Here is a 288,358-nt window from a genome sequence, read left to right as displayed (position 1 = left end):
TAGTGGACGATGAAAATACCACTCTAACGAACCGGACAATTTTTCTTATTCGTTGCAGTTGTATTGTTCTTTGCAAGTCTTCTTACCCCCGTAGATAAAGGCTTGTATGATAAAGAAAAACGTGAGAATATAAATTTTACCTGATTGAAAAGCTAAGCTCCAAATTGCTTCATCAATCTTCTGTTTCAGTCTTGGTGATGAAATGCTGGAATTTGAGCTATATTTATAGGTTGATTTAGGAGTGTTTGAGTACAACACGAAGTTGGGAAATTGAGTTTGATTTCAACTGGGTGTATCTGTGTTGTATGAAATTAGGTTTCTTCTATGCTATTTAAATTAATTAGTTTTAATTCTAATTGACTGAAAATAAAAAATAATAATTGGCTAAAAATGAATATGATATTACTAATTGATTGAAAATATAAAAGAAAATGAATATTAATAGTTAGCTGCAAATAAAAAAAATGGTCCATAATTGACTAATATGAAAAAATAAATGCTTATATCATTGCATTTTAATAAAAAATGAAACAGAAACTAAAATTGGACGGAAATATTTCAATAATAATATTCTACATCATAAATAGTAAATGATATTTTAAACAATAATATTATACATCATCAATTAAAAATGGAACAAAAATATTTTAATAATAATATTATATATCATCAATTAAAAATGAAACGGAAATTAAGTAAAAATATCACTACATATGATATTCTAATTGACTAAAAATAAAAAAGAATAATTGGTTGAAAATAAATCTGATATTACTAATTGACTTAAAATATAAAAGGATTGCTAATTGACTAATTAATATTCTACCATTATATATTTTCGCCCGAGTCACCCATCATGATAGACGGGAGGTGTTAGCTCTAAAAGATGATGGACAAGATTGTGTTGATACTACCAATATCGTCTACAGAGAGATTTCAATAATGTCTAAATACAATCATTGATATTATGTATTTTTAAATGATAAAATTGCAATATATCTAGACAAAACAAAAAAATATATATCTTCCATACAAATGAATTAAGATAGCAATTAATTCCTATAATTGATCGAGTTGCTAAAGAACAAGCACATTTGCCTAATTTATAAAAAATACTAAACAATGATAAATAAAATCTCCAAGGTTACAGCACCGCATGCGTATATCTACACATTAGCTATTAATTTGAGCAATTATTTGCTGAAATTCATCAAGCAATGATAACATCAAAACACATAAATAATACCAAACCATATATTCAATTGCACTATATAATATTTGATCTTCTAATTTAAATAATTATATATCGATCCAAGTATTCTTAATATATTACAACAAATCAATTACGTGCATCGCACGGGCGAAAATACTAGTTCTAAATTAAAGAAATGCATATGTATCATTTTTTTTTTTTGGTTGTAGCTACTAATTTATTTAATTTAACAAGAGTAAAATAAATTGAGGACTTAATTATGCCAACTTTGATTGGGATGAGGTTCGAACCTAAGACCTTTCTTATTGAAATCAATGAGTAAGTTAATAATTAAGGATAAATTTGGAAATCTCAAGGAAAAATTAAAATCTGAATAATCTGAACCATTCATTTCATTTAATAATTTGACAGACATTTTTTTCTACTCATTATAGGCCTAATTTTAATGGCTCTTATGTAGACTATATATAGTTACCACACGCGCATTGCGCGAATAGTCTGATTCCCAATGTATATTTTCTAAATTAGTAGTTCATAATTTATCAAAAGTATCATTTGCTATTCCCAAGAATATCAAATTTTTCATAAAAGTAAATATTTCAAAAATGCATAACCATATGACATGTGGCAGAAATGTTGGATTGATAGGTTCAAACAATTTTAGAGGAAAACACCCTCACTGGATAGTATCATAAGCATAGCTTTTACAACATAAAACCCTATTAATTGGCGTGATCAATGCTTCCTCTTGTTGCTACTTCCGCCATAAATGAATTCTTGAGTTGATCTAGTCCACTGGTATGCTTCACTGCAATTTTAGTGTCTTGGCACAATGCACCTTCAATAATAGAGCTAAATCATTCTTCTCCAAAAAGACAATGATAATAGACATAGTTTCTCATTTGTGTTAAATATATATTGTAAATTAGGTGTTGATCTGGCGTATATTGTGCTGACATAACATAAGACATTCCTTATGAAAATCAATAAGTAAGTTCAAAATAATAAATAGTTAACAGAATATTCCGTTACTAAAGTTTACACTTACGGAATACAATGGTATTTAAGAAAAATAAATGATATAACAGAGGATAAAATAAGAAAAAAAATACTAAAATAAAAATAATATGAACCATTCATTTTAACAAACAATTACACCAACATTTTTTAGTTCCTGTTGGGAGACCTAACTTTATCGACTCTTATTAAGTTTGTAGATATATATATATATATATGTGTGTGTGTGTGTGTGTGTGTGTGTGTGTGTGTGCGCGCGCGCGCATGCAAAATAATAATAATAATAATAATAATAATAATAATAATAATAATAATTCTATACATAGGTCCATTTTTAATACATTAAGTTTTTTAATTGAGCAAATACCAATTTTGGTCTCACGAGTATTAGTAAATGACAGTTTTGGTTCACATGTTTAAATCCTACCAATTTTCATCCACAACTATTGTTTTAGTGCCAAAATTCATCACGCCGTCACTCATTCGTTTAAGACATGCTGAAATCTAAAATTTTAAGGGTATTTTCGTCCCTTTCAACTTAAGATCCCGATTTGAGCGTGAATAATGAGACATAAACCCTAAGATTGATCCCAATTCATATTTCTCCTCCTCATCCTACCTTAATTTGAGGAGGAGAAATATGAATTGAGATCGAACTTAGGGCTTAAATGCTTTTATTCATGCTCAAATTGGGATCTTAATTTGAGAAAAAAATGAAAATACCCTTAATAATTTCATATTTCGACATATTTGAAACGAATGGGTGACCGGTGTGATGAATTTAGGCTCTAAAATAATAGTCCTGGATGAAAATTAGTACTAAAACAATAGTCGTGGATGAAAATGGGTAGTAATTAAACATGTGGACCAAAATTATCATTTTGCTAATACTCGTGGGACCAAAATTGATATTTGCTCTTTTTCAATTTATATTAGACTAATTTTAAACCTCCATAACCCTTGCACTTAGGGAACCTGGCCAAAGCTCCAAACTTAGCTTGAGAAGTCCTAACTCTAAGATGTTGTTGGTGTGAGTTGAACCTCATCCTGTCGCTGGAGTGACGATGACTTTAGGTTAAGTAATCTACCATTTGAACTAACTTTGCGAGACTCTTCATTTTAGTTAAATCCTCAATTGCACTATTTGTTCCACTTTATGGCCTAATTTGATCATTTTTTCCTTAACATTGAGTTTTTTTTTTTTTTTTTTTTTTTTTTTTTTTTTTTTTTTACCACTTATAATCTTTTCTTCAAATTTTCAAATTCTTTGTCGAAGTATTGCAGTATTTATAAAAGTTAAAACACAAGCCTTAGTCCAATATTATTCTATTATTTCTATATATATGCAACCAATAAATACAAAATAATATTAATAACACAAAATTGTATATATTGAAGAACACATAATTTGAAATTCTTCAATCATTATACCGCGAATAATGATCTACGTCGCAAAGTGAACCACTGACATACAAGTTCATTTTTAATATGTTATTTAAAAATGAATCTATCGTACATTAAAAATACACATTCAGTACAGGGACGGAGCCAAAAATTCTGTTGGGGGGGGGGGGGGGGGAGGGGGAAATCCAGGAATTTTTTCCAGTGAAAGCGAAACGTTAAAACAAAAAAGATAATTTGAAAAAAAAAAATCTAAGAAATATAGGTATAAATATTGTTGGATATGAGCAAAAAATAAAACTCATCGAGACTTTATAAAAATATTCATAACAAAATATGAAACATAATTAATTTGATAAAATAATTTGAATAAAAAACACATTATATATAAATTACACATCTCATTATCTATACTATATATAAAAACAAAATCCTGCAATTTTAACTTCCCGCCCAATTCCTAAAAAATCTCTCTTCCTAATAAAATATATTGATTTCTACTTTCCTATTCGTACAATAATTCTGGGTTAAAATTCTATTCTAATATTACAAAATACTGTAATATAATTCCTATTGTAATCTATATATCTGTCTATACATCTATACTATATATAAAAACAAAATCCTGCAATTTTAACTTCCCGCCCAATCCTTAAAAATCTCTCTTCCTATTAAAATATATTTATTTCTACTTCCATATTCGTACAAAAATTCTGGGTTAAAATTCTATTCTAATATTATAAAATACTTTAATATAATTCCTATTGTAATCTATCTATCTATCTATACATTTATACTATATATAAAAACGAAATCCAGCAATTTTAACTTCCCGCCAGAAAGTATATGAACAGATACTACAATGTAATAGGGCCAGTAACATTCAAAAAACTTCCCGCCAATTCCTAAAAAATCTCTGTTCCTAATAAAATATATTGATTTCTACTTTCCTATTCGTACAAAAATTCTGGGTTAAAAACAAAAACAACACATATACATTTTGGGTTAATATTTTTCAAACCCCCCTAATAATAAATAATAATTTTTTTTATCGCGCCGCTGGCCGCGGCTAGGAAGTCCGGAATCGGCCTCCTCCGCGGCTACTTCGCTGGCTGAACCAGCGATTAATTTTTTTTTTTAATTTTTTTTATAGGTTGTAAAGTGTCAAAAGTTTGGCAAGGCATAACTTTTGACTCGGTTGACCGTTTTGGACAAATGTGTTTTTGAAATCGCGTATTTTTTTGAGATCTATCCACTTCAAACTGCAGTTGACGGTTTTGGCCCACTAATTTCTTTAAAAAAATGATTTATTAAATACTTTCTAAGAAAAAACTATCAGAACCTTATGTTTTATTAATGAATTTTTAAATTTTTTAATTAAAAAATGTCCTGTGTATTATTTAATAATCTCTCTTTATAATTGGTTAAATTATTTAATCATGGGAAATTAGGAAATAATTAATGATGGTAATAGAAATCCTAGAAGAATATAGAATTGAAGAATATTTAATTATTGTTACATTATTATTGTGACTCACGGAATACAATACAAGAATATTTAATTATTGTTATATTATTATTGTGCCTCACGGCCATTATATACTAACAGAACTTGAAAAGAAACTAATAATAATAATATAAGTGATAATAATCTATACTATATATAAAAACAAAATCCTTAAATTTTAACTTTCCGCCCAATTCCTAAAAAATCTCTCTTCCTAATAAAATATATTGATTTCTACTTTCTCATTCGTACAATAATTCTGCGTTAAAATTCTATTCTAATATTATAAAATAGTGTAATACAATCTATCTATACTATATATATAAAAACAAAATCCTTAAATTTTAACTTCCCGCCCAATTCCTAAAAAATCTCTCTTCCTAATAAAATATATTGATTTCTACCATAATTCTGGGTTAAAATTTTATTGTAATATTATAAAATTGTGTAATACTATTCCTATTCTAATCTATATCTATTTTATATATCAGTGTTGCAAAAATCGTGTCGCTGGCCGCGGCGAGGAAGGCCGGAATCGGCCTCCTCAGCGGCCGCCTCGCCGGCTGAACCGGCCTTTAATTTTTTATTTTTTTTTAAGTTGTAAAGTGTCAAAAGTTCGGCAAGGCATAACTTTTGACTCCATTGTTCGTTTTGGACAAATGTTTTTTTGAAATCGCGTATTTTTTCGAGATCTATCCACCGCAAACTACCGTAGGCGGTTTGGTCCACTAATTTCTAAAAAAAAAAACTTTATTAAAGAGTTTCTAAGAAAAAATACTATTCCTATTCTAATCTATATCTATTTTATATATCAGTGTTGCAAAAATCGTGTCGCTGGCCGCGGCGAGGAAGGCCGGAATCGGCCTCCTCAGCGGCCGCCTCGCCGGCTGAACCGGCCTTTAATTTTTTATTTTTTTTAAGTTGTAAAGTGTCAAAAGTTCGGCAAGGCATAACTTTTGACTCCATTGTTCGTTTTGGACAAATGTTTTTTTGAAATCGCGTATTTTTTCGAGATCTATCCACCGCAAACTGCCGTAGGCGGTTTGGTCCACTAATTTCTAAAAAAAAAAATACTTTATTAAAGAGTTTCTAAGAAAAAACTATGAGAACCTTATGTTTTATTAATGAATTTTTAAAATTTTTAATTAAACAATTGTCCCATGCATTATTTAATAATCTTTCTTTATAATTGATCAAATTATTTAATTATGGTAAATTTGGGAATAATTAATGATGGTAATAGAAATCCTAGAAGAATATAGAATTGAACAATATTTAATTATTGTTATATTATTATTGTGACTCACGGAATACAAGAGTTAATGCCATTTTTTGTCCTAGACTTATTGGGGAATTTACACTTTTCATCCTCCATAATAAAAATTGCCACTTAGTAGCCACTGTTATTGATCGTTGGACAGTTTTGATCTTTCGTTAATGACGCCGTTTGTTGACCGTGAATTAGAAGGGTCTTTCTGTCTTTTTATGTTTTAATCCTTGTATTTCTCCATCCATTGGTCACTGCTACATCCATTTCTTCAAACTGAGGTTATCCGCTTCAGTCCTTTCTAACATTAAGAAACCATCTTCACTCAACTAACAATCACGAATTTTACATTTGATATCAATATCAAGATAATGAAAACAAGTGCAGTTGGAATAGAAAGGGCGTTAGTCCATGCCTGTGGAAATTTTGTCGAGCATACAACATAACTAGCAAAGTCAGGAATATCACCCAACCCCTCCCTTAACCTTTCTGCATCAACTATAATAGGTATGCCCCTACTCTTTTCCTCCTGCACTACAATCAAAGCAGTCTCATGCAGCCTTCCATCTAAGTAGACAATATTTACTCCAAGCACTGAAGACAATTTTGATTTGGGTATGTAGACCCTCAGATATCATGGGTGGATATCCTGGAGTGAAAATGCACGTGCGAGTTTTTTTTTTTTTTTTTGGTTGTCAACAATGACATATGTGAATGGTGAGTTTCCTCCTTTGGACACCACCATAAAAGATGTATCAACACCATCCCTTTCAAGCTCATCAAGTATTCTTTCGGCATGCGAGTCATCAGCAACCTTAGATATGATCCTTGGATTAAGACCAAGACGAATTTTATCATCCAGGTTTTATCAAAGCATTGCCAGTGTTACCACCTCCTTGAACCTCAAAGCTGGTGCTCCGAATTTTATCATCCGGGTTGGGGAATGAAGCTACAGTAGCCAGGAAGTCAACACCGGCCATTCCAACACCTCAGACAATGCGATTTTTGGGAAGTGGCGGATTCCACATTTTCAGCTTGAAACTTTTAATGAATTTCAGGTAGAATAACAGAGTTTTTGAGGTTGTGCACCAAGTAGTTGTGGTCAGAGAGAGAGAGAGATGGGAAGGATATTTGTTGTCAATATGAAAGGGAGGACTTACAGGTGCAAATTCTACATTACGCTATCTACAACTACAACTGCTATTTACCATAGGAGGGTTCGCCGACCTGCTGCCCTCTCTGCTTCGCCGGAACCAAAAACCACCGGTGAAGGCCCCAACCTCGCCGGATCTGTTGTTGCACCGCCAGATCTGCCTTACTGGTCCGTCGCCGGAAGGAGTTACTGCCTCGTATGCTCGCCGCCGTACCCACAACTCGCCGGAGAAGAACCTCGCTGCTACTCACTACCGACGGTTACTACTTAGCCGCCAAGTCTCGCCATCTCGCCTCACAGGAGTCACAGCAGCGCTGGTCTAAACAAGATTAGAAGAATAAGACATAAAAAGACAGAAAAGCCCTTCTAATTCACGTTCAACAAACGGCTTCATTGACGGAGGATCAAAACTGTCCAATGACCAACAACAGCGTCTACTAAGTGGTAATTTTTATTATGGAGGATGAAAAGTGTCAATGCCTCAATAAGTCTAGGACCAAAAATGGCATTAACTCCGGAATACAATACAAGAATATTTAATTATGGTTATATTATTATTGTGCCTCACGACCATTATATACTAACAGTACTTGAAAAGAAACTAATAATAATAATAATATTATAATAATAATAATAATAATAATAATAATAATAATATAAGTGGTAATAATAATATATAAAAGTAATTAAGTGTTAATAATAATAGTAAGAATATTAACGTAAGAGTTGTAACATAGAATGAATTGTAATAATTAATAACTATAGTCTAGGATTAAATTTGGAATTGTCAGGAAAGATAAACGACCTCAGGTGAAATTAACTCTTAAATAATTATATATCGATTTAAATATTCTTAATATATTACAACAATTCAATTCCGTGCATTGCACGGGTGAAAATACTAGTTAATATAAAAGAATGTTATATGTGTGTATTAAATATTAAAAAAAAATTATTAAAAACGTGATTGTGCTGAAGCCAAAAAACTGTGAAAATGTGTTGATACCAAGATTTGAAGTCATGACCTTCATTATTATAACCAAATACATGCTTTGTCAACTAATCTAACTCACTTCTTGTTAACATTATTCAGTTTTTTATACTAATACTAAAATTTGTATTATATATACATATATACATATATACTTACAAAGGTTATATATGACGTGGGGGTGGGGTGAGGGGGGCAGCCGCCCCTTTTGAAAAAAATAAAAATGAATTTATAGTACCAAATGTAGCAAAGTAGGTTAAAGTAAATATTATCACCCTTACAATTTCAAATAAATAAATAAATAAATAAAAATGATTGATTAATATAAAGGTTAAAGTATTTTATTGAATGCTTTAAATTAGTGAATATACGTGTAATGCAGTCAAGATTAACTTTATCCCACCTCCAAACATAAAATAAAATATTTGAAAAAGAGAATAAAAAGGTTTGGTTTAGCATTCAAAAAAAAAAAAAAAGGTTTGGTTTCGTAGTCTCCATTCAAAAAGTGCAAATCAATCAAGTGAATCAACTAATTGAATTAAGGTCAATATGATGCTTGTGTTACACCTAAAAACCATTCAAAAGGAGCTTTGAGTCCTTCGCAGACAAAATGAATTTAGTTTCCCATCATTATCAAACTTTTAAGGGATAAGGGTCAAATAAACTCCCAATTATACTCAAATGAGCAATTTAATTCAAAAGGCTCCAATTAAAATTTTAAACTTACAAAAAAAAAAAAAAGTACAAGCACACTATTTTGCAGGTTACCTTCAGATAACCTATAAATTATTTATTGATTAGATTTTTTATGCTTATTTGGCGGGTTGATATGGCATCCACATATTTAAAAATGATATATTATATTAATTTTTTATTTTAATTAACTAATTAATAATAATAATAAATTTTTTATATAAAAAAAAATCTTCTTTTATAATTGTTGTTTGCAGTTGACCACCATCATATTGTTTCTTCCTGGAGGATGGCATTGTGACGTTCTGAACCATCATCAACCACCGCTTTTTCTGAAAGGTGACAACCTTCTTTCCAAGAATGACGTCACGACCTTCTTCCATATCTGGAAGAAGGCTGACATGACCTTCTTCCGTTGATGCCTTCTTCCTAGAAGAAGGCCACGTTCTTCCTGGAAGAAGGTTGCGACATCTTCTTCCAGGAAGAAGGCAGTGCAGCCTTCTTCCAGATTTGGAAGAAGGTCACGCTGGCTATCTTCCAGTTCTAGAAGATGGCCATGGCTGCCTTCTTCCAAATTTAGAAGAAAGCTTTTGCGGCTACATGTGGTGGCTGGTAAAAAAGTTTATACTCAGTATTATTTGTAATAAAAATTAAAATAATAATATTAAAATATGACATGGCATTAACTTGCAAATAGCTTGCAAAAACAGTTAAGAAGGGGTTAATTGCTTAATTTTTTTTTGAATTTAAGGGTTTAATTGAAGCCTTTTGAAGTTGAATAGCTTAATTGCACATTTGAGTATAGTTGGAGGGCTTATTTGACACTTATCCCAAGTTTTAATTATCTAATTTTTGAAAATTTTACAATGTAGTTACTACTATTATAAATAAAAATTATTGGTGATATTTATTATGAATATACTAGTTACCACACGCGCATTGCGCAAATAGTCTAATGTCAAATGTATATTTTTAAATTAATGTTTCATAATTTATCAAAGTATCATTCAGTATATCATGGCGTATATCAATGCAAGATTATCAAATTTTTCATAAAAGTAAATATTTCAAGAATGTATAACTTTGACCTGTGGCAGAAATGTTGGAATAACTGGTGCAATAACAGTTTTAGATGGAAGCACACTCACTTGATAGTACCCTAAGTATAGTTTTATGCAACACAAAACCCTATTAATTGGGGTGATCCATACTTCCTCTTGTTACCACTTCCACCATAAATGAATTATTGATTTGATCTAGTCCCCTGGTGTGCTTTACTGCAATTTTAGTGTCTTGGCGCAGTGTACCTTCAAAAACATAACCAAATCATCATTCCCCAAAAAGACAATGATAATAGGCATAGTTTCTCATCTATGTTGAATATATACTGTAAATTAGGTGTATCGTTTCATCAATGCCCAATGCGTGATTCTAATTAATTAACCAAAGTTCATGTTAAATTTTATTTTGTATTCTTTTTTAGTACACTGTACTCTAACATATTCATAGTATATGTTTAACAAGTATGTCAATTTATTAAGTTTGTAGATAATGATAGTTTATTAAAATAATATCATTGCACATTTATATTTATAGTTACAGACAACATAATATACTATATTTGTATTATAGAATTGACAATTTAATCTAAAAACATAATGAGTCTCAATCAAAGTTATATTCCTAATTTATGTCCATGTTTTTAGTGCTAATCATTTTGTAAATTTTGTTTTAAGAGTTTACTATATAATTTTTGGGACAAAAATATCCTACCGTTATAACTTCCGTTATATTTACATTATTGTTACCATGCACATGCATCTACCATATATTTTCTTATATTCTTTAGTGATAATAATATTTGTAGACATTATATAATACTATTGCTCATAGGTAATGTGTATCTGTGTTTATTGTGATAAATGTACAAAGGAAAAGAAGCTACATATACAAGCTAAGGAAAGAACACAGCCACTTAATTCAAATTTCAAACCAAGGGTTGAGAGTAATTCTCTCAACCGGAACCTAACTTCTCTAACACTTCCCCTCAAGCTGGAGCATAAATATCATGCCCAGATTGTTACATATATACGACATCTGATTCCCGCTTAGCCCTTTCGTGAATATGTCAGCTAGTTGATCACCACTACGAACGTGCACAAGAGATATCAACCATTGTTGCACTTTCTCTCGTACAAAATGACAATCTACCTCTGATAGGAATATTTTTTGTAAGTTTTGATGAGCCAAATGTACTTTAGATCCCCTTAGATTTTAGGTCCTTTAGTACAAGCATCATAAACCAGAATATCGAGTCAAAGGAAATCTACCATATGAAGAACAAAATTAATTTGGGAAATTAATTTTGGTCCTACGAGTATTCATCCGAGAAAGAAGCATAAAAGAATGGCGTTGCAACAAATGACCGGATGAGCCTAACGGCGAAATGGTAGAAGTCCTTACTTAAAACGATCATACTTGAGATTGATTCCCCCCAAGGACAAGGATCACGATGTGTACAAGCAAGATGTGCCCAAAGGAGCACAATGTTCAGAAGGAGCACAATGTGAACAAGCACGAGGTGTACAAAAGAGCACAATGTGATCAAATCAGAAAAAGCACAATGTTCAAGTCAAAGAAGCAAGATGATCAGAAAATGGATAAATTCGAAGGAACTTATTTTGAATAAAATTGCCTGAAAATATTGATCAGAACGGAAAAAACATTTATGAAGACATGAATATAAAAACTTATCGTAGAAATAAATTCTATCAGAGGAATTTATTTCAAAGATTCGTTGGATATTCAAATTGACAACAAAAATAATATTTTAAGAAACAACTTGAAAATCAAGTTGAGACAAAGTATTATTTTGTCAGGCAAGTTGACAATCAAATCAAAATTGAAGATCTACTGTTGTCAACAATATCAGGCTATGAAGATTCAAATATCAAATTATCCCACTCCAACGGATATATTTGGTTATCTATAAAAGGGTCATGAAGACTTGAAGAAAGCATAGAGGTGAATACAAAAAGAAGATAGACAAGAGATAGAAAACAAAGTGCAAAATTCGAAAAGTGCAAGTGCTCAAATATTCATTGGAGACTTAGTCTGAATAGTCTCAAAACTAGTTGGAGAGAGATACAATTACCTTTGTATTTGTAATTGTTAGAAGAGTATAGCTGTGTGCAAAATACTCTAGTGAGTGTAGCTGTGTGCAAAACACTCGTGGTTGCTAAGTGTAGCTGTGTGCAAAACACTTGGTTGGCGTTGAGTATAGCTGTGTGCGAAATACTCGTAGTTGAGTGTAGCTGTGTGCAACACACTCGAAGTTGGGTGTAGCTGTGTACAAGACATTCGGAAGAAGTGCTTGTGTAGCGCTTATTCACTATTGTAACTGTGTGTGGAAAATAGTGAATTACTCCTAGAAGTGAATGGAGTAAAGTGGACTAGGAAGATTACGCCACTTCCGAACCACTATAAATTGCCTCTCTCATTTACATACCGCACTTACATAATTTGCTCTATCTATCTATCTTATCCGACTAACCCGCTTACTATTCACAGTTAATCTTAACCTTTCGGGTTTATCGTGTTTTCACGTATGCATGTAACTCAAACTTTTCAGGCTTAAATATTGAATTATTCTAAGCAAGTTTGCCATATTGCATGTGACGTTCGTCATACGGTCGACGTGATACGATATCTTATCTATAGTCTTGAATATTATTGTTAAATATTGAGTGAACCATCTCCTTTAAATATTCAAGATATTCATGTCATCCTCACACCTCATCTGAGCTTATCATACGTGTGCATGTGATTCAAATTATTAATTGGTCATAACTCTTTACACTTATTTATTCCGCTGTGTAGTTCAAGCTTACTCTATTTACTTGTTACTTAGAGTTGAAGTTACCAAAGAGTTATTATTTGTGAAAAAGCTTGAAAGTCTATTCACGCTCCCCCCCCCCTAGACTTTCACCACCCTATCGCGACCAACAACCTCAATATGTTTCGTCCGCTCATGGAAAACTAGATTATTAGTAATGTGTATAGCCGCATGATTGTCACACCACAACCTTATAGGTAGTTTCACTTCCACACCTATCTCTTTTAGAATATTATGCACCTATACTATTTTACTGGCCACATGAGCCATAGCTCTATACTTAGACTCCGCACTTGACCGTGCCACAACACTTCGCTTCTTACTCTTCCACGAAACTAAATTGCCTCCAAAAAACACACAATACCTTTTCATTGACCTCTTGTCACTAGGCGAGCCAGCCCAATATGCATCGGAGAATGCCTCAACACATGTGTATCCACAATCAGCATAAATTGTTGGTACCGTTGGTAGAAAACAAATAATAATCAAATAAAAAATTGACTATTATTTTCTGGAAAGAGGGGAAGAAAAATTGAAGAAATTGGCTAGTGTTTGGTGTTGGGTTTTTGCAAGAGTCGAGTGAGCACTCTCTCCTTAAAACCTTATTTGCCACCTCCCAAAGATGCTAGGAGCGTTGTGGCCTAGGCTTCCCAGGATAAAACTTGCTAATGATTCAATGTTTGAGCACTCAAACAAGGAATCCGGCGAGCAAGACAATGGCTATGAACACAGTAGGCCAAGAAAGAGTAGAAGCAGAGAGGTTTTGAAGCTGGAAAAACAAACTTTCGTGTTCTATGTTTGTGTGTGTTAAACTCTACTGCCTCTACCCTCTCTTATATAGGGTTGAAGGAGCCAATAGCCTTTATTATGGCAATTAAAAAATGACATTAAAGCTGTCTTCCAACAGCTATAACAGCAGGCCACTACCTGGGAATTGAATTCAGAATTCAAAATTGGAATTAATAGACAATTAATTCCGTAACAGATGAATTCAATCCCCTCAACAGTCAGAACTTTCGGGTTCCTGACCGTTAGCGTACAGGGTTCGGTCTCAACTTTCGACCTCATCCAGTTTCGGCCCTTGCACCTCTCGTGGACTCTGTTGCCGAGAGTTGTCCTCTCGGTGCACCACTACACGAGAGTAGGTGGCTGTGCTCTCGGTGCACCACAACCTCTCGTGCTCTCGGTTCGGTTCAGGCCGAACCAAGTGGCTATACCAGTTGGAAAATGATACCGAAGTTTGGCATAACTTAGCCCGCAAGGCCAACCAATTTCCGGACGACATTCGTGCCCCCAGGTGCTGGCGCACACGAGCTCGGGCTTGAATCAAGCCTTTTTCAAGCTCTGCTAGTTGGAATTTGATTTGCACCCCCCCCCCCTCGCGCGAGAGAGCCTCTATGCTATACAATTCTACAAGCTTCAAAAGAGCTCTTGTATATAAGGGGGGAAAATCTTCATTCCAAAGCAATGTGGGACAAAAGCACACTTTTTCCCTTCATTTTCCAACTCAAATGGGTCTACTTTGAGAATCAATATCTCATTCACCCATTATCCGTTTTGAGCGTACAATATATCGATCTCTTCGTCTCACTACGAAGAATCCGAATCCACTTTAACCCGACCCAAATCGGAAGTGGACCCCACTGATAATTGTACCACAAAATAGCCACTTAACATGCCATTTTATGCATTTTTAGCTATTTTTTCCAACATAAATGACCCCCTTCCCATGTGCACTTTTCAGATACTTCACAATACGAACAACTACTTCCCAATGAGTTCGTGTAGGTGAGCTCATGAACTGACTCACTACACTCACAGGAAATGCAATATCTAGACGAGTAATTGTGAGGTAGTTTAGCTTTCCTACCAGTCTCCTATACCTTTATGGATCTTCAAACACCTCACCCTCATCTGCTACAAGCTTGACACCTTGTTCCATGGGCATATCACACAACTTTGACCCAAGCAATCCAGTATCACCAAGAAGGTCCATCACATATTTCATCTGTGGAAGAAATATGTCATTCTTTAAGTGAGCAACTTCAATACCTAGAAAGTATCTCAGTATTCCCAAATCTTTAGTATAAAACTCGTCTCCAAAGAAGGACTTACGAAAGTCAATTCCGCATGTATCACTACCTATGATTACAATGTTATCCATATACACTTTCAACCAAACACACCCATGGTTAGTATGTTTATAAAAGACAATATGATCACATGCATTCCTCTGCATTCCAAATTTCATAACTACACTACTAAACCTCCCAAACCACGCACGTGGGGACTATGTCAGACCATACAGAGACTTCTCCAATTTGCACACTTTCCCATACTCCCCTTGAGCAACAAACCCTGGTAGTTACTCCCTATAAACTTCCTTAAGTAAATCACCATGTAAAAAGACATTTTTGACATCTAACTGATACAAAGGCCAGTGATTAGTAGCATCTAAAGATATAAAAATGCGTACCAAAGTCAATTTAGCCACCAAGGAAAAAGTCTCGGTATAATCTATACCATATGTCTGTGCATACCCCTTAGCCACCAAGCGTACTTTGAGTCTGGAAATAGAGTCGTCACTCCATCAGGGTTCTCTTTACCACATAAACCCATTTTCACCCAATAGTTGTCTTACCGGATGAAAGATCCACCAAATCCCACGTTTGGTTCTCTTCAAGAGCATCCATCTCTTCCCCCATCACACGCCTACAGCCATCATGACACATAGCTTGTTTCAAAGATGTGGGAATTGAAACTGACTCTAACTGAGATATAAAAGAACGTGAAGAAGAAGACAAATGGACATACGACACAAGGGATGAAATGGGATGAGCACAACGACATTTACCTTTACGAAGGGCAATCACAAGATCGAAGTCTGTTGACGGCGATTCTAGCAAGGAAGGATTGGCTGGTGGAACTGGCGGGTCTACCGGCGTTTAAACTTCTCTTGGCCGCCAGTGATAAACTTGTGTAACAGGTGATCTAGTCTCATCCCAACCCACAGAAGGAATGGTAATAGTATATGTAAGAAAATGATCTGATACTAAACTATAATCAGACGGGGTGAGAGCTTGTTTAAACACAACATCCTCAAAGAACGACACATCAGCAGACACTAAGTACCTCCTTAAGTGAGGAGAATAACATCGATATCCTTTTTGAGTGCTAGAATACCCAAAAAATATGCACTTTAGAGACTTAGGATCAAGTTTCCCCCTATGAGGACGGACATCCTGAACAAAACAAGTGCATCCAAACACCCTAGGAGAAAGGGAAAACAACGGGGTGGACGGATAAACAAGGTGATACGGAATTTGGCCTTAGAGTACTCTCGAGGGTAACCGATTAATCAAGAAAGAAACTGTAAGGACAACATCCGACCATAACACTTTGGGAACTTTCATTTGAAACAACAAGGCTAGGGCAACCTCAAACATATGGCGATTTGTACGCTCTGCCACACCATTCTGTTAGAGAGTGCCGACATAAGACGACTGGTGTATCATTCCATTTTGACTCATATAATTGGAAAAAGTACAGGAGAAATATTCAGCCACATTGTCACTCTGCAAAACTTGAACCATTTTATTGAATTGTATCTTAACCATAGAACAAAAATTACAAAAGATCTCAAATAATTCATCTCTAGATTTCATGAGATATAACCAAGCGTGTCTCGAGAAATCGTCTACAAAGGTTACAAAGTACTTGAACCCAGACTTAGATGGTACTTGACACGGCCCCCATACATCTGAATGAACCAACTGAAATAAAGACTCTACCCTTTTATGACTCTAGGAGGATATGGTACCCGACAATGCTTAGCAAACTCACAAGATTCACATTGCAAGACAGACAAAGATTTTAAATTCGAACATAACTTCTTAAAAATAGATAAAGGTGGGTGACCATACCGACAATGCAACTAGAAAGGAGACTTACTACCCAATAAACTAACCAGAGCACCTTCAGGATTAGGAGAGAATTGTTCCAGCACATACAACCCACCAGCTTCATTTCCACTACCAATAATCACCTTCGTCAAAAGATCTTGAAACAAGCAATAACTAGGAAAGAACATGACACAACAATTTAGATTTCGAGTAATTTGACTTATCGACAGTAAGTCGAACGGAAACTTCGAATGGTATAACACATGAGAGCGAGACATTGAGGGGGTTACACTGGCACTACCTCTACCTGAAACTGAAGTGGATGAACCATCTGCCAGGGTAACTGTATTACCATATGGAAAGGAAGAATACTTAGAAAAGATATTTAGATTACCTGACATATGGTCACTGGCTCCAAAATCAATAACCCACTGTCGGGATGAGGAGGAGACACAAGCAGTAGGATTACCTATTTGGACAAATGTGGCTGAGGAAGATGGTAACATTTCTTGATTGTCTAGAGGTTGTGAGGCAGGCACTTTCAATTGCTTGAACATAGCTAACTCTTCATCTGTCATCACAACTACATTACCTTCTGGTTTGGAGACAGAGTTAGCAAACCTTTGTGGTCGGGGAGGTTTTGGACATTGGTTGTGTAGATGACCGGGTTCCCCACAATTATAGCAAACCCTCAGACCTCCTCGATCTCCTCTACGCCCTCTACCAAATCCACCACGTCCTGAGAACCGACCCCCTAGATTACCGGAACCTGCACCTCCACTATCTCCTCGCGTCATGAAAACATGTCTCTCCGAGACTCCACTACCTGTACCTGACGCATTCTGAACCATAGTGTGACACCCCGAAATCCAAATTCAATTAAGGGATTAATTGAGTAATTAATCCTATTTCAATTTGTAATTTAATTCCTTAAATTCCTGAAATTTAATAGTTGGGGACTAGTAATTGACTAGTCAACCCCAAAGTCAAAGTTGTACCTTGAGCTTGGTAAGGAGTTCCCTTGTTCCTTACACTTCCTTGTGTTAGTAAGGGTATTCTTGACCTTTCACTTGTTGTTGGTAATGTAACCTAACCTAGTAAGACCACTTTCATTCTATCCTTATACTTTTCTAAAAATCTAGCTCCACCCTCTCTCTAAAAGGTGAGTAGCTTTTCTTCTAATCCAAGTTGGAACCTTGCCAAAACTTCAAGAGTTGCTTCCAAGATTCAACCTTTCTTATATTTGGGCATCTAGGAGGGTAAGATCTAAGTTCATCTTGTGTTTTTGGTTTTATCTAAGGTGTCTTTTTTTAAAGATAGGATCTTTATGATCTTTTGGTGTGTTCTTGAAGTGGGTTTGGAAGGTGAGCCTTGTGAGGAGCTTGTTGAGGTGTAAAATGAAGTCTTTAGTCTACAAGAGGTAACCCATGCTCTACAAAACCTATTTTGCTTACCTATGTGAATATTTCTTGGATTCTACATGTGTTTTGCTATGAAATGTGAGTGTTTATGCATTGTCTTGTGAAAATGCATATCTAGAGCTTGTGTTTAGGGTTCATTGGTGCCATTGCTTGGCATTTCCTTTGATTCAAGTCATTTTGTTGTATTTGGTGAGATTTGGCATGTTTTGGACTTGAATTTGAGTTTGGAGAGAAAAATCCCCGAAGGGATTATTTTGTGCAGGTATACGTACCCGCGGGCGGAACGACGGGTAGAGCTCCAACCCGCCGCCCACCCGCGGGGAATGTAAGCCGGTGTGTAGTGTACCCGCGGGCGGAGCCACGGGTGGGAGCCTATCCGTGGGTCCACCCGCGGGGAACACTGTGGTGTTTGATTGGGATTTGTTCCCCGTGATTCTTTTGACTCAGTATTTGGTCTTTTGACTTCCCGATGTTCTTTTGTGGAACTATTTGAGTGTCTTCTTGATGTTTCGTATGTCTAGAACTATATGGTAGGATTCCATGTAGGTTTTGGTGTCTTGAATCGTGCTAAGTGTTCAACATTGTGTTTCGTTGAACCGTAATGAGTCTTGAGTGTTCTTCGGAACTACGTTTGGTTTACCCGTTTGATAAGCATGCTAGTTCGGTGTTTAAATGCTAGCGTGTGTGTTGTTTGTACCTTCCTTGGTTGATGATAACTCGTGTTATTCATCGTTGTTGTTGTGGACTGTGTTCCATTCCTTGATTGAGTATGGTTTCATATCTTCGTTGTGATCCGTTGATTGATTCCTGTTGTGGTGTGATGTGTGCGTGGCTTTACCTAGATTGCACGATTAGTGGTATGGGACACTAGTCACCAAGGTATTGCAGCGGTCCTCGTGGTGGCCGTGACGTGATTATGGAGTTGTGACCTTTGTGTAAGGTTCAGTGATTCTTAGGTGGCATGTGTTGCCGTGTGTGTGATCGGTACCCTCGTGTACTATGAAATCGGTGGTTCTGTTGGAGATCTGTTGGAGAGGGGACGACGGTCCTCGGAGGGAAAAGGTTGGACTTGGTGTACAGGGGTCCTGGAGGTAAAGGTTGGAACTGGACATAAGGTTGGGGGTAGCCATAAGGTTGGAACCGGGCATAAGGAAGGCATATCAACTCGTGACGAGTGATGTCACGAGGGCTTGTGTAGCCGTGGTTGTGAGTTCTCTTCTTGTGACGTGTGTAGTCATAAGGGCATGTGTTGCCTAGGCATGTGTTGCCATCAATCTTGTCTTTATCCTTGTGTTGTGGTATCCTTTGTGGTTTGGGATGTGTTCCCGTATCCTTGTTGAGAGTGTTGAGTCTTGTGTTGACTATTGCTCTTGGTTTTGTACTTATATACTTATGTATTCCGTTTCGAAAATGGCTTTACAACTTATATCTTATCTATGTATGTTATTTCACATGTATTGGTGGGTTACCAGCATTATTCGCTGATCGGGCCGTCGTCCCATGTTTTATTGTGTTCTTTCAGGTGATGTCTAGGCGAGTGCGCAGTCTAGTGCCTGTTAGCATAGCTTCTCCCGTTGGTTTTATGGCCTGTGTGCCGCTATAGTTGTAGACTTTTGAGACTTTGGATAGTTGTAAACAATGCAGATATTTCCGTAGCGTTCATCCTTGTTGGTGAACGTGGCATAACACCCCATGACTTGGATTTATATTTATCCAGTTATCTCTTAGTCTTCCGCTGTGTTTGTTGTTTAGTTGTGTTATCTGCATGGTTAAGGCTTTTAAATAGCTTGTTTTTAGGGGTTGTTACACATAGTGAAAACTTGGTCTATTGAATCTAACTCTTTATTCCCGAGCAACTGAGACTTCAGGACATCATACTCCTTATCCAACCTTAAAATCCAGCTAAACACATGAAACTAATCACGTTGCTTTTCATTTTATCCACATCATCCATTATTGGCATAGGGGTACACAATGCTTCACTCACACTTTTGAAATCATAGATCGAAATAATCTCGGATGTCCTGTCCATTTTGGGAGGGACGATGAACATCTTGAGACAATTGATACAATTTCCTCAAGTTTTTTGTTTCACTAAACCACTTATTCACCAAGTCCCAAACCTCTTTCACGGTTTTACAGTGTTGCATAGATAGAATTATTTTCCTATCAATATAATTTATTATGTGGGATAATAAAGCTTTATCATCCTTTTTCCACTCTTGAGCCCCAGCTTGCTCGGTTGGACAGGTTCTAGTCAAATGTTCATCTTTACCAATACCCCCTAAATCAATTTCAATCAAAAACTTCTATTCTCCAAAGCTAGACCCATCTAGTGCAAGCACCACATCAACTAATTTGGATGAGGTCGATACAACATTACATGTAATATTCTTTGCTTCCGCCAAAATAAATAACAAAAGATACAGACTTGGGAAAAGCTCACGTAACACGTACGCTGACAATCGAAAAAAACCTGGAGAGCACCCCAGTAAAACCTCAACAAAACTTCTCACTCATCACCTAGGTCGAACCTCTTCTTCATGACAAGACTCCTGGTTTGTTCGTCGTCGCAAGATGTCATCGGAATCTCACTCACGCGCGCCGACGAGCAAACTGTGGCGGCGGTGCGTGGCGGCGTCGAGAAACCTTGACAAAGCGTCGCCGTCCTCCTCCGAGCACCACCCACCTCCTCACCGTCGACGGTGTTCTGATACCATGTTAGACAAATACTATTGCTCGTAGGTAATGTGTGTATCTGTGTTTACTGTGATAAATGTATAGAGGAAAATAAGCTATATATACAAGCTAAGGAAAGAACACAGCCACTTAATTCAAATTTCAAACCCAAGGGTTGAGAGTAATTCTCTCAACCGGAACCTAACTTCTTGGATTAATATAATAAATAAATTTGATTTCATATAGAGTTTAATTAGTAAGGATTTGTTAGTTATTTTTAAAAATATAAATATTGGACATATATTTTTGTGTATCGCACATAGAAAAAACTAGTTACATCTTATAAGTATTAAATAAGAGACTTTTAATACTTAAATAGCAAGCACACTCTAGGAGATAACATTGGCCAAATGGGCCAACGAGTGGTGTTTAGAGCCCAAGAATGTTAAGAGAAAGAGAGAGAAAGAGAGAGAGAGAGAGAGAGAGTATTATTATTATTATTATTATTATATTATTATTATTATATTTTGCACTATAAATATTTTCCTAACCTTATCAATAAGGCCTCCACTGAGGCTCAAACTCACAATTTTCCAAATGAAAGTCCAACCCAGGTACCATTAAACCACATAATCTTGGTATTAAAATTACAATATAAATACTTTCCTATCCGTAATACAATTCTAGCTACTTATTATTTTACAGAATTTCCAAATAATAATATCGATTGAAATTACACTATAAATACTTTCCTAACCTTAATACAATTGTACATGAAACATGCATCATTATTTCTACAAATAATGATATTAAAATTTCACTATAAATACTCTCTTAATCGTTAACAATTCTTCCATCGATTATTTTCTGTTCTTCTCTGGTATTTCTGCTATTTCTCTTTATTGTTGACTAATGGAGTCTGTTTTTGTCTCAGCCTCCGACCTATCCCCCAAGACGATCAAGGAAAAGCTCTATAAGGCTCCGCTTGATGCATTGTTATTTGTCTAGGGAATATCAACTCTCCACGGGAAATGTTGAACAAGTTAGTTCTCATTAAACATGTTTCTTTTTCTTGCAATAATATTTTTTTTTTCTACCTTGCTTTTCTCAATAGTTAGTTTCATCCAGGGCATAACACCACTGGAAGCTATATCTTCGTCAAGTCCAGAAGTCATTTTAGTTTATGAAAGCACTCCCAGCAACAATCTTTAAAGAGACTAAACATGGATTGTTCACCGTCTTCAAAGGGTTTGAATAATCCTAAGATCGAACCCAATACATGAGAACCTTGGCCGATTGATTTTTGATTGACGACAAACAATGTATATTTGTGTTCTGGATAATTAAATTACCTATTTTTGCACCATTAGACTGTGTTTGTTTTTCTTTGTTTGAGTGGACTAAATGCTTAACAGATGGTACGTTTATTTTGTTATGCTTTAAATTGCTTTAAATTTTGGCATTGTCATTAGCTTATATACGCTAGCAAATAGTTTATTTCGTTACTCTTCTTGGTCTTCCCCGCCTATTTCTGTGTTATAAATCTGCAGGTTAAGTGACAATATTGTTGGCAAGCCAACAAAACATTGCACATGCATGTCCAGTAAAGCAATATAGATGCGAAAACTTCAATTTTCATACATGAAGTTAAATATTTAATATAAATAAATGAATATATAAATATAAGCAAACTAACAAACCCATCAGTTTTAAAATTACAATACATTCATACATTGAAATTAAACTATAAATACTTTCCTAACCTTAATATATTTGTACATGAAACATGCATCTTTATTTTTGCAAATAATAATATTTAAATTGCAGTACATATATTTTTCTATCCGTAATACAATTCTACTTATTATTATTTTACAGAATCTCCAAATAATAATATTGATTGAAATTACACTATAAATACTTTCCTAATCTTAATACAATTGTACATTAAACATGCATCCTTATTTCTGCAAATAATAATATTGAAATTGTAGTAAATATACTTTCATATCCGTAATACAATTCTATACTACTTATTATTTTACGAAATCTCCAAATAATAATATTGATTGAAATTACAGAATAAATACTTTTCTAACCTTAATACAATTGTACATGAAACATGCATCCTTATCTATACTTCTATACTATTTATTTCAACAAAATAAAAATAAAATCCTACTTTTGTAATCTCCCGCCCAAACTACTTCCCAAGCTATTACAATATAAAATATAATAATTATTATGGTACATAGTAGCTCAATAAATGTGACAACTTTTATATATATATATATATATAAAGGTATAATAGTATAATTGCACAATATAGTATATTTACCTAATAATTAATATGATAATTAATGAATTAATTACACAGATATTAATATAATTAATTAATAATTATTATGGTAATTAAGCTAATAATTATCATAATATCATAATAATAGTATAATTACAATTAAACATGGATCGTTGGATAATTACAATTAAGCTAATAATTACAATTAATTCATTCAGATATGAAAAAGGAGGAAAAAAGTAAAGACGATATGGTAAAAAGAAATATACTTAAGTATAAAAGTATGTTATGTTTCGGCATATCAACTCGTTGGTTCTCGCGTGATGCTTGCACGGTTATACACCTGAAATTGCGTATGTATATGTATGTTTGTATACGTAAAGAGAGAAAAGGAGAAGAAGAAGAACAACAAATGTTGGGCACCACAATGTGTGTTTGTATCATTTAGCTTTCACCTATTTACATAATGGTTCATACAACCCTTCAACTACATAACATAAATAATGTAATCAATGAAAAGAAAATGAAGAGTCTTTACATTTTAATGGCCATAAGTATAATAATTATAACACTCCCCCTTGGCCATTAAATGACTATACCCATGCCTCATTAAAAACCTCGCTAGAAAACCCATGTGGGAAAAATCTAGTCGAGAAAAAGAGTACGTGTAGTATAAAGTATGTGTTGCATCGGTTGCCTCGTTAAAAACCTTAGCCTAAGAAAATCCAGTGGGAGAAAAACTTAGCTAAGGGAAAAAGAGTACAACCGTAAGCCTTCCGGGCATCATCTTCCGGATTTTAAACTTTAGAGTTTATCGCTCCCCCTGAAGACAACAGTCTTCCTAGCCTTCACATCCCAATTTTATAAACGTACTTCTCAAAGGTGGATGTAGGCAAGGACTTAGTGAACAAATCTGCCAGATTTTGACTAGAGCGAACTTTTTCAATGAGTATCTCACCACTCTTCTGGAGTTCATGTGGGTAAAAGAACTTAGGAGCGATATGTTTAGTAAGGTCTCCTTTAACGTACCCATTACTCATTTGTGCAACACATGCTGCATTGTCCTCATATAGGACAGTCGGGGAATCAACATTACTCATTGTTCCGCATGAGCGATGGATATACTGTATCAGTGATCTCAACCATACGTATTTACGTGCGGTTTCATATAAAGCAATTATCTCCGAGTGATTAGATGAGGTAGCAACTAAGGTCTGTTTAATGGACCTCCAAGATATAGTTATACCTCCACAAAGGAAAACATAACTAGTTTGCGATTTAGCAGTATGAGGGTCAGACATATAACCAGCGTCTGAATACCCCGTCAAAGTAATGTCCTGGTTGTTTTCAAAATAAAGACCAAGGTCTTTTGTCCCTTGGAGATATCTAAAGATATGTTTTATTCCACTCCAATGTCTTCTGGTTGGAGAGGCACTAAATCTAGCAAGTAAATTCACCGAGAATGCAATATCCGGTCTAGTGCAATTAGCTAGATAAAGCAAGGCTCCAATAGTACTTAGGTAAGGAACTTCAGGTCCTAGTGCGTCCTCATTATCTTCCTTAGGTCTAAATGGGTCCTTTTCCGCTTCAAGGGATAGGACTACCATTGGAGTGCTAAGGGGATGAGATTTATCCATATAGAATTTCTCTAATAATTTATTAACATAGTTAGCTTGGTGAATGAAAATTCCATTAGGGAGATGCTTGATCTGCAGGCGAGATAAAACTTGATTTTTCCCAAGTCTTTCATTTCAAATTCCGCCTTTAAGCACGAACATGTTTCTATAAGGTCTTCTTTTGTCCCAATAATGTTCATGTCATTGACATCGATAGATATAATACAGAAACCATTAGATGACTTCTTAATGAATATACAAGGGCAAATATCATTTTTAACATATCCCTTCTTCAGGAGGAATTCACTCAAATGGTTATATCACATTCTCCCAGATTGCTTCAAGTCATATAATGACCTTTGAAGTTTGATGCTATACATGTTTCAATCTTTCTCCCTCATATTGGAATTTTGAATACCCTCGGATATTTTCATGTATATATCAACATCTAGTGACCCATAAAGGTAAGCTGTCACTACATCCATCAACTGCATATCTAATTTCATGTTTACTGCCAGTGATATTAAATAACAGAATGAAATGCCATAAATAACAAGAGAATATGTTTGATCAAAATCAATTCCGGGTCTCTGCGTGAACCCCTGAGCTACCAATCTCGCTTTATATCTAACCACCTCATTGTTTTCATTCCTCTTCCGTACGAATACCCACTTAGATCCTACTGGGATCACATCTTTTGGGGTAAGTATGGTGAGACCAAAAACTTTTCTTTGATTAAGCGAGTTGAGATCTGCCTCAATTGCCTGTTTCCACTTCAACCAGTCAGAGCGCTTCCGGCACTCGGTTATTGACCTTGATTCTAGATCCAGATTATTTTGTGGAATATTACAGGCAACTGCATAGGCAAAAGTGTTGTCGACGACTATTAAATCTCTGTTATATATTTCTCCTATATCAACAAAATTTATGGTCGTTTCTATATTGACATCAACCAGATCATTTTCATTTCTCAAAATATTCTGATCTGGATGTTCCGCATCCCCAGTGTTCATATTATTTAGAGCACATGCAGGTTCACTGGGTTCTCCGTCTTCGGGATGTCCATCTTCAGGACGGTTAACATTTTCTGGAGTGACTGAGATATTTTACCAATTCTCGTCTTCCGCGAATTTAAATCTTTTGCACCAAGTGGTCTCCCGTGCTTCTGGCGATGTAGAGTGTCTGTAACAACCCAAAATTTTATTTTATAAATCCGATATTAATAAATTCCAAAATAATCATTTTCACTCCATTAAAAAAAATTGCGATCAATTGGTGTTTGAATGAATTATTTTTGTCACATTTCAAGTTAATTCGACATCAAAACTTATTTTATTCAAAATTCCTAATTTTCGGGTACTTCGCGTACCAAGTTTTAAATCGAGAAATTTATCTGAGTGAGACCGGGAGAATTCAAAAAGACTTTAAACAAGGGTTCATCTAAATAGCTTTTTGAGAAAATTCATTTTCAACCCCAAAGTATTTAATGTTAGCATTTCTAGCCTTGGTTCATGATACATGGTAAACCACATTCCTCCAAGATGGCATTGCCTGAGAACATCATCTATGCCAAGCTTTTACCATTTTGCCCTCATCCAATCATTTGCTTTCTACCTAGGGTTTTGGACTCTATATAAACTTCACTATTCCATTGTTGGTTTCCTGATCTCTTTCTTTGCCTCTCCAAACATTTGTCTGCCAAGTAGAAAGGGAAAAACAACACAGTAAGTTCATCTTCTTCCCCTTTCAATCCTAGCTTTCATTTTCTCTTCTAGTTTCATCCGTCCTCTAAGGTTCTAGGCTAAGGTTGTATGGTTTGTTTGGGAAGTTTAGGTGGTGAAGGAGGTGCTAGCTAGGTTGGGAGGAAGAAGAGATCCAAGCTAGAAGAAGAAACTACAAGAGGTATAACCCCATGGATTCCTTCTTGAATTTTGGCTCTGTGAAGCCTTGTTATTATTGAGTAAAAATGAGTAGAAATTATGAGATTTTGTTGTGTTTATGCTTAGAAGTGATCTAGTATTTGTCTTTGAGTTGTTGTGAATGTTTTGAACTTGTTTGGTTTGAGTTTGCAGATGAAAATGTCATCTGGTGCACACATAGAGTGCACCAGATCAGACCAGCGGCCCTAGCCGCCGGCTAGAGCTGGGGTTACACGGGTCTAGGGCACGACCCTAGACGAGGGCCGCCGCCTAGACCCGATGGTGTAACGGGGCACATGGGGCGACTCTTGAGGAGTCCCGCCCCAGGTCCATGAGTAGTGATCTGAGAAGAATCTGTGCAGTGGCCGGGCCCTTGTGGCTCAGCTACGTGTCGTTTCGGGCCAAGTGTTATGGGCCCTTGTGGCTCGGCTCTTCGGTATCGTCTTGACGCACGTTTTGGCATTGATTTCGTTGAATTTGGATAAAAAATGAGTATGATATGAAGGATTTATTGAAGAATTGCTACACAGTTCTTATATTTGTTAGTTCACTGTGTATGAGAAAAACTTGACTATGTGATCTGATGATATTTTTGTATTGAGTAGAGAAGCATGATCCTTTGAGAATATGATTTATTATGAAAGCATGACTAGATTGTGATATTTGATCAATGAGAAATGTAACATATTTTGTTGATAGAATGTATAGAATTTGCTATGTTGCAAACCGAGCATGATATTATATTCTTGAGTATTTCATGTTATTTTATACATGGTTTAGAAGCATGTTATAGAGTATTTAACATCTCACATATGTCATATTTCAAAAATACATAAGGGGCCAACGTGAGCCCAAGTAATATTTTCAAAAACCATAAGCATGTGGTATATCACTCTTTGATGCATTGAGAAGTAGTAGAGTTGTTGCATGTATGAGATTGATGCATGAGAGATATATTTATGTATTATCTATATTGGTGAGGTTTTGGAGGATACCGTTTGGACTATGTCTTCTCAGAAGATATTTATGGACATTGCGGTCCCAGTATATGTAACGCGGCGTATTCCCACGTTACGAGGTTGGAAACTGCTCGCCAGGCTTAGAATCCTGGTTAGGGGGTGTGCACACTAATAGTTCGATACCTGATTTCACAGAGAGAGAACCACGAGATTGGTTTCGTCGACGGTAGGAGATATTGGGTCGGATTTATGCCGCTCCCGATGGGGTAATTCATGTTTCGGTGAAACCCTAAGCCGTCTACGAGTAAAAGAAAGAAAGTGAGTCAAGAGAGACTCAAGAGAAAGAAAGCGAGTCAAGAGAGACTCAAAAGAAAGAAAGTGAGTCAAGAGAGACTCAAGAGAAAGAAAGCGAGGCAAGAGAGACTCAAAAGTAAGAAAGAAAGTAAGAAAGAGACCTCCACATAACGTACTTTATTTTTATAAAGAATGTATGAGTGTGTGTGTATATATATATATATATATATATATATATATATATATATATATATATATATAGTATTGCACGAGATTGCATATGAGTATGATTGTAGTATTGCACGAGATTGCATATGAGTATGATTATAGTATTGTACGAGATTGCATATGAGTATGATTATAGTATTGCACGAGATTGCATATGAGTATGACTATAGTATTGCACGAGATTGCATATGAGTATGAGTAAAGTATTGCACGAGACTGCATATGAGTATGAGTATAGTATTGCACAAGATTGCATATCAGTATGATGTATTGTATTGCACGAGATTGCATTTGAGTAGAGTATCGCATGAGATTACATAATGAGAATGTTGATTTAAGATTGTTCATCGAACATGATTGTTTTGTTATATTTGCAGACTTGTATATCAAGTTTATGTGATGAGAATGTGAGAGCATGAGAATTCCTGTTATATGGTTTATTAGCATGATTCTACCTGTGAGCATGAGTTGCTTGTTAAATTAATTGAGAGGTTTATATGTTGAAGTATCTAAGTGTTCAGTCTTATATATAAGCATGCCAGTTGATATTATAGGTTGCAAGCATCTAGAAAGCATGTGATAGATCTAAAGATGATTTGAGATGAGTTTGTGTTTACAAGAGAAATCAAATGTTTTCAAAGTATATGCTATAATGCTTTACAGGGTTGAGTGTGGTTATACTTAGCAGTGAGAAGAGATCGAGTTAGATTAGTCTCGTAGTTGAGATGTCTAAACTCTAGTTATGTTGATGACTTTGTTTCCAGATTCTAGACTTATGTTGATTTGTAGACTTTCGAGGATGTAGAATTTTGGGGTGACTTTTCCCCTTATGTTTTTCAGTATTTAATTTGGATATCAGATATTTATTTTATTTCTAGTTCTACCCCTTAGCCTGTGCAATCACCACGGAGTGGTGGTTGTGGCGGTGACATTCCCACTAGTTATCTTTTTAGTTATAAATTCCGCTGCTTAGTTTATGTTAATGTTGATTTAGTATTGTGATTAAGAGATAGAAAAGTAGGGTGTTACAGTGTCAGTGTGCATACTTGGTCCCTCGGGGACTTCAACTCTCGAAGGAGCATTCACAGCAGGGATATGGGACCTGGTCACTCCTCTGTTATCAGCAAAAATATCTGGCAGATTATTTGCTAAATTTTGCAAATTAATACTTTTCTGAACTTCTAGTTCAGTTTGACTAGTACGTGGGTCTAGGTACTGAATATCATTTTCATCCCATGAAATTTCTCGGCATTTCGTTAAATAAGGTCTTTTATCTCCCCCTAATGCCGGGAAATGATCTTCATAAAAAATGCAGTCAGCGTACCTCGCGGTAAACTGATCTCCTGTCATGGGCTCTAGGTATTTAATGATGGAAGGAGATTCATAACCAACATATATACCTAGTTTTCGCTGCGGGCCCAGGGAGGTACGGTTTGTAGGTGGTATGGGGGTATAGACTGCACACCCAAATACATGCATATGGGAAATGTTAGGTTATACACCACGTAGTAGTTGCAAGGGGGAATAATCATGATATGCACTGGGTCGGATTTGTATTAAAGCTGTAGCATGTAATACTGCATGGCCCCAACATGAAATCGGTAAATCGGACTTCTGCAATAATGGTCTAGCGATTAATTTAATACGCTTAATCAGAGACTCAGCCAAGCCATTCTGAGTATGGACATAAGGTACAGGATGCTCCACTTTGATGCCCAAGGCCATACAATAATCATTGAAAGCCGTTGACGTGAATTCTCCAGCATTATCCATTCTTATTGATTTAATGGGATAATCTGGGAATTGGGCATTCAACTCAATAATTTTCGCAACAAATTTAGCGAAAGCTTTGTTCCTCGTGGATAGTATACTAACATGGGACCAACGAGTGGAAGTATCAATCAGGACCATAAAATATCTAAATGGCCAAGAAGGTGGACTAATAAGTCCACAAATGTCGCCCTGCAATCTCTGCAGAAAACTAGGCGATCCATGTCCAACTTTAGTACGCAACAGGCGTACAATATATTTACCTTTCGCACAAGCAACACATGTAAACATATTTGGCGAAAGTACCTGAGATATCGACAGGTTATGTCCAGCAGAATTAGATATGATCCGACCCATCATATTCTGCCCAGGATGACCTAGACAGTCATGGCACAATTGAAAAGAATGTGAATTTTTGAGTTTCATGGTTAGTGCAACAAATGAATCATTGGGTTGTATATTGGTATAATATAACCCAGAAGATAAAGGATGCAAGTTCCTCAACCTCTCGCTTTTGACCAGTGATCAACTGAGTCATGATTAAGAACTCCTCATTGTTCTTAGTCTTGGTTTCAATATGGAAACCATTTAAACGAATATCCTTGAAACTCAGCAAGGTTCGTTTAGATTGAGGGTACAACAAAACATTTTCAATCAATAGCTTTGTACCCTTATGGAGGATGATAGATGCTCTTCCGGAGCCCACTATTTGTACCTGATCATTAGAAATGGTAGTAATATTACTTCTTGATTTGTTCAAGGTACGGAAAAACCTCCTATCCGTAAGGATAGTATACGTGGTTGCACTATCCACCAAGCACAATGTTGGTTCATGCTCCATTGTGTGGACAACGATTTTGCAATGTTGTAAGATCTTCAGGGTTACTTCTCGAACAATGGTTGTTCATTACTAATTAACTATTGCCGTTCACCGGGGAGTATGTTGGCGATTCGTGCTGATAACGTGTTATGTTTCGGCCTATCAACTCGTTGGTTCTCGCGTGATGCTTGCACGGTTATACACCCGGAATTGCGTATGTATATGTATGTTTGTATACGTAAAGAGAGAAAAGAAGAAGAAGAATAAGAACAAATGTTGGGCACCACAATGTGTGTTTGTATCATTTAGCTTTCACACATTTACATAATGGTTCATACAACCCTGCAACATAACATAAATAATGTAATCAATGAAAAACAAACGAAGAGTCTTTACATTTTAATGGCCATAAGTATAATAATTATAACAAATATTAGTATAATTGCCTAATAATTATTAGGGTAATTAAGCTAAACATGGGTTGGTGGATTTATTTTTATAATAATTATAATTAAATTATTTTATTCTTTTTTCCCATATTTATTTTAGTAATAATATAATTACATAAATCATATTACATATTGATTTTTAAAGATAATTGTAGACAAACGAATCATATATTATTCAATTAATTGAGTGATACTTTTGCACTAATCTTATAATGAAATAAATGTACACTTTCAAATATTAGAATTGTTTATAATTTTATCTTTAATTTTATTATCTAAATATATAATAAAATTTTTTACCCCTACATCCTACGGGTAATTGGGCTATTATTTGCTCAAATTCAAACAAGGATAACATTAGAAAACATAATCGATTCAATTCATTTCATCAATTGCACTATATAATTGTGATACCCGGCTTTTCTAGCCTTTCTAAAATTTGAAATTCTTACCTTTATGAATTATCACTTCTTTTCTGATTGAGCCATTCCGATTGAACCATTAGAAAATTTAATATCTACTATTTTGTGTCGTTATAAATAAGAATATAATATATAATATTTTGGTTATGAGGGGTATGTATTTTGAACTATAAAAGAGACGGAGATAAAAAGATCCTCTCCCCTTCTTTTCCATTCACTTGTCCGAATAACACACAAGAAGAAAAAAAAAAGTATTCCCTATCTTCCTTTTTCTTCCTCATTTCGGCATTTGCCTTAAAAAAAAATACCATCGTTCTCTTCAAGGGTCAAGATGTCTTCAGAACTAAAGAGGAGCTTTTGAGTGCATAATTGGTCTAGAGAAAGATTTAGTAAAGAAGCCAAAAGTAAGTGGTTGTTTTTAATTTTTATTATACTTTGCCCATTATTTTCATTTTAAAAGAAAAGTGTGGATTTTTGATTGGTTGAAACTTGAAAGTCATGGAACCAAATGATTCCTGATAACTGGAAATTTTGATGCTATGAATTCGTTGGAAATGCATAAGAATGTGATTTTTGTTGGTTGGTTTAGTTATATGAATTTCATCTATGATAGATATTATGTACACACACACACATACACACACACACACACACACACACACACACACATATATATATATATATATATATATATATATATATATATATATATTTGTATGATAATTGTATAAAAAAATTATTATTTATTTATTATTATTATTATTATTATTATATTTTATTTTATTTGAAATGTAGTATGTACTTTTATAAAGAAAATTTATTATTTTATTAACATATAATAATAGTATTCTTCTATAATTATCGTGTGTGTATTTTATATATGAATAAAAGAATTTAAATAGTTAGTAAAAGTGCAACGTTGAGTTTAATTGTTTAAATTGTGATGTAAAACATCTATGTTGTTGTTGGTGTTGTTGGTGTTGTTGGTGTTGATGTGAAACCTATTGTGGCGGTATAATGTTGTGTAATTGGCTATGGGATTGTATACCCATTTATATTGGCTATGGGATTTTATGCCTATTTATATTGGTTATGGGATTTATACCCATTTATGTTGGCTATGAGATTGTATACCCATTTATATTGGCTATGGGACTTTATGCCCATTTATATTGGTTATGCGATTTTATACTCATTTATATTGACTATGCGATTTTATACCCATTTATATTGGCTATGGGATTGTATACCCATTTATATTGGCTATGGGATTGTATACACATTTATATTGGCTATGGGATTGTATACCCATTTATATTTGCTATGAGGTTTTATACCCATTTATTTTAGCTATGGGATTTGATGCCCATTTATATTGGCTATGGGATTTGATGCCCATTTATATTGGCTATGGGATTTTATACCCATTTATATTGGCTATGAGACTTTATACCCATTTACATTGGCTATGAGATTTTATGCCCATTTATATTGGCTATGAGATTTTATGTCCATTTATATTGGCTATGAGATTTTATGTCCATTTATATTGGCTATGGGATTTTATGTCTATTTATATTGGCTATGGGATCTTATGCCTATTTATGTTACCGGATATGGGATTTCGTGCCCATTTATGTGATTGGTGATTTTCCATAAAAAGTTGTATTTACTTGAAAAAAAATCAGATATTTTAAAAGCATATGTCGGTTCTTAAGTAAGCCTTGTGACTAATTATTATTGTGGTGATGTTCTTCCAAAATGATTATTTGTATGTGGAAAATGAATTAAATATTTAAAGGTACATTTTGATGTGGTTATTGGTTGTTGATGAAATGAAGAAGGTTTTGTAAGTGATTTTGAAAGAAAAGTTATTTTTGAAAGTAATGTACCTTATTTTTATTTTAAATTTTGTTTCTGGGCAAAGTAACCCTTACTTAGCATGTTTTGCTAATCCCCACTGTTTGTTATGTGTTTCTTGAAAAAAATGTGAATAGGGATTTATGAAGCTTGAGCGCGTTAGAAGAAGAAGATAATAAATGTTAGGAATAAGGGTCAAATAGGCCATCGAACTGCACACGATAAAACAATTAGGCCATTGAACTTAAAAAATCAACAATTAGGTCCCTAAACTAATCAATTTCAAACAATTCTTCCAATTTGAAGGTTTCTAACAGGTCAACAGGTCATCTCCCAAATTAATTATTTTTTTAAAATATAAATTTTAAAAATTAATTATTTTTAAATTAAATTAAAAAAAAAAAACTGGAATCCAGCTGGAGCTGGAACCAGTTTTTTTTTTTTTTTTTTTTTTTTTTTTTTTTTTTTTTTTTAAATTTAAATAATTAATTTTTAAAATTTAAAAAATAATTAATTTGGAAGGATGACCTGTTGGAAACCTTCTAATTGAAAGAATTGTTTGAAATTGATTAGTTTAGGGACCCAATTGTTGGTTTTTTAAGTTCAGTGGCCTAATTGTTTTATTGTGTGCAGTTCGATGGCCTATTTGACCCTTATTCCTAAATGTTATAGTTAGTAATTGAAGTATTAGTTTGTTGTAAAATTTAGCCTTAGCATTTAGGTTGTTGGTTGCCTAAGTGTGGCGGTAACACCCATTTATTTTGGTTAGTTAATGTTTCCGCTACAGTATTAATGAATTTTGAATTGAGAAAAAGAGTTATTGTAAAGAAAATTTGGTTTTGAAAAATGGGGAGTGTTACAATAATATTCGTTGTTATAGTTTATATAATTGTATATCGATCCAAATATTTTTAAAATATTATAACAATTTCATTCCGTGCAACGCACGAGTGAAGATACTAGTTTATTTTAGTGATAATTATAATCCATCTCTCATATATTATCTTGCATTTATGTATTTTGAATTACCAATTTAAATAAAAAAATTCAACATTCAATTAAATATGTATAAATATTTCCTATATAATCTTCCATAAATATTGGACATTATGCTACCATGTGCCTAAAAAACTAGTATATACTCTATAGAAGCATATATATCATTATCATTTTCATTTTCATTTTTCCCAACCTTTAAAATGAGAAATAGCAGAACTCTATTTTGATAGCTTTACGCAGTATCTTTTCTTTTAATATATATATTTTGACGTTTACGTGACCGCGAGTGCAAACAACAGAGCATAATCTCTCCTCACTTCTCCTCGGTCATCTCGAAACCCCCCAACACAGAAACCCTAGCGCACTCTGACTCACAATCCAAGCCATGGCGACGGGCGGTCCGAACTTAGAGTGCCGGATGTACGAAGCCAAGTACCCGGAAGTGGACCAAGCCGTGATGATACAGGTTAAGAGCATGGCCGACAGCGGCGCGTACGTCTCACTCCTGGAATACAACAACATCGAGGGAATGATCCTCTTCTCCGAGCTCTCTCGCCGCCGGATACGGAGCATCAGCAGCTTAATCAAGGTCGGCCGGATCGAGCCCGTCATGGTCCTTCGTGTCGACAAGGAGAAGGGGTACATCGATCTCAGCAAGCGGAGAGTCTCCGAGGAGGACATTCAGGCCTGTGAAGAGAGGTACAACAAGAGCAAGCTCGTCCATTCTATCATGCGCCACGTTGCCGAGACCATGAATATCGATCTCGAGGTCAGCTAATTTCTAGGATTACCTTTTTTTTTTTTTTTTTTTTTTTTTTTTTTTTGAAATGTTGATTGGACGCTGGTGGTGTGGTGACTTACCTAGTTTTTCCAGCCGTAATTTGAGTTTCCTGGGCTTTGATAGTGATTGAAATGTGAAGGAACTTAAATCGAATATGTGTAATTATTTGATATTTTATTGCCTTCTTATTTGGAGATTTAAATTATGTAGTGTAAATGTTGCTTGAATGCAAATATTGAAGCATTGCTAGTATCTTTGTTGAAACAATCCCAAACCTTGTTAGAGTTCATTAACTTGGTAGGCTATGGTTTCTATGTAGTGTACATTTTGCATTTTAAGCTAGAAGGTTAGAAATGGGATTGGATTGGGTGTCGATTCCTGTAAGTAATTAGTGATCTGCAAGTAATTGTAGTGGTAATTACTTCTGTAGGTAGAACAATTAGATAGTTTAGTGACTTGGTCCAACAAAGAAACTCTCACATCCTTTCTGGATACATTGCAAGTTCCCACTTAGAAGTTCTCTAGCTTGTAATATTATAGGCATCATTTTTATTGCAGTGTTTAAAAGTTAAGACTACTGGCTCCTAGGTTTTGATGTACATTTAGTCAATTACAGGCAACTTAGCTTTGTCAGACATAACTTGATTCTCAGCTGAGGAAGCTCATCCTTTTGCTGGGCAGGGGTCAGGGTTTTTGAACAGTTTGCATAACAGACAGGCTTGTTTGGCTTTTACCTTTTTTGTTATTTTTCATTTCTGTTTGCGGATGGAGACTGGTTTGTGGGATGTCAAATTATATAATGATTTCGAAGCACTCTTAATAAGTATTAAGCTCTATTGATTGATGTGTGTGAAATTTGGCCTGATACATTTCTGACTCAGTTGAATACAATTGCTGCTCCTTGTGCATTATCTAGTTCTGAGGCCTGTATTGTAACCTTCAAATCTTCAATATGTCATTGATTTTGCTCAAGCCTTTCTGATTTCTGAATGTTGTATGCTTGCATAAATTCATTTCTGCATTTGCATCTTACACCAATTAAACTAATTAATGCAGGATCTTTACATTCATGTTGGTTGGCCTCTATACAGAAAATATGGACATGCTTTTGAGGTTAGAATTTGCTTTAATTTCCAAAAGCACTCTTTTCTATGTTTTGGTTAACAAAGGTTTGTCACTTATATACTTCTCTATTGGCTCCCAGGCATTCAAACTAGTTGTTAATGATCCAGATTCTGTTCTTAATTCCCTCACTCGTGAAGTTAAAGAAGTTGGTCCTGATGGTCAGGAGGTAATCTTGGCTTTTGTTATGCTCATATTTCTACCTTTTTCCATTGATTGAAAATGACATCCAAGTGCTCTTTGTAGGTAACTAAAGTGGTTCCTGCACTAACAGAAGATGTTAAAGATTCTTTGGTAAAAAATATTAGGAGAAGAATGACCCCACAGCCTTTGAAGATTCGCGCAGATATTGAGATGAAATGTTTTCAGTTTGATGGTGTTCTTCACATTAAGGTTTTACTGTTTGTCTGTTTGTATTCCTGTTGCCATGCGATTATCTTTTGACTTTAACCAAATGTTTTAGATTTCCAAAATCAATGCATGGTGTCATTTGAACAAGTATGGAACGCTTATTACATATTTTTCAATACAGGATGCAATGCGGAAAGCTGAAGCTGCTGGTAATAAGGATTGCCCAGTTAAAATTAAACTTGTTGCTCCTCCAGCATATGTTCTTAACACTCAGACGCTTGATAAGGTACTCAGGTTTTATACTTAGTCATTGCTTGGCATACTACTTAGTTTATCATTTGAATGAATCTTTTATAATTTGAAGGGGAAATACAGAAATGGAGGAAAATTGTTCCTGACAACTATTTGGTTCAATAACCTGGCCTTGATTGGCTTTCCCAATACAAGTAGTTGCTGAAGACATAGCTTTATCATTTTTTTAGACTAGTCAAGGCAATAGATGTGTATATACATAACTATGCACCATGCTTCCTTATTTTAAAATATTGCTCTTTTACACTAGAGTCAATTCACCCAAGTACCGGTCACCTTTGTTTCCTTGTTTTCTGCAGCAGTTTGTCTTGCTGAAGAATGTTGCTTCCATATTTTAATCATACCCCTTAAACACTCACAGGGAAAAATCTTCAATGCCATCTACTCCCATTCCTCCTTTAAAAAAAAGGACAGTAGCATTTTGGTCATATCAACTGGGAAAAGAAGGAAAAAGTGGTGTGACAAAAATGTCCCTCTATTTCCTTTTTTAGCAAAAAGGCATGGGAGTAAGAGGCAATAGAGTTTTTTTCATACTGACGAAGTAGGGAATTTCTACAATGTATTTGCTTTTGGTGCCTTTTTCCAAAAATGGGAAGGGCAGGGGCATTTTGGTTACCAAAAAATGCCCCTCCCTTTCCATCTTTAGTGAAAGGCACCTAAGGATTGTAGAAAATTCCAATAATAACATTTATATATAGTGAAGTCAATCACTGGAGTACCTATGTTGCCTTGTATTCTGCAACAGTTTCTGTCTTGCTAAAAATGATTCCTCCCTTCTTTTTTAATCATACCCCTTCATTTATATACAAACACATACTATTCGCCTCTGTTGGTATATCAGGTTAATTTTTAAATTACTAATCATGAAATGATTTGTATCTACATTTTAAAGCCAGTTCATTCAAAATATATCTAATTTGGATTTACTGATGTTATATGTGCATTTGGTAGTTCTTTAGCTCCTACCAATGTCTAAGTATTTGAGTGCAAATTGTGTTTCATTTCTTTCTCCAGGAGCAAGGCATTGCAATCCTTGACAAAGCAATTGCTGCTTGCACCGAGGAAATAGAACGTCACAAGGGAAAACTCACTGTCAAGGAAGCGCCAAGAGCGGTGAGTAACTATCCTTTTCTGCTTTTTGTTGTCATTTTCACCATAATCATTTTACTGGCTTTAATCAGGGATTTTGAGATTGCTGTGGTTTAACATTTTGTTTGCTTTTGTCAATTGAATCTAATCCGATGTCTTCCCAATGGCAGGTGAGTGAAAGAGAGGATAAATTACTTGCTGAGCAAATGGCTAAGCTAGGACAAGCGAACGAGGAGGTCAGCGGTGATGAAGATAGCGAAGAGGAGGAAGATACGGGTATGGGAGAAATTGATGTAGAAAACACGGGACATGGTATAACAGAGTGAAGATGCTCTTCATATGCAAGCAAGCTCATGAGATGAACTTTTCATATTGATGCTGCTCTCTCCACACCCTCTACCCTTTTTTTCTTATCAAGCATTTGAGTGGGATGTATACAAACCAAAATCTTGAGTTTTACTAGGCTATTTTTGCTAATTAACAAAGCATGTTCACATTGAGTAGTTTTCCAAATTTCTTTTACTAAAATTATTGAACATTCTACCGCTGTTTGTATTTCTATTGTTGTTGGCAGCTTCATTGCGTTCCTTTACGGCTTCTTAGTTTGAACATATCTGCAGATGGTTGGTTCCAAGTTGGGATATCATTGGTTTCTTTTTGGTAGTAGGTAGAGATTGATTCTCGGACCTAATGTTAAGAGGCTTTTACTCTTGCTTAAGACTAACATCCTTGTGCTAGCTTAATTAGCTAAGGTTCTTCTTGTATGTGCACGACAATGACGACATGTTAGGTTTTTCTTCGATTAAGTGTCGAACTCTATAGGTGCGGTTCAGTCTTTATCTAATTTTTTTTCCGAGTAAGAGTGAGGATATCAAATATTATGTACAAATAATTATACTTGTTTTATATCATCAAAAGTGTAAATTTTTAGGGTAATTTTAGCCAAGTTGGCTAATGATATAAATTTGTAACCACACGAGTTCGAATTTTAGCCTTCTTGGTTTGATCCAATAAACTCTGGACAATCAGCCTTCTTGGTTTGATCCAATAAACTCTGGACAATCTAGGCTTGATTTACCTACTTATGATCCTCACAAGGCGGGTTTATTCTGTGCACATTCTTAATAGTGTCACTTCAAAAAAAAAAAAGTGTAATTTTTTCTATAATTTTAAAAATAATTAAATTTCAACAATTTCATGAAAGTAAAAGTTTGAATATTCATTATTTTATTTACAAAATAATTATTAATTATGCCGGAAATATCACATAATTTTGGAAGTAATGTTGACATTTTACAAAAATTAAATTGCCAAGCGTGGACTATAATTCACATTACAATGTAAATCATGATAAATATGTATTTTAGTATATTAAATTTTATTTTTAGATAATATGTTTAAAAATAAATTTACAGTATATTAAAAATAAAATTTTAAAAAAATAAATATTTAATATATTAAAAATAAATCTTCAATATATGAAAAATAAACATAATAAACATGTATATTAATGATTTGTGTGAAACATAAACCATAATATAATGATGGTACATTTTACTAACGGAAAGTAGGAATGCACTAATTTATTTATTTATTGAAAAAGGAACCCACTAATATTAGAAATGCATATATTAAAAAAAATTCCCAAGCGGGCCCCGCTGTGTTTCATTTTCTAACGACTTTTCAAATTTCTCCCAGATATCTCTCTCCCACTATCTCGTACAGTTACAGAGAGAGGCTAACAGCAAACCTACTCGCAGAGGCAAAGGCAGAGTGGGGAATGAGCTCAAAAAATCAGTTTTGATCCAGAAATGGCGGTTTCATCATCCACAGTTCGAGACCTCTTGAAAGAACGAAAGCTCCCTTTCATCTTCTCTCTCGCCCTCCTCCTGCTCCTCATCTTCACCTTCCTTCTCATCTCCGGCACCTCTCAGAAATACGCATTCTACATCGCCGAATCCGAAGCCGAACCCGAACCGGAATTCAATCTCAAGGGACAAACCTCGCTCTCTTACACTCCAAACCCTATCACTTCCAATTCCTCTTCCTCGTCACCTCCTTCAAAGTCGCGGCGATCGGGCGGTAGCGATGTGGTTCCGCATGTCGCCGATGATAGAGATGTGGAAACGGCGTCGATTAGGTGGAAGCGGTGTGACGGCCCGGTGGCGGTTGATTATATTCCGTGCCTTGATAATTGGAGGGCGATCAAGGCGTTAAGGTCCAGAAGGAACAAGCAGCATCGAGAGAGGCATTGTCCTCGCCCTCCTCTCACGTGTTTGGTTCCGCTTCCGACGGGTTATCGGATTCCGGTTCCGTGGCCCAAGAGCAGGGAAATGGTGAGATTGCTATCTTTTGGTGGTAAGATTTATTTTTCTTCTTCTTACTTTTTATTTTCTTAATACTGGTATGTAGAATATAATCAATAATCCTCTTTTTGAGCTGAAATTATGATCTCCAGTGAGAATCGTAGCTTAATTGTGTGATTCCCGAGCGAGCTCAAGTGGGAATCAATTCTAACCTCTTTATATGGATTCGTTACTGAACTCTCTCATATAAACTCATTGAACGATGATATCAGTTTTGTGTGTGTGGCATACAATAGCATTAGTAGTAGAATTATACTTATCTGGAGAATGTTTGTTATATGCATGTGGATGGATCTTTATGATTTGCTAATTTTCTGAAGATTGCTCTGTCTTATTGTTGTTCTTGTTCTGTTCATAGATATGGTATAACAATGTGCCTCATCCTAAGCTTGTTGATTACAAAAAGGACCAGAAGTGGGTGATCAAATCTGGGGATTATTTTGTATTCCCCGGCGGTGGTACACAATTCAAGGATGGGGCAAACCTCTATATAGAAGCTATAGAGAAGGTAGTATGCATACTTGTTCGGGTTAACCTCTTTCGAGGTCTTCCAAGTATAGTGATTTTGTCACATCCTAAACACTTCAAATTAATTATTCGTAATCTTTCAACTTTTAAATGTTAACTAACAGTGTTCCTTCCATTAGTTTTAACCGGGCAAAGTCATTCTTTCAAAAGGACCATAGTTAACATTTGAAAGTTGAAGGATCACGACTATCTAAAATTTAAAAGTTGAAGGACCATGAACGATTAACTTGAAAGTTTATGACTAAATGTTGCAAAAGCACTATACTCAGAGGACCAGATGACATTAACTCATACATATTCTATCTAGTCATATAATCACATCTACCCTGTTGATTTGTGATCTATGTTATTTTTCTGGCAAATTATGTTGTGGAACCCAGATGGACACGGTTTTAAAACTGTTCATAATTATAAATATATAGTTCAAAAATTATGAACATATAGTTCTATAATTATGAACATAGAGTTGTGAACATAATTATGAACATATAGTTCTATAATTATGAATATAGAGATTCAATAATTGTGAATATGAAGTTCAAAAATTATAAATATATAGCTTTATAATTATGAACATATAGTTCAGTAATTATGAACATAAAACTGTATCCACCTTGCAAGATGGACACGGTTCCACAGCATAATGATTGTATTTGCTCCTTTATGCATGTGTACTGATGGTCTGTAGTGTGGTGATCCAGACATTACCAGAAATTGAATGGGGAAAACACACAAGGGTGATCCTGGATGTTGGGTGTGGTGTTGCTAGCTTTGGTGGGTTTTTGCTGGACAAAAATGTTATTACTATGTCATTTGCACCCAAGGATGAGCACGACGCTCAAATACAGTTTGCACTTGAGCGTGGAATTCCTGCTACACTCTCGGTCATTGGAACCCAAAAGCTGCCATTTCCAGATAATGCTTATGATTTGATTCATTGCGCACGATGCAGGGTTCACTGGCATGCCAATGGTATATATAGTACTTCATCTAATTACAACGTAACCTTTCTTTCTATCCAATCTCACACAAAACATTTGGCTTATAAGTTATAACTAGGATATTTATTAATTGAACTGTAGGTGGAAAACCTTTGATAGAACTAAACAGAATTCTTCAGCCTGGAGGGTTTTTCATTTGGTCTGCCACTCCAGTCTATCAAAAAGGAGCAAGGGATAAGAAAGTCTGGAAAGGTTAGTTTGATTTCTGCAAACTTATGCTTGCATTTTCAGCATCATTTTTTGTCTTCTTTTAATAGATTGCCATTTGCCAAATTCTACATACAAACTTAAAAGTGAAAAAAGTCTCTAGTTTTTATTTAATATTTAATTCTGGACTTAGCTCTCTGACTATCACTCATTTTTAATTTTAGTCATTGAAGTTTAAAACTATCAAATTTAGTCCTTAAGTATTTAATCATTTTTTAATTGTAATCCATTATTAGCTTTTCTCGGTCGTTAATATTGAAGGTAAAATTGAAAAATCTTAACTATTATGCTAATTATTTCTCACACGCGGGAAACAAAGTCTTAATTTCCTTATTCTGGCTACCTTAATTTCACCCTCAATTTTAACGGTTCACTCAGAAAAAAGCTTATGGTGTATTACAATTGGAAAAGTACAATATTCTAAGACTAAATTTAATAGTTTTAAAAGTATGACTAAAATTAGAAATTAGTAATAGTCAGAGGATTATATCCATAATTAACTATTTACTTCTTTAGTTAATTTTGAAGTCATTCAGTGAGCCTGGTAACACATTGAAGATTTGTTTTCTCCTTTTTTTTTTTTTTTAAAAAAAATTAATTTATGCAGCAACGGAGGCTGTGACTAAATCATTGTGCTGGAAGGTAGTGAAGAAAACCTTTTTCAAGTGGGCCCACGTTGGGCTGATTATATATCAGAAACCTCTTACATCTTCCTGTTACGTGGGGCGTAGAGAGAAAAACCCACCTCTCTGTGATCAGGGCAGTAGGCCAAATAGCACATGGTATATGAAACACATTATCCCTTAGCTTCATCTGATCATCATTCAACTCTAATCATCATCATATCATTCATCTGATCTGATCTGTTCCAGGTATGCCCGTCTTGGCAACTGTCTTTCACAGCTTGTAACAAGGCCTGAAGAGTGGCCTAGAAGGCTCGTCAGCATACCTCCAAGCCTACCAGAAGACGCTGAGAGTGAAGAAGCTTTCTATGGGGACACAAGACACTGGGCTTCACTTGTCTCAGATGTTTACCTAGGAGGCCTTCAAATAAATTGGTCAAGCATTAGGAATGTAATGGATATGAATGCTGGCTATGGAGGGTAAGGGACAAATTTATATAGAGTAACTTATTATTATTATTTTTTTTGGGTCAGACCACGAGGTGTCCTGAGTAGGACCCTAACGGTAGGAGGCCCTGTAAGCCTGTATCATACTTAGACTAATCCCTGTTTGCATTGAGTCGGCTCAAAGAGACAAAGTGCTGGTCAGATTAGTTTTTATAACTTATATATAACTCTATGCTAATAGCGTTACCTAGCTATTTTGTGGTGATGATCACAGGTTTGCTGCAGCCCTAGTCGGGCAGCCTCTATGGGTAATGAATGTTGTTCCCATCAGCAGTCCAGATACTTTATCCATTATCTTCAACAGAGGATTGATTGGCATGTACCATGACTGGTGCGAGTCTTTCAATACCTATCCTCGCACATATGATCTTCTGCATGCCAGTTTCCTATTGGGAAAATTGATCCAAAGGTACATTTGATTATCTCGCTATTTCTCTTTTAGTGTATTGATATTTATATCTTACGAGGTAAAACTAAACCAGTCAGTTAAGTCTTGGTCAGTCTCTTTTGGGAGGAGCATTTTTAAGAGCATTACTATATAAACATGGGTCCAAACTTGACTCAATCTCATTCTGCTTGAACCAATACATTTTGGTCATTTCGCTATTTCAATTTAAGAACTCAGAGCTCCCGTTTGGTTGGAAGGAAGGATTTAGGGAGAAAAGAATTGTAATTTGGTGAAAAAAGAATAAAGTAGGAATTCAAATAACATTGTTTGGTAGGGAGAAATAGAATGATTGGGAATGAGAATGGAAAGAGTGATATAAAGACTAAAATGTCCTTGTGTAATAATAATAATTAATAATAATCAAAGACAATTTAGTCATTTTCTTGTTTTTTATTTGTTTTTTTTTTCTTCGTTTCCCACCGTGCCAAATTAGAATTCTTACGAGATACATGAATTCTAATTTCACAAAATGAGAAAATTGCAATCAAACACTGTAATTTAACATGCCAAAGAATTATGTTGGTAACAAAATGCAATTACACTCTACTAAATAGCTTCTCGATAATGCTTTCATGACACAAACTTTGCCTAATTATTCCCTGTATTATTTCTCTCTCTTTCAGATGTGACATAGTAGATTTGAGTGTGGAGATGGACAGAATACTGAGACCCAATGGCGTTCTTGTAGTTCAAGACACCATGGATATGATTCACAAGCTCAGTCCAATTCTGCGATCGCTTCATTGGTCAGTAGCTATACATCAAGAACAGTTCCTTGTTGGTAAGAAGGGATTTTGGCGCCCAGATGAAAAGACCAGAACATGAAGACACACACGCCTGTATAATCTTTATCCTCTTTTATTCCTTCCCATTGATGTGTAGAAATGCTAGCCATTCTTTTCAACCAATTATAGGAAAAATATTATTCTGATCTGAACCTAGTGCTAATGCTTCTATTTTTGGCCATTTACAAACATTGTGAATCTCAATGAAACAAATTTTACAATAAGATAAAAGTAAAGCTTGATTCAATTTTAGTCATCTGACTAGTATGTTTTGAGTAATGTTACTCATCCCTTTGAATATTTACTTTTTGATGTGATACTATTTGGTTGAATTTTTTCTATTTAATTGTTAAGTATATATTATTTTCTTAACTTATGGTGAGATCAGTCAATTTATAGACATTCAATAAGCCATTGACCCAACTTATCTCCACATTTCATCAAGTAGTCATGCTAGAGACATAAACAGCACGTTAGGTTCACGGAATGAATTTTGAGCTAATAGGAATGCTATTCCATAAGGAATGGAATATGTAAGGAATATAATAGGAATTGTATTCTATTGTTTGGTTCGCGGAAGTAATAGACTTTAGGAATTATATTACAGTGTTTGGTTGATTTAAGGAATAGAAATGAAATATGTTTTAAAAGACATAAATACCCTTACAAAAAAATGTGATGGTGGTGGTGGCGGCGGCGGCGGTGCGCGGTGGTGGTGGTGGTGGGGTGGTAGTGGTGATGGTGGGGGCGGCAGTGGTGGTGGTGACGATGACGGTTGTGGCAGTGGTGGTGGGGGCGGCGACGGTTGTGGCGGCAGTGGTGGTGGTTCTGTTGGTGGTGCTGAGGTGGTGGTGGCGGCGGCGGTGATGGTGGTGGTGGCGACGACAGTGGTGAAATATGATAAAATTATATATAGGATAAAAAAATTAGGTTAAAGAAAAAGGGGCAAAAAAGAAAATAGATTCTAAAATCCATTCCTAAATGTTCAGTAATAGGCTAATAACAAGGGGCCCTAGTAATAGCTATTACCTTATTTGAGGCAATAGGCTATTACCAGAAATATTATTCCTGGTAATAGAAATGGTTACCAAACAAAGAAATATGCCTATTACTGGGAATGCTATGCCATTCCCGGCCTATTCCGTGAACCAAACAGGCCAAAATAGTAATAGATAATTATGATCTTAGATCTTTTCGAATGGGGTAAGAGAATGTCTAGAATTCTTAGTTATTGTCTTTTGTTTTTTTAATTAAAGAAATAATTGGAAAATAAAACAACAAGTACAAAAATGAGTAATAACCCCAAGTAGAGACTGGTACGATTCAATTCAATATTTTGTTCGTTCGGGTTTGATTGTATCGTAGCTCTATAATTCGGATTAAAATTATAGTTGGATGAACTGCATTGCTGATAAACTTGAGAACTAAAAAAGATAATGCAATAATCAAAGGATTAAATATGATAAGAATAGTGATCAAATAAGTCATCGAATTACGTACACACGAAATTACAATTGGACTATAAAATTCAAAAAAATTATAATCAAGTCTCTAAACAAGGAAATATCATATAATTGAATTTAAAATTAGCGTGGTGGTTATCAAATTAAAAATAATTTTTAAATTTTATTTTAATAATTTTAAATATATATATTTTTAAAGACCTCTCCTTCACCCTTCCTCTCTTGGGCTGGAGATGAAAAACCAATCTTCGTCTCCAGACTTGAGATGATGGGACCTCTTCATCTCCGGCTGGAGACGAATGAAGGGGGAGGGGGTCATTTTTTCTTGCCATTTGCGTTGGTTTGCTCTCTGCTGAGGAGCAAAATCCAGTGTGAAGTAGTTGTCGGGATTCTTTTGTGTCATTTTCTCCATCCAACTCCGACAATAATGTTACACCACACATTTTTCATGTCATCAAGAAGGGTTGTCACTTGTAACTTGTTAGTTTGTTGATAAATACAGAAGTGAGAGGGTGGAGATGATGGAGTTTCCTCCTTGTATAGCAGCGAGCTGCCGATCAGAACTCGCAATAAAATCCACGCCAAACCATTATATTGAACTATACCACCCATCCGAAAACCCAGTCAATCAAAACTAACAATTAACAATATGCTGATGAATACAGATTTAGGCTCCTTAGCTTGTATGTTTTCTTTCTTCTCTGATGAATACATATTAGGCTTTGTGTCTGTTCTCTTATCGCAGAAGGGACCTCATCCTCTCAGGCCGGAGACGACGAGAGAATGGTTCTTTGTTCCGGCTGAGACGAAGGGGAAGGAGTCTTTTAATTTTTTTTTTTTAAATATTTAAAAATTATTAAAATAAAAGGAAAATTGTGAAATAAGTCATCTAATTTTACATAAAAGTGCAATTAATCCCTTAAATTTTTAAAAACTTTAATTAAACACTCTAACAATATAAATTAGATCAAATAAGTTCAATTTACTGCTAACCAACAGATTATTGGTATATAAGTCATCAGTTGAACAGAGAAAAATCAGAGATCAGCGACTGACTCTTTGAAGAAGGCGACCACTGGTCTCTAGGCGAAGGCGACCACAGTGGTCGCCTTCTGCTCGAATGAAGCTAGCGGTCTGTGACCTGCTATTGCAGGTCATTAATCAATTTTAGGGTTTCAATGCATTAAAATAGCTAGTTAGAGTGTTTAATTGCACTTTTTAAAAGTTTGAGGAGCTAATTGCACTTTTGTATAAAGTTGGAGGGGTTTATTTGATCCTTTTCTCTAAAATAATTTTTTTTTTTGAGTTAATGCCAAATGAGGTCCTCCAAGTATAATATTTTGTTACATTTAATCCTAAACTTTCAAATTGACCACTCGTGCTAGTTGTGGTGCTTTGGCTTTCAAATTGTTACTATCCGTGGTCTAAGTAATCATTTATGGTCCTTCAAATTTCAAAATTTAACCAACCCTAATTTTCTTATAAGGATCATAGCTGGTTAAAATTTGATAGTTGAAGGACCATGAATGATTAACTTGGACCACGAATGGTAATAATTTAAAAGTCAAAAGACCACTGGTGATCAATTTGAAAGTTTAGGACTAAAAGTGACAAAATGACTATACTCGAAGGACCCCAGATGGTATTAATTACTCTTATTGTTTAACTTTGTAACTACCACGTCAGTATTTTACTGTATAGATAAATCATTTTAGGTCCAATTGCATTATTTTGTGTTGTTTAGAGACTCGATTGCAATATTTTTTAGTTTAATAATCCAATTACAGTTCCATTTGTAATTCGATAACCTGCTTATTCCAATATGATATTACCCCAAAGCAAAATAATGACAACTAAATATCATAGCAAAGACCTTTTGTATTGTCATCTTAATTAGAGCATCCCCAATACGGAATTTTTCATAATTTTTGAAATAGTAACAAATTGAGCAGTTGATTTTTGTCTAATGGGGAGCATGATTTTTGCTAAAGTTTTCTCTTGCAAAAACATGATTTTTAATTTGCAGGAAAAGAAAAAAAAAAAAAAGATGGGGAATTGCACGTTTGGAGTGCACGCATGTTCCCCATGCGCCCGCCAGCTGGCGGCCACTCTGACATATTACCGTTGCTTTCCTTTTTCTTAAAAAAAAAATTGTCAGAATATTTTTTTTCCTTTTCTTTATCTCTTTCATTTTTCTCTTTCTCCTACATGACTTCCTAAAATGTTGTGTAAAAATCAAACAATTGGAGATGGTCTTAGCACTTGCCAGCAAAAACAGACGAAAAGGATCAAATGCACAAAATAGGGAATACTATAACCTTTGATTTTATTTATTGCGGTCTCAAATTGAGAATGTTAATAAGACTAAGGAGTTAAAAATTAAGAATTTATAGTTACCAAGTCAATTATTCAACTAACTATTACAATTTTTATCCAATTAATTTTAATTTTTTTGACAATTTGATAATATCACAATTTTAATCTTCTAATTCTAGTTAAAAATTATTTATAAACAACATATTAAACAATATTTTCTAAAAAAATGTTTACCAAATTATTATTTATATTATATTGTTTATAAGCGTTTTAACAAGAAGAGGCCAAAATTGTGAGATTATCGAATTGTTTTAAAGAATCAAATGTGATCATATCAATAAAGTCATTAGACTAAATGTGATCAAATTAAAAGTTGATTGCTAAATATAATAATGGCACAATAATTGTGAGAGTAAAAATGAAATTTGAAAAATTACATGAAGAAGAAAAATCAAATGATGGTGACTTTCTAACGTAACAAAGGAGTTTAACTTTAGTGGTTTCTATTTTATGAGTGGTTTTTTTGGTACCATGATTTGTTTGTGTTTGAAAGGTACATTGGACATTAAAACAAAGTTGTAGGTCAATTATTTTGGAAAAAACTCTATCAATATTTATTGCTTCATATTTCAAAAAAAAAAAAAAAAAAAAGAAGATTTTTTCACTTTATAGAGTCCTAGTTTTATCTCATAGTAATCTTAATGAATTTTTTTTTTTTCCCACAAATTTCCATAAGATTTTGATGTTTTAGAAGATAGAGGAATGAGAGAGAGCTTTTGAGTTTTACAGAAAGAGTTTTGTTTTTGTCAGGAAATATTGAGGAAAAGAAAGGCGGAGCATATTGTGCTCAAATGACATGTAGTCACCTCTCTCATATTATGAGATCGAGGTTATGAGATCTAGCCTCAGTGGAGGCATTGTTGACTCTTTGTGCTTCATTAAGTTGAGAAAGTATGTTTGAACAGATACTACAATGTAATACAGTCAGTGGAAAAAGAAAGAAACGTCACCCGTCTAGCCAACTTGCATGCCTAGTGGGTGATTGCATTTCACCCGCCCATTGAGTACGTTAGAGTGATTGTCATTTGGTGTCAACTCTGATTTTTGTTTTTTGTTTTTATAATTATTTTTTATTAATTTTGAATCTTTATTTTTTGTTTTTATAATTATTTTTTTTATTAATTTTGAATCTTAAATGTCTACATGTGAATCGACGAATTTTATCCAGCATTAAACACAAACACACACACACAAAATTCTTTTTTTTTTTCTTTTTTTGAAAATCAAAACCACCAAGAAACTTCAAATATTTCGTAAGTCATTACAATTAGCACGAAAAATAAAAGAAAGGCCGGTATCAAATCAAAACCGACTATCTCCCGTCAGAGCAGCGTCTCTAGCTAACAAGAGCTAAGACTACTCTTTTAAATAAACACTTTATAATCTGATATGTAATAAGGTGGCATGCATAAAAGTTTTGTGGCATTTAATGAACTTACAAATTAAGCTTTGAGCAGTAGTTGAGGTTTGTTGGCGATATAAAGAAGCTTAGAACATCAAATCATCAATGCTCGATTAAAACATGGCGGACTTATTGGTCTTTGGCTATACTAGGACGGCCACCTTTTTTGAGTATATAAATAATAAAACCGTTGACGAAGAGGTCTTCATCTCTAGCCGGAGATAAAAGTACATAAGAGAATGAATTTTTTTTAAAGATATAATTGTCACAAAAGTAGGAACCGGGATAACATGTCACTTTCGATTTAATTGTATAATAGTTATTGTGTGAATTGTGGTCCACAGCTGTGTGGGCTATGGTAAAAAAATGACGCCTTTTTGTGTAATTTTATTTTTTTCACGTGACCCACTGCAATATATATTTTTATAACTCATAATGTACATTATTTTAACTTATAATGTACATTACCTTACCCCAGAAGTATTATTATTCTAATTCATAACGTACATTATTCTCAAATGTCAATGTATCCATTAGATTTTTCTAAATGAACAGCTAAAATTAATTCTTAATTTTTTCATAGAAAGAGGTTTGCAATAATAAAGGTCTTTTAGCCATGCCTACGGTATTTGTTTAAAACAAATATAACTTATAGTTAAATAGAATTAATTTAAAAAATCACTCAATTTTAAAATTCCAAACCACCCATGTATCTTTCTATCATATATTCATATGCAATCTTTTTTTAATGATGAGAGAAACCCACCGTCATTGTTTGAGGATTTGCACTGGACAAACTTTGTTTTTGTACAATAGTCAACAAACTACACAAAGAGGTAAAACATATTAGGAAGATTTAGGATGTGTTTAATTCGCACAAGGGAACCCGAATGGGAATCAAATGCTTGGTATTTGGTAATGATAATGAGTTCTGGTGAATTTTACATGTTTGGTTATGTATGAGCCTATCATGGGAATAAAGATTTAAAAAATACAAAAATTAAAAACTTAAGGCAATTGATCCTAATATAATGACATCTAAAGCACCAATATGAACCAAAAAAATCAAAACAAAAATCTAAAAGTACTAATCCAAACTTAAAATCAGATTACCAATAAGATGATCTAGATGATACCCGTTTTTAATTAGGAAATGATGTTTTTAATTGAATATGGGTAATCAAATCTCATAGTTGTGTTTTAAAAAGCTGTCAACCAAATACTAACGAAGATTTTGATTTCCATTCTTGGTGTGTAAAAGCATGAACCAAACAAACCCTTAGTGAGATGGGTTCGATCAAGAAAGTATTAACAAAAATCGAATTCATGATCTTTTGATATGAGAATCATACTCATTCAACTCCGCTTCATTTGCATTTTATTAAAAGTAACATTACATTCAAATTTGATGAAAATTTTGCATAATAATTTGTTAAAGAAATGTTGACTAGAATCATCCATTAAAAATATGTTTACTAAAATAAGAATTTCTGAGTGTTAAAGTGAATCATTCAACATGTCATTTGTTTTGCCATTTTCTCGTTGGATTTGCATATGTTATTGTCAGCATTTTGATTAGTGCCTCTGCAGGCTTTGTCAACCAATACATTTTTTATTTCGAGTAATGCAACAAATCTCTTGTATTTTCCATAAAAATTTTCTCTCTATTATAATTTAAAATGGTTAGTATTACTTTTATTTTACATACATCTAAATTGTAGTTAAACAATTATTATTATTCTATCTATTATATCTTCAACGGATGATAGAAACTAAAATGGATTATTGTTATAAGATATTAAAATTTCATAAATAATTAACATAATCTACATCTACAAATCTAATAATAAGAGTCAATAAAGTTAGGCCCCTAACAGGATCTAAAAAGATTGGTGTAATTGTGGACTGAAATGAACGTTTCATATTAATTTGATTCTAGTAATTTTTTTAATTATTTTTCATATTTTACGCTCTATTAGCACTACTGGAAATTATGGAATTTCCGACCACCTGAAAGTGATTTTAAATCGAATCTAAAGTAAAAAGTGGTCGGAAATAGCTATAAAGGTTTTTCCGGACGCCAAAAGTGGTCGGAACAATGCTTTTGACATGATTTTTGATCATTTTCAGGTGGTCGGAAATTGGATAATTTTCAGCAGTGATTATATCATTTTACTTTTCCTAAATACCCCTGTATTCCGTCAATATAAACTTTAGTAACGGAATATTCCATTGATTATTTATTATTCTTAACTTAATCATTGATTTTCATAAGGAAGGTCTTAGGTTCGAACTCATCTCAATCAAAATTAGCATAATTGTTAAACATATACTATGACTATGTTAGAGTATATTAAAAAAAAATACAATATAAAATTTAACATGAACTTTAGTCAATTAATTAAAATTACACATTGAACATTGATGAAATGATTTTCCTAATTTACAGTATATATTCAACACATGAGAAACTATGTCAATTATCATTGTCTTTTTGGAGAAGGAGGATTTGGTTATGTTTTTTTAAGGTGCACTGCGCAAAGACACTAAAATTGCAGTGAATCACACCAGTCACTAGGGGACTAAATCAAATCAAAAATTCATTTCTAGTGAAAGTGGAAACAAGATGAATCATGAATCACACCAATTAATAAGATTATGTGTTTGACAAATTATGAAACACTAATTTAAATATATACGTTGGACATTAAACTATTCGCGCAATGAGCATGTGATAACTAATTATACCTTATAAAATGGAACACAAATGATAATTTAATAAGTAAATCATGCTTAATTAATAATATAAAAAATTTGAAAGAAGTTTGAACACAAAACTATTATAATGGTTAGTTAATTGTCAAATCAAAAATATATTTTAAATTTTTTTAATTAAATAACTAACTAATCACAATATGTGTCGATAAGTATTTCTACCCTAAAAATACCAATAATATTACTCAAGCTTTTGTATGCCAAACAGGCGCGGAGCAAAAAAAAAATACAGTGGAAACAAATTTTAAAACAAAAGAGAGTTTTTAAAAAAAAAATAAAACACATAGGAAGTATAGTTATAAATATTGTTGGATATGAACAAAAAAAATAAAATATATCAAAACTTTAGAAAAATAATCTTAACAAAATATGAAACATAATAACTTTGATAAAATGATTTGAATATAAAACATAGTATAAACAGGGGCGGACCCAGTGTGGGGGCAGTTGCCCCCACTCTCCCCACCCCACTCCTTTATATATATGTATGTATATGTATACATATATAGCATAAAATATTATATAAAATCTATATTTATGTTAAAAATATCAATTGTTTGTGTAGCTTAGTTGGTTGAACTTTAAATTTTATGTTATAAAAGGCTTATGTCATAGGTTCAAATCTCATTAGCAACATTTTTAATTATCTTTTCTCTTTCATTTCTTCACAAGATAAATTAAATATTTTTAGTCTACTTTTTATGAATCATTTAATTAACAAATTAAATGCTCTTTTAGTCTACTTTTTATAAATCATTTAATAAATGTAGTATACAAGTTTATAATATACTTTATTGTATTCGAATTAATTTAGAAAAATTGATCTAATTAAAAGAAATTAAAATTTAAAAGTATTTATGAATATATTCTTATTCAAATTATTTTATCTAATTGATTATGTTTCATATTTTCTCATAAATATATTGTAATTTATAATGTATTTTGTATTTTAACCTTATTATGGTTGTTTGATATTTTGTCATTGACATTTTTAACGTCATTTAATATTCGCCCCCACTCATATGATTTTCTGGATCCGCCACTGAGTATAAATCACAGATCTCATTATTAATATATTAAAAAAATGATAATTGTTGAATATGGTGAAAAAATATATTAAAATATGATAATTGTTGGATATGGGTGAAAAATAAAAAACATAACAAATGTAAGCAAAACTAGCAAGCACCACACTAAATTACAAGGTTGCGAAAATCATTCTGGCACCTAAGCGCTAGGCGGTGGCCGACCGCCTAGAATTTCGGCGGACTCGCCACTCTAGGTGCCGACTAGGTCGCGGCGGCTTAGGCGGTCGTTTAGGTTGCCAATTAACTATTTTTCTGTTTTTTTTTTTTCACTCAAACTTACGTCGTTTTTAGTGAAATAACCCTAAATTGTTCAAATGGGTCGCAAACCCAATAAATGTAATTTTAAAAAAAATTGAAATCAGGTACTCCAATATTAATCAATTGTTATGGCGTGGAACCGTGTCCATCTTGCAAGGTGGACACGGTTCTATGTTCTTAATTACTGACTCTATGTTCATAATATTATAAAACTCTATGTTTATAATTTTTGAAATTCATATTCACAATTATTGAACTCTATATCCACAATTACAGAACTCTATATTCATAATTATAAAACACTATGTTCATAATTTTTGAACTTCATATTCACAAATAGTGAACTCTGTATTCACAATTACATAACTCTATGTTCATAATTATAAAACTCTATGTTCATAATTTTTGAACTCTATATTCACAATTATGAACAGATTTGGAACCGGGTCAACCTTGCAAGGTGGATTATGTTCCACAACATAATTTGCCAATATTAATACTTTGTGAGTTGTGACTTTGTGTTGTGTTTTGATTCTTTAAATCTTTATACAATTTACAATTCTAGATGTTTTTTAGGTTGATATTTAATATTTTAGTACTAACTATCAAAGTATTAACTAATTTATAATTACCAAGTCTTAAATAATTTAAAAAATAATAATAAATTAAAAAAAAAAACGAGCGCCTAAGTAGTGCCTGAGGAACACCGAACGATTTTTGCAACCTTGATAAATTATGTTAAGGGATTCAAACCCAAGAGCTTTCATAAGTTACAAGCATGTCTTACCAACTTGATAAACTCATTTTTCCTTTACTTTTATTGTATTTTCTACTTATACTTAAATATGTAATATGTAATATATATATATATATATATATATATATATATATATATAATTACTACGGTTACATATGGGGATGTGGTGGGGGAGGAGGCAGCTACCCCTACTGTAGCTCCGCCCATGATGCCAAATAATAAATATATCCAAAAAAATTATAATCATTAAATTTAACAAAATCAACAATCATTCTTCCAAAAGGTTGAACCCCAACCTTAAGGGCTCCCTACACCCCGACCCGACAGAGCATTTGGGAGGATATAAATCATGGTAACTCAACTGAACATGAACCACAGAGGCTAGACCTTTGCTCACTGCGCACAAGGAACCCCCCTCACTTTGAGAGGTTGCTCCCACACTGCCCTCAACTGAACATGAACCACAGATGCTAGACCTTTGCTTGCTCACTGCGCACAAGGAACCCCCCTCACTTTGAGAGGTTGCTCCCACACTGCCCTCAACTGAACATGAACCACAGATGCTAGACCTTTGCTCATTGCGCACAAGGAACCCCCCTCACTTCACTTTGAGAGGTTGCTCCCACACTGCCCTCAATTGAACATGAACCACAGATGCTAGACCTTTGCTCACTGCGCACAAGGAACCCCCCTCACTTCACTTTGAGAGGTTGCTCCCACACTGCCGCCGGTGAGACAGAGGCTAGACCTTTGCTCACTGCGCACAAGGAACCCCCCTCACTTTGAGAGGTTGCTCCCACACTGCCGCCGGTGAGACTCGATCCCTGGTCATTCTTCCAAAGTTTCACCTCTATAACCAGTTGAGCTGCCCATGCGGGTCAAAATCAACAATCATAATTAGACCACACGTCCACACATAAAGATTAGTCCCTACATGAAATATATATATATATATATATATATATATATATATATATATATATATATATATATTAAGGATCAAATGAGGACTTATCGTTAAGTGAGGACGCGAGGACTAATCCAGATCATCCATTTGGAGTGATCTAACGGTTATGAAAAAAAAAAAAACAAAAAAGGACTGCACAACGAATAGGGATGAATGCACACCAATCACACTATGAATGCACAACAAACTGGACTAAATGCCCAACAAACGAAAAAAGAATGCACAACAAATTGAGAATGAATGCACAACAAATTGAGCATGAATGCACAACAAATTGAGCATGAATGCACAACAAACTAAGTACGGGAAATTAAATCCACATCGTGAAAAAATGTGACTAATATAGTTGAAAAAAAAGTTAATAGTGTTTTAATGTAGAGTAAATACCCAAAATGGTCCCTCGACTATAGCTAAACTCAAAAATTGGTCCTCGACTTTTAATTTCAACCAATTAAGTCCTTAAGTTTGTAATTTTAACACAATTTGATCCTCTGTCTATTTGACCATTTGTTGACTGTGATTTTTGAGGATATATATGTAATTTCATGGTCCATCATCGGTTTTTTAAGGTTCCGATTGCATTTCCAGACCGCACTGTTACATTCGAATCCACTGCCAAAAGCAATCTACCAAATCCGGTCGCCTTTCTTCATCCTCCCTTTGGATTCAATGTAGTTGAGTTCGTACTAGAGCGAAGAAGACGACGTGTTTTCGAACCGGTGCAACGTCATCCTGGAGGCCTCCACGTGCTCCGACAATAGCTGAAGGTTTTTCTGGAGATCGTCGATCACGGTCAACAAACGCTCAAATAGATGGAGGACCAAATCGTGTCAAAATTGCAAAGTTAAGGACTTAATTGGTTGAAATTGAAAGTCGAGGACCAATTTTTGAATTTAGCTATAGTCGAGGGACCATTTTGGGTATTTACTCTTTAATGTATTAAGAAAAAATTTACCACATTGTCTAGTATAAGCGTTTTTTGCATGAAGCAATAAATCGCTTGTGCAGAAATACATGCTTTGAACATTGTGAATACAAAGTGAATTATTTCATCAACTTGACTTGAAGGTATCTTTAATTTATTGAGTGTACTTATATATATATATATATATATATATATATATATATATATATATATATATATATATATATATATATATATATGATGGATATATTGGACCCGGAACGAACCGACCCGGAGAGACAGTCCCGAGGCGCCTCGGCCCAACCCCTTGGGCCGTGGCCGGGTCGGCCCAAAGCAACTCGGCCATGGGCCGAGCCCGGCCACGGACGAGCTCGGTACTCCCGAGCTCGTCACCATAGACCCGGCTACTGCCGAGCCGAGCCGGTTCATGGTGGACTCGGCTAGCCCGAGCCGGTTCATGGTGGACTCGGCTAGCCCGAGCTCGGCACATGCCCGACTCGGCCATGCCGAGTCGCCCCGCTTTGGACCCGGTCCCGGAGGGGACACGGTCAAAGCGGGCCGATCTAACCACCCCCGGTTCTAGGGGTGCGGTTGGGGTTGAGCTGGTATAAAAAGCTCCCTCCTTGTCCTAACAAAGGACCCTGATCATTATCTGACAAAACATATTCCTGAAGTACTATCTTCTGGCATTATTGTCCTAATCAAGTCTTGTAATAGCTTACTAGCGATAATTAATACAATATACGGTCCCTGCGACCTACGGTCCCTGTGACCTTACGATATCTCTGCGTTATATTATTTATTTCGTACACATTCTTATCTGGGTTTAATAATCCGGGCCACCCAGATGAATTAAATCCATCATTGGTGCTCTTGTTGAGAGCTGTTGTACCAGCTCAAGCGTGTTCTATATTCAGTGGTCCACCGCGACCAGCTACCATGATAAGGTCAAGATCCAACTCTCAACCACACCAACGGTTCCCGTGGCACCCAGCTCGCCGCAACCGAGAACGGCTCCAACCGGACCCCCAGCCTCCAACCGGCCGCCTCCACTAGGTCGGGGACTTGGGAGATCACCTCACCAACCATCGCAGCGGTTGGGTGCCATCTTCCATCGCCCCTCCTCCAAATCTCGCCCCGCTACAGGAGGGGGCGGTTACCCTTTAGCAATCCTCTACGACTTTGGCTCACCTCACAGAGGGTCCCCAAGGAGGTGCGCACGACGGTCTGGAGGCCACACAAAGGATGCCGACCCCGCCTCCACCTCCCTCAAGAGGCGCACCGGTCCAAGCACCCGGCTACCTCGGGCACTCAACACTCAAATCGAAGAGGATGTCAACTCACCCCGACCATCGGACACGCGGGGAGGGGGTGACATCCGCCAAGATCACCATCGAGAGGGTGATAGAGGGAGGTCGACCCATGTTAGGCCCGCCTTTAAGAGCCTGGGCATGCGCGTGTCGGCCCGAGATAGGTTGGGCCCAAGGCCAACCCCTAACGCACTACAAGCGGAGGAATCATGTCCCCGAAGGTCGCCAAGCCGCAGGCCCCGAGCTCCGCCGCGATGCGAGTAAGCCTCCCGAGATGAGAGGTCGGGAAACAAATGGTCAAGCTCCAAGCACCAATCGTGACGAGGTCGAGCAGCTCCGTAAGCGAATGAACGAGCTCTCAGAGGGGATGGTCGCGCCCCAACAAGCTACCACCTTGTCGACCCACCCCGTTGAGGGGCTCCAAAGAGGTGTCCGAGCCCTCTTGCTTGGCCCTGACGTCTCTCGAGGGGTGCCTACATTTACCCCGCCCCTCCCAAGGGGGCGTGATAGGTCGAACACCTGGCTCCTCCGAACCCAGGAGCTCAAATATTGACATATGTTCTTATTAACCCATGGTTGCGGTCGTGCGTGCCGCCCCCGACCTTGTCATTTACCTAACGGTAGTACATGGGGGATGCCCCACTCACTACCTAACGGAAGAACATGTTATGGGTTACTTGCCCCTTGACCAGGTCGAAGCCAAGCCGGTGGGGAGAACCTACATAGTCCCCCGTGATATACACTACAAGAAGTCCTCCAATGACACCTTGCTACATTAGGTGTCAGTCATAGAAGAGGTCCACAAAGGGACCTGCCCGGTCCACCGGGGGGTCCGTCCCCTGTAATGATGCTTTAAGAGGTGGATCATTCCCTCCAAAGATGTTGCAAGAGGTGATCCATCCTCTCCAATGATCTTCCAAGAGGTGGGACGTCTCATCCTACAACGTTTTAAGAAGCGGAGCGTCCCCTCCAACGACGTTTCAAGTCCCTCCAACGATGTTGTAAGAATCGAGTACTCACCCGACCTCCCCAAACGTACCCTAAGGGCGCATGAGGTCCGACCTCGCGTACCAACCCCGACGGGAGAGCCCGATGGCTTAGTCCGGCAGGACTTGGCTCATGCGGGTACCGTACCCTAAGGCGGCACGAGGTCCGACCTCGCGTACCAACCCCGACGGAAGAGCTCGGTGGCTTAGTCCAGCAGGACTCGGCCAAGCGGCTTGCGCACCCTAAGGGGGCACGAGGTCCGACCTCGCGTACCAACCCCGACGGGAGAATCCGATGGCTTAGTCCGGCAGGACATGGCTCATGTGGGTAGCGTACCCTAAGGGGGCACGAGGTCCGACCTCGCGTACTAGCTCTGACGGAAGAGCTCGGTGGCTTAGTCCGGCAGGACTCGGCCCAAGCGGCTTGCGCACCCTAAGGGGGCACGAGGTCCGACCTCGCGTACCAACCCTGACGGGAGAGTCTGATGACTTAGTCCGGCAGGACTTAGCTCATGCGAGTAGCGCACCCTAAGGGGGCACGAGTTCCGACCTCGCGTACCAACCCCGACGGAAGAGCCCGGTGGCTTAGTCTGGTAGGACTAGGCTCAAGCGGCTAACATACCGTAAGGGGGCACGAGGTCCGACCTCGCGTACCAACCCCAGCGGAGGTGCCCGGCGGCTTAGTCCACGGGGACTAGACTCAAACGGTTAACATAAGGCATTGTGCTAAAAAAAAAATGAATCAATAAAGGAGAGCTGGTTGTCCATAAGAAATGCCCACCTCCCGGAGGGGAGCCATAAGATATGCCCACCTCCCGGAGGGGAGACATAAAATATGCCCACCTCCCGGAGGGAAGTCATAAAATGTGCCCACCTCCCGGAGGGGAGACATAAAATGTGCCCACCTCCGGGGGAGAGGCATATTAGGAAAAGTACAAAGTGGTGGAGCGGAAGACGGAACCCATATGATAAAGAAGAGATGACGCTAATCAAGCCGCTATCAAGTCTAATCCTTGAGGTTGGGGTCGGCCACGTTGGGCTCGGTCACGTTGGGGTCGGCCACGTTCGGGTCGGCCACGTTCGGGTCGGTCACGTTCTGGTCGGCCACGTTGGGGTCGGCCACGTTGGGGTCGGTCACGTTGGGGTCGGTCACGTCGGGGTCGGCCACGTTGGGGTCGGCCACGTCGGGGTCGGTCACGTTGGGGTCGGCCACATTGGGGTCGGTCACATTGGGGTCAGCCACGTTGGGGTCGGCTGTGTGGGGCTCGGACCCATGGAGTGCGACTCGTGTTTACTCTCTTTCATTAACGAACCTCGGCCCAAGACGCCTCGACACAAGGCACCTCGGCCCAAGAGGGGCTACCTCATGAGCTCACCCAAGAGGAGGACGACTACCTCATGAGCTCGCCCAAAAGTGAACTCAGAAACCAAAGTCTCATACACGATGCCAGGGAGTCCAAGACTTGTTAGTGTTCTTGCGGAAGAGAAGAAGTCCTGATTGCGATGGAATCACACCAAAGTCAGCCAAAGAGGAATGCGAAAGAGAAGAAGTCTCGCTCATGATGGATATATTACGATTGGAGCAAACCGACCCGGGAAAGCGGAACAAGGAAGTATGGAATAGACCCGGGGCATAGTGGTGGGGCTCCGTGCTCGGCCCAAGGTGCCTCGGTCATGGTGAGCTCGGTCACAGGAGGTCGGCTAATTATCAACTCGGGGCAATCGCGTGGGAGTCGGCTCGCAATGTGTCTATTCTCTATCGTTGTCGACTTATCACAACGAAGAGAGTGGGGGACTCGTGATGGATATATTGGACCCGGAACGAACCGACCCGGAGAGACGAACCTGAGGCGCCTCGGCCCAACCCCTTGGGCCGTGGTCGGGTCGGCCCAAAGCAACTCGGCCATGGGCCGAGCCCGGCCACGGACGAGTTCGATACTCCCGAGCTCGTCACCATGGACCCGGCTACTGCCGAGCCGAGCCGGTCCATGGTGGACTCGGCTAGCCCGAGCTAGGCACATGCCCGACTCGGCACCCCCGCTTTGGATCCGGTCCCGGAGGGGACGCGATCAAAGCGGGCCGATCTAACCACCCCCGGTTCTAGGGGTGCGGTTGGGGTTGAGCTGGTATAAAAAGCTCCCTCCTTGTCCTAACAAAGGACCCTGATCATTATCTGACACAACATATTCCTGAAGTACTATCTTCTAGCATTATTGTCCTAATCAAGTTTGTAATAGCTTATTAGCGATAATTAATACAATATACGGTCCCTGTGACCTTACGATATCTCTGCGTTATATTATTTATTTCGTACACATTCTTATCCGGGTTGAATAATTCGGGCCACCCCGGGTGAATTAAATCCATCAATATATATATATATATATATATATATATATATATATATATATATATGGTCGCGTTCATCTGCGAATAAGTGCCCAGGAGAAAAATGCAAATCAATCAGCGCGCGCCACGTGTCAGCATTCATTGATCGGGTGCACCTACTTTCGCCTGCAAGTGCATGTAGTTTTTGCCTGCATTCATTGATCGGGTGCACCTATTTCACTTACAAGTGCACCTACTTTCGCCTGCAGGTGCATGTAATTTTGCCTTGTTAACATTCATTGATCTGGGTTCAGCAGGTAGTAATACCCCTGAAAACCACCCGCAAACATTCATGCACCTATGTGCAACTACTTATAACTATAGGTGCAACTACTTTCGCCTGCAAGTGCATGTAATTTTGACTTGTTAACATTCATTGATCTGAGTTCAGCGGATAGTAATACCCTTGAAAACCACTCGCAAACATTCATACACCTAGGTGCAACTACTTATAACTATAGGTGCAACTACATATAACTATAGATGCAACTACTTATAACTATAGGTGCACTTATTATTGATGCTCAGTGTAAATTTTACTTGCATCTATGATACATTTTACTTGCACTTCGATGTTCAATTATTTACGAAAATGTCACCGCGTTTTTTTTAATCCATTAGATCTAGACACGTGTCGCGCGTTGATTCGTTCACATATTCCCTCCTGGGTGCTTCATTCGCACCCGAGTGCAATTATATATATATATATATATATATATATATATATATATATATATATATATAGGATTATATTCAAATACAAACAGGTCTTAAAATACAAACGTGTGGATTAATTAGGATCGTTAGATCTTGGAATTGGATGGATGGGATTTATTTAATTAGTTTTGCATATTTTAATTGACCAAGCGCATATTTTAAGATTAGGGAGGGTAGTTTGGGGTTTGACTAATGTTTTAATTGCATTAAATTATTGGGATTCAATCAGCATTAGGAAGTTTATGTTACACGATCTCTCCCTCTCTCTTCGCCGTACTATTGTCGAAGACCTGCCTCCCACGCCATTAGATTCGGATTCTTCATCAGCGGTGGACGATGGTCGTCGGTGGGGGTCGAGGTGGAGCCAAGCGACGGGGACCACCAAATCGGAGGGTAGATCGAGGTATTTTTTTGTACCCTTCTGTAGTTTTCGGTTGGTTTTGCTGTTTGTATCCTCTTTTTTTGTTCGATCGATGTCGTCTGTTGGGGGGGCTATTTCTATGTGTTCGTGTGTAGGGAGGGAGGTGTGGCGTGGGACGCTGGTGTATTTGCTCGACGGCGGGATTAGGGCGGGATTCGGGGGTAATTTAGTTGATTAGGGGTTTTTTTTTTCCTTTTTTTTGGTCGTTTTTTGGTCTGGGTAGGTGTATGTGGGTGCAAGGGTGGCGCGCTAGTAGGGGTGGTGTGGTTGTTGGGTCTGGTAGGGGGGTTGTGGTGGCGGGGATGGCCGTTTTGGTTGTTGTGCGAAGCTGGGGAGTGGTTCTGGGGGTAGGGGCTGCTGCCCGGGTATTTTTTTTATATACCCTGGACAATCTCTGGTCGGCGACTGCGAATTCATTCACTAGTAGTCATCTGGACGGTGATGGCGATTTTTTTTGCAATTTTCGGCGCAACAACAGAATTAGGTTCGGCGACAGCCTTGTCTCCAAGCATTAATTTCGTCTCCAAGCATTGAGTCCAGTGAGCGGCGCAACAACATTCTGGTTTCCTCCTTTTGTTTATATGTTGAGGATTTAATTCAATCCTTTTATTCCAATGCAGTGGGTTGAATTGCTAATGAGTAATGATGAAATACATTGTTTATTAATGTCTGTTCGGCTTTAGCAATGTATTTCTGGTTCTTTTTCTTCTTTAATTCACATGCACTTTGTTTAATTGGTAGTGATAATTCATCAATTTCAATTCCAATTTGTGCCTTGAGAAAGGAGTGCTACGGTGGAGCCTAATTTCAATTCCAATTTTCTTAATTACAGAGCTTAATCACTTGCTTAATGCTTAAGTGCACAACTAATTACCATGCTTAGTGTTAATTGTCTTGCTTAATGATATGTTAATCTTCATGTTCCTAGGCTTTTCGAATTTAATCGTTATTGTTAAATTTATATATTCTGTGCTTGCACACAATTTGGCCCCAAAGTGCATACATCTATTTATTTACTAACTATATAAGCTAATGGTGAACTAAGCAACTTTGTTGAGTTATGCAGTGGCTAGTGCACACCTACTATGAACTAGCAACTATGTTCCCAATCCTACGCCAGGGGCACTACTTTCTGTTGTGCATTGATTTTCGTAATTTCTGGTATGAGATAATTGACAATTCGACTCTTCAGTCTAACAAGCGGCTGAAGTATGGTGATTTCCTCGATGAATTGGTATGGGTTCTATTGTTCTAGGTCTTGTACTTGTACAACTTTTCGTTTTTCGTTTTTCTTTGTATTCATTCGGCTTTATGCACATTTGTTGCAGTTGGTCATGCTTATGGAATTCTTTGCATGCATTGATCCGGCAAGGTCTTCGATTTGTGCGTGTTTGGAATCGAAGCGCATGCAGATGAGCTGGCGGGATGGAAATAACAAGGTTGACTGTGGGGTGTATGTTATGCGTCGCATGGAGAGTTATGTATGGTAGGGAGTGGCTAGATGGGGATGTGGGCTGAGTAAAGGTAACGTTGCGCAGCTGAAGAAGTTGAGGTTACGCTACATGAATGAACTTGCAACTTCATAATTCAATCTACATAAGTGTAGGAATATCTCCCGGACGTATCAGTTCGTGTCGTCTATTTCAAGGGCTCCGTAGTGGTCTTTCGTTTGCTTCTTCTATTGGATTTTAGTTCAGACTTTTTGTGTTCAGATTTTGGCTTTCTCTTTTGATTTTTATACTGTTGTCGGTGTTATTGTTTTGGGATTATGACCGAATGCGCACTTTTATATTACCGTATGTGCAAGCCGACACTGTTTGATACATTTCATTCATGGATAATAACTCATTTAATTTCATGGGAATGACTAGTTTAGTATTCGTTAATGATCGTGCAAATTGAATACGCGTGTGCACAATGGTTGTAATCTGTGTGCACACACTCCTCAATGCAATTCGTAACATGGCCTTCTTCACGCGCAACTGTAGGCTTAGTTCGAAAATTACGTGTGCCCATTGCTTTTAATTTGTGTGCGTGCACATCTTAAAGTATACCATAAAGAATTACTTCTTCATTATTTGCGTGTGTTGAGTTTTGTGGTTGCGCAACAAAATAACTTTTGGCCATGGCTAATAACTACCTCAATTTTACATTACTGTAGTGTGGACTGTTTAGCTAGTATGCATATTTTTAATCGACACATGAGTGCATAGTAGCAGTAAACTGTGTGCACGCACCACTAGTCATGGATTAAAAAGTAAATAAATTGCACAACACATACAAGTTAAAAATTATCTTATACGGTTAGTTTTTACATCGGACTTCAAATATTGTGCGTCCACATAAAAACAAAGTACAACCATGGATAAAACCAAAATATATTTCAAACAAGTGCGTAGTTCATTATTAGCTTATTGGTTGAGTACTTATTAGCATGTGTGCACAATGGGACTAAACGGTGTGTATAGCTCAACAAAAAATATAACATCCATGGGTAAAATTCAAAAGTTTAATGAGTATGTAATTTAACTTCAAATGAATTTAGTATACGACTCCACATCTTCTCTTGCAATGAGGCCTGTCCCAAATGTAATGTTTCATTTATGGTTGTCCACTCCAGTGAATGGTACAAAGACAAGCTTGTATCTGCAGTGTTTATGTTGTTTCATAATTAGTGCACACACATACAACATTAATAATATCCGCGCACACAGACATACAACTAATAGTAACAAGCTTGTTTCTGCCATGCACACAAAAATGCATATCAGTGCACACGCACCCTAATTCGCTACTTACTTAGTTTTTCGTCCACAACACCAATTTCCTATGTTAACACCAAAATCTCATGCCTTACACAACGCATACAGTATTACTCAGCCATGCACACACATGTGAAGTGAATGTTAACATAAAGTGTAAAACAATTTCATTAAATTAAACTATGATAGTCTACACACATGTAATACTAACATGCTTGTATCTGGCCATGCACACAGAAATACATATCCGTGTACATAATATAGTGTCCTAATTCTACATCTTGTCGACCATTCTGAATCCAGTGTCAACAAAAAATGAAAAAATCATGTTTTATACCACACATAGAGCGTTAAACATCCATGCACCCACGAGTGAATATTAACACGTACGGTAAAACAATTTCATTAAATTGAGCTATTATAATCGGGGGTGATACGTTGTTCGCCTATAAATCAAAAGTGTATTTGTTCAAATATTAGTTGCATTATTCGGCACCGGCAGCACTATTAAGTTTGCAAACAATATACCAAACAAATCTGTGAATGCCCCGGTGTTGAACCTATGGTCCGCTGTGTGCATACGAGACTATCAGTGTGTGCACTCCATGCATAAGAACGCTTCAGCCCTACCCCTCGTCTCTCCACTCTTTTTATTTTTGCACATTTGTATTCACAGAATTCACTAACGTCATCTACATGTATGTCCTCATTCAAATTTTCACGACTTCTATCCCCCAAAAATTAATACAAATGCATCACACGTTGTTCTCCACACTAAAACGATATACAGTAATAGCGCTCAAGTATACGATGTAATTACCTGGGTTTGCATCATCCATAGAGCCTGAGTTGGTTTCGTAATTTCTGTGGTTTCCGTCATCCATCGCATCTGGTCCAGCGTCCATGGTTGCACGTTTGAGCGATTGTTCTCTATCGTGAAAGGAAATGCGTTGCTAGTGGTGTATTCAAATCCTTCCACTATTAAACTTCCTTAATTATAACAGATTATATAAATACAATTCTTTCCTTAGCTTATTTAAATTTTTGGGTGCATTCACAGTATTGCCCTTGCTTTTAGTAATTAGCAATCCATGTCTCACAACTAAGAGTCCATCTAATCCATTCATCTTTTTACATCCTATGGTTAGATTTTGTCCGCACGTTTGTATTTTAAGGGGGTTTGCAATACACCACACAAAAAAAAAAAAAAATACACCACACATAATGATGTATTTTCAAACACTATGTGGTATATTTATGCATACCTAATGGTGTATGCCGCACTGACCGTACGGAAACACTTGTTCTCACATGAACCTGACACTATATATATATATATATATATATATATATATATATATATATATATATATATATATATACTAATAAGAGCCCAAGAGAGTTAGGCCTATAATGGGTAGAAAAAATGGCGGTCAAATTTTTTAATCAAATGAATGGTTCAGATTGATCAGATTTTAACTTTTCATTGAGATTTTCTAATTTATCCTTAATGAATATGATTATCCGTTAACTTTTCCATTAAATATTATCTTTTCTGTTAACATCGGTTAGTTCACCGTTAATTTACTCATTGATTTTAATAAGAAAGGTCTTAGGTTCGAACCCCATATATCCCAATCAAAGTTGGCATAATTAATACTCTATTTTACTCTAATTAAATTAAAAATAATTAAATACGGAGTAATAATTTAGTAGCTACAACAAAAAATAATACATATGCATTTCTTTAATTTAGAATTATGTGTCGACAATGCCTTTACTCAAAAAAACAATTATTCATTATCAATAAATTAAATAAGAGAAATAATTTCATTAGTTATATTGTCTTTATTTTCTCTAATATAAAAATTCTTTACATTCAAATTCATCAATTGATTATATTCACTATGTTGTCTTTATAATGTCTTTATTAAAAAAAATTATTCATTATCAATAAATTAATTAAGAGAAATAATTTCATTAGTTATATTGTCTTTATTTTTCTTCAATGTAAAGCTTATTTATATTCAAATTCATAAATTGATTATATTCACTATATTGTCTATTATCTTTTTTGTGCACTATTTTTAAATTAAATATCAAAGTTATAATACAAAATAATGCTATATATTTATTTACCAAGTATTTTATTAGTACCATGAAAAAAATTAAAAATATATATATAATTAATAAAGGCAATCATATTAACTACTTGAGGGATTTGTTGACAACGAGAGTATTCAAATCACATAACAAATTGAAGTGAGAAACTACCTCGCAATGCCCTTGTTTGACAATCAGCAGTTAGCGGTTAACGTTAACGGATTATATTAGCGGATTTGACCATTGAATTATATCAACGGTTGGTAAAAAAATATTTAAAAAAAATAAATATTTAGATTAATATGTAAAATAATAATAATAATTGTTTTAAAAAATTAAAAATAATAACAATAATAAATTAATAAAAGAAATAAAATAAAACAAATAAAACATATGGGGAGCCGATTAGTTTTGCCACTTTTTCCACATCGGTGGGTAAAGTGGCATGAGAGCCTTGAGGCTCCTATAAAAGGAGCTAGGCTCTAATTTAAAAATTAAGTTTGTCCATTCGTTGATGGACAAGCAGTGAGCCAGCGAAACTGGCTCTTGTTATTCAATGAGTCGAAATGGCTCCACAGTAAATTTTTTTGTTCTTTTTAAATAAATATAGAGGTGTTTTGGGGAAATTATTCTAAAAAACGCTAAGTGAAAATATTGTAAATTGCAATATTTGTATTTTCAGTGGTTTGGAACAAATTATTGCTTCAAACTGTTGAATAACCATACACTTTTTTTTTTAGCATTTTGATCTTTGGGTTACATCATATTACCAATCGTCAAATATCTTTGAGTTCCATGATAATTACAATTTTCCAATATCTTTGGGTTATATTATAATTAAAAATTTTAAATTTTTACTACATCTAAATTCCTTACATTAGGAATTTCTTTATCCAAAAAAATTTATTAACCAATAATGGTTGAACTAAACGAACACTATGCAAAACACCTAAAGGACTTGCACCGTTGATTCATTCATTGATCTTGTATATATGTGCATTCATTAAATATATTAGAACCCTTTGTAACAAAAATACTTGACTACTATTTAAAAAAAGTTTAGTATGTAACAATTATAATGAATCTACTATATTACATTGTATTCGTATACTATGAGTTATATATTTAAATAAACAAATTCGACATTAAATTACTTATGTATGAACTTCTCATATATAATCTTGCATTGATATACTGAGTTACATATTTAAATAAACAAATTCGACATTAAATTACTTATGTATGAACTTCTCATATATAATCTTGCATTGATATACTTTCAAATACTTATTTAATTATAAACATTGGGTAGAAAAAATGAAAAAAAAAATGACCATCAAATTATAATCAAATGAATGGTTCAGATTGTTCAGATTTTAATTTTTTTCTTTGAGATTTCCTAATTTATCCTTAAGTATATGATTAGTCGATTTTTTTTGTTAAATACCATTAATTCACCGTTAGTCTAATTCTAATATTAAATCCTAATATAAAATTAAATCCTAATATAAAATTATAACTACAACATTAATCTAATTCTAATATTAAAGTCTTAATAGAACTTTAACTACAAATCCTACCGCCGAAATCTCCTCAAACAATATTAGTATATATTTAATATTTTATGCCCTAATTTTTATCTGCTCTCCCTTATGTCCCGTATTAGGTTTTAACCATCCACAATTATTTTATTGACAATTATAATCAATCTTGACTATATTATCGCGTTTATAAACTTAGAATTATCTATTTAAATACGCAAATTCAATACTATCGATCTATGCATGAACAATTTTAATATAATATTGCTTTGATATACTTTAAGGGGTCGTTTGGTTCACGGAATGTCAGATTACCTTAGGTAATGTTAGATTGCTGGGAATGTTAGATTACTGGGAATGTTAGATTCCTGTGTTTGGTTAAAATTGGGGTATGTAATATAATCTTGTTTGGTTTAGGATTATCTTGTATACACACTATAATATCCTTAACATATTTTCATATATTTTAATAAATTTTAAAATTAAAATAAATAAATAAGATAACGGTATCATATATAATTACATGATTTTAAAATATTAACTAAAATCTTGAACTTGAGAAACAAAATTATTTTATATGCTAATATAACATATATATATATATATATATATATATATATATATATATATATATAAAATAAACTAACATAACTAAGGTTATCTTACATTACCTAAGATTTTGAAGGGAATCACATTCCCTTCAAAATCCTATGTGGAGGGAATGTGACATTCCTTGGGAATGTCAGATTCCCTAAGATAATATGAACCAAACACTGGTATGTGAGCTTTGGAATGTCACATTCCCTTGGTTATGTTATATAACCTGAACCAAACGCCCCCTAAAGTACTTATTTTAAAAAAAAATATTGGGCATTATCTCAATCGCGCAATGCGCGTAAAAAAACTAGTATATATATATATATATATATATATATATATATATATATATATATATATATATATATATATATATATATACGGCCATGCGGAATATTAAATTCTAAAACCGTTGCATGCGTCGTCGTTTACGACAAAATCTCAGTGATTAAAAGTCTAAAATTTAGATAAGATAGAACGATAATGCCAAATAAAAAAAATCATTAAAAAAAAAAAGAATATTGAAAGACCCATATATATGTTTTGCAAGTTATGTTTGTCGTTCTCAATTGATCACTGTTCGTCCGTTCGTCACGTAATAAAATGTGTCCATTATACAAGATTTTATACGATATTAATAATACCAAGGACAAAATATATATATATATATATATATATATATATATATATATATATATCTATCTACAATCTATACTATATATAAAAACAAAATCCTGAAATTTTAACTTCCCGCCTAATTCTTAAAAAATCTCTCTTCCTAATAAAATATATTGGTTTCTACTTTCCCTAATAAAATATATTGATTTCTACTTTCCCATTCGTACAATAATTCTACGTTAAAATTCTATTCTAATATTATAAAATAGTGTAATACAATCTTTACTTCTATCTATACTATATATAAAAACAAAATCTTGAAATTTTAACTTTCCGCCCAATTCCTAAAAAATCTCTCTTCCTAATAAAATATATTGATTTCTACTTTTCCATTCGTACAATAATTCTGCGTTAAAATTCTATTCTAATATTATAAAATAGTGTAATACAATCTATACTATATATAAAAATAAAATCCTGAAATTTTAACTTCCCTCCCAATTCCTAAAAAATCTCTCTTCCTAATAAAATATATTGATTTCTACAATAATTCTGGGTTAAAATTTTATTGTAATATTATAAAATTGTGTAATACTATTCCTATTCTAATCTATATCTATTCTATATATATCAGTGTTGCAAAAATCGTGTCGCTGGGCGCGGCGAAGAAGGCCGGAATCGGCCGCCTCGCCGGCTGAACCGGCCTTTAATTTTTTTTTTTTTTTTTTTTTTTTAAGTTGTAAAGTGTCCAAAGTTCGGCAAGGCATAACTTTTGACTCCGTTGTCCGTTTTGGACAAATGTTTTTTTGAAATCGCGTATTTTTTCGAGATCTATCCACCGCAAACTGCCGTCCCACCAATTTCTAAAAAAAAAAAATACTTTATTAAAGAGTTTCTAAGAAAAAACTATGAGAACCTTTTGTTTTATTAATGAATTTTTAAAATTTTTAATTAAACAATTGTCCCGTGCATTATTTAATAATCTTTCTTTATAATTGGTCAAATTATTTAATTATGGTAAATTTGAGAATAATTAATGATGGTAATAGAAATCCTAGAAGAATATAGAATTGAACAATATTTAATTATTGTTATATTAGTATTGTGACTCATGGAATACAAGTAATGCCATTTTTGGTCCTAGACTTATTGGGACATTGACACTTTTCATCCTCCATAATAAAAATTGCCACTTAGTAGCCACTGTTATTGATCGTTGGACAGTTTTGATCCTCCGTCAATGACGCTGTTTGTTGACCTTGAATTAGAAGGGTTTTTCTGTCTTTTTATGTTCTAATCCTTGTATTCTCCATCCATTGGTCACTGCTACATCCATTTCTTCAAACTGAGGTTATCCGCTTCAGTCCTTTCTAACATTAAGAAACCATCTTCACCCAACTAACAATCACGAATTTTACATTTGACATCAATCTCAAGATAATGGAAACAAGTGCAGTTGGAATAGAAAGGGCGTTAGTCCATGCCTGTGGAAATTTTGTCGAGCATACAACATAACTAGCAAAGTCAGGAATATCACCCAACCCCTCCCTTAACCTTTCTGCATCAACTATAATAGGTATGGCCCTACTCTTTGCCTCCTGCACTATAATCAAAGCAGTCTCATGCAGCCTTCCATCTAAGTAGACAATATTTACTCCAAGCGCTGAAGACAATTTTGATTTGGGTATGTAAACCCTCATATATCATGGGTGGATATCCTGGAGTGAAAATGCACATACGAGTTTTTTTTTTTTTTTGGTTGTCAACAATGACATATGTGAATGGTGAGTTTCCTCCTTTGGACACCACCATAAAAGATGTATCAACACCATCCCTTTCAAGCTCATCAAGTATTCTTTCGCCATGCGAGTCATCAGCAACCTTAGATATGATCCTTGGATTAAGACCAAGACGAATTTTATCATCCGGGTTTTATCAAAGCATTGCCAGTGTTACCACCTCCTTGAACCTCAAAGCTGGTGCTCCGAATTTTATCATCCGGGTTGGGGAATGAAGCTACAGCAGCCAGGAAGTCAACACCGACCATTCCAACACCTCAGACAATGCGATTTTTGGGGAGCGGCGGATTCCACATTTTCAGCTTGAAACTTCAATGAATTTCAGGTAGAATAACAGAGTTTTTGAAGTTGTGCACCAAGTAGTTGTGGTCAGAGAGAGAGAGAGAGATGGGAAGGATATTTGTGGTCAATATGGAAGGGAGGACTTACAAGTGCAAATTCTACATCACGCCATCTACAACTGCTATTTACCATAGGAGGGTTCGCCGACCTGCTGCCCTCTCTGCTTCGCCGGAACCAAAAACCACCGGTGAAGGCCCCAACCTCGCCGGATCTGTTGCTGCACCGCCAGATCTGCCTTACTGATCCGTCCCGGAAGGAGTTACTGCCTCGTATGCTCGCTGCCGTACCCACAACTCGCCGGAGAAGAACCTCGCTGCTACTCACTACTGACGGTTACTACTTAGCCGCCAAGTCTCGCCATCTCGCCTCACAGGAGTCACAGCAACGCTTGTCTAAACAAGATTAGAAGAATAAGACATAAAAAGACAGAAAAGCCCTTCTAATTCATGGTCAACAAACGGCTTCATTGACGGAGGATCAAAACTGTCCAACGACCAATAACAGTGTCTACTAAGTGACAATTTTTATTATGCTGGATGAAAAGTGTCAATGCCTCAATAAGTCTAGGACCAAAAATGGCATTAACTCCGGAATACAATACAAGAATATTTAATTATGGTTATATTATTATTGTGCCTCACGACCATTATATACTAACAATACTTGAAAAGAAACTAATAATAATAATAATATAAGTGGTAATAATAATATCTAAAAGTAATTAAGTGTTAATAATAATAACACTATATAATATTTGATGTTATAATTTATATAATTATATATATAATCTTATACTTGTCATAATTCGATCATATATTCGGGTTGTATAATCTGGACCCCCGGGTTCATATAATCCATCAATATATCGTTCCAAATATTCTTAAAATATTATAGTAAATTCATTCCGTGCATCGCACGGGTGAAAATACTAGTTCTAATAAGAGCCAATAATGTTAGGCCCTTAACTGGAACAAAAAAAAATGTCGGTCCTATTGTTTCTTAAAATGAATTGTTCATATTATACTATTGTTTCTTAAAATAAATAGTTCATATTATTTTTATTTCAATATTTTTTATTGATTTTCCTTATTTACCCTCTATTATATTATTTTCTTCTCTTAAATAATCTAAATTCCGTTAGTATAAACTTTAATAACGGAATATTCCGTTAACTATTTATTATTTTAACTTACACATTAATTTCTATAAGAAAAGCCTTAGTTTCAAACCACATCCCAATGAGAGGCATAATTGTTAAACATATACTAGGTATATGTTAAAATATATATAATGTAAAATTTAACATAAAATTTGTTCAAATAATTAGTATGACTAAATACATAACATTCAAAATTAACATCAAAGATTATAAATCAAGAACTTTAAAAATCATTTGATTTTTATGCATTTAAAAAAAAAAACATATTTAAGTTAGGTTTTTTTTTTTTTTTGGTTTAATTAATCTTCTTTTGATTATTTAGATCATAAAAAAAAACTTAATATTTCAATTATACTTTTGCATTATTGGTATGATTTAGGTCGTTATGGTGTTAATATTTTTTGTATGTATTTTTATAATGGTACAATTATTGTATATTACTTTATAAATATTATACTATTATTTTTTTATCGGACAAAATTGTTCTTACATCACTGTTAGTCCTGCGCAACCTAACTACAAAATTGTTGATCATAAATACAATTACACCTGGAATCTAAAACGGTAGGATCATTTTCTAACGAATGACAATGCTGACATCCCGCTGGCTCTAATTAAACAAGTTTAAACATAAGAATTTTATCAATGCATGAAAACTTCTAAAGAAATTTGTAAGTTAATTTTTACTGTATTATTATAACAATATCTATTGTAACTATATATTTTAAATTATTTATTATATCCTATATTGACAGGAATTGTAACAGTTGTCACTGACACACTCTCAAAACAATTTGTCTCAACAACGAATGTAAATTAAAAAAAAAATCAATGATTGCGTTATTGTTGATGAAAAGTATGTACGCCACTTTATTACTCTTATTAAACTACATAAAGTAGTAGCTACAACAAAAAATAATACATATGCATTTAATTAATTTAAAATTAGATGTCTATAATGCCTTTATTTAAAAAAAAAAAAAGTATTCATTATAAAAAATTTAAAAATAGATATAATTTCATTAGTTATATTATCTTATTTTCTACAATTCAAAGATTCATTACCTTCAAATTTATTAATTTATTATATTCACTGCATTGTCCATTGTCTTCTTTCTACATTACATTGTAATTAAATATCAAAGTTATAATACAAAATACATTATATATATTTATTTACCAAGTATTTTATACAAATATAATAAATATTAATATTTTGTCCAATACTTTCACATGATAACCTACGACACACATCTCACAATGCATGAAACATGTAGGGGAAAGCTACCACTACCAAATATCGATTAAAAAATTCGATAAATATTATCTTGCATTTATATATTTTGAATTACCGATTTAAATAAACAAATTCAATATTTATTTACATATGCATGAACATCTCCGATATAATATTGCGTTGATATACTTTGAAATACTTATTTAAAAATAATCATTGGGCATTATCCCATTCGCGCAAAGCGCGTAAAAAAACTAGTATATATATATATATATATATATATATATATATATATATATATATAACTTAATTGTTTCTAATATTGTCAATAGTTTGCAATACGTACAATTACATATAACATATTTAGTTATATTTGGTATTATCGCTACAGTAAAAAAATGTTCATTATTATATAAAGATTATGATAATTTAAAGGGATGTTCTTTCAACTAAAAGTCGCATAATTATACAATCTCACATGGCCTCCACAAGAATTGTGGAGTGATACTTAAGTTGGGACTAAATCTCCATTCATGAGCTAGCTTTTGTGGTGCAATTAGAATCTTGGTTTGAGTACCGTATCACATACACTAATAGTTAGATTATACATTTATATATTATACTCCATGTGTGTGGGCCAAATACTTTTGAACAATGACTTTCCGTTCATGTCTGGTTCTAATACAAATTGAAGATTTTATTCTGTTTCGATTAAAAATTTAAATTGATAGTTGAGGATGCATTTATTATATGTTGAATTTTTTTGTATTATGAATTGTAAATAATTAACTTATAATTTATTTTAGGTACTCGAATGTAAATGTAAAAGTATTTATAAAATTATAAGGGATAATGTTACACGCACTCAAATTTTACATTATTAAATTATTAACATTAAAGTGGTTTGCCTAGAAGTTCCACAACGTCATCTCTCTCTAGAAGTTCTCTCTAGGGTTTTGCCTTCTTGCTAGGGTTTCTCCTAGGGTTTCGAAAATTTCCTTGCTTTCTCTTCGTCGATTCACGGGCGAAAGTTACTGCTGGGAGAGTAACGACGGCGAGGGCGTACGGTAGAAGGCAGCGACGAACGGACAGATGGACCCGGCGGTGCATGAGATTGACGAGGAACCACCGGTGCTCGAACGGGCGGATGAAGTCATCGAGCGCTTAACACAGCGTTGGGGCGATATAGCGCTGGAGGAGGAAGAGGAGATCGGCTTTCAGCCGGTGGGGGAAGGCGTTGGAGTAGCGGCGGAGGAGGAGGAACGGCGGTGGGTGTGTGTTGGCAGATTTTTGACAACAAAGGTGATGAAGTTGGAGTACATGCGGCAGGTGATGGCCTCGGTTTGGCAACCGGTGTGGGGTATGCAGGTTACGGAGACTCAACCGGGGTTGTTTATGTTCATCTTTTATGATGAAACGGATATGCGGAGGGTCCTCAATGAAGGGCCGTGGTCTTTTGATAATAGCACCCTCGTTTGTAAACAAGTGGAATCGGGTACAAGGCCGGCAGCGGTTGAATTAAACTCGGTGGATATGTGGGTACAGCTTTATGACTTACCGTTGGGATATACATCGGAATCGGTTCTTGAGCAAGCGGCCAATTTTATTGGTACATGTGTAAAAGTTGATGATCGTTATCTGGGTGCACCATGGAAGACGTTTCACCGGGTCCGTGTGTCAATACCGGTGGATAAGCCGCTAAAACGGAGGATGAAACTTATTAAGCGGGATAAGACAAGCTGCTGGGTAAATTTCCGCTACGAACGCTTACATAATTTTTGCTTTTATTGTGGTTTACTGGGGCATGCCTATAAATTTTGTAAGCTGGCAAGGAAATCAGGACTCACTGCGGATAAATTCCCATATACGGCGGACCTGAAGGCGGGGGGAGGTAGCCGGGGGCCAAGACAAGTGGGGGATCCATGGTTGATACAGCTAGATGGGAAGGGGAAAAGTGTGATGAGAAGGGAGGGGAAGATGGGGGATACGGCATTGGGTGATGGTGCGGGAGGAGGGGGTGTACGGGTTGGGGAAGAGAAGGCGGGTGAGGGGGTGGTGGTAGCGGCCTCTAAGAGAAGGAGGGGGGATGGGGTGGATGGTGGCAGTATAAGGATGGATGCAGGAGATGTGGTGATGTCTGAGTTCTCAAAAAACGGATTTACGGCGGGTCCTGGTGGTCAGGCCCGCCCATCTCAATGAGTACAATAAGCTGGAACTGTCGTGGCTTGGGCAATCCACAGACAGTTCGTGAAGTGGTGGACATGGTGTCCCGTAAGAAGCCCGATTTCGTCTACTTAATGGAAACAAAAGTAGATCAGAGTCATGCAGAAAGACTACGAGTAAAGATTGGTTTTGAGGGTCTGTTTTATGTGGATCCGGATAGGAGAGGGGGTGGCTTAGCATTATTATGGAAAAAGAATAATACTGCTAGGCTGTTGAGTTATTCAAAGAATTATGTGGATGTGGAGGTAGCTATAAGGGAGAAAGTATGGCGAATGACATGTTTCTATGGGTTCTCACAGAGGCATAGACGCAGGGAGGCATGGCAATTGTTGAGTGGTTTAAGGGATAAGTCTACACTGCCCTGGGTGGCTTTGGGAGACTTTAATGATTTGTTATATCAGCGCGAAAAGAAAGGGGGGAATCCTCACCCGGATAGTCTGCTGAGAGGCTTTGGAGATGCTGTATACAATTGTGGGCTAGTCCAATTGCCAATGCGAGGTCACCAGTTTACATGGGAGAAGGGGAAAGGGACTGATAGGTGGATGGAGGAAAGGCTGGATAAGGTGTTGGTGTCTACACGATGGACTACTATGCATACTGAGGTGTGGGTCGAAAATATTCTAACCCGAAAATCTGATCACTCTGCTCTCTTCCTGATATTGTCCAGGGCCGCAGACATGGGGGACCGAAACGATTTCTCTTTGAGATGGCATGGGTTCATGATGACGGTTGTCGGGGGGTGGTGGAGACTGCCTGGCAGGATAGTAGGGATAAGGGGCTGTTGATTTGTCAGCAGCATTGTGGAGGAAGGCTAATGCGGTGGGGTGGGGAGCATTGTCATAAGTTTGGTGACCGCATAAAGCAATTGAGGAAAGAGCAAGATGAGCTGCGTCACAGACGAGATTCGGCTGCGTTGGCCGAGTTTCGCGATATTGAGGAAAGACTGGGACAGTTGGAGATGCAGGAGGATGTATTTTGGAGGCAGCGGGCGAAGCAGCACTGGCTGCATGGTGCGGACTGCAATACCAAATTCTATCACAGGTACGCTTCCGCTCGTAGAAGGAAAAATTATATTCCTAGATTAAAAAATGATGTGGGTGCATGGGTGGAGGGGGATAATATGAGGAAAGTTGTCTTGGAGTATTATGCTGCTATTTTTACATCGTCAAACACTGAATGTGAGGATCCCATGCTTGATAATTTTGCCCCCCGTGTGACTAGTGAGCAGAACACTATGCTCCTTCGCCAGTTTGAATTAGAGGAGGTCAGGAGTGCTTTATTTGCAATGTTCCCTGACAAAGCACCAGGACCAGATGGTATGAACCCTGGGTTCTACCAGGAATATTGGGATATTGTAGGGGGAGATGTGTCTGAATTTATTGTGAATTGCTTAAACTCAGGCTCGCTGCCTGAGGGATTGAATGATACTAATGTGGTTTTAATTCCGAAGAAAGATGTGCCTGAGACAGTAGCTGATATGAGACCAATAGCACTGAGTAATGTTCTGTACAGAATCATGGCGAAGGTAATAGCCAATAGGATGAAACCACTTATGGGGAACCTCATCTCAGAGGCCCAGAGTGCTTTTATTCCTGAGAGACTTATTACTGATAATATTTTAATAGCTGCAGAGGTGGGGCATTACTTAAATAGAAAGCAGTGTGGTAGGAAAGGGTGGGCGGCATTGAAGTTGGATATGGCCAAGGCATATGATAGGATGGAATGGCGGTTTTTGAGAAGGATGTTGGAGGTAATGGGTTTTGATGACCAGTGGATTAATTTGTTAATGCAGTGTGTTACTACTGTCCAGTATAACATCCTGATTAATGGTGTTAATAGTGGGGGTGTAACGCCAACCAGGGGACTGCGACAGGGAGATCCTTTGTCTCCATATTTATTTCTCATATGTGCTGAAGGGTTAATCTACGTTGTTGCAAAGAGCGCAAATGGCTGGCTTAATACATGGCTGCAGAGTTGCTAGGGGAGCCCCACAGATATTACATCTATTTTTTGCAGATGATAGCCTATTATTTTTTAAAGCAAATGATAGAGAGGCAGAAGTAATTAAACAGTGCCTGGGACGATATGAGGAGCTTTCAGGACAAAAGGTAAACTATCATAAGTCCAGTGTCTGTTTTAGCAGAAATACCAGTGTGGAGGATAGGGAAGTGGTGGCAAGTTGCTTACAGGTAAACCAGGCACCCAACTTTGGGAAATATCTGGGGTTACCATCTTTTGTGGGGAGAAAAAAGAGGGCAGTGTTCTCATATATTGAGGATAAGATAAAACAGAGAATAAGCTCATGGAACAAGAAATTTTTGACACAGGCAGGGAAGGAAATTCTATTGAAACGCGTGGCACAATCTATGCCTACCTTTTCAATGAGTGTCTTTTTGATTCCGGACACAGTGTGTTTATCATTCCAGAGAACAATGAACAAGTATTGGTGGGGCACTGGTATGGATAGAGGAATACACTGGAAAGCTTGGGATAAGTTGAGTATCCTAAAGAAATATGGAGGAATGGGATTTAAAGATCTCAAGAATTTTAATTTAGCAATGTTGGGAAAGCAGGCATGGCGCCTACTCACAAGTCCAGACACACTTGTTGCAAAAGTCTATAAGGCAAGGTACTATCCGAATACCACTTTTATTGATGCCAAGATAGGAGGATGCCCAAGCCACTCATGGAGAAGTATTATGGCAGTTCATGACATGGTGGTGGCACGGGTGGGCAGGAGGATAGGGGATGGTAAAACGACACTAATCTGGGGACACCCATGGTTACCTGATAATCCTAGCCCTTTGGTGCAGACTGATATGCCTGTAGAGCTCAGGCATGCTAAAGTGGTAGGTTTAATAGATGAACAAACTGCTACCGGGGACCCACATATTTTATCAGATTTATTTGATGAGGAGGATGTGAGTCGAATACTGAGGATACCTGTCAGTCCAGGATATGAGGACTCATGGTATTGGCCTGATGACCCCAATGGGGTATATACAGTTAAAAATGCTTACAGAAACATTATGGGTATTTATGATCACTCATCCGGGGATTTTGAGAAATGGACTAAAATGTGGGGAATGAAAATACCCCCAAAATGGAAGACTTTTTTATGGAGAGCAATTTGTGATATTCTTCCAACAACTAACAACTTGATTATAAAGAGGGTGGAAGTGGATCCCACATGCCAAATGTGTGGGCTAGCGCATGAGAATGTTATGCATACATTCATCAATTGTGATTATTCTAGACATGTTTGGAATATTTCAGGATTGCCAATAACAAATATTGTTGTCAACTCATTCCCTGAGTGGCTAACAATTGTGCTTACAATGTTCACAGAGGACCAAAGTGCAGCGGTGGTGGCATTGTTTTATCGCTTATGGAGGTGCAGAAATTCAGCTGTATGGGACGGCACATTGCCACGCCCTACGGCGGCTTGGAGGCAGGCCACGGCGGCACTGCACTCCTACCAGCAAGTGGTGCGCCGCGGCTCGGCATCCCTCACGGCAGCTACGGCGGATGGCAGCGGCGGCTCTACCCCACGATGTTATGTGGATGCGGGATACCGGGAAGACACGGGAGAGGCTACATACGGTATTGTGTTGCTGTCTCCGGAGGGATCTTTTCTTGCGGCAAAAAATGGAAGATTATCGAATTGCTTGTCACCATTTATGGCAGAGGCTTTGGCATGTAAGGAAGCTCTATCCTGGCTATTGGAAAAAAATATAACAACAGTATCCCTTCAAATAGACTGTTTACAGCTCAGGAATGCTATACGACAGAGATCAGATATCATAATGTCCTATGTTGGAGTAATAGTAGACCAATGTAGGAATTTAATTTCGTCTTTTAATTATGTCTTGTTTAATCATATTTCTAGGCAGATTAATGCGCATGCGCATACGTTAGCTTCGTTAGCTTTTGTTCAGGATCAAGCTATGTATTGGGATGTATCCCCCCAGACTGCACTGCAGCTTTGATTCATTAATACAATCATTCATTGGTTGGCTTTCAAAAAAACATTAAAGTGGTTTCGTTTGATTAATTTAATGCACAAATCATTAATGCACTATTTGATTAGTTTGACAAAATTTAAAGGTTCTCACTATTTCATTAGGTTAACATCATGTGTGTTGATGATTTGGATGTGACTTCATAATATCTTGTGGCTTATTATTATTACTAGTAAGTTTCCCGTGCGATGTACGGTCATTAAATATGGCCTCTTAATAATTTAAGATTACCGTATAATAGTACTAATAAAAAAATATTATTAAATAACAAATAATTTAAAAATTAACATTATTAAATAACAAATAGTTGTGGAGTTAGAAGTATTCAAAAGTAACAAATGTAGATATTTTAAAAATTAGTAGTGTAAAGAACTGTTGTAGTAAAAATTAGTAACAAATGTAGATATTGGGTCAAAATAGGGCTTCAATAATCTCTCTATGTCTGGAACTTTAAACTGCTGCATTGTTCTAGTTGAAGCACCTGCAATTTTGAGTATAAAGAGATATAACATATTGGATCAAAACAGTAAATATTTCTTCACATAGTGCATATAATATTTCAAAATGCAGCCTAGAAAACAAAACATGTTTTGTTCAGATTAAATCCAAATCCGATGAATATAAAATATTCTTAAATGTTTTTATTATGGAAAACCAATGTCCCTCTAGGAAAGTTTCTCCTTGTTAATGTTGTAACTCTTCCTTTCTTCACTGTCTGAGTCGAAGAAAATTGGTCCAATAGACTTCTTTTGGTCAAAGGACCAAATTCCTGCTCTCCTTCTTCGTTTGTTTGCTGTAAGGCATTGTTTGGAGAGTTAACTTCATCAGCTCCTGATGCATCCTGATAGATTATTATAAAAACAAAGTTAGGAACTTAAAACATAGTCAGTAAAATTGAGATATCAGATCATCTAGGTTTTAAATGGTAACTGTGTAGTATTACATTATCTGAGTCGTCATCCACATATTCTTCAAGTCTATCTCTTGATCAGCATCTAGTGATGAGCACTATGTAGCAACAATATTCTCATCATTTAAAATTCTCATGACAGGAAAATCATAGCCATAATTTTGCTTGTACATTTTTCTTTTTGATTGTAACCTTGAAAACCATTACCATTCCTACCATTGTAATTGCATTCTGAATTACTATTAGTAATAAATAGTAATGTATGTACTATACCCTATATAACACACAAAAAACAAAAAACAAAAACAAAAACAAAAAAAACAAAAAAACAAAAAAAAAAAACAAAACAAAACAAAAAAAAGAATAGTAAAAACGGAAACCTGCATATCCAAATGAGTAATACTATACAATCTGTATTAACCTTCACTCTTCGTCATAATTGTGCTTGTTGCTCCTCCACATAATTCAGGGATCTCATAAGTTCTTACCAAACGTTCCCGGATTACTCTCCTGGTGTGGAGAGGGCTAACTTGCGAAGCAAGGAGGTAGGTAATTGGGAGGGCATTTCAATCTGATTTCGCGGAGTTTGTTCCTGCAAAAAGTTTCGTTTGTGTGTACAATGCCAGATTAGTGCACTATTTATACTATATTTTTGGGTGCGCACATGTTCATATATGTATTTTGTATATGCATTAAGCATAATTGTTTGTTATTAATATCCTTAGGAGGTTAGAACAGTTTTCCATGCGTATTTTAAAAGTGAAACTGTGAGTATTCTGCAATTATTGTTATTCTGAGATTTTTATTTGAATTCTGATCTATTGGAGTGTAACAAATTAAAGTTTTAGTATTAAGAAATTATTATTATTTATACTGATGAATAGGCTCAACAATAAATAATAATCATTGTATTTTTGTTGTATTGAAAATAAATAAGCAACTGGAATTGAAAAACTCAACAGGCGTATTAAATATAAGATAATGTATTATATTGAAAATTGAAGAAAATATCTAAAACTGAACACATTAAATGTCACTAGCGCAAATGCTTTCCACATGAACCTGTATTTCTATGGAACACCACCGTTTCATTTGGGCGGGAAAACAACATGGCATAAACATTTTGCTATTATATATAGGCCATGTTTGGTAAAATGGCTGTTAGCTGATTGTGTTAATTAGAGGGTATAAATAGTTGATAACATTAGCTGATTGTAGAAAAGTGTTTGGTAAATTAGTTGTTAGCTGATAGCTGTTTGGTATAATTTCTTTTCTCAAAAAGCTAATTGAAAAAGTTGCTTGGAGTAACTTTTTGAATTTTAGCCATTTGGAGTTGCAAAAAGCTAATTAACCAAACATTTATATTGATAGTTTAACTAAATCAAACAATTAATAGTGGTCAAATAAGCCAAAATTGGCCTATAGGCCAATTTTTTACCAAACATGGCCATAGTAAGATTACTATTATTATTATTATCATTATCATTATCATTATCATTATCATTATCATTACAAATACAAAAATAAATTATTTTTTTAAAGAGAAAATTGTTGCCAGTAACTAGCTCTCCCCACTACCATAATGGTCCCAATCTAAGCAAGCAAAAAAAAAAAAAAAAAAAAAAAAAAAAAAAAATGACCTCCACAAAAAAAAAATAAAAATAAAAATAAAAAAATCCCTTCGGCCCTTCGCCTAGAGACGAATGCACTAACGTCTCCATCCCAGTGCAAGGACGATGCTTGCACAATGGCACCTTTGCCTTCGCCCCTAGGAAGGGTTGAAGGTGTCATTGTTTTCGTTCCTACCCAGGTAGGGATGAAGGAGGATGCCATTACAAATCTAATTTTTCTATTTTATATTTTTTTTATGTTAATAATAATAATAATAAACTTTCAAAATAATAATAATAATAATAATAATAATAATAATAATAATATCAATATTATTATTATTATTATTATTATTATTATTATTATTATTATTATTATTATTATTATTATTATTGGCATACAAATTATTTGTAACTTAATGTATACCTGTAATAACATGTCAAAATTTGGAGGGACTAAATCGAAGACTGGAGGGACTAAATTGACTAAAAATAATTATTTCACGGGACCAAATCGATAAATAAGCGATTGAGTGACTACATTAACAGTTCGCTAATAATTGAGGGACGTTGATTAACTCTTAATATAATTAAAGACCAAAAGTGGGATTATCAGAACTTTAAAGGGCTGAAGTGAGATTACAAAAGAATAAAACTTTCAATCATTACTTCTTCATTGTCCTACAGAAACCCATAAAAGACCAAATTTTCAAGACTTGAAAAGTCACAGCCAGCATAGCATCTTTGAATCTTCTTCAAAAAAAATAATAAACCCTCAAAATTTTTTCCTGATAAATGCAATGCAAAAAAATTTATTACTACACAAAAAAACTCTTAATAATATTTTGCTTGTTTTTGAAGTCAAAACGCCAAAGTCTTTCTGCTTTATAGGTAGTACCTAATTTTGTGTATCCCCTACGCGGTTTCAATCGGACTCGACTTCTGGGTTACGTTTAATTAGGTTGGACGCACTCGAAAGTTTCATTTTTGGCTGTCGTTTTTAACTCCTTCCCGATCGAGCTTATTCTGTGTCTGGGTGTTTTTCGGTTGACGAGGTTGTCTGTCTGTCATTTCTCAACTTGGTTTTTTGCTGAGTTGACTCGCTGGTTGGTTCAGGGAATTGTTCTTGGTTCAGTTTGATGTTTATTGATATTGGGTTGGTGAAAGAAATCTGGGTCTGCTTTTTGATGCTGAGGAAATGAAAGGGTACTTGGGATGGGTTGTGCTGTTTTTGGTTTTTCAGAATTTGGCCTTTTCTTGGTCTCTCAAGGATGAAGGTATGATGACAATTCTTGGTTTTGGAGAATCCTAGGATTTTTTTTTTTTTTTTTTTTTGGTTTTTGTTGTTTTTAAGGTTTGAGGTTGAGATGTTTGTGTTGTAGGTTTGGGCATGTTGAGATCCAAGGAGAAAGTGGGTACTGATCCATTTCAGGCTTTCATGGCTCTGTAAGCTTTTCTTCTGTCACTTATTTCCAGTTTTTTTTTTCACATTAATTATTAGCATTAAAATTGGAGTATTTATTTTATATTTTCCATTTTCTTGATTCTGTGATGCATATTTCTAGTCTTCCTAGGTGTATTGTGATTAGGGATTTATATAGATAAAACCAGAATTTTTTTTTTTTTGTCTGATTGAAATTCTAATGTTGTCCCATTATGAACCAATGATAGTTCAGAAGAACTGAGTTATGTATTTGGGATTAGTTTGGTTCAGTTGTAATGGTATCTTGTCTTAGGTTGTCTGTTTATAATGTCAATGTTCTTCTTGATTTTTAGGTTCTATAGTGGATGGATTTCATAGTTCTTACTATGGCATCTTGTTTGTTTTTGTTCTCGTAGGATAACGACGAAATTCAGGAGAATCGCTCCTAGAAAATTGATTGAAAAAATACCTATTCCCGGGAGGGAATTTCGAACTCCAGCTGCAGTAGCACCGGCACCAGAGCTTTCGCCTTCGCCTTCTCCATCTCCATCACCGAGCCTGCTTAGGCCATTTGCTGTACCTCCACCGCCTTTTGTTGGGCCAAAGATTGCCCCTTCCGAGCCTCCTCCTCCCGTTTCCTCGTTTTCCCCGGGATCAGTTCCTTCTCCTACTGCCACTCCTCGAAATGAGATAAAGAACTCAAAGAAGCATCACAAAATCTTGATAATGGCTGCAGTGCTCGGGGGTTCTGTTTTGCTTATAGTTTCCGCTATTGGCATAGTGTTCTGTCAGCGGAATAAGATGGCTGTTGTCAAGCCTTGGGCTACGGGAATTAGCGGGCAGCTGCAGAAAGCTTTTGTTACTGGTAAGTTCTCTTTGCATCCGTTATATAGTTATATAGTTATATACTTATATCAATCGATCTTGTGGTCTTGAAGCTTAAATGAACGCATTAGTTCCATCTTGTTCTTGTTCTTTAGTTGATCGAGATAAACGCAAAGCTCTTTAAGAACACCACTGAATCACACTTCTTAACTCGTTCTGCTTTTAACCAGGTCTGCCAAAGCTTAGGAGATCAGAGCTCGAGACAGCGTGTGAAGATTTCAGCAACGTGATTGGCTCCTCATCGGTTTACACATTATGCAAGGGCACGTTGTCGAGTGGAGTTGAAATAGCGGTGCTATGGCTTGCCATAGAATCTGCTAAGGATTGGTCAAGAGATCAAGAGGCACAGTTCAGACATAAGGTATAACCTTTTGTTCTTCCGGTTTTAAGTATCAGTCGATCCCATTTCCTTCCCGGTCTATCGGTTTTTAAGGTTTCTGTCTTGTCGTTGTTTCAGATTGAAACATTATCGAAAGTAAACCACAAGAACTTTGTGAATCTCATTGGATATTGCGAGGAAGACGAACCTTTCACAAGAATGATGGTTTTCGAGTATGCTCCGAATGGGAACCTTTTTGAACATTTGCACAGTAAGTTATTACTATGGGGCATTTGCTCCTTTTTCCGATTTCATTTTGTATGTTAAGCATATATAATATATATCAGTGTATAAGCTTTTAGTTGAGATAGAACACGACTTTCAGTTCTTTCTATAATCGGTTTACAAAAACTATACCTAATGTGTGAATTGAACCACTACAGTTAGGGAGGCGGAACACTTGGATTGGGCAATGCGAATGAGGATCGTGATGGGCATGGCGTATTGCCTCGAGCACCTCCACAACTTGACGCCCCCGCTCTTCCTCAGAAACATGAATTCCTCGACTGTACACCTCTCGAATGACTACGCGGCCAAGATGTCCGACTTTGTGTTCTGGAGTGAGGCGGCCGCGGGCGAGATGCATTCCAATGCGGCGAGTAACGTGTACAGCTTCGGTGTCATTCTGTTCGAGACGATGACGGGTCGCCTGCCTTACTCCGACAGCACCAGCTCTCTCGAAGACTGGGCGTCGCACTACCTTAGAGGAGGGCAATCTATGCGTGAAATGGCCGACCCCACTTTGGATTCTTTCGAAGAGGATAAGATCAATAGAATTGGGGAAGTAATTAGGTTATGTGTTCATCCTCAGCCAAGACTAAGGCCAGCCATGAGAGAAGTTACTGCTAGATTGAGAGAAATAACTGAGATAGGACCTGATGGAGCAATCCCTAAAGTTTCTCCTCTTTGGTGGGCAGAGCTAGAGATTATATCTAGTGAGACATCTTAAGAGTAACTTTTTAGGCGATGTTTAGTTTACGGGATGTAAGATTCTTTTCGAAATGTAGTGTGAGAATACGATAATGTAAAAGTATCTTGTATGTTTATGCATGAGACCCCCACTATCCTTGTAGGGTAGGCTAAAATTGTAAATAGTTGAAACTGGGAAAGATTGGTAGACTTTTTTTAAATGCAATTTTCATTTTTGGTTTGCTTAGTCAAAATAAAGGAGCTACATGTGCTTAGAATCAGCACTATCTAACATGACTGAGATTATAAAAATATACCACACTTCTAACAAATTATTTTCTGCAAGTTCCATGTACAATTTTTTATTGTTTTTAAATTTTGAAAAGGATGCAGAGTTGTTAAGCAATAACTACTTTTCATGTGGTTTTTTTTTTCACTTAATTATATGTCAATTTGATTCCATTTAGATAAAGTTTGAGGTTCAAGACTTCAAGTTTTAGGTATAAAGTAAGTTAATTCTATTGGAGGTCCCTTGTCTTTGGTGGCAATTTTAAATTTAGTCTCAAACTATCGTTAATGTCATTTTACATCCTAGACTATCATTTTTTGGACATTTTTAGTCCTTCTCATGATTTTTTCTATTTTTAGTAAGGGTATTTTTGTCTCTTCATATTTTTCTTTTGTTATTTTTTCTGGTTTCAATTGGTTTATGACTTTATTAAAAATTGGTTGAAAAATATCGTTACTAAAAATTAGAGGTTACCTAAAGTTCTAAACCAATTAAATTGGTTGAAACCGGAAAAGTAACAAAAGAAAAATATGAAGAGACATAAATGTCCTTACTAAAAATAGAAAAAGTCATGAGAATGACTAAAAGTGTCCAAAAAATAATAGTCTTGGATGTAAAATGGCAAAAACGATAATTTGAAACTAAATTTGAATTGTCACCAAAGACAAAGGACCTTTAGTGGAATTAACTAATAAAGTAACACGAGTAAAAAGAAGTTCCTCTAAATGAAATCTAACAATAATTTGAAAATGAATTAGTTAAAAGCCTAGTTTTGGTAAAATGATTGATCAGCTAAAATTGGCTAATTTGACTAATTTTAACTGTTTAACTTGATCAAACAATTAAAATTGGTGTTTGGTAAATCAACTTATTGACTTAGTTTATTGGTACAATCAGTTGAAAATCAAAAAATTAGCTGATCATACTCAAAATTTAATGTAATTATTACTCCGTAGATATCAACGATTTTTCTAAATTAGTGTTTGACAAATCAGTTTATTAACTTAGCTGATTGGTGCCATCAGCTGAAAATCAAAAAATTGTGACGACGTCTTCAATATAGCTAATCACACTCAAAATTTAATGTAATTATTAGATATCAAGGATTTTTCTAAATGAGGTTGAAAACATCTTGAAGAGTCTAAACTCAAATATTTGGAGGTGGTAGAAAAAATAATAATAATAATTCATGCAAATAAAAACCATTTGAACTGATTTTCTCCGAATTCGAATTTTTTTTCCAAACAACCTGGAGAAGATGTGTGGTTGTGAATTTGTCAACGTCAACGATGAACAAATTTATTGTAACAGCATTGTAGACGCATCAATAAATAAAGACACAAACATCTTTTGTCAGACAATTATTAAATCGGTTTTTAACATTGTAAGAAATCGAAACCAAGATTCTGCAAAATATTTTAATCCAATAAAAGTTGAATAAATCCTGTCCACTTAATCTGCTATTCACTATGAATCTACAACCAAAAGATGAAGTACACAAATCTACCATTATTCTTAAATAATAATAATAATAATAATAATAATAATAATAATAATAATAATAAGGAATAAGGATCAAATAGGCCATCAAACTACACACCAAACTTCAATTAGGCCATCCAACTCAAAAAAACTACAATCAAGTCCCTGAATAGCACAAATTCAAACAATTGAACCTAAAATGACCTGTTGAACTGGTAATTAGATGACGTGGCGGTTACTGAATTATTTTTTATTTTAAAAACTTATTTTAATAATTCTTAAATAATAAAACTTTTAAAACAAAACAAAAAAAAAAATGGAAAAGGAAAAACGCCGGAAATTTACATCAAACAAAAAAAGAATCCGCCGTTCTCCTACAATTTGTCGTCAACAATGGAGCATCCTTTTCCGGTGATGGAGAGGATCAACGACGACGAAGGCACGCCACTAAGGACCGTCGTGTTCTGCAAATCATCGACCGGAGGTTCACGATGCGGCTGAGTGCGGGCGGATGGCGACGGCGTTGGCGTTGGCGTTGCGTCGAGGCGGAGCTGGGTTTATTTTTTCCGGTTACGATGCTTCTGCTGTCTTCCCTCTCAGACGACGCCGACAACCATTCTCATTCTCGACTGTTCGTCGCTGCTCTGCTGGATTATGCCGGTGGTGTTGACGGTGAAAATGAAGGTGGTGCTGAGATCATGATTGCAGTAGCGTAAGAAACAGACGAAGAAGAGGGGGGAGGGGGTCGCCGGTGGTTTTTCGTTTTCTTTTTTTTTTTTAATTATTTAAAAAGTTAAAATAAATTTTTAAAATAAAAATTAATTTGATAACTGCCATGTCATCTAATTATCCGGTCAACAGGTCACTCTAGGCTCAATTGTTTAAATTTGTGTTGTTCAAGGACTTGATTGTAGATTTTTTGAGTTGGATGGTCTAATTGAAGTTTGGTGTGTAGTTCGATGGCCTATTTGACCCTTAAATAATAATAATAATAATAATAATAATAATTATTATTATTATTATTATTATTATTATTATTATAAAAAACATAATTCAGATTCAACACACAATATCACAAATTTTCCTTTTTTGTTATTAACTATAACTTTATATAACAATTATAATAAAATATAGAGAAAAAGGGTCAAATAGACCCCTAAACATTACCCTAAAGGTCAATTAGCCCCCTAAACTTTAAAAAAGGTCAATTAAACACTCAAGCATGCTAAATTTGGTCAATGAAGCCCAAAAACCGGTAAATGACCTGTTTTTACCGATCATTTTAATTCCGGCGACGAAATCCGACCACTGGTGACGGATTCCGACCACCGGCGAATTTTTCCGGCGGCCGGCGAATTAATTTTCCGGTCGTCTTCCACCGGAGAAGACGACCGAACGGCCGCCTTCTCCAGCCTTCTCCACTGGAGAAGGCGGCCGTCCGGTAGTCTTCTCCGGTGGAAGACAACCGGACGGCCGGAAAAATTCGTCGATGGCTGGAATTGTCACCGGTGGCCGGATTTCGTCGCCGGAATTAAAATGACCGGTAAAAACAGGTCATTTACCGGTTTTTGGGCTTCATTGATCAAATTTAGCATGTTTGAGTGTTTAATTGACTTTTTTTAAAGTTTAGGGGGCTAATTGACCTTTAGGGTAATGTTTAGGGGTCTATTTGACCCTTTTCTCTAAAATATATTTTTTTTTAGTGACGAGAAACTAATGGTCACTACCCAAGAGTGTATACTAGATAAACTTTGCTTTGTGACCCTAGTCGGTAAATGACAACAAAAAAGATAAATTAGCTTAGGTTGTCCATAGTTAACCTGCTCAAACCAAAGAGGCCGTTCCCATTAGAGTCAAACTTATAACCTTATAGTTACTAAGTCAACAACATGACCAACTTAAATGGAGTTACAATTACCCACTAATAAAATAATTCTTAACTAGACCTAACACAATATCAAGTTTAACAAACATCTTATCTTCTCTATAACTTTAATGTATGACTTGACAAGTATAAAATATTTATTCATCATGGTTTAACATGTATCCATATTTATTGAACTTGATATTGTGTTTCAAGAAAAACAAAACATAAAACCTTTTAAAAAAAAAAAAAACTTGGGACATCAAGCTAGAAGTGACATGCACGTAGAAACTTGCATCAGCCTAGCCTAAATATGCTTTGCAAATAATGCAAAATTAATAAATAGTTATATGGATCAAAAGAGACTTCACCAACCTGCAGGTGGAAGTCACGTTAGCAATAATTAAGGAAGCAAATGCAGCTTACTGCAGCTCACGTCTGTTTGAAACCACAACTGCTATTGCAATATTGCATGCAGATCAGCTATATATAACCCTCAAATCAATGACAACACAGCAACACAACAGTCTTAAACCAAGAATCCTCAAAAAGCTTGGTTGGATCTAATCCAAGAAAGATGGCAAGCTGCCAACTGATACTACTCACCATCTCAATGCTGTTGGTCTCTTTTGCCATCCCGATGATCACAGCGTATGAACATGCTCCAGCCAAGCCAGCAGGGAAGCCCATAGATGCAGTGGTTGAAGGTCTGGTCTACTGCCAGAGCTGTGATAGCTATGGATCGTGGTCTTTCACCGGAGCAAAGCCCATTGCAAAGGCTAAAGTTAGTGTTATCTGCAAAGATTACAGGAGGCGAGTGAGTTTCTATAAGGCGTTTGAAGCAGATGAAAATGGCTACTTCTATGCAGAGCTCAAAGGCTTCAAGATGGGGCATTCTTTCTTGGACCATCCGCTCCACTCTTGCAAAGTGAAACTAGTGTCGTCGCCTCTTGAAAACTGTGACACTTTCACCAATGTCAATGATGGACTGAATGGTGCCCCTCTCAGATATGAAGACAAAACTATAGTTCGACCTGATTATGAGGCTGTGATTTATACTGCAGGACCCTTGGCCTTTCGACCAGCTTACTGCCCTCCTAAAGCAAACTAAGTGCCAAATAATATTTCACCTTTTTCCTATCCTTTAAGTAACCAGAACTAATCTGCATTTTGTAACAGTGTATGACCTTTATTTTGCAACTGTAATCGAGCATGTTCTGTTCTTTTCAATAATCAAGTCTACATTACAGTATTACACCCCCTCCCTTTCTCAGTGTGCAATACTACCACAAATGATCTACTATTGGATGCATGATATGACAGAAAATTATGGTCAAGTAAAAAATTTGTCTAGTATACATGTCAATCAGGGTATAAATCTATAAAGATGGAGAATGTAGGACTTACCATGCTCTTAGAAATCCAACGGCATAGAAAACATTTTATTGATTTCATCCATTGCCTCTTTAGTGCACACCGTTTTCTCAAACAGATCATTTTCTCGCCTCAAAGTTGAACTTAGTTGGGACTTCTTCTCTTGAGGATGATCTATCTCATCATCAGGAAGTATCAGAAACCCACCACTGTCTCCCTCCATTTTAGTTGGTAAAAACTGGTTCTTTGGCTGACTATCCCTTAAAGATGAACTTAGCTGAGACTTCTTTTCTTGACTATGATCTACATCATCATCAGGAAGTATCATAAACCCGGAAGTGCCCTCCTCCATTTTATTTGCTGTGCTCTGTTTCTTTGGCCGAGATTTTCTTGTAAACTCAATTGGTTTTCCAAACATGCTATTTATATCAGCCATAGCCTCCTTCAGGTTAATGGTGGGGTCTACTAGGCCATGATGGCAAGCATTCTCGACCTCTAAATCATCAGAAATGGTGGAACCTACAAATCGAATAACAACTGTGTCCTCCCTGCGTAGTCTTTCTTGAGGTGGCCTCTCAGTATCATGATCTTTCAGTGGTTCTGTAACAGCATCACTAGGTCTGGGAAATACAAAGCCTTTAACAACCTCATTTGGAATGCTAGTGCTTCCAGTAAAATGTTGGAGTTTATTGTGATTGGACCTATCACTGCAAACTCCCTCCATGGCATCATTGCTTTCATCATTATATTCGTCTTCGTCAACATATATCTGAAACGGCTCTTGTAGAGGTTGCTGAGTTCCAATTCTAGTAGTTCCTGAAGTTGATGCACCACTTGTCAGTATTTGGTCCGATGGCTGAACACCATCAACTGTTTTCTCATCAACATATATCTCAAATCCATTGTTGGACACCGGATCAACTTTTGGTTGGCTTCGAGTAGATTTCTTGCCAGCAAATGATGGTTCTAGTGGCTCACGGAACATGCTATTGATAGCATTCATAGCCTCTTTAGTATTGATTGTGGGTTCAACCAGACCATGATGCCTAGCATCTTCAAAATCAGACTTCCCAACAATGGCATTGCCTACAAATTTTTTAACCACAATAGTATCATCGCCAGAAAATTTTCTGTGGTCATTGGATTCTTTAACACAAACTTTCCTGCTGAAATCATCCAAGGCTCCATTGTCTGTGGATGGACCGGCAAAACCTCCCATATTTCTGGGATTTAATCCTAGATTCTGATTATTAACTTCCTTCACTTGCAGGTCATGTCCAATCTTAGGAGTGTTTTCTGTTGTGAGCAAGTTCTCATTGTTTTCCTTGGTGCCTTTATCATTCAGGGGAACACTAATAGTGCAAGGAAGCCTGTTCATACTTTTACGTTCCTGGCGCTGCAAGAGATATGCCCTTGTTATAATAATTGACTCTTAGGATTTAGAAAGATCTTAATAAAAATCATCATCAATATGAAGAACCTGAATTTTCTTGTTCTTATGCTTCTCTAAGCGATTAATGAATTGGTCATATGACTTGTGCAGCTCATCAAGAGGTTCTGCAAGGCTGTTCATGGAAAAGTGAAATAGATCTAAATTTTAAAAACTATTAACACTGTCTTTCTGGAGTAGATTTTTAAGCAGAAAAATGCAATCATCAATTAATCAAAGAATATGAAGTTTCTTACTTCTGCACACCTAAATGGTACATCTTCTCAGCAGCCTCAAACTTCTTCATCTTCTCGTAGTATAGCGCATATGCTTGGTAAAATAGGGCGTTCTTCATCCCAATTCGATTCATTTCCATGCTTCTTAGCACTGCTTTCGGGTCATCCACATAATCCATCTAAGAAAAGACAAAAGAATTTGACTGTGAAAATATCTTCAGCTAATTTTTATACGAAATCCAACCCTAATAGTTTCCATTTCGTAATCAACACAAGAGATGATCAGTGGTGCTATCAGACACTCAATGAGTGGATATTTTCACGAAATGATTTACCAGTTGCAACCAAACGCGAAGGTACCGCAAATCATTGGAATATCGCCTATCAGTCTCAAAAGTCTGCGCACATTTCTGCAGAAATCTAGGGAGCTTCTCCTTAAGAGCCTGTGGAGGAAGAGACTCCTTCATCTTCCTAATCCCTCTGTTAGAAACATTATCAAAAAACGTATTATATATTAAGCTATTAAACCTATATCTAAAACAGCGGAAAGTGAAATGTGGTAAAAGAGAAGAGCAAATGGGGCTGCGTTACCGGAGCCATGGGAGAAGAGGATCTCTGCCGGCGTAGGATTTGATGTCTGAGATGACTGAAGAGAAGAGATTATTGTACAGAGTGTCGCCGCCCGACATTGATGCGCCGGCGATCGCTTGAGAGGATCGTAGTGTTGAAAGCAGAGTGAGTGACAGTGACAATACAAATTTGAATTTTGAAAGAGCGCTAATTGCGTCTCTGGCCTAGGGCAAATTTTATATTAATATCATTTTAGTCCTTTAATTTTTCATTTCTATAATTCTAGTCAAACATTTTTTTTTTTATTTTTGTAAATTTATAGTTTAGAATTTTCTTTTTTAGAATCATGTTTAAACAAGTCATCGAACTACATGTAAAATTAAAGTTAAACTAACAAATTGTAATTGGCTCATTGAAACTCCCCCCTCCCCCCGGCCCCCATCTCCTCCCTATCATTGTCTAATTGTCTCTTGTCTGAAGACAAAGAAAGTAGGGATTGGACTGTTCAGTGATCCAATTGCAGTTTTTTGAGTTAAATGACTCATTTACATTTTCACACGTAGTTCAATGGTCTATTTGAATGTATTTATGGGATAGTTTAATCTAGAATCACACATGACAATTTTTGAAGACATAGCTATCAAATGTGACAATTGACTAATAAGATGAAAAAAAAAAAAAAAAAAGGACAATATACTCTCTTCATCTCGATGTCTAGAACTCTAGATAAAGGAGAAGCTTGCCTTCTTTAGTTCTTTGTCTATTTTAAAAAAATATTAGATACGTATACAATCACAAGCTTTCATCATCTATATTAATTCTTTAAAAAAAAAATTACATTAACCATAACAGATCCAAGAAAGATTTTGTTTAAAATAGTATTAGTCATAAGTCATGTTTGATAATGATAGATACCCTAAATCGGGCTCCCGATCTAGAAAGTGTGAAGCGGCAGTCAGGCTCGAGCACAGCGCAACACTTGGCAAATCGCGAGAAAGGAGGTTGCACCCGTTATTCCAGCATATCATACGAAGCACCCGGGAGACCAGGCTAGCAGGTGAGCGTGCACTCATATAGGAGCTGGCTAGCTCATGGCATAGTGATCAGCCTTAGTAGTCGGCGTGTCCCCGACTGGGTTCTTTTCGAGGACGGCTAGGCGACTAGGCTTAGTAGTCAGTGTGTCCTCGACCGGTCTCTCTAGGGACCCGGATGGGCGACCAGGCTCCGGTCTCTCTAGGGACCCGGATGGGCGACCAGGCTCGGTAGTCACCGTGTCTTCGACCGAGCTCCCTACAAAGGACCTAGACGAGCGACCAGGCTTTGCGGCAGCAGCGTCCTTGCCTGAGTGCCTCAGCCTCCCTAGTTGGGCTACCTCACTAGGCGGTCGGTGCATCCCCGACTGAGTGCACACCCAGAGAAGGTTAACGGCGAATTTAGCAAAGATTCCTTTCATTGTTTAAATAGCTTCATTTTCCAGCTATGGCAGCTGTTACACATTAATTATGGTAGAATTCCATAGCCGATTTAGCTCCACCTTTGACATACTTTCCTTGTTGAAAGCTAGTTCTCTTGTATAAATACCCCCACGGGGTCATCATGTAAAAGGTCAAAACTCTCTGGGAGTAACACCGCATTATTCTCTCAACTATATCTAGTTTAATATCCAAACCCTAAGTGGTTACGGTAGTGTTGGCTTGCCGAACGGCTACCCCTAAGCCGTAAAACCAACATTGGCACTGTCTGTGGGGATCGAAACTAAAGGTCCCGTCTCTAAGCTTTGCTGTAATTTTGTGTGTAATGGTAGACAACTATTATTACCTACTTTTCTTGACAAATAGTTGGTGTAGAGTAATAACACAGATTACCAAACAGATAGTTAATCAGAGATATCACCAAACAAAGAAAAGTGCGGAAAAGGTAAACATGCAACACAAGATTTGGTTACCCAGTTCGATACAATGTGTATCTACATCTGGGGAACGATCACGGATACGTCCAATCCACTAACTCAACTTCAAAGTACAAAGGTGGAGAAGTACAATCTCACCCGAGTTGCTACACAAGGTAAGTACCCAATCAACCTTGAATTGAAACATGTGCTCCATCTCAACTAAAAGCCTAAGCTGATAGTTAGATTGCACATTAATGGCTATATGCTCACACGCCCCCTCAGGTGTGCGGTGGGTTCCAAGCAACACGTGGACCGGTAAACCGTAGTCGCTTATGAGTGGCGCTAAGATTCAAACCCATGACCTTTGGTCTGGCTTTGATACCAAATTGAAACATGTGCTCCATCTCAACTAAAAGCCTAAGCTGATAGTTAGATTGCACATTAATGGCTATATGCTCACACCTTGAACTTAGTGGATTGCGAAGTCGGAGAGCTACGCACTCAGAGGTCCACGAAAATCCCTTCCATGGAGATCAATCTCTGGTGTAGTCCGCTTCGTGACGCAATCCTTCACTGCATCCAACAGTTGCGTGATCTTGGCATCCAATGGTTTAAGCTCAGAATGTTCTTCTCAAATTCATCAACTCAAATCACCATGAACAACCAGTATCGAGAAGAGCTTTTATGAACCAGGGAGAGAACTTAATACTCAAGTGCTTTTCTTTTGATTCTGGAGTGTATCGGATGGATTCATTAACCTTTCAATGAATCAGCACTTTAGAATATATAGTCTCTGGTTCAGGGAGGTATCTGTAATCTAAATCACCCAACCGCTTCTTAGCTAGATTACGTAGATACCCCTTTGAGGTGAAAGGATGACCAAGGTCTTTATTGTAAAACCACCTCAAGGCATAACTGCCTTCTGCCAGCGCATACGCTCCTCAGATAGTCAGTCTTCTTATAAGCTTCTAGTCTTCACATAAGCTTCTGATGTATTCCCTGATCAATCAGGTCTTCAACTTCTAAACTTCAGACAGACTCTGACACGGCCTAACTATTTTGCCATAATAATAAAACCAATTACAAAGTTGGGGTTTATCTATCTAACCAAAACACTAACATTTGCTAATGACACGAACACGACGTAGCAGTCGGAACGCTGTCGCCCAGCAATCAACGGGCATGTCATCGTCATCGCGAATGCGGAGGAGCAACCTGCCGATAGCCGCACCTCCGTAGGAGATTTGAGCTAAGCCACCGTGCCCCGGTGAACGATCGGTAGCACGTATCGAGCATATTGTCGCTCCGACTCACGAAACACCGGGGGACAACCTTCCACCGCTTGTCGCTCATGCCTAACCCACTCTCGCGGAGTTGTTGGCACAAGCCTTTGAGGCACACGCGCGTGGAGGAGCCCAAGTGCCCCACGCCGCTCATCCTCGACCTGCGCAGTCGGTTCCCGCCGACAACCCTAACGTGGCATTATATAATGAACAAATATTAGTTGATATTTTCACATGTGCTGATTAGATGTTTAGGCTAAAAAATAAGTAACAATTATGTCAAGTACATTTTTTAAAATTTTTAAATTTGAGAGTTTTTTGGTATTATTGACTCTATTACAATGTAGTATGTGTCCATACATATTTTCTTAACCTACTAAAGTACAAAGAGTCAATGCTCTCATTGGAGTTTGAACTTGTTACTTCCCATTTGATTTGTTTATTTATTTATTTTTAGAAAAATTGAATATTTAGTCCCTGAGTTATAACCAAATTTCGACTCAATCCCTAAGTTATGGCCATATTGGAGTTTAGTTCCTCAATTATGATAAAAGTGGCGAGTTTAGTCCATAGCGTTAATATTCCGTCTCCAGCTAACAGAAAACTTAAAAACAATTTAATAATAGAGGGGTAAAATAGGGATTTCAAATTATAATTTCCTTATTATGTTGAAACTCATTGTGCAAGAGTCATCCTTTTCTTCTTTTATCTACAATCGAAGGTATTTTTCTCCCGAAGTTCTGAAATCTCAAATTCGTCCACTTCCTTGCTGCGAAATTCATATGTAAGTTGTTTCTCTATTTTATATGTTTAAATAAATAATCAATATTCTCCGTGTTAATGAACCAATTTAGCCATTAATTATAAGATGTCATCTCTTAGTTGTGGTACTTCATATTTTCCCCAATTTGAGGACAATTTTCGATGTAGATGTGATGATTTATTACCCATCAAAATGTCATGGAGTTATGCTAATTGAGGAAAAATATACCAAGCTTGTCCATGTTATGGAGTAAATTTTTGTATTTGTCAAAAATTAGTAATTTAAGTTGTTGTTGTTGTTGGCTTTTTTTTTTTTTTTTTTTTTTTTTTTTTTTTTTAAATAGAATTGAAATATTGAAATTTGTTTTTTTTTTTTGTTTTTTGTTTTTTGTTTTTGTTTTTTTAGAAAAACGAGAGTAGGGTTTTTTCGCTGATTACATAAGCAACTTAGGATTTTTGTCGTTTTGAAAAAAATATTTGGACTAAGTTTACAAGTTTTATTAAGGAATTTACTTCTTTACCCATGAAATTAACTTTGTCAACACACCGTACCACTAGCGTCAATAACTAAACTTACCACTTCTCTCATAACCGAGGGACTACAAATGAATACGGTAATAATACAGGGACTGAGTTGTCACCACAGTTATAACTCAGGATCAAACTCACAATTTTCCCTTTTTTTTTGTCCAATTTGAAGGTCCAATTAGCATTGCTCATTTGCTTATAGGTTAATTATTTACTAATTTCCCACGTCATCATAAGTGAAAGTGTGAAACCGCAACAACAATCCCACGCACAAAAAAACCCCGGAACCCGTCAACGTTATTCCTCATGGCTGACCCTTCCGAAGAAAACCAAACAGAGTCGATTCACTCGGCAAGCGGCGGCGGCGGCGACGAGGATGACTACGAGGAAATCGACGAAGACGAAGAGGAGGATGAAGCTGAGGCGGAGCCGGTCAGCGCAGAGTCTCGAATGCGCGCCGACAAGACGAGGATGGAGAGCCTCTTCCGGCGATTGTCGTCGGAGAGAGTGCCGGTGCGAGTCCACGACGTGTTGATCAAAGGGAACTCCAAGACCAAGGACTCGCTAATCGAGGCGGAGGTGGAATTCCTCAAGTCCGCTACTACGCTCCAGCAGTTGCTCCAGGCCTCCGGTGTAGCCAATGCTAGGCTTCAACGCCTCGAGATTTTCGATTCCGTCAATATTACTCTGGATGCCGGCCCGCCGGAGCTCCCAGGGACTGCCAATGTGATTGTCGAAGTCATTGAAGCCGAAAACCCCATCACCGGAAGCATTGGAATGTTCTCGAAGCCGGAGGTAATCTACTTTGCCATTTAGATAGATTGGCTTTTCCCCCATTCTAATTCAGTCATATGGCCGTGGCCTTTCTCTTTCTCATTACGACGCTTATCACCTCAACTGCCATTCCTCAGGGATTCCAATTGAAATATGAACTGAGGACGGAAATTTGCATTTTAATTACTTATTATCTCGAAATGATACCATGGATATAATTTAGCTTTTAGTTTATGCATCTATAATTGCGAATACTGGGAGCTTGAAAATTGTCTGCAAATATTGGGATGTTTTCGAAGCCTGAGGTACTCTACTTTGCAAAACAGTTTGGTCATTTCAGCCTTAGGTGCAATTGAACTATTCAGTTCACTCTCAATTCTCAAAGATTGAGTTGAGTTACCAGAATAGAAAGACTTAAAAGAAGGATTTTGATTCATAGTTCATATAGACAAAGAGGTGCTGGAACATATAATGGTCTGAGTTAAATGTATATTGTATATGTATAAGATGATACATGACTTTTCTAATGTCCATATTAACTAAGATTTTGGCGTATTAATCCAGATACTATGGCAGTGTGGCATATTTTTTTCTGATAAAATTTGTAACATGAGAAAGAACTTTTTTTTTTTTTTTTTTTTTTTTTTTTTTTTTTTTTTTTTAAATAGTGATTACAAGAGATTTACTTAAAGAACCAGAAATAATAAAATCTGACTTTAGAGATTTTCAAATTTCAAAATATGTTATTTATTTCTCAACATTACATCTTAATCTGATTAGATTATTCAGTACCTTGCCTTAGAACTTCTTTCTCAGGCATGTGGCAAGTAAAACAAATTCAGAATATGGAATATTTGCTTGGCAATTGACATTGTAACTTTAGCCCCCTCATTATATATTTTTAGAACTTTCTAATTTGGACAAAATCTGCCTGGAAGACACTAGAACTGGTTCTGTCCTCAAGAAAGCAACTGAAACTGGTTCTGCATATTATAGTGAAAATCAAGTTTTTTTGGAAGGTTGACATACCACTTGAAAGCATGGTCTGTCAGTAAACTCAGGATGCCATTGTGATTGGCACTTTGTAACAATATGACTAGGTAATGTATCAAAGCGGTATATGTTATAATCCGAGCAATACTCAATGAAGTTGTATATATGAAGACCCTTGCCCTTCGAGAAGGAGCTTAAGTCTTAGTAAGCAAATTAATACTCCATCTCAATAAAGTATGTCTGGTTTCACTGATCAAATTCACTTGTTTGTTTAAATTATGTAGATCTTTGATGAAATTTGTCCTGAAGTTTTATGTGATTTTGGTTGCAATGGAATTTCATGTAGATCTTTGATCAAATTCATTCTATCCAATTTCTTATTACTGTTAGATGTATGGGAAACTCAAGAGGCAGTTGCAAATCCGCTTTCCATATAATCTAAAGCATTTTCCCTGCTGATTATTTACTAAAATAATATAGATTATTTTTGTATAATTGATGTCATTTGTTATTTTGTTTACAATTGTCTTGATTATATCTGCATGCTATTATGTATTTACTGACTTCTTTTCTGTTCCTGTCCAATATACTTTTTTGGTTTCTTACGGTCAGTTTATGCCTGAATTATAGGATTTATAGCAGTGATTTAACAATTTTTAATTTCTTTTTGTAGGCTAGAAGCTGGTCACTTGAAGGATCGTTAAAGTTGAAAAACATTTTTGGTTATGGGGATTTATGGGATGGTTCTTTGGCCTATGGTTGGGACCAGTCATCAGAGATCAGTGCTGGTGTATCTTTACCTAGGTTCAAAAGGTTAATAACTCCTGTTACTGCTAGACTATCACTACTCTCTCAAGATTGGTTGAAGTTTTCTTCTTACAAAGAGCGAGCATTAGGCCTTTCTCTTGGCCTGTTATCATCCAAAAACCATGAGTTAGCATACAATATCTCTTGGCGAACTTTGACAGACCCATCTCAAATGGCCTCTAGGACTGTAAGGAGGCAGCTTGGACATGGTTTACTCTCAGTTCTGAAGTATACTTTTAAGATTGACAGAAGAAATTCTCCTTTGAGACCAACAGAGGGATATGCATTTGTTTCTACATCACAAATATCTGGCCTTACACCAGATTATCGGGGTTTACGCTTTCTTCGCCAGGTTTAGTATGGTTTCCATAAATCATAGTGTTGCTAACCTCATTTATTTTACTCTAGCTTTTGTTTGTTCACTGATGATCATATTTGTTGCTTGCAATCTTATGAGTTCATATGCTTTAGTTTTTTGAATGCCAAACTTAGATATCCATTGTTAAATTGTTTACATTTACCTTTTCTAGATATCAAAGTTTCGTGTACGTAAAAGGAACCTTACCCACCCAAAACATAAATAATCAACACACTCAATTTTTTATTTTTAGGAACAATGCCATTGTGATGCTAAGAGTGCCTCTCTCAGTCATAGACTTCTACCTTTCATGTTTGTTGTCTTTTGATACTTGACAGCATGTAATGTGCTTTTCTAGCAATGTTTGACATGAGGAACTGGATTTTGTGTACAGGAGTTTGATTTTCGCTATGCTTTACCTTTTGGATTTTACAATGCTGCGTTAAACATTGGAATTTCTGCTGGTGCTCTTTTTCCATGGGGAACTGGATTCATGAACATGCCTTCATATCTGCCTGATAGATTTTTCCTGGGTGGTAACACTTCTCCAGTATGCTCTTTGGGAGGCCCAACATCTATCTTTGGTTTTAAATCAAGGGGACTTGGCCCTGCTGAGCCAAGAAGGCTAGTTAGAGAAGGTGGAAATGATGAAAGTTCTGATTCTTCTGGAATGGATTTTGTTGGAGGAGACCTTGCAGTTACTGCTTTTGCTGATCTTTCTTTTGATCTTCCATTGAAGATCCTTAGAGAAGCTGGTATCCATGGCCACGCATTTGCATGCACTGGGAGCCTTAACAAATTAACTGAAAATGCATTCCGAGACCTCTCTTACCAGAAATTCCGCGAATCATTTAGAGCTTCAGCAGGATTCGGAGTCATTGTACCAACTAAGTTATTCAGGATGGAGGTTTGTCATCTGCCTTAAGAACCTTTGATAAGATAACTTTAGAAGTTTCCTTATTTAGTGAGACATGAAAAAAATATGGGACCATGGATCACTAAATATGTTTTGCATATTTTACATTCCCAGGATCCCCTTCCCTGTTTTCCTTGGATTGTTCTGTCTAATTTACCAATTTTGCTGGGCTTCTCTGATTTCTTGATTTCAACTTCAGATCAACTACTGCTATATACTGAAACAAGAAGAGCATGATAGAGGGAAGACAGGCTTGCAGTTTAGCTTTTCTTCATCATACTAGAAGATGGAAATTTGGTATCCAGCTAATTGAAATTCATACTGGCATCATTATCCTACTTGAGGTAAATTACGCATGTTCTCTTTCACCATTTCTGTCTGAGGGATCCAAATTTTGACAGCTTTGGTTTTGTACTTGAAGAACTTAGATAGTCAATGGTCCAATGTTACAGGAAATAAATCTAAGCTCGAGTATGACCATGAAGTTTTCCCCATTGAAGCAAGTTGGTTGGAAAATTAAAGTGTCTTATTTTTAGACGAGATTTTAAAAAAGTTCACATTTCTCTAGTGCCCCTTGTAAGAATTTGCTCTCTGACATTCCTGTTCATTTTCCAGTTTTCTTTGTTTATTGTTTCTTTATTGATTGTTATCTTAATAGTTTTAAAAATGACTGCTCGGGTTTAGCAGAGTGAATGGTAGGATTGGTAGGCTATTGCAAAAAGCGGGGTTAAGTACAAAAAAGAGTTAAACCCTTATAGCCCCCTTGATTCATAGTGTTAGAAAATCATCATCTTGGGGAGATTACTTGTGGAATGAAACAAAGAATGATAAGCACCGTTAAGTAGAAAGACGAATTTAGGCCACCGCGTTAGAAAAGACGGAGGAGATTACTTCTGGAATGAAACAAAGAATGATAGGTTGGATCATGCCTTAATTCTTACGATAGTTTATGTGATATAGCAACAGATATTATAATTTACCATCCATATATAGTGACAGATGTTATATATATTTATCTCTAGCTTGCTTAAAAAGGGATGCGAACCATATAATAAACCAAGTGTCAATCATAAAGAAAAGAAAAAGTTTGTTTCAGTCTTTCAGGAATCAAGGTAACCCTACTATAGTACTACCCTAGTCAAGTCGGTCAGGTTGTTGACTTAGTAATAATAATATTACAAGTTGACTCCCAACTAGAGCGACCTATTAACTTTCTTGGTTTGAGCCAATCACTTATGGACAACCTAAGCTAGTTTACTTTCTCGTGGTCCTTGATCCTTTGCTTACTAGAGTCACAATATTCAAATTAGAAATTTTTGCACCGATGTGGGAACAAAAATACAAAGGGGAGCCTCCTCTGTATTGTTTTTATTTTTTAAAATCTTACTCCGTATTATTATTGTTGTTATTGTATCTATGTCTTTATAGGTCTTTTTTTTTACATTAACCGCCAATAGCAAACAAATAATTTTATTAAACATTTTTTTTTTAAAAAAAAATACTAATATAATCCGCTTGTCAAAACCGATGATACAATCCTACATGTGTCATGTTTGGATCGGGTTTGAGTACTACTGTGTGGGTACCCATTACCTGAACCCCCATATATATATATATATATATATATATATATATTTATTTATTTATTATTATTATTATTATTATTATTATTATTATTATTTGATAACAAAGCACACAACATATCAATGTAACTAACCACAAGTCCACAACCTATAGCGTATTGCATAGGTTTGATTTCAACAAGGTCCACTCTGAAGCACCTCAGTCATCAATCAATAACGTATCTGTATAGATTTAATTTGAGTTAATACCCAAAATCATCCTCGACTATAGTGATTTTTCTCAATTTCGTCCTAAACGACTTTGGTGACCTAATATCGTCCCAGACTTTTGTGTTTCGCTCAATTTAGTCCTCCATTTGTTATTCCGTCAAATTGGTGTTAAATAAAGGGACAATTCAGTAATGTCAATATTGATCTCTCTTTACTTTCAACTTGTGAAGTGCGAAATTCTTCTTTCTTGTACGAATTACACCCATAATTACTCCCGGACCTGCAAATCAAATTTTATATTCACAGTTTTAGGAGTAATTCTGGGAGTAATTCGTAAAAAAAAATGATTTCGCAGTTCACATGTCTATGAGTAAAGAGATGCCAATATTAAAATTACTGAATTGTCTATTTATTTAACACCAAATGGACAGAATAACAAATGAAGGACTAAATTGAGCAAAAACACAAAAGTCTGGGACTAAATTGAGCGAAACACAAAAGTCTGGGATGATATTAAGTCACCAAAGTCGTTTAGGACGAAATTGAGAAAAACCACTATAGTCGAGAACGATTTTGGGTATTAACTCGATTTAATTTCAATGACTTGACTATAGTGTTTTATTTTTTCCATGAACAAAAAATGAGCACATTTCATTAGTTAGTTAGTTAGTTTTTTTTTTTTTTTTTTTTTTTTTTTTTTTTTTTTTTTTTTGGAAATTAAAACGTAATGCATTAAATCATGATCAAGACAACTTATAAAAAAAGAGGGGCATATCAGATCACTCCCCACAGTTGACACAGAAAACACCTCCCGAGCAACAGTGTGGGCGTCACAATTCGCAGATCGCTTAACAAATTCGCAGATCGCTTAACAAATCGGAATTCGATATCTCCAATCAGAGATGTCAATTCTTTAACATCATCCACTAACAATCCAAAAGTAGAATTAAAAGAAGAAAAAAATGCATGAAAAATAATTTGGGAATCCATCCCTACTTCTACATTTCCCATACCAGTATCTTTGAGCCAACTTAGGGCCTCTCTCAAACTAAATGCTTCAGCTTCTTTTAACATTAATCGTACCAGTCATGCGAAAATGAAAAATACAAGACCCGAAACATATGAAAAATATAAAAAATATATGTATTTATAATTTTTTTTTCTTTAAAAATATGTATAAATATTAATTGCATACTATTTTTTCATTCAGAAAAAATATTTTATTTGTAAAAAAAACTAGAAAAATAATTTTGAAATATTTTATGAAGTTTTCATAAATTTTTGAAAAGAGATGTCTTCAAATCGTGAAAATGTTAAACCCATAAAAGTTTGCGTCGAACATAGTTAGGATCACATGAAATAGCAACGAACAAAGACTGATAGGTGAGATGTCGCTAACGTGGGACGCAGATATTACTAAAACTTTGGCAAATGCGATTAATTAGTAATATTTCATGTTGGGACAATCAAACGAGAATATTCTTTTCATTGCATACGTTATTAATATAATACCTTGGATAGATCAAATGTTGGAGTTGTAAATTGTTAATAATTATAAAATTGATTTTTGTGTTTTTATTTTTTATTAGAATTCTCAATCATTGATAAATCTTGATGGGAGGCTGTATGTAATCAATTTTCACTTTTTACAAGAGGAATATGTTCTCATTTGAATTTTTATATATAGGCTTAGGATTCGATGTGAATAAAGAGCTCCTAGATGAAAAATGTGCACAAATCTCAGCCATTGATTTTGTCTAGATTTATTGCTCTTTAAAAAAAAAATTACACTTGCATGTACAAAAATATGTATTAGAAGATACAACAACAATATACACGGGAAAGCAACAATGTGCACTAAAAAGCACAAAAATGTGCAATTGAAGTAATTGTGATACCAAAAAGAGAATTTATTCAACTTCATTGTCATTAAAGTAATTACCCTTACAAATCTTTTGTACATTTTAATATGTTCAACTTACAAATTTCATTAGAAATTTAGTTATTGAAATAATCATGATTGCCAAATAAATAGTTATGCAAACGGGAGTTATATATGCATGCATGAATGACATAATATTAACAAAACGGGAGTTATAAGTTATATATATATCATTGGAGTAGTTGTTGGTTTATATTGTATGGATAAAGACAATGACATATGTTTCATCATTAAATTAATTGTCTATATTAATCTCACCTTATTGGCTTCTTGAAAGAGATTATGAAAGAAATTCAATCTTCATCCAACCCGAAATAATTAGTTTCTTTAATAGATTAGATTAATAACTTAGACGTCATTACTTCTTTTATACAACGTGAAACCATCAGTTCCTTAAATAAATTAAATTAATAATATAGACGTCATTGTTATTTTTAGACAAAATCGTCAAGTAGTAAAAAATTTCAAAATTGAGAAATGTATCCCAAAATTGATGTGCCATCAAGGATCTTGTTCAATACATATGGGGTGAAGGTAGCTTCCCAAGTTTATAAAGTTTTCAAGGGAATAAACATTTCTATCAAGAGGAATGTCTTTTTTTTTTTTTTTTTTTTTTTTTTTAATGCTACTGACTCTATTACATTGTAGAATTGTAGTATCTGTTCAAATATACTTTCTCAACCTAATGAAGCACACAGAGTCAACAACGCCTCCACTGAGGCTCGATCTCATGACCTCCCACATGAGCGAGGTCACTGCATGCCTTGTTTGTGCGTGAGGTTCGAAGTTCATATTGATATGTATGTAATAATATTTTTGGAAAATCATCTCTTGAATGACGCTTGATCTGGATTTAGCTGGATTAATCTTATCACTCGTAAAATGTAAATACAATTATACCAAATGAAGCATACATTAAAAAAAAAAAAAAAATCGCCGGTATAAAAATCGTTAGAATTGAGAAGGGTCTTCAAAGATTAATATGGTAGCAAGGATCTCAATCAACTTATTGTACATATGGAGGGGGATAGCTTCCCATATTTATAATGTTTTTAAGTAACTTAAACATCCCTAATAAGTGAGGACATTGACTCTTTGTGTTTCAATAAGTTCATAAAGTATATATAAACATATATTATATTGTAACATAGTCAACATAACTCCAAAAAAAAAAAAAAAAAAAAAAAAAAAAAAAAAAAAAAAAAACAACCCTAACAATATGGGAAGGGGTTGAGTTGTTTGTGTTTGTGTTGAGGTTGGAGAGTTGTCTCCTAAATGACATTAAATCGAGATAAGTTGAATTAATTTCGTCACCCACTAAGGGGGCGTTTGGTTCAAGTTATATAGAATAACTAATGTTATATTTGTTTGAAAATATAAGATTCCCATGTTTGATTCAAGTTATGCAATTTTTCTCAAGAATTTAACATAACCTCCACATAGAGATTTTAACTATTGCAATGGATTGTGAAATACTCTCTCATTTCTTAGGTATTCATACATTTCCTTGTCTTATTGCTAATTGTGTCATTTTTAATCCATTGTCTTAGTTAATTATTGGTAAAGCTTTTAGTTAATTAATTTGTAATTATTTACTTCTATATATTTTACCATTGTCTTATTTATTTACTTATTTTAATTTTAAAATTTATTAAAATACATAAAAATATGTTAACGTATGTAAGTAAAATAATTATCATATAACATAAAAAATAACTCTTTGACCAAACAAATTTATATTACATACCTCAGTTTTAAATCAAACACAGAAATCTAAGATTCTATGTAATATAACATTCCCAAGAATCTAACAATCTAAGGTAATATAACATTCCGTGAATCAAAAGCCTCCTAAATGTGAATACCATTATACCAATGCATGCAATATACCTAAAAGAAAAGTTCATCAAAGGGATAAGATATACTGATCTAGAGACCCAAGGCTGGCCTTGAGGGCAGGCGAGATGGGCACCCGCCCTGGGCCTAACATTGGGAGGGGCTCCCTAGCTTGATTTTTTTATTTTTTTTTATGAAGTTAAAAATTTGCTTGCATATGCTTTGAATCTATGACTTTAAAATTTTGAATCTACTTAATAATTACAACTATGTGAATAATATGTCATATACTTAGCTTATCACAATTAATAAATATATATTAGCAAATATTGAATTAATTTATAATTACACTTCATATAGGGGCCCAAAGTTTGAATGGACACTTCTATAAACTATTCTAAAATGTTTTTTTTTTTTTTTTTAATAAAAAAAGTATATGTTTACAAAAATTCAAATTTATCATTTAATTATTTTCAATTAACTCATAAAATCTTTTAACTTCATATATTAAGTGCCCTTGTGTTTATGTTACTCCGGACCTATAAAATGATAGGACTGGTCCGGTAGAGAGCTAGCTAAATATTATACTCCGTAATTCTTAATGCCTTTAATATAAAAAGTGTGTAAATTAAGATTGTTTCGTCTATATATATGCCGTTGCACATGAATAATTTGATAGAACAATCATAAGAATCGATCACAAATTACGTACACAAATAAAGCATGTACTACACAAATATATACAAAATAAATTTAAATAAGTCGTGGCATATGTATGTATGTGTGTTAGGAAAGGGTCGCAATCTCTCATTTGAAATAGAAGAGAGAGAGTGTGTGTATATATATATAGGGATCAGATAAGATAACTTCTCATGTGAAAGTGTGGATAACATAAAAGGACGCACCTTAAGTGTTGAATTGACGCACCTAACCTTAAGCATTAACATAACGCATGCACCTTAAGTATACAAACCGCGCACCTTAAGGACACAAATAAAGCACCTTAAGAACACAAACCACATATCTAAAGTTTTAAAATGGCGCACCTAAGTTTCAACAACTGACGCACCTTAAGAAGGAAAACCATGCACCTTAAGAAGTAAAACCACGCACCTAAAGCTTTAGACAAGCGCACCTTAAGTTTCAACAACTGACACACCTTATATACACACACACACACAAATTGTTTAATATAATTTGTATATTAATTACTTCATAAAAACTTGCCTTGTGAATAGTGATTAAACAATTAAAAGAATTAATTTCATTTTGGGATAAGGGTCAAATAAGTCCTCCAATTATATGTCAAAATGCAATTAGACTCTCAAACTAAAAAAAAAAACATTCAATTGATGAACCCTTACACTTGTTAAAATTGTTCAATTAACATATTTAATAGGTTACCAACAAGTAACCAGTTAATTTCGATTGCATGACATCATGCATTCTATTCAAAAATAAAAATAAACTAAAAGTAAAAAATAAAACTAATTAAAAAAATAGAAAGTTGCCTAGGACGAAAAAATAGAAAGTCGCCCAGGACGAAGAAGTCGACAGGCTTCACTGTAAGTTAAGAACGGAGAAGCCATGGCTGCTCCGTTCAAATCGGATGGACGAAGAACGGAAGAAGCCATGGCAACTCTCTGTCATGGTAGTCTGTTTTTTTTTTTTTTTTTTTTTTTTTTAATATAATTATTTTGATTTATTATTTTAATAATTTTTTTAAAATATTAATCTATGCGGCATCTTACGTGACAACCGTGTGGCATGTGACTTGAAGGTAACATGTTATTATAGGTCAAATTAGTTAATTGCACACTTTTAACAAGTGTAGGGGTTTAATTGATTTTTTTTTTTTTTTTTTTTTTTTTTTTTTTTTTTTAGCTTAAGGGTCTAATTGCATTTTGATATATAGTTGGATGGTCTATTTGACCCTTATCCCTTTCATTTTTGTTCTAGATTTATAAGTGACGTGGCAATCTACCTTTAGTCATTTTTTATTAGAACATTTCCTTTTGATCCTAGTATTATTATGACATGACCATTTTTGGTATCCCATCAACAAAATCGTTGAAATGTCATTAAATATAAGGACATTTGATCTTTTTAAAACAAAGTGTGTGACCCCTTATATTTTTTATGTTTATCTTTTTGAACAAAATCTATAATTGAATACCAAAATATTCTTGTATTTAATAGCATTTGAACTATTTTGTTGATAGATGACCAAAAATGGTCATGCCACAATAATAGTAGGACTAAAGGAAGATATTTTGAAAAAAAAAAAAAAAAACAGAGACTAAAAGTAAACTGTCACCTATAAATCAAGAACCAAAAATGAAATTATCCAATTAAAATATTTAATACCACAACTACTACTCTCTACATTCTTATCTTTTGGAATGGACTCATCAATTTGGTTTGGAATTTCTTTCTACCAATTTGGCAATTTCAATTCAATTTCACTTGGAAAGTTCTAGCAATGAATTCATGATAAGAGAATGATGATGGCCCACGTTATACCTGTATATCTACAAGAAATCATCCATGAACAACATTATATGTGTTCTTAAACAAGCAATCGAAATTTGCACATTAACTGCTTGTTTACTCACACGAGAATTTTCCAGTTTTATGAAAAATTAGAAAATTAGATAATAGAGTACTCAAAAAGAAAATTAGAGAATAGAAAATAAAAACATATTTAATAGCACAATTTTTCATAATTTTGAAAATTGAAAAATGTTTCTAGTTTTCTAGAAAACTTTAAACAAAATCATATATAAATTATTTGGTTATATAACATTATGTATACATTCTTAATTTCTTATCATTATCTACATACATATATTTATTCATTACTATGATTACATTTATTATCAGCTTATTTTATTTATCACTATCTTCTGTCTTTTCTACTCGCATTTACTTATATAAACATAATTTATTTGATTACGCTTAAAGTTAGACATAATTCACATTATCACAATTAAAACTTAAACAATACACCAAGTTTTAAATTTTGATTGAACTCAATAGATTATTGGGAATTGGTTCAAATATTTTTAGTTCTGTTATATAGTAATACAAGTTTGGTCCGGATATCATATATTGAAATTTCACATATATTAAATTTCAAAGTAATTAAGTAACACACACACACACACACACACACTTCTTTCAAATGAATATATCTAAAAATATTAGCTCAAAAATTATATATTAATATTATCTAAACTAAATTTTAGGTGAAGTTAATAGGTCTTATGTTATACGGAGTATATAGATATAAATTGGTTTCGATATCAAAGGTAAAAATCTTACATATATTAGACTTAAAAGTAGTAAACATTTTATTTATTCCATTTAAAACAAACATATCCACAAATATTTTAAATATAAGATCTAAAAATCACTTGAAATTAAACTTGTGCTAGTTTTATAATGTTAGTCTAAAAAAATAAATTTGAAAAAATGAGTGTTAGTAAACAAGTTTTCTAAATAAAAAACAGATAATATAAAATAAAGAATAAAAGTAAAAAAAGAAATTATTAAAAAAATATAAGAACAATTTCTTGAAGTAAACGGACTCTAAAAATTCTTACTATTTTTTTTATACATATTTTATAAAAATTATCCGGACATCTCTAACCCATGAGATTTAGAGCATACTTCTCCACATATAAGAAAGAAAAGATGATTTGGAGTGTCAATAACATATTAAGATTATTAAAAAAAATGCCTAACTATTCAGAAATTACTAACCAAACTCGATCATCTCAATGAAATATAGACCAATATAATCCACCTTACATTAGTTACATAGACTTAACTTAAGGTTAACCAGCCAAATTGGTCAAGTTATTAATTTGATAATCATAATAAAGTTACAAGTTTGACTCCCAATAGGAGAGACTTATTGATTTTCTTAGTTTGAGCCGGTCAACCATGAGCAACCAAATTGGTTTACCTCCTTGTGGTCCTAAGTTAGAATTTACCTAGTGCACACTCTCGGGTAAAGGTGGTGATAACTGCGAGTTTCTCTCGTTATGCTAAATAATTGCTCTATCTGCTTCATTTTATGTGTCAAGTTCAGTTAACGAGAATTAACTCAAATTATTTACAATTTAAATTTTTTAAAAATAATTTTTAGTTTAGTATTTGTATATAAAACTTTTATATTTAAAAAGTACATCAAAGGTGTTATTAAACACCCAAAAAAAACTTTAAATTTAAAAATTATAAGAAAATATTAAAGAAAACAAGTGAAAAAAGAAGAGTCAGTTTGGTCACCGAAAAGAAAAATGACATAGGAGTAGCTTCAAGAGATCGAGTTTCAAAATTCAATCATTAATTGACTTTTATTTTTAGTACTACGCACTGACTCTATTACAATGTTGTATATTCTATATATATAATTTTTCAACCTAGTGAAATACAAAATGTCAATGCTCTCACTGAGGTTCGAACTTGTGACCTCCCATTTGGTTTCAACCATTGATTGATTGACTTGAAAATTAAGGAATCCCATTATACATATTAACTTGCCCATAAAAGGTAAAGTCCCTCTCGAGTTGTTATACCATGGACCCTGGTCCTAAACGACGTATAAATTGTGTATTTTTAGTATTGAAATTGTGAACATCTAGAATATAAATTGTGTTTTTAAGTCAAAACACATAACAACTAATTGTAGAAGGGAATTTGTGAATATAATACTGGGTAATCAAATTATAAGTTGTTAATATTGTGTGACTGCAGTATTTGAAAGAACTTTGTGAATAAAACCAAGGTAATCAATTTCATATATGTTAACATATACAAATTGTGAATTTTTAAAAAATATTGTAAACATTTAGACCCAAGATAGACCCGCGGGTCCACAAAATAATTTGTCATCCCTCGTTCCCAAGGACCCACACACTTGTCCGACAAGATTGTAAACGGATAATAAATAAGAATGACTCAACGGTCCATTAAGTAAATCGACGAATGCTTAAATATAATTCTTATCAATATATAATATTTATATGCATCATATACACTTTAGGAATAGTTTTGATTGAGATAAATTTACATAGTTATCTGAGTGGAGAGCTGGTTTAACTAATTAGTATTACCATCCCAATTGCCTTTGAAAACGAGGAAGAGAAGTGTTTATATTCCCATTTCAAGAAATTTTATTCCTAAAGTTACCAACTTTTGTCAACAACAAAATTTTCCTGTCTCCATCATCATCACAACACAACTCTTTCTCTTATATATATATATATATATATATATATATATATATATATATATATATATATATATATATATATAGAACTACTCCCTCAATCCACCATTAATAACACACACACACAACCATTAATATCATTATTATTGATCACAGAGAGATGATGAAAGAGCAGAAAAGCAGCACTCAAGTCTCCCAGACAGAAATCCCCGAAATCGAATCCGAAGAGGAAGAAGAAGAAGAGGAATACAGTAAAGAAAGTAAGAAATGTGGAAAGAGAAGTGATAATGGAGTAGTAGTAAGCATTAGCTCCAGCAATAACAGCACAGTGGAAGGTGATAACGTGAAGAAGACGACCAACTCATCATCCTCTGCAGGAAACGTGAGGCCGTACAAACGTTCCACTGTTCGGAGATTACGATGGACTCCTGAGCTCCATCGCTGCTTTGTTCATGCCGTTCAGAGACTTGGAGGGCAAGATAGTAAGTTCTCACACACGCACGTATATATATATAGAGAGAAAAAATGATCAAATAAGTCCCTAAACGGTACTCCCAACTAGTCGCTCCACCGGGGAAGGCAGCCAATTCGTCGCCTTCCGCCGGAGAAGGTGACAAATTAAATTGGTTACCTTCTCCGGTAGACGGACCGTCGCCGACCGTTGAATTATTGCCGGAGATGGATAAAATTGATTCTGGAATTCTAATGACATGTAATAGTAGGTCATTTACCTGTTTTTGGGTTTCATTGTCTCAATATACCATGTTAAATGGTGTAATTACATTTTTTAATAGTTTAAAGGACTAATTGACTTTTCACATAGAGTTTAGTGGGTTATTATATTTGACCATTTTCTCCCCAATTTTATACTCTCAACTTTTACTTCCTCTCACAAGTTCTTGATGTAGATACTTTTCTGTAGGCTACATGATGAAAATAACCAATCATTGTTTGTCACATCAGTTAGTAAGATTGAGAGTAGAATTTGGGAGTATGTATTGTATAGTAGAACATACTATATATGTGTGTGTGTGTATTTTTATTACTTTTTTGAGTAATGAGGGAGACCATCAGCCACTATCCGAAGGTGTGCATATGTCAATAGGCCGTTCCAGTTAAGAGTAGAACTTATTACATATAACCTTTTAGTTATTAAGTCAAACACCGGACCAACTTGAATTGAATTGGTTGATATTACGGTGCTGTTTTTTTTTTTTTTTTTTTTCAAGCATCATTAATTCAATATAATGTAATTAGAGAGAGATATGATGGTTATTACTGTTAATTATCTTAATTAATTTTTGCAGAAGCTACGCCTAAGTTAGTTGCTGAATTGATGAATGTTAAAGGCATTAACATATCTCATGTCAAGAGCCACCTTCAGGTATATATATATATATATATATATATATATATATATATATATGTGTGTGTGTGTGTGTGTGTGTGTGTGTGTGTGTTTGTGTGGGTTTTTCTATAGTGCCAATTTATGTCAATATTGATAATATGGAGTACAAATTATGTATATAACATAATATACCAGGTTATATCAAATAATATTAATATTAATGAAGATAATATTCAATACATACAATAAAAAATAACTTACATAGTTATATTCAATATTATCAACACCTATTTCGGTCTCATAGAAACTCTCATATGTTACGAGATTTGTTAATGTGTTTTGTTTTGAATTTGTTGTATCATTACTAGATGTACAGAAGTAAGAAGGCATATGAACCTAACCAAGGTAAGATGAATTGGTTTTCTATGTACTTTGAAATATTGGATCACTCTATGAGAATTATTAAGCTTTAGGTTAGAACTTATGAATTAATCTCATATGTCCATTTAAGATTATTAATGTTTGAAAATTAAGAAAAAATGCAGTAATATTTTTATAATTATGATTATGCATCCGGAAACGTTTGGCAGTGCTAATTGATCGCGCATTTTAGAATTCTTTTCTAAATGCATTGTGTTTCCAAATGTACAATCGTAATTACAAAAATGTCATTGCATTTTCTTATTAATTTCCAGTCATTTATCATCATAGATGGACAAATTAAATTAGTTCGCACATTCTCACAGGAAATGTGAGGATTTGTGGACAAATCCAAGTCATTGATCTAGTTGATCTAGTAAATTTAATGGTTGAAAATAAACAAAACTTTGTAATATTTATGAAAATGACTCCGCTAATTAATTTTAAAATTTTATAATATTTATAAAAATGACCCCGCTCATTTCTTACTTGATTTTTCATCCATCAGATCTTGCAGATTAATAGTTTGGATTTGTCCATAAATTTTTACCTGTGGAGTGGTTCTCATATATATATATATATATATATATATATATATATATATATATATAACACAAATATTAAACTAGGGTTGACAGCATATTCTTATATATGTATGTGTGACAGCTACGTGCGATGGAGGGTTTCTTCTTGATAATGAAGATCACCATGTTTACAACTTCAGCCATTTCCATAGGCTACATGGGTTTAATCAAACACCAACTCCCATTTTAAGGTATGAAATTTACTAGATTTTAAAAAAAAAATAAGAAAATTCATATTGTTGTACGGTGTCATGTTTTATGCAACATTAGACCCAAAGAAAAAAAAAGTTAATGAATAAAAAAAGGATATATGACATTAAATAATAAGCCTCTTGAATATATATATATATATATATATATATATATATATATATATTAGTTTGTCTTATTTATGACACTTTTCTCATTTTACATGTCAGGTTCTACGCATCAGCTAGATTTGATTTGAGTTATTTTTAATATTTTTAATATTTAATTTAGTGTTAGTATATAAAATTTATATATTTAAAAATAATATTAAAAATTATAATTAAACACGAAAAATCAAATTTAAAATTATAATCCATAGTAAATGGTTAAGTCTTGATTCCTTAGCTTGACTTTCGAAATAATAACCATATAACATACCAATTAAATTATTTTGTTTATTATTATTATTATTATTATTATTATTATTATTATTATTATTATTATTATTATTATTATTATTATTATTATTTTATGCGCGATGCGCAAAAAAATAAATGTCCAATATTAGTACTTTATATTAAAATTTTAAATCTATTTAGATTTTAGATATTTAAATTATTGTAAATAATAATAATAATAATAATGTAAAACATTTTTATAAATTTGATATTTATATTTTAGAAAATAACTAACATATAACTCCAATATATAATGTGTATATATTATTAAAGATAAGAAAATATATGGTGGATGTATGTGAATGGTAACAATTGTGGAAAAGATAACGGAAGTTATAACGGTAGGGGTATGTTTGTCCAAAATATTGTAAAGTACAACTTTTATAGCATAATGTATTAAAACACTTAACAGAAAAAATGGACATAAATGAAGGGTATAACCTTCATTCACACTTATTATGTTTTTAGATTATTATTTTTTGTGGGGTGGGCTACCTCCAAACATGGGCCTCGGAAAATAAACGAGGAAATGAAAAATTGATTTTACCAATAAATAGTAACATGACAATTAAGGATGGAATACATCATTATACAGTTTCCAAAATTTTAAAATTGAAAATTTATTGGGTTCGTCATTAAGGTACATTTGGAAATCCAAAAATTAATAACTTTCAGAAGTCATTTTTCAAATTTTTCAATGTTTGGTAGTAAGGAAAATGAAGTCAAAGAAAATATTTATTATGGTCAATAAAAAAAAGACCTAATTTGGTGGAAAATGCCTTCATAATTTTAGTTGGAAGACATTTTTCAGATTCTTTATTTTTCATCTTTTTTTTAAATCAATTTTCATATTATTATTATTACCATCCACCACCACAATCACCATGCACCAACACCAACACCACCGCACCACAACACAACTACAACATCACATGGTCACCACTATGACACCACCACCATCAACACCACCACCATAACCACAACCACCACCACCACCACCACCACAACACCACACAACTACTGCCGTTACCACCGACCACAACTACCACTACCACACCACCGTCACCCCGCAACCACCGCCACCACCACCACCACTTATTATTATTATTATAACCAATAATATATTCATTTTCGAGAAAATGAACCAAACAGAAAAAAAAATGTAATATCTTAACTTTCAAGTTTCAACCAAACAAAAAAATATAATTTTTTGACATTTAGCCAAACACCAAAAAATTAAATATTTTCTAAAAAATGAGTGTTTCTAAAAAAATATTTTTCAATTTTCAAAACAGACTCTAATAAAGACTCTAAATGTAACTTCAATTTGACCCTAATTCTCTTTTTTTTTTTTTTTAAATAATTATTTTGGTCTAGATCTGAAGATGGTGTAATAAAGATTGCTGGAGCTAATTATGTATATACGAAAGTGGCAGCTTCCAATATACTGAGGGGTAGTGGGTTCCATGGTCAAAACAACATCACTAATTATTCTCTCATCAGTTCGGATTTTCCCATGATGTTCACACAAAGATTCTCATCTGCAGATGAGACAATGAGTACACCCACTCCATCGTCTTCAACCAATCTGCAACAACTACACAGACACAGAACTACTGATGAAGGAGGAGAGAGAATGGGCAGAATAATAAAGAAAAGGAAATTTGCAGAAGTGAATAATCTTGATTTGAATTTATCCTTAAATTCGAGGATTAATGATGAGCAGAGATTGAAGTACGAGGATAGTAATCATAGTACTAAACTGTGTCTTTCCTTGTATTCATCAGAGGGAAATCATCATCATGGGATAAGAAGAAGAAGAAGAAGAAAGCAGGAAGAAGGAACAGGAATGGGTGGCAGTAGTAGTTGTAGTTTAGATCTGAGTTTGTGATTAACTAAGAAATTAGATCATATAACAATTTCAGGCATATTTATTTTTGATATTTATGAAGATATATAATAGAGATCGAATGTTGGATCGTCTCCTGTACACGTTTTATACATTCATTTTTGGGTGCAAGTTCTAGGTTGTTAATGCAACAAATTATTCTGTGAATTCGGGTCCATCTTGTCCAATCCAAATTAAAATACATAACTTACATAAATGTTCAAAATTTTTTAAAAGGTAAATTGTAAATATTTAATATGTAAATTGTGAAAATTAAGTAGTTCCAGGATAATGCATGCAATGATATATGGGAATAATGTTTGTCAGAGGGTTGATGACTGAAGCTCATAACTACCACATCGTATGCATGATACAACGGTCCATACAATAATTTACCGGGACATGGCATTTGGTGTCGCAAGTTAGGGCCAACCAGCCGAGTGATGCAGGCCGGACATCTATATATGTTCGCTCCAAAGCTTGTATAACTGGGCAAAAGATTGAAATAGGACGTTTTTGTAGTGCATGGACAATAATGTGACGATTTTAAAAGCTGGACAGAAGTATGAAAAAGTACTTTAGGTCACGCGCTCAGATGCATTTGAAAAATTTTTTTTTTTTTTCGAAATGTTGACCACAGACGCAAGTGGGACTTGTGTACATCAAACACAAGCTAAGTCCTACTTGCGTATTATGTTTCTACAAGAAGAGAGCAAAAAATGATCCTTATATTAATACATGTCCCAAAGTACTTTTTCCTACTTTTGTCCTGCTTTTAAAATCGTTATATTATTGTTCGATCCATGCACTACAAAAACGTCTTATTTTAATCTTTTGCTCTTGTATAACTAACTATATATAGTGTTGTAATGACCAAACATGAGGTTAACTTGTACTACAAAGCAACAATTAGCTTTGTGCAAGTATTCGTTAATCTTCGTTCTTATTTTTACGTTTATATTTATAGATTTTATGATTTTACAACATATGGAATATAATACAAAAATATAGTATGATTTATCAAATTTTAAAATAAATATTAACACATTATATTACAACACGAATGCTCCTTATATTAATGTGGATACAATTTTCAGACTTTTTTTTTCAATTGTCACAAGTATTAACATCTAATTTTATTTGTTGTACTACAGCATATTCTAAAGGGAATGCACGAGGGTGGAATTGAAACAGCACCTATTACATTATGGCTGAAGTTTTAAACTTGTATACTTCAGGGGCGAATATAAAATTGTTAGTGGCCAAAATGTAAAGTGTGAAACTTCAAGGTCCCATAAATCCGTAATGCTGGGTTGTGGCAAAATAAAATTTGGCCCATGCAGGTCTCGAACCTGCGACCTTCGCGTTATTAGCACGACGCTCTAACCCGCTGAGCTAATAGGCCAATTTTTTTCTGGTATTCGAATTACTTATATTATACTTCTTTTTATAATTTATATTGTAGCATAAAGACAAAAAAAGAGATGTAAATAGTTAAATACTACGAGTACTATGCAATTTTGTTGACTTATCAAGTAATTTTTAGAAATTAATGCTAAGTGCATTTTTGTACCATTGAACAATTTCAAAACAATTTTAAATTGTTTAACCAGATGAATGAAAAACAAACATAAAGAAATGTTTTGATAGCAATATAATTATTTCTAAAGTTTCAAACTAAAACAATGTGAAAAACATGTTGAGGATCAAATATTTTGTAAAAGTAAAATTAATGATCAAATATTTTGTAAAAGTAAAATTAATGATGAGTGAGTTGGTAGATAGATTGGGCAATTGTTATACCATGAATCAGGATTCATAATGCACTGTAAATTCTAATGCATGTGTATGTGTCGTATGTTATGAGTTTTTTGTATTATATTTTGAAATTTTGTATCTTTATATATGAAACAAATTAATAATTATATCTTATGTTATGAATTTCGGTTTCGGTTCGTTGTCGGAGCCTAACTAGTTTCGGTTCGTTGTCGGAACCTAACCGGTTTTGGTTCCGTGGGCATGACTACCTGACTGTGCAATCGTTATGCGTTGGACCCCTGTCCAGCATGCTTGCTGGACACGGGTAACAGTTTTTTTTTTTTTTTTTTTTTTTTTTTTTTTTTTTTTTCAGATCGCTTCGTTATAGGAGTATATGTTCATAATTTTATTACTATATGTTAATAACTGTACATTCATAACTCCATAACTGTACGTTCATAACTCTATAACTGTACATTCATAACTCCATAACTGTACATTCATAACTCCGTAATTGTACATTCATAATTTTCGAAGCTCTATGTTCACAATTTTAGAGCTCTATGTTCATAATTTTATCACTATATGTTCATAATTGTAAGTTCATAATGTTAGAGCTCTTTGTTCATAATTCGATCAATAACTGTACATTCATAATTCCATAACTGTAGATTCATAATCTCATAACTGTAGATTCATAACTCCATAACTGTAGATTCATAACTCTATAACTGTACATTCACAACTCCATAATTGTACATTCATAATCTTCGAAGCTCTATATTCACAATTTTAAAGCTCCATGGTCATAATTTTATCACTATATATGGTCATAATTGTAAGTTCATAATGTTAGAGCTCTGTGTTCATAATTTCATAATTGCATAACTGTACATTCGTAACGGCATAACTGTACATTCATAATCCAAAAAAAAAAAATAACGCCGTTAACGGCAAAACCCGCACAATTTTTTTTATTTTATTTTATTTTATTTTATTTTTTTTTAACTAAATGACGCGTTTTTTTTTTTTGAAAAACGACGTCGTTTTGGGCCCGTGTCCACAATTCATTGTGGACACGGGTCCAGGGCATAATTTGCCCTGGCTGTGGCATTGGGCTGACATTGGTCTAAATTGTCTTTGAGGCACAGCAAAGAAACAAAGCAATAAATCCATCCATTATTGTCAGACTCAGATAAAACATCAATAACATTTTTTTTTTTTTTTTTTTTTTGAAATAGAACATCAATAACATGAATCAAAGTTTTTTTTTTTTTTTTTTTTTTTTTTTTTTTTTTTTTTTTTACGTTGTTAAATCGCAAGTCACCAAACAGTCCCTATCATTGATTGATCCATTATTACAATTCTGCCTACTTGAAAGGTCTTAACTCTAAGATATTGCTGCTGGAGTATTGACTTTAGGTCAGATGATCAACCACTTGAGTAAACTTGCAAGATAATAAAAGTATATTCTTAACCATAAGCAAGGGTCATTCATGTCGATTGGTAATGATTACTATCATTGGTCCTATTGTACTATATAGGATACAAATAGCATACATGATTCTACTTGTTGGGACTAATCCCTAGAATTTTCACAGTTTTCATACAAAGAATCTCAACTAATACAATGAATACAACAGTGTATTGCAGTTAATTAATAGCTGAACACAACAATTCTGCTACTGAATACACTCATAAGATGAGGAGGATTTCTGCAAATTAATCAGATTTTAACAACACCCATGTTTTGCCGGAGATCACTAAACACTGTTCATCATGAAAAGTATACCAAAATAAAAATGCATAATAAACTTTGCAGAAAGCGTTAGTTACTATTCGGACACCTGGGTAGCGTCTAGTCACCACTTAAGCGGTACAATAATTATACTGTATATATATATATAAAAGACAGATGACAGTGAGATAGCACTACTGTTTGACTGCTATAATCTCTCAAACTAGTCAATCTATTTCTCCATCACATAATTCGAATAAGATGTTTCTCTATAATAATTTATAAGTAGAATAAGGTGTTTCTCTATATTTTCTCCATTACATAATAGATTTTCATGTTAAATCTGCGTGTCCTACTTATTTATTAATGTTTGAGAAAATGGTCAAATACACCCCTAAACATTATCTAAAGAGTTAATTAGGCCCGTAAACTTTAAAAAATTCAATTACACCCTTAAACATGTCATATTGAGGCAATTAGCCTCTGCAATGTGAGCATCTTTTGGGTAACACCTCCTTGTAAAAATAAAAAAAATAAAAAAAATCAATAGAACTTTCATATTTACAATTTTTAATAATTTATTTTTCTTCTATAAATAGAATTTTATAATTAATTTTTTAGAAAATATCTATTTGAGTCGGAGAAACTTTAATTGATCAAATTACTCAATCTAAAAATGAGTTCTTGAAAATTTCATTACAACCAAAATTTAAGTAGATAAACAAAAAAATGCAATTGTTATACCATGGATCAGAGTCCATCTTATATTGTGGACCCAGGTCTAAAAATTACAATCATTATGCTGTGCAATCGTGTGCACCATGCAATGTGCACACGGAATTGAATCCATAATTTATATACTACAGATCCATAATTTCTATACTATAGATCCATAATTTCTATACTGTAGATTCATAAAATCTATACATAAATTATAGATTCATAAAATCTATAGTATAAAAATTATGAATCTGTAGTATAGAAATTATCAATCAAATTATTAATCTATAATGTAAAAATTATGAATCTATAATATAGAAATTATGGATCTATAGTATAGAAATTACGGATCTAATTCTATAGTGCACACGGTTTCACAACATAATTTGTAGGGATGGCAATGTGCCCCGTCCCCGACGGGGATCCCCGATCCCCGCCTCAATAGAGACGGAAATGGGCAAAATTTTCAAGGGACGAGAACGAGGAGTATATGATTCCCCGTCGGGGACGGGGATACCCCTCCCCGCCCCACTCGTCCCCGAATATATATATATATATATATATATATATATATATATATATATATATATATATATATATATATATATATAAAACTAATGAGTAATGTCTCCACTGTATCTCTGGCAGTAAGTACTAGCAGTAATAAGGGATGGCAACGGGGCGGGGGCGGGGAGTACACTCCTCGTCCCCGTCCCCGTCCCCATCCTCGCGGGGAATTGAAAATACTCCCCATCCCCGTCCCCGTGGAGAATTAGGCGGGGACGGGGATTCTCCATCCCCGTTCAATTCAACTCTTAGTAAAAAATTTAAATTATTTTTAAAAATTAAACCTAAGTGTGTGTGTGTGTGTGTGTATATATATATATATATATATATATATATATATATATATATATATATTATTTATTTATTTATTTATAAAAATTATTCCGGGACTGGGCGGGGCGGGGACGGGGATACCCCGTCCCCATCCCGGGCGAGAAATTGTATGTAATCCCCGTCCCCGTTCCCGTTTCCCGAAAATTTTCACAATTCCCGTCTCGGTCGTGGTGGGGATCGGGGATCCCCATCGGGGATGGGACATATTGCCATCCCTAAGCAGTATAGTATTAATATATGTATATATATCTACTATACTAATAAGAACCCAAGAGAGTTAGGCCTATAATGGGTAGAAAATGTGTCCGTCACAGATTTTAATCAAATGAATAGCTCAGATTAATTAAAAAATTGATCAGATTTAAATTTTACATTGAAATTTACTTAAATACCCACTCACTGTTACTCAATCCGTTAAAATTTTTAATTCACCGTTAATTTGCCGTTAAGTACACCCCAACCTCGCCAATATGCGCACACTGTTACTTCTTCGGACTCTCTCGCCTATCGAAGTTCAGAAGGATTATAATACAAAAATCCTAGCCGACCAACGTTGCCGACCTTCTTCCAAGAAACCTAGCCGACCTGGTTCAAAATTGATAATTTATTCTATCTTTATTTAGTGTTTCATATTTGTTTGATGAAATCTTCACTGCTTTAGCATTTTTAACGTGTACAGAGGTTTCCTTAGCTTTAATTTAAAAGGCCATGTTTGGTTTCTTATATGAGCTTTTCTCGGTAAGAATCTCTAGAGCATTCACACGCATATGATCATAGAGGCTAAAACAATGGACACGCTATGATGTTGGCTAACTTTAATCCATTCTCTTTTGTTATTTCCATTTTGAGTCAGAAGATTATATCAAACTATCAGGTATGCATTGTGTTAATGTTCTTCTGGAGAACAGCTTCTTATAATTTTTTTTTTTTCAGTTGTTGAAAAACTATAGTAGTAAGTGCTATTGCTGACCACTGAACATGTCTGTATCATTCAGCACTAACATGAGGGGCCTCGCATCTGTTACAGGTACGGATTTTGAGCACTTACCTGCGAGTTGATTCGATTTTTCCATATATTTTTATTTTCTTATTTTCAAGAGTATTTTGTACTTAAGGTAATGCAGTGAGGTAGGCTGTGAGTTGTATACCCTGCGTAGTTGCAGAAGGTATTAAGTAGGGGAAGTAATTTGTAGATAGAAATTGATTTGCACCGGTCTCTCTATGAAGAATCCTATCAACCTCTGTATAGAAGCATCAGTTAAAGGCTAGGAGGATCCCTGGAAGAAGCCATGTCAAATAAGAAAACATAAAAGATTGAGAAACAAAGTAAAGTAATATGCATGCCTTAAGAAATGAAAGGAATACCGACAACCATCAATAATCACAATACAGTTACATTAACCGCTCAACAAGGCTTATATGTGAGACTCATAGAGTCATAGGCAATCATAGTTAAAAGTTCAATGCAGCATAAAGACAACACTCAGATTGATCAGAAGATTAATCAAATTTTAATTTTACACTAAGATTTTCTTCAATACCCACACACGGTTATTTCCTTAAATACCCACAGTGTTACTTCATCTGTTAATAATTTAAGAGTCGCCGTTAAGTATACCTCTTACGCCAAACCTCGCCAGTCATCGTTCAGAAGGAATTTAGCCCTTGCGTCAAACCTCGCCGGTCATCGTTCAAAAGGAATTTAGCCCTTGCGTCAAACCTCGCCAATCATCGTCCTGAAGGTATAATAATAATAATAATAATAATAATAATAATAATAATAATAATAATAATAATAATAATAATAATAATTGTTTAAATATATATATATATATATATATATATATATATATATATATATATATAATTAAGCCACTCATATTAACTACTAAAGCTATTTATTGACAAAAAGAGTATTCAAACCACACAACAAATTGAAGTGGAAAACTTCCTCGCAATGTCTTTGTTTGGCAATCAGATGTTAACTCTTCAATATTAGTATATATTTAATATTTTATGTCCTAATTTTTATTTGTTCTCCCTTATGTCCCGTATTTGGTTTCAACCATACCTATACAATTATTTTATTGACAATTATAATCAATCTTGAATATATTATCTAGCATTTGTAAATTTAGAATTGCCTATGCATGAACAATTCCAATATAATCTTGCCTTGGTATACCTTAAAGTACTTATTTAAAAAAAAAAAAAACATTGGGCATTATCCAATCGCGCAATGCGCGTAAAAAACTATTAACTAATATAAGGGGCAGTAACATCGCCACTGTATGTCTGTATATATAACTAATATAGAGGCAATATACTATATATATATATATATATATATATATATATATAAACTTAGTATTTTAAAATTTGAAACTAGGAGTTGGATTTTAATTTTTTAATTATTAAAAATTATAAATATTTAACATTTTGACTAGGAGTTGACGGAGAATGAGGAATTCTCGTCCCCGCTTAATTCCTCGCGGGGACGGAGATGGGGAGTGTTTTCAATTCCTCGCCGGAAACGGGGACGGGGACCGGGACGGGGAGTATACTCTCCGCCCCTGCCCCGCCTCGTTGCCATCCCTAATAATTTGCCTAAAATTTATGTGTCTATATATAGTTGATTTATTATGTACATGTTATTAATAACATGTGCCTGTAAATAAATTAAAGGCACATATAACATGTTAATTATGAACAAATAAAATGGCAACTAACTACACAAATAAATTATTAATTGCAAGTACAGAATAAGTTAATTGCAGACACATATAATATGTAGTTAATATGTTATGTGACTTGAATTTATTTAGAACAGACATCTACTATTAATTACAGGTACGAAATATATGAACCGCAAATAAAAATGAACTCTTGAAAATTTCATTAGAAATGTGAAATTCTAAGTAGATGAACAAAAAAAAAAATGATATATCAAGTAATAATTGAATTGCTAGATGCTAATCTATATACATACATACAAATCTAATAAGAGTGAATAATGTTAGGCCCTTAACTGGAACAAAAAAAATGTCGGTACTAATTGTTTCTTAAAATGAATGGTTCATATTATTTTGATTTTAGTATCTTTTAATGATTTCCCTTATTTACCCTCTATTATATTATTTTCTTCCCTTAAATAACCCTAAATTCCGCTAGTTTAAACTTTAGTAACGGAATATTCCGTTAACTATTTATTATCTTAACATACTCTTAATTTATATAAAGTCTTAGGTTCGAACTTCATCCCAAGTATAATTGGCATAATTGTTAAACATATGTTATGAATATGTTAAAATGTATTAAAAATATATATAATATAAAATTTAACATAAACTTTGGTCAAATAATTAGCTCGACTAAATACATAGCATTCAAAGTTGAGCATCAAATATTATAAATCAGGAACTACTTTAAAATCATTTGATTTTCTTGAATTTTTTATTAAAAAAAAAATAAATTTAGGTTAAGTTTTTTTTTTTTTTTTTTTTTTTTTTTGTTTAATTAATCTTCTTTTGATTATTTAGAACAAAACTTAATATTTCAATTATGCTTTTGCATTATTGAAATGATTTAGGCAATTATGGTATTAATATTTTTTGTATTTTTTTTATAATGGTACAATTGTACATTACTTTACTAATATTATACTATTATTTTTTTATCGGACAAAATTGTTCTTACATCATTGTCAGACCTGAGCAGCCTAACTACAAAGTTGTTGATCATAAATACAATTACACATTGACTCTAAAACGGTAGGATCATTTTTCAAATAATTGACAATGTTAACATCCTACTAGCTCCAATTGAACAAGTTTACACATCAAAATTTTAAAAAAACTACTACTAAATATCAATAGGTGTTTGTACGCTAAAGAGTTCATATTACAACTAAAATCTCAGTCATATACACAGCAAGGCAAATCTAAAACTTCCTACACCATAATCTTATTGCATGATGAATCCCTCTATGCTGCTACCAGTAACCTAATTGCACATGACACACTATCAATTAAAAAAAAAATGACATGTACTGAAGATGAAAACAATAACAATGCTACCCAAAAAAGAATTAAGAAAAATTATAAAAATTTAAACCAAAAGTAGTATTTAATTAGACTATTGCTTTAAGACTAAATATTTAGACTAGCGTTATTACAAAACTGTAAACATTTATTTTAGTGACAATTATAACCAGTCTCTCATATATTATCTTGCATTATATACTTTAAATTACTGATTTAAATAAATAAATTTAACATTTATTTACCTATGCATGAACATCTCCTATATAATATTGCATTGAAATACATTAAAATACTTATTTAAAAATAATTATTGGGCATTATCCCATTCGCGCAAAGCGCGTAAAACAACTAGTGTTTGTATAAGAGATAAAGGTGATCGTAAGAGGAGCGAATTGAAACTGCTAGGATATTACACATTACAGCACCCCCTATTTCAATTTTGATCAAAATATGAACTGTCCATGCTTTTTTTTTTTTTTTTTTTTTTTTTTTTGAAAATAATGATGTATTCATTAGAAATAAGCTGCAATAGAGTCAGGTGGGAGTAGATCCCAATATATAATAGTAAAATATTGGAAAGATGTAGATGCTAAAGTATGTGCTAAATAATTGTCTGATCTAGAAATAAATTTAATTGAACAGTAAGCAAACGAGGATGTAGATGCTCTGCAGCTATCAATAGCATAGCCGATGTACGAACGAACTATAGATGGTGGTGAGGTAAGATAACGCTGAAGTGTCAGGCAATCTGTGTATAGCTCTATAGACCGCTCGCCTCGATCCCTTAACCACGACAACGCCTCCTTGAATGCGAATGCCTTGGCCATAAGTAGTGAAAAACAATCCAGAACAGGAGCACAGAAGGCTGAAACATACCCCCCATTTACGTCGAGAAGGATCGCTCCAGCCGTAGCCTTGCCCATCGCGTGGTGGTACCCCGCATTGATGCGACAGACTTTCGGCGGTGGCACGGTGACCGGTACAGCAGATGCAGCTGGATGTGCTTGAGATGGTGGCAGCATGTCAGCCGCGCTGGGCTGCTCGGCTGGTGGCTGCGCGACGGAACTCGGGCATGCATGGTGCCAAGCCCGCATGGTTGCGGTGACAGCCGCAAGTAGTCTCCTTGGCCGCGGAAGACAAGCATCCCAAACCGCTCCATTTCGTGCTCTCAAAATAAGATATAGAATTGCTGCTGCGTAGATAATCCCATTAGAGTCTAGAACATTTAAAAGTTCACTAAACCAAATATGAAAAATATTTGTCACAATATTGAGGATTGGAAGGTTGGATTGATGCCATATGACTTTTGCAAAATCACACAACACAAAAGATGCATAGTGTCCTCATGGATTATACCACACATGGCACAATTTGGATCAACATCAACTCTCTTTATAAGGAAATTTCTAGTAGTGGGAGGATATCACTAATAGCTCTCCATAAAAAGGTTTTCCATTTGGGGATTCGGAGTCTCCATAGGGCTAGCCATTTATCAAAAGCCCCATCATTATCTTCATAATTTCCAACAATGAGCCTATAGCCTTCATAAATTCCTTTAGGATCCCCATGCCAATACCAAGTATTCTCATAATCTGGGGAAACATGTATTTTCAAAATGTGAGCCACATCAGTAGGTTGAAACAAATCAGTCAAAATAGAATGAACCTCACGGAAATTAATTACATGGACAAAATATGATTTGGCCCATGCAGGTATCGAACCGCATTATTAGCACGACACTCTAATCAATTGAGTTAATAAGCTAATTTATTTATCTTGTTCAAATTATTTATATTATACTTTATTTTTAAATATTTCGAGAATTAAACCCCCTTTTAAAACAAAACATAGCACTACAAAAAATAAAATTTTACATTCGTTGATAAATTACTAAAATCTGTACGTATTTAATTTTGAATTTTTATTGATAAAATGCTTAAATCTACAGTATTTTATATGTTAGTGTTTTGTTGTTTTATTGTAGTGTATAGCCAAAAAAAAAAAGAGAGGAAGGGAGTTAAAATGTTAAATAATACAAATGTAAAGAATGTGAAGAACATGTTCAGAATCAAATATTTGTAGAAATGTTTTGATAACAATATAATTAGTTATAAAAGTTTCAAAGTAACACAATGTAAAAAACATGTTGGGAATCAATACTTTGTTGAAGCAAAAAGAAACAAGGTTCAAATAGGCCATCTAACTGCACACCATTAGGCCACCCAACTCAAAAAAGCTACAATTAAATCATTGAACTACACAAATTCATGCAATTTCAACGAAAATGACTTGTTTACTTGTTTATACACTGACGTGTCGGTTACCAAATTAAAAATATAATTTTTTAACTTTTATTTTAATAATTTTAAATAAAAATTTATTTTAAATTAAAAAAAAAAAAAAATTAGCCGGAGACGAAGGGGTCTCCGGTCAGCCATGGAGAACCCTTTGTCTCCATGGCTGGCCGTCTCCTGGCAGGGCAGAGACGAAGGGGGCCCTTCGTCTCCTCGCTGGATGGAGACGAAGGGGTCCCCTTCGTTTCCGTCCAGCCACGGACGAAGGGAACCCCTTTTGCTCCGGCCAACCAGGAGACAAAGTGCTCCCTTCGTCTTTGGCTGTTTTGTTTTTTTTTTTTTTTTTTTTTTTTTTTTTTTTTTTAATTTTAAAAAATAATTTAATATTTAAAATTTTTAAAAAAATTTAATATTTAAAATTATTAAAATAAAAGTTTAAAAATTATTTTTAATTCTAAAACCGACACAACAAGTAAACAAGTTATTTTTAGTGAAATTATATTAATTTGTGTAGTTCAAAGACCTAATTGTAATTTTTTTTGAGTTCGATAGCCTAATTGCATTTTTGTGTGTAATTGGATGGCATATTTGAACGTTCAAAATAATCATGAATGAGTTGGTAGATAGTTTGGGGCATTGGGCTAACTTTGGTCTACATTGTCTTTGAGCCACAGCAAAGAAACTAAAGCAATAAATCCATTCATTATTGTCAAAAATAAAACATCAATAACACGAATCAAGTTTTTTTTTTTTTTTTTTTTTTTTTACATCGATAAATCGCAAGTCACCAAAATAGTTCATGTCCTTGACTGATCCATCACCAAAATTTCGCCAACTTTGGGAGTCTAAGGACCCAAACTCCAACTTGGGAAGCCCTAACTCCAAGATGTTGGTGGTGGGAGTCGAACCCCTACCCTACTGTTGAAATATTGACTTTAGGTCTGATGATCACCACTTCAGCTAACCCATGATACCATAAGAAAAAGTCAAGGATCAATCGTGTCGATTGGTAACGAGTACTATCATTGATTCATTGGTCCTATTGTACTATATATATAGGATACAAATAGCATACATGATTGTACAAGGTATAACTCAACTGTGTCGGCCAATCCCTTGAATTTGCAGATAGTTTTCATACTAAGAATGTCAACCAATACAATGAATACAACAATGTATTGCAGTTTATTAATAGCTGAACACACAACAATTCTGCTACTGAATACACTCATAAAGATGAGGATTTCTGCAAATCAGATTTAAGTTATGCAATTTATCCCAAGGAATGTAATTAACATAGCCTCCACATAAAGATTTTAACTATTGCAATGGATTGTGAGATACTCTATCATTTCTTAGGTATTCACACATTCCCTTGTCTTATTGTTAATTGTGTCATTTTAATCCATTGTCTTAGTTAATTATTGTTAAAGCTTTTAGTTAATTAATTTTTAATTATTTACTTCTATATTTTACCATTACCTTATTTATTTATTTATTTATTTTAATTTTGAAATTTATTAAAATACATAAAAATATGTTAATGTATGCAAGTAAAATAATCATCATAACATAAAATATAACTCTTTGACCAAACAAATTTATATTACATATCTCAGTTTTAAATCAAACACAAAAATCTAAAATTCTATGTAATTTTAACATTCCCAAGAATCTAACATTCTCTAAGGTAATATAACATTCCGTGAATCAAAAGCTTCCTAAATGTGAATACCATTATACCAATGCATGCGGTATACCTAAAAGAAAAAGTTCATCAAAGGGATAAGATATACGGATCTAGAGACCCAGGGCTAGCCTTGAGGGCGGGCGAGATGGGCAACCGCCCTGGGCCTAACATTGGGAGGGGCTCCTAGCTTGCTTTTTCATTTTTTGATGAAGTTAAAAATTTACTTGCATATTCTTTGAATCCATGACTTCAAAATTTTGAATCTACTTAATAATTACAACCATGTGATATATAATCAGCTTACCACAATTAATAAATATATAATAGCAAACGTTGAATTAATTTATAATTACACTTCATATAGGGACCCAAAATTTGAATGAACAAATATATAAACTATTCTAAAATGTTTTTTTTTTTAATAAAAAAAAGAGTATATGTTTACAAAAATTCAAAATTATCATTTAATTATTTTCAATTAACTCACACAATCTTTTAACTTCATATATTAAGTGCCCTTGTGTTTATGTTACTCCAAATCTATAAAATGATAGGACCGATCCTGTAGAGACTAGTTAATTATTACTCCGTAATTCTTAATGCCTTTAATATAAAAAGTGTGTAAACTAAGAATGTTTCGTGTATATATATGCCATTGCACATGAATAATTTGATAGAACAATAAGAATCGATCACAAATTACGTACACAAATAAAGTTGCATGTACTACACAAATATATACAAAATAAATTAAAATAAGTCGTGGCATATGTATGTGTGTGTGTTAGGAAAGGGTCGCAATCTCACATTTGAATTAGAAGAGAGAGAGAGTGTGTATATATATATATATATATATATATATATGTATATATATAGGGATTGGATAAGATAACTTCTCATGCGAAAGTGCGGATAACATAAAAGGATACACTTTAAGTGTAGAATTGACGTATCTAACCTTAAATATTAAAATAACGCACCTTAAGTACACAAACCACGCACCTTAAGCACACAAACAAAGCACTTTAAGAACACAAACCACACATCTAAAGTTTTAAAATGGGGCACCTTAAGTTTCAACAACTGACGCACTTTAAGCATACAAATGACGCACCTTAAGAAGGAAAACCATGCACCTTAAGAAGTAAAACCACTGACCTAAAACTTTATACATGCGCACCTTAAGTTTCAACAACTGACACACCTTATATACACACACACAAATTGTTTAATATAATTTGTATATTAATTACTTCATAAAAACTTGCCTTGTGAATAGTGATTAAACAATTAAAAGAGTTAATTTCCTTTTGAGATAAGGGTCAAATAAGTCCTCCAATTATATGTCAAAATGCAGTTAGACCCTCGAACTAAAAAAAAATTCAATTGAACCCTTACACTTGTTAAAAATGTTCAATTAACATATTTAACAGGTTACCAACAGGTAATCAGTTAATTTTGATTGCACGACATCCTACATTCTATTCAAAAATAAAAATAAACTAAAAGTAAAAAATAAAACTAATTAAAAAAAATAGAAAGTCGCCCAAGACGAAGAAGCAGGCAAGCTTCACGGTAAGTTAAGAACGGAGAAGCTATGGCTGCTCCGTTCAAATCGGATGGAGAAGCCAGCGGCTGGCTTCTCCATCCGTTTCGAACGAAGAAACTGGTGCTTGGCTTTTCCGTCCGAAACGGACATAGAAATTAGCGGTTTCTCCGTCCGATCTAATGATGAAGCCGACGGGTTTCTCCGTCCAGATCGGGCGGAGAAACCCGCAAGCTACTTCGTGACCCCTTATATTTTTTATGTGTATCTTTTTAAAACAAAGTGTGTGACCCCTTATATTTTTTATGTTTATCTTTTTGAAAAAATATATAATTGAAGACCAAAATGTTCTTGTATTTAATACAATTTGAACTATTTTATTGATAGATGACCAAAAATGGTCATGCCACAATAATACTAGGACCAAAGGAAGATGTTTTGAAAAAAAAAAATTAAAAATAGACTGTCACCTATAAATTAAGAACTAAAAATGGAATTAACTCCAATCAAAATATTTAATACCACAACTACTACTCTCTACATTCTTGTCTTTTGGAATGGACTCATCAATTTGGTTTGGAATTTCTTTCGATCAATTTGGCAATTTCAATTCAATTTCAGTTGGAAAGTTCTAGCAACGAATTCATGATAAGAGAATGATGATGGTCCACGTTATACCTGCATATCTACAAGAAATCATCCATGAACAACCCATTATATGTATTCTTAAACAAGCAATATATCGAAATTTGCACATTAACTGCTTATTTACTCACACGAGAATTTTCCAGTTTTATGAAAAATTAGAAAATTAAAGAATAGAGTACTCAAAAAGAAAATTATTAGAGAATAGAAAATAAAAACATATTTTTTTTGAAAGCAAAATAAAAACATACTTAATAGCACAATTTTTCATCATTTTGAAAATTGAAAAATGTTTCTAGTTTTCTAGAAAACTTTAAACAAAATCATCTATAAATTATATGGTTATATAACATTATGGCCATATTACATTGTAAAGAACCAATAACACCTCCACTGAGATTTGAACTCACAACCTTCCAAATGGAAGTCTAACCCAGATACCATTAGACTACATAGTCTTGGTACCATAATTTATTTGATTATGCTTAAAGTTAGATATAATTCACATTATCACAATTAAAATTTAAACAATACACCAAGTTTTAAATTTTGATTGAACTCAATAGATTATTGGGAATTGGTTCAAATATTTTTAGTTATGTTATATCGTAATACAAGTTTGGTCCGAATATCAGATATCAAAATTTCACATATATTAAATTTCAAAGTAATTAAGTAATACGCAAACACACACACACACACACACACACACATTTCTTTCAAATGAATATATCTAAAAATATTAGCTCAAAAATTTTATATATATATATATATATATATATATATATATATATATATATATTAATATTATCTAAACTAAATTTTAGGTGAACTTAATAGGTCATTGGTTTGGATATATTTTTAGTTATGTTATACGGAGTATATAGATATAAATTGGTTCCGATATCAAAAGTAAAAATCTTACATATATTAGACTTAAAAGTAGTAAACATTTTATTTATTCCATTTAAAACAAACATATCCACAAATATTTTAAATATAAGATCTAAAAATCACTTGAAATTAAACTTGTGCTAGTTTTATAATGTTAGTCTAAACAATAAATTCGAAAAAATGAGTGTTAGTAAATAAGTTTTCTAAATATACAAAAAACAGATAATATAAAATAAAGAATAAAAATAAAAAAATTATTAAAAAAATATAAGAACAATTTCTTGAAGTAAAGGGACTCTAAAAATTCTTACTATTTTTCATACATATTTTATAAAACTTATCCGGACATATCTAACCCATGAGATTTAGAGCATACTTCTCCAGATAAGAAAGAAAAGATGATTTGGAGTTTCAATAACATATTAAGATTATTAAAAAAAAAAAAAAAGCCTAACTATTCAGAAGTTACTAACCAAACTCGATCATCTCAATGAAATATAGACCAATATAATCCACCTTACATTAGTTACATAGACTTAACTTGAGGGTAACCAGTCAAATTGGTCAAGTTATTACTTTAGTAATTATAAAGTTACAAGTTTGACTCTCAATAGAAGAAACTTATTGATCTGATCTTCTTAATTTGAGCTGATCAATCATGAACAACCAAATTGGTTTACCTCCTTGAGGTCTTAAGTTAGAATTTACCTAGTGCACACTCTCGAGTAAAGGTGATGGTAAATTGGTAACTGCGAATTTCTTTTGTTATGCTAAATAATTACTTTATCTGCTTCATTTTATGTGTCAAGTTCAATTAACGAGAAATAACTCAAATTATTTATAATTTAAAATTTTAAAAATAATTTTTAGTTTAGTGCGGTGTTTGTATAAAACTTTTATATTTAAAAAGTACATCAAAGGTGCTATTAAACACCCAAAAAAACTTTAAATTTAAAAATTTTAAAAAAATGTTAAAGAAAACAAGTGAAAAAAAAAAGAGCCTGTTTGGTCACTAAAAAAAAATGACATGGGAGTAGTTTCAAGAGATCGAGTTTCAAAGTTCAATCATTAATTGACTTTTATTTTTAGTACTAGTTGTTTTACGCACTTTACGCGAATGGAATAATGCCCAATGATTATTTTTAAATTAATATTTCAAAGTATATTAATGTAAGTATTATATTGGAGATGTTCATGCATAAGTAAATAAATATTGAATTTGTTTATTAAATCGGTAATTTAAAGTATATAAATGCAAGATAATATATGAGAGATTGATTATATTGTCACCAAAATAAATGTTTGTAACTTTGTAATAACGCTGGTCTAAATACTTAGTCTAAAAACGATAGTCTAAATAAATACCACTTTTGATTTAAATTTCTCTAATTCTTCTTAATTCTCTTTTGGGTAGCATTGTCATTGTCTTCATCTTCAGTACATGTCCTCTCTCTTCTTCTTTTAATTTTATTTTTTATTTTTTATTTTTTTGTTGGTAGTGTGTCATGTGTAATTGGGTTATTGGTGGTAACATAGATGGATTCATCGTGCAATGAGATTATGGTGTAGGAAGATTTAGATTTGCCTTGTGGTATATATGATGAGATCTTAATTGTACTATTAACTCTTTATCTTACAAACACCTATTGATGTTTGGTAGTGGTAGTCTTTTCCCTACATGTTCATGCGTTGTGAGATGTGTGTCGTAGGTTATCATGTGAAAGTATTGAACAAAATATTAATATTTATTATATTTATATAAAATACTTGGTAAATAAATATATATATTGTTAGGAACACTTGTATTAGGATTTTGATGATACCAATGTAACCTAGAATGTAGACCCCTAACCTTCGTTATTTTTAATCGCTGCTTTCGTTCTAGACGAAAGTTGCCATAACTCACGTTGTAATTCGTGTTAAGCTAGACAAACACACGAAAACGAGTTATGTTTATTTGTTAGGGCTATCAAGACGAAAAGAGACACAAAGCATGAAGTCAGAAGCATCAACAACGAAAGATCACCAAAGGTTATCAACCACCTCGTAGAGACAGTTATCATTATGACGATTCATCAAGACATTCATTCTCTTCAATAACAAGAAGAGTCACTACTGTCTGAGTTGACTAACCATCCTAGGAACAAAAGGACCTCAACATGTGGGACACGTATACCAAGGAGCATTAAATGAAGTTGTACCATTCTTCTGAAGCTAAAGGACAAAACTCTAAGGCTATCCATGCCCTCAACGGCTACATGGTATAAACCACATTAATGGAGCATTTAATGCAGTAAGCTCCCCGGTCCTTACCCACTGGATAATAGGTTTGAAATTTCATCTCCCTCCAACGGATGAAATTTCCCTCACCTATATAAACCCACCTTCATCAACTTAGAAGGTGCTGGTTCTTTTCACTCGATAATACTATCAAGCAAAAGCTCTTAAACAATCTCAGTTCTCACCAACCTTTTGCGAACTAGTGTCAAGGCGTGAAGATATTTGAAGAAGCTCATTAATTCTCATCTTCCACCTTGAAGAAGTCTTGCATCTTATACGAAGCAATCACCCTTCATTCAGTCAAGACTTCACCATGTTGGAGAAATCAGAAATCATTTTCTACCAACCTCAACTCTGAAGAAGACGTTGATAGAGGCGGAGTAAACTCGCGGAGTTGAAAAACCTACAGGAAGCTGTCTGGCTTAGTGATCAAGGAAGCTTTCGTGTATTTGTACTAACGAGTGATAGTGCAAACCTTCCATAAGTTGTGGAAGAATAGTGGAGTAGGCAAAGTTGGCCGAACCACTATAAAAACTCTCATCTCTTTATCTCTTTATTTTAGCGATTTACTTTCTGCATCATATCATCATTCGCGCCCAAACCGAAAGTTTCATTAAAACATCAAACTGTGCAAAGAAATTAAAACGAACCTAATATTTCCGCTGCGTTGTAACACCGAAAGGTTGTTATTTGGCAAAATCCGAAAAGAGTCTATTCACCCCCCCCCCTCTAGACTCTCGTTATAACCCTACCAAGACCAATAAGTGGTATCAGAGCAAATACCTTGATCGGTAAAGGCTTTTCATTTACTGCCTGGTAGATCCCTTATCAAAAGTTTCTAAAAATCTGCATATTTTCAACTTTGCACATTTTTTTAAAATGGAAAAGGATCATGCTAACCGCTCTAAGCAGCTTGCTTTTAGCCTCTCAAAATTTGATGACTGGAAAGTCAGAATGCAGGCTCTTCTCTCCTCAATACATGACGAAATGTGGGATGTAATAACCACAGGACCAATCACAGTCATGATGGCAAACACACAAGCTGCAGCTCAAGGAGCAGGTGCTGCGCAGATGGTACCGAAACCAAAGGATCAACTCACCTCGGAGGAAAGAACAAGGGCGAACTTGGATAATGTGGCACGAAACATTCTCTACAACTCTCTCGATGATTCCTTGTTCCCCAGAGTCCGAAAATGCAAAAATGCTATGGAGATGTGGAATGTTCTGATGAACCTGGGTGAAGGAGATGAACAGGAGAAGGACAATAAACTGAAAGTGGCCATGAAGAAGTTTGAGGACTTCAAGATGCTGCGGAATGAAGTTATCACGGACATGGAATTGAGGTTCACCAGACTCATGGGTGATCTGTCAGATCTCGGGAAGGAATTGACTGAGAAAGAAAAGAACCTGAAGATTCTTCGTGGTCTGCCGAAGTCTTGGGAAATGAAAGTCATTGCAATGAGAGATAACCGAGACATGAAGACTACAAGCACAGCCAAGATCTTCAGTGATCTTAAGGCTTACGAATTTGAGCATGAACCGAAAGATGCTGCAGAACCTGAAACGAGAAACATAGCTCTCGTGGCCAACCAGCAAGCATCAACATCTAACAGGTCAAAATCTAAATCTTGTGAATTTTTATCTGACGAACAATATGCCTTATTTGTTAGGAAGATGAAGAGGTTTATGAGGAAGAACAACTTCCAAGATTCTCACCGTTCGGGACACCGAAGGCAACACGAGAGTTCACCTCAAACCTCAAAGCCAGAAATTTCAGACTCGCAATTGCTGTGCTACAACTGTCGAAAGCCAGGACACTTCAAGGCAAACTGTCCCCATCCAATTGTGAGCAAGTACCAAGACGACAGTGCTACCAAAAGCTCATCCAAAGAATCTGGAGAAAGCTACAAAAGAAATGATAAGCCAGAATCATCGAACTCCAGAAATGAAAGAAGAAGAAAATCCATGGCAGTTAACGAACCATTTGACACTATTGAAGCCGAAAGCAGTTCCTCAAGCTCAAGTTCGGAGGACGAAAGTACCGAAGAAGAAAAAGGGCTGCTATGTCTGTTTAGTCAAGAGTCAGAAGAGCTATGCCTTATGGCCGATGATGATGAGGTAAATTCCCAATCATCCTCCTGTTATTCAGCAGAGTCTAGTTCTATAAGAAGTCAAACTTCCAATGAATCAGTTACTAAAATGATGAGGAAGTTCAATATAATAAAAAACACATACTCTAAACTGAAGGAGGAGAACTCTCGGCTTATGATTAGCTACAATGCGCTAAGGCAAGTTCGAATTGAGAACATAAAGCTAGCCATTGCTAAGAAGCAACTTGAGGAAAATGTTCTCGCTCTGAAAGAGCAGTGTACAGAAAGAGAAAAGAGAGAGCAACAATTACGTGAAGTCTTGAATAAATTCAACAATTCATCCAACTTAATGGACCGAATGGTGAACGAATCTAGACTGCCCGGGGAAAGAACGGGAATTGGTTTTGACCCCAGCTCCTCTTCACAAATCGGCTTGAACAAATCCACCAATGCTTATTCTCACGAGAGTTTTCAATCAGCATTTGTTCAAGGCCCCACCCAGGTGTCTGAGCCTATGACGAAAGTTAACAATGTCGCCATACCACAATCAACAAGCCAACCGAAAGGCAAGGCTGTACAACGAATCGTGGATCCTGGAAATGAAAGATCCTTCAAAGGCAATCCTAGACAAAGATATGTCAAAAGGAATGGACCAAATGGTAATAGACAAAATCTAAATCATAAAAAGGGTCAGCCTTACAGGAATATTCAATCAAGGAGTAGGCCGAATGTTAACCAGAGGCAGTATCGTCCAAAACCAACACGAAAGAATCCTGACCAAGGAACCCCGAGAAATGAACGAATCAGACAAAACGAAAGATCCCTCAAAAGATCTGGTTATGGCAATGGATGGACTGGGCCATCAGAGGAAGATTGGTTTGATTACCCAGAACCTCTATCAAGAGCTGAATTTGAAAAAGTTCATCTGCGTAAACAAACTAATTATTCCAAGTATTATGAAAATCCTCCTGAAGAATATTTTCACGAGAGATATAATGCTAAAACCTTTGCCAAGATCCATTATGATTACCGTACATCTAATGGATATAGAGGACCAAGGATGAGTCGAGGAAACTCTAGGTTCATGTGGATTCCAAAGTTGACATCTAACCCCCAAGGACCCGAAACTCAAGCGGTACCTAAATATATATAATCTTTCTTGTAGGACAAGCAAGTCATATGGTATGTCGATAGTGGCTGCTCAAGACATATGACTGGTGACAAAACAATGTTGAGCAATTTCAAAGAAGTCGATGGACCTAAAGTCATCTTTGGAGGTGAAACTAGTGGCAAAACTCGTGGAACAGGAGACATCATCAAAAAAGGGAATAACCATCCAAGATGTATCATACGTTGAAGGGCTAAAATTCAATCTTCTGAGCACAAGTCAATTCTGTGACAAAGGCTACAAAGTCGAATTCTCCAAGGACAAATGCAACATAGTCAACACGAGAGATGGCGAAATCGCATTAACCGGCCAACGAAAGAAAAATATGTACGTAATCTCTTGGAATTCTTCTAACGCTAACGTTTGTTTTGTGGCTAAGAGTAATGCAGATCTAAGTCAAGAATGGCACAACAAACTGAGTCATCTAAATCTGAAAACAATCAACAAGCTAGCCAAGAAAGATCTCGTGAAAGGATTACCTAAAGCATCCTACATGAAAGACAAGATCTGTGAAGCATGTCAAAAGGGAAAACAAATCAAATCATCCTTCAAATCCAAGGATGTGGATGCAAACTCTCGTTCTTTAAGTCTCCTACATATGGACCTCTTCGGACCAGTTGATCCAGCAAGTCTGAGTGGGAGAAAGTATACTCTCGTCGTAGTAGATGATCACACGAGATATACTTAGGTGCTCTTCTTGAAGAAAAAGAATGAAACAGAAATCGTTCTTCCAAATCTATTGAGACAACTTCAGACAGAAAAAGAGGTCAAGATCATTCGAATAAGATCAGATCAAGGAACTGAATTCGTTAACAAGGTCATAAAAGATTTTTGTGCACAGAATGGAATCTTTCATCAACTATCGGCAGCACGAACTCCTCAACAAAATGGAGTAGCCGAAAGAAGAAACAGAACCCTGAAAGAAGCTGCACGAACAATGATTGCTCACTCAGTCCTACCAAAGCGGTTTTGAGCCGAAGCCATAAACTCAGCATGCTATACACAAAACCGATCCCTGATCAACAAGTCCCACAACAAAACTCCATACGAACTGTGGAAAGGTAAAGTACCTAGTATAGGTTATTTTCATATCTTTGGTTGCAGGTGCTTTATCCACAACAATGGGAAGAATCATCTGAAATCCTTCGACGAAAGAGCAGACGAAGAATTGTTCATGGGTTATTCCTCAGTAAGTAAGGCCTTTAGAGTCTTAAACAAACGAACAATGGTTATCGAGGAATCCGTACATGTCAAGTTGATGAACAATCTGAGAAAAATTCAGTTGGCATTGAACCGTCTGTCAATCCAAGTAATCCAAATCAAAGCTCTCAAGAACCAAATGAAGAAGAAGTCTCAGATGACGAAGACATCTTAACCTCCTACACGAAATATCAGTTGAAGATTTCTGAACCCGAAGCTACAGCTCAAGAAAATAATGGTGTACAACAAAATATCCCTGATATTCAAGCCCCATCTGAACCTATGATCTATGTTGAGCTACCTTATATCCCTGAAATGGATGTACAAAATTAGCAAAATGCATTTGAACCCGATCTTAGATGGTTAAGAGATCATCCTCCGGATCAAGTAATTGGAAACGTTCAAGAAGGAGTAAGAACAAAAGCTTCTCTACACGAAAATATGATGGCTTGTTTCCTATCACAAATGGAACCAAAATCCATAGAAGAAGCTTTAAGTGATTCTAATTGGGTGATTGTATGGCGTTCTTGATGCTTATGTGTTATTTGTACCGAATCTTGTAATTAGAAGACGAACCGTATTCTTGTTGATGTAAAAGTGATTAGAACCCTAGGTTGAATCGTATGATATTATTCTTGGTATATCGGGTGGGGAAATCGCATGTTTGGGTGACAATTATGTTTAGAAAAGCATGATAGGTTATGTGCCGTACGTTTCTCGTATTTGATCCGTTAATTGTCTACGTGTTGATCGTTAATTGCGTTGTAAAGTGTCTAAGCATGGTTTCGGGTTCCACAACGGTTCCCGGGGCGTTTTGTGTATAAAGAGTTAGTGGGGGGTAGGGGACCCGCCACCTACCCGCGGTCAAAGAGGGCAGTCCCGGCAGCGGGCAGCCGGCGGGTGGCCCCCCACCCACCGGCTACCCGCTGGAAATTCCCATTCGGGACCCCGGCCTCCCCGTTTGATGTTTTCCCCGATCCCCGGGGTGTCCCTACGGACTCCGTCTATCATGCCTATGTCTAGTTGGATATTTTGGGTACCGTTCGTAGGTTGTATGAGTCTTTTATTTTGCATGCTAGTTGAATTGGTATCCTGTTGACCTAGGTGGAAGAAGCATGAACCCCTTAGGATTATTCTTAGTATGTGAAGGATCACATATAGGTTTTGTTATACGTTTTCTCCCCCTCCCCAATGTGTTAATGTGGGTTGCATGTGCTTGCTATGTGTTATGTGTGCATGATACCCCAATTCGGTTGCGATCGGATTGGTTATTCCTGAGCTGCGGTTCAGAAGCTGGCTGCGGTCAGATTGACACTCTTGGGCTGCGGTCCACCGTTTGGTTGTGATCAAACGTTTCCACATGAACTGCGGTTCATACTTTCCTGGCTGCGGTCAGATGACATACTCTTGGGCTGCGGTCCACTGTTTGGTTGCGATCAAACTATGATGAACTGCGGTTCATCGGTCGGTTGCGATCGACCCCTCCGTGTTGCGATACGGGGCAGGGTGCTGCGGGGCCGTGTCAGAGCTATATGCGCTGACCCTCATGTATGGGCATGCGATTGGTCCTGTGGCGCCAACAAAGTGTGCTATGTGTTGAGATATGGATGAGTTGTGACTACGAGTATCTTGGGGGATGTGACTATGGGATTTATGCTGGGGATTGTTTATGTTGGGTTATGATTATTAATTGTGCTCAGCTTTATCTGTCTTGCCTGTTGTGGATTGTATACGCTTGTTATAACTGTTGCTTGTGTCTAGCCTTATCTGTCGAGTCATTCCCGGTTTTAAAAGCTAGAGTTCGTAGGATATATCTTCATGCTCAAAATGGTTTTCGTATATCTATATATATCTCTATATGTATTGTATTTCAACGCGTTGGAGTGGGTTACCAGCATCTCTCGCTGAACAGATATATTTGGCTTTCAGGCACAGACAAGTAGTTCACTGGAGCGCGCTAGAAGCTTGGACGTAGTTTAGATAATTTTTCCCTTTCGGCCTGCGTGCCATGATTTAGTACTGATGCTATTTGAGGATATTAGTCAGTTAGCCTGTGCACCTGAGTTCTCTAGCTTAGGTGTGGCATAGCACCCCATACTCTTGTATTATGTTTTGGGATTCAACGAGATTTCACCTTTATTTTATAAGTTTTAAATATCCTGAAAATCTGGGGTGTTACACAATCACACAAGGCAGTACCACATAAGCTCTCAAAACGAAAGGATCAAAAGGATGAACAGAGTGCTGTGGGAAAAACATGAAGAAGAAGCTTGTAAAAGAGAACACAAACTTCAGGAAAGAGAGCGGGTAAAGGAGCTGATTAAAGATCTCACGAAAGTGACCAGAAACTCTGAACATGGAGTCATTTACAATGCAGCTTTCAAAGTACATGCGGAATCTGGAAAAGGCTATACAGAAGGGATGCATTCTTTCGAGCTCATCTCGTGGTGGAAGTTAGGAATTGTTGAGGGAGAAAACATTCTTGAAGCTTACAATAATTACATAAGCCTCAACATCAAGGGAAAATACGAAGATCTGGTTAGGGAGAATCCAATCAAGGTTTTCAGAGAACGAATCAATGAAGAAATTGACACCGACAGAATGCTCAAGGAGCAAAGAGAAAGAGACATTCGTGAATACAAGGAGTCCAAGCAGCAGAAGACGAAACTTTTAGAGATGTAAGATGTTTTACTTTCTGCCCTCCTTAAACTTTTTGTAAGTTTCACTATCTATATATGAACCCTTCGTTGTTACACATCTCGTGTTACTTGTTTAAGTTGCTTGTCAGTGTCCTGTTTGTTATTTGTATTTATCTAGAAATGACTTGTAAACTCTCAGTAATGGCTGTTTTGAAATAAAGAATCCTTTATAGGTCTTTTATCAGCCTTATGAGAAGAGTATAGGTTTTGGCATCATCAAAAAGGGGAAAATTGTTAGGAACACTTGTATTAGGATTTTGATGATACCAATGTAACCTAGAATGTAGACCCCTAACCTTCGTTATTTTTAATCGCTGCTTTCGTTCTAGACGAAAGTTGCCACAACTCACGTTGTAATTCGTATTAAGCTAGACAAACACACGAAAACGAGTTATGTTTATTTGTTAGGGCTATCAAGACGAAAAGAGACACAAAGCACGAAGTCAGAAGCATCAACAACGAAATATCACCAAAGGTTATCAACCACCTCGTAGAGACAGTTATCATTATGACGATTCATCAAGACATTCACTTTCTTCAATAACAAGAAGAATGTCACTACTGTCTGAGTTGACTAACCATCCTAGGAACAAAAGGACCTCAACATGTGGGACACGTATACCAAGGAGCATTAAATGAAGTTGTACCATTCTTCTGAAGCTAAAGGACAAAACTCTAAGGCTGTCCATGCCCTCAACGGCTACATGGTACAAACCACATTAATGGAGCATTTAATGCAGCAAGCTCCCCGGTCCTTACCCACTGGATAATAGGTTTGAAATTTCATCTCCCTCCAACGGATGAAATTTCCCTCACCTATATAAACTCACCTTCATCAACTTAGAAGGTGCTGGTTCTTTTCACTCAATAATACTATCAAGCAAAAGCTCTTAAACAATCTCAGTTCTCACCAAGCTTTTGAGAACCAGTGTCAAGGCGTGAAGATATTTGAAGAAGCTCATTAATTCTCATCTTCCAACTTGAAGAAGTCTTGCATCTTATACGAAGCGATCATCCTTCATTCAGTCAAGACTTCACCACGTTGGAGAAATCAGAAATCATTTTCTACCAACCTCAACTCTGAAGAAGACGTTGATAGAGGCGGAGTAAACTCGCGGAGTTGAAAAACCTACAGGAAGCTGTCCGGCTTAGTGGTCAAGGAAGCTTTCGTGTATTAGTACTAACGAGTGATAGTGCAAACCTTCCATAAGTTGTGGAAGAAGAGTGGAGTAGTATTAGTACTAACGAGTGATAGTGCAAACCTTCCATAAGTTGTGGAAGAAGAGTGGAGTAGGCAAAGTTGGCCGAACCACTATAAAAACTCTCGTCTCTTTATCTCTTTATTTTCGCGATTTACTTTCTGCATCATATCATCATTCGCGCCCAAACCGAAAGTTTCATTAAAACATCAAACTGTGCAAAGCAATTAAAACGAACCTAATATTTCCGCTGCGCTGTAACATCGAAAGGTTGTTATTTGGCAAAATCCGAAAAGAGTCTATTCACCCCCCCCCCCTCTAGACTCTTGTTATAACCCTACCGGGACCAACATATATAACATATTTTGTATTATAACTTTAATATTTAATTACAAGATAATGTAAAAAAAAAAAAAATGGACAATGTACTCAATATAATAAATTAATAAATTTGAAGGTAATGAATCTTTGAATTGTAGAAAATAAAGATAATATAACTAATGAAATTATATCTCTTTTAAATTTTTTATAATAAATAATTTTTTAAAATAAAGGCATTATAGACATCTAATTCTAAATTATTTAAATTCATATGTATTATTTTTTGTTGTAGCTACTAATTTATTTAATTTAATAAGAGTAATAAAGTGACGTACATACTTTTCATGAACAATAATGAAATCATTAATTTTTTTTTTTAATTTACATTCGTTATTGAGACAAATTGTTTTGAAAGTTTGTCAATGACAGTTGTTACAATTGCTGTCAATAGAGGATGATAATAAATAATTCAAAATGTATAGTTACAATAGATATTGTTACAATGATATAGTAAAAATTAATTTACAAATTTCTTTAGAAGTTTTCATGCATTGATAAAATTATGATGTGCAAACTTGTTCAATTGGAACCAATGAGATATCAACATTGTCAATTCTTTGGAAAATGGTCCTACCGTTTTAGAGTCCAAGTGTAATTGTATTTAGAGTTTTTACCCATTTTGGTCCCTTGACTATGGCTCATTCTCAATTTTGCATTTCGACTTTTAATTGCACCCAATGTGGTCCCTTGACTTTAAAAAATTATCCCAATTTGGTCCTCCGTTACCTTTTCCATCAATTAGGCGTTAAGTTGGGGGGTATGTTGGTCCATTCATCTGTGGCGCTCAGAGTGTAATCCGACATGCCCGCGTTCTACAACTGCAGAATGGACAGTTATCAGGACACTCTGTACGCGCACACGCACCGTCAGTTCTACAACAACTGCGTCATCTCCGGCACGATCGATTTCATCTTCGGCGACGCGGCGGTGGTCATCCAGGACTGCACGATCGTCGTGCGGAAGCCGATGGACAACTAGAAGAACATCGTGACGGCGCACGGGCGGCATTTCGCGGAGCAGACGGGACTGGTTCTCCAGAACTGCCAGATCGTGGCGGAGAATGCCCTGGAGGGGACAAAGACGCAGATTAAGTCGTACCTGGGAAGGCCGTGGAAGCCATTCTCGAGAACGGCGATAATGGAGTCCACGATCGGCGATTTCATCTATCCAGACGGGTGGATGACGTGGCCCGGAACCATAGGGCTTGATACTTGCTACGTCGAGGAGGGTGAATGGACCAAAATACCCCCAACGTAACGCCTAATTAATGGAAAAAGTAACGGAGGACTAAATTGGGGTAATTTTTAAAAGTTAAGGGACCACATTGGGTGCAATTAAAAGTCGGAATGCAAAATTGAGAATGAGTCATAGTCAAGGGACCAAAATGGGTAAAAACTCTTGTATTTATGATCAACAACTTTGTAGTTGGGTCACACAGGTCTAACAATGTTGTAACAACAATTTTGTCCAATAAAAAAATAATAGTATAATATTTGTAAAGTAATGCACAATTGTACCATTATAAAAATACATAAAAAAAAATATTGAAACCATAACGACCTAAATCATACCAATGATGCAAAAGTATAATTGAAATATTAAGTTTTGTTCTGATCTAAGTAATCAAAAGAAGATTAATTAAACCAAAAAAAAAAAAAAAACTTAACCTAATTTTTTTTTAAATGCATAAAAAACAAATGATTTTTAAAGTTCTTGATTTATAATCTTTGATGCTTAACTTTGAATGTTATATATTTAGTCGGACTAATTATTTGACCAAAGTTTATGTTAAATTTTATATTATATATTTTTTAAATACATTTTAACATATTCGTAGTATATGTTTAACAATTATGCCACCTCTAATTGGGATGTGGTTCGAACCTAAGACCTTTCTTATAGAAATTAATGAGTAAGTTAAAAATAATAAATAGTTAACGGAATATTTCATTATTTAAAAAAAAAAAATACTAAAATCAAAATAATATGAACCATTATTTTAAGAAACAATGCTATCGACATTTTTTTTTTGTTCCAGTTAAGGGCCTAACATTATTAGCTCTTATTAGAATTGTAGACTACATATTGACTATATTACGATGTAGTATATTCCATATATATACTTTTTCAACCTATTGAAGCACAAAGTGTCAATGCTCTCACTGAGGTTCGAACTTGTAACCTCCCATTTGATTTCAACCCTTGATTGACTTGAAATTTAAGGAATCCAATTATACATATTAACTTGCCCATAAAAGGTATAGTCCCTCTCGAGTTGTTATACTATGGACCATGGTCCTAAACGACGTATAAATTGTGTATTTTTAGTATTGAAATTGTGAACTTCTAGAATAGAAATTGTGTTTCTAAGTCAAAACACATAAAAGCTAATTGCAGAAGAAAATTTGTGAATATAATACTGGGTCATCAAATTCTAATCTGTTAATATTGTATGAGTGCAATATTTGAAAGGAACTTGTGAATACAAAACAAGGTAATCAATTTCATATATGTTAACATATACAAATTGTGAATTTTTAAAAAATATTGTAAACATTTAGACCCAAAATAGACCCGCGGGTCCACAAAATAATTTGTCATCCCTCGTTCCAAAGGACCCACACACTTATCCGACAAGATTGTAAACGGATATTAACTAAGAGTGACTCCCGGATCCATTAAGTAAAAAGACGAATGCTTAAATATAATTCTTATCAATATAATATTTATATGCATCAATACACTTTAGGAATGGTACGGTTTTGATTGAGATAAATTTACATAGTTATCTGAGTAGATCAGAGCTGGTTTAACTAATTAGTATTACCATCCCAATTGCCTTTGATAACGAGGAAGAGAGGTGTTTATATTCCCATTTCAAGAAATTTTATTCCTAAAGTTACCAATTTTTGTCAACAACAAAATTTTCCTGTCTCCTAGCTTCATCATCATCACAACACAACTCTCTCTCTTTTATATATATTGTTTTCCAATAATATATATATAAAGAACTACTCCCTCAATCCACCATTAATAACACACACACACACACAAATCCATATATTTTCCCATATATATATATATATATATATATATATATATATATATATATATATATATATATATATATATATATATACTATCTACTATACTAATAAGAGCCCAAGAGATTTAGGCCTATAATGGGTAGAAAAAATGGCGGTTAAATTTTTTAATCAAATGAATGGCTCATACTGATCAGATTTTAATTTTTCCTTAAGATTTCCTAATTTATCCTTAATGAATATGATTTTCCGTTAACTTTTTCGTTAAATATTATCTTTTCCGTTAATTTCTATTAGTTCACCGTTAACTTACTCATTGATTTCAATAATAAAGGTCTTAGGTTCGAACCGCATCCCAATCAAAATTGGCATAATTAGTACTCTATTTTACTCTTATTAAATTAAATACTCCGTAATAATTTAGTAGCTACAACAAAAAATAATACATTTAATTTAGAATAATGTGTCTACAATGTCTTTATTCAAAAAAAATTATTCATTATCTATAAATTAAATAACAGAAATAATTTCATTAATTATATTGTATTTATTTTTCTCCAATATAAAAATTCTTTACATTCAAATTCATCAATTGATTATATTCGCTACATTGTCCCTACAATGCTTTATTTAAAAAAAAATAAATTATTCATTATCAATAAATTAATTCAGAGAAATAATTTTATTAGTTATATTGTCTTTATATTTCTCCAATGTAAAAATTCTTTACATTCAAATTCATCAATTGATTATATTCACTACATTGTCTATTATCTTTTTTGTGCACTATTTTTTAATTAAAGATCAAAGTTATAATACAAAATAATGTTATATATTTATTTACCAAGTATTTTATTAATACCATGAAAAAAATTAAAAATATATATTTAATAAAGCCAATCATGTTAACTACTTTGAGGGATTTGTTGACAAAGAGAATATTCAAATCACACAACAAATTGAAGTGAGAACTACCTCGCAATGTCCTTGTTTAACAATCACCAGTTAGCGGTTAGCGTTAGCGGATTATATTAGCGAATTTGACCAGCGAATTATATTAATGGTTGGTAAAAATATATTTGAAAAAATTAGTTGTTTAGATTAACATGTAAAATGAGCTAAGGGTATACATATAATAATAATAATAATAATAATAATAATAATAATAATAATAATAATAATAATAATAATAATAATAATAATAATAATAATTATAATAATAGTAAAAATAATAATAATAATAATAATAATAATTGTTTTTAAAATATATATATATATATATATATATATATATATATATATATATATATATAATTAAGTTAATCATATTAACTACTTGGGGGATCTATTGATAACAAGAGTATTCAAATCACACAACAAATTTTTGTCGGACTGTTTCTCGCCATTAATGGCAGAAGCATATGCATGCAAGGAAGTATTGTCCTGGCTCAGGGATCGTGGAGATCGAAACATACGCCTCTACAGGATTGTCTGACACTGAAGAATTATTTGTCGTCCATCAGCGGACCAGTTCGTCCTTATGTTGGCTATGTCATAGATAGTTGCAAGTCTATTTTTATTTCTTTTGATTTCTGTTCTATTAGCTTCGTACCTAGATCAGATAATTTAGTAGCTCATACTTTAGCATCTTTAGCTTTCGAACATTCTACTGCTATGTATTGGGACAATGTCCCGCCAGACACTATTTCTGCATATCTCTAATATAAACCGTCTCGGTTATTTAAAAAAAAAATCACACAACAAATTGAAGTGTGAAACTATCTCGCAATGTCCTTGTTTGGCAATCAGCAATTAGCTCTTCAATATTAGTATATATTTAATATTTTATGCCCTAATTTTTATTTGCTCTCCCTTATGTCCCGTATTTGGTTTCAACCATACCTATACAATTATTTTATTGAAAATTATAATCAATCTTGACTATATTATCTTGCATTTGTAATCTTAGAATTGCCTATTTAAATACGCAAAATTTAACATTTAACTATCTATGCATGAACAATTCTAATATAATCTTGTTTTGATATACTTTAGTACTTATTTAAAAAAAAAAAACATTGGACATTATCCCAATCGCGCAATGCGCGTAAAAAACTAGTATATAAAGAAGTACTCCCTCAATCCACCATTAATAACACACACACAAAACTCCATATTGGGAAGCCAAATATCATTATTATTATTTTTTATTTTTTTTTGGTAGGAATTATTATTATTATTATTGATCACAGAGAGATCATGAAAGAGCAGAAAAAGCAGCACTCAAGTCGAAATCCCCAAAATTGAATCGGAAGAGGAAGAGGAAGAGGAAGAGGAAGAAGAAGAAGAAGAAGACAGTAAAGAAAGTAAGAAATGTGGAAAGAGAAGTGATAATGGAGTAGTAGTAAGCATTAGCACCAGCAATAACAGCACAGTGGAAGGTGATAACGAGGATGTGGGGAAGAAGACGACCAATTCATCATCCTCTGTAGGAAACGTGAGGCCGTATAAACGTTCGACTGTTCGGAGATTACGATGGAGTCCTGAGCTCCATCGCTGCTTTGTTCATGCCGTTCAGAGACTTGGAGGGCATGATAGTAAGTTCACACACACATATATAGGCGATTGACGCACTTCAAGCATTAAAATGGGGCACCTTAAGTAGACAAATTACGTACCTTAAACATACAAATAAAGCATCCTAAGAGCACAAACCACGCACCTTAAATTTGACCTAGATACAAAAATTATCAAATTGCCACTCTATTTTTTTTAATAATCCTAAACGTTGATTTAAGTAAGATCAATGGCTAGAAAATCGCACCTGGGCTTACCAATTATATATATATATATATATATATATATATAGAGGCGAGTTTAGGTGCGGCATCACCAATAGTTCAACAAAGAGTTTTTACCCATTTTGGTCCCTTGACTATGGCTCATTCTCAATTTTGCATTCCGACTTTTAATTGCACCCAATGTGGTCCCTCAACTTTTAAAAATTACCCCAATTTGGTCCTTCGTTACCTTTTCCATCAACCAGGCGTTAAGTTTGGGGGTATTTTGGTCATTTCGTTGTGTTTTGTGATTTTTGTTCTCTCTCTTGGGCTTAGCTTTCTCTACGATCAATTGTTCAAATAGAGAGCTGCGAGACCAGCATCTTGGAGGCCAACCCAGAAAACATCAACCTAGTTTTCGACACAAATTTTTTTGAAAATTGTAATTCTTCTCAGTCGAAAAGGGAAAATAGTGTTGGATAATTGAACACTAGTAAATGTGTTAAATAAAATTGGGATCCAACCGACTAACTCTAATTCCCAGGCATCGCTTTGTAGGTAGTCGCCAAAGAGCTTGAGTTTGATGACGCCTGTGCCATCGTCGAGGAGGAAGCGGTCGACATCATTATTGGAGGGAGACGGTTTTGAGACCAAAACGCCCTGAAGCCAAGAGCGTTGGAAGAGAATGCCACCTAGAGAGAAAGCGGGTTGAGAGTAAGAGGTTGCCTCCGTGGCGACGATGGTGAGGTGTGAGCAGAAGAGCCTGTGCGTTGAAATGGGGAAATATGGGATCAAAACCAACTGTGTTTCGACTGCTATCATTCTGACCAAGCTGGGAATCCGCAGCCTCGGAGTGACCATGCAAAGCCGTGACCACCGGGAGAACCTCCATTGACGTTCACTGCATCGCGACCTGAGAGTTCGCAATAGGTGGGCGATCAACAAATTGGCGATGCTGATCAACATCCCTAGGAGCAAAAAGAGGAATCCGCCCGAGGAGGGGCTCGCGTCTGATTAGCTAGTTGGTGAGGCAATAGCTTACCAAGGCGATGATCAGTAGCTGGTCCGAAAGGATGATCAGCCACACTGGGACTGAGACACGGCCCAGACTCCTACGGGAGGCAGCAGTGGGGAATTTTCCGCAATGGGCGAAAGCCTGACGGAGCAATGCCGCGTGGAGGTAGAAGGCCCACGGGTCGTGAACTTCTTTTCCCGGAGAAGAAGCAATGACGGTATCTGGGGAATAAGCATCGGCTAACTCTGTGCCAGCAGCCGCGGTAATACAGAGGATGCTAGCATCCCTGACTCCATTGGTGGACTCTGATTTCCCATGCAAGGCCGCAACGGAGTGCAATCGTCTTCTTCCGGCGATCTCCTCTATCACCTCCCTCTCACTTTTCCCTCGGTTTTCTCTCCCTCTCCCACTAGGCAGCAGACGACGATGTACAGTAGAACAAAGCAGATCGACGGCAGCAGCAGGTGTGGATGGTTGGCGGTGAGCTGGGCTGGTTCTCATCCGGCAGTAGCAGAACTCTGGCGTGGGCAGGTTCGACAATGCAGAACAGAGCCTCCTGCAGTGGCGGTGGTTGGTGGCGGTTGGCGGCGGTCGGAGTTGCGATGGCGTGTAGTAGCATCGCTATTTCTGGGGTTCAAGGGGTGTCGACGGGTGGAGACATCTCTGGCTGCTCCGGCTGCAATGGGGATTGGTAGACGCGGAGAGAACATAAACCACAAAACACAATGAAATGACTAAAATACCCCCCAACTTAACGCCTAATTGATGGAAAAGGTAACGGGGGACCAAATTGGGGTAATTTTTAAAAGTCGAGGGACCACATTGGGTGCAATTAAAAGTCTGAATGCAAAATTAAGAATGAGCCATAGTCAAGGGACCAAAATGGGTAAAAACTCGTTCGACAAATATACACCATCAACGTTAGGAAAATACACCACAAAAAACAGAGGAAAATTAAGTACACATCACCAAACACACACCATTAGGTGTGAGTAAAAACACCATACACTGTTCGGAAATACACCATTGGGGGTGGTGCGTTATATGGTGTATTTTTTTGGGTCTGTTGTGTATTTTTTGATGTTTTATTGCATTTCATTGTTGTGTGTTTTCCTTACACTGTTGGTGCATATTGTTAACACTGTTGGTGTATTTTGGAATTCCGCCGCACCGCCGCACGGGAAGACCCCGCCGCATTTGAACTTTCTTCTATATATATATATATATTTATTTATTTATTTATTTATTGAGTAATGAGGGAGACTCTCATCCACCATTCGAAGCTGTGCATAGGTCAATAGACAACTTCAGTTGAGAGTAGAACTTATTACTTATAACTTTGTAATTATCAAGTCAATTGTTGGACCAATTTGGTTGATATAACCCTGCTGTGTATTTTTTTGATTTAATGAAAATCATCATTAATTCAATATAATAAATGTAATTAGAGAGAGATATGATGGTTATTAGTGTTAATTATCTTAATTAATTTTTTGCAGAAGCTACGCCTAAGTTGGTTGCTGAATTAATGAATGTTAAAGGCATTAACATATCTCATGTCAAGAGCCACCTTCAGGTATATATATGTGTCTTTGTGTGGCTTTTTCTACAGTGTCCATTTACGTCAATATCGATAATATGAAATACAATTATGGATGTAATTAATATAGTATACCTCGTTATATCGAGTAATATTAATATTAATATTAATGAAGAAAATAGTCATTAGTCAATATAACAAAAAATAACTTATATAATTATACACAATACTATCAACACATGTATTCAGAATCTTGGATAATGTATTGATATTTTCTGAGTAATATGAATATCATAACTTTCAGTGATATATAATTGATATCCTGTATCTCATCTAAGTTAGTTTTATATATAGGCAAAGCGGTAGAATACATACTCATCTTTGATGTCCAATCCAACTAATTACTTAATATATACCTAGTCTATTTGAACCACATAATTTAGACCTACAGAGTACTATATATTATACGGAAACTCTTACATTCAATATTATCGAAACATGTATTTTGGGTATGATATAAATTCTCATATGTGTGTATGTTATGGGCCGGATTTGTTAATTAATGTGTTTTGTTTTGAAATTGTTGTATCATTACTAGATGTACAGAAGTAAGAAGACAGATCAGCCTAATCGATCTTCCAAAAGGCTGAACTCCAACCCTAAGGGCAAATCAACCTAATCGAGGTAAGATAGTTGGTTTCCTATGTACTTTGAAATATTGGATTTCTCTCTATATATGATATCACTCGCATGAAAACTAACTTTTTGTGAAAAAACCTGGGAATTAATATCATCCATCCATCCATATAAAATTATTAATAGTTGAAATTTAAGGAAAAAATGTAATGACATTTTTTAATTAGGATTATGCATTGAAAAACGTTTTACGGTGCATTTTGAAACTCAATTTTAAATGCACTATTAAGCGTTTTCAAATGCATAGCATGATCATAATCACAAAAATGTCATTATGTTTTTTTAACTTTTATTAATCATTCATCATCTTATATAGATGAACAAATGAAATTAGTTTGCACGTTCTCACAAGTAACTTAGTTCTCGTTTTAAGACTTTAAGTGTGTGTGTGAGGCCAAGTTTCAGAACGGCCAGGCCTTAAACATGCAGTTGGTGCGGCCACACCATTATGTATGTAAAAACGCATCAATAGTGTTAGAAAACGCACCATAAAAAATGCATCAATGCACCACAAAATGCATTTTAGGTGTGTGGTGCATTTTGTGGTGCGGGCATTGATGCATTTCAATGTGGTGCGTTTTCTAACATTATTGATGCATTTTTGCATATCTAATGGTGCGATCGCACTGACCGCACGTTAAGGCCTGGCATATTTGAGCTGACATATATATATATATATATATATATATATATATATATATATATATATATAGGGTTCAGGTGAGATGACTGCCTCAGGTGAAACATGCGGTGAAATCCTAGTCATAGATAAACTCTGCCTTTAAAAAAAATTCGCTACATATGCGATCTATAATAATGTGCACTGGAAGGCATAACAATGTGCTCTAAAAGAAGAGAAAATGTGCACTGGAAGGCAAAATTATACACGGTAAGACAAAAATATACAACAATTATTAAAAAGATTAAATTTAATACATGATCTTCAACACAATTTATAAAGTATCACAATATTCAATTAAAAATAGTAATTAGTGATTCATTGAAGATCAAATTCTCTTTTATATATATATGGAAGGGTTCATGTGCGGGTATAGCTTCCCGTGCGGGTGTGCAGTTAGATCTGAGCCGTTGATCAAATCTAGATCAACAGCTCAAATCAATGAAAATTAAAATAAAATAAAAAACGCGTATCTGAATTGAAAGAAAGTCACACACCTTTAAGTGTTAGATCTTAAGCACAAACTCACGCACATTAATTACAAAATCTACGCACATTAAGCACAATCTCACGCACATTAAGCACAAAACCCACGCATTTAAGTATTAACTCACAGACCTTAAGTTTCAACAACTACTGACATTAAGCACAAACTCACGCACATTAAGTACAAAACCCACGCACATTAAGCACAATCTCACATACATTAAACACAAAACCCACGCACTTTAAGTATTAACTCACAAACTTTAAGTTTCAACAATTACTGACATTAATCACTAACCTCACACACATTAAGCACAAACCCTACGCAAATTAAGCACAATCTCCACTCACATTAAGAACAAATCTCATGCACCTTAAACACAAAAGCATACACTTTAAGTTTTACCAACTACTAACATTAAGCACAACCCCACGCACATTAAGCACAAAATTCACGCACCTTATGCACAAGACTCACGCATCTTATATACAAAACTCACGCACATTAATCACAGAATCGCTCACATTAATTTTGACCTAGATGCAAAAATTACAAAATTGTCACAACGTTTTTTTTTTTTTTTTTTAAATTTTGGTTATCCTGGACGTTGATTTAAACGAGATGAATGACCCAAATTAAACCGCACAACCGCACCTGAGCACTCTAACCGCACCAGAACCTAATTCCATATATATATATATAGCCTGAAGGCAGAACAATGTGCTCTGGAAGAAGGGGCAATATGCACGGGAAGGCATGGAAAAAAAAATAACTTACTTACAAATTAAAATTACAATAATGTCACTACGTTTTTTTTTTTTTTTTTTTAATTGCTTCATTTTGAATGTTGATCTGATCTGGACTAAATCAATAAAAGAAATTAAACTTTATTTTTCACCTGAGGCTTCTTTTCACTTGCTCCTTTATTTATATATATATATATATATATATATATATATATATATATATATATCTGCGTGTGATGGAGGGTTGCTTCTTGATAATGAAGATCACCATGTTTACAATTTCTGCCATTTCCATAGGCTACATGGGTTTAATCAAACACCAACTCCCATTTTAAGGTATGAAATTCACTAGAATTTTTTATTTTTTACTTCTTAATTCTATATTGTTTTATGACAGCATTCAAAAAGAAAAAAAAAATAATAAGTTAATGAATAGAAAAGGATATATGACGTTAAATAAGCCTTTTGAACATAGTTTAGTTTGTCTTATTTATTACAATTGTATATTGCTTGAGCTAGACTTGATCCGAGTTATTTACGATTTATTTTTTTTTGTAATATTTAATTTAGTATTAGTATATAAAATTTATATATTTAAAAATAATATTAAAGAAATTATTATCAAACACAAAATGTTGAATTTAAAAATTATACAGAGTAATAAAATGTTAATGAAAATAAACAAGGAAGGAAGAACTGATTTCACTAATAAATAGTAACATGACAATGCAAGTTAAAATGGGACAGATGGAATACATTGTTATTAAATTTTCCAAAAAAGTAAAAATAAAAATTCCTCCGGTGGGCTCCCGATTAAAAATTTAAAAAGAATTAATTTTTTACCAAATTAAGTTTTATTTTTTTCGTTGACCATGAGTATTTTCTTTTTACTCTATTTTTCTTTGAGAAAATATCCAGCAAATGACTTTTGGGTTTTCAAACTGGCACTAAATTTAACTTCAATTTCTCCCTAATTCTTTTTGTTTTTTCTTTTTAATTATTTTGGTCCAGATCTGAAGATTATGCTCTAATAAAGATTACTGGAGCTAATTACGTATATTATCCTTATAATAATACGAAAATGGCAGCCTCCAATACACCGAGGAGTGGGTTATTCCATGGTCATAACACCAACAATTATTCTCTCAGTTCTTCGGATTTTCCCATGATGTTCCGACAAAGATTCTGGTCTGCTGATGAGACAATGAGTACAGCCACTCCATCATCGTCTTCAACCAATCTGCAACAACTACACAGAAAGAGAACTGATGAAGGAGGAGAGGAAATGGGCAGAATAATAATAAAGAAAAGGAAATTTGCAGAAGTGAATAACAATGTTGATTTGAATTTGTCGTTAAATAATGCGACAAGGAATGAGGAGCAGAAGAGATTGGAGTATGAGGGTAGTAATCATAGTACTAAACTGGGTCTCTCATTGTATTCATCAGAGGGAAGAAGAAAGCTGCAGGAAGGAGGAACAGGAATGGGTGGCAGTAGTTGTAGTTAGATCTGAGTTTGTGATTAATTAAGAAATAAGATCATATAACAATTTCAGGCATATTTATTTTTTTTTAATTTTATTTTTGATATTTATAAAGATATATAATAGAGATGGAATATATGTTGGATAGTCTTGTTAGGATCGAAACTGGTTCACAACACCAAATTTACAATAGCAATTTGAACTGGAAAATATTGAGAATAAATTCTAGTGTAAGATTTAAAATAAATCATACACAGAGCAAAGAAAATTGAAGAAGAATTTTTCTGTATTGGCAAAAGGATAAAACAATAGGAATTACAAATATAACTCTCTATTTTTCTCTACAGAATTTTGCTATACTCTCTGTATATTTCGTATGAGATGAGAAAGAATGGGATGGGATAATCTGATGAAGGATGCTGCCTATTTATAACACCAGGAAGGTCTAGAGAATTCTTAAGCATTTAATATAATATTAAATGCCTAGAACTTGCCATGCAAGAAAAACTTCTCCTGCAAATTTCCCCAAAGCAAATCTAGCCCCTTAGGAAACCTCCTCCCAAGTCCCTTAGGCAAACCTCCACCCAAGTCCCTTAGGCAAATCTCCACCCAAGTCCCTTAGGCAAACCTCCACCCAATTCCTTTGGGAAATCTCCTCCCAAAATTATCCCAGGCAAACTTCTGCCCATTCCACATTATGAATTTAATATTTACAAATCTCCCACTTAAATTCATAATGTGGGTCTTCATCCTTTTTGCCAATCCCCTGCTGCTTGCATTCCTGTTAGGCCAATTGAGGATCTACACCATACGAATTTATCGTTGGTAACAGGCTTTGTTAACATATCTGCCAGGTTATCTTTAGTATGGATTTTCTGTATATCCACACTACCCTCTTCCACCTTCTCACGAACAAAGTGATACTGAACCCGTATGTGCTTCGTCTTGTAATGAAATGCTGGATTCTTTGTCAAGTACAAAGCGCTCTGACTGTCACAAAATAGAGTCATTTTCTCTAATTTGTGCCCGAGCTCCTCCAATAACATTTGCAACCATATTGCCTCTTTACTAGCTTGAGTAGCCGCAATATATTCTGCTTCCGTCGTTGAAGTTGCAACAACCGACTGCAACTTCGAGACCCAGCTTACTGCTCCGCCAGCAAGAGTAAACACATAACCCGTGGTGGATTTACTACAATCAAGATTACCTGCATAATCTGAATCAACATAGCCTTTAATGACGAAGTCTAATCCTCCATAACACAATGCAATATCTGAGGTACCCTTGATATATCTAAGGATCCTCTTCATAGCACTCCAATGCTCTCTACCAGGATTCGCCATGTATCGACTGACCGCTCCCACTGCCTGTGCAATGTCTGGTCTAGTGCAGATCATAGCAAACATTAAACTACCCACTGCTGATGCATACGGTACTCGAGACATCTCCATCCTCTCTGCTTCGTTGCTAGGACTCATACTTGAGGATAACTTGAAATTAATAGAAAGAGGGGTAGAAATTGGCTTACAATCTTGCATGTTGAAGCGCCGCAAGATTTTCTTCAGATAATTCTGCTGACAAAGCCAAATCTTTCTATTATTTCTGTCTCGGTGAATTTGCATCCCTAGAATCTTGTTTGCTGGTCCCAAGTCCTTCATTTCAAATTCCCTAGCCAGTTGAGCCTTCATCTCCGTGATACGATCATTGTTGGGGCCTACTACCAACATGTCGTCAACATACAACAGCAAGATGATAAACTGATTATCATCACCATCAAATCTCTTGCAATATGCGCAAGGATCGGAATTAAACCTGTTGTATCCAAGGCTCAGAATGAATGAATCAAATCTCTTATACCAACATCTCGGCGCCTGTTTGAGATCGTATAGAGATTTGGTCAACCTGCAAACCAAGTTCCCTTTTCTTTCTTCAAAACCTCCCGGTTGGAGCATACAAATTTCTTCTTCAAGTTCTCCATGTAGTGATGCAGTTTTCACATCCAACTGCTCAAGATACAAGTCATACACAGCACACTCAGGGGAAACTGGAATTTCTTCTTCCTTCCTTCCCTCAACTTGTACTGTTGTTGTCACTGGTTTCTCATTCCCAGTGCTTTCCCTTTCTTGTACCTTGTCTTCTACAAATAGAACATCCCTGCTGATGATAACCTTGTGGGCAGTGGGATCCCACAGGCGATACCCCTTCACTCCATCAGCATACCCCAAGAAAACACATCTTCTTGATTTTGGATCAAGTTTTGATGTTTCTTGGGCGTGGTATACCACATATGCCGGACTCCCGAATGTATGTAAGTGAGAATAACTAGATGGCTTACCCGTCCACATCTCCATTGGCGTTTTCAGATCAATTGCGGTTGATGGTGACCGATTGATCACATAACAGGCGGTCTTGACTGCTTCAGCCCAAAATGAATTTGCCAAATTTGCAGTCCTCAACATTGCTCTTGTTCTTTCCAACAAGGTTCTGTTCATCCGCTCTGCCACTCCATTTTGTTGTGGAGTATACGCCACTGTGAACTGTCGTTTGATACCTTCTTGCAAACAGAATTTACCAAATTCATCACTAGTATATTCTCCTCCATTGTCCGACCTCAAACACTTGATCCGTTTCTCGGATTCAAGTTCCACACGCGCTTTGAAGAATTTGAAAACTTCAAATACATCCGCCTTCTGTTTGATTGGATACACCCAACATCTCCTCGAGTAGTCGTCGATGAAGGATACAAAATATTTTGCACCTCCCAGGGATATAACTGGTGCTTGCCAAACATCAGAGTGGATCAGCTCCAAGATAGCCTTGCTCCTTGCTTTAGAGCTCTCGAACTTCAATCTATGCTGCTTACTTGTAACACAATGCTCACAAAAGGGTAATGATACCTTTGTTAGCCCTGGAAGAAGATGTTGATCAGCAAGAATCTTTAGACCTCGTTTCGACATGTGGCCAAGTTTTTGATGCCACAACATCGTTGATTCCTCTATAAGATTGTCTGCTGCAACGGCTGCTTCTCCTTGTAGTTGTGTTTCTCCTTTAAGCATGTATAGATTGACTGCTATCTTCTCAGCTTTCATCACAACAAGCGCGCCCTTGATTACTTTGATGATCCCATCCTGAATGTGAATTTTACATTCACGGCTATCTAATTGTCCTAGAGACAATAGATTTTTCTTCAGGCCCTTCACGTGTCGTACCTCTTGGATAGTGCGAACCGTACCATCAAACATTTTTAGTTTGATAGTACCTAAGCCAGCAATCTCTAAGGCATGGTCGTCTCCCATGAACACAGATCCTCCAGATACAGGTTCATATTCATGAAACCATTCTTTCCGTGAGGTCATATGCCATGTTGCTCCCGAGTCCATTAACCAGACATCAGCTAGACTTTTCCTGCCTTCAACAATTGTTGCTGCTTCACCAAATAAAACTTCGCATTCATCCGATGTACTCACAACACATCCCTGAGCATTTGATGTCTCGGGATTTTTGCCTTTGGTCTCATCCTTCTTGAGTTGTCAACACTCATTCTTGTAGTGCCCCTTTTTGCCACAGTGAAAACACTTGACATTCTTCTTACCCCTTGACTTTGATCTACCTCGGTTGTGACTCCCACTGGAGCCAGGCACCGTTGATCTTCCTCTCGTCACTGTCAACGCCTGAGATTGTTGTGAAATTCCAACTTTGTCTTTGCTTTTGCGCCGACTTTCTTCTTCAAGAACCGCAGCTGCAATATCATCGAAGACAAGTATCTCCTTGTTGTTGACCAAATTGATAATGAGTTGATCATATGAATCCGGTAGACTTTGGAGTAAGATTTCAGCACGTTCATTCACTTCTATTTTATAACTCAAAGCCGAGAGTTGTGAAAATAGAGTGTTGAGAGTGTTGATGTGCTCAGTTACTGAGGATGTCTCCATCATCCTGAGAGTGTATAATTTCCTCTTCAAGAAGATCTTGTTGTGCAGTGATTTGGCCTCATACAAATTTACGAGAGTATCCCATACCTCTTTTGCCGTACCTTTTTCCGCCACACTTGACAAAACTTCATCAGCAAGTGCTAAGTGCAAATTGGCAATAGCGTTGCTATCCATTTCTGTCCACTTCGCATCGTCAGTGAAATCGGCCGGTCTTTCTTCAATTGCTGCTACGCAGTTATCTTTCCTGAGAACTGCTTTCATTCTCATTTTCCACAAAGAGAAATTGTTCCCTCTGAACTTTTCAATCTTGTACTTGGCCGCCATTGTAAGTGGTGTTCTTGATTCAAATCCTTAACAATATATCTAAATAGTATTGTATAATAGAATAATACCGGCCGTGTGAATTTACCAGTATTTATTCTAACATAAACAATACAAAAAAGATATATCTATGAACCAACCTGAGGCTCTGATACCACTTGTTAGGATCGAAACTGGTTCACAACACCAAATTTACAATAGCAACTTGAACTGGAAAATATTGAGAATAAATTCTAGTGTAAGATTTAAAATAAATCATACACAGAGCAAAGAAAATTGAAGAAGAATTTTTCTGTATTGGCAAAAGGATAAAACAATAGGAATTACAAATATAACTCTCTATTTTTCTCTACAGAATTTTGCTATACTCTCTGTATATTTCGTATGAGATGAGAAAGAATGGGATGGGATAATCTGATGAAGGATGCTGCCTATTTATAACACCAGGAAGGTCTAGAGAATTCTTAAGCATTTAATATAATATTAAATGCCTAGAACTTGCCATGCAAGAAAAACTTCTCCTGCAAATTTCCCCAAAGCAAATCTAGCCCCTTAGGAAACCTCCTCCCAAGTCCCTTAGGCAAACCTCCACCCAAGTCCCTTAGGCAAATCTCCACCCAAGTCCCTTAGGCAAACCTCCACCCAATTCCTTTGGGAAATCTCCTCCCAAAATTATCCCAGGCAAACTTCTGCCCATTCCACATTATGAATTTAATATTTACAAGTCTATTGTACATACATGTTTTATTACTTTTATATACATTTCATTTTTGGGTGCAAGTTCTAGGTTGTTTATGCATGCAAAGATGGGAATAAAAATCATTTAATTAGGCTGTGTTTGGTAAAATGGATGTTAGCTATTAGCTGATTGTGTTAATTAGAAGGTATAAATAGTTAATAACATTAGCTGATTGTAGAAAAGTATTTGGTAAATCAGTTGTTAGCTGATAACTGTTTAATATAATTTCTTTTCTCAAAAAGCTAATTGAAAAAGTTGATAGAGTAGCTTTTTGAATTTTAGCCTTTTGAGTTACAAAAAGTTAATTAACCAAACATTTATATTGATATCTTAACTAAATCAAAAAATTAATAGTGGTCAAATAAGTCAAAATTAATCTATAAGCAAATATTTTACGAAACAGGGCCTTTATCATTTAATGCATTGAGAATCTATCTTTTGCGACATGCCATGCCAATAGCTAGTCTGCTTCTTCGATGCATAAGATATACCTTAATTTAGGAAAATCCAACCCCGAATGCTCTATTGACATTTTTTGTTTGAGTTGATCAAATATATATGGACAATCTAAGGCTAAGTTGGTTCACTACCTTGTGATTGATCTTTTGCTGACTAGAATCATGAGGTGGGGTTTATTCCGTGCACACCATCACGTAGTGGCTATAGCCCAATTTTGCCTCAAAATGGTGGCCTAGTGAGTTGAGCATCATACTAAAAGGTCATGAGTTTGATTTTTGTTAGCACACTCACTATTATAGGCCACTCATTGGAAGTGGTTAGCCGGTTACACCATATATAGTCAATAAATGTTGTTAAAACTTAGGGGGTTTTGACAAATAGCTGTTAGTTGATAAATAATAACGGATTGACTTAGTTGATAGCTATTAGCGGATTTAACTAGATGATAACATTAGTTGGTTGTAGAAAGATGTTTGGTAATATGACTTCTTATTTTAGTTTTTTTTTTTTTTTTTCAGAAAACATTTTTCTTTTCAATGTTTGGCTGCACAACAGAAAATTGTCTAAAAAAAATTATATTATTATCATTATTATGTGATATTGTAATAACAAAATAAATTACAATAACAATAATAATAATATTAATAATATAATAATAATCAAAACAAAACTATATACAAAATAAAATTTAAATTTAAAAAAAAAAAAACGAGATAAAGGGGAGCCCGTGTAAATGATGTGGATCATTTTGATCCCACATCGAAAATGTTTGGAAAAAGGAGCTCTCGAGCTCATCTATATAAGAGGAGCAATGCTCTACTTTCAAACATAATTGTTTGCCCTTCAATGTGGGCAAGTATTGAGAAGTCATGAGACTTCTTATTTTAGTTTTTTTTTTTTTTCAGAAAACATTTTTTTTTTAATGTTCGGCCCCACAGTAGAAAATTGTCTAAAAAATATTTATATTTATATTATTATTATTATTATTATGTAATAATAATGTAATAATAAAATAAAATTACAATAATAATATTAAGAATAATATAATAATAATCAAAACAAAACTATATACAAAATAAAATTAAAATTAAAAAGAAAAAAGACGAAGGGGAGCTCGTGGCTCTCCTTTGTAAATATGTCTCGAAAATGTTTGAAAAGAGGAGTTTGAGCTCCTCTATATAAGAGGAGCAATGCTCCTCTACATAATTGCTTGCCCATCAACGTGGCCAAATATTTAGAAGTCTTATTTAAAAAAGCCTTAGCTTAATGGTTTCTTATTTTAGTTTTTTTTTTTTTTTCAGAAAACATTTTTCTTTTTAATGTTTGGTTGCACAACAGAAAATTGTCTATAATAATAATAATAATAATAATAATAATAATAATAATAATAATAATAATAATAACAAAATTACATACAAAATAAAATTAAAATTAAAAAAAAAAAAACAAACAAAAGGGAGCCACGAGCTTCCCTTTGTAAATGATGTGCGATCATTTTGATCTCATATCGAAAATGTTTGTAAAGATGAGCTCTTAAGCTCCTCTATATAAGAGGAGCAATGCTCCTCTTCCCAACATAATTGCTTGCCTATCAACCTGGGCAAGTATTGAGAAGCCAAAAGACTCTTATTTAAGAAGTCTTAGCTTAATGACTTCTTAAAAAAAATTATTTATTATTTATTAGGGGTGTTTGGGAAATATTTACCCAAAATGTTATGTGTTGTTTTATTTTTTAGCAGTTTGGAGCAAATTGTTGAGTTATTAAATAATATTTTTGGTGTTTTGATTAAAGATAAAATGTTAAAATGACGAATTTGATAAAATTTTGGTGAATTTGTCAATAATCAAACCCATTATCTAATAATTATTATGGCATTTAAAAAATTAATTGTATAGATATTACAGTTCGTTTGGAAAGTAGGAAAAAGATTTCTGAAAAATGAATTATTATTTAGAAATCATTTTTCTTTTTAATGTTTGGCTGCACAATAGAAAATGGTCTAAAGAAAATTTATATTATTATTATTATTATTATTATTATTATTATTATTATTATTATTATTATTATGATGTAATAATGTAATAATAAAATAAAATTACTATAAAAATAATATTAATAATAACAAGATTGTGTGGCTACTATCAATGTTGTCTATAAAGATGTTTAAATAATGTGTAAATACAATCCGTGATATTATATTTTTTCAAATGGAAAAATTGCTATATGTCTAGACAAAAAATATATTTTCCATACAAATGATTAGGATATCAATTGTATACTAGAATGTACATAATTGTATACTAGAATGTATATAATTGTATAAAAGAATGTACATAATTATATAACAAAATACACATATTTTTTTGTGAAAAGATAAAACACATAATCTAACATAATACATAATATACATAGACTCTTAACATAATACACATAAACTATTAACATAATACACATAAATTCCCTATTTCGGATGTACATAATTGTATAAAAAAATGTACATAATTGTATACTATAATGTACATAACCGCGTCAACTACCTACATAACTTACCAAAACGACATCGTTTTGTGAGACGCGGGGCGCACAATACTATGTGCGCCGTGGTGCAGGGTATAACGGTTGCTAATAGGAAGAAAGAGCAAATTATGTTGTGCAACCATGTGCACCATGAATTGAATCCATAATTTATATACTATCGATCTATAATTTCTATATTATAGATTCATAATTATTGAACTCTATGTTCATAATTTTCAATGTTCATATTCTCAATTATTGAACTCTGTATTCACAAATCACTAAACTATATGTTCATAATTTGATAACTATAAAGTTTAGAAATTATGAATGTATAGTATATAAATTATGAATCTATAGTATCGCAATTATGAACCTATAGTATATAAATTATAAATCTAGAATTTAGAAATTATGAATTTACAGTATAGAAATTATGAATCTATAGTATAGAAATCATGGATCTATAGTATAGAAATTATGGATCCAATTCTGTGTCCACCTTGCATGGTGCACACGGTTGCACAACATAACGCTCCGGAAGAAAGAGACAGGGCCGAATTTTAGGCTGTGCAAACTGGGCTACAACACAGACCCCAAATTTTAAGGAGCTTAATATTTAATTTTTGCCTAGCTAGTTTATAAATAAAAACTAAAAGTTTTCAATTAAACTTAAAATGATCCATGGAGAAACGATAAAAATGGAAAAATTTTACAATATTAGTTTTAAAGATTGTGATTTTGATAGGGCCTCATTTATTTATCAGAACGGGGCCACAAAAATCTAAAAATCGCCCATGAAAAAAGAAACATTGTTACGTATTAAATGTTTGTAATTTTTATATACTGAATGTTCACAATTTATGTATTAAAATATTCACAATTTTATATACACAATTAATATGTAAATTCTAAAAGTATATAAATAATATAATGGTGTATTTTGATTTGAGTCTACTTTGGGGTCCACGGCATAACTGTCGGAAAAGAAAAGAATCCCCAAGTCCCCAACGATGCGGAAAAGTTGTTTATTGCCCTGACGTCTGGTAATATTGCGGAAGAGCATGAACACGTGGAGGACCATCGTAGAGAGCAGTGTTGCATTACCCCTGACGTCTGGTAATATTACGTAACAACTGCCTCTCTTCTCCCTAAGTCCCTCACTCACTCTCCAATTCTCTTCTCTCTCAAATTTCTCCCCTGTGCACCCTCTGTCTAAAAATCTCTTCTACAAACTACTACAGAAGGAGCCTCTACGTTTTTCTGTTCTTCGTTGCATTCTCTCTTGAGCGTTAGGTACAATGTTTGTGTTTTCGTTTTTTGATGAAATGTAACTTGATTGTTTTGTTTTTTGGCTTGAAATTGCTTTGTTTTTGGTGGATTTTTCTTCATTTGCATTCGTATTTTTCATGTTGATTTGTGTCTCCGTGTACTGGTTTTGTTTTCCTTTGGCTTGATCTGTCATTTGTACTTCTAAAACACTCCCTGTACCGTTTTGTCTGGATTTTTTTTTCTGCTCATTTCTATTATGTCACAGACTCACAGGTGATGTCGTGTGCGTTTCCCCACTTTTATGGTTTCTGTAAAGATCTGGCAGTGGTTTTTTCATGCTGTTTCTGTGTGGTATCTTGGCCTAGCAAAGCATTGTATATGTTTTGGCTAGGATTCTTAGGTCATCTGTTTATATGATTGTTAAGTGTGAGATGGAACTAAAAATGTTAAAAGAGTACGTACATGCAAAGTTATTTTCTCCCTGTAATGTCTATGTTATTTTAAGTGTTACATTAGACAAGTGTAGGTTTGCTTTTTCCCGATTCTTTCTGTTATGTACTCTGGTGTGTAAAATGCTTAATACATATTGTTACAGTACTGGGAGAGAAAAAGAATACCTCTTGAGAGTTCTTCCTCTTTCTTTATGTCTTTAGGGTTAGTCAACCTCCCCTTAAATACTAGCTTGATCTAGACTGATATGGTATGCTAATATTCTAGTTCCCTAAAATATAAGATACTCAATCACACAGAATATTCTATAACACTCCCCCTCAAGTTGGAGCAAAGACATTGATCATGCCCAACTTGTTACATAAATAACTGACTCGGATTCCAGTAAGGGCCTTCGTGAATAAGTCCCCAAGTTGTTCTCCTGTCTTCACAAATCCTGTGGAGATTAACCCTTGTTGTATCTTCTCACGTACAAAATGACAGTCAATCTCTATGTGCTTAGTTCATTCATGGAACACCGGGTTTGATGCAATATGAAGAGCAACTTGGTTATCACACCATAACTTTGCAAGAATTGGAGCTTTGAAACCAGACTCACACAAAAGGTCGTGTATACACATTACTTCACTCGTTGATTGTGCCATCGCTCTATATTCAGACTCTGCACTCGAACGAGAGACTACATTCTGCTTCTTACTCTTCCAGGAAACCAGATTACCTCCAAAGAAAACACAATATCCAGTTGTTGATCTACGATCCTCTTTGGAACCTGCCCAATCCGCATCAGTAAAACACTCTATCCGAGTGTGACCGTGATTCTTATACAAAATTCCGTGTCCCGGAGCTCCCTTTAAGTAACTCAAGATGTGCTCTACAGTTGCCCAGTGATCAATAGTTGGAGATGACATGTACTGACTCAAAACGCTAACTGGGTATGCAATATCTGGACGGGTTACGGTCAAGTAGTTTAGCTTCCCAACCAATCTCCTATACCTCTCAGGATCTTCAAAAAATTCCCCTTCCTTTGACAATTGCAAGTTCGGTATCATGGGAGTATTGCATGGTTTAGTACCTAGTTTTCCTGTTTCAGAGAGTAAGTCAATAACATATTTTCGTTGGGAGAGTAATATACCTGTTTTGTTCCTCATAACTTCAATACCCAGGAAATACTTTAGTGGTCCCAAATCTTTCGTTTGGAATTGACTGTGAAGAAATGACTTGAGAGACAAAATCCCTTCGGTGTCGCTCCCTGTAATGACAATGTCATCTACGTAAACCACCAACCAGATGATACCTGTTTTGGACCACTTGTAGAACATGGAATGATCCGATTTGCCTTTCACCATCCCAAACTTCTCAACAACTTGACTAAATTTTCCAAACCATGCACGTGGACTTTGTTTCAGCCCGTACAACGATCGCCGAAGACGACATACTTTCCCAGACTCCCCCTGAGCAACAAACCCAGGAGGTTGCTCCATGTACACCTCTTCATGAAGATCCCCATGCAAAAAGGCGTTCTTGATATCAAGCTGATGCAAAGGCCAATCATGAATGGCAGCCATTGAGATGAGTAACCTGACAGAAGTAAGCTTAGCCACAGGAGAAAAAGTGTCAGAATAATCAACTCCATAAGTTTGGGCATATCCCTTAGCCACAAGACGAGCCTTCAATCGAGCCATAGACCCATCAGAATTAACTTTGACAGTAAACACCCATTTACAACCAATAGATCTTTTACCCGCATGCATAGTGACCAACTCCCAAGTACCATTGTGATCCAAAGTGTTCATCTCCTCAATTATGGCATTTCGCCACCCAGGATGGGACAAGGCATCCCTAACAGTCTTAGGAATGGAAATAGACTCAAGGGAAGCAATAAAAGAACACGAGGCATGTGACAGCCTATCATATGATGCAACGGAGGATATAGGATAAGTACAGGTACGTTTACTTTTCCGGGTGGCAATCGGACGGTCATCAATTAAGACTGGATCTGATGACATAGAGGTGGTGTCAGGGCACGGAGTCTGTACCGAGTCTGGAATGGGAGGCGGTGCCGATACGAGTGTGTCAGGTCGAGGTCGACGAGAATACACTTGCAAGACAGGAGGGGTAGGAACAGGGGAAGGAACAGACGACGTTACCGTATACATCAATATATCATCCTCCTCCCCCTTACGAACAGCATTTGGGGATGAAGGAAAGAAAGGGACGTCCTCATTAAAGGCAGCATCAATGGAAACATGGTACCTTCCAAGTTCTGATACCAAATTAAAGTATGTGCTCCATCTCAACTAAAAGCCTAAGCTCATAGTTGGATTGCACATTAATGGCTATATGCGCGGTGGGGTCCAAGCAACACGTGGACCAGTAAACCATAGTCGTGGCGCTGAGATTCGAACCCATGACCTTTGGTCTGGCTCTGATACCATGTTACAATACTGGGAGAGAAAAAGAATACCTCTTGAGAGTTCTTCCTCTTTCTTTATGTCTTTAGGGTTAGTCAACCTCCCCTTAAATACTAGCTTGATCTAGACTGATATGGTATGCTAATATTCTAGTTCCCTAAAATATAAGATACTCAATCACACAGAATATTCTATAACACATATCATATTATATTTCGTCTGTGGTTTTTAGCTAAAGTTGTTTATATCTGCTAAAGTGCTAAACTAGTCCATGAGATATTGAAACTTAGTTATCAGCTTTTCTTGGGTCATATAGGCTCTGACCTTTTATCTTTTGTGATCTCAAGTGTAGTATGAAGTACTTTTCTAGACCCTAATACTTCTTGTCTTCCTTTATTTTTTGGTTGTACTGTGGTGTTTAGTCTATCAATTATCATTCATCTTTCCTGTATTTCTTTGAGGAGTAGCTAAGAAATACTTGTAACTTATGCTTCAATTTCTCAGAATTAAGCTGTCTAAAATTGGTTTTCTACTGCTCCATGCAACCAAATTAAAAGATGGGGGAAGGGAACAAGTATTTTGTAGAGACTGCATGTCATTTAATCTGTTTCTTGCATTTATTACCACCCTAGAGTTCTTGGATTATTTTTCTTAATATATATAATCTATTATTAACATTCTACTATTTTGTTGAAGTTTGTGGTGATGGCTGAGCAAGACAACAAAGGAGCAGCTGAGGCTCTTCCTCCTCCACCGCCTGTTCCTTCAGATTTTACTCCAACAAAAGCTGAAGCAGAGGCTACCAAGAAAAAGGCCCCTCGCCTTCCTATGGCTAGACGAGGCTTTGGGTCCAAGGGACGAATTGTGAGCATATATCCATTAATGTGTATCCAACTATCAGCTTAGGCTTTTAGTTGAGATGAAGCACATGCTTCAATTTGGTATCAGAGCCAGACCAAAGGTCATGGGTTCGAATCTCAACGCCACTCGTAAGCGACTATGGTTTACCGGTCCACGTGTTGGTTGGAATCCACCATACACGTGAGGGGGCGTGTGAGCATATATCCATTAATGTGTATCCAACTATCAGCTTAGGCTTTTAGTTGAGATGGAACACATGCTTTAATATCCTTACCAATCACTTTAGAGTGAATGTGTCTAAAAATGATGGGCACTTTTTTCACTACAATGTATGCTGACACCTGTATCAGCAACTGAATTCCCTAACCTAGCTTGTCTGTACATTTTTCATTTATTAACTTCATTCATTCATGAACAGGTTGCCCTTTATTATGAAGATGGTCATCCAGTGGACAGCAAAGGCATTGGAAGAAAAGCCCTGGATACTGTGCGTGAAACATATGCTACAGAACTAGCTGGAAAAGAATTTGCATATGATGGTGAAAAGAGCTTAGCTTGTTCACGGTTGGTGCGCTTCCACAAAATAAACTGGAGTTCACAATTATTCTTGAGGGATGCTACTTCAAATAGGTATTGCCTCTTTATTTCCTTCCATCCTCTTTCTTTTTCTTCTGTGTTATGTGTTCTTATAACCCTGCCTTGCCTCCTTTATATAGGAACACTCGTAACTGCAGTCCTGGGAGTCCTAGTGAGGGTGACAATAAAAGGTTGCGTCGTCCTTACCGATCAAAGACCTATAAGGTGGAGATCAACTTTGCTGCCAAAATTCCTATGAATGCAATTGCAAATGCCTTGCAAGGACAAGAGTCTGAGAACTCTCAAGAAGCGCTGAGGGTTTTGGATATCATATTGAGGCAGCATGCTGCGAAGCAGTTGTTGGAATCGATGCGTTAGTTTAGAAGCAATGATTCATGCTTGGTATAGCATGTTTCGTGCTTCACTACTAAGCACTGATTCGTGCTTCAATTTCGGAAGCACTGATTCGGGTTTGTGGCCTTTCGGTCAAAACCGAATGGATTCGTGAGGGCTAATCTGTTAGCACCTACGAGATGTGTTAGCGTGTAACACATGTTTATTCCTTAAAGAATAAAAACAGAAAAACCAAATTAATCGTGGATTAATGCGGTTACGAACAATCGATGTGGTGAAAAAAAAAAAACACCTATTGGTGATTTCAGCGCAAGCGTTAGTGTTATACTCAAGCGTACGGTACGGTATTCACCTCAATCAAACGTTGTTGCCGAACATAAAATATCAAGACGTTGATAAGTTCGGGTCTACCTCAAAGTATGTGAGGTGAGACAATACTTTGGACAAGTAAGTACCTTTTAAATAAGGTTACCCGCATGAAATTCTTACGAATTGTGGGTACGTAGGAAATTTTCCTACTAATGCCTGAAATGTGGGGGTGTCTTGCCAAAGGCGTTTTGGTTCTTAATACACGAGTCCTACGCTCTGGATGTACATAAGAACACAATAAATTGAATCAAGAAATTCATCGTTCTTTAGAAGATGCATTTCTGTGAAGGTTCAATAAAAGACCTAGCACGTTGAAAGGAACTTTCGGCTTAGCTATGGTTGAAGGGTATGAAAGATAACCCGAGCTCAAAGCTAAACGTAGCAAGAGAGCTAGGATTGAAAAATCCTTTGGTCCATGTTTTCTGACGTACGTGTTAGAATGTGGTGCGCATATTCTAACTTGCATACTAGAGAATAATTTGGATTTTCTGACAAGGTTGTTAGAAAACGAGCCTCGAACATATGTAGAAGTGGTGACTTTTACAAATGGACCAACCCGAGAGAGGCTACCGAGAGTGAAGTAGATTCTATCTTAAAAGAATCATACTTGGAACTGGTTGTTCTTCCTCCAGGTTGTAAAATCTCGGGATCCTAAGTGGATCACTAGTCGGAAGATAAAACCGGTTGGTTATATTGGAGTAAAATGGTCGGGCTTGTAATTTTATATTACATGCGACGCTAGTGCCACAATTACTTCAATATATATTCTCTTGTGATGAGAACGAAATTCATTAGGATGATACTTCCAAGAGCTGTTTAGCGAGACTTGGAAGTTTATTGAAATGGATGTATCTCTTTCTTAATAGACATGGAACAACCCGAGGGTTTTGTGGTTCCACGCTAGGGAAAGAAAATGTGTAATTGGTGAGATCATTGTATGGTTTGAAACAATTGCCTTAGTATTTGGCATGTAGGTTTTGATCATACAATGATGTGTCACGAGTTTAGTATAAAAAATGTGACAAATGTCTACGTAATGCGTACGATAGACGAGGCTATCACTATTTGTCTATACACGATAAACTCAACGTGGGTAGTAACGATCAAATGATCAATTCTACCTTGAACATGTTAAATTTGATATTTGACATGGGGTTGGCAGATTTAATCCTCGGGATTAAAATTGTGAGAAGACTGTATGGTCTCGTGTTGAGCCAATCTCACTGTGTTGATTAAATCCTTGCAAAGGATGTTAATCAAGTGGCTTGGACACCGTTAGATACTAACGTACAACTAGCCAATAATTTCGGAGATTGTACTTCTCACGGAGAATACATTCAGATTATCGGTAGTTTAATTGTATCAAATGGGTTGTACTAGGCCGGATATTGCCTTAGTGGTTAACGAACTCGGTGACATACGAGTAACCCTAGTGTTATGCACTAGAAGGCAATAGTGAAAGTTATGAGATACTCAAGGTATGCTCGTGACGTTGGACTGCACTAAGTGAGATATCTAGCTGTACTTGGAAAATATAGCACGGATATCAAAGGATACTAAGTCCATTAAAGGCTACGTCCTTACGTAGGCCAGTGCAGTCGGTTGGACGGAAATTCTCGAAATGAATTTGTGATAGCTAAGATCCGATGGGATCAAAGCTGAGAGCCTTACACTCGTGTCGCGAGCGAGTAGGCCGAATGGCTATGCCATTATTTCGAGAATGTTCCTAGTGGTGAACTCGTACCTCCAATTTGTGTGCATTGCGATAGTCAAGCCAAAATTGGTTAAGTACAGAGTTAAATGTGGAATGGTAAGTCTAGACTTATAAGTCGTAGATATAATACCATTAAACAATTTCTCACAACGGGAGTTATCTCTATTGACTACGTGATGTCAAAAGATAACGTAGCGGCCGCTAACTCGCTAACCCGAGGGTAAGCAAATGGTTGTGGAGAAGTTGGAACGAGGAATGGGTCTAAAGCCTTTGGACTAAAAGTTCTATAGTGGATACCCAACCTAGCTGACACCTAGGTTCAATGGGACAACTAAATTATGGAACGGAGCGTGTCACTGTGGGGGTCTCGGACTCCCTACCACTCCTCGTTAGAAACAGTGACTCCCGCGTAAGGTTAGCATGTTGATGCTTTAATGATTCGAATGTCGGTTGACATGTGTGAGTATGCGGGATACTCGGAAAAGAATCACCTATGTGAGAGAGAAGTGAGGGTCGCTTCAAAGGAGAATTGATGGGCGCAATTCTTCACAAACTCTTGCAGAACCAAGACGGTGACCCACGACCAAAATGGGCACACTAATGAGAACAGAGCATGGTTGGGAGGTTCCTGTGTGAGATATGTCATCGTCTACACAAACGGCAGTCGGTTCAAAGACATCGCGTACCGTACAATCAGTAGAGTAAACATGTCTTCACAAGGGAAGGTTCAAAGGGTATAGTGATCCCTACCTATCCTATGCAGGGATCGACCGTTAAACACAGTTGTTTCCGATTTCAAAATACCCTGAAAATCATTTTTCATTCATGTGGAGGATTGTTGGAAAAATAGCATTAAAATGATATTTTGAGTGATTATTTTGTGGTACAAATATATGTGGGATCCACTTCCGATTTGGGTTGGGTCAAGGTGGATTCGGGTTCTTCGTAGTGAGACGAAGAATTTGATATAATGTACGCTCAAAATGGGTAATAGGTGAATGAGAAATTGATTCTCAAAGTGAACCTATTTGAGAGAAGTCAAATTAAGCTTAGAAAGCTTAAAGCTTAAGATTAAGCTTAATTAAGCCTAATTAGTGTGACAACATGAGTTGTCAAGCTTGTGATTAAGCTTTGGAAAGCTTAAAATAGTGAAATAGGAATTGGGACGAAAGTTTGCATGGACGAATGTTATGCATGGACGAAAGATGCTACATGTAATTAAGCAAGTTTAATTAGTGAATTAAGCTCCTTTCGTGTGAGCTATCTTTCGTGCTGCACGAGTCAATGCTATGTGCATTGATTCGTGCCACACCGTTTCGGTACTTTGCGGACCATTCGGGTGTGGTTTTCGGTCCCAATTCGTTAACCTTTCGGGTTTGTACGGACTTCTCAGTCACTCAGATATTTGAAACGGGTCATTATGGTCGGTACGAATTAATCGGATATTAAGTTCGTGACCGTTGATATTATTTCGATAATAAGTACGACCGTTTCAAACGTTATAATTCAATTTTTAAATTGAATTTATGTTGGTTAATGTGTCATGATGATGCTATTTAGTACCAATCTCCTATATAAAGATGTGGTGGGAGCAACCTTTTTGGAACACAATGTTAGAAAGGAAGTGAACGTGAGGGAAGAACAAGAGAGACACAACACACAAAGATAAGCACATTTTCTTCTCAAAACTCTACTCCTACTTCTTTCTAGCTACTGTGTTTTGCCCGTGCTCTAGTTCGCCGGGTTCGTTCGTTTGGGTGCTCAAACGTCGAACCGTTGTACGTTTTATCCTGGGAAACCTAGGCCACAACGCTCCTAGCACTTTTGGGAGGTGGCAAATAAGGTTTTAAGGAAAGATAGGCAATTTGCCTAACTCGTACATTTCTTTCTTTCTTCTTCTTTCTTGTTTTGGATTATGCTCTAAGCAAAAATCCGTCATTTCTTGTTGTTTTGGAATTATAATCTAAGAATTATATTTTCTTTTTGGTTGATATATATTGGTATATCTTTTTCGTAGATATACATGTATATATAACCGTTGGGTCCGTTTTATATATATTTGTGTGTATATATATATTTCGGATATATATCCAATAATATTTTATATATATTTCGTATATATATATATATATATATATATATATATATATATATATATATATATATATATATATATATATTATTTTACGGATATTAAATCGATTGTGGTTCATTATCACCAACAGCAGTAAGTTTGGCATCATTCAGTTTTTGCTGATCAATTGAGAATTGTTCATTTTGGCTCAATGGATTATTTGATGTCCTATATATGCATTTTCATCTCAGGGGTTGCTTGCTTGTTAGACAATCCTTCTTCCATAATGACCCAAAAAATTTTGCTATAGTTGGAGGTGGTGTCCTTGGGTATCGTGGGTTCCATTCAAGCTTCAGGACTACTCAGGGTGGCCTGTCTTTGAACATTGGTAATATCTATCAGCATGCTCATTTTTTAGAGCTCTTTCAGTTATCCAATGATGTTTTTTTTTCCTTGCAGATACATCTACCACAATGATAATTCAACCTGGGCCTGTGGTAGATTTCTTAATCGCCAATCAGAATGTGAAGGATCCATCTTCTCTAGATTGGGCGAAGGTAAAGTTGCTCCGATCCGCCCTTAGCTTGATGTGTTATTGTGCAAAGAAAAGTAACTCTGTGCATACTGTTGATTTATAAACGTGGCCTAATCAGGCTAAACGAATGCTGAAGAATCTAAGAGTGACTACAAGTCCAACAAATCAAGACTACAAGATAAGTGGATTAAGTGAGAAGAGCTGCAGAGAGCAGACGTATATTTACTTATCTGTTTTCTTTTCTTTGATGCCTTATATTTCCCGATCTGTTTTCTATAGATCAACTTATTTCTTTTGTGTTTTGTCGTAGCTTTACTTTAAAACAGAAAATCAAGGGTGATGATGGTGAAGTTCAGAACACTGAAGTGACTGTTTATGATTACTTTGTTAATAAACATAAAATACACTCGAACAAGTCTGCTGATTTACCATGTATCAAATTTGGAAAGCCAAAACGTCCAACTTACTTCCCTATCGAGGTAAATATTGCTTTTGAATGGTTACATCAGTCTATGCTCCCTCTTTAATTTTCAAACTTTAACACCATTATATTTTCCAGCTGTGCTCATTGGTCTCGTTGCAAAGATACACAAAAGCACTGTCTACTTTTCAAAGAGCTTCTCTGGTGGAGAAATCAAGACAGAAGCCTCAAGAGAGGATGGAAGTTTTAAGTCATGTAGGTTATTATATTTTTTTTAAAAAGAATTCTAGTATGCTTTGTTCATGCTCTCAAGTGTTATTTTGACTGTTACAGGCACTGGAAATCAACAACTATAATGCTGAGCCACTGCTTATTTCTTGTGGCATATCAATCAATAATAACTTCACTAAGATTGAGGGTCGTGTTCTGCCTGCCCCAAAAGTAAGAAATCTGTAATGTTTTTTTGTAACTTATTTACTGAGTATTTATTTACTGTTAAGAGTTTTATGTAAAGTACGTATTGCTGACTACTGAAGGTATGAAAGTTCATTTTGCTTGGTTTTTTTTTTTTTTTTTTTTTTTTTTTCCTTTCTTTCTCCTAGTGCTACATGATATGAATTACTACTGTAATTAGTGGAGTTATAACTTAATGGCAAATTTTTGCTTTATCACAGTTGAAAGTTGGAAATGGAGAGGATTTCTTTCCTCAAAATGGGAGATGGAACTTCAATAAAAAGGTAGAGTTCTCATATTTTCACAAATATATTATTATTATTATTATTATTATTATTATTATTATTATTATTATTATTATTATTATTATTATTATTATTATTTTAAAATACACAAGTCTCACATGTATTGACACATCACTATGGTAGTTTTTTAAACTCTACTTTTCATTGTCTTGGTGTGATGGACAGAAACTGTGGCAGCCACAAAAGATTGAAAGTTGGGGTGTTGTAAATTTCTCTGCACGCTGTGATACACGTACCCTTGTCAGAGAATTGATTCATTGTGGAAAAATGATAGGGATTGTATGTTTTGTCAGGTTACTGTATTTTTTTTAAAAAAACTGAAAGTGACTGGCTAGTGATGTCTTTGATTGTATCTTTGAAGAGCGTGGATGCCCCTATTCATGCATGGTATGAGAATCCAGCGTTCAAAGGATTTCCACCTGTTGTGAGAGTAAACAATATGCTTAAAGACATCATGGAGAAGTTGCCTAAAAAACCACCTAAGTTCCTTCTCTGTTTGTTGCCTGAAAGAAAGAATTGTGATATATATGGTTTGTCTTTTCTGCTCTTTTTGTCATTTTTCTGCTAAGCTATTCATTCAAAATATAATTGTCTATCTGTCTTAACTTAAAGGGCCATGGAAACGAAGGACTCTGAGTCAGCACGGAATTGTGACTCAATGCATGTCACCAACCAAAGTGAATGCCCAATATCTCACGAATTGCCTACTTAAGATAAATGCCAAGGTGACAATAGTTAGCATTCTCCCGCTTTACTTAATTTATCATATTTGTTTTTAAATAATGTTCTGATTCTTTACAGCTTGGAGGCCTTAATTCGGTGTTGACTGTTGAACGTCCTCCTCTCCAACTTGCTTCAAAGCCTGCCACCATTATTATTGGGATGGATGTGTCTCATGGCTCTCCTGGTCAGACTGGCGTTCCATCAATTGCTGCGGTACACCACAGCATCTTCAATTTTCTTTTGATTCATTTATTGTTCCAATTGGTTATGAACTTTTCTGTTTGGCTCTTTAAAAGTTGTGGTTATGCATAGGAGATTATGCGTGAGAAGAAATTTATATTCAATGTTGATTTTGTTTTGTATGCCTTTTATCTTCACTTTATAATTTGTAATTTTGAACAGGTTGTGAGTTCGAGGCAGTGGCCTCTTATTTCTCGTTATAGAGCATCAGTGCGTACTCAGTCTGCAAAGGTTGAAATGATTGATAACTTGTTTAAACCTGGTCCTGACAAAACTGATGATGGAATTATGAGGTAATTCTATTTTTGTAGTTGATTGTCATTAAAATCAATCACAAGGCCACAGATTTGAGGCTAGGTTCTTAATGTATATGATTAAACTCATCACTATCAAGTGACTTCTAACATTTTCCAAAGTGTTGTCTCATGAAAAATTAGAATTTTTTTTGGTATGACTCAACTAAGATTCAATTAAATATTCCTTTTATCTTTGATGTTAAGAGGACTAAGATAAAAACAGAGTTCAGAGATTATGCTATTACCCAAACTAATATTTTCACTCGTGCGATGCACGGAATGGAATTGTGGTAATATATTAAGAATATTTAAATCGATATATAATTATTTAAGAGTTAATTTCACCAGAGGTCGTTTATCTTTCCTGACAATTTCAAATTTAATCATAGACTATAGTTATTAATTATTACGATTTATTCTATGTTACAACTCTTACGTTAATATTCTTACTATTATTATTGACACTTAATTACTTTTAGATATTATTATTACCACTTATATTATTATTATTATATTATTATTATTATTAGTTTCTTTTCAAGTACTGTTAGTATATAATGGTCGTGAGGCACAATAATAATATAACCATAATTAAATATTCTTGTATTGTATTCCGGAGTTAATGCCATTTTTGGTCCTAGACTTATTGAAGCATTGACACTTTTCATCCTCCATAATAAAAATTGCCACTTAGTAGACACTGTTATTGGTCGTTGGACAGTTTTGATCCTCCGTCAATGAAGCCATTTGTTGACCGTGAATTAGATGGGCTTTTCTGTCTTTTTATGTCTTATTCTTCTAATCTTATTTAGACCAGCGCTGCTGTGACTCCTGTGAGGCGAGATGGCGAGACTTGGCGGCTAAGTAGTAACCGTCGGTAGTGAGTAGCAGCGAGGTTCTTCTCCGGCGAGTTGTGGGTATGACGGCGAGCATACGAGGCAATAACTCCTTCCAGCGACGGACCAGTAAGGAAGATCTGGCGGTGCAGCAACAGATCCGGCGAGGTTGGGGCCTTCACCGGTGGTTTTTGGTTCCGGCGAAGCAGAGAGGGCAGCAGGTCGGCGAACCCTCCTATGGTAAATAGCAGTTGTAGTTGTAGATGGCGTGATGTAGAATTTGCACCTGAAAGTCCTCCCTTCCATATTGACCACAAATATCCTTCCCATCTCTCTCTCTCTCTGACCACAACTACTTGGTGCACAACCTCAAAAACTCTGTTATTCTACCTAAAATTCATTGAAGTTTCAAGCTGAAAATGTGGAATCCGCCGCTCCCCAAAAATCGCATTGTCTGAGGTGTTGGAATGGCCGGTGTTGACTTCTTGGCTACTGTAGCTTCATTCCCCAACCCGGATGATAAAATTCGGAGCACCAGCTTTGAGGTTCAAGCAGGTGGTAACACTGACAATGCTTTGATAAAACCCGGATGATAAAATTCGTCTTGGTCTTAATCCAAGGATCATATCTAAGGTTGCTGATGACTCGCATGGCGAAAGAATACTTGATGAGCTTGAAAGGGATGGTGTTGATACATCTTTTATGGTGGTGTCCAAAGGAGGAAACTCACCATTCACATATGTCATTGTTGACAACCAAAAAAAAAAAAAAAAAAACTTGCACGTGCATTTTCACTCCAGGATATCCACCCATGATATCTGAGGGTCTACATAACCAAATCAAAATTGTCTTCAGCGCTTGGAGTAAATATTGTCTACTTAGATGGAAGGCTGCATGAGACTGCTTTGATTGTAGTGCAGGAGGCAAAGAGTAGGGGCATACCTATTATAGTTGATGCAGAAAGGTTAAGGGAGGGGTTGGGTGATATTCCTGACTTTGCTAGTTATGTTGTATGCTCGACAAAATTTCCACAGGCATGGACTAACACCCTTTCTATTCCAACTGCACTTGTTTCTATTATCTTGAGATTGATGTCAAATGTAAAATTCGTGATTGTTAGTTGGGTGAAGATGGTTTCTTAATGTTAGAAAGGACTGAAGCGGATAACCTCAGTTTGAAGAAATGGATGTAGCAGTGACCAATGGATGGAGAAATACAAGGATTAGAACAAAAAAAGACAGAAAAACCCTTCTAATTCACGGTCAACAAACGGCGTCATTGATGGAGGATCAACACTGTCCAACGATCAATAACAGTGGCTACTAAGTGGCAATTTTTATTATGGAGGATGAAAAGTGTCAATGCCCCAATAAGTCTAGGACCAAAAATGGCATTAACTCTTGTATTCCGTGAGTCACAATAATAATATAACAATAATTAAATATTGTTCAATTCTATATTGTTTTAGGAATTCTATTACCATCATTAATTATTCCCAAATTTACCATAATTAAATAATTTGACCAAATATAAAGAAAGATTATTAAATAATGCACGGGAGAATTGTTTAATTAAAAATTTTAAAAATTCATTAATAAAACATAAGGTTCTCATAGTTTTTTCTTAGAAACTCTTTAATAAAGTATTTTTTTTTTAGAAATTGGTGGGCCAAACCGCCTACGGAAGTTTGCGGTGGATAGATCTCGAAAAAATACGCGATTTCAAAAAAACATTTGACTAAAACGGACAACGGAGTGAAAAGTTATGCCTTGCCGAACTTTTGACACTTTACAACTTAGTGTCAAAAGTCAAAAGTTATTAGGAGGAAAGATTTTTTAGGAATTGGGCGGGAAGTTAAAATTTCAGGATTTTGTTTTTATATATAGTATAGATTATATTATAGTATTTTATAATAATATGATAATAGAATTTTAACGAAGAATTATTGTACGAATGGGAAAGTAGAAATCAATATATTTTATTAGGAGGAGAGATTTTTTAGAAATTGGGCGGGAAGTTAAAATTTAATTATTGTACGAATGGGAAAGTAAAAATCAATATATTTTATTAGGAGGAGAAATTTTTTAGAAATTGGGCGGGAAGTTAAAATTTCAGGATTTTGTTTTTATATATAGTATAGATATAGATTGTATTACAGTATTTTATAATAATATGAGAATAGAATTTTAACGCAGAATTATTGTACGTATGGGAAAGTAGAAATCAATATATTTTATTAGGAGGGGAGATTTTTTAGGAATTGGGCGAGAAGTTAAAATTTCAGGATTTTGTTTTTATATATAGTATAGATTGTATTACAGTATTTTATAATATATGAGAATAGAATTTTAACACAGAATTATTGTACGAATGGGAAAGTAGAAATCAATATATTTTATTTGGAGGAGAGATTTTTTAGGAATTGGGCGGGAGGTTAAAATTTCAGGATTTTGTTTTTATATATAGTATAGATTGTATTACAGTATTTTATAATAATATGAGAATAGAATTTTAACGCAGAATTATTGTACGAATGGGAAAGTAGAAATCAATATATTTTAATAGGAGGAGAGATTTTTTAGGAATTGTGCGGGAAGTTAAAATTTCAGGATTTTGTTTTTATATATAGTATAGATTGTATTACAATATTTTATAATAATATGAGAATAGAATTTTAGGCCCTTAGGGTTGGGGTTCAGCCTTTTGGAAGAATGAGAATAGAATTTTAAAGCAGAATTATTGTACGAATGGGAAAATAGAAATCAATATATTTTATTAGGAGGAGAGATTTTTTAGAAATTGAGCGGGAAGTTAAAATTTCAGGATTTTGTTTTTATATATAGTATAGATTATATTACAGTGTTTTATAATAATATGAGAATAGAAATTTAACGCAGAATTATTGTACGAATGGGAAAGTAGATATCAATATATTTTATTAGGAGGAGAGATTTTTTACAAATTGGGCGGGAAGTTAAAATTTAATTATTGTACGAATGGGAAAGTAGAAATCAATACATTTTATTAAGAGGAGAGATTTTTTAAAAATTGGGCGGGAAGTTAAAATTTCAAGATTTTGTTTTTATATATACTATAGACTATAGATTGTATTACAGTATCTTATAATAATATGAGAATAGAATTTTAACGCAGAATTATTGTACGAATGGGAAAGTAGAAATCAATATATTTTATTTGGAGGAGAGATTTTTTAGGAATTGGGCGGGAGGTTAAAATTTCAGGATTTTGTTTTTATATACAGTATAGATTGTATTACAGTATTTTATAATAATATGAAAATAGAATTTTAACGCAGAATTATTGTACGAATGGGAAAGTAGAAATCAATATATTTTAATAGGAGGAGAGATTTTTTAGGAATTGGGCGGGAAGTTAAAATTTTAGGATTTTGTTTTTATATATAGTATAGATTGTATTACAGTATTTTATAATAACATGAGAATAGAATTTTAACGCAGAATTATTGTACGAATGGGAAAGTACAAATCAATATATTTTATTAGGAGGAGAGATTTTTTAGGAATTGGGCGGGAAGTTAAAATTTCAGGATTTTGATTTTATATATAGTATAGATTGTATTACAATATTTTATAATAATATGAGAATAGAATTTTAGGCCCTTAGGGTGGGGTTCAGCCTTTTGGAAGAATGAAAATAGAATTTTAAAGCAGAATTATTGTACGAATGGGAAAATAGAAATCAATATATTTTATTAGGAGGAGAGATTTTTTAGAAATTGGGCAGGAAGTTAAAATTTCAGGATTTTGTTTTTATATATAGTATAGATTATATTACAGTATTTTATAATAATATGAGAATAGAAATTTAACGCAGAATTATTGTACGAATGGGAAAGTAGATATCAATGTATTTTATTAGGAGGAGAGATTTTTTAGAAATTGGGCGGGAAGTTAAAATTTAATTATTGTACGAATGGGAAAGTAGAAATCAATATATTTTATTAGGAGGAGAGATTTTTTAGAAATTGGGCAGGAAGTTAAAATTTCAGGATTTTGTTTTTATATGTAGTATAGATTGTATTACAGTATTTTATAATAATATGAGAATAGAATTTTAGGCCCTTAGAGTTGGGGTTCAGCCTTTTGGAAGAATGAGAATAGAATTTTAAAGCAGAATTATTGTAAGAATGGGAAAATAGAAATCAATATATTTTATTAGGAGGAGAGATTTTTTAGAAATTGGGCGAGAAGTTAAATTTTCAGGATTTTATTTTTATATATAGTATAGATAGACAGCTTAATTATAAAATGTTGACATGTAGAGTTCATACTATTTAGTTTCTGAAAACACTTGAAGAGTTATCCTGTTGTTGACCTTATTTAGTTTGTATAATATAATTTATTATTTTATTTAGGGACCATAGAAGCTCTTGAACATGCAACTAATATTCTAGTTTCCTTGTCTTCTGAGTCATGAAAATTTATTCCAATTGCATTTGCTGAAATAAAGTTATAGGTTGCCATAATGATTATATTCAAACTTCTTGCTTTCAGGGAGCTATTGTTAGATTTTTATTTTAGTACTCAGAAAATGAAGCCTAAACAAATTATAATCTTCAGGTAAATTTGTAGCCTCTCTTGTCTTTAATTTCTTGCCATTTGGTGCGTGTCTATTTCTTCCTTGTGTATGATCTTGTGTTTTATGCATTCAAATCTCAACCTGGAAATCTAAACCTCACTTGAATGAGGATTTAGTTTTAATGTTATAGTAATTGTCATATTTAAGGAAACATTTCCTTTCCTTGTTTTGTTTGTGTAAGTCAGAAAATAAAATAAGAAATCTCCAAAATCAGCCATGTGTAAAGTAATTAGATGGAGAATCAAAATTTCTTCATTGGTTCTTTTTGGGTATATCGGTGGGGAATGGACAATTTGAACTAATAAAATCGTTACTCTCAGGTCTAGCCAGTATCATTACTGGATGTTTTCCATTGTTTGAAAGTTAGTTTTAACCACATTCTGGAACACGTACAAACGGAAGTGATGTGCACAGAAAATAGCTTTGACAATAGCAAGTTATGATTTGTGAGAACGTAACCATTTTTTCCCCTAAAGTTTTACCGATTGCTCTCAACTTTTCAGGGATGGTGTCAGTGAATCCCAATTCAATCAAGTTCTTAACATTGAACTTGATCAGATCATTGAGGTACCATTTTGGTGAAGAGTTTGATCTAGAAAAAACAAAACAAAATATGGTTTAAAGTCTCTTTCTGAATTTTGTGTAGGCTTGTAAATTTCTTGAGGAGGGATGGTCACCCAAGTTTACAGTCATTGTTGCTCAGAAGAATCATCACACCAAGTTCTTCCAAGTTAGCTCTCCTAATAATGTTCAACCTGGTATTACAGATTACTAAACTACTGCTTATACAATATATTAGCTTTTGCATAGGACAAATTAAAGTTGATTTTAATATAATGCTCCCTTGAGTGCAGGGACAATTATTGATAGTAAAGTTTGTCATCCGAAAAACAATGACTTTTACTTGTGTGCTCATGCAGGAATGATTGTAAGTAATATATTTTTGCCCTTTCTTACGTACATTGATTTCTGTTTATTTTAGAGTAGTTTGGAGTACTTAATAAGGTCTTTTTCTTTTGCACATCTATGCAATATCTAAGTTTACATTTATTCCATTTGATCTGAATTAAGTTTATTTGAAATGCCTAAATAATGAATATAATAGATCTGCAAGCTTTCTCTATGTTACCTTGATACAGCTTATACTTAACATTATTAAATAATTGTTTCATAGGGAACCACAAGACCAACACACTATCATGTTCTTTATGATGAGGTTGGATTTTCAGCTGATGAACTGCAAGAACTTGTGCACAACCTATCCTATGTGTGAGTACTGGAGCGTATAGTAATAGCGCGCATTTTGGTTTTTAATTTATTTGTTGTATCTTATTTTATTTGTTTACACATGATCACTAAACTTGAAAAGACGACATTGATAGTAAAGTGGTTGGTATTTTTTTTGCAGGTCCCAAAGGAGCACCACTGCCATATCTGTTGGTAATTCTCTTGTCTATTTCACTAAACTTATAGTTGATAAAGTCTTTGTCTTAAATACTATAATGTGCTTCTACTATCATAGTCTCTTCTATCTTTGTTTGAGCAATTGAGCTTCTCATTAACTGTGTTGTGTTGATGTGTGCAGTTGCTCCTATTTGCTATGCTCATTTGGCTGCCACCCAGTTGGGACAGTGGATGAAATTTGAGGATACATCTGAGCAGTCTTCAAGCCATGGTGGTGGGGGATCAAACGCAGGCCCAGCCACAGTTCCTCAGTTGCCCACACTACATCAAAATGTCAGTAGTTCAATGTTTTTTTGCTGAGGGTTGACTGTTTTGACTACTATGGATTGTAATAGTTTTGGTATCGATGGAGGCCCCTTTGTGTTTGTTTACATTGTGTTTTTTGGATTCCTAGTGCATCCTGTTCATCAGACTTGACACATATATGTTGCATTAAAAGTGAAACATTTTATGGGGTCTATTGGATGGATTGAAATCTTTTTATGAGCCTTGATTTATTCTTAATTGTATTTCATCTATATTATAATTTTTCACAATACGAATAATAACTAAGATAATTACATTTGAAAAGCAAATTTTAAATTTTGTATGTGTAAATTTAAACTCTAATTGAACACATTTTTTATATGATTATATAATATATAGCTATTTTATTTTTCAAAAGTATATTTTTTATATGATTATATAATATATAGCTATTTTATTTTTTAAATGTTGTGCTTTTTTTTTTTTTATAATAAAGAATGTTGTGGCATTAATTGTAACATTAATTATTTCCCAAACCATATAGCTTTATTATATAAAGGATTATTATTATTATTATTATTATTATTATTATTATTAATATTATTATTATTATTATTATTATTAAAATAAATGGTATTCAGTTTAGTTTCTTTTTACCGAACCGATCGTTCGGTATACAAAAATCTATTATCGTTTGATTGTACCAACATATTACCGAATCAAATTAGTTCAGTTCAGTTCGGTACGATTTGGTACGGGAAAACTGAAACGAATTGCCACTCCTAAAGTTAATTACTGAAATGGTCCCCTGAATATAGAGAAATTACCAATTTGGTCCCAAGTTAACGGATGTCTAACGGAAAAACAAACGGAGGACTAAATCGGTTAAAATTTTTAAAGATGAGGGACTTAATTGGTAAAAAAAAATAGTCAAAGACCAAATTGGGAACTTCGCTATAGTCAAGGGACCATTTCGGTAATTAACTCATGTAAATTATAACAACGAATATTAATTATATAGTGCAATTGATGAAATGAGTTAGATAGATTATGTTTTCTGATATTATCCTTGATTTCGATTTATACAATTTATATAATTAAAGTAGGTACGTCTAACATTTCTCATGCGGACAACTTAAGCAATGCAAATGTCCAATGGTTTGTGTTTGCCTCAACATTTTCATGAATATATTATTAATATTATTGAACACCATGAACTGTTCAATGGTTATTGTATGAGTTAATACCCAAAATCGTCCTCGACTATAGTGGTTTTTCTCAATTTCGTCCTTAACGACTTTGGTGACCTAATATCGTCCCAGACTTTTGTGTTTCTCTCAATTTAGTCCCAGACTTTTGTGTTTTTGCTCAATTTAGTCCCTCATTTGTTATTCTGTCCATTTGGTGTTAAATAAATAGACAATTCAGTAATTTTAATATTGGCATCTCTTTACTCATAGACATGTGAACTGCGAAATCTTTTTTTTTTTTTTACGAATTACTCCTGGAATTACTCCTAAAACTGCGAATATAAAATTTGATTTGCAGGTCCAGGAGTAACTCTGGGTGTAATTCGTACAAGAAAGAGGAATTTCGCACTTCACAAGTTGAAAGTAAAGAGAGATCAATATTGACATTACTGAATTGTCCCTTTATTTAACACCAATTTGATGGAATAACAAATAGAGGACTAAATTGAGCGAAACACAAAAGTCTGGGACGATATTAGGTCACCAAAGTCGTTTAAGACGAAATTGAGAAAAACCACTATAGTCGAGGACGATTTTGGGTATTAACTCGTTATTGTATTATTGAATACTATGAGCTGTTTTTATAAATGCATAACATTAACTCCACAAATTAAGCTAAACAAATATATCTCAAATGATACACTTCAAACTTAATTATTATATTGTATATATATTTTGGTTTCATTTAGAGATATTCACTTTGACACTTTCAAAAATGTAAAATTAGAATAAATGTGGCAGTAGCCTGGTGAGTGATCATTAACTTCAATTCACTGCAAATAAAAGATAGTAACTTCATGTTGGCAATCCTTTTATAAGTCTGTGATAATCTATCAAACTGATAGCAACATACAAAGAATGTAATAACTTATACCAAAGACTGGGAGGAGGTATGTATTTTGTTAGTGTTTTATTTCTTTGGAATAAGGTTCAAATTGGCCACTGAACGTAACACGAAAATGCAATTAGGCCATTGAACGAAAAAAAAAGTGCAATTAGGCCACTGAACACACAAAAAATGTGCAATTTCACCTGATAGCAGGTTACCCCCAATTTTAGCAGGTTACCCTCAATTTTAGCATGTTACCTGCTTACGTGGCAGCTGAGTTGGTATTTTTAAGAATAATTTTTTATAAAAAATAAAAATAAAAACGACTGTATTTTGTTTTTTATTTAATTTTTTTTCATTTTTTAAATTTATTATTATAATTAATTATTAAAATTTATTAAAAATTCTTTAAAAATTATTAAAAATGCCAACTCAGCTGCCACGTAAGCAGGTAACCTGCTATACGGTGAAATTGCATACGTTTGGAGAGTTCAGTGGCCTAATTGTACGTTTTTGCAGTGTTCAGTGGCCTAATTGCACTTTTTTTTTTTTTTTCGTTCAGTGGCCAATTTGAACCTTATTCCTATTTCTTTAAAAACCCCAACATATAATTGGCAATATTATTATGGCAAATTAAGATAGGGTTTAGCTTGGTGTCTGTTCGTCCTTGTAGAAGACTGATTGATCAGTGAAATCAACAGGCGCACCTCTAGGTCAAGCCACTGAAGGACTGATAAAGGAAAGCTTCTAAAAGTTGATAAGCGATTATAAGATGCAGGTTTTGGAAAGAAGATCAGCAGATTATCTTAAGAGGTATGGACCGAATCTTAAGATTTCTTTCTTCACAAAAAGTCCTACCATCTACAACTATATGTATTTTTTGGAGAGTGTCCAAATCAAGAAGTATAAATATACTTATTCGCTCAGAAGTTAGGGTTGCATGTATTGAAGCCGCAACACTCTAAACTAAACAGAATATACATCTCTGGTTGTCATGCATCTTCTCAAGACAATAAGTTCATGGTGACCTCAAAGAAGATCTTGAGAAACATCAACACTACTTAACCGATTGGACGCAAAGATCACTCAATTGTGGGAACAACGTGAGACTGTGTCATTGAAGCGGACTGCATCAGAGTTAGCTCTCCAATTGAAGGGATTTCATTGGATTTCTGAATGCGTGGCTCTCCGACTTCAACAATCCACTAAACCTTTGTAGACTGGGTACTGACCTTGTGTGGGGCACTTGGGTGAGATTGTTCTTCTCTACCTTTGTACATTGGATTATGAGTTAGTGGATTGGATGCATCGGTGATTGTCCTCCAGATGTAGATACACACTGTATCGAACTGAGTAAACAAACATAGGTGTTGATTTACTTTCTGCCTTAGTCTTCCGCAGTACGCAATATATGTCTGTCTATCTAGTATGATGAATGACTGATCAATAATCTGAGATAGTCAGTCATTTCTTCAGTCTGTAAGAAAGTAACTAAATAATTCTAGGTTAAGAGAATATGCAAAATTACAGATTCTATTGAATACCAATGAAATTAAATATACAAATTGAGAACATGCACAAATATTCAGTTCTAAAACAAATTCTTAACCTTGCGATATATGGTTCTAAAATAAGTCTATAAATACCATATCTAGATAATCTGCCTTAATTACCACCAATTGTTTAATATTGTTGGATCCCTTTATATATCATTAATTTAAATATTTGTTGCTCAATTATTGCAAAATCTTGAGCTACAATTATAATTTTTTTGGGTATGCCAAGGGTTTCCACCGTTGGACACAATGACTAATCCCCTCGTTGGATAGTAGGCACATCTTTTCGGTGGGACAGCTGGCCTGTGTGAGCATATAGCCATCAATGTGCAATCCAACTATCAGCTTAGGCTTTTAGTTGAGATGGAGCACTGATAAGTGCGTTTTTGTCTATATTTTTACCCCTTCTTGAATCCATTTTATTTGTGAATAGCTTAAAAACTTGTGTGAATTGTGACTAAGTTAAGTTGGTTTTATTTCAAGGTACAATCATTCACAACAAGTGAGAAATTCAATGATTTTTGGAAAGATCCTCACAATTCTTGGACCAAGAGATCAATCAAAGAGTTTGGAATGCATTTAGGAATTTCAACAGTACCGTACTGCCTCCCGTACGCCCATCCATCAGCCCATCCAAGATCTGAAAAAAGAAGCAGGTGGCGTACGCCCTGCCGTACGCCCGTACGCATGCCACTACGACCATTCCAGTGTTCACTGGAAATGCACCCAAAATGGTACTGCCTGGCGTACGCCCATCCCTGAGGGCGTCTCACTTGCTCTGCTCTATTTAGGCGCGTTTTTGGGTCATTTCAACTCGGTTTTGACCCATGGTTGAGCCCTAGCTTCTCTCTTTCACTTCCTTTCATATTGTAGTGTTAGATTAGGTTTAGATTTAAGTTTCTTAACACTTTTCGATCTTGTAATCAAGGATTCAACACTTGGATTCCAAGATTTACCATCCATTTCTTAGTGAAGTTTTCTTCTCCCTTTTATCTCTTTATCTTGCAATGTTTATGCTTTACATTTATGTTTTTGTGTTCTTTATGTTATTGAATCATGAGTAGTTAGTTTATGGACTTGAGTTAGGGTTGTATTATCTATCTTGATGCTTGATTTGTGATTATTGCAAAAAGTGGAAGAACTCTAACCTAGGGTTCTTGAGTTTATGAAGGATTTGTGTTTGTATTTTGTTAATGCTTGGTGTACAACATTCATTGGCATGTTTTGGAGGATTCTTGGCCTCAATGAGAGTTGGGTCAAGATTCCAAGCCACTCCTTGCATAAACCCGATTTTTCCTATGAAAATGGGGGAAATTGGGGTTTTTAGATGCTTTGTGTTCTTCAAGAACTTGGAGTTGATTCACCACGAGAGTGGGGCAATTCCTTGTTCTAATCCTTGTTAATCTGCTCACGTGAGTGACTTATAGACTAGGTTTTCTACGTGCATCCCCTCTATTCCTTGGTTGTGTGATTTTCCCCCATCTTTAGGTTGTGCTATGCATCTAGAAGATAATGCTCCATAGCTTGAGTCTCATTTCATTATTTTGTGTTTATATCTTATTAATATGTGTTTTGTTACTTTGTTTAGTTATCGTAACCTTAAAACTTGTTGTTATTTGCTTAGCTTCTTGTTGATTTCCTTATGCTAGTGCGTAGTTGCTTGTGATTGTGTATTGCGTGCCGTAAATCCCAATCCCCTGAGGACGACATAAAACACCCGAGCTCACATCTTATTTTTGCTACAATCAAGCACATGGTTCAATTTAGTATCAAAGCCAGACCAAAGGTCATGGGTTCAAATCTCAACGCCACTCGTAAGCGACTACGGTTTACCGGTGCTTAGGCTTTTAATTGAGATGAAGCACATGCTTCAATTGTCTGGAGATTTAAGGCGGCTCCATACCCAAAGTCGATCAATGATCGAACCCTTGACCTTTGGTTAAAGATGGAAGATGGAAGAGTCTCTTCCACTCAACCACACCCCTAGGTTAGTATTGTTATTTAGTAAGTATAACAATATATTGTTGCCAAGTACTATTTATATATGTATTGTGCTACAATTAGAGTCCTTTATGCCTAATTCATTCTCAGATTAGCTTAATTTGATAGAAGTTTGGATTAAGGACTAATCATGTTTGCCTCGGTAGAAAATAACAAAGCATTGTCTATGGAATAATCATATCTTGAGCTAGGAGTGTCCAAATGGGGGTGATTCAAGTGGCCATGGAAAGACAACTTCAAGGGATACAACTTTGGTGAAGGCAAGGAAGGCAAAATTCCCAACAGGAGAGCACAACGAATCGCATAACGTGCATTGTGGATTTGTTGTGTTATTCTAGAAAGTTCCATGAACCCGACAACGCGCGTTGTGAAGTGTGTTGTGCGGCCACTTTCGTGGAAAAATCAGATTTTAGCCTATTTAAAGGCTTTTATTGGGATTGTTTCAAGGGGGTTCTTCTCTTCTCTTTTCCTACATTTCCATTTCCATTTCTATCTCTCCAGGGTTAGGTTAGATTAGATTAGGAGTAGATTACATTTGCATTTCATATTCTAAATTAGATTTCAATTCCATCTCTATAATTCATTGTTCTACATTGCTTAATGGGTTACAACACTAAAGATTGAATACTTGGGTAACATTTATTCTCCTTGTTCATATTTCATATCTAGTTTGTGTGTTGTTTATCTATTGATGATGATGAATTGCTAGAATTCTAGGATTTGGATTGGGATTGGTTTGTAATTGTGTTTCTTATACTTTGAATGGATCAATGATGAGATTTGATGGTTGAATGGCTTGTATGTCTATGTTGTAGAGGTGTGTATGTGGACCTCTCTCCATTGAGAGCTCCAATGGGGAGAAAGGTGTGGGAGTGGGAAAAGGAGCAAGAGATTGCCCTTTTCCTTAGTCTTACCCTTACAATTCCCGGTAGTTCAGGAAGGAGACGGTAAACCACACATATAATGTTTGATAGAATGCCTCACCCGACATTGGGATTGAGAGACTAAGTCTTACGCGGCTTAGTATTAGGTGCATAAGTTCTCCCTTAACCTAGCCTACGCTTGCATCACGTTCTTGCCTACCGTTAGACCAATGAGAGCATGATCCCAACTCCAATCCTGTCCAAATCCCCATTTTACTTGTTCATAGTTATTTCCTTTATTTTCCTTCACTTTCTTATGTTTCTCTTGTTTCTTAATCCCCTTGCACCTAGTACATCTTGTTGACGCGTTGTGATAAAAGGATTGTTTGCATTTCACTTACTCCGATTTTCCGTCCTTGAGTTCGACACTCGGGAGTTTGACACTTCCGTTTACACTTACACACACAATTAATTCCAACCATCAGTATAGAAAGGAGGCAGTCAGGAAAATTACAGCCGAGAAGTTTACCTGGTAGCTGCAGTGAGCAACCCCATCCAGCAGCAAGTCGGGATCCCCCCCCCCCCTTCAACGGACTCGAGGTCCTTGGGGAAGATCACCTTGTCGAGCCACTTGCCGACTGGGTAGCAGCCCTTGTGGATGCCCTCCGTCTCGTTAGCTTACGGATCAACCAGTATTCTCTTGGTAGCTGGAGTTTCCACTAGAGTCTCGTCAAACCATTTGACGCCAGCCCAGCGAGGAGAAGATGAAGCACTAGGAACCATAGGAGTGGCAGACCTCATCCACCTAATATCTACGGCGGATCGGGCTGTAGTGGTCGGGGTACCCCTGATGACTAGGGAACCCGGGAGTTGGGGCCAGTTAGTCGGGCCTAGGCAAAAGCGCGTAGGATGGAGCATCGATCGGTCATATCTACCTCGTGGACAACTTCCCGTGGGACCTCAGGAAGAGCGGGTGCAGCAGCTAGTACTTCCTTCTCCTCTCCCTCGGACGTCCCAGACGAGTCGGACGTATCATTGTTACCTGTGAAGGGAAGGACGAAAAAGAGTTAGCTCCTGAGCGCAAGTATTTTGAGTGTTTACCAGGCCAAGAACGGACTTGTCCGGTAACAAACAAGCCTTTGAAATGGCCGCCACCTGCGTCCATCACCGAGTAGAGATGAGCTCGCCCCCAGCAATCCGTAGGACCAGATCAACTAAGTTGTAACACCCCGTGTGACGGCCTTCAATTCCGGACTAATCATTAAACCAATCTCGTTAATAATAATTAAAAAGGGTTTGAAATTGGTTAGAATTCCCTTCAATTAATTAGTGTGGTCCACAATGGACCATGGACCCTATCCATAAACCAAATCCTTAATCCTATAAGAAATAGGATAAGTGGACCCTTACTATTCAAACCCTAATTGGGACTCCTAAATCTATACATAGGGACTTAGGAAGCATTTAGAAACCCTACCACAGTTAATTCTACCACACAAGAAATTCCCAGAGAGAAACCTACAGAGGAATCCTCCTGCCACCAAACATAGGAGAATGGTCGGGAAGAAGATCTTAGAGAAGAACCTTAGTAGCCAAGGCTATTGATTAGGACTAAGAGGTAACCCATGTCTCGACAAAACCTATTTTCCTTGCTATATCTTATTCATTGGCTCCTTTGATATATGATTCTGTGTTTGAGTCTTGATAGAGCTTTGCCTAGGGTTTATATTGTGTTTATGTGATAATCTTGATGTTTATGTGATAATCTTGATGTTCTTGATACTATGATTGATTATATGAACGATCTCGTATTTTGATTACGTCTAGAGCCCTAGGGTTATAACGTGGATCTCGTATTATGATATTTTTGGTATGTTTGGGTGGGATTTTGCATGATCGGGTGTTGAGTCTAGCATAGGACTTGTGTTTAGGACATTGCATATAGATTTCTTGATATTCTTGTGATTCCAGATGTCCTTGGATCGTTATGTGATTTATGTTGAGTCCTGGCATGTTTAGGAATCGTGTTAGGATGTATTTGGTGTGATTCTTGGTTTAATTCCGTTAATTGAATACGTGGTGTTGTCGTTATGTGTTTGAATGTGTTTGGACATGGTTTCGGGTTCCACGAGAGATCCCGGAACCAAAAGTTTCATGTGTATCAGTGGGGGGTAGGTGGGGGGGGGGGGACTGACCACCCGCCACCTACCCGCTGTCCGCAACACTGTTCCAGCGGGCAGCCGGCGGGCGGTGGTCTGCCCGCTGGAGTAGTACCCGGCCGCCGGCAGGTGGTCATTTACCCGCCACCTACCCGCTGGAATCCCGGCGTGGTTCGTGATGTTTATCCCCGTTTGATGTTTCCCCGTATCTCGTTGTGTCCCGTTGTACCCCGTTTGTCGTGTATGAGTCTCGTTTGGTGTTTTAGGCATCGTTCTAGGATTTTATGTGTAACACGTGTCGTTGTTGTTGTGTCTTGCTTGTTATGTGATTATGTGTTGATTGATTGAATGATGATGAGTATCGTGGTCATTGCGCAATGGCTAGTGTGACTGATAATGATGATGATGTTGATGAGATTGTGATTGGTGGAAAATAAACTATTGGCGGTTGGCACCACTTGTGCCCGGTCATTGTACTAAAGGTATAGGCCATAGCGGTGACTGTGCTAAAGGCACACACCCACCTTCAACTAGCTTGTCATTGAGCATGGGTCAGGTTATAAGTGATGCGATGTCATGTTAGAGCTATACGCGCTAACCCCTTGATATTGGCACTAGAGGTGCAGATCATTGAATGGCACTGCGGCACCATCTTGATATGTTGGTGGTTGAAAGGTGGTTTGTCGGTGGGGGCATGTAGTTGCCCGGAGGCATAAGGGGTGGGGATATAAGGGTGGCCTGGAGGTATAGGTTGGGACTGATATAAGGACGAAGGGGAGCTACAAGGTTGGAACTTGGTATAAGGTTGGAGGATGATTTGTGTGCTATGTTGACTACTTGCTAATTGATTGTAATGATTGCCTTCATTGCCTCTACTTTGTTATTTGTATGCATATCTGCCTGTTATGTCTTGTATAGCATACTTAGGAAGCCTATTAGTTCGTATGATTATTCTATGATATCAAGTCTGTTAATATGCCTTGAGTCTTGATCTTGGATTTAAACTAGAGTCTCGTAAGTATATATGTATTCCAGTTTCAAAATGAATTTCTTATATCTACCTATATTGTACTTAACGCGTTGGAGTGGGTTACCAGTGATAAACATTATTTTTAGTGTTATTTTTAATAATATTTTTATAGTTAATTTGCAATAAATAATTAACTTATATATCTATTTTTATTTATTGTTGTGATTAGTAACTTTGTTAATATTATTCAATTTTAAGTTGTTTTAATTATTAAATATGGTTTATTATTTAAATTTCGTGAGTCCAATAATTCATTGATCTTAATTTAATAATAATAATAATAATAATAATTTAAAGAATTGCCCCAAATCCCCATTGATATTCAAGCAGGCAAATTGACCAACAATGTGCTTAATGAAACTGCTGAGGTTCCCATTTTTACATCTATGCATTTGGCTAATAGCTCTAACCAAGTTTTTGCAGTTAAGGGGTTGGATCTTGCACAGAAAGATAAGTTGGGGTTCAATAAACTCCAAAAAGAAAATCTTTTGAATGACGTTGATAAATCGGGTTATTCTTATTATTCTAAAATTGCAAGGCTAATTAAGAATTCCACAAATAAAAAATCCAATAAGGGAGGACTCTCTTTGTCTTCTTTTCTTTCCTCTCACAACATTGGGGACAATGTTGAAAATAAGTGTGGGGAAGGGATTCTACCCACAAATCACAAAAAATTAAAAATTTTCAAACTTTTTAATTTCCTTAAGTATATTTTCTTAAATCTTTTCATTTTAAAATTCTAGCATTAGTTTGAGATTTATCCTTATTAGTCTTTTAAATATTCGATGATAAAAATAATGCATGTTTTTGTCAACTCTTAGTGTGTATATTGCTTTTGACTAGTTTTAATTTCTTTAATTTTATATCTTTGTCAAATCAAAAAAAAACAAAAAAAAAAAAAAACAAAACAAAACAAAAAAAAAAAACATAAATAAATAGAATTTGAAAATCACAAATACCCTTATATGTTTTATGCATTTTCTTTGATAGTTTTTATGTTAGTTTCTCTTTATATTACCTTTTTCAAATTCTTAAATAAATTCTTGAGTGCTATAAATTGTGGTGTAGTGTGTTGGTTCGAGGATCATCTTTGTGGCATAAGTGAGGATAAAAAAAAACAAGATTTAAAAAAAAACTATTTAAAAATAAATGAGAGTGTTTTTTTTATTCATTTTAGTTTATTTGCTTTAATCTCAGAGATTCTACTCCGCTGAATCAGCCACCTATACACATGTACCATAAATAAATAAATAAGTGTCGTTGTCTGGTTTATGAGTACACACAAAAGTGAAAACCCAAACAAGTCTGGCGTAAAATGGCGAGGTTTTTGGGGAAGTTCTCTTTAGAAAAAAGTCAAAATAGAAAAATAATGAGTGAACTTTGAAAGAGACGAGCATTTATATTTTAATTTTAATAAATGTCTCGATCCTTGTTTCCTTCATGTTTTGCACCTGCACTGTGATAGAATGTTTTCGAATTTGGTTTAGGTTATATTTTGTGAAATTTTCATATTTATTTTATTGAGTTTTTGTATAGCTCATATAAGGGGTATTAGCGCACGAGCACAAGTTTTATACTTTTTTTAGTTGCTAAAGTTTTTAATTTCTAGTCAATTATTTTATGCACTCTTTGAGTTGACACTAACCTTGCATTGAGATAAATAAATTTGAAAGCCTATTTGGATAAAGTTCGGTCTAATACTTGATTTTATTTTAATTTCATTTCTTTTTAATAATGTCTTTGCTTGAGGACAAGCAAATAAATAAGTGTGGAGAGATGTGATAAACATTATTTTTAGTGTTATTTTTAATAATATTTTTATAGTTAATTTGCAATAAATAATTAATTTATATATCTATTTTTATTTATTGTTGTGATTAGTAACTTTGTTAATATTATTCAATTTTAAGTTGTTTTAATTATTACATTTGGTTTATTATTTAAATTTTGTAAGTCCAATAATTCATTGATCTTAATTTAATAATAATAATAATAATAATAATAATAATAATAATAATAATAATAATAATAATAGTTTTAGTAGTATATGGTCAATAGGTGTTTTAATAAACATAGACTAATTATAATTGGTCTCTAATTTAATTAGCTTTTAAACATGTTTTATTTATTTGAATAATCATTAGAGTAAATACCACCTATGGTCCCTCGAGTTTGGTGGCATCACAACCAATGGTCCCTAACTTCCGTAATTACCATCTATCATCCTCCGAGTTGTGAAAAGTGATCTGCTACCATCCTTCCGTTATTTTCTCCTGTTTCAGTCGTCAAATACGAGGGTATTAATGTCATTTTCCTTGGTTTTATTGTTGTGCCATCTAAAGGCCAACTAGCTGCCATCTAATTTATTTATTTTTGGTAAAAAGCTGCCATCTAATTGGTCCTTCTCCTCAACGCGAAAGATCCCTCCGTCACACCTTTCGCCGAAGAGCTTCAACGGAGAATACATCGCCACCACCAGGCTACCGGAGCCGCCGCCAGCGACTTCAACGCGGAATGGAGAGATCTATATGCTGTGGAAGATTCACATTCGCATCCAGTTTTCCGTCCAAACTTCTCAGAGACCTTCCCGGCAGCCGGCGGCGGCACGCAGGGAGTAGAAAACAGAAACGGAGCGAAGAAGCTTCTCCCATAGTCCTGTTTGAATTCGTCGGCCTGGAAACCGCTTGCAGTTGCTTGGATAACGAGGCGAGAACACTAGAGCTCGAAGCTTATCCCGCATTAGACAAACTGAGTTCGAAGATCAGTACTCGAATTTAAATTATAACATTTTCAACTTTAATACAAGTTAGCCATTAACAAATTTAAAAATTAAAGAATTTAAAGTAAGAGCTATTCAAAAAAAAAAAAAGAAAAATTAAAGAATTATCTGGCAGTTTTCAAAGTAACTGAGAAGTTCACAATTAAACTAGACCAAGAATTTACCAAGCGCTCCACGGGACTTGTTCGCGTTGACCAATTTATCGGCGGCCGGGGTATGTTCAGAGCCGCCGTCGTGAAAAGTCAAAACTGACTTCTGTGAACCGTTGGGGCGAATCCAGTTAGTCGAGTCCATCAAGAACTCTCCGTCGACGAGGCCGATTCCGCTAGACCTCGGCGAGCTTCCACGTGCAGTATCAGAGGCGTCGTAGCTCCCAACAGCCGGCTGCTCCTCGTCTTCCTCATAGTCCTTCGAAATCCGCCGCAACGTCGTATTGGGGACCGGGAGGCCGACGGAACGGGAGGGAGCGTCGGAGGCACGGAGCGGGTGAGGAATAATCATCACAGGAGATAAAGTGTTCCCGGTGGCGAAGTTCGTGATTCGGTGAGAATGGGTAGGCGGATTCCCCTTCCGGTTGTCGTCGTTTGCTGGAAGGTTCATGATTTGTTGTCGGAGCATTTGATTTTGTATTTAAAACGAAATAAAAAGTCAAATGACTATACTAACCTCACATATAAAGGCCAAATGACTATAGTAACCTCATACTTGACGGCTGAGACAGGAAGAAGTAACGGAAGGACGGTAGAAGGTAACTTTTCGCAACTCGAAGGATGACGGATGATAATTACGGAAGTTAGGGACCATTGTTGGTGATGCCATCAAACTCGAGGGATCATTATTATTGGTCATAGGGTTTGTGTGGCGTACAATAGTTCAGATCAGCCAGTCAACCAACGAGAAAAGAGATCCAGACGCAGAGCCTTCTTCGGCTATCGCAAACGACGCAGAGCTCGGAGAAGCGGTCTTTTTGCGCAGTGTTGGAGCGAATCATGCGGATCGTGAATCATAGCGCCGGAAGAATGGTGAGGCCGAGGGGTATAAGATGGGTGCAAAATCGAAGGAGGAGATCATCAATTTCACTCCGGACTAATTCCGGAGAAAGTGAGCAGCTTAATTCCGATCGTCAATTCATCCGGATCAATTTCGGAGATTTCCGGCGGTGGTTCGCCGCAGTTCCGGTCGGCGGCAGTAGCAATTGGCACAATTCCTTTTTTCAGCAATTAATTTCAACTTTATTTGGTATCATTGGAAATTGGTTAGATATTCAATTTGCTTTGGCAACTATTTTAATTGATCTAAATTGTCAACAGTACTTTTGCCTTTCAATTCTCTTTGTTTTAATTAATCTACTCTCAAATTCGAAGTGTGATTGCTGCTCATTTTAATTAAATTATTAATTTAAGTACTGATTATAACAAATGCTTTGTTAAATTGTTTAATTCAAGGACGTGAATTGTTTATTATTAATATTTTGTATTAATTTATTTAATCGGTTGTCTTAGACTTGCGATGAAGAATTGGTAATTGTTTCTGATTTATGTTCTTAGGCTTTTTCAATTTAATTGTTATTTCTGTTTCCTGTTAATTTATTTGTTCACCTTTTAAGTTTTGACCCAATTATTCATTCATTTAGCTTCTTGAGTTTTGATCCAATTATTTTGTATTTAGATTGATCATTATCTTTGGCAATTTATTCTGATACTTTAACCTTTCATGCAATTATTTCCTAAGTTCAGTCGTTATTAAATTGCATCGTACAATTCCCTGTGGGATCGACCATTGCCTTTGCACACTATTGCTACAGTGACTCGTGCACTTGCGAGGACTATTAAAATTGTCCATCAACCAGCATTATTCGTTGACGGTTGTTATACCGAATGTTTTTCAGGTATTGAGCATTTGCTACGGAGCGCGCTAGTCAGAGCCTTTGACTTAGCTTAGTTAGTCTTAGCTCAGTAGTTGGCCTGCGTGCCTTGGGATTGTATTGAACATCGATTTGAGGATTTCTAATGTTTGGTTAGCTTAGCCTGTGCACCTAGGTTCTCAAACCTAGGTGTGGCATAGCACCCCGACACTTACGGATAGCTGTATGCCAGTTTGGGATTTAATCAATGGATTCGCCTTTATTTTATAAGTTTTAAATATCTCAAAATTTAGGGGTGTTACATAAGTGCTCGGGGAAAGTCGGTCTTCCTTCAAGGCGATAGTACGACGTCTGCCAGACCAGAGTAAAATCGAAGGCCGAAAGATAGTCGGTCGGGCGGACAAAGAAAAACTCTTCCTTCTAGACCTTGTGGGAGGAGACCAACTTGTCCTAGAACTTTCGGGTGTCATGGGAACGTATCTACACGTATCCCAAAGCAACCGCGCCGACCGCGGTGAGGCAGAAGAGTTGATAGAATAATGGAAGGGTGGCCTCCACACTGAGACGATGGCAGTACGTGAGGAAGGCGATCAGTTGGCAATAAGAGTTGGGCGCCAGTTGACCAGGCAGTATGCTATAATAATGGAGTAAGGGAGAAATGAAGGGAGAAAGATGCACCCGGAAACCACACCGGACTGGCTGGCAATAGATCCCCACATACGCCCCATTAGGAGTATCGGTCACTAGGCCGACGGAATACGGCCGGTGTGCCAAGCAGCCACTGGGCATGGAGAAAACCGACTTCACGTTGAGAGGAGCAACGGCCCACTGGCCAATAGAGGACGTCGAAAAACCCCAACTTCCTGTCAATCGGGGGGTCAGCGATAGCCGCCTTCGGTAAGTCTCCCGCCGCCGCCACGAAAGACGTAGCAGAATGGCTTGCAACCCAACCCTGATGGTCGCCCGTGGCGGAGGAAGACGAAGATGAAGATGAGGATGACATGGATAAACGGCGGGAAAAGAAAGATAAAAGAGGAATATCAGAGAAGAACCTGACTAAGAAGGAAACGATGACCGGGGTGAACGGAATTGGTTCGTTGGACTAAGATACCGACCGCCGGAAAAGAAAGAAACTTGAGTTCTAAGAAGGGAAGAGAGCACCGGAAGAGTGCGAGAATCGAAAGGTGCAAAGAGGAGAAGAGGAAGAAGAGTTGGGATAGTTATAGGTTTAGACGACCGGCGAGACCGTGACACGTGTCCTTGATCGGACGGTGAGGAAGAGCGACGTAACATTTGAAAAGACGGTTACGGAAATGCGCATCTCGAAACCCTAACCGGCAAAATTTGAGGGGTCGTCATAATTGCGGTATAGCAACCGTACCGTTTCGTAGAACTAGTCAGAAGAAACGGTGATCAGTAAGGAAAAACACGAAACGCCGACCGGGCGCTCGACGGATCAATCAGTGGTGGAAGGCCAGGCGGCCCGTGAGATTTGATGCTTGACTTTTTTTTACTTTTTAAGGTCATCGCACAGCTAAACCTAAAAACGTGAGGGACTGGTGATAGTCAAGAGTTTATTTCGTCCAAATTAAAAGATGAGGACTAAATTTGGAAAATCACAATAGTCGGAGGACTATTGCTAGAATTAACTCTCTCTCTCTCTCTCTCTCTCTCTCTCTCTCTCTCTATATATATATATATATATATATATATATATATATATATATATATATATATATATATATATATATATATATATATATATATATATATATATATATATATGTAATTGCACTCAGGTGCAAATGAAGCTCCCAGGAAGGAATATGCGAACCAATTAGCGCGCAACACGTGTCCAGATCTAATGGATTAAAAAATGCGGTGGCATTTTTGTAAATAATTGAACATCGAAGTGCAAGTAAAATGTATTATAGGTGCAAGTAAAATTTACACTGAGCATCAATACGAAGTGTACCTATAGTTAAAAGTAGTTGCATCTATAGGTATAAGTAGTTGCACCTGTAGGTATAAGTAGTTGCACCTATAGTTATAAGTAGGTGCACCCAGCTAAATGAATGGTTGCGGGAAGTGAATGTTAACAAGACAAATAATATGCACTTATAGGTGAAAGTAGGTGCACCGATAGTTATAAGTAGTTGCACATATAGTTATAAGTAGGTGCACCCAGGTGAATGAATGGGTGCGGGAAGTGAATGCATGTTAACAAGACAAAATTACATGTACTTATAGGTGAAAGTAGGTGCACCTATAGTTATACGTAGTTGCACAAACACACACACACACACACACACACACACACACACACATATATATATATAGGGAAGGGATCATGTGCATACAACTCACGCACATTAAGCACAAAACTTACGCATATTAAGCATAAAACTCATGCACTTTAAAGTTTCAACAACTCACATTAAGTGCACACTCACGCACATTAAGCAAAAAACTCGTGCACATTACGCACAAGACTCACGCACATTAAGTACAAAACTCACGAACATTAAACATTACACATTCACGCACATCAAGAACAAGACTCACGCACATTAAGAACAAGACTCACGCACATTAAGTACAAAACTCGAGCACATTAATCACCCGCACAACCGCACGGGAAGCATTCAGCAGCACTACAACTTTATATATATATATATATATATATATATATATATATATATATATATATATATATATATATATTAGAGTTCATATGCGGTAGTGTCATTAGGTGCGGCGGTGCGGTCGCATCTATTGTCGTTGAATCAGTTTAATCTGACGGTAGTGGCTGAAGATTTGAAGATCTAAACGCATTTTGGTAAGTGGGGGGTGTTATGGTAATTATAGTGGCCGGCCATTTATAACGGTCGCATGACAGAATACACCAACAGTGTTAACAAAAGGCACCAATAGAGTTAGGAAAAACACAACAATGAAATGCACAAATACACCAAAAAACACGCAACAAACCCAAAAAATACACCATATAACTCAACATCCCCAATGGAGTATTTCCGAACACTATGTGGTGCTTTTATTCATACCTAATGGTGCGTTCTGGTGATGCGTACCTAATTTGTGCATGTTTTTTTTGTGTGCATTTTCTAACATGGATGGTGTATATTTGTATAACTATTAGTACGGCCGCACTGACCGCGCCAGAGCCCAGAAGGCACGGCCGCACCTGAACTTGGCACCAACACGAATCTACAAATACAAAACACACAACACTATGATCACTGCGCCGCCGCACCTAACAACATTGCTCATCCCCACCCCACCTTTGCACCCTCAAATTTGTTGTATAATTGGGTCGTGTAACCCGTATCACCACCCCACCTTTGAAAATATTGTTGTTAACAAGACTTGAACCCCTAACCTTTTTAGGTAAAGTATCAATATTAAAGCCAACTATGCTAAAAACACATATTAAATATTTTTATATAATTTTATATATCTATTTACATCGTTCACAAGCATTATATATATAATTTATTTATTTATTTATATTTATTACAAGTATTAATTAATACAATTAATTGTAGCTTTTTATATAAATATTAATATAAAGTTCATTTATTATTTATTATATAGATTATATAAAGTAATAAATTATATATTTTATAAACTTTATAACTTAATAGTATTATAATTATAAAAAAAATATATTACATGCAAAATATATTAGTATTATTAAATATAAATTAAATAAATTATAATTATATATTAAAAATTAGTAAAATCTAATTTTATGTGTGTATATGTTATATATGTATATATACATATCTATATATAAATAAATATACATATTTATTCACAAAGGTTAATGTGATTGAATGGTTATAATCTTACTTAATAATGTAAAGGTTATGAGTTCAGTTCCTACGCTGTACAATAATATAAATTGATGGTTGAGTTGAAACAGTTTTCCCACAAAAAAACTTTTTTTTAAACCCCCATGCCACAAAGAACTTACCTAAATATTTACCCACAATCCAATACTCACGAATCGAAACCTAATGCGCCGCTTATATAATTCATCTCATAGAAAGCAAATCTAATACGCCGCATCCACTCCTCTCATCTCCGCTAGCTTCTCAATTCACCATATACATCCATCCATGTACGTACAAATTGATATCATTTGCCAGATACTTTTGAAGTTGAAGGTAGAAGTTCTCATCCGATGTCAATGCGTATGCAAAGAATGGCGTTCCACAATACAAAACCCCAATTTCAAGCTCTCCTACCGCGGGCAAAGGCGAGTGCTGGCTGCGGCGGCGGAGGCGGAGGCGGAGGCGGAGTCCGGCAGCAGCTTAGCCTTTACATCCATAACCAACAGTAGTCTCCGCATTAAAACCCTATTCCAGGTCAGTCTTGACACGACGACGTTTCCCCCGCTATATCGTTGGTGGTCTGGTGTTTGGTGCTCTTGCAACGGGCTGGTGCTTTTCTCCGTGCGAAAACATATTTTGTTGTGGAATCCCTCCACTCGGTGCTGCATAAAAGTGCTTGATCTTCCACTTTTGAACAACACGATCCCTATGGAGGTCGTGTCGGGGCTATGTTACGTCTCGTCCACCGGAGATTACAAGGTTGTTCTGTTATTCCGCTTTGGCTTTGATGGCGGCAATGTTGTGGTTGCCAGCCTCAAGAACAAAGAGTGGCAAAAGGTTCCATTTCCTTATGACGCATACTCCGCTAGAGACGGCGTTAACTTTCACAACACCCTCCATTGAAGGGTAAATGGTTTTAGGAATATCACTTGGAGATGTGAAAAGATCATTTATTTTGAGGCGGAGAGCGATGAATTCAAAGAGTTGCCCACCCCTAAACTGCAAGGAGGGAAAAGTGAAGTTCTTGGCCTGGGAATCATGGACGGTTGTCTCTGCATGGCTAGCGAGGGAAAAGAAAGGGGAGAGAAATTACAAGTATTGGTTATGAAGGAATATGGAGTGAAGGAATCGTGGGTCAGCCACTTTGTTATCTCTGTCTCCACCTCTCAAATATTCAGTTTTGGTTTTGGTACAACCTCATTATACTTTTCCAAATGCAATACTAAACTGCTGATATGCAGTTCCTTCTGTGGTTCCTGGGAAATATTAGTTTATGATGTGAAAAATAACAAATTGGACAATAATTTCTCAGAAGAATCAAAATATTTTGATGATACTGCTATATGTTCCTATGTTCAGAGTATTGTTTCCCCACATGAATTTGTTTGGACACATGATCAACACAAACCCCCAGAGAATGATGTTGTGTTGAGATTTATTTTGAAAATGTTTAATATCTGATAAAATTATTTTTATTTTTTTAAAGTTTATGTTTATGAATATTATTTTGAGCTTCAACATTATGTTACTGCTACGTCTCTTTTGGGTCAAGACTCAAGTTTATCATAATATTTTTTTTCATAATGAACTCTACAATTACATTCTCATAAGTAAAAATCAATAAATTTTAATTTTTAAATTATAAAATAGATGTAATAATAAATAAATTTTAATTTTTAAATTATAAAATAGATGTAGTATTTTGTCATGTGCAATAATACTTCCAAATTATTCACACATTATTTTGGATTAAAAAAATTACACATTCGTGTTTGTAGTTGTAGTCTGGGTAATACGCCAAATGGATGACTAATTTTTGTTTTTTTTTTTTTTTGTTTTTTTTTTTTTTTTTTTTGTAGCATTGTAGCAATAAGGAAAAAAAGGTAGTATATGCGTACCTTTGACCTCATTAATTTCTTAATCATTTATAAAGAATACTAGTTAGTTAATTAGTATGTAGTAATTATTGCATAATAATTTGGAAAGCTAAATGTTATTAACAATAATTTGTAACTAATGTATAATAATAAGAATAACAAATAATTGTTTAATTATTAGGAATCATAAAAGTAATGAAATTAGTAATAATTACATAATGACCATAATATTTTGTACTTAGATAACATTACTAATTATTCTTTAGTTGTAATGTAATAACATAAAATAATTTTTGACTACTTTAGTAATAATAAACATTTTATAGTGAAATTATTTATAAAATAATATTACTTATTACGTAAAAATTTAAGAAATAAATAGAATAATAATATGCTTGCAAATAAAAGAGGGTGATAAATTGTTGTTTTCATATTTATGATTCATTTAACAAGTTAAGTTCAGCATACATGTTGTCATGAATATAATATTCAATCGACCATGGATGAATATTCTCAACATTATAGTTACCAATCAAAACCATTAGTACAACGTTGTCCTGTCACTACTACAGAAAACAGATTTAACGTCTACATTATAACGTCGGTTTTTTGAAAATCCGACATTAAATATTTAAAATTATTTTTTATTTTTTAAAAAAATACATATGACGTCGGTTATTTGGTATGGCCGATGCCGTATATTAAATAAAAAATAAATACGAGATACGACGTCGGCGTTATACGTCGCCGACGCCGTATACCATATATATATATATATATATATATATATATATATATATATATATATATATATATATATATGGTATACGGCGTCGGCGACGTATATCGCCGACGCCGTATACTCGAATTTAAAAAAATAAATAAATAAATAGTAGATACGGCATCGGAGAATTAATCTCCGACGCCGTATCTCTAATAATTAAAAAAAAAATGGTATACGGCGTCAGCGACGTATAACGCCGACGCCGTATACTCAAATTAAAAAAAAAGAAATAATAAATAGGAGATACGGCGTCGGAGTTAAATCTCCGACGCCGTATCGAATAATTAAAAAAAAAATTAAAATGGTATACGGCGTCGGCGACGTATATCGCCGACGCCGTATACTCGGATATTTTTAAAAAAAATAAAAAATAAATAGTAGATACGGCGTCGGAGAATTAATCTCCGACGTCGTATCTCCAATAATTAAAAAAAAATATTAAAATGGTATACGGCGTCGGCGACGTATAACGCCGACGCCGTATACTTAAATTTAAAAAAAAAAATAAATAATGAAGCTAGAACATTTCAGATCGGCGCCCAAACTCCTCACTCAACATTTCACACTCAACATTTCACTCCTCACTCATCTGCTCCAAACTCCCACCGCCGCCGAACGCCCTACGCCACCGATGCTCTCCACCGTCGCCTAAGCCGTCGTCCTCGGCCTCGCTCGCCGCACGTCGACTTCGTCCTCGGCCTCGCTCGCAACAGTGCCGTCGTCTTCAGCCTCGGCCTCGCTCGCTGTCGCCCTAAGCCGTCGTCCTCGCCGTCGCCCTACGTCGTCGCCGCTCGCCGCCTCTCCTGCAAGGTACGTACGTGTATATATATATATGTTAGCTTGCTAGGGGAATCTTGGTCCATAATTTGCCTTTTTCAAGTATATAACTTACCAAATAATTTAAGTAAACAAGCTAAGTGTATAATACATGATGATGTTATTGAATATATTGCACTAGTTGATACTTAATATAAAATGATGTTGTTTTGGACCAAGGCCCACCATGCTAGGTGAATCTTGGTCCATAATTTGCCTTTTTCAAGTATATAACTTACCAAATAATTTAAGTGAACAAGCTAAGTGTATAATACATGATGATGTTATTGAATATATTGCACTAGTTGATACTTAATATAAAATGATGTTGTTTTGGACCAAGGCCCACCATGCTAGGTGAATCTTGGTCCATAATTTCCTTTTTCAAGTATATAACTTACCAAATAATTTAAGTGAACAAGCTAAGTGTATAATACATGATGATGTTATTGAATATATTGCACTAGTTGATACGTAATATAAAATGATGTTGTTTTGGACCAAGGCCCACCATGCTAGGTTAATCTTGGTCCATAATTTGCCTTTTTCAAGTATATAACTTACCAAATAATTTAAGGTGTATAATACATGATGATGTTATTGAATATATTGCACTAGTTGATACTTAATATAAAATTATGTTGTTTTGGACCAAGGCCCACCATGCTAGGTGAATCTTGGTCCATAATTTGCCTTTTTCAAGTATATAACTTACCAAATAATTTAAGGTCTATAATACATGATGATGTTATTGAATATATTGCACTAGTTGATACTTAATATAAAATGATGTTGTTTTGGACCAAGGCCCACCATGCTAGGTGAATCTTGGTCCATAATTTGCCTTTTTCAAGTATATAACTTACCAAATAATTTAACTTAAAATGTTGTGAGAAAAATGTAATACTAATTGGCCGAAATGAATATAGTGTAGTTGTTGTAGTAGTTATAATTATATAAATTTGTTAAAATGTTGTTAACAAATGTTTAACTAGGTTATTATTATTTTAGATTGGCTTGTGATGGATAAAAGTTGGATGAAAGCTAATCGACTTAGTCAGGAATATGAAGATGGAGTTAGAAATTTTTTACAGTTTGCAAATAATAACCTTCCGAATAGTAATAAGAGGTTCTTCTGTCCTTGTACGAAATGTTGTAATCAGAAAAGGTTAGGTGAAGAAGACATATATGATGATCTAATTGTTAATGGGATTAATCCATATTATACACAATGGATTTGGCACGGTGAAAGCGATGTGGCTACAACATCTAACATGTATGTTGACAATGAAGATGATGAGTCTGAAGATCGGTTGGATGAAATGTTTCGCGATGTTGGAGAAGAGTTTACCAATCAGTCAAATGAGTTGGATGAATTATTGAATGATTCAAAACAATCTTTATGGCCAGGGTGTAGTAAATATACCAGATTATCTGCTGTATTAAAATTATTCAACTTGAAAGCTGGGAATGGGTGGAGCGACAAGAGCTTTACTGCTTTACTTAAAATAGTCAATGATATGCTTCCAGATGCTAATGAACTTCCCAAGAGTACATATGATGCCAAAAAGATGTTGTGTCCCATGGGTATGGGATACAAAAAAATACATGCTTGCCCTAACGATTGCATATTGTTTAGGAATGATTACAAAGACTTGCATGCATGTCCAATATGCGGGGCATCTCGTTATAAAACAAGAGAGAGTGGTAAAGTACGTTTGAAAAGTCTACCAGCTAAAGTTTTGTGGTATCTCCCAATTCTTCCAAGATTTAAGCGCATGTTTGCAAATCCAAGCGATGCGAAGAACTTATCATGGCATGCAGATGAAAGAATTTCCGATGGCAAGCTTCGACACCTGGCTAATTCTTCTCAATGGATAACATTCGATAATGCATTTCCTGAATTTGGCCACGAGTCGAGAAATCTTAGACTTGGACTTTGTACTGATGGTATTAACCCTCACGGGAACCTAAGTAGCAAGCATAGCTCGTGGCCAGTTATGTTGATAATTTATAATCTACCCCCGTGGTTGTGTATGAAACGCAAATACATATTATTAAGCTTGATGATTTCTGGGCCAAAACAACCAGGTAATGATATAGATGTTTTTTTGGCGCCTTTGATTGATGACTTGAAGCAATTATGGGATGAAGGTGTGTTAGTGTTTGACGCATACCGGAAGGAGACTTTTAAGTTGCATGCAATGCTTTTTTGCACAATCAATGACTTTCCAGCTTATGGTAACTTGTCTGGATATAGTGTCAAAGGTCATAAGGCATGCCCCATATGTGAAGATAATACCTGTTATCATCAACTGGATCATGGTAGAAAGACTGTATACATGGGGCATCGGAGATTTATTGATAAATTTCACCCTTATAGAAAATTAAAAAAGGCATTCAATTGGGTTCAAAACTATACAGATGCTCCACAACCATTAACAGGGAATCAAGTTTATGAACGAGTTGAATGCATCAATGTTACTTTTGGTAAGACTCAAAAGCTTCAATCTCAAAGAGGTAAGAGGTCAAAAGAGATACCTACAAATGAGAAGAGTCCGTGGAAAAAGAAATCTATATTTTTTGATCTTCCATATTGGAAGACACTAGATGTGAGACATAGTATTGATGTGATGCATGTGGAGAAAAATGTATGTGATAGTCTTGTTGGAACTCTTTTAGACATTAAAGGTAAGACTAAAGATGGACTCAATGCTAGATTGGATTTGGTTGAAATGTGTATACGACCTACATTAGCTCCACGTTGCGGGGATAAGAGAACATATTTGCCTCCAGCTGCTCATACTTTATCAAGAAAGGAGAAAATAAGTTTTTGTGAGTGTTTACGTGGAGTAAAGGTACCACAATGGTATTCATCAAATATTAGTAAACTTGTTAATATGCAAGATTTAAAGTTGGTGGGGTTGAAGTCTCATGATTGTCATGTCTTAATGCAACAACTATTGCCAGTGGCTGTTAGAGGCATATTACCTAAAAAGTTGAGATATACCATCATAAGACTTTGTTTCTTTTTCAATGCAATATGTGGGAAAGTTGTTGATCCAGACAAATTAGATGAATTGCAAAATGACATTATTGTTACACTGTGTCAGCTAGAGATGCACTTTCCACCTTCATTTTTTGATATCATGGTTCATTTGCTTGTGCATTTGGTGAGAGAGATCAAACATTGTGGTCCAGCTTATTTGAGGTGGATGTACCCATTTGAACAGTACATGAAAGTATTAAAAGGTTATGTTAGGAACCGATATAGGCCGGAAGCATCTATAGTTGAAAGCTATGTTGCAGAGGAGGTTACTGAGTTTTGTACAGAATATTTGGCAGGGGTAGAGGCTATTGGTGTTTCTACTAATCGACATTAAGGAAGAATTGCTGGGAAGGGTACTCGAGGAGTCAAAGTGAAGACTATGCCTCGTGAAGATGTTGAGGAGGCACACTTGTACATCTTGCATAATACAAGTGAAGTCGAGTCGTATTTAGATGAACACAAGGCATTGATTAGAGAGCAAAATCCAAGAAGGACAGACATGTGGATTGTGGGCGAACATAATCGAACTTTTATTCGTTGGTTCAAAAATAAAGTTATTGAAGAGAATAATATGTCTGAAACTGTTTCATGGTTAGCACATGGTCCTGGTTTGGATGTCCTATGCTATAATGGATATGACATTAATGGGTTTTCTTTCTATACAAAAGCTCAAGATGAAAAGAGCACTATGCAAAACAGTGGAGTTACTTTGGTTGCAAATTCCATGCATTTCAGTAGTTCGAAAGATACAAATCCTGTGTTTGCAGAGTTGTCATATTATGGTGTGATTGAAGAAATATGGGAAGTTGATTATGTTTTGTTTAGGGTGCCGGTGTTTCGATGTAGATGGGTAGATAATAAACATGGTGTAAAAGTTGATGAGTTGGGATTTACACTTGTTGATTTTAATCGTGAAGGGCACAAAAATGAGCAGTTCATAATGGCATCCCAAGCAAAACAAGTCTTTTATATTAGTGATCCTTGTGACAAAAAATGGTCAATTGTTCTTCATGGAAAGAGACAAATTACTAGAGATGAGAATGAAGATGTTAGTTTTGATATTGAGGAAATACCACCATTTTCTTCAAGTTTATTGCCCACTATTATTGATAATGAGATAGATGAAGTACATGCATCACGAGATGATCATCATGAAGGGATATGGGAGAATTGATTATTACATGTAATGCCCGCTATTTATTTTGTTTTTTAGTTTTCTTATTGTAGTACTTTTATATATTCTAATAATTTTTGTTTCTAAACAGGCGTATGGATTCAGCAAATGGTGATGGTACTACACAGGATGGTACTACACAAGATACTCATACTACTCAAAGTAGTAATACTACTTCTAAGACGAGGGGCGCCACTCGTATGCAAAAACTCATTCTGCAGCGTTCTACTGAAGGGAAACACCACATTGAGCTTGATGGATTGGAGCCTGTCTACGGGCCAGAAGGCAGTGCATTTAAAAGTTATGTTGCATTAGTGGGACGAATACATACTCCTATCACAATAGATGAATGACCGAATGTCCCAGAAAATATTAAGAGTACTATTTGGAAACAAATCCTGGTAACTTTTAATTTTGTAAGATTTTGATTTATTCATAAAGTTTCTATAATTACATTTCTAACTAATAAATAATTTTGTTTTGCAGAATACTTATGATATTCCCGACACAACTGATATGAGGAAAGAATGGTTAAAATATGTGGGTGATCGGTGGAAAGATTTTAAAGCGAAATTGGTGAGCAAGTATATATACGGTAGTTTTGCAGGTATGAGCCCATGTATAAAATACAACTTCATTGGACAAGAGACATGGGATGAGTTTGTAAAGTCGCATACAGGTTCAGCATATGAGGTATCGTTATTATTCTATCAATATTTCCAACATAAACTCTATCATTATTATGAGGGACATGTAAAGAGTTTGATTAATATTTTGTATTTATATAGGCAAAAAGAAAAAAATATCAAGACATACAAGCTAAGAATATTCATCCATATCTTTTAGCTCGAGGAGGTTATAAAAGGTTGGAGAAGATGATGATGGATGAGAAGTTGAAAGAAAAACAAGCGTTGGCTGATGCAGATCAGACGTATACAATGAGTCCTCCAAGTCCTCCACGTAGAGCCGAAAAGTGGAAGAAAGCAAGAATTGACAAGTCAGGAAATTATCGCACTGAATCAACAAGATTGGTGGCGGAAAAAATTGTAAGTAAATATGTTGTCATTTACTAAAGTAATAGTAATTATTATTGAATAATTTTTATATATGTTAGGATGCTCTTGAGATCCAAATTTCTCAAGGAGAATTTGTTGAGAAAAGAAGACAAGATTCATTGACTGTTGCATTGGGTACTGATGAGCATTCTGGACGTGTTAGAGCCATGGGAAGAGGACATGGCTTCAAAAGTGTATTTGGCCATGCAAAACGTCGCGAAAAGCCTCCTGAAGATGTTCAACAAATGGTTGATGATGCTGTTGCAGTAGCGTTAGAGAAACAAAAGCAGCAAAATATTTCTGAACGGGAGGAATTTGGTCAACGATTAACTGAGCAATTTGAGGCAAAAATAGCTAGTATGATGTTGAAATTTAGTGCTATGCAGACTCCTTTACAAGCAAAGCAGGTGGATGACGTATGTGTGGATGTTGTGTCACTACCTCCAAGTGACAAAGCTAGTTCCCCAGACCCTTTTAGTAATTTACCGGCTGTAAGTATTCATTTAAAGTTATCTTATTATTATTTATCAATAAAATTTTATATGATTTTTAATTAAAAATTATTGTAGTTAGGGGCACGATGTCAACTGTTCTTAGAAGATCCAATTAGACGTCCAGTAGCATATGGGACAGCTTACAGTGGTGGACAAGTTCATGGGGTTGTACTGGATATAAATCATGTGAAGGTGAGCGAAAATGAAGTTAGTGATCCAAGTGCACATGTACCAATCCCCACCAGTGAGGTTCAGCTTGTAGGTGATGCAATTCAACACTTTATTGCTTGGCCAAAGAAGCTGGTAGAGTTATGTACTAAAGCTGATGTGGTATGTATACTGAAAATATTTCTATTTTAAAATAGTAAGTAATTTACTTTTTAAAATAATAATTCTTACTTGTATTATAATTCACAGTCAAAAGAAAAGACCAAATTGACTTTTCATTCGGGTGTGCAATCCGTTCATCAACAATTTACTATACCTGATGATGATTCTTTGACTGATGGATGCGAAAAGGCCTTTTCAATAGCTCGCCGTTTTGAACACCCTCTTGTGGTCCATGTGGCTCGTGGTATTATGGGCAACATTGACTATGACTTGCACCTTCTAAGTGATGAGATAATGCGTTTCTTAAATATGGAGACCATCGATGTTTCTCTAGTTTAGTTCTTTATGAGGTAATAAGTTCTTTAGTATTATTTATTCATAATAGTTTTATATTTATATAGTTGGTAATCTATATATAATTGGTTGTGTTTGTGAATAGGGGTATTTACATTAGTTTTGAGTTGGCATCAAAAGACACGTATGGCTTCCTAGATCCATATTGGATTCAACCACAAATGAATAATATGGAAGACAGGAAATCATATATAAATGCCACCATGCAGTCGGGGAAGAAATTGGTATACTTAGCCCCATATGTTCTCAAGTAAGTATTAATTACGTTTTAAATAAAAGTACTTATATATAATATATTTTTATTATATATTATATTCACTTAAAACTAATAAATTATTTATTTGTAGTGAGCATTGGATGTTGATGGCGATTTGTCCTCGACTAAATGAAATTTTTTGGTTTGATTCACTTGGTCATGGGCCGCGTGAAGACATTAAACATATAGTGGAAACGTATGTAAATTTATATAATTAATTAGTAGTTATCATTAAACTAATGATGCCAAGTATTTATATATATTCTATGTCTTATATTAATAGGTGTATGACTGCAACAAACATGATGAGTGGAAAGAAACAAAATCGTTCACCAAAATGGACTATATGTTCGGTAAGTACTTCATTCACTTTGTAAAACATGCAAACTTATTGTTTTTTTTTTATTAATTTATTTTATTTTTATTGTAATTCAATGTAGTGTGCTATACAAAAGGGAACCACCGAATGTGGGTATTATGTGATGAAGTTCATGTTGGAAATTGTTTCCAACAATCTAAGCAAAGGAATGGATAAGGCAAGTAATTTCTTAATATATCTTTTGGCTTCAAATGTTTAAAAATACTTGCTTATTTATTAATTTTATTTCTTTTGAACTTTGTAGGCTTTGGAAAGACAAGGAAGATTGCCCTACAACAAAAAAGAGATTGATGAAGTTAGAGACAAATGGTCTAAGCTTCTTAGTTGATACTTTACGTTTAAAAGTAGTTTATGTTTATTGGCTTAATGTTTAGTAGTTTTGTTGAATTGTGGTACTTATATTAGTTTTATGTTTAGTAGCTTGAATTAGCTTAATGAATTGTGTTCTTTATATTAGTTTCATGTTTAATAGTTTGATACTTTACGTTTAAAATTAGTTTATGTTTATTGGTTTAATGTTTAGTAGTTTTGTTGAATTGTGGTACTTATATTAGTTTTATGTTTAGTAGCTTGAATTAGCTTAATGAATTGTGTTCTTTATATTAGTTTCATGTTTAATAGTTTGAATTAGTTTAATAAATTAGTTGATGTTGAATGTTGAATGTTAAATTGCTAGCTGCGCAAGGATTTGAAAATTGATACAGGTTGGGTAGAAAACATAAAACGCATATAAATAAAAAAAAATAATAACATACGGCGTCGGTTTTTACCTAAAAACCGACGCCGTAGCTTAATTATTATTTTTTTAAAAAATAATAAATAAATAAATATATATATATATATATATATATATACACGGCGTCGCCTTTTACCTAAAAACCGACGCCGTAGGTTAATTATTATTATTATTTTTTAAATAATAAATATATACGGCTTCAGCGTTTACCTAAAAGCCGACGTCGTATGTAAGTTATTTATTTATATATATATATATATATATATATATATATATATATATATATATATATATATATATATATATACGGTGTCGGCTTTTACCTAAAACCCGACGCCGTATATCAACCGACGTCGTATCATTTACTTACGACGTCTCTTAAGACGACGTCGAAAGATAACCGACGTTAAATGGGGTATTTTAACCGACGTTAAAACCGTTTTCTGTAGTAGTGTGTGTATTGAGTAATACAACATCATCTATTGCATCAATTTGGAAATATGTTGCTATTTTCTTCCACAGTTGCGTGAATAATGTTGCATCGAAGTAGAGCTCTAGTTTTTTTATTTCCAGTAATAATGAGTGTTAAAGTGTCACGGAAGACGTCCAACACTGCTGGAAATCTCGTGTTTTCCGTCCAACATTTCCGTCCAACAATAATTTGGTCGGTAATGTAATAAAAATCTCAACTTTACGCAAGTAAAGTTTTGTGGACGGAAGTTCTGTCCTACCTGAATGTTGGACGGAAGTTCCGTCCAACATATACTATTGGTCAATAAATTTGAAATGACGGGTAGGTGGGTAGTAAATTTGGTAGGTATTTTTCCGTCCAAGACACAACGTTGGACAAAAACAACAGTATTCATATCTGCCCTGCGTATTTCAGCTCACTTGTTTTCAACTTTCTTCTTCATTTCTTTCTTCTCTTGCTTCTTCATGGGTTCTTAACAACATAAAAAGTGATTTCCAACAAAGTGTATTCCAAATTCAGGTATGATTTGAGTATAATAACTTTTAATTTGTGTTTGCATTTTATATATATATATATATATATATATATATATATATATATATATATATATATATATATATATATACTCTTGCAATGCTATTATATATTTTTTTTATCATGCTTGTATATATGGATTAATATTAATTAATTATTAGTTCTCTAGTTTCCTAACCATTTTTATTAGATACATTATTAATTAAATTGACAAATGGTGATAATTATTAGATTAAATAATATTTAACTATTATCTAACAGACTAACAGTATATAATCATTTTGTGATATAGATTAAACATTTTTATTAGATATATTTGTGATTTTGTGATATTTGTATTTTAATACTAGGTATATATGGAAAGTATACCAGAACATCGAAAATGGATGTATAATCGATTGTTACCTGGAAAGAGGGGAATTACTAATGAGTTTTTAGCTGGTGTTGAACAATTTGTTAAGTATGCATGTACACTTTCTGTATACGAGTTGACAAATACAATTAGGTGTCCATGTAGTAAATGCAAGAATAGAGTACACTTATCTGCTGATGATGTTCGTGTTCACTTGTATAAGAAAGGATTTGAACCGTATTATTGGGTATGGACTTGTCATGGTGAACCTATTCCTACAGTAAACGAGCAAGTTTTGGAGACACGTAACGAAAATAATCAATATGAAACAATGGTGTTTGATGTAGGTGGTTCATCATTTATTCCATTTCATGTGGAAAATAACCAAGAAGAAGAGCCACATACAAGTGCACAAAACTTTTATGATTTATTAAACACGGCTAGACAACCTTTGTCACCTAGTTGTGCTGATGAAACAGAGTTGTCATATGCGTTGAAGATGATGAATATAAAGGCAACTTTTAACATTCCACAGCTAGCAATGGATCAAATATTTGAGTACAATAAGCATATAATGGGTCCAAATAATCGAGTGCCATTTAGTTATTATGATTCAGAGAAATTGATTTCAAAGCTTGGGCTTGATCATGAAAAGATTGATTGTTGTGTTAATAGTTGTATGTTGTACTATAAGTCTGATATCAATGAGAGACATTGTAAGTTTTGTGGCGAGGCTCGATTTAAACCACGACCGCCTACTTGTGCTCGTGGGAAAGAAGTTCCTAAGAAAATGATGCATTACTTGCCTCTCATCCCTAGATTGCAACGATTGTATGCATCACAAAATTCTGCTGAGCACATGAGGTGGCATTATGAAAATCACCGTCAACCAGGTATTATGTGTCATCCTTCAGATGGTGAAGCGTGGAAACACTTTGATACTCAGTATCCTGACTTTGCAGCAGATCCTCGGAATGTAAGACTAGGTTTGTGTGCTAACGGATTTTCTCCTTTTGGTTTAAATGCTAAATCATATTCTTGTTGGCCGGTTATGGTTGTTCCATATAATCTTCCACCTTCAATGTGCATGACTACCCCGTATATATTCTTAACTTGTATTATTCCTGGGGAACACAACCCAAAGGCAAATATTGATGTGTATCTGCAACCTTTAATCGATGAGCTTCAGTTGCTATGGGATATAGGGCTTTTAACTTATGATGTCTCATTAAAGAAAAACTTTATGATGTGAGCTATGTTGATATGGACCATCAATGACTTTCCTGCCTATGGTATGTTATCTGGATGGCAAACAGCAGGAAAACTAGCATGCCCTTATTGCACTCATTATACTAAATCTTTCTATTTAAAGAATGGGCGTAAAACATGTTGGTTTGATTGTCATCGCCAATTTCTTCCAATGGATCACCCTTTTAGAAAAAATCATGATTCCTTCTTAAAACATCGGGTAGAGAAATCAAGACCCCCAAGGATTTTGACAGGGGAAGAGTTGTTGCCTACTATTGAGATGTTGCCAAAAATTACTAATGGGCTAATCGGTCGACTTGAAGGGTTTGGATGTTCACATAATTGGAAGAAAAGAAGTATATTCTGGGATTTACCATATTGGAAAGATAACCTCATCCGTCATAACCTTGATGTCATGCATATAGAGAAGAATATGTTTGATAACATCTTCTACACAATTATGGATGTTAAAGGAACTAGAAAAAATAAAGACACACCTGTTTTTGTTTGAAAGGCCTAACCTAGTAGTTAGTAAAGGTAGGTTTAAGATTTTTGGATAGTGCTAGCCTCTCTTTTGTTATGAGGTCATTAAGCTAGCACATGCTTTATTTTGATGAGAGAAACTCGTACATGCTTGTTGGAAGTACTATGGAAATAGCATGTACATACTTGTTCCTAACATGTATTTGGTGTATGGAAATAGCATGATGTTGCAAGTACTATGAATATGACTATATTTTTTATGTAAATATTTTTTATGTTTAAATATATTTTCAATTTGAAATTTAGTGTGTTCATTGATTTGTTGGTGATATAATTTATTAATAACAGGTAGAAATAAAATTATGATAATATAAAAATAATAAATGTATTTAATATGATTTAGGATTTTCCTACCAACAGTTGGAAGGAAATTTATAACATTTAGTACATGATATTTCCATCCAACAGTTCGTCAGAATTTCCGTCCAACAATTGGAAGGAAAACACGAAAGTATGATATGCTCATTTTCCGTCCAACGTTGGTCAGAATTTTCGACCAACAATAAAAATTGGACGAAAATTTCCACGTTTTAAAATGGTGGGTTTTTATCCGAAATTTCAGTCCAATTTTTGTTCGTTGGACGCTATTTTCGACGAAATATTGTGGTTGGACGGAATTTCCGACAACGGATTTTCCGAACGTTCGTTTTGGTCAGTATGTTGGACGGAGACGTCATTTCCGACCAATATATTGCGTCTTCCGTCCAACTAACGTTGACGGAAAACGCGAGATTTCCAGCAGTGCAAGTTGTTGAGAAGTGTACACAAGAAAGCATGCTAGAGAAATGTAAGAAAAAGTTAGTACACTGCTGGAAATTAGCAGATTCCCGACCACCCGAAAGTGGTCGAAAATGGCCTCAATTCGGTCGAAAACACCTGTTCCGACCACTTTTCTGATCAATTTGAGCATTTGGAAAAACCCCGTCACTAATTCCGACCACACGCAAAGTGGTCGGAAATAGCGACCACTATTTTCATGTAGTCAGAAAAAACGACAACCAACAAAATGATTGGACCCGAAAATTCTGACCACCATGTGGTCGGAAATTCTGGTCCAACAACTATTGTGGATGTATTGATTTTCTGACCACTAAGTGGTCGGAAATTCCAGAAGAGAGACACTGCAATTATTTTGTTTTTCGACCACATGTGATCGGAAATAATAAGTACTATTTCAATATGCTTTCATATAAATTATACACTATTTTCATAATTTTAAAACAAATAATAATTGCATAACAATACAATATCACTACAAAGATTTATACATTTCAATAACAAATTTAATTACACATAATATTTTCATTGTAATATTCACCTCCAAAAAACTAATTTTCAATTCTAAAATGCTATTTTATAAATCAAAATATTTCCTACATTTATACTCATAAAGTCACAAGTAGAATCACATTAAAAAAAAAAAAAAAAAAAAAAGTTAGAATCTTTGATCTATTCTGCTTACAAAGGAAATTGTATCATCATTCGATTATAGGTCATCTAGTACGGGAGGTTGGGACATCGGTCTTTTACTCTTTTGCTTTGCATTACGTTGCGACATTTTGTCTCACTATTTTCAAAGGGGAAGGAAATTAAAAATTGTCTCAACACAGATCATATCATATGTTTCCAATGCATAAAGAAAGTGTAAATAACAAATTACCTAATGGAGTGTATAAAGAAAGCTTAAGATTCCCCTTTGGCTAATTTATAACTACCTGTACATAAAAATGGTATCATATGAGTAGCATACACTGCACAAACAGATCTAAAATAGCATACATTGTACAAATAAAGCTTAAGATTCCCAATGGGCCAATTTATAACTACATCGTACAACAACAGGAGCAGTTTTGTATGACAGCAATGCTCCAAACATCAATCAATGATAATACCAGTACAAATCTTTAATCATATTCATGTTTATAGCAGTCCTATCGAGTAGTTAACTGAGTTAAAACCTCAAACCTTATGTCCTATCAGATACGATGGTTGACTTTACCAATCATCCCTCAACTCCTCGAATGATTTGTCTTATCACTCGATCTTGTATACACAAGAGATTGACTCCTCAAGTATTTGTTCAGATGTAACGTATAAGAACCTTGGTTAACTATTCGATTAAGATTTGATTATTGAGTAGACTTATCTTAAATCTAAGAAATAAAAAGAATTTGGGGGGGGGGGGGGGGGGGGTTATAAACTCCTAAGTTTAGTATCATCAAAATATAATACAAAATTTTTCTAACAGTATTATGTGATAAAAATAATACGCAATACAATACACAATGATATACAATATATTATATAGGATTATAAAACTCAATAGAACTAGAATTGTAGAGTTCTAACAAAAATAAAGGTTTAAAGAGTTGGAGTTATAAAATGATTTCATGTATATACATGGAAAAGGGAAGCACGATCTTATTTTTCATAGCAATAATGGTGAGATGACTACATAGAAAAGACAGCACAGTCTATAGTAGTAAACTTGTTGTGTCGTGATGTAACACCCCCCAAACAAGGCCCAAATAAAAGCCTTAACACATGCAGATTAAACGACAAAACTAGCACAGCGGAAGATAAAACGAGAACTGGATAAAAGAAATCCAACGGGGTGTCACGCCACGTCTACCAAACACGGTAAACGCTACGGCAAACAATCTGCAAGTGTATGCATCTATCCCAAAACATCAGTCTAAAACTACATGGGCACACAGGCCACAAAACAAGGATAAAGGTGCTAAGCTACCAGGCACTAGACATCGCGCTCGTCTAAACATCACCTGAAAGATACAAAGATAAACATTGAGACGATGCCCGGTCAGCGATAATGCTGGTAACCAACCAATACCGTTAAGTATCATATATAGAAAGATATAAGTCATAAAACCATTTTCGAAACGGAATACATAAGTATATAAGTCAAAAGCCAAGATCAACAGTCAACACAAGACTCATCACTCACAAAAGATGACACGAGAACACATCCCAAACCACAAAGGTTAACCACAACACAAAGGAATAAGACTCACCCATGGCAACACATGCCCTTGTGACTACACACGTCACAAGAAATAGAACTCACCACAACGGCTACACAAGCCCTCGTCACATCACGCATCACGAGTTGATATGCCTTCCTTATGCCCTATTCCAACCTTATGGCTACCCCCAACCTTGTACTTTCATGCCAACCATTACCTCCAGGACCCCTGTACTTCTTAGTCCAACCTTTTCCCTCCTGGGACCGTCGTCCCCCACCAACAATCCACCAACAAGACCACCAATTCATAGTACACAAGGTACCGTACACGGCAACACATGCCCGGATAACACATGTTATCCCTTAATCACGTGAACCTTACTCGAAGGCCACATCTCCATAATCACGTCAGGCCACCACAAGGACCGCTGCAATACCTTGGTGACTAGCGTCCCATACCACTAATCGTGCAATCCAGGTAAAGCCACACACGCACCACCACTCACACGAGTCAATCAACAGATTACAACGAAGGTATGAAACAAACTCAATCAAGGAACGGGTCACAACCCAACGACAACGACGATGGATAACACAAGTTATCATCAACCAAACGGAAGGTACAAACCACACACACGCTAGCATTAAGACAATAAACTAGCATGCTTAACAACGGAGAAACTCAAGATAGTTCCGAGGAACACACAAGACACCTCTTGGTCCAACGAAACACAATGTTGAACACTTAGCACGATTCAAGAAACCAAAGTCCTACATGGATACCTACCAAATAGTTCTAGACATACGAAACATCAAGAAGACGCTCAAATAGTTCCACAAAAGAACAACGGGAAGTCAAAAGACCAAATACCGAGTCAAACGGATCACGGGGAACAAATCCCGAACAAACACCACCGTGTACCGGTGGTTCCGCCCGCGGGTACACCACCCACAAGCCTATGTACCTGCGGGCGGGCGGCGGGTAGGGCTCTCCCCGCCGTTCCACCCGCGGGTACATACTCCTGGGCAAAAAGATCCCTTCGGGGATTTTCTTCTCCAAACACAAATTCAAGTCCAAAACATGTCAAATCTCACCCAATACAACAAAATGACTTGAACCATGGAAAATACCAAGCAATGGCACAAAGGAACCCTAAACACAAGCTCTAGATATGCAATATCACAAGACAAATGCATAAACCCTCACATTTCATAGCAAAACACAAGTAGAATCCAAGAAATCACATATAGGTAAGCAAAATAGGTTTTGTAGAGCATGTGTTACCTCTTGTAGACCAAAAGACTTCACTTTACACCACAACAAGCTCCCCACAAGGCTTACTTTCCAAACCCACTTCAAGATCAAACCAAAAGATCATAAAGATCCTACCTTTAAGAAAAAGACAACTAAGATGGAACCAAAAAGACAAGATAAACTTAGATCTTACCCTCCTAGATGCCCAAATAGGTGAAAGGTTGAATCTTGGAAGCAAAACTTGAAATCTTGACAAGGGTCTTAACTTGGCTTGAAGAATAAGCTACACTTCTTTTCTAGAGAGAAGGTAGAGCTAATTTTCTAGGAATTGTAAGGAATGAAATGAAGAAGTCTTCTAGGTTAGGTTACAATACTAACTCTTGGTGAAAAGTCAAGAATACCCTTACTAACCCTTAGAAAGTGTAAGGAACAAGGGAACTCCCCTCAAAGCACAAGGTACAACACAACTTTAAGGTTGACTAGTCAAATACTAGTCCTTGAGTATTAAAATCAGGATTTTAGGAATTAATTCCTCAAATAAAATAGGATTAATTACTCAATTTATCCATGTATTGAATGTAGATTTTTGGGGTGTCACACGTGATCGATTACAATTGAAAAAAAAATGATAAATCACATGGCCTTCATACAATTGAACCACAACAACAACAATAACAACAACAACAAAACATTAAAAAGAAAAATAGCTTTTTCCTACCACATTTCAAGGGTGGTCGGAACCAAGATTAGTCTAAAAATTTAAATTATCGAAAAACTTTCCGACCATGTTACTTGGTGGTCGGAAAATCCCGTCCACTTTCCGACCACTATGACCATTCGTCGATAAAATGAAAAAAAGTTATTTTTTTGCGACCAATTTTTTGGGTGGTCGGAAAAATGCTGATTTTCCGCCGTGATAAATAAACATATAGACGGAAGTTGAATGCAAACATTAACGTATATTGTTTCCTACTGCTGAAGATTGAGAGAAATCAATATACCAAGAACAATGTTGTGTTTGTAGTATATTAAATGAGAAAGATGGTGTGATAGCGGACATAGCCTTGACAGTTATTTAGTTTAAAATATAACAAAAAGAATTAATATATGTAGTTAAGTGTATAATCTATTGTTTATTGATTATAGTGTAATGCATGTTACTTTGTTCGTAATAGCGAGATGTTATGTATTCCCCATAATGATTAAGATCTCACCGTTAAAGTAGGTGGTATTGTTGTAGCCATAGTAGAAAAAAAATTTCAAAAGTGGAGAAACCAGTATGTCTAAAAAGTATATACATTGCCTCCAGGATATAAATCATTCTCTATCATGAAATTAATCTGATGTTCCCGTAATGAAGTGCATGTTCTCAACAGTAACTTCAATTCCTACCGACCGACCAGAGCGCAAAATAGCAGTTGTAGTCAAATGTTGCATTAGATGACAATGGATGCAATTTAAAATTTCCTAGAAAAAGATGTTTTAAATGTATCAATGAGAATTGTATCAATGAGAATTGTAATAAATGTACTAAATTACAAAAAACACATAATAACGAAATTATATTGATATAATTACCATTGTTATTGGCGACGTAATTTGAATACCAAACCATGTGATAGTGCATGTTGTAATATCGGGCAATTGATTTTGATCATTGCAAGCTGAAAACAATAGTAAAAAAGCTATAGTTAGGCATGAAAAATGTAAATAAATAAAAGGTTACCGGATATTACGTGATTGATAAATAATAGCTTGTAAGTCGTGATGTAGGATCTCCGTCGTATATTCTTTGGCACCTAGCCAATCATGAAAACACATTGGCTCCAACACATTTAATTTGAGCCTAGCATTTGTAAATATTTAACCCACGATGGCGCTGCGAAACATCCGTATTGATTTGATACTATATGTCGTGAACGTATAAGGGAAGAAGTTTAACATATTATTGAAGTGAATTACAGAAACTATATATACTAAGAGTACACCACAAAAGTAGGAAACTAACAAAGACTAAGCTAAAGAATAGATTAACTACTCCTGAATATCCTCTTAGCCTAATACTCCCCCTCAAGCGGAAGAGGGACAAGGTACCACGCCCAGCTTGAACCGTAACTCATTGAACCGAGCCGACGAAAGGGGTTTAGTGAAGATGTCCGCCAACTGGTCATGCGTGGACACGAAATTAACTTTAAGCGCACCAGAAGTAACTTTGTCCCTGACAAAGTGATAATCGACTTCAACATGCTTCGTGCGTGCGTGGAATACTGGATTGGAGCACAGATAGGTGGCTCCTAAATTGTCACACCAGAGCACCTGGACGGTAGGCGGGAGCAGACCAAGTTCACGAAGGAGAGACTGAACCCAGGTGACTTCAGCAGCAACATCGGCCAACGCTTTATACTCTGCCTCGGTGGAAGACCGAGCTACTGTCCGTTGTTTGCGTGACCCCCACGATAGTAAATTCGGGCCTAGGAACACTGCATAACCACCTGTAGACTTTCGGTCAACAGGACAACCAGCCCAGTCTGAGTCTGAAAAGGCATGTAGGACCGGATCAGTCGTGGGAATGAGACGAAGGCCAAGGTGCATGGTGCCTTGCACATAGCGGAGAACACGTTTCAGAGCAACCCAATGAGTTTGCATAGGCTGGTGCATGAACTGGCACAACCTATTCACTGCAAACGACAGGTCCGGGCGAGTGATGAGCAGGTACATGAGCGAGCCAACAAGTTGGCGATAAGCAGTAGGATCATCTAGGACTACGTCTGAGTCCGGACTGGCCTCCGACGTGACAGCCACTGGCATGGTCAACGGCTTGCAAGTCTCCATTCCCGCCTTGCGTAATAACTCAATGACGTAACGTTGTTGCGACAATATCAGGCCGCCTTCCGTGTCAACAGCCTGTATGCCCAAAAAATAGTGAGGCTTGCCAAGGTCTCTAATACGAAACACAGTAGCTAGTTTCGAAAGCACATCATCTACCACAACACGACTATTTCCCAACACGAGAATATCGTCTACGTAAACTAACAAGTACACTTTTACATCACCAGATTCATAAATAAATAAAGAAATGTCTGTCTTGGAGGTACAAAACCCAATTTGAACCAGAAACTCGTGTAGTCGGGTGAACCAGGCGCGGGGAGCCTGCTTGAGACCATACAAAGAGCACCCGAGCTTGCAGACATGATTCGGAAAGGTCGGATTCACATACCCCGGAGGCTGCCGCATATAAATGTCTTCACTCACATGCCCATTTAGAAAGGCGTTGTGAACGTCCAGTTGTCGCATGACCCACCTGTTTGAGACTGCAAAAGACAAAAGTAAACGCACGGTTGTCGGTTTGACAACCGGGCTATATGTCTCAAGATAGTCTTTACCCGGTACTTGGTTGAAGCCCTTCGCCACCAACCGAGCTTTATACCGCTCAATGGACCCGTCGGACTTCCTTTTGACCCGGAACACCCACTTGCACCCGATCACGTTCATGTCACGTCGGGGTGGTACGAGACGCCAAGTCTGATTGTGGATTAGAGCGTTGAACTCTACATCCATAGCATTGCGCCAATGTGTAGATTTGACAGCCTGGCTATGACATGTAGGCTCGTTGTCCTCTAGAGAAGCGACAATTGCTCGCGGTGGCCGGCTTGTACTCCGGTGGTGGTGCGCAACTGCATGACATGAGTCCGAACAGTCGGGCGTTGACGCCTCCGCCGACCTGTCGTCGTAGTAGAGGTGGACGGCTAGTATGAAGAGGTGGCAGCCGCCGCAGTCGACGACGAGGTGGGTACGGCAGTACAGCGAACAGGTTGTGACTGACTTGGCAACGAACGTGGTTCTGGCGGAGCCGGTGGTACAGAATACGCCGGAGACGGATGTCGGAGTTGAGCGGTCGCCCATGGTATCTGCGACGAAGATGGTACAGCAACAGATTCATGTGGCCCCGAAAACGGGAAAACCGCTTCATTGAACCTTACGTGCCGAGCAATATATACACGCCCAGTTGATCTGTCTAGACACCTGTATCCACTAAAGGAATCCGGGTAACCAAGAAAAACACAAGAAACAGAACGGTAGTCTATTTTGTGTGAGTTGTAAGGACGCAGACAGGGGAAGCACTCACACCCAAATACACGCAACATTGTGTAGTTAGGTGGTTTGTTAAACAAAAGAAAATATGGGTTTTTATTCCCAGAAACTGACGATGGCAACCGATTTATCAGGTATACCGCAGACTCAAAAGCGTATGACCAGTATTTCTTTGGGACATGACTATGTGCTAACAAAGATAACCCGGTTTTTACCACATGACGATGACGCCGCTCCACACGACCATTTTGTTCGTGCGTGTGGGGGCAGGTTTGTCTATGCATGATCCCGGCAGCAGCAAACACCGTGTGTAACTTACGGTATTCGCCACCCATATCAGTTTGTACACATTTAATTGAGGTGGAAAACTGTTTTTCAACTAAAACTCGAAACGTTTGAAAAATGGAATAAATATCTGTTTTGAGTTTCATAGGATATATCCACATGAACCGCGAATAATTATCGATGAACAATACAAAGTATTTATGACCGTCAACTGACGGGACAGGAGACGGGCCCCAGATGTCTGTAAAAATTAACTCTAAGATAGACTGACTTGAGTTTTCTACACGTGCCAATGGGAAGCGCGCAGACTTACCCATCTGGCAGGCAATACACAAATTATTTATAGAATTAATGGACCCTACTACGGGACAACTCTAGATAACCTGACGCAGAACACGACTGTGCGGGTGACCAAGACGCTCATGCCACACTTTCGGAGAGGCTTTAGCATATACAAACGCAACTGGAGCAGACACGCGGAGTGGATACATCCCGTCCTGACTCGGACCCCTAAGAAGAACCTGGTGTGTTGTACAGTCCTTCACAACAAAATAAGATGAATGAAATTCAAAGTAAACACCATTATCACGGGTGAATTTTTGTACAGACAATAGTGAGGCACGAAGTTTAGGGACATGTAAGATTTTATTGAGAAACAGTGACCGGGACTGTGAGTTTAAAGACAGAGAACCTGTGTTTCGGATTGACAGACCTGTGCCATCACCAACTCGGAGCTTGTCACCACCTGAATACTGCTCCACTTCATTTAACGCATCACCATTCGGGGTAGCATGTGCATTGGCACCGGTGTTTGGGAACCAAACGTTGGAGAACGGTGCAGTAGTGTGATCATCTTGAACAGCAACATGTGCCTGTGGGGGTGCGGGAGGGTAACCACCGGACTGCACCAAATTTGGACAATGATCGGTAGTGTCGCCGAACCTTTTGTAACAAGTGAGAGCAGTGTGCCCTGGGATGTCGCAAATCTGACACCGAATTCCCCCGCGCCCACGCTGACCACGTCCCCTCTGGCCTCGGTGTGCTCGTCCTCGCCCGCGTCCAGTGGGAGGCTGCTGCTGTTGCGCCACCATCGCAGTTGGAGTAGGCGACGGCATGGGTGCAGCTTCGTCTGGAAATAAATAATTGTGCGTGGACAGTAAATCAGCAACCTTTGGAATGGTTAATGGTGCACTCTTGGTGGTGAGCGATGCAACAAGAGACCTGTACTCTGGACGTAATCCTCTGAACACGTGAAGATTTTGTTCATCCAAGCCTATGGGGCAGCCTGCTTGTGCGAGTTGCTCAACGATAATCTGGGCTCTACCAAGATAAGCTGCTGGCGTCGAATCACCTTGGTGAAGGGCATGGAGTTGTGTCAGCAGACTCAACGAATGGGAACAAGACGTAGAACCTAGTGCAGTTTCAACCGCAACCCAAACGGAGCGAGAAGTCTGATGACCAATGGCCAGATACAGCACCTCTTCTGCTAAGGACGAAATCAACATGCTGAGTATCGACTGGTCTTGCTGCATCCAAACCGCGTACAGAGGGTTTGGTGTTGGACCCGTCGAAGATGACCCCGCGGCGGCGGCTAGGAATTCCGACAGACACGGAGTAGTCCCGTCGACATAGCCATAAAGATTCTGACCGCGGAGAAAGGGAATCAGCAGCGCTCTCCAGAACAGGTAGTTCGAGGCAGTCAGCTTGATAGACACATAATGATGTGCCTGTTGAAGCATGTTGTGGTTGCGGGAATCAGATTGAGAAACAACGGCGGTGGAGGAGTTAGTGACGGGAGTGGTGGTGGTGGGATTTGCTTGTTCGGCCATAGGATTGACAATTAGGTTGATAACACGTGAACGTATAAGGGAAGAAGTTTAACATATTATTGAAGTGAATTACAGAAACTATATATACTAAGAGTACACCACAAAAGTAGGAAACTAACAAAGACTAAGCTAAAGAATAGATTAACTACTCCTGAATATCCTCTTAGCCTAATATATGTATTACAATTGCATAAAATATTTTATTTTTTGTTTAACGATATAGGCAAAATAACGTTTCATTTCCCTATGATAAGCGTTGGCCGTCAACATGGTTACAAAACGAACAAATATGTCCATGTTGAAATTTTAGATGTTAAAAGAGATATAGTATATGTAAAAGTTTATAGATTTGATGAGATGTTGGTATGGAATGGTAATAAAAATAATCGTGGTTTATACAACACTATGGAAAACACAAGAAAAATGTCTCATTGAGAGGCATTTTACTTTAGTGGTGTGAATTTAAAAATACAAAAACTTCCGGTATGTGTAGTAAAACGAAAAAATCTGAAATACAATTCCCCATTATTTTCATTTCCCATATTAAGCAAGAATTTTCAACGTATTTTATTTTTCGGCCAATGCCTAGCGCCGATTAATCGATGCCTAGACGAAATTTTTGCAACACTATTCTCCATAAAGTTTGTTTCATTATAACAAAAAAAAAAACATAATATAATAATGATAACAAAAAACATGCATCAGCTCCCTGAGAGGCATGTTACTTGAATTTATTAATGTATATTTATTTATCGTAGTATCCCCGTATTATCTCTGTATAATGTACCATACTTTGCTTGGGAACAAATTTTATAAAAGATAAAAATGCTTTTGATATGCATGTTAAAAAAAAAAAAAAAAAAAAAAAAAAAAAAAAAAAAAAAAAAAAAAGTAAACATGCATCATACAGTGTTGTTTTTCCCATGTTTGTATCGCAATAAAAACTGTCCCATTTTTATATCCCAAATAAAAATATTTCCTAACCGGCGAATCGACCTTGCCCCATATATAGTTGTATATATATATATATATATATATATATATATATATATATATAGTACATCTGTACATGTTTAGATATAAATAAAATATACAGATCCAAGTATCAAAAGGCAAGTTAGGTAAGATATGGTACATTATGTCCTTAATGTAGGAAAAGTCAAATGGTCAAAATTTTATTTTCTAGATCTACTCCTGATTAATGAGTTGGTTGAGAGAGATATTTTTTTTTTTTTGTGAAACCCGTCCACCAAGTGTTTGACAAAAGTGCTCGAGGCGCCATGTCGAGATGATTTAAACTCGGGCACCCTTGTAGGGCTATGTTACCACTCCTGCTCTAGAGATTACAAGGCTGTCCTATTACTTCGCCTAGAAAGATAGGATCATAGTGGTGGCAATATAGTGTCGAGCAGTTCCCTTATAACTAGGATTTTGCTAGAGGTGGCGTTGGCTTTCGCAATACATTTCACTAGTGGTAAGTGACACCAAACATTTGAATAAGAGTATACTAAAACTACACATCCTCTAAAAAAAAAAAAAAAAAAAAAAAAAAAAAAAAAAAAAAAAAAAGTGGCCCACAGCTTTTATTACTCTCTTTATCTTCTATAAATAAAATCACAACACATAACTAACATGAATTGAGTTTTGCTCCATTGAGGCCCCAATATCATTTTAATTTCCTTTGAAGTAGCTCATTTGGTTTGTTATTTGGGTTCTCCATTCCCTTTAAATCAATGCAATGGGCCTCTAATAGCTGATATAGATTAATATTTAGTATAATACAAATTAATTTTTAATATAATACATGTTATTTTTACTTGCATTATTTTCAAAATGAACTTAGCTTATATCAAAATATAATGATCTAATAAAAATAAACATATACTACACAAATAATGAACTTGTAGTATATTAAAAATGAATATGTATTATCATAAAATGGGTGGTCGAGTGTGTGAAATATGATTATATTCTCGTACATGATTGTCACGAGTTCAGTTATTGCCAACATATTCTTAGTCGAGCGTACGATATTATTTGTCCCTATACATCCCCCATCCCCACTCCCAATCCCGGCCAAAAAAAAAAAAAGAAAAACAAACAAACGTTGCGAGAGAGAGGATAGATGTTGCCTTTAAATTCTTAATTTGTTATTGACATGTATTAATGTTTCAAATCAAAAGCCCCAACCACAAATTAAATTTGATTATGCAATATTTTTGCCGCACAAGCTTAACTTAGTAGTTTAGTAAATCGTATTTGAGAGAAGAAACTAATGTCTAAAACTCGGTACTAAGCCACTAGTTATCGTGAGCCATTAGTTACTGTTAGAAACATTTTGTAACCAGATTTTGATAATACCAATGTTAGGAATTTAGAACCTTTTTTTCCTTTCATATTTATAGTTTTTCAGGACGAACCGTTGCGCAAAGCGATATTCAGCAACAGTGCACGAAGCTTTCTTAGAAGAAGATTGCGGCCGTCCACCCGCATGTCCTCCCACTGGAACATCACCCATTTCCGGCAGGTGGTCGAGTAGGGGTTTATCCCCCACCGACTACCCGCTGGAACAAGTCTCTTGGCCAATCCCCCAACCCGGGAATTCATCCGATTCACCCAAAATCAAGCCCAAACACTTCCCAATTCACAACAACAACAATAGGGACTTGATCATCAAGAATAAGCCAAGAATCAACACAATTAAATCTCAAACACAAGCACTCATCGTGCCAAGAATCAAGAATAATTACACAATGGTTCAAGAACATCAAGAACTCGATCATACCGCCTAAACCTAGAATAACACTCGAGCATGCATAAACCCACCCAAGAACGCCAAGAATGTATTCAATAACAAGATTCACCATACAAATCCTAAGGACAAGCTCTAAACACAATTAAATACAAGAACATGCCAATAACCACACAAAGCCACCAAGAACATCAAGAACAACCAGAATTCATACCATAAATCCTAAAGACAAGCTCTAACCGAGCAAACATACAAAATCACATATTCAATCGTTCAACGGAGCCAATCAATAAACAATAGCAAGGAATATTAATTGATTGCCCATCAACGTGGTCAAGTATCAAGAAGTCAAAAGATTCTTATTTAAGAAGCCTTAATGACTTCTTATTTTAGTTTTTTTTTTTTTTTTTTTAAATTATTAGGGGATCTTAATCTTTTCCCAAAATGTATATGTGTTGTTTTAGTTTTTAGCAGTTTGGAGCAAATTGCTGAGTTATTCTTCCGGTGACTTAGACGGCATATTTTGATAGGTGAGTTATTCTTCCGGTGATTTAGACGGCATATTTTGAGGGATATTATTGAAACTTCACTGCAGCACCGGTTGTTTGTTCTATTTTATATATAAATCCTTAATTTATACTTAAAATCCTTAATTTATACTCAAATTGATGCATCATCCACGCCAAACAACAAATCCACGTCTCTGATCCTCTCCATTATCGTGAAGGTCTTCTTCCACGATACGGGGTCACCGGCATCAGATTGAACTTCAAGAGGTGATAGCAAAAAATGTTGTTCTACCTGGCAATGTTCTTGACCTAGAAGGTTCCTAAGTTGAAGGTGATTGTAATGCCACATCAATATGTTTTGATGATAATGATAATGATAATGATAATGATAATGATAATGATAATGATAATGATAATGATAATGATAATAATAATAATAATAATAATAATAATAATAATAATAATAATAATAATAATAATAATAATAATTTATGAAATTATTAATTTTTTTTTCTCTTAAAAAAAAACTTGGTTGGTGATGCCATGGCGATTGGTAACCAAGTTTTTTTTTAATATTTTAATTTTAATAATAATAATTGTTATAATTATAATTATGATAATATTATTTTAAAATTTAAAGCTTGACCACAAGCTTTTTAAAAAATTTAAAATATTTAATTTTCAATAAACTATTATTATGTAAAATTTAAAGCTTGACCACAAGCTATTTTGAAAAAAAACATTTAATTATTATTATTATTATTATTATTATTATTATTATTATTATTATTATTATTATTATTATTTAAATTTTTATTGTAATATATTGACAAGATAATTAGTACAAGTCTTGAATTCAACCTGAAACACTACGCCCCTTTGTTGAAGTAATTGGAGGCTCGGGGACAATTGAGGGACATGGCATTTGGTGCGGCAAACTAGGGGCCAACCACCGGGGTGATGCGGGGTGCTTAAGGGCAAGGAACATCAATGTTGGTTGCAAAGTTTTGTATAACTAGCTACGGTATTATAACGACCAAGCATGATTTGATCTTGACTTGTGCAAAAGAACCATTTACTCTGTGAGAGTATTCATCATTAAACTTGGTTCTAATTTTTTTATTTTTTTTCTTTTGAAGACTTTGTTCTAATTTTTATTTGTTGTAAAACAACATATTCTAAAGAGAATGCACGAGGATGGAATTGAAACATGACCTAGTACATTAAGGCTGAAGTTTTAGAAGTGTATATTTCAGGGGCGAATGTAAAATTGTTAGGGGCCAAAATGTAAAGTGTGAAACTTCAAGGCCCCGTAATGTTGGGTGGTGGCAAAATATAATTTGGCCCAAGCAGGTCGCAGCCACAAAACTCTAACCAACTGAGCTAATAAGCCAATTTATTTATTTTGTTCGAATTATTTATATTATTCTCAGTTCTAAATATTTCAAGAATTAAACTCAACTTTTAAAACAAAACATAACACTACAAAAAAAATAATAATAATAATAATAATAATTACATTCATTGATAAATTACTAAAATATATAGGTATTTGTTAGTGTTTTATTTGATCGAAAAATCCCAACTTATAATTGGCAATATTATTATGGCATACTAAGATAGGATTAGCTTAGTGTCAGTTTTGTTCTACAGAGGACTGATCAATCAGACACAACAACAGAGGGACTGACACTGAAGATCTGTTTAGGAAGCTGATTTCTTAAAGGCTGTACGCGGTTTAAAGAAGATAAGTTTGGAAAGAAGATCAGCGTATATTTCTTGGAAAGGTATGGACCAAATCTTTAAGATTACATTCTTCAAATATTGTCCTACCATCTACAATCAAAGATATCTATGGAGAGTGTTCTGATGATGGAACTATAAGTACTCTTATTCGACGAGAATTAGGGTTACGGTTTTGAGAGAGAAGAAACACTCCATATGAATTTATGAGATCCCATCTTTGATTATACTGCTCCTTCTCAACACAACATGTGTATGGTGATTATGATGAAGAACATGAGAAGGATTATTGTTGCTTAAACGAAAGGACACTACGATCACACAGTTGTGGGAACAACTGAACAGAGCGTCACTGAAGTGGACTGCATCAGAGTTGGCTCTCCAAGAGAAGGGATTTCTTTCGACCTCTGGATGCATGGCTCTCCATCTTCAACAATTCATTAAACCTGTGTAGACTGGGTACGTACCTTGTGTGGGGCACTTGGGTGAGATTGTTATTTCTCTACCTTTGAACATTGGATTATGATTTAGTAGATTGAACGCCTATGTGATCGTCCCCCAGACGTAGATACACACTGTATCGAACTGGGTAAACATCTTGTGTGTTGTTGTGTGTCGGTATCTCTTTCTTTTATCTTTTCAACAATCTATTTTACTGACTGACTTTGTCGATGAATTAGTCAGTCTATTTTATCAGTCAATTAATCCAGTAAATTTGATTAAGAATGAGGAAATGCAAAATTACAGTATTTAATTTTGAACTTTTATTGATAAAATGCTTAAATCTACAGTATTTTATATCATTATATGTTAGTGTTTTGTTGTTTTATTGTAGTGTATAGCCAATAAAGAGAGGAAGAGAGTTAAAATGTTAAATAATACAAATGTAAAGAATGTGAAAAACATGTTGAGAATCAAATATTTTGTAGAAATGTTTTGATAACAATATAATTAGTTACTTTTTTTAGAAGACAATATAATTAGGAGCAAATACCAATTTTGGTCCCACGAGTATTATCAAAATGACAGTTTTGATCCACATGTTTAATTCCTACCAATTTTCATCCACGACTATTGTTTTAGTACCAATTTTAATCCATGACTATTATTTTAGTACCAAAATTCATCACATCAGTCACTCATTTATTTAAGACATCCCGAAATTTAAAATTTTAAGGGCATTTTCATCATTTTCAACTTAAGATTCCAATTTGAGCATAAATCAATGAATTTAAGCCTTAAGATCGATCCCAATTCGCATTTCTCCTCCTCATCCTACCTTAATTTGAGGAGGTAAACTGCGAATTGTGATAGATCTTAGGGCTTAAATCCCTTTATTCATGCTTAAATAGGGATCCTAATTTGAAAAGTACGAAACTACCCTTAATAATTTCATATTTCAGCATGTCTTAAACGAAGAGTGATCGGCGTGATCAATTTTGACACTAAAACAATAGTTGTGGATGAAAATTGGTACTGAAACAATAGTCGTAGATGAAAATTAGTAGGAATTAAACATGTAGACTAAAACTGTCATTTTACTAATAATCATGGAACCAAAATTGATATTTGTTCTATAATTAGTTATAAAAGTTTCAAAGTAAAACAATGTGAAAAACATGTTGAGAATCAATACTTTGTAGAAGCAAAAATAATGATGAATGAGTTGGTAGATAGATTGGGGCATTGGGCTAACTTTGGTCTAAATTGTCTTTGAGGCACAACAAAGAAACTAAGGGGGTGTATTTAATCAGGACTTTCGTAGAGTTTTAAAGACTTTTATGAACTTTAAAAGTTTGGAGGTATTCAATTCAAACTTTTAGAGAGTCTTTAAAAGTCATGTGATATTCAATCAAAAATTTTAAAGAGTCTTTAAAAGTCGTGTGATATTCGATTAAGACTTTTAAAGAGTCTTTAAAAGTTATGTGGAATTCAAAAAGTTATGAACTTTTGTAGACTTTTTAATTTTAAGACTGTTGTAGACTTTTCCTTATCAAATATAAATATTTGAAATCCAACCATCAACCCTAAGATTTCAAAATTTTATTTCTAACAACTTTGACAGGGCATTTGGTTGGAGGGAGGGAATTATGTGGGAAATGAATTGTAATTCTATGGGAGTTTAATTACTGGGAATAAAGTTAATTTAAATTCCAATGTTTGGTTGACAGGAATAGAATTACTGGGAATTTCAATTCCAATGTTTGGTATACATGGGAATTGAAAGGGAATAAGTAGTATAAAGTCCAAAATTCTAATTTTTTTAATTTCAATTCCAATGTTTGGTTGATAGGAATAGAATTACTGGGAATTTCAATTCCAATGTTTGGTATATATGGGAATTGAAAGGGAATAAGTAGTATAAAGTCCAAAATGCTCATTGTTGTTGTTAAAAGGAAAGATCAGACATTCATTTTAGGTTAAAAAAGAGAAGGGTAATTTTGTCTCATCAGTATTTTTTTTTCTTCCTAAAATCCCAAGAATTAAAATCCCATGTCCCAGGAATTAAAATACCAGGGGGGACATGGGATTTTAATTCCATGAAAATGGGGGAATTACAATTCCATGGAATAGCAATTCCCTCCAACCAAACTACGGAATTTAATGGCCTTTGAAATTAGGTGGGAAGGGAATTTAAAATCCCTCCAACCAAACGCCCTGTGAATGTTTTCTCTCTTTATTTAAACTCTATTTTTTCTCACTATTTAAACTTTATAAACCTATCTAAATTCATTAAAATTATGTTTTTCTTCATTATCCTATATTTTCCTCATACCTACTCTACCAATTTTTATCTCTCTCCTACACTTTACAATCTTCATCTAAAAATTTGAAATAATATTATTTTTACTTCATTATTGCTGGTTTATATTGATTTTTATTTTTTTCTATGAATTTTTTATCTCAGGCAAATTTTTCATCAGTCAAATTTTAGTATATGTTTTTTTCATTTTTTTTACAACAAGTTACTACGAATAGCGAACTACTGTTCGCAACAACAATTTGGGGTTGCAAACAGTAGCACCTTGTTGTTGTTCGCAGGCTCAAATTGCTATTGCAAATAATATTTCTTTGCTTGATGCCTAGTAATAAAAGTATAAATTTATATATATATTATTAATATTAGATTTTTTTTATTTTATGCAACTAGTAATTATATTTTTAAATACTTTATTTGATCAATTCTTTTATTATAAATTTTATTGTTCAATATTGTTATGAATTTCTAATGAAATAATTTTTTTTGTTGTTCTTGATGTTTATTAATAATATATATATATATATATATATATATATATATATATATATATATATATATAGAGAGAGAGAGAGAGAGAGAGAGAGAGGAGCGCTCACATGTGGCCATGTTGTTAGGTGTGGTCATATGGTCAATTATAGACCATTAGATTAGATAGATCTAATGATTCATATTAATCAAGATTTTTTCCAATATTTTCGCGCACATTCTCCTACCCAGAGAACTGTAAGGGTAAACTTGTCATAAAACACCGGAATAGGAAAAATCACATTGTTGTGTGTTTTATTACACTATTGGTGCATGTTGTCAACACTGTTGGTGTATTCTGGAACCCGACCGCTATAAATGGCCATTGTAATTACCACAACACGGGAATACACCATTGGTGTGTTTCACTGTGGTGTGTTTTATTACACTATTGGTGTATGTTGTCAACACTGTTGGTGTATTCTGGAACCCGCCCGCTATAAATGGTCACTGTAATTACCATAACACCCCCACTTACTAAAACGCGCGAAAATTCTCAGAATTACCACTGCCTTTAGATTAAACTGATTCAACGACCCAGATACGACCACACGACCATACCTAATGACATGACCACATATGAGCGTTTTTCTATATATATATATATATATATATATATATATATATATATATATATATATATATATATATATAAAATTAATTAATTAATTAATTAGAAGTATCAGCATACTATGAACAAATATAATAATGTTGAGAATGTTGATGTGGGTGAAAAACTATATAATAAGAAAATTTTTATGATATATTATAAATGTTTTGTAAGAAAATTATAAATGATAAGAATCAAAATCATTGAAAGTTTGTATGGATGTATATATTCAATTTAGAATTTCAATGACTTTTGTAGACTTTTTAAAATAAAAAATTGATAAAAGTCTATGAATATTTTTTATATAGACTTTTATAAAGTTTTAAAAAATTTTGTACTACTCTATGATAGTCAACCAAAGTTTATTAAAATCTATCATTTTAAAAGTTTTTAAAACTCTACAAAAGTCATGATTGAATACACCCTAAACCAATAAATCCATCCATTATTGTCAAAGATAAAAACATCAATAACACGAATCAAGGTTTTTCTTTTTTTTTAAATACATTGGTAAATCGAGTCACCAAAATAGTCCATGTCCTTGACTGATCCATCACCACAATTTCGCCAACTTTGGGAGTCTAAGGACCTAAACTTAGGCGACTAATTATACTGAATATATATAAAAGACAAAGGGCAGTGAGATAGTAAGCATTATTGTTTGACTGTTATAATCTCTCAAACTAGTCAACTATATATGTTAATTGATTTTAGCATGTAGAAATTCACTATTTTTAAATTCACAATTAAAAAGAAAAAACACTCCACCAACTCCGGTTGGGTTGAGCTGAGTCGGTTGTGTTGGGCACCAAGTTGGCCGAATTGGGCATCTAATCCGCCGATTAAAAGTCATCTAGGACAAAAATCTTCTCAACCTAGGGACGCCTAGGCCGATTTTTACAACACTAGACAACAAAGCGCAAATCATTTTTGAGTGACCAGAAAAAACCAACAACCCCGAGGGTTTGAATTGGATAACCCTTGCCATTACAAGACATGCTAATGTTATACTCACAATTTATTAGAGAACAGGGAAGCAATTGACTATACACTTATACAGTAACAGCCATACTAACAATTCCAAGTTTCAACAAGTCTATCAAACCAAAGATTGAGCATTCCACCATGGTGAACCAATAAAATTACTCTGATAAGGTATTTAGCAGAAAATTGTTCTTTCTCCTCCAAATGGCAAATGCATAGAAGATCCAAGTTAAAATTTACTCAGTCTTTCCAGCTGCATCATGCTCATCTATGGCGTGCATATCATAAAACTCCTTCAATTTCTCCCCCATTTCTATACCCCTTTGCTTCATCTCTTTTACAACTACTTTGGCATCTTCAAATCTCCTCCTGTAAATCAATTTCGTCGCCAATGTCTCGAAATTCTCGTAATCCAATTTCATGTCTCTCCCAGAATAGGTCATTACGAACTCCAGCGCCTGCGCATGAAAACCTAGCCTCACCATTTATCCGATAATGTGCGCGTGTATTGATTTTGATTTAGATTTTGATTCAACTCAATAGATTATGAGGATTGGTTCAAATATTTTTAGTTATGTTATATTATAACACAAATTTGGTTCGGATATCTAATATTGAAATTGTTGGTGGATATATACGAAAATAATAATAATAATCCTACGGAAAAAGGACTATTATTATTTATTGAAAAACTGGGAATTCTGGGAAGGACGAATGGATAAGGTGGGTAGGTGGTTAGCACGAGTCGAGCGAATAACTCTTTCCTTAAAATCTTATTTGTCGTCTCCCAAATTGGACAATTTTACCGATTTAGTAGACTTGAATGAAACTTTTTTTACTTAGGGATCCATTTGCTCTATCCACTTGACTTAGGGGCTAATTTGACATTTTTCCCATTTTAAAAAAATAAATCGTGAACATTAAGACCCAAGATGGACTTCGGTCCACAAAATAATTTGTCATCCTTTATATACAAAACTCACGCACATTAATCACAAAACCACTCACCTTAATTTTGATCTAGATGCAAAAATTACAAAATTGCCACCGCATTTTTTTTAAAAATTTTGATAATCTTGGACGTTGATTTAAGCGAGATGAATGACTTAGATTAAACCGCACAACCGCACCTGAGGCATTCACTCGCACCAGAACCGATTTCTATATATATATATATATATATATATATATATATATATATATATATATATATATATATATATATATATATATATATATATATAACAAATATTAAACTAGGGTTGCATATTCTTATATATGTATATGTGACAGCTACTTGCAATGGAGGGTTTCTTCTTGATAATGAAGATCACCATGTTTATAACTTCAACCATTTCCATAGGCTACATGGGTTTAATCAAACACCAACTCCCATTTTAAGGTATGAAATTTCCTAGATATTTTTTTTTTTTTTGGAAAAAATAAATTTTCATATTGTTGTACGGTGTCATGTTTTATGAAACATTAGACATTAAATAAATAATATTAGACATTTCTAATATTAGACCCAAAAAAAAAAGTTAATGAATAAAAAAAGGATATATGACATTAAATAATAAGCCTCTTGAATATATATATATATTAGTTTGTCTTATTTATGACACTTATCTCATTTTACATGTCGGGTTCTACGCATCAGTTAGACTTGATTTGAGTTATTTATAATATTTTTCATATTTAATTTAGTGTTAGTATATAAATTTATATATTTAAAAATAATATAAAAAATTATAATTAAACATGAAAAGTCAAATTTAAAATTATACTCCATAGTAAATTGTTAAGTCTTGATTCCTTAGCTTGACTTTAGAAATAATAACTATATAACGTTCCAACTAAATTATTTTATCTACCAGGACTATGTGGTCTAATGGTATCCGGGTTGGACTTCCAATTGGAAGATTATGAATTCAAGCCTTAGTGGAGGCGTTATTGGTTCTTTGTGTTTCAGTAGGTTGAGAAAGTATATGAACAGATACTACAATGTCATAGAGCCAGTAGCTTTCAAAAAAAAAATTATTTTATCTTTTATTAGTTTTTTTTTCTGGGTGGGGGGACCTCCAAGCATGGCCTGCATGGGCCCTGGAAAATAAACGAGGAAATGCAAATTAATTTTACCAATAAATAGTAACATCACAATTCAAGTAAAATTGGAGCAGATGGAATACATCATTATAAAATTTTCAAAAAATTAAAATTAAAAATTTATAGGTTTGTGATTAAGGGTACATTTGGAAATTCAGAAAATAACTTCTGAAGTTATTTTTCAGATTTTTCAATGTTTGGATAGTTAAGGAAAATGAAGTCAAAGGAAATATTCATTCTGGTCAATGGAAAAAAAATACCTAATTTGATGGAAAATGCCCGCCTCCTAGTTTTAGTCCTAAGACATTTTTTTGAATTCTTTATTTTTCATCTCTCTTCCTTCTTTTCTTTCTTAAATTAATTTTCAGATTATTGCTATTAGCACCACCACCAACACCACTGCACCACAACACAATTCAACTACAACATCACCAGGCCACCACTATGACATCACCACCACCATTACCACACCACTACAACCACCACTACCACACAATTCAACTACAACATCACCAGGCCACCACTACGACACCACTACAACCACTACTACCACACCACCACCACCACCACCACCACCACACCATCGCCACCATTATTACTACCACACCACCACCAGCATATACCACATCATCACCACTTATTATTATTATTATTATTATTATTATTATTATTATAACAAAATGAACCAAATAGAAAAAAAATGTAATTTCTTAACTTTCAACCAAACAGAAAATATATATATATATATATTACATTCAGCCAAACACCAAAAAATTAAATATTTTTTAAAAAAAGAGTTATTTTCTTGATCAATGATGAATAAACCTTAGCTAGGCACCTACGTAGTTAGGGTCAAATTGACCCTAATTCTCTTTGATCAAGAAGTAACTTCAATTTGGTCATAAGGTTTACATTCAGCCAAACACCTACGTAGTCTAGATGTAACTTCAATTTGACCCTAATTCTCTCTTCTTCTTTTTTTAATTATTTTGGTCTAGTTCTGAAGATGGTGTAATAAAGATTGCTGGATCTAATTATGTATATACGAAAGTGGCAGCCTCCAATATACTGAGGGGTAGTGGGTTCCATGGTCAAAACAACATCACTAATTATTCTCTCATCAGTTCGGATTTTCCCATGATGTTCACACAAAGATTCTCATCTGCAGATGAGACAATGAGTACACCCACTCCATCGTCTTCAACCAATCTGCAACAACTACACAGACACAGAACAACTGATGAAGGAGGAGAGAAAATGGATGGGCAGAATAATAAAGAAAAGGAAATTATTTGCAGAAGTGAATATTAATCTTGATTTGAATTTATCCATAAATGCGAGGATTAATCATAGTACTAAACTGTGTCTTTCCTTGTATTCATCAGAGGGGAATCATCATCATGGGATAATAAGAAGAAGAAGAAGAAGAAAGCAGGAAGAAGGAACAGGAATGGGTGGCAGTAGTAGTTGTAGTTTAGATCTGAGTTTGTGATTAATTAAGAAATTAGATCATATAAGAATTTCAGGCATATTTATTTTTTATATTTATGAAGATATATATATAATAGAGATTGAATGTTGGATCGTCCCTTGTACACGTTTTATACATTCATTTTCGGGTGCAAGTTCTAGGTTAATGCATCATTGTATGCATGATACATCGGTCCACGCAATAATTTACCGAGACATGGCATTTGGTGCCACAAATTAGGGCTAACTAGCCGGGTGATGCAGGACATCTATGTTCGCTCCAAAGCTTTGTCGTATAACTGGACAAAAGTATGAAATAGGTGGAAATAGGACGTTTTTGTAGTGCGCGGACAATAATATGACAATTTTAAAAGCTGGACAAAAGTATGAAAAAGTACTTTAGGACACGCGCTCGGATGCGTTTGAATTTATTTTTTGTTTTCAAAATATTGACCACAGACACAAGTAGGACTTGTGTACATCAGACGCAAGCTATATGATGTTTCTACCGGAAGAGAGCAAAAAAATGATCCTTATATTAATGCATGCATGTCCCAAAGTACTTTTTCCTATTTTTGTCCCGCTTTTAAAATCGTTATATTATTATCCATGCACAACAAAAACGTTTTATTTCAGTCTTTTTTGCCCTTGTATAACTAGCTATATATAGTGTTGTAATGACCAAACATGATGTTAACTTGTACTACAAAGCAACCATTAGCTTTGTGCAAGTATTCATCGTTAATCGTCGTCTTATTTTTACGCTTATATTTATAGATTTTATGATTTTACAACATATGGAATATATGATTTATATATCAAATTTTAGAATAAATATTAATACATTATATTACAATGCGAATGCTCCTTATAGTAATGTGGATACAACTTTCATACTTTTTTTCAATTGTCACAAGTATTGACATCTAATTTTATTTGTTGTAATACAGCATATTCAAAAGGGAATGCACGAGGATGGAATTGAAACAACACCTATTACATTAAGGCTGAAGTTTTAAAAGTGTATATTTCAGGGGCGAATATAAAATTGTTAGGGGCCAAAATGTAAAGTGTGAAACTTCAAGGTCCCGTAATGTTGGATGATGGCAAAACCACATTTTGGCCCATGCAGGTCTTGAACCTGCGACCTTCGCGTTATTAGCATGACGCTCTAACCAACTGAGCTAATAGGCCAGCTTATTTGTGTTATTCGAATTAATTTTATTATACTGGTGTTATATAATTTATATTGTAGTGTAAATGCGGAAAAAGACATGTTAAATACTACGGAGTACTATGCAATTTTGTTGACTTATCAAGTGATTTTTAGAGATTAATGCTAAGTGCATTTTTGTACCATTGAACAGTTTCAAAACAATTTTAAATTGTTCAACCAAAAACAAAGGTAAAGAAATGTTTTGATAACAATATGATTAATTCTAAAGTTTCAAACTAAAACAATGTGAAAAACACGTTGAGGATCAAATATTTTGTATAAGAAAAAAATAATGATGAGTGAGTTGGTAGATAGATTGGGCAATTCTTATACCATGAACCCTTCACAATACACTGTAGACTCTTATGCATGTATATGTGTCGTATGTTATGAGTTTTTATGTATTGTATTATGAAATTTTGTACCTCTGTACACGAAACAAATTAATAATTATGTTTTATGTTATGAATTTCAGTTCTGGTTCGTCAGAACCTAACCGGTTTGGTTCCGTGGGCATGACTACCTGGCTGTGGCATTGTGCTGACTTTGGTCTAAATTGTCTTTGAGGCACAGCAAAGAAACAAAGCAATAAATCCATCCATTATTGTCAGACTCAGATAAAACATCAATAACATTTTATTTTTTTTGAAATAGAACATCAATAACATGAATGAAAGTTTTTTTTCTTTTTTTTTTTATACGTTATTAAATCGCAAGTCACCAAAGCAGTCCCTGTCATTGATTGATCCATTACCACAATTCCGCCAACTTGGGAAGTCTTAACTCCAAGATATTGTTGCTGAAGTATTGCCTTTAGGTTAGATGATCAACCACTTGAGTTAACCTCCAAGGCAATAAGGAAGGGTCATTCATGTCGATTGGTAATGAGTACTATCATTGGTCCTATTGTACTATATAGGATACAAATAGCATACATGATTCTACTTGTTGCAACTCAACAATGTGGACTGATCCCTAGAATTTTCAGACAGTTTTCATACAAAGAATGTCAACCAATACAATGAATAAAACAGTGTATTGCAGTTTATTAATAGCTGAACACACAACAATTCTGCTACTGAATACACTCATAAGATGAGGAGGATTTCTGCAAATAAGATTTTAACAACACCCATGTTTTGCTGGAGATCACTCAACACTGTTCTCATCATGAAAAATATACCAAAATCAAAATGCATAATAAACTTCGCAAAAGGCGCTAGGCACTAGTCGGGCATCTGAGTGGCGTCTAGTCACCACTTAGGCGGTCGAGTAATTATCCTGTATATATACAAGACAGAGGACAATGAGATAGTAAGCACTATTGTTTGAGTGCTATAATCTCTCAAACTAGTCAACTATAGTTTTAGCATGTAAAATTTCACTATTTCTAAATTCACAATTGAAAAAGAAAAACACCCCACCGACTCAGTTGAGTTGCGCTGAGTCGGGCGTGTTGGGCACCTAATCGGCCGATTAAAAGTCACCTAGGACTGAAATTTCTCAGCATAAGGATGGCCTGGCCGATTTTTACAACACTAAACAACAAAGAGCAAATCATTTTTGAGAGACGAGAAAAACCAGCAGCCACTATCCCGGGTTTGAATTGGATAAATCCCAAGTTGTCAAACAAAGAAATAACTCAATTACAAGACATGCTAATGTTATACTCACAATTTATTAGAGAACAGGGAAGTTATTGACTATACAGTAACAGCCATACTAGCAATTCCAAGTTTCAACAAGTCTATCAAACCAAAGATTGAGAATTCCACCATTGGTGAACCAATAAAATTACTCTGATGAGGTATTTGAATGTCATGGAATTTATCAATCTGAATCAACATATGAGAATAATAGAACAGTTTCTGAGACTTACCTAAAAGAAGAATGTCTTTTAGCAGAAAATTTTTCTTTCTCCTCCAAATGGCAAATGCAGAGAAGATCCAAGTTAAAATTTACTCAGTCTTTCCAGCTGCATCATGCTCATCTATGGCGTGCATATCATAAAACTCCTTCAATTTCTCCCCCATTTCTATACCCCTTTGCTTCATCTCTTTTACAACTACTTTGGCATCTTCAAATCTCCTCCTGTGAATCAATTTCGTCGCCAATGTCCCGAAATTCTCGTAATCTAATTTCAAGTCTCTCCCAGAATAGGTCATTACGAACTCCAGCGCCTGCGCATGAAAACCTAGCCTCACCATTGATCCGATAATGTGCGCGTGTGTTGAATACAACGGCGAAATCCCCTCGTCCACCATTCTAATCAGCAGCCTCAGCGCTGCGTCTGGTTTTCCGGCCCTGCACGCGCCCAAAACCAGCGCGTCGTACGTCCTGGTGTCCGCTCCCAGCTTCTCATTCTCCAATTTGGTGAGAACTCCGGCGGCTGAGGTTAGATCGCGGACGTAGCAATAGCCGGTGAGTATGTAGTTGTAGGCGGTGAGATCCGGGCGGACTTTCAAGTCCTTCATCGCCTCCACCACGCGCCACGCCTCCTTGAACTTCCTCATCTTAGTGAGCTCGTTGAGAATAGGGTGGAAAGTGACGGCGTTGGAGCCGTAGCCCTCGCGCACCACGATCTCGGCCACGCGCAGCGCCTGCGGCAAGTGATGAAGCTTCGAGAGGCGAGCCACGAGGCAGTCGTGCGCGCTCTTCCTGGCGAAGCGCTGGTCGACGCGAGATAGCGCTGCAAGAAGATCGTCGAGCTTAGAGACGTCATGGGAAACGAACTTGAAGGTGTAGTTGGTGCAGAATAAGCCGTCTTTACCCCGCTGCTCGAGGAGGGATTGGACGGCGTCGAAGTCCCCATTCCGGCCGGCTTTATTAATCAGCTCATCGTATTTCGACGTCGTCAGAGTCTCCGGCGTTGCGCCGGCATCGGTTGAGCTTTGGGTAGAGAAAGCACACAGAAATGGTGATGATTTTGGGGTTTTACAGAGAAGCGAACGCAGAGAGAGCATTTTTAACAGGGTTTAGGGGAGAAGAGATCGAGAATTCAAAAGGAGTTCAGATTAGGGATGTAAATCGGGCCAGCCCAGTCTCCGGGCTAGTCCTGTCGGGTTGTCGGGCTAATCGGTTCGGGTTAATCGATTTATTAATATTTTATTCTTGAGTTTGGTTTGGCTTTAACCCTAAACTTCGGATTGTTAGGCTAATTGAGCGGGTTGAACCATCTGAACTAAAATTAGAAACTGAAAGTGAGTACCAATATTTAGAGTAGGGATGACAACGGGGCGGGGCGGGACGGAATGGGACGGGGCGAGAAGTATAATTCCCATCTCCATCCTCAACGAAAAATTAAAAATAGTCCCTATCTACGTTCCCGCGGAGAATTTGACAGGGACGAAGAATTCCGTCCTCATCAATTTTTAGTCAAAATATTATATTAATGTTGATTTAAATTTTAAAAAACTAAAAATTTAAGTTTTAAATTAAATTATATATATATATATATATATATATATATATATATATATTTATATATATATATTTATTTATTTATTTATTTATTTATTTATTTTAAAGTATAATAATTATTCATTAGGTTTCACATCACTTCTATAATAAAGAATAGTTTTCAATAGTTCGAGTTGTCGGGCTAGCACTTTTAATTTCGGGTTAGCCCTATCAGGCATCGGGCTAATCGGTTTCGGGCTCGTCGGGCTAATGTGTTTTATCGGGCTAGCCCGTTCGGGCCATAGCCCTGTCGATTTTAGTATTTTTAGGGTTGGCCCATCGGGTTCGAGCTAAATTGACATCCCTAACTCAGATACGTAGGAGCATAGAGCATTGTATATTTTGGGCCCAAATAAATTTAGCCCACAGAGTTAGATAATCGTTATGGCAAATTATGATGTGCATCCGTATGCACCATGTATGGTGCATACGGATGAAAAAACGACGTCGTTTTATTAAAAACACGCGTCTCCCATTTAAAAAAATAATAATAATAAAAATCAAGTTCAATTCCCAGCAACAACATATGAATTAAAATTTCAGAACCAATGAACTATAATTCCATAATCGATGAAGTATAATTCCATAATCTATGAACTAAAATTCCAGAATCTAATCTATGAACTAAAAATTCCAAAATGAGTGAACTAAAATTCCAGAATCTATGAATTAAAATTTCAGAATCAATGAACTACAATTCCAGAATCGATGAACTATAATTCCAGAATCAATGAACTAAAATTCCATAATCTATGAACTAAAATTTCAGAATGAATGAACAACATAATGATGTTGCTAGGAATCGAACCTGATTTTTTTTTTTTTAAGGAGAGACGCGCGTTTTTAATAAAACGACGTCGTTTTTGCATCTATATGCACCATGCATGGTGCATACGGATGCACAACATAACTATCCAATCGTTATACCTGCACCACGGCGCACAATGCACTGTGCGCTCCGCTGGCAAATTATGTTATGCGCACGTGCGCACCTTGCAAGGTGCGCACGTCTCTAAAACGGCGTCGTTTCAGGGAAAACGACGCTGTCCTAATTAAAAAAAAATGTTCAAAAGGGCCGTTAACGTTATTAACAGCGTATTCGTTATGAAATTATGAATGTACAGACGTACAGTTATGACATTATGAATGTATAGTTATAGAATTATGAATGTACAGTTATGAAATTATGAACTTACAATTATGAACATAGGGCTTCGAAAATTATGAATGTACAGTATGGAATTATGAATATACAGTATGGAATTATGAATGTACAGTTATGAAATTATTAACACAGAACTCTGACATTATGAACATAGAGCTTCGAAAATTATGAATTTACAGTTATTGAATTATGAATGTACAGTTACGGAATTATGAATGTACAGTTATGGAATTATGAATTTACAGTTATGAAATTATGAACACAGAGCTGTGAATATATACTCCTATAACGAAGCAGTCTGAAATTTAAAAAAAAAAAAAAAAAAAAAAAAAAAAAAAAAAAAAAGGTAGATAACGGTGCCACTGACGGCACCGTTACCGTGCGCATGATGCACGCTGGGCACGAGTCCACAGCATAACGATTGGCGCCCCGCTCCTCCCAAAACGACGTCGTTTTGGGAGGCGCAATAGAAAGTTGACATGATTATGTATATTTGTTTATATAATTATGTATATTTTTTATTATGTACATTTTTTATACAATTATGTACATCTGAATCAGGAAATTTTTGTGTATTATGTTAAGAGTTGATGTGTATTATGTTAAAAGTTTATGTTTATTATGTATTATGTTAGATTATGTGTATTATCTTTTTAAAAAGAGTATGTGTATTTTGTTATATAATTATGTACATTCATGTATACAATTATGTGTATTCTAATATAACATTATGTACATTTTTGAACATGAGATTTTTTTTTAAGGAAAATTATCTGTCAAACACTGGGTAGCGAAATTTCAAAAAATAAAAATAAAAAATTTGAAACGACGTCGTTTTGCATCTGGGCGCACAATGCAACGCGCGCCGTGCTGCAGGATATAAATTGTCATCGTTATGCTATGGACCCGTGTCCAGCATGTATTGTGGACACGGTAACGGTACCATTAGTGGCATCGTTATCTTCCGTTTTTTTATTTATTTATTTCAGACCGCTTCGTTATAGGAGTATATGTTCATAATTTTATCACTATATGATCATAATTGTAAGTTCATAATGTCAGAGTTCTGTGTTCATAATTCCATAACTGTACATTCATACTTTAATAATTGTACATTCATAATTCCGTAACTGTACATTCATAATTCAATAACTGTAAATTCATAATTTTCGAAGCTCTATGTTCACAATTTTAGAGCTCTATGTTCATAATTTTATCAGTATATGTTCATATTGTAAGTTCATAATGTCAGAGCTCTATGTTCATAATTCCACAATTGTACATTCATAATTCCATAACTGTACATTCATAATTCTATAACTGTACATTCATAATTTCCTAACTGTACATTCATAATTCCATAACTGTACATTCATAATTTTCGAAGCTCTTTGTTCACAATTTTAGGGCTCTATGTTCATAATTTTATCACTATATGTTCATAATTGTAAGTTCATAATGTCAGAGCTTTGTGTTCATAATTCCATAACTTACATTCATAATTCTATAACTGTACATTCATAATTCCATAATTGTACAATCATAATTCCATAACTGTACATTCATAACTCCACAAACGAATAACGCCGTTAACGGCGAGACAAAATCAAATTTTTTTTATTAAAACTGGAATGCTGCGTTTTCCCTAAAAACGACGTCGTTTTAAACTCGTGTCCACAGCATAATTTGCGAGAGTTAGACCTGCAAATCATCAATAGTTATTGCCCGCAAATTATGCTGTGCAACCGTGTGCACCATGTATGGTGCAGCAAAAACAACGTCGTTTTGACTAAAACGCGCGTCCAACTTAAAAAAAAAAAAAAATTAAGTTCGAATCTCGGCAATAGTATTTTTTTGTGCATAATTTGAATTATATATCCACAATGAATGAACTAAATATCCACAATGAATGAACTAAATATCTACAGTGAATGAATAACTAAAAATTCAGAATGAATGAACTAAATATCTACAATGAATGAACTAAATATCTATAATGAATGAACAACATAATGTTGTTGAGGGGAATCGAAACTGAATTTTTTAAAATAAAATTGGAACGCGCATTTTTAGTCAAAACGACGTCGTTTTGCAACCATGTGCACCATGCATGGTACACACGGTTGCACAACATAACTATTGGTTATTGCCTCTATGTGGATCACGGTCCAAAAATGACGTCGTTTTGTTTAATTTTATTTTTTCGCGCGTCCAGTTGTAACATACATTTTTATAACTCGTAATGTACATTATTCTAAAATATAATATACATTATTTTAAAATATAATGTACATTATGTTACCCCATATGTTTCACTATTCTAAACACGTAATGTATATTATTCTAATACATAATGTACATTACTTTTATTCATAATATTCACAACGATGTTTTGGACCGTGGTCCACACAATAATTTGCCCAAATTATACCATGGACCAAGGTCCACCTTGCATTGCAATCATTATTGTGTGGATTATACTATCAAATAATATACTTTTAGTATATTAAAAATGTACATTGTATTCAGGGAAAGTATATTATTTGACATGTATACCATGGTCATTAATTTATTCACTGAGGTTCGATCTCATTACCTCCCATATAAAAGAGATCACTACATGTCATCTGAGTACAAAGTACTTGAAAAAATGCAATACCGATTGCTTTTGAAAGAGAGGAAGAAGGCAAATTATATCGTGCACCGTGGTGCATAATCGATTATGCACCGCGCGTCAGACATTACAGTGTGTCTAAACCGACACTGTCAAAACGACGTCGTTTTATTTAATGAAAAGAAACAGAATCTTCGCAAAAAATAACTCTGTTCTTCAGTTTCATTTTGTATACACTGCAGTTTCAGTTCAACACAAGTACAGTTTCATTTCGATATAACTACAGTTTCATTCAATATTTATACACTCAAATATGTGAAAATGTTATTTAATTTTATTTTATATACACTATAATTTCATTAAAACACAACTACATGATCATTTGAATATAATTATAGCTTCATTGTACAATATACACTCAAATATGTGAAATGTTATTCAGTTTCATTTTATATATACTGTAATTTCATTTCACCACAACTACAGTATCATTTGATATAACTGTAGTTTCATTTGATAATATAAAAATAATACGTGAGCAGTGTCGGTTTAGACACATTGTAGTGTCTGACGCGCGGTGCATAATCGATTATGCACCGCGGTGCACGATATAACGACCCGAGGAAGAAGGAAACAAGGCCCATGTCACAATATCTATAGAGTAGAAATGGGCAACTTATACCGTGCACTGGTCCTGGCCCAAAACGATGTGGTTTTGCATCTTTTTGTGGGCAAATTATTGTATGGACCATTGTGCACACAATGTTGTATGGACCATTACAAAAAGTACATTTTTAATATACTAAATGTACATTATTTTTGTACTGAATGTACATTATATAATATAATGTACACTCAGTACACAAATAATGTATATCCCCTGAATACAATGTACATTATTTTTATATTGAATGTACATTATTTTTGTATTGAATGTACATTATTTTATAGTATACAAAATATGGTCCATACAACTTGTGTGGACCATGATCCACACAATAATGATTGCTTTTTGTGTGTCCGTTGTTAATTCCTTAAAAAAATTCATATTTCGAATGTACAGAATTGTATAATAGAATACACAGAATTTTATACCTGAAAACACAGAATTTTATAACTGAATACACATAATTTTTTTTTGAAAGGATAATACATATAATCTAACACACTACATAATATACATAAACTCTTAACATAATACACATAAACTATTAACATAATACACATAAACTCTTAACTCTTTAAAAAAAAATTCATGTTTCGAATGTACAAAATTATATAATAGAATGTACATAATTTTATACCTGAAAACACAGAATTTTATACCTGAAATTAATAAAACGACGTCATTTTGGGAGGCACGAGGCGCACATTGCAATGTGCGCCCTGGTGCACGGTATAACGATTGGTAGAAATGGAAGTTGGAATAAGCAAATTATATCATGAATCAAGGCAAATTATACTGTGGACCGCGGTCCACAATCCATTGCGGTCCATGCATTAAAACGGGGTCGTTTCTTTTCATGAAAAGAAACGTCATCTGTTCCGCGCTGTTTCGCAAAAAATAACTCTATATATATATAACATATTCAGTTCCATTTTATGTACACTGTAGTTTCATTTCAACACAACTACAGCTTCATTTCGATATAACTACAGTTTCATTCGACATTATACACTCAAATATGTGAAACTGTTATTCAATTTCATTTTATATACACTGCAGTTTTATTTCAACACAACTACAGTTTTATTTCGATATAACTACGGTTTTATTCGACATTATACACACAAATATGTGAAACTGTTATTCATTTTCATTACAATACAACTACAATATCATTTCGATATAACTACAGTTTCACTGAATAATATACACCTAAATATGTGAAATTGTTATTCAGTTTCATTTCAACACAACTACAGTTTCATTTCAATTCAATTACAGTTTCCTTTGATAATATAAAAATAATATGCGAGACAATTTCTGCTTAGATACACTGTAGTTTTATTTTGTAATTACCACACCAAAAATACGCGCTCTGTTAAGCTATAATTTTGTAATTAGCACACTAAAAATACGCGCTCCGTTAAACTGTAACGGCTGTCGTTTCTTTACTTAAAGAACGGCTCCGTTTTTGGACCAAGTCCACGATATAATTGCTGATGAATCAATGGCCAACCTTGCAATGTAATTCATAACCCACAGTTCGGAAAACAATTGGTTCGAATACATGACATTTTGTTAGGAATGAAATTGTAATCTAAATCGCGGATATTTATCTAAAACTTATTTGTGTGGATAGATTTTATTTTATTTTTTGTAATAACGAGTGATAAAATTAATCTCATAACTTTTTGTGGTGTAAATTTAATCCTTAAAAATTATACAGTAAGTCAATAAATTCCCATTAAAAAAAATCACACACATCTAATCTAACATTACTAAAGTATTATACTACTTGAAAATTTAAACCCTTATATTCTAATTAAGCAAATTCCCATATAAAAATACAACCGCATTGGTTGACCTTCAAAAAAGAAAAAAGCAAACTCCCATATTAAAAAAAAAAAAATGCATACACGTCTAACATTATTATACTACTACTTGAACATCTAATTGGCCCTTATACAAACATTTTAGGGACTTGTGTAGACTAATAACACATCCAGTAATTTAATTCTTTCACCTGTTTCCAAGACAAGACAACGTTGAAAGACCATAAATTTAGAGTTCAAACTAATCAATTGTGGGTTCCTAATCTATGGTGTAATAATCTCTTCTATACAAAATGTAGCTCCAGAACGTGCATCTTAATATAGTCCGACCATTTAAACAAATTAAGCAAAATTTTGACCCGGTAAAATAATCTATTAGTCAATTTTAACTTTTTTGACCACTACTAGTTATTTGATTTGATTTTGATTAAATAATCAATATAAGTGTTTGATTAATTAAGTTTTGTAATAATTTGTTGCTCCAAAACACTAAAACTCACAAAAACTGGTCAAACCAATTTTTTCGATTAACTTTTTGAGAATGTCATTTTGTGTATAATCAGTAATCAACTAACAACTAATTTATCAAGCACGTTTCTACAATCAGCTAATAATATCAACTAGTCAAACCCACTAATCCAATCAACTAACACTTATTTATACAGGGATTTTGTGTTGTGTTACTCAAGGTGCAGATGGAAAACGGTAGATTAATGCAATTCTAATATATTTTGCATGTAATTTAGAACAATATATACCACATAAGATATGACGCGTGCGATCAGCTCTGTATAATGTTTGTTTCAGACATGAAAAAAAGGAAACTCTACACAAAGAACAGTATTGACTCTGAAAATCAGTGTAAATGCAATGCCATAAAGGAAGCAAATACAGTTGCTTCTGAAAAATACAGATAAAGAGTCCTCATTAGCTTACCTGACTGCAAAAAAAAATGCCTCTTCTTCTAACACAATATTACAAAAGGAGCTATGAACACCACTATAACAACACAAATCAGTTATTTTAAACCCGCCCATCCATCATCAACAAACTACTTCCACTGAGAATTTTCAACGCGGGGGAAAACCATATTGTTCTCTTCCAACTTTGTCTTCTATAGTGTTTGTTACAACTGTATATGGCCGCCAAACAGATTAATATGATCCCATAGGTGGCATGCCAAATGGGGGCATAGGCGGCATTCCCATGCCACCCATGGGTGGTGGTGGAGCAAAACCACCTCCAACACCAGGACCTCCCATGCCCGGAACTGGTGGAGCAGGCAAAGCAAGAGGCAATAGTTGTGCATACATATTCTGTACATGACAGTAGTAAAGCATTAGAAACCTTCTGATAAAATAACTTAGTCAAGAACAAATACATACTCCATATAAAATAATAGCAAACTATTTTAAGTACCTGCTGGTTAATAATCTCCTTCTCTTCGTTCTCTTTAGCCTTTGCCTGAGATTGAGCCTCAATTTTATCTTTGATAAGTTCATCCACTTTGCCAGTATATTCACGGATGAACTGCAATAAAAATCCATGCCCAAAAAAAAACAAAAAAAAAAAAAAAAAAAAAAACGTATAAATGAAAAGGACATCCATGGGCTACACATGTAAAAAGGTTATTTTTCTACAACCAACTTTTCCCTTCTATGCGTAAGTTGATGTAAGATTTCATTAGTATAATTACTAATAATCAAACATTAACACACTAAGCTTTCTGTGCTTTGATTCAAAATTGGAAAACATTAGTATCATTGAAATTAAAACAATGTGTTATGGCCTCATGTATTAAATTGGACTGACGAGAACTCAAGAAAAATAAACAAGCAAAGGGGAAAGGGTTAGTGAGTAGAGTGAATTCGTCCATGTTTTTGTCTGGTGTGTGTTGTGAGAGAGAAACCATGGGGTTACCTGCAACAGGTAAGGGAATGCAAAGTCAATCATGTTGTTCATCCAGGCCAGCTCAAGAGCAACATCAGGGCGAATCAAATCATAACAAACAAAGAGGCACGATGCAAAGCATTCCTTCTTTCCCTGCAAAGCATAGCAACCACGTTGTTTTGATCAAACCACTGAATTCTAACATCTTCAAAAAAGCAAGGAGCAGATTTTAGTGACAAATGAAAGCAGAAAAGGCATATTCAAGCAATTACCTGCTCAATGAAATACACAAGTAACTCTTCAGCAAGTTCACGGTCCCCAGATTGCGAGGCAGTCTCCATGGCATCTTTGTAAAGATTGTCTTTCTTAGATAGAGCAATGGATTGCTTCCACCTGCCTGCTTTCTTGTAGATATAAGCAGCAACCCGCCTCATCTCAAGAAGCTCATGTTTCTCAATCTGAGTCGATACATCAAATTGTCAGACCATAATTAGACTGAACAAAAATAATAAAATGTAACAAACTAAATTCACCTTCTGTGCAAGACCAATCTGATCAAAGTTATCATGCAATTCAATAGATTCTCTAAGTCTGTCATAGTCTTCCTCCTCAACATATATCTCATTGAGGGCCTCATTAACAGCAGAAACGTTATTGCTTTGAACAGCAACCATGTATGGCTTCACTAAACGCAAATGGCCGGCCTGATCTCCACAAAAATATGAATAGTTTAGCAATATATATATATATATATATATATATATATATATATATATGTAACATAAAGAGATGTTCAAGCAAAGTGCACAGAAATAGTAATAGCCTTTCACCTTTCTCATAATGTCCACCACACGTGTGTGATCCACCTTCAGTGCAAGGACATTTAGGAGGTCATTAATGAGGTCAGGATGCTCTTGCAAATAGAAATGTACAGCCTTGTAATACAACTCCACATTGGCAACTTTGACAATGATGTCTTTGAACTGCATGTGTTCCCAAGCATCAGGGGAGTGATTCATGACAGTAGTGGCAGCATTATCAAATTCATCATATTGGATATACAGATAGGTAAGTTCCATCCAGTGCTGCTGCTCATCACAAGCTCGTATAAGTTTAGGAATGTTAAGACGGGTGGCGAATAATTTAATGTGTTCCATGAGCTTCTCATGACGGTATCTGGCATATAACACACCAAGCTCTGTGAAGATACCCATATGTGCACGCTCCAACCCCAGACCACTTTCCATAAGAGAAATTAGTTCATTGAAGCATCCTCGGTTTTGATAAAATTCACTAACTTCTTCTAGGTCATCTACCTGCAAAAGTAACAACGGACTCATTGTTAGTAATGCAGAAGCCTTCTGATAGTTTAAACAGGAGAGGAGATAATTCAGTAATAACAAGAAAATAAAGTCTTGTTGGAATTCATAAAGATGTCCAATAGAACTTAACTAGGATATACAAAATAATTGAGTAATAATAATACCTGCACTATAATATTAAGCCCACAAATCTGAGCCAATCGGAACTCCTCAGCGTCCACGCAAGCAAAGCAGACTTCCTTCCATGTCTTTGCACTATTTGCCTTGCGTGCAGCATCAACCGCACCTTGAAATTGCTTCAACTTTACTAGTGTGCTAGCCAATTTGCCCCAATTAGAAATAAATGCAAATATGATCTTTGCAGCCTCATATAGGCCTTCATCAAACAAACGATCCCCAACATTGGGTAGATTGGCAACATTTGGCATGAGAATAAATTCTTCAATGTCACCCAACCGATCAATTTTGGCATATGCAAAGATAAGTTCACTGTCAACCTTAGGCTCCTTTGTCTTCTGCCTAACCATCAGTAGATATTTTACCAAATCATGGTAAACATCTGCATCCTCAGCAGCACGAATAACTTCCAAAAAGTGAGTAGCATCATCTGCACGGATAAATGACTCAATTGCATCACTAACTAAACCATCTCGGAGTTGAGCTTTGGCCACCTGGCTCCACACCGAGTCTTCTTCAACACGGAATGCAAACTCCACAGCCCGGTTAATGTCTCTAATGTTATCTAATAGAACATTAACAGCTTGGACATTCAAGTTGAATTTCTTGAAAATAGCAAAAGCCTCTTCATACAGTTGGGCCTCAACAGCCACTTCACCAACAGCAGGTCCATCAAAATTGTCAAGCCTATTGACGTAGTCCATAACTCTAGATGGATCAGCTTTTATGGCCGTTAAGATCAGCAAATTCTGCAAGTTAAAGTTCCCACTAAATGCAGAGTTTTGGAGCACAATTTTCTCAAGAAGCTCAATTAATTCATGGGGAAGATCAGCAGTCATGAAAGCTTTAACAGCTGCAGACACTTGTTCTGGGCTCTTGCTTTCAGGCAAAGCAGTTGATACAACTTGATCAATAAGCTGCCTTCTGAATTCATTTTCTGGGTTGAGAACATTGTCCCAAAGATCAGCCTCCATCCTTTCAACTACATACCTAAAATAACAAAAACACTCATGAACATCCAGACCTTTGATGAAACTGAATGCCATTGCACTAGCAAGTAAATCAAGCAGTTAATACAAACCTCGCCTGAAGTTTGAACAGCGAGTTCTTGTTTGTTACATTGATTAGCTCATCATCACACTGCCCTCTCCTGTATGCAACAACTGCAAGGGTAGGATCACGCTTCTCACAATACTTACCCACAACACGTGAGTCGTAATATGGGTTTGTTGTGAGGAAGTGCTCTGGGTTGTTGTTGCTATCTATAATTATTTTACCCAGAGCATTGTGAACATGAACATCTTGGCTTCCTTCACTCACAAGGTGCTCCAAAAACTGAGTAAGCAATCGAAGGCGGTTCCTGATATTCACAAGAAAATAAGAGGAATACAAAGTAACAATGACCAAGAAAGAAGCCTAACAGAGAGAACCCAAACCTTTTCTCACATTCATCAACTAGTGGCTCAACAGGGAGTAGAGAACGGACAGATAGGATCAGGCCTTTAATGAAATCTTCTGGGCATTCGTCATCTAGAAGCTGCCCAACAACTAATGGAGCATTTCCTGGATTGACCTATCCATGAGAAAACAGAAGACTCAAATTGACCGCACCTTGATGATATTAGCAACTTAACTTATTATAGGAAACCCTAAACAGAACTGTTACCTTTTGGACATAGCCTTCAATATATCTGAGCATATTGCTTGTGTATAGGTAGTGAGTGAGGTCTGGAACAAACCCAAAGCGGTCACATACATTAATTAAAGGTCGGGCATCAGGGAGTTTGGCTTCCATTAAAAAGTTTTTAGTTTTCTCAGGGTCGTAGAAGTTGGATTCCCTAGTTACACGCTCAACTTCCTTGATTTGTCCAGTTTTTGCAGCTGCTTCAATGTACTTAAAGTGGATTTCAGGATCCTCACTGCAATAATGAATGCCAATAAGTTCATGGATAAGTATTGCCAAAACAAATTTGTAATATCACAGTTGTAAATCCATTCTTTTGGCAATGTATACCTTGAGCTCAAATATGATCCTAAGAAGAAGTACAACCCATCATATGACTTAAACTGCTCAAAAAGCTTTATGCAGCCATCAAGGCCCAGCTGCTCACAGTATTCTTTTGCAACCTGAATGGATAACAAGCATAATCAATCAATACTCTTAATCGGATATATATAAAACAACAATTTCACACCAAAGTTGATGTGACTTGTTTGCATGTCTCAAGGTTAACCCAGCAAGGTTTCTTCTGAAATAATAAATACTAAGAACACCACTGATACCTGAACAATTATCTGAAGATTTCCTTTCAGATTGATTAGCAGAAGGTCCTTCATGCATTCCAAAGCCCACTCACGTGAAAGAGTCCCAAAGAATTCAACCAGGCCCTGGACAACAGATCAGAGAATTTAGTCAGAGGCTCTGACCCTAATCATCTACAGCAGAACAGTTGCGAATATATTGGTGTTACCAACCTGAGGCTCAATTGCATGAGTATTTACAATAACACGCTTTATATCAGGCAGCTCTGTGTAGTGCTGTGGAAACAGTAAATAGTTTATTTTAAATTCATTATCCAGTCATACAAAAATTGAAATTAAAAAAAATAATAATAATAAGCAAAGACATAAACCTGTAGAGCTCTAATATAAAGTCCAGCCTTTTCACAAAGTTGAGCAATTCGAGGACGATCATAATGACTGAACATTCCATTTGCCAAAATTGCATCAGCCACATTTGGGAAAGTAACAAGGTTGATTTCCAAGACCTGGATAGAAAAGAGATATCATGGTGCTAAAATCAAAACACCTAAACTGAGGCAAGTTTCTCTACAATTAGTGAAAAAAGAAAATCAACCTTGGTCTGCAGAAAACCATGCTCAGGCAGGTTGGGTTTCAGAACATCCAATAAAAATGCTGTAGCCTCACGGATCATGTTCCTCTGATCAAAAGAGAAAGAAAATTTCATTCATGATTGCAACATCCAACACATAAGGACTTCAATTCTGTAAAAGCAAAGCAGAAAACAATGAGCTGACCTGAAGAAATAGATCAGTTATTGTGTTGTAATCAACAGGACAGCCTCCCTCCATTTGGGACATCATGAGGGCAAAATTTACTGCTCCCTGCAGATATCAAACTTAATGTTATCCTTCATCCTTATGATACTCACATGTTATTCACTTGTTCATGCTTCAATAAAGAAGAGGCCAGTTTCCAAAGTATGTTACAATGGCATATTTATTTCAGTGAGCAAAACTAAAGGTACACATAATACATTTGAAAGACTGATGATGGTAATGTTAACTCTATTAAGATTTACTTATACAACAAACATAGTAGACATGTCATAGGCATGCAAGTGACATTCACAATCACTGATGGGCGATGGCATACCTGAGGATCAGATCGAAGAATTGTTTGCAGTAGGAAAAGATAGTCTGGTGTATACCCAACCTGCAACAATACCAATAAAAATCTTAATACAAACATACTATGGTCATCAGATGAATACAGAAACAAAAACAGCAACGCAAAATGAGTAGATAGAAGATAAACATTGGATTTCATCTTAAAAGCTAATGAGAAAAAAGAATAGGAGAAACCATTGAAAAGACCAAAAAACTTTCACTAACCTGCTTAGAGTATATTAAAATCTTGTCAAATTCCCTGCGCTCTGCAAATGCTGCAACGACCTTCGGGGTCGCTCTTGCTTTAATATATATTTTCAATGCCATGTCGTTATCCACAGTCTACAACACAATATTTTTCCTATTAGAACATGAAACAAGAAAAGCCAATGGAATACCAGACAAACCACCAAGAAAACAAAACCCAGCCATGCCACCCAAAAGTTCACCGAAAGAAATTGAAAACTAACCTTCACAAGATCCCCAAGTTCCTCACTACACTCCAGTTTATCCTCAGCTAACCAGTTCTCCAAAAGATTCTTCTTATTTTGGTTCACAACAAGTCGTGAAAGTTCCAATGACTCAAAGGCATTGAGCTTCCCTTTAGTTAAAAGGGTTCCAAAGTACTGAAGCAAAGGTGGTGTTTGCCCTGCCTGAGCAGGAACACTCTGCAAATAAGCCATAAAAGCACATTAAGGATTAAGGATAAATATAATTTCCTTGATTTTTTTTTTCACAAGGATTATGAAATATGAAAGATAAGTCACGATGATTGTATCAAGAAATACCTGAAATTTGGCAACAGTATCAGGTGTCCGGAGAATGCCTTGTGGGGACTCTGCAGCAAGCTCAGCAGCCTCCTTATACTTAGTTTGAGCAAATAACTCTTGGAAACGTTGAACCACCTAATTCATTTAGAAAATGAATGAATATAACACCAAAAAATAAAGAGTTAACATGTTCTAACAATCACAGCTAAGTATTGACAAGTGATTCCCTAGACTAAAAAATAGTAGCATGATCATATCCAAAAAGTACATAGGGGATAGCACTGAAGATGATTTGTATAATAAAAACCTGTAACTCTGTAAGATTCAACTTGCTCACTCCACTGTAGACTACAAGGATTTGTTTGGTTCAAAAACAAAACATAGTAAATAGGTTATTTTTATTTTTGGAACTTGTATATAGTGAAGTGCTTGTAATCCCTTCAGTATTTTTTTTTTCGAAAAGATCAAGATAAATTATTCCACCCCATTATCCCTATTTACTTTAATCCCAACTTTTGAGCTTGGATGCAAACCCACCAGCTAACTTACACCCCTAAAATGTATATGAGATTAGGGTGGTTGTTAGTCCAAATGTCCAATCCTCCCTAATCCCATGAACCAGACAACACCTCAGTGGTATCCTATTATCTTCTACGGGCATGAGTAATACTGAAACACTATGAAGGTAATGCTTCAATCAATAATCAGAAAGAGTGAGAAGAACAAAATATCGGCTCACCAAATTCTCAGCACCAGGAAGATTTCCTCTTTTGGCAAGATTAACAGCAAGTTCCAAATTATTCAACTGCCAAATACATACAAAATTTAAAATTTGTGAATAATATTAACTTCACATTTCTAATACCAAGTGGGGGAAAAGGTATAAACTTACTTGGCCACTAACAAAAGGCACAATTGTTGCTTCATTTACTGTGGCAAGCAGCACCTGACCTCGCCTGTTGACAGCATAGAAACCCCCTACAGAGGAAGCTTCTGCTGTCAGAAAAATGGGGTCAGGGCTTATCCTATTTCTGTATACTGCAGTAGCTGATTCCAGGTCATAGACAAATAAAAGGCCAAGCTTTGTAATCACATAAATTAAACCATATCTCTGTGATATCTGCAACCATAAAATATGGATTTCAGCATACAATATTATATTTACACCATCTGGAACAGAATCAGATAGAAGGGGATCAGGAAGACAAACCTGCATTGCAACTGGAAAGTCATCAGCAAAGTCTGGGGGAAAGAAAAGATCTGCTTGTTTCTTAGTAAAGGATGGTTTCCCTGCACATAAAACAGACCAGACAATTGAATTTAGAACAGAAATCATGGTTCCAAAAATATAAAATGATAATAATGCAAGAATCAATGTAAATGCATTGGATTAACAGCCCAAATGTTTAATCCCTTGAAACCTCATATTTTTCCAACAACACTCAGCACATATAAAGTGCAGAGCATGCTTCTGCATTTCTAGATTAGGATTTTTTAATCTTTTGGGTGTGGGGGTAAATAGGTAGGAGGTATCCAGAAGTCAGACACAGAATAACAATTCAGGATTAATCAAAGTTAGGATGAACAGGACCTGGCTGTGCTCCCAACTCAATGACATGCAATTTTGATGTAACCTGACCAGCATTTGAGGATTTTGTTGCAAAGGATATGAGAACAGAATCCTTATCATTTCCTGCAACCTGATAACATAGTATACCAGTCACAACATGTCTGCAAGCAAAGTCAGCAAAAAAGGTTCAGACAAAGAAGGAGTTTTTCTCACTCTAAATGAGGCAAATGAAGCAGCATGGGCTTCAAGAGCTTGACTGCGTTGCTGATCAACTGAAAATAATTGCATGCTCCCTTTAACAAGCTGTGGCCTCTGTTACACAACCCAAAAAAATATTTAAACAACAGTCATTTATCTGTTGTCAATAGAATAAAAACCAGAAAGAATGCATATTAACTAGATAAGAGAAGTCAAAATATCGTAGCTATATGTCACAAAAGCTACTTTTCCGCACACCAGAAGATGATTAAATGGCAAAGCACGTACAAAAGTACACAACCAATAATTGGAAGGTGAACACGTTATGAAAAACAGGAGATGCAGAAAGATGGAAAAATTCAAAGCTCAAAGCAGAACCATAATAAGAAAGATAAAAGTAAACTATTATCAAAAAATAAATAAATAAACAAAATTGATTGGCCATGTAATAATAAAAATTAAAAAGAAAAAAACTCAGAGTGCCATGGTCCACAAATTCATGATCCTCACATATCCTAAAGGAAATCCACATCCCCAAGTCCCAGAAAAATAAACAAATCACATTTTGAAAATCCAAACTCCCAGCTTATAGATTTATTACATCAAATAACCTTTCAATCAAAATTCCTCCTACCAATATTAAGAGATAAACAACACTGAATTTCTTTGAAGAAGATCATAAAAAACAAGCATTTCTCAAATCATCCTTGTTCTCAGATACAATCTTGTAATGTCTAATCATTTCCAGATATTATAGATAATTAAGTAGCCCTGTTCAGATCCAACTCCAAGCTCAAAGCTAACAAAAGTTTGAGAGATATCGAATGGCCAGCTCAGCTCACAACCAAGGTAAGGATGGAATCCAACATCCATGCAAAATGAATACTATAGTAGTGAGCACCAATCAGTTCAAAAATTCCAATTCAGTTCAACAGAATATACTTTATCAAACTTGAAGGAAAAATCCTTGCAGAAAATGGAAGAACCTGCATACTGGTTACTATATGTCTATACTATCAAGTTGTTCACCATTGATAAAAACATGGATAGGGCAATGTTCAGCATGGTTGAAAAAATCGCTACGCGCTCCTCGAGCGCCTAGGAGCTCGTGTATTTTTTTAATTATTTTTTTATTTAAAAAAAATTTGTTTAAATTTTTTTTAAGACTTGATAATTATAAACTATTTAATACTTTAATAGCTAATACTAAAAGATTAAATATTAACCTAAAAACATCTAGGGTTTGAACGATTTAGAGTTATTTCGCTCAAAACGACGTCGTTTCGAGTGAAATAACCCATTTAAAAAAAAAAAACAAAACAAAACAAAACAAAACCAAAAAAAAAAAAACAAAAAGGGAAAAATAGCTAATCGGCCGCCTAGACCACTGATTATGGTGATACGCTAGGCAGGCCAGCGCCTAGGCACGATTTTTGCAACACTGACGTCCAGACATTTATGGAATAGCTTGCAGCAGAAAAGTAATGAACAGATAAATTCCACACTCCTAAGTTGGCAGAACCAAATGATGACAAATTAAAAATACTAAGGATAAAAAGGGAATAAATATTGGTGATCATAGCAGCAAAGTAATGGATGTACACACCTCTGGAGAACCTGGCGCAATTCCAATCAAAACTAGCCATTTCTCGGTAGGATCACATCGATAATTGATTATTTGGTTGTTGGCCAAATTTGCTGTTCTATCAAACATCTTTACAGGCTCAGAGTCACCTAACAAGACACATTGTGAAACATATCAAGCACGGATGATCAACCATAGTATCAGAGAGACAGGGGATTGAGGAATCTACCTTCAATTGGCCAATGATACACAGCAGTTTGAGTGACCAGACCCAACATCTTTGGGGTAATCCACTTCCAGAATACAACCTTAATAGAAGATGTACATGATGTTGGTCTCCAAATTTTGATAGTTCCATAAATGTAGAGAAGTCTAAAAATGCATGCAATCTATAGACAGCAATACATTAATATATAAATAAACAAAAACCATACCTGCTCAGGCATCTGGTGTGATTTCATTTTTTGCTTAGCCTCAATATTGAATATTTGCAAATGGTCTTGAGTGGTTCCAGGAACTTGGGCTTCAGAAAAAAGAGGAAAATTGCTTTGTCAATAACAAATTAATTAATAACTGCCTCAGTAGCTCAAATTCACACTACCCAGTTACTTTCCTGAGTTACATAAGTAGACTACCCTAGCTCAGTGGCTCAGCCTCACTTCAAAATTATAACTTAAATCTCCACATTGAGAGACAGATAAAAACAAAAATTAACCTTAAATCAGGGCTATTACGGATTTCTAGATATTTCTTTTAACCACCCCTCAATTGAGCCATTCTCAAATCTCTATCTCTCTCTCCCCTCAAAAGGAAGTGATCAAAAGAGTATAGGATTCAGTAATTTGAGAAGATGCAAAGATTTGAATTAACTATAAAGCAAAGATCAGGTACCTTTCAAAGCCAAAATTCTGGAAGTGGGACACATGATAGCAGAGTCTGCTGTAATAGGCCGCCTCAAAGGCTGCATTGGCATGTTCATATCAATGATCACCACACTATTTTGAGGTGCTGTCTCCCGGACACAAATAAATTTGTCGGATTCCATTGTCACATTTGTAAACGTGATAAACTGAGGGTTGACCCCTAAGCTTGACAGCTGCAACACAAGACCAAACATACAAAACTTAAATTTCAAAGGCCATATCCGTTCAACTCTCAAATTACAAAAACCAGCTCACAGATCTGAGTACGAAGTACAAATCACAGATCTACCGAACTTTAGCTTCTAGCATTCTAAGCTACCAAAAACCTCCCAAAACCAAATCGTTTAACCCAGAACCAATCATTTCCGCAGTCCGTATTCCAACTGACACTTAATCAGTTCATGGCACCACACAACCGGGAAAAAACGATCCGAAATTCAATTCCTAACAAAATAACTGCTGAACCAGAGCAAACAACACTAAAATTGATTACCGTGAGGGTCTCCTTCATAGTGATCGGGGCGTTAGCGGCAGCCATGGCTGTGGTCAGATCGGACCCCCGGATCTACGAAGCAATTGGGAACCGAGAGGCTGAAATGACGACGCGAACGGGACGAACGAACGGTTGACTGCAATCGCGTAGCGAGCTCAAAACCCTGGAACCCTCCGTGGGAGAGAAGTGGACTAAGATCTAGAGAGAGAGAGAGCGAGAGGGCGAGGGAGGGTTCTGTTCTGGAGAGAGAACGCTGCTGCTAATGCACTTTCAGACTTGAATGTCAAATACTGAAATATTAATGAGAAATAATACGACGGATGTCCAAAACGGGATTTTCGACTGAAAACTTAGCGAGGGACAGATCTACATCTCATCTCATAATCTATTTCGTAAAAATGTAACAAAAAAATTTAACTGAATTTTATATATAAAGAAAGATGGTACCCCGGATAGTGAAAATTGGATTAAGACTAAGTAACAATTCATTCTTCCAAGAGTAAGTCACAGTTCATTCTTTCAAAAGGACCCACACCCCGACCCGATAGAGCATTTGAGATGATAGTAAAAATTGGATTAAGAGCAAGTAACAATTCATTCTTCCAAAAGGCTAAACCCCAACCCTAAGTAAGTAACAATTCATATTTAAATTGTAATTCACTGATCTTGAGGTGTGATAGTGTCTTTAGACCGTTATAATGACTTATGACATCAATGTTGTATGCATATGTGGCTAAATTGAGTTAATTCTAGCAATGGTCCTCTAACTATATTGATTTTTCACAATTGGTTCCCGACTTTGAATTTGGACAATTTAGACACTTGACTTTTGAATTCTTTCCAATGTTAGTCCTTCTGTCAAATGAAGGTTACATGGACGTTAAATGAAGGGGTAAAGTAGTTCTTTCACTTGCTTAGTGTATAATTTCTCGTCTTTCTCCCTTGTATACGCGATATATATGAATCTTGGGAGTTGTTAACTTGGGTCGTCCCCAATTGCCTCTTCTACTTCTCCGGCTACGAATTTCTCCATCTTGAACGCCACTGCGGTGGAGCGAGACGATGGCACTGAGTTTCCTGTCGACAGTATTGGGGCCGATGGTGAGCATCCAGGGAGCTTCATTGGATAAAGAGCCACCGAATGGGTCGTCGTTACCCGCGAAGGCGCTAACAAAAATGCCCTTTTTTCCATGGCGTTATATGCCCCCAGCGCGACGCTGTCTTCATAGAAAGACGGCAACATTCCGCCGATGGAAAGTGAGAGGATATCAACTCCGTCCTCAATCGCCGTATACATCGCCGCCAAAATCTCACTGTCCGAGCACCCTATTTCATTGCACACCTTGTATATAGCCAAGTGAGCCAGCGGCACAACCCCCACCGTCGTGCCGTTAGCACTCCCGTACACAATTGCGCCTCTCACGAAATTCCCAGCAGCCATGTCGGCCGTATGTGAGTTGTGTCCATCATCGTCGAACACCGATCTCTCCCTTCAGCTGAAACTCCTCGCTCTGATCACCTTGTTGTTGCACGCTGTGATGTTGAGCTCACATACTCCCTCCCATCTCGCCCGCGGCGACAGCATCCCTTCATCGCTAAACGAAGGATGTTTTCGGGCAATCCTAGTATCCAAAACCCCCATTATACACTAAGCAGTTGAAATGACTACTTTACCCCTTAATTTAACGTCCACTTAACCTTAATCTGACGGAATGACCAACATTGGAAAGAATTCGAAAGTCAAGTGTCTAAATTGTCAAAATTAAAAGTCGGGGAACCAATTGTGGAAAATCAATATAGTCGGAGGAGCATTGCTGAAATTAACTCAGGTTATATTATATTAACTTTTGCAAGTGAAGTTAAACTGGCCAACTTATTTTTCAACTAATTGAGTTTGAGTCAGTCCTTCCAAATGATAACCATTAGCCTATTGTTCATATTAGTATTTGTGTCTTATAGGATCTCCATCAGTGCATTTTTATAGGTTTTCGCCGACTTTTTGGTTTAGGTAAGATGTGTGAGAGAGAATAATGGGTACCTTTTGCAAGTCAAGTTTTTTTTTGTAGGACCCATTGCATGAGGACAAAAAAATGTTGTTGCAGGTGCGCATTCGGTGCACTTGCAACGCGCGTTAAAAGCCTATTTTTTTTATTTTTTTGCTTTTTTGTATTTAATCCCCCTCCCCTCCCCTCCCCCCCCCCCCCCTCCTCTTTTTTCCCTACACTTCTATCTTACATGACACCTAAAAAAAAAAATCCAACAAATGAGTTGTATAAGTGTAAACAATAAAACTTGCCGACATTGCTCGAATGTGCGCTATGTGTAAAAATCGTATTATAACCCTAACTGGTAAAGGATCACAATTTGTAAACTATCCTATATTGCCCATAGTTGATTGGCTAAAACCATGAAAAACAATAGACAAAGTCAAATTTAGAACATTGTGGTTACCATATACTCATCTACTTTTGTACCATACTATTGAATTTTATACACATTATTTTGTTCGTTTGCATACTTTTGTTATCATACTATGGATTCAAATCATAAAACTTATTACTCTTATCGTTTTCTACCTTTGAACAATGAAATAAAAAATGAAGAAGAAAAAAAATCATTTTTATGCATTCAATATGGAACTTTAATATATATACACATATATGTGTGTATATATGTATCATATACTTTTATATATTAATTTATTTTTTTTATTTAATTAACTGTTTGTTTATCTTGATTCCAACTTCATATTTAATACCATACAAAAAGATTTGTTTATACTTTAATTTATTGCAATCATCAAGTATTTTATTCAAATTATGATTATGAATCCAATGTTTGAACCAAAGACTCCCAATTCATCTGCTAGAAGTGATATTATAGTTGTTTGGATTTTAAAAAAAAAAAAAAAAAAAGTGCCAAATACTCAAATATGTCCCTACAAATATATTATTGAGACCATTTACTTAAATAAAAATTAGTTTTACACACACATTGCGTAACTGATTTAATGCCTAATGCAAAGTTATATAAAAGAAGTTCATTATAGTTGGCATTAAAATTAATGTTTCTAAAAACAATTATCAAAATACTTATTGTAGTTGGTATGTTATTAGTGTTGGAGAAATAGACATACATTTAATAGTGTGATAATGAAGAGTATAGTTGTCACACAGTGCTTTCAAATGGGTCTTCCACCCACCTTTTAAATAGCAACCCTTTTAGAGAAGCTTGAAATATTTTGGAGGGAAAGTAAGGGGGAAACCCATGCGCGTGCCGCCGGCTCGGCTCGGTTCGCACGCGTGCGAGGTGTGGTGTGGTGTGCCACCTTTATATTTGCCCTTTATTTATTTCCAAGAATTTCGCCCATCCAAAATAATTATTTCGTGGCCAAAATGTCTTTCGCTATTTTCGTGGCCACCTTCTCTTCTGTTGCACTAACTTGTGGCTGTAATTGGGTTAGGCAGTTAAATTTGATGCTATATATATCGCCTTCCCAGAGCTCAGAATCATTCATTCAGTCTTATCCTTCTCGCCTTCTCTATTCTTTACAGTTAGAGCAACAATTAGTCAGGTCCATCTGCGTCTTAATTGTGCCAGTTAAGCGTAGTCGTTTGTGTTACCCAATGTTGAAAAAATCGCTAGGCGCCTGGGGACCGCCTAGGGTGCCTAGAGCGCCTAGGTGGGCGCCTAGAACGCCTAGGCGGACGCCTAGGCGGGCGCCTAGGAGGCCGACCGCCTAGCGCCTAAGCGCCGATTAATCGACGCATAGGCGCGATTTTCGCAACACTAGTGTTATCCATCAGAAGCGTACCAAATCTATAAGACCGCACAGTCTCCGGAATTCGTTTTTAAGGCAGTGTTTCGTACACGACACAGACCTTCTTCGTCACAAATTCTTTATTTCTGAGCCAGCCTATAACAACGTAGTTTTTACTACGACATATTTCCTCAATTTCCTAACAATTAGGTAGTAGATACTACTTTTGGTTGAAATTATTCTAAGTTTTTGTTAATTCACTTTTGGATAGGTTTGTGATTGTTTTCATCTTCATTGTTTGTCCGCTTCTTTCTTGTTGTAATGTTTCATGTGCAATTGGGTTACTGATGCTAGTTTGCAAAAGGAACATATTTGATCTAATTAGTTTTGTTACATTAAAGAAATAGATGCATGAAATCCCTAAGTAGATTCCTTATACTAGTATTTATAAATTTAACCCCATAATTTTTTAGTCATTGATCATTCTAGATGAATAGATCAAATTAGTTCACACTTATCACGAGAAACTTACTTCACATCTGATCATGATTATATAGAGCAAATATTACTTTTGGTCCATTGACTATTATAGGTGAAGCACTTTTGGTCATTGACCTAGTATTGCTTTTTTCAAATTAGGTGCATGAATTTCTAACTAGTATCACTTTTGGTCCTCCGGTCTAATTTTCCTGCCACATATTACCGGAATTTCAACCGGAAAAATAATATGTGATAATTAGAAGGGTATTTTGGTCCTTTTAAATTTATTTCATTTTTTTCTTTTATTTTTTTCTTCTTCCCGCTTTCTTCCTCATTTATCCGTTTAGTACACGTGAATTACTTCCTACCTTTTTCCTTGATTTATGTAACAAAAAAAATGAAATAAAATGTCAAATTCAGTACTGTGTTCTGCAAATTTTGAGTATTAAAGAAACCAAGGAGAATAGGCACGGGGATAGCTTTCGTATTGATAGTATTTTGTAGAATAATTACAAGGAATATGTAATATTTAGACAATGTAGTAGATGCCTAGACAAGACAGGGGTGCTTTTTTTTTTTTTTTTTTTTTTTTTTTTTTTTTTTTTTTATAGCTAGCATCCCAACTGCCCCACGAGAATAGGGTAGGCGGTTGGATCGCGGTTTGACCGAGTCCTCCCGTACACGCCCGAGGCCTAGGATGCCTCCATCGAAGCCACCATCTGCTGTGAGCCCCCCGGATCGTGATTGCTCCTGACCGAGGCCGACCTTAGAGGCCTAGGTCGACCTCAGAGGCCTAGGTCGATCCAGAGGCCTAGGTCGACCCCAGAGGACAAGGTCGACCTTGTCCTCTGATATTGTGCCATGTCCTTCTCGGGTCGATTTGCCTCGAGCCCGTTTCTAATATATCCATCATCATTCCCCCACTCTTCGAGTTGTGAGTCATCGTCAGCGAAGGAGGGTAGCTTGCTTCGAAGGTCGACCTCGAGACCACGGACCCGAGGTCGATCTTGGCCAGGTCGGGGTCAGCCCCCAGACGAGGCCGAGGTCGACCTGTGCCGGGGTAGCCCTTGGCTCCTTGTACTGCGCCTTCCCTTCTTCGAGTCGGTTTGCCCCGAGCCTGTTCCTAATATATCCATCACTTCCAATTGACTCTTGAACTATTAAGATAAACCCTGTCTATGTGGATATTACATTTAGAGTTAATCAACATTTTGGTCTCTCAATTGTTTCTCAACTTTTAATGTAGTCCATAGTTTTTAATTTCAACCAATTTGATCCTCTAATTGTTTAAAATTTAATCAATTAAACCCTTTTAGGGACTAAAATGGTGATTTCAACATTTTAAAATTTCGTCAATTTGGTCCTTGTAAGGATTTAATTGATGAAATTTTAAACAATTTGATAATCAAATTGCTTGAAATTGAAAACTAATGATTACATTGACAGTTGAAAAATAATTGAGGGACTAAAATTGTGATTTCCCCTTATATTTATTTGTAAGTGTACAATATTATTCCTTACAATCCATGATGCCATAGCAGTATAGCACAATACTGGAGGGCATAGTGGATATATGAAGTACGGAAGAATTTCCTATTTATACTATGTGCCCAAGTCTCGTTTTAGAGTCAACTTGTAACCATCTCCAACGTGAGCAGCAAATCGGCAAATTGGCACAAAAAACGCCAAACTTTTGCCGATTCTGAATAGTGCTGCGCCAAATATGGCGCAACACTATTCTATTTTTTTTAAAAAAACTTTTATATTCTTGTTTTGGAAAATAGCACTTTTTTTCTCTGAGTTATATACTTATATTATTTTTTCTCCCGAATCATTCAAGTAGCTGTGTTTTTCCTAAAATATTAAATAGACATATTTACCTTTAAAATAAATATTTTATTTATTTTTCTTTTCCAACAAATTATGACCACAATTTGGTTCAAACCAAACAGACAGTATAGCAACCAAACCGAAATATTCAAATTACAATTTAGAATCGAAACCCGATATTTAAAGTTTATTAAAATCGCGAACTGGAACAGTCGGTTCATGCTCCGAACTGAAAAAAATAAAATACATTTATTGTTGAATTTAAACTATTTTAAAATAAAAAATAAAATTTTAAAATAAAGACGGTTCAAAATCACGAACCGAATTCGGAACCGCCGGTTCACGATTCAGGATCCAGTTTTTTCGATTCATAATTTTATTAAACTGGAATTCAAATTTTGGGTTCAGGATCTGAATCATAACCGGAAACTTTTAATTCGAACCGTGGTCATCCATACGTATACCCAATAATTTGTTGGAGAAGAAAAATAAATAAAATGCTTATTTTAAGAGTAGAAATGTCAATTTAATATATCAGGGGGAAAAACCGTCACTTTTAGAATAATTGAAGGAGCTAATGTGCTTACATGAATAATTCAGGGAAGAAAAGTGCTATAAGTATATAACTCAGGGAGAAAAAGTGTTATTTTTCCTTCTTATTTTACCCTTGTCAGTTTTTCTTAATTCTTTTTGTTTAAGGTTATATTTAACTATTTTGTTCAAGGTTGCAAAATACGTTAGGCAACCCCTAGGCGCCGGTTTTTTTTTTTTTTTTTTAATTTAAAAAAAAATAAATTAAAAAGTATCAAAATTCACTAAGAAAACATTATGGGTCCGTTTACCAACAGAAAACTGTTCTCTTTTTCTGTTTTCTAATTTTTTAGTTTTCATTCTCAGTTTTCCATTCTCTGTTTTCTGTTTAGAAAACTTGTTTAGTAACTGAAAACTGTTCTCCGTTTTCTATTTTCTAATTTTTCAGTTTTCACCTAAAAGTTAGTTTAGATAATATTAATAATTTTTGAGCTAATATTTAAAATATTTTTTTTTTTGGATATATTCATTTGAATGACATGTATATGAATATATAACTTTTACTTTGAATTCTAATATATGTGAGATTTTAATATCGAATATCTGGACCGAACTTGTATTATGATGTAACATAATTAAAAATATTCGAATTAATAATCTATTGAGTTCAATCAAAATCTAAATCATTATATATAGAGAGATTTTAATTCTTAATTTTGATAATGTAAATAATGTCTAACTTTAAAGTGTAAGCAAATAAATTATTTTTAAATAAGTAAACTAAGTAGAAAAGATAGAAGATAGTGATAAGTAAAATAAGATGATAAATTGATAATGAATATAATCATAGTAATGAGGTTATAGTGACATATAACTAAATAGATGATAGATGATTCTGTTTTCCATTTCGAAAACAGTTTTTAAGTGTGTTCCAGTTTTCCAGAAATTTCCAGAAATTATTTTCAGTTTTCAAAATGGAAACTGTGTTAGTAAACATGTTTTCTGTTTTCTATTTTCCAGTTACCGGAAATTCCCAGAAATTTTCAGTTAGTAAACGGCCCCTAAGGTTCTCATAGTTTTTCTTACAAACTATTTATTTAAGTGGCTATAAAATTGTTCAAAATATTGTTGAAACCATCTAAATACATTAAAAAAATCTTGAGAGCAAAAGAAGCATTTTTTTTTTTGAGAAATTGGTGGAGCAAACCGCTTTTGGTTGTTTGCGGTGTATAGATCTCGAAAAAATACGCGATTTGAAATTTTTTTTGTCCAAAACGGACAACCGAGTCAAAAGTTATGCCTTCGCAAAGTTTTTAACCCTAAATCCTAATAATAATAATAAACCAGCCGGCTAGGCGGCCTCCTAGCCGCCGGCCGCGGAGGAGGCCGATTCCGGCCTTCCTCGCGACGGCCGGCGCCTAGGCGCGATTTTGCAACATTGATTTTGTTAAATACTTAAATATAAATTATATCTCTTCAAAAAATATAAATTATATATTACTCTGTATTAAAAATAAGTTATATCATTTGAAATATCTCATCAAAACGATTAAAACAAGACTAGTATTGAATATAAATTAATTAAAAATTAAACTACACAAAACATAATTTTAACAAAATTAAATTGTACTAAGTATTATTATTTATATAACAAATTATATTTTGTATTAGACTAATAAACTTTTAAATTATGAAACACCAAATTATTTTAGTATAGAATAACATTTGGTGTAAAATTTTGGTGTGATAGGTTGGAGATAATAAAATTTGGGACAATACTACACGGACTCTAACAATTTTTGTATGTAGATCCTTTTCTTGGGACCCACATGATGAAAATATCTAATCATTGTTTGTCATGTCATGTCATGGAGTAAAAGTGAGGAAGTCGAATTTAGAAGTACATGTAGTAGAACTCTAAAATTTTATGTGAGAATAAGCCACTGAACTATTTGGAAAACAACAATTAAGCCATCGAACTCGAATAACTACCAAATAAGCCATTGAATCCGGAAAAAAAAAAAAAAGAGCAATTAACATTTTTAACTCCAGGTTTTTGCTAGCTGGATTGCCTAATGTTTATTTTATTTGCGTTTTTTTTTTATTTTTTTATTATAGAACACCTACATAGTAATATATTTTAAAGTAATTATAATCAAAATAGTTTTGTCTTGTCTAGATCTAATTTATTTATTTATTTATTATTTTTTAAACAGAAGATCCAATAAAAAAATAATAATAAATAAATAAATCAAATATCGATAAGACAAAACTATTTTGATTATAATAATTACTTTAAAATGTAATACTATCCAAGTGAATAATAATAATAATAATAATAATAATAATAATAATAATAATAATAATAATAATAAAAAAACAACGTAACTAAAATAAACATTTGGCAATCGGTAAGACAGTAAACAAAAATATGGAGTTAACTTGTTAAAAATGTTAATTGCTCTTTTTTTTTTTGGGTTTAATGACTTATTTGCTCTTTTTTTTTTTTTTTTTTTTTTTTTTTTTTTTTTTGGATTCAAGGACTTATTTGAAGTTATTTGAGTTTGATGGCTTAATTGTTGTTTCCTAAATAGTTTAGTGACTTATACGGTATCCCTATTCCTTTTTATATAAATTTTTTTATGTTTTGGGTTGGAAATGCTCTGGAAAATAAAAGTTTTCGTAGGTAGAAAAAAAAAATCAAAATTACAATCCACAATCTTCTCAGGGGCAGCTGGTACAACTACTGAGGTCATTCTGGTCAAAATGAGACACTATACCATTCAACATTCAACTACTAGTTTTATTATTAATATAGTCATCTCAGTCACGTGTCAAACATTTGAAATGTATTCCCAGAAAATTGTTGCCACTGTAGAACACCAATTTTCCTTGTATGATTAAACTCAAAATCCATGTCCAACTGAAAGGCATTGGCTCAAGAGAAAGGGATCATATTCGCTCATGGCACTTTTGGTTCGCAAAATAGGCTAAAATGACTCCAGTAATAAACCTATTCCTTTGTTTGATTATTCCCCTTACAAAGGAAATGGAGATTTATGGCCTCCTCTAGGTATTAAGCTATTCCCGAATTATCAAGAATAGCATAAAATTGCTATTTCATATTTTACCATTAATTAAATCTAAAATTTGCACCTCTTTCAGATTCAAACTCTTAAGCCTTCACAAAATATTTATTTGATTCTATGGTGAATATATATGGTATTTAACAAATAGACTAAAATTTAACAAACAGTCTATACAATGTGGATATGAATATTTTCTATATATATATATATATATATATATATATATATATATATATATTATATTTATAGGGAGGGGATACCATATTACATCAAATGCCTCCATTGAGGAGCCGAGCCTATCACCTCCCACATAGGAGAGCAGCGTGGTACCATTGGACTACAAGATCCTTAAATTAATAAAAGTGTAATATAATTTCTAAAGTCTATTTTTTTACGCGTAGCAAATAATAGAATACAATTAATATCATATTCTTTGTCGATTCCATTCCTTATGGAATAGGATTCCAATTACCTATTAATTCCTTCTGAACCAAACGTGCTGTCAAAGTATGAGGTATGCAGCAACCCTATTGAGAGAAGGAGAAATGTACAGGATGTTACTTTCAGGGAGTTATGTCTCTATGATCAGAATGACGCGAAGCCAGTAAAACCTTCCTCGTTTCGTCCCAGGTTAATAATCCATGGAAGCATTAGATCATTGAACAAAATGACTTAGCTGGATCACCATCACACTTATATCATCAAAGGAGCCTCTTGTGAGTGCCAAGTTAACAAGCTCTTTGCAAGCAGAGAGTGGGTGTGGTTTGTCAACACCTATGCACAAAGGCCTGACTGTATCAACTGCCTCCTGATTACTAACCTGCAAATGAGATAAGAATTGGGTATTTTAGATCACAATCTCTCAAGAACCGAAACTTTTATCTGCAATTAGAAGTGTATTTGGCTTGTTAATTTACCTTGTCCCAGACTCCATCAGAAGCCAGGATTAAGAATTCGAAGTCGGGTTCAGTGAACACTGTCTTCGTTTCCGGTTCTGCAATTACCCATTTTTTCAATTGGGCGTCCCCTATTCCTCTTGACACAGCAAGGGATCCCTGAATTCTCCAAACACCGCGGCAGCAATCAACATAACCACCCTGCAAGACCAAGCATTTTTTCGAATTGAGTAAACAGATTGATTGCTAAATCATTTTACCAAGCAATCTTTACATCTGAGAAGAATAGATCCATCATGCAACTCACCAGTGCCTCAATTCTTTCTCTCTCGCTTTCCCTCGAGGGGCGGTGATCGAGAGTGAGGACCTCTGCCATTCCTCCTCGGCTCATAACAGCGCGACAATCACCAGCATTCGAGACAACAAGTTTGCCTTTGTGAATCAATGCTGTTACACAGCTTGCTCCACTCCTGACATTTTGCTTTAGAAACTCTTCATCAGTGGTGAGATAACCCTCCTTAACCGCAGCTTCGATATCTTCTTCACTTCTTATGCCCACCTTGTTCATAATATTCCTACCCATATTTCTTGCTGCGAACTCTGCAGCTTTCACTCCTCCATGTCCATCAAATACGCCGAAGAAAGCCTGAAGAGTGAAGAGCACAGATTTAATTAAAACCTTGATTTCATTCACGGTGAACAAGACGCGATCCTTCAATTAAGGCGAGTAAAAGAACTAATACAATGATTTAATTTTTCGGTCAGGCATATATACAAACACTTTCAATCTGTTTTCCCCTATGTCTAGGATTGTGATTGCAAGGAGATCATATTGCATGACTATATGAATCTGTTTTTAAAAACTTAATTACACACTCATATATCCATTGAAATGATCAATATGCCGATGATAAGAATCCAGTAAACAGGTTTTTTTCGATCGAAGCTTATGAAAATGAAGAAAATCTCAATGAAGCGAGAAAGGCTGGAGTGAATTACCTGTTTAGAGCCTTGCTGGTGATCAACGAAGGCCGAATACCTATCCTCCATAGCACCCCGTTTCCCTCTTTTGCAATACACGGAGTAGCCTTCTCCTTCAACCTCTACCTCATCCAATCTATCGCCGTCCCTCGGAGTCTGCAGACTCGGCTCGAAACTCAACGCCGCCATCGGAATATTAATCCTCGCCGGCCTCTTCCTCTTCAGAACCGGCGTTGACGAGGTTGAGCAAATCGGCTCTTCATTAATCCCGTTCAGGATGATATTACGCGTCTGGGTGGGACGCCGGAGAGTCAACGGGCACAAGGTCGACGGCGGCGGCGTCACGGTGGACGGTGACAGGGAGGAGGAAGCATAAAGGCTCCGGCCGATCGGAGATGAAGCCGTTGATTTGCTGAACACCGGCGACGGTGAGAACACCGGTGAATGAACTACTGCGATAGACATTTTTGCTCCGAGTTTGATCCGTTCAAATTCAGTAGCGCAGAATGAATCGGAGCAAGGTCAGTAGCTTTATTTATACATGAATGGGAAAGCTATAGGTACTTCACGCTCTCGTAAACTTCGTGAAAACACGCGCGAGTACTTTTCTTACTCATTTCTCTAAATTTATCCTTTTCTCCCTAACATTTCTTTAAAATTACTCGTACTATTTAAGTTTTTTTTTTTTTTCCTAAATATTATTCTGTTGAATCCCCAACCCAAGGGACCCCACTCTCCAACCCGACGGGACATATGGATGTAAGTCATGGTAACTCAGCTGAACACAGAGGTTAGACTTTTATTTACTGCACTACTAAATATTTTACTATGTACGGAGTAATAAATACATTACCAGTACAATTTTTTTGACAAGCAAAATTAGTAGTCACTACTCGAATGTGCATACTAAAGATACAAATTGCATTATAAAGACTCTGTAATATGTACGATAAAATATTGGTAAAAATCGAAGTCATGACATTCTAGAACGATAAACATGTTTCATTCATTCGGTTACCTATTTCAATACTACATCATAACTTTTTATATTAATAAACTGCTTCTAAATTAATTAAACTTATAAACTATAAAGTTATCTCAACTAAACATAAATTTAATGCATATAACATTGTCTCCGTTTTTTAAAGTTAAGATTGAGAAATTCATGATTTTTTTTTAATTTAAATGAAGAAAAATGGTCAATGACTTTGTGGTCAAGTGACATGAAGTGACTCTTCTAAATTATGTCATTGGTTCAAGTCCCAGTAGGGACGATATTGACTCTTTGTACTTCAATGGTGACACCAGTTGCGTGGTGTGTGCGCTTCAATGCTCACGCACTAATACTCTATCTCCATGGTGCGTGAGCGTCACACACCAATTGCATGGAACGTGACACTCACGCGCCACAATTCACTCGCAGAAGTGGGGGACACTTTATTTATTTATTTTTTACTTCTACACCCAAAAACTTAATGTAGACACTTGTATTGGGACCAATATAAAAAAATAGTTTATCAAAGTAAAATTTAAAGAGTAAGATTTGAGAGTCCATGTAGTAGAATTTGTTTTTATTATTATCTGAACTCCACCTTTATACTAGGTGACATGTATTATGTATTGGGTAACAAGTTTATGGCTCTGTTTGGCAGAGTTTATTTAGGAGCTTATAGCTTATTTTAAGCTACTAATAAGTTATAAGCTCTGTTTGGTAATGTTCTCAAAATAAGCTACTAGCTTAAAATAAGAATTTATTTTGGAACGCTACCTTAAGTAGCGTTTCAAAATAAGCTCCTAGCTTCCTAACTTTTTTTCCATCTTTATCCTTATTATTTTAAATAAATAACATAATTTACCCTTCCCAATTAAAACCATTTTCTCTCCTCTGTCCGCAACTTTCACCGCAAATATTATTATTATTATTATTATTATTATTATTATTATTATTATTATTATTATTATTATTATTATTATTATTAGATTTGCAATAATATTACTACTTCATTATGAGATGCTAGATCATGATTATGTTAATAGTTTTATTTCAAAATGTTGATTTTTTTTTTTTAAAGACAAAATGTTAAATTTTAATATGTAAACAAACTAATTTAAATTTTATGAAGATATCCTTTTTAGTCTTTTTACATTTATCAGCTTATCAAAAAGTTAATTTTACCAAACACTTTCAATCATAGCAGCTAGCTTAACAGCTCTTCTGTTTTGAGCTCCGAGCTTATAGCTTTTCAATTTCCAGCTCCTTTTCAGCTTTCAGCTCCTAGCTTATAGCTTTTCAGCTAAGTTTGCCAAACAGAGCCAATGTTACATAAAACTTAAATGCTAATTCAACACAATAGGTGACGCATTGAAGATTGCACACGATGGCGTTGACTTTAGATAAGATCAAACGATGTACAATACATATGAGTTATTACTCCATCCATCTAGTTTTATTTGTTTGATTTAATTAATGAGATTTGATTAATAATTATTTTTAATTTAATTTTTCATAATGTTAAATATATTATTAGTATATAAAATTTATATATTAAAAACTATATTAAAAGTATTATAAAACACAAAAAAAATTAAATTTTAAAAATATTAAAAAAAACTAAGAAGAAATAGTTTACTAGACAAATAAATAGTAATAAGTAGGACAAATAAAATGTGACAAATGGAATAATAATTTGTGAAATAATTGTTGTCATTTTTTATTTGAGTTATTAGTTATGGATAACTAACTTAGATAAGTTTATCTCATTGTGTCATTTTCTAGTTAGGGTTACAAGACGAACTTCACATAGAGTTCACTTTCAAGTAGCGGTTGAGGATTTTCTCATAAATCAAACTGTGATATATATATAGGTAAAAAATGATGACTAATATAATCTATTAATTTAAGTAGATTAACGATTGATGGTTGTCGAAAAATAAAGGGAAAAATGATGGGATTAGTTTTTATAAAATATTATAAACTTGAAAGTTGACAATAATTAAAAAAAATTGACATCATATTTTTTTTTACTAAAATCTCTAACTATTGATGAATACTGATTAACGATTGAGATCGATAATCACTTTATATGTATAGTCAATGGATATACCTTGTGGTCAATGGATATACGATTGCTCCCCTAGGTGGGAGGCGTAGGGTTTAGATGGTATATGTGGGTATCCCTTTCTTTTATAATAATAAAAATATAAATAATGTTTTGATTGTATGGGGTTGGAAATATTATTTATGTTTGGTAGAATTTTTTTCTGAGTCGTTCATAATATAATACAAGATGCAGATGAATAATTTGTGGTGGAAGCACGCGACGTGGTAGGGGGTGGGGAGTGAGGGTTTATTGGCTCATCGCACTTATAGTATAGTATAGTAGGTATTAAAAGTTTCAACGTATTCTTTCAAAAAAAAAAAAAAAAAAAGAGTTTCAACGCATAGTCGTCAAAAGGCCAGGAGGCGTTCTAAAGACACAACAAATCCTTTTAACGGTCAAACACGTTAAAAATAAAAGAATAAAAGGTTGGTTTGTGCTTGGCTGGCTGGTTGGTCTCCACTTTCGTACCGCGCAACCAACGACACTATAACGCACCGTGAACCAATCTCTCCTGCTCGCTTTGGGAGAAGAAACATTAAAATATGAATACCAAATGTATGAATATTAATACAAATTTTTATTGTGAATTTTTTTTTTCAGTTCTGAATTGTAACAAGAACTGTCCATACTGCTTCAGTTTGATTGTTATTGAGTCTAGTTCTGTTCAAATCGAACCATGGTCATCCCTACATATAAGTAATAATTTGTTAGAGAATAAAAATAAATGAAATAATTATTTTAAGAGTAAAAATGTCTATTTAACATCAATGAGGGGAAAAATGTCACTTTAAAAATAATTGAGTGGGCAAATGTGAATATATGAATAATTAAGGAGAAAAAAGTGCTATAAACCTATAATTCAGAGATAAAAAGTAGCATTTTCTCTTGATTTAATTAATATTTTGTGGTGCGAAATTATGAATTAAAATTTTTTAGTTGAATTTGACTAAAATATTAAAATAAATCGATTTTTACCGGAAAAAATTAATTCAGTTTAAAATATTTTATAAATTTGATATCAAATTTACCAAATCAACGGCAAACGCAAAAATTGTGGCATGCAGTCTTGTGGGCGCCTTTAATTTGTGACTAGAGAATGGGTCACATTTTCTCTTCTGAAACATATTATTGTTCGTATTCGCCGACTTCCCCATTGCTACGCCACTTGCATAGAGTCCAAGATTCCATTATATTCCTCAAAAATATCCTAAAGGCATATGTCGCATGTCTACATACAAATGAATTTCCATTTCCATAATCCTTAATAATAAATGACAGCTTTTGTAATTAATTATATATAATCGTATATCCTCATTGTCGGTTGACGTCGCTTTTTTTTTTTTTTTTTTCTTTAATATAATTTTGTATTGCTGTATTTTTTGTTTTAGTACTATCATTCAATGTTTCAATTCCTAACGTATCCCAACAAATATGTAATATATCAAATATTATATTATATTATAAGGTTTGTTTGATATTAAAACTAGTAACTATGTGAGAACATGCATGCATACCAATTTTATATGTACATCTATGATGATTAAAGACATAAAATTTAAGAAAAAAATAGAAAAAATGTGATAGTAATTTCGTGCGCCCGTACATGAATCAGGCTATATGCAGAGTAGGGTTCCAGTGAGAACATGTGCTTAGGTGAGAACATGAGAACACATCATGTGCATCCATCTAATATTTTTAATAGTATAGATTAGATTAAGTGTGTGCGAACGCGCATTAAATGTGTGCAAACGCACTTAATCGTGTTTGCACACATTTAATGCGTGTTCGCACACACTTAATATAATATAGACTATCAAAAAATATTAGATAGATGCACTCATGCACACGATTTGTTCTCACGTTCTCACCTAAGTAAGTGTTCTCATATGATCTTATATATATATATATATATATATATATATATATATATATATATATATATAGACACACGCTTATCAACTTTTTTTCCCCTAATGTTGTGGTTACTATTAAATAGTTAAACTAACTTTATTTTATTTATTTTATCTATTTTTTTAATGTTTAGATGGGGGGTGTAGGTGCACCTCTAATTGTACGTGAACTATTATTTGTTGAGGCCTTGAGAAAATTCAACAATCAAGAGTAAGTTATAAGTAGGTTAGTGGGTAAGAAATAGAGAATCTTTTATATTATTTATAATTTTATTAGAACAAATTTTTTTAATGAGAATTTAAGGGTCGTTTACTAATCGGAGAGTTTTTCTGATTTTTTAGAAAATTAGAGAATTGGAGTTTTCTAGAAAATTGGAGAATAGAGAACAAAAAATATGTTTATTAGCACAATTCTCATTTCGAAAACAAAAAATATTTTTGAGTTTTCTAGAAAACTGAAAAACATTTTAAAACTTTTTTCTAAATGAAAAATAGAATCATCCATCTTCTATTTGACTATGTCACTATAACCACATTTTCACCATTATCAATAGTTATGATGTGCAACCGTGTGCACCATGCATGGTGCACACGGTTGCAAAACGACGTCGTTTTGACTAAAATGCGCGTCCCATTTTTTTAAAAAATATCAATTTCGATTCCCCTCAATAGCATTATGTTGTTCATTCATTGTGAATTTTTAGTTCATTCATTGTGGATATTTAGTTCATTCATATTGGATATTTAGTTCATTCATTATGGATTTTGTGTTATTCATTCACCGTGGATATATAGTTATGAATTTGTGGATATATAATTGAAATTATACAAAAAAAAATGATATTGCCGGGAATCGAACCTGATTTTTTTTTTTAAAAGTGGACACGCGTTTTTAGTCCAAACAACATCGTTTTTACAACCGTGCACACAGTTGCACAGCATAATTTGTGCACCATTATCTACTTACATATTTATTCATTACTATGATTACATTCATTATCAACATCTTCTATCTTTTCTACTTGCTTTACTTATTTAAACATAACTTATTTAGACATTATACACATTATCAAAATAAAAAATTGAACTCTATATCAAGTTTTAGATTTTTATTGAACTCAATAGAATATTAATTCGGATATTTTTAGTTATGTTATATTGTAATACAAATTCGGTCCCGGATATCGAATATTGAAAATTTCACATATCCTAGAATTCCAAGTGAAAATTATATATTTATATACATGTCATTCAAATGAATATATCGAAAAATATTTTAAATATTAGCAAAAAAAATTTTAATCTAAAATTTAGGTCAACATAATACTTAATAGGTTATTGGTTCATATATATATATATATATATATATATATATATATATATATATTTATTTATTTATTTATTTATTTATTTATGTTATATAGAAATATAAATTTGGTTCAAATATCAAATGTAAAAATCTTACATATATTAGATTTACATGTAAAAAAATATTTATTCAATTTAAACCAAACATATCTAAAAATATTTTAAATATAATATTTAAAAATTACTCGAAATTAAACTTATGTTAATTTTATAATGTTAATCTAAAAAAATAAATTTGAAAAAATAAGTGTTAGTAAACGAGTTTTCTAAACATAAAACAGAGAATGAAAAACAAAAAATGAAAAATAAAAAATTAGAAAACAGATAACATATAACAGTTTTCGTTAGTAAACGGGCTCTAATTATTTCTCATTATTTTTCATACAAGTTAATTAATTATATATGACTACTATACATTTAATTTATTTGTTAACGTTTTATGTATAAACTAGTATTTTATATGCGTGATACACAAAAATATATGCTCAATATTAATACTTATGTTAAAATTTTAATTATATTTAATTTTTTTTAAAAAAATAATAGTATATACGTTTTTTTTTAAAAAAAAAATTCATAGTTGTAAGCAGACAACTGATGAAATGGATGGTAACCTGCTATCAAGTGAAATTGTATACATTTGAGGTGTTCAGTGGTCTAATTGCATTTTTTTTTTCGTTCAGTGGCGTAATTGTACTTTCAGGTTACGTTCAGTGCCCAATTTGGACCTTATTCCATACAAAAACTTAACAAAAAAATGGATATAAATCAACGTATAACCTGTATTGAGACTTATTATGTTTTTAGATATGAGATATTTTGGAGTACCGTTTGTTTAGTAGATTTTTTAATAAAGTTTTAAAGATATTTTATTTTCATTAATAGTGAATTAAATTAAAACTCTTCTTAATAGTAATTTCAGAGATAAGACCTTGTAGTCTAATGGTACCAAGGTTGCATTATCATATGGAAGGTTGTGGGTTTGAACCTCAATGGAAGAAGTTTTTGGTGATTGTTTATAGAACAAGCCGAAGTTAAACAACAATGATCTCAAACACCACTCTCACCCTATTTTGGAAACCTAATGACTTAGTCTAAAATATGTTAAATACATGATTGAACTTAATTATATTATTGTCAACCCTATCTTAGTTTAGCTTGTCACACATGATATTTCTAATGCAATTACATTTCTTGTGTACTTTATGAGCTATTATATAGAAACAAAGTCTAACCAATGCATATTTTCAAATGGGGTTACAAGTTTCTCCTGTCAAAAGAAAAATAAAAAGAAGAGTGAATAAAAATTCATAGTTTTCAAAAATAAAAATAAAATCATAGCTAATCTCATAGATACATATAGCCAATGACCTTAGCTTGTGGTCTAGTGGTATGTGATGACTCTTTCAATTGAGAGGTATGGGTTTGATCCCCAATGAATGTGATATTGACTCTTTTGTGCTTCAGTAAATTTAGAAAGTAATTATGAACGAATACTATATTGTAACAGAGTTATTAGTAGTACTCAAATATATATATATATATATATATATATATATATATATATATACGAAAAATCAAATGTACAAATAGGTAAATTGACAGAAATATCCTCATATTCATTCAAAAGTTCACATTCATAATGTAATAAAAAATGATTGCCAAAATGCCAACGCATGATACAATGGAAGCCAAAACTTTACAGTTCATGACTATAATCTGTATTATTAAATCATCATTAACAATTAAAAAAAAAATTGAAAAAAAGAGAATTAAAAATAATCGAAACTTGGACCGCCGTCGCCGGTGACGTATTCAGTGACGGTGGAACTGAATTTAATTGGAGATTTTAATTATTATTCTTCTTTTAAATTCCCTTTTTAATTTTAATTGGTTATTATATACTCCGGTCTCGGTAAATAGTGTACATTTAGGTGGAAAGACGCCTGACTAAGAAAGAGTCTGAAGTCATATTATATGTGTGGACTTCTCCAGTCAATTTTGTTACTTAGTCTTCCATTGGTATATTACTAATTTTGACTGATGACTTTTTGCGTGTTTGAGCAATTCCTCGCTCTTTTCTACGGCTTCCCGACTGTGATTTTTTTTTTTTTTTTTGATACATTATGTACCTACTTTTAACTTTTTTTTTTTTAATTTTATTTTAATGTTACTGGTCCTATTACATTGTAGTATCTGTTCGTATACTTTCTCAACCTACTGAAACACAAAGAACCAATAACGCCTCCACTAAGGCTCGCTCGAACTCGTAACCTTTCAAATGGAAGTCCAACCCGGGTACCATTAGACCACATAGTCTTGGTTACCTATTTTTAACTTAAGTTTACATATTAGCCCAAAAAGGATGATTAAGTTTTTTTTTTTCTTAAAAGATGATTAAGTTTTTTTTTTTTCTTAAAAAATAATTTTTTTTTTTTTTTTTTTGGATTTTTGTGTGTGTAATCTAAGGTTTCTATCGTTGGATACAATGATTAATCCATTCGCTTAAATGTAAGCGCTTCTAAGAGTGGGACAACTGTCATGGAGAGGCTACTCCCAGGAACGGAGCCAGGATTATATGATGCGGGGGCCAATCATGATTTAAGAGTGAACAATTACATACATTAATATTTATTTAATATATACCAAAATAGATCATTATATTACAAATGTACTAAAATTTAGAATGTCTCTCTTGCATATCACGAAAATCATTTATAATTGAAAAAAGTATCAATTCTTTGAGATTTTTCAGGACAACTTTCAGAATTCAATTGATCAACACTTGTAGATGGATTTACTTGAGATGATGAATCTTCAGAATTATTTCTTTTAAAAAAAGTATTAATTCTTTGTGTCTTTTTTCATTATAGCTCAATCTTCATACTTTCACAATTAATCACAATGTTACTATTTTGGTAAGTCAATTAAACATTTAAACTAACCAAGTCAATTAACATTTAAACATATAATTCTACAAGACCCACACACAGACGCACTACCACTCCTACAAAGTACAAATTAGTATAGTATTATTCATTCAAATCATCAAATGAGTAATGCCATAAAACAAATGAGGACAAAGCACATAAAGACTAGTGGGATACAAATATACAATATTTAAATTCATTTTTGTTTTAAATTCATTAATGTAGTATTATTCATTCAATTCATTTATTTAAATTATGTCTTCCGATCCACAACAGTTTCTCTTTCTTTCTTCTCACTTCTTCTGTTTTAGGTTTTCGTATTTTTTTTTGCCAACCAAATTAAATTCATTTTTGTTGTTTGGAATTATTCTATTGTATGAGTATAGACTAAGACACTGAGCTATTTAATCTGAATTCTATGTGTGTTTCTTAATCTCTGCTACTCTGCTAGTTTGATGTTAGTCATTAATGGAAGAAAACTAAAAGCATAAACTTAAAGACAAGAAACTTTGAACATTGGAGTTAATAATAAATGCACTCTCCCACAAAAATATATAATAATACAAATTTACAAAGTAATTATTTAAAACTTCAAAAAATGAAAAAAAAATCCATATTAATTGTTGAAGAGAAGAAGAATAGATGATTGAAGCAGATGAAAACCAAGAGTGAGAAACCTAAAAGCTTGTTCTGAAAGCTAAATAGTAGAAGACATAACATTTGTTGGGGGTTTCAAAAGAAAAAAAATATTTGTTTTGGGAGGCTCACTGGTACTACTGTACTAGGCTACTACTAAGCTAGGCTAAGTCGATAGTACTTTTTTTTTTTTTTTTTTTTTTTTTTTTTTGGGTGATATAGTTAATGTTTTGATTTGAGTGTCATACTACTAAATATATTTATATTTTAGTACATTTGATGAGATTATGATATGAGATTTTAACTCAAATTTATAAGTTGGAGAAAAGTATAATTTACCATCATACTAAACATTGAAATTCAATTATAATTTTATAAGGACATTTGTAATTATAGCATCTCCATCAATTATTCATTGCTAGTTGTTTTTGTTTCTAACTTTTGTTGTTATAATATACACGCTTAATTTATCAAAAAAAATATATTATAATTTTAATTTTTAGAGCAACAAAACTATTAAATTACATTAGTGTTTTACTTAGTAAGTTAGCCGTTAGCACATAAATATTTTAGTAATTTATTATCTTTCTTCTTTATAATCTATTTGATT

The 288,358-nt window shown here is 35.0% G+C and overlaps 15 protein-coding genes, 1 long non-coding RNA gene, 2 other non-coding genes and 1 pseudogene across 22 annotated transcripts; 12 read left to right on the top strand and 7 right to left on the bottom strand.

The window, feature by feature from the left end:
* Window positions 1-35,044: 35,044 nt before the first annotated feature.
* LOC109154991 (eukaryotic translation initiation factor 2 subunit alpha homolog) lies at window positions 35,045-39,008 on the top strand. Its single transcript, XM_019302728.1, has 7 exons — window positions 35,045-35,543; window positions 36,612-36,668; window positions 36,760-36,846; window positions 36,924-37,070; window positions 37,210-37,314; window positions 38,355-38,453; window positions 38,600-39,008. Exons 1-7 carry the CDS (start codon window positions 35,160-35,162, stop codon window positions 38,753-38,755), a joined length of 1,035 nt encoding a protein of 344 aa, XP_019158273.1. The 5' UTR covers window positions 35,045-35,159; the 3' UTR covers window positions 38,756-39,008.
* Window positions 39,009-40,167: 1,159 nt separating this feature from the next.
* LOC109154990 (probable methyltransferase PMT23) lies at window positions 40,168-45,114 on the top strand. The gene is made up of 8 exons (XM_019302727.1): window positions 40,168-40,765; window positions 41,154-41,303; window positions 42,025-42,295; window positions 42,406-42,516; window positions 43,139-43,313; window positions 43,404-43,634; window positions 43,876-44,070; window positions 44,733-45,114. Exons 1-8 carry the CDS (start codon window positions 40,241-40,243, stop codon window positions 44,932-44,934), a joined length of 1,860 nt encoding a protein of 619 aa, XP_019158272.1. The 5' UTR covers window positions 40,168-40,240; the 3' UTR covers window positions 44,935-45,114.
* Window positions 45,115-77,146: 32,032 nt separating this feature from the next.
* On the top strand, window positions 77,147-81,097 carry LOC109154890. Its single transcript, XM_019302629.1, has 3 exons — window positions 77,147-77,710; window positions 77,776-79,081; window positions 79,149-81,097. Exons 1-3 carry the CDS (start codon window positions 77,147-77,149, stop codon window positions 81,095-81,097), a joined length of 3,819 nt encoding a protein of 1,272 aa, XP_019158174.1.
* Window positions 81,098-84,507: 3,410 nt separating this feature from the next.
* Window positions 84,508-87,476, top strand: LOC109154980 (probable inactive receptor-like protein kinase At3g56050). Its single transcript, XM_019302719.1, has 6 exons — window positions 84,508-84,927; window positions 85,033-85,096; window positions 85,490-85,938; window positions 86,129-86,319; window positions 86,416-86,548; window positions 86,721-87,476. The coding sequence occupies exons 1-6, from the start codon at window positions 84,849-84,851 to the stop codon at window positions 87,284-87,286; spliced, it is 1,482 nt and encodes a 493-aa protein (XP_019158264.1). The 5' UTR covers window positions 84,508-84,848; the 3' UTR covers window positions 87,287-87,476.
* A 3,666-nt stretch (window positions 87,477-91,142) lies between these two features.
* LOC109154981 (non-classical arabinogalactan protein 30) lies at window positions 91,143-92,105 on the top strand. Its single transcript, XM_019302720.1, has one exon. It carries the CDS (start codon window positions 91,459-91,461, stop codon window positions 91,990-91,992), a length of 534 nt encoding a protein of 177 aa, XP_019158265.1. The 5' UTR covers window positions 91,143-91,458; the 3' UTR covers window positions 91,993-92,105.
* Window positions 91,582-94,673, bottom strand: LOC109154979 (probable inactive serine/threonine-protein kinase bub1). Its single transcript, XM_019302718.1, has 6 exons — window positions 94,512-94,673; window positions 94,256-94,400; window positions 93,942-94,099; window positions 93,736-93,820; window positions 92,289-93,651; window positions 91,582-91,676 (listed from the first exon to the last, which is right to left on the bottom strand). Exons 1-5 carry the CDS (start codon window positions 94,607-94,609, stop codon window positions 92,296-92,298), a joined length of 1,842 nt encoding a protein of 613 aa, XP_019158263.1. The 5' UTR covers window positions 94,610-94,673; the 3' UTR covers window positions 91,582-91,676; window positions 92,289-92,295.
* A 4,535-nt stretch (window positions 94,674-99,208) lies between these two features.
* LOC109154997 (sorting and assembly machinery component 50 homolog B-like) lies at window positions 99,209-103,466 on the top strand. Of its 2 annotated transcripts, XR_002049834.1 has the most exons (5): window positions 99,209-99,749; window positions 101,395-101,880; window positions 102,281-102,793; window positions 103,002-103,146; window positions 103,255-103,466. XR_002049834.1 is itself a non-coding variant. In XM_019302737.1 (4 exons), exons 1-4 carry the CDS (start codon window positions 99,261-99,263, stop codon window positions 103,083-103,085), a joined length of 1,572 nt encoding a protein of 523 aa, XP_019158282.1. In that variant the 5' UTR covers window positions 99,209-99,260; the 3' UTR covers window positions 103,086-103,457. The 2 variants fall into 2 exon arrangements, 1 of the variants encoding a protein (XP_019158282.1); XM_019302737.1 differs by having other exon boundaries at window positions 103,002-103,457.
* Window positions 103,467-113,744: 10,278 nt separating this feature from the next.
* LOC109155001 lies at window positions 113,745-118,591 on the top strand. The gene is made up of 5 exons (XM_019302743.1): window positions 113,745-114,091; window positions 114,917-114,993; window positions 115,326-115,362; window positions 116,044-116,152; window positions 117,986-118,591. Exons 1-5 carry the CDS (start codon window positions 113,770-113,772, stop codon window positions 118,497-118,499), a joined length of 1,059 nt encoding a protein of 352 aa, XP_019158288.1. The 5' UTR covers window positions 113,745-113,769; the 3' UTR covers window positions 118,500-118,591.
* Window positions 118,592-119,827: 1,236 nt separating this feature from the next.
* Window positions 119,828-119,901, bottom strand: TRNAI-AAU. Its single transcript has one exon. It is a non-coding gene; the product is annotated as a tRNA-Ile (tRNA).
* Window positions 119,902-137,883: 17,982 nt separating this feature from the next.
* Window positions 137,884-140,158, top strand: LOC109154889. The gene is made up of 2 exons (XM_019302628.1): window positions 137,884-139,711; window positions 140,145-140,158. The coding sequence occupies exons 1-2, from the start codon at window positions 137,884-137,886 to the stop codon at window positions 140,156-140,158; spliced, it is 1,842 nt and encodes a 613-aa protein (XP_019158173.1).
* Window positions 140,159-171,852: 31,694 nt separating this feature from the next.
* Window positions 171,853-186,505, top strand: LOC109154888 (protein argonaute 4-like). Its single transcript, XM_019302627.1, has 20 exons — window positions 171,853-172,106; window positions 176,513-176,649; window positions 176,721-176,818; window positions 176,915-177,012; window positions 177,107-177,275; window positions 177,356-177,472; window positions 177,551-177,658; window positions 177,892-177,954; window positions 178,141-178,254; window positions 178,337-178,505; window positions 178,588-178,700; window positions 178,777-178,911; window positions 179,101-179,231; window positions 184,606-184,671; window positions 185,194-185,257; window positions 185,337-185,448; window positions 185,545-185,618; window positions 185,865-185,959; window positions 186,099-186,130; window positions 186,276-186,505. The coding sequence occupies exons 1-20, from the start codon at window positions 171,853-171,855 to the stop codon at window positions 186,452-186,454; spliced, it is 2,328 nt and encodes a 775-aa protein (XP_019158172.1). The 3' UTR covers window positions 186,455-186,505.
* Window positions 186,506-204,873: 18,368 nt separating this feature from the next.
* LOC109154887 (F-box/kelch-repeat protein At3g23880-like) lies at window positions 204,874-205,491 on the top strand. Its single transcript, XM_019302626.1, has one exon. The coding sequence runs from the start codon at window positions 204,874-204,876 to the stop codon at window positions 205,489-205,491; it is 618 nt and encodes a 205-aa protein (XP_019158171.1).
* An 11,763-nt stretch (window positions 205,492-217,254) lies between these two features.
* LOC109154886 lies at window positions 217,255-218,502 on the top strand. The gene has a single exon (XM_019302625.1). It carries the CDS (start codon window positions 217,255-217,257, stop codon window positions 218,500-218,502), a length of 1,248 nt encoding a protein of 415 aa, XP_019158170.1.
* A 21,090-nt stretch (window positions 218,503-239,592) lies between these two features.
* Window positions 239,593-247,174, bottom strand: LOC109154866 (pentatricopeptide repeat-containing protein At2g40240, mitochondrial-like). 4 transcript variants are annotated; one of them, XM_019302604.1, is made up of 2 exons: window positions 246,356-247,174; window positions 239,593-239,841 (listed from the first exon to the last, which is right to left on the bottom strand). In XM_019302604.1, exons 1-2 carry the CDS (start codon window positions 247,122-247,124, stop codon window positions 239,606-239,608), a joined length of 1,005 nt encoding a protein of 334 aa, XP_019158149.1. In that variant the 5' UTR covers window positions 247,125-247,174; the 3' UTR covers window positions 239,593-239,605. The 4 variants fall into 4 exon arrangements, with proteins under 4 accessions (XP_019158149.1, XP_019158148.1, XP_019158146.1 ...); XM_019302603.1 differs by having other exon boundaries at window positions 239,593-239,846; window positions 246,361-247,174; XM_019302601.1 differs by lacking the exon at window positions 239,593-239,841 and adding an exon at window positions 244,739-245,006 and having other exon boundaries at window positions 246,041-247,174.
* On the bottom strand, window positions 244,066-244,139 carry TRNAI-AAU. Its single transcript has one exon. It is a non-coding gene; the product is annotated as a tRNA-Ile (tRNA).
* A 7,485-nt stretch (window positions 247,175-254,659) lies between the features above and the next one.
* LOC109154966 (clathrin heavy chain 2-like) lies at window positions 254,660-266,363 on the bottom strand. Its single transcript, XM_019302691.1, has 30 exons — window positions 266,237-266,363; window positions 265,712-265,916; window positions 265,255-265,343; window positions 265,050-265,128; window positions 264,842-264,969; window positions 263,251-263,349; window positions 263,059-263,167; window positions 262,678-262,757; window positions 262,360-262,587; window positions 262,207-262,272; window positions 261,486-261,602; window positions 261,168-261,365; window positions 260,923-261,039; window positions 260,684-260,743; window positions 260,326-260,412; window positions 260,145-260,228; window positions 259,921-260,055; window positions 259,763-259,825; window positions 259,571-259,675; window positions 259,302-259,414; window positions 258,954-259,206; window positions 258,724-258,860; window positions 258,369-258,647; window positions 257,275-258,277; window positions 256,619-257,104; window positions 256,322-256,492; window positions 256,061-256,246; window positions 255,819-255,941; window positions 255,318-255,428; window positions 254,660-255,214 (listed from the first exon to the last, which is right to left on the bottom strand). Exons 1-30 carry the CDS (start codon window positions 266,279-266,281, stop codon window positions 255,053-255,055), a joined length of 5,118 nt encoding a protein of 1,705 aa, XP_019158236.1. The 5' UTR covers window positions 266,282-266,363; the 3' UTR covers window positions 254,660-255,052.
* A 787-nt stretch (window positions 266,364-267,150) lies between these two features.
* Window positions 267,151-267,878, bottom strand: LOC109154885 (annotated as a pseudogene).
* Window positions 267,879-276,273: 8,395 nt separating this feature from the next.
* On the top strand, window positions 276,274-287,705 carry LOC109154989. The gene is made up of 3 exons (XR_002049833.1): window positions 276,274-276,290; window positions 282,778-282,780; window positions 287,617-287,705. It is a non-coding gene; the product is annotated as an uncharacterized LOC109154989 (long non-coding RNA).
* On the bottom strand, window positions 276,413-278,323 carry LOC109154986 (putative protein phosphatase 2C 53). The gene is made up of 4 exons (XM_019302724.1): window positions 277,822-278,323; window positions 277,130-277,468; window positions 276,844-277,023; window positions 276,413-276,746 (listed from the first exon to the last, which is right to left on the bottom strand). Exons 1-4 carry the CDS (start codon window positions 278,266-278,268, stop codon window positions 276,582-276,584), a joined length of 1,131 nt encoding a protein of 376 aa, XP_019158269.1. The 5' UTR covers window positions 278,269-278,323; the 3' UTR covers window positions 276,413-276,581.
* Window positions 287,706-288,358: the final 653 nt, after the last annotated feature.

This window comes from Ipomoea nil, unplaced genomic scaffold (genome assembly GCF_001879475.1).
Source record: "Ipomoea nil cultivar Tokyo-kokei standard unplaced genomic scaffold, Asagao_1.1 scaffold2662, whole genome shotgun sequence".
In the NCBI taxonomy this organism is placed as follows: domain Eukaryota; kingdom Viridiplantae; phylum Streptophyta; class Magnoliopsida; order Solanales; family Convolvulaceae; genus Ipomoea; species Ipomoea nil.
The sequence above is the reverse complement of the archived record's forward strand: the minus strand, read 5'-3'. Positions and strand labels throughout refer to the sequence as shown.

Coding starts and splice junctions, on each gene's coding strand:
- LOC109154991 (XM_019302728.1), top strand. CDS start 35,160: ATGGCGACGGGCGGTCCGAACTTAGAGTGCCGGATGTACGAAGCCAAG. Junction 36,847..36,923: donor TTGGTCCTGATGGTCAGGAG/GTAATCTTGGCT, acceptor TGCTCTTTGTAG/GTAACTAAAGTGGTTCCTGC. Junction 37,071..37,209: donor ATGGTGTTCTTCACATTAAG/GTTTTACTGTTT, acceptor TTTTCAATACAG/GATGCAATGCGGAAAGCTGA.
- LOC109154990 (XM_019302727.1), top strand. CDS start 40,241: ATGGCGGTTTCATCATCCACAGTTCGAGACCTCTTGAAAGAACGAAAG. Junction 40,766..41,153: donor GGCCCAAGAGCAGGGAAATG/GTGAGATTGCTA, acceptor TTCTGTTCATAG/ATATGGTATAACAATGTGCC. Junction 42,517..43,138: donor GGATAAGAAAGTCTGGAAAG/GTTAGTTTGATT, acceptor TAATTTATGCAG/CAACGGAGGCTGTGACTAAA.
- LOC109154890 (XM_019302629.1), top strand. CDS start 77,147: ATGGTGTCCCGTAAGAAGCCCGATTTCGTCTACTTAATGGAAACAAAA. Junction 77,711..77,775: donor GGACTACTATGCATACTGAG/GTGTGGGTCGAA, acceptor GATATTGTCCAG/GGCCGCAGACATGGGGGACC. Junction 79,082..79,148: donor GCTTAATACATGGCTGCAGA/GTTGCTAGGGGA, acceptor TATTTTTTAAAG/CAAATGATAGAGAGGCAGAA.
- LOC109154980 (XM_019302719.1), top strand. CDS start 84,849: ATGAAAGGGTACTTGGGATGGGTTGTGCTGTTTTTGGTTTTTCAGAAT. Junction 85,097..85,489: donor TTTCAGGCTTTCATGGCTCT/GTAAGCTTTTCT, acceptor TTGTTCTCGTAG/GATAACGACGAAATTCAGGA. Junction 85,939..86,128: donor GCAGAAAGCTTTTGTTACTG/GTAAGTTCTCTT, acceptor GCTTTTAACCAG/GTCTGCCAAAGCTTAGGAGA.
- LOC109154981 (XM_019302720.1), top strand. CDS start 91,459: ATGGCAAGCTGCCAACTGATACTACTCACCATCTCAATGCTGTTGGTC.
- LOC109154979 (XM_019302718.1), bottom strand. CDS start 94,609: ATGTCGGGCGGCGACACTCTGTACAATAATCTCTTCTCTTCAGTCATC. Junction 94,401..94,511: donor CCTCTTCTCCCATGGCTCCG/GTAACGCAGCCC, acceptor TGTTTCTAACAG/AGGGATTAGGAAGATGAAGG. Junction 93,821..93,941: donor TACCATTTAGGTGTGCAGAA/GTAAGAAACTTC, acceptor TTCCATGAACAG/CCTTGCAGAACCTCTTGATG.
- LOC109154997 (XM_019302737.1), top strand. CDS start 99,261: ATGGCTGACCCTTCCGAAGAAAACCAAACAGAGTCGATTCACTCGGCA. Junction 101,881..102,280: donor GTTTACGCTTTCTTCGCCAG/GTTTAGTATGGT, acceptor TTTTGTGTACAG/GAGTTTGATTTTCGCTATGC. Junction 102,794..103,001: donor CTAAGTTATTCAGGATGGAG/GTTTGTCATCTG, acceptor TTTCAACTTCAG/ATCAACTACTGCTATATACT.
- LOC109155001 (XM_019302743.1), top strand. CDS start 113,770: ATGATGAAAGAGCAGAAAAGCAGCACTCAAGTCTCCCAGACAGAAATC. Junction 114,092..114,916: donor GAGACTTGGAGGGCAAGATA/GTAAGTTCTCAC, acceptor TAATTTTTGCAG/AAGCTACGCCTAAGTTAGTT. Junction 116,153..117,985: donor ACACCAACTCCCATTTTAAG/GTATGAAATTTA, acceptor ATTTTGGTCTAG/ATCTGAAGATGGTGTAATAA.
- LOC109154889 (XM_019302628.1), top strand. CDS start 137,884: ATGGAAAAGGATCATGCTAACCGCTCTAAGCAGCTTGCTTTTAGCCTC.
- LOC109154888 (XM_019302627.1), top strand. CDS start 171,853: ATGTGTTCTTATAACCCTGCCTTGCCTCCTTTATATAGGAACACTCGT. Junction 176,650..176,720: donor TGGCCTGTCTTTGAACATTG/GTAATATCTATC, acceptor TTTTCCTTGCAG/ATACATCTACCACAATGATA. Junction 178,506..178,587: donor AAAGAATTGTGATATATATG/GTTTGTCTTTTC, acceptor CTTAACTTAAAG/GGCCATGGAAACGAAGGACT.
- LOC109154887 (XM_019302626.1), top strand. CDS start 204,874: ATGTACGTACAAATTGATATCATTTGCCAGATACTTTTGAAGTTGAAG.
- LOC109154886 (XM_019302625.1), top strand. CDS start 217,255: ATGGAAAGTATACCAGAACATCGAAAATGGATGTATAATCGATTGTTA.
- LOC109154866 (XM_019302604.1), bottom strand. CDS start 247,124: ATGCTCTCTCTGCGTTCGCTTCTCTGTAAAACCCCAAAATCATCACCA. Junction 239,842..246,355: donor CGGATCAATGGTGAGGCTAG/GTTTTCATGCGC, acceptor TGGTGAGGCTAG/GTTTTCATGCGCAGGCGCTG.
- LOC109154966 (XM_019302691.1), bottom strand. CDS start 266,281: ATGGCTGCCGCTAACGCCCCGATCACTATGAAGGAGACCCTCACG. Junction 263,168..263,250: donor CTTCATTTGCCTCATTTAGA/GTGAGAAAAACT, acceptor CTATGTTATCAG/GTTGCAGGAAATGATAAGGA. Junction 262,273..262,359: donor TGCCTTTTGTTAGTGGCCAA/GTAAGTTTATAC, acceptor TGTATTTGGCAG/TTGAATAATTTGGAACTTGC.
- LOC109154986 (XM_019302724.1), bottom strand. CDS start 278,268: ATGTCTATCGCAGTAGTTCATTCACCGGTGTTCTCACCGTCGCCGGTG. Junction 277,469..277,821: donor ACCAGCAAGGCTCTAAACAG/GTAATTCACTCC, acceptor TTCACTCTTCAG/GCTTTCTTCGGCGTATTTGA. Junction 277,024..277,129: donor GAGAAAGAATTGAGGCACTG/GTGAGTTGCATG, acceptor TTGGTCTTGCAG/GGTGGTTATGTTGATTGCTG.